The sequence below is a fragment of the Hippocampus zosterae genome, chromosome 6 (assembly GCF_025434085.1).
Source record: "Hippocampus zosterae strain Florida chromosome 6, ASM2543408v3, whole genome shotgun sequence".
In the NCBI taxonomy this organism is placed as follows: Eukaryota; Metazoa; Chordata; class Actinopteri; order Syngnathiformes; family Syngnathidae; genus Hippocampus; species Hippocampus zosterae.
The window spans coordinates 9,512,322-9,777,500 of record NC_067456.1 but is presented as its reverse complement, the minus strand read 5'-3'; the positions used below and the strand labels follow the sequence as shown (position 1 = coordinate 9,777,500).

General features: G+C 42.9%; 19 protein-coding genes and 4 long non-coding RNA genes across 48 annotated transcripts in view; 14 read left to right on the top strand and 9 right to left on the bottom strand.

Annotated features, from left to right (window-relative positions):
- Window positions 1-9,984: 9,984 nt before the first annotated feature.
- LOC127601753 (uncharacterized) lies at window positions 9,985-12,593 on the bottom strand. Its single transcript, XR_007962630.1, has 2 exons — window positions 12,012-12,593; window positions 9,985-10,537 (listed from the first exon to the last, which is right to left on the bottom strand). It is a non-coding gene; the product is annotated as an uncharacterized LOC127601753 (long non-coding RNA).
- A 10,214-nt stretch (window positions 12,594-22,807) lies between these two features.
- On the bottom strand, window positions 22,808-26,707 carry LOC127601755 (uncharacterized). Its single transcript, XR_007962632.1, has 3 exons — window positions 25,961-26,707; window positions 24,478-24,679; window positions 22,808-23,514 (listed from the first exon to the last, which is right to left on the bottom strand). It is a non-coding gene; the product is annotated as an uncharacterized LOC127601755 (long non-coding RNA).
- Window positions 26,708-31,775: 5,068 nt separating this feature from the next.
- hic2 (hypermethylated in cancer 2) lies at window positions 31,776-51,022 on the bottom strand. Of its 3 annotated transcripts, none has more exons than XM_052067214.1 (2): window positions 50,824-51,022; window positions 31,776-36,634 (listed from the first exon to the last, which is right to left on the bottom strand). In XM_052067214.1, exon 2 carries the CDS (start codon window positions 36,570-36,572, stop codon window positions 34,827-34,829), a length of 1,746 nt encoding a protein of 581 aa, XP_051923174.1. In that variant the 5' UTR covers window positions 36,573-36,634; window positions 50,824-51,022; the 3' UTR covers window positions 31,776-34,826. The 3 variants fall into 3 exon arrangements, with proteins under 3 accessions (XP_051923174.1, XP_051923173.1, XP_051923175.1); XM_052067213.1 differs by having other exon boundaries at window positions 50,816-51,021; XM_052067215.1 differs by lacking the exon at window positions 50,824-51,022 and adding an exon at window positions 39,528-39,646.
- A 2,989-nt stretch (window positions 51,023-54,011) lies between these two features.
- On the top strand, window positions 54,012-57,359 carry LOC127601740 (adrenocorticotropic hormone receptor-like). The gene is made up of 3 exons (XM_052067318.1): window positions 54,012-54,852; window positions 55,689-56,026; window positions 56,099-57,359. The coding sequence occupies exons 1-3, from the start codon at window positions 54,229-54,231 to the stop codon at window positions 56,121-56,123; spliced, it is 987 nt and encodes a 328-aa protein (XP_051923278.1). The 5' UTR covers window positions 54,012-54,228; the 3' UTR covers window positions 56,124-57,359.
- Window positions 57,360-57,369: 10 nt separating this feature from the next.
- On the bottom strand, window positions 57,370-62,679 carry si:dkey-88e18.2 (interleukin-12 subunit beta). The gene is made up of 6 exons (XM_052067275.1): window positions 59,896-62,679; window positions 59,571-59,819; window positions 59,375-59,477; window positions 58,652-58,842; window positions 57,961-58,109; window positions 57,370-57,862 (listed from the first exon to the last, which is right to left on the bottom strand). Exons 1-6 carry the CDS (start codon window positions 59,930-59,932, stop codon window positions 57,698-57,700), a joined length of 894 nt encoding a protein of 297 aa, XP_051923235.1. The 5' UTR covers window positions 59,933-62,679; the 3' UTR covers window positions 57,370-57,697.
- Window positions 62,680-62,816: 137 nt separating this feature from the next.
- Window positions 62,817-65,643, bottom strand: LOC127601732 (transcription factor BTF3-like). The gene is made up of 6 exons (XM_052067308.1): window positions 65,556-65,643; window positions 64,866-64,934; window positions 64,674-64,787; window positions 63,897-64,098; window positions 63,766-63,822; window positions 62,817-62,994 (listed from the first exon to the last, which is right to left on the bottom strand). The coding sequence occupies exons 2-6, from the start codon at window positions 64,932-64,934 to the stop codon at window positions 62,948-62,950; spliced, it is 489 nt and encodes a 162-aa protein (XP_051923268.1). The 5' UTR covers window positions 65,556-65,643; the 3' UTR covers window positions 62,817-62,947.
- Window positions 65,644-65,825: 182 nt separating this feature from the next.
- utp15 (UTP15 small subunit processome component) lies at window positions 65,826-70,288 on the top strand. Its single transcript, XM_052067221.1, has 12 exons — window positions 65,826-65,987; window positions 66,421-66,552; window positions 66,654-66,746; window positions 66,849-67,033; window positions 67,244-67,422; window positions 67,505-67,630; window positions 68,295-68,430; window positions 68,534-68,618; window positions 68,717-68,872; window positions 69,303-69,404; window positions 69,484-69,617; window positions 69,802-70,288. The coding sequence occupies exons 2-12, from the start codon at window positions 66,463-66,465 to the stop codon at window positions 70,100-70,102; spliced, it is 1,587 nt and encodes a 528-aa protein (XP_051923181.1). The 5' UTR covers window positions 65,826-65,987; window positions 66,421-66,462; the 3' UTR covers window positions 70,103-70,288.
- Window positions 70,289-71,777: 1,489 nt separating this feature from the next.
- On the top strand, window positions 71,778-108,476 carry arhgef28a (Rho guanine nucleotide exchange factor (GEF) 28a). 7 transcript variants are annotated; one of them, XM_052067104.1, is made up of 40 exons: window positions 71,778-71,956; window positions 72,627-72,673; window positions 75,149-75,290; window positions 76,219-76,328; window positions 76,758-76,944; window positions 78,505-78,688; window positions 79,214-79,415; window positions 79,643-79,718; window positions 80,130-80,176; window positions 81,515-81,581; window positions 90,836-90,957; window positions 91,349-91,722; window positions 92,316-92,448; window positions 92,797-92,908; window positions 94,105-94,185; window positions 94,788-94,830; window positions 96,254-96,343; window positions 96,895-97,018; window positions 97,693-97,837; window positions 98,087-98,142; window positions 98,700-98,757; window positions 99,958-100,099; window positions 100,265-100,386; window positions 100,464-100,604; window positions 100,709-100,959; window positions 101,026-101,151; window positions 101,232-101,349; window positions 102,274-102,528; window positions 102,606-102,682; window positions 102,763-102,941; window positions 103,088-103,185; window positions 103,298-103,489; window positions 103,721-103,852; window positions 103,943-104,076; window positions 104,167-104,214; window positions 104,850-104,942; window positions 105,020-105,184; window positions 105,283-105,534; window positions 106,086-106,461; window positions 107,483-108,476. In XM_052067104.1, exons 2-40 carry the CDS (start codon window positions 72,641-72,643, stop codon window positions 107,665-107,667), a joined length of 5,472 nt encoding a protein of 1,823 aa, XP_051923064.1. In that variant the 5' UTR covers window positions 71,778-71,956; window positions 72,627-72,640; the 3' UTR covers window positions 107,668-108,476. The 7 variants fall into 7 exon arrangements, with proteins under 7 accessions (XP_051923064.1, XP_051923065.1, XP_051923068.1 ...); XM_052067105.1 differs by having other exon boundaries at window positions 71,778-71,960; XM_052067108.1 differs by lacking the exon at window positions 94,105-94,185.
- Window positions 108,477-109,427: 951 nt separating this feature from the next.
- sb:cb288 (uncharacterized) lies at window positions 109,428-111,472 on the bottom strand. The gene is made up of 5 exons (XM_052067316.1): window positions 111,307-111,472; window positions 110,883-110,934; window positions 110,400-110,471; window positions 110,213-110,297; window positions 109,428-110,138 (listed from the first exon to the last, which is right to left on the bottom strand). Exons 1-5 carry the CDS (start codon window positions 111,367-111,369, stop codon window positions 110,102-110,104), a joined length of 309 nt encoding a protein of 102 aa, XP_051923276.1. The 5' UTR covers window positions 111,370-111,472; the 3' UTR covers window positions 109,428-110,101.
- Window positions 111,473-112,117: 645 nt separating this feature from the next.
- Window positions 112,118-115,629, bottom strand: ykt6 (YKT6 v-SNARE homolog (S. cerevisiae)). Its single transcript, XM_052067304.1, has 7 exons — window positions 115,443-115,629; window positions 114,684-114,766; window positions 114,353-114,453; window positions 114,166-114,270; window positions 114,001-114,066; window positions 113,169-113,270; window positions 112,118-113,033 (listed from the first exon to the last, which is right to left on the bottom strand). The coding sequence occupies exons 1-7, from the start codon at window positions 115,544-115,546 to the stop codon at window positions 112,998-113,000; spliced, it is 597 nt and encodes a 198-aa protein (XP_051923264.1). The 5' UTR covers window positions 115,547-115,629; the 3' UTR covers window positions 112,118-112,997.
- Window positions 115,630-115,759: 130 nt separating this feature from the next.
- Window positions 115,760-125,151, top strand: gck (glucokinase (hexokinase 4)). 6 transcript variants are annotated; one of them, XM_052067232.1, is made up of 11 exons: window positions 115,760-116,180; window positions 116,863-118,229; window positions 119,373-119,535; window positions 119,608-119,777; window positions 120,834-120,953; window positions 121,029-121,124; window positions 121,681-121,780; window positions 121,869-122,052; window positions 122,783-122,938; window positions 123,236-123,469; window positions 123,953-125,151. In XM_052067232.1, exons 2-11 carry the CDS (start codon window positions 118,221-118,223, stop codon window positions 124,098-124,100), a joined length of 1,380 nt encoding a protein of 459 aa, XP_051923192.1. In that variant the 5' UTR covers window positions 115,760-116,180; window positions 116,863-118,220; the 3' UTR covers window positions 124,101-125,151. The 6 variants fall into 6 exon arrangements, with proteins under 6 accessions (XP_051923192.1, XP_051923191.1, XP_051923189.1 ...); XM_052067231.1 differs by lacking the exon at window positions 115,760-116,180 and adding an exon at window positions 116,268-116,381; XM_052067233.1 differs by lacking the exons at window positions 115,760-116,180; window positions 116,863-118,229 and adding exons at window positions 119,040-119,301; window positions 123,588-123,634.
- Window positions 125,152-125,297: 146 nt separating this feature from the next.
- myl7 (myosin, light chain 7, regulatory) lies at window positions 125,298-127,585 on the top strand. The gene is made up of 7 exons (XM_052067307.1): window positions 125,298-125,928; window positions 125,988-126,089; window positions 126,154-126,229; window positions 126,950-127,054; window positions 127,131-127,209; window positions 127,291-127,339; window positions 127,429-127,585. Exons 1-7 carry the CDS (start codon window positions 125,926-125,928, stop codon window positions 127,531-127,533), a joined length of 519 nt encoding a protein of 172 aa, XP_051923267.1. The 5' UTR covers window positions 125,298-125,925; the 3' UTR covers window positions 127,534-127,585.
- Window positions 127,586-130,417: 2,832 nt separating this feature from the next.
- On the bottom strand, window positions 130,418-140,000 carry agpat9l (1-acylglycerol-3-phosphate O-acyltransferase 9, like). Of its 4 annotated transcripts, XM_052067240.1 has the most exons (15): window positions 139,856-139,974; window positions 138,903-138,993; window positions 138,335-138,510; window positions 137,956-138,022; window positions 135,743-135,891; window positions 135,519-135,664; window positions 134,619-134,693; window positions 134,439-134,528; window positions 134,268-134,361; window positions 132,222-132,337; window positions 131,524-131,579; window positions 131,269-131,354; window positions 130,943-131,071; window positions 130,791-130,870; window positions 130,418-130,555 (listed from the first exon to the last, which is right to left on the bottom strand). In XM_052067240.1, exons 3-15 carry the CDS (start codon window positions 138,476-138,478, stop codon window positions 130,447-130,449), a joined length of 1,341 nt encoding a protein of 446 aa, XP_051923200.1. In that variant the 5' UTR covers window positions 138,479-138,510; window positions 138,903-138,993; window positions 139,856-139,974; the 3' UTR covers window positions 130,418-130,446. The 4 variants fall into 4 exon arrangements, with proteins under 4 accessions (XP_051923200.1, XP_051923198.1, XP_051923202.1 ...); XM_052067238.1 differs by lacking the exon at window positions 138,903-138,993 and having other exon boundaries at window positions 139,856-140,000; XM_052067242.1 differs by lacking the exon at window positions 138,903-138,993 and having other exon boundaries at window positions 138,335-138,500; window positions 139,856-139,985.
- A 1,053-nt stretch (window positions 140,001-141,053) lies between these two features.
- Window positions 141,054-144,984, top strand: si:ch73-130a3.4 (uncharacterized protein LOC664763 homolog). The gene is made up of 6 exons (XM_052067274.1): window positions 141,054-141,232; window positions 142,519-142,711; window positions 143,092-143,214; window positions 143,854-144,064; window positions 144,250-144,403; window positions 144,477-144,984. The coding sequence occupies exons 1-6, from the start codon at window positions 141,153-141,155 to the stop codon at window positions 144,613-144,615; spliced, it is 900 nt and encodes a 299-aa protein (XP_051923234.1). The 5' UTR covers window positions 141,054-141,152; the 3' UTR covers window positions 144,616-144,984.
- A 1,939-nt stretch (window positions 144,985-146,923) lies between these two features.
- On the top strand, window positions 146,924-171,571 carry adamts12 (ADAM metallopeptidase with thrombospondin type 1 motif, 12). Its single transcript, XM_052067123.1, has 25 exons — window positions 146,924-147,075; window positions 147,145-147,635; window positions 148,118-148,467; window positions 156,600-156,777; window positions 157,199-157,389; window positions 158,337-158,420; window positions 158,676-158,800; window positions 158,893-159,042; window positions 159,422-159,565; window positions 159,951-160,095; window positions 161,540-161,632; window positions 161,712-161,857; window positions 161,941-162,110; window positions 162,987-163,120; window positions 163,277-163,397; window positions 165,101-165,345; window positions 165,445-165,586; window positions 165,959-166,085; window positions 166,164-166,374; window positions 166,440-167,429; window positions 168,749-168,901; window positions 168,974-169,150; window positions 169,228-169,374; window positions 170,018-170,171; window positions 170,235-171,571. The coding sequence occupies exons 2-25, from the start codon at window positions 147,530-147,532 to the stop codon at window positions 170,348-170,350; spliced, it is 4,599 nt and encodes a 1,532-aa protein (XP_051923083.1). The 5' UTR covers window positions 146,924-147,075; window positions 147,145-147,529; the 3' UTR covers window positions 170,351-171,571.
- A 1,918-nt stretch (window positions 171,572-173,489) lies between these two features.
- On the top strand, window positions 173,490-179,772 carry LOC127601754 (uncharacterized). Its single transcript, XR_007962631.1, has 4 exons — window positions 173,490-174,969; window positions 175,583-175,695; window positions 176,655-176,725; window positions 179,662-179,772. It is a non-coding gene; the product is annotated as an uncharacterized LOC127601754 (long non-coding RNA).
- A 5-nt stretch (window positions 179,773-179,777) lies between these two features.
- LOC127601720 (fibroblast growth factor 10-like) lies at window positions 179,778-188,358 on the top strand. Its single transcript, XM_052067286.1, has 3 exons — window positions 179,778-180,911; window positions 186,615-186,718; window positions 187,674-188,358. Exons 1-3 carry the CDS (start codon window positions 180,458-180,460, stop codon window positions 187,863-187,865), a joined length of 750 nt encoding a protein of 249 aa, XP_051923246.1. The 5' UTR covers window positions 179,778-180,457; the 3' UTR covers window positions 187,866-188,358.
- A 2,369-nt stretch (window positions 188,359-190,727) lies between these two features.
- On the top strand, window positions 190,728-196,458 carry paip1 (poly(A) binding protein interacting protein 1). 2 transcript variants are annotated; one of them, XM_052067237.1, is made up of 12 exons: window positions 190,982-191,129; window positions 191,856-192,099; window positions 192,576-192,727; window positions 192,834-193,031; window positions 193,173-193,285; window positions 193,381-193,492; window positions 194,066-194,191; window positions 194,278-194,384; window positions 194,482-194,596; window positions 194,672-194,726; window positions 194,897-194,981; window positions 195,771-196,458. In XM_052067237.1, exons 2-12 carry the CDS (start codon window positions 192,048-192,050, stop codon window positions 195,856-195,858), a joined length of 1,203 nt encoding a protein of 400 aa, XP_051923197.1. In that variant the 5' UTR covers window positions 190,982-191,129; window positions 191,856-192,047; the 3' UTR covers window positions 195,859-196,458. The 2 variants fall into 2 exon arrangements, with proteins under 2 accessions (XP_051923196.1, XP_051923197.1); XM_052067236.1 differs by lacking the exon at window positions 191,856-192,099 and having other exon boundaries at window positions 190,728-191,129.
- A 3,424-nt stretch (window positions 196,459-199,882) lies between these two features.
- itga2.2 (integrin, alpha 2 (CD49B, alpha 2 subunit of VLA-2 receptor), tandem duplicate 2) lies at window positions 199,883-216,270 on the top strand. Of its 3 annotated transcripts, none has more exons than XM_052067178.1 (31): window positions 199,883-200,054; window positions 200,324-200,550; window positions 201,903-202,026; window positions 202,343-202,452; window positions 202,568-202,659; window positions 204,199-204,313; window positions 204,448-204,575; window positions 204,740-204,888; window positions 204,975-205,125; window positions 206,038-206,203; window positions 206,320-206,396; window positions 206,835-206,973; window positions 207,119-207,264; window positions 207,360-207,503; window positions 207,817-208,020; window positions 208,113-208,243; window positions 208,496-208,659; window positions 208,757-208,908; window positions 209,254-209,364; window positions 209,980-210,065; window positions 210,548-210,689; window positions 210,794-210,877; window positions 210,962-211,038; window positions 211,135-211,218; window positions 211,494-211,596; window positions 211,680-211,790; window positions 212,005-212,115; window positions 212,202-212,315; window positions 212,400-212,489; window positions 212,576-212,692; window positions 213,653-216,270. In XM_052067178.1, exons 2-31 carry the CDS (start codon window positions 200,511-200,513, stop codon window positions 213,734-213,736), a joined length of 3,546 nt encoding a protein of 1,181 aa, XP_051923138.1. In that variant the 5' UTR covers window positions 199,883-200,054; window positions 200,324-200,510; the 3' UTR covers window positions 213,737-216,270. The 3 variants fall into 3 exon arrangements, with proteins under 3 accessions (XP_051923138.1, XP_051923137.1, XP_051923140.1); XM_052067177.1 differs by having other exon boundaries at window positions 199,884-200,054; window positions 201,900-202,026; XM_052067180.1 differs by lacking the exon at window positions 201,903-202,026 and having other exon boundaries at window positions 199,884-200,054.
- A 1,609-nt stretch (window positions 216,271-217,879) lies between these two features.
- Window positions 217,880-224,944, top strand: fsta (follistatin a). 3 transcript variants are annotated; one of them, XM_052067262.1, is made up of 6 exons: window positions 217,880-218,301; window positions 218,922-219,119; window positions 219,274-219,492; window positions 220,508-220,732; window positions 221,189-221,419; window positions 223,665-224,944. In XM_052067262.1, exons 1-6 carry the CDS (start codon window positions 218,211-218,213, stop codon window positions 223,745-223,747), a joined length of 1,047 nt encoding a protein of 348 aa, XP_051923222.1. In that variant the 5' UTR covers window positions 217,880-218,210; the 3' UTR covers window positions 223,748-224,944. The 3 variants fall into 3 exon arrangements, with proteins under 3 accessions (XP_051923222.1, XP_051923225.1, XP_051923223.1); XM_052067265.1 differs by having other exon boundaries at window positions 217,881-218,301; window positions 221,557-224,944; XM_052067263.1 differs by having other exon boundaries at window positions 217,900-218,301; window positions 218,922-219,113.
- Window positions 224,945-226,970: 2,026 nt separating this feature from the next.
- On the top strand, window positions 226,971-244,014 carry ndufs4 (NADH:ubiquinone oxidoreductase subunit S4). 2 transcript variants are annotated; one of them, XM_052067305.1, is made up of 5 exons: window positions 226,971-227,119; window positions 228,819-228,897; window positions 242,652-242,824; window positions 242,908-242,981; window positions 243,807-244,014. In XM_052067305.1, the coding sequence occupies exons 1-5, from the start codon at window positions 227,025-227,027 to the stop codon at window positions 243,908-243,910; spliced, it is 525 nt and encodes a 174-aa protein (XP_051923265.1). In that variant the 5' UTR covers window positions 226,971-227,024; the 3' UTR covers window positions 243,911-244,014. The 2 variants fall into 2 exon arrangements, with proteins under 2 accessions (XP_051923265.1, XP_051923266.1); XM_052067306.1 differs by having other exon boundaries at window positions 242,908-242,989; window positions 243,814-244,014.
- Window positions 244,015-257,086: 13,072 nt separating this feature from the next.
- The window catches only part of LOC127601721 (ADP-ribosylation factor-like protein 15), an 81,545-nt gene continuing 73,452 nt past the window's right edge, over window positions 257,087-265,179 (bottom strand). For all 4 annotated transcript variants that reach the window (XM_052067289.1, XM_052067290.1, XM_052067288.1 and 1 more), the window contains one exon: window positions 257,087-258,840. In XM_052067289.1, coding sequence (XP_051923249.1) covers window positions 258,688-258,840 — 153 coding nt within the window. In that variant the 3' untranslated portion in view covers window positions 257,087-258,687. The remainder of the gene's footprint in view (window positions 258,841-265,179) is intronic.
- Window positions 258,425-259,272, top strand: LOC127601752 (uncharacterized). Its single transcript, XR_007962629.1, has 3 exons — window positions 258,425-258,560; window positions 258,727-258,871; window positions 258,979-259,272. It is a non-coding gene; the product is annotated as an uncharacterized LOC127601752 (long non-coding RNA).

The following is a 265,179-nucleotide window of genomic DNA, read 5'->3' as shown; positions in this document are numbered from 1 at the left end:
CCCCTAACCTCAACCCTAACCATAACCCCCTAACCTCAACCCTAACCGTAACCCTAAACCTAAACCCTAACCCTTAACCCTAACCCCCTAACCCTAACCCAAACCCCTAACCTTAACCTTAACCCTAACCCCCCTAAGCCTAATTCCTAACCCCCCCTAACCCTAACCCTCACCCTAACCCCTAACCCAAACCCCTAACCTTAACCCTTACCCCCCTAAACCTAATTCCTAACCCCCCCTAACCCTAACCCTCACCCTAACCCCTAACCCTAAACCCAACCCTAAACCTAAACCCCCTAACCGTAACCCTAACCCCTAACCTCAACCCTAACCCTAACCCTCCTAACCCTAACCCCCCTAACCTCAACCCTAACTGTAACCCTAAACCTAAACCCTAACCCTTAACCCTAACCCAAAACCCTAACGCCTTGCTATACATGGTCATTTTTTTTGGCTAAAATTTTCGGCTGTAAACACCTTACTATATATCCATGGTCGTTTTTTTTTCCGGCTAAAAACGCCTTACTATACATCACTGGTGTCAGACTCATTTCACATGGTGGGCCACATACTGCCTCGGTAGATGTCAAGTGGGCCGGACCATTAAAATGATACCATACTTTGCTATAAACAACCAAAACAACATGTCTTTCCTTTGTTTAGGTATAAAGAAGCACAAGAACATTTGGAAAATGTTGAAATTTAAAGAACATATCTTTTACAAAACATTTCATGAAGCACCTTACATTTCCTTCAACAAATGTGCAATTCACTTTTATTATTCACATATATGCATTGATTGTACATGATCCCATAGATTGTACAAACTTTAACAAGTAATTGGTGTTGAAAAATATAATAATGCACTTTATGATTAAACAAGATTTATAAAGAAAGGAAGTTTTAAACCATTTACACATGCATATAAAATCTAAATGTAATCCCTGCCTACACCTTACAAACTAAGGAGAGTGCTATTGATAGCGTCTGCTGTCATGGGTCTGTCTCAGTGACGGACTGAGGCTGCTGTTGTCTTCTTCTCTAGTCAAAACACTGTCCCCTAGCGGATACTCAATGAATTGCACCTTATTAAAAATATTAATTCTGTTTTTTAAGCATTTTTTTTCATTTTTAAATTATCCTGTGGGCCTGATTGAACCTCGCGCGCATGTGTGTGTGTGTGTCTGTGTGTGTGTGTGTGCGTGCGTGCGTGCGTGCGTGCGTGCGTGTGTGTGTGTGTGTGTGTGTGTGTGATGAATGGAACTCCGCATCGGTGTGCAATTGTACTGTGTGTTGAAAAAATAAATCTGAAACTGCATTTAAGGGTAGCTCAATACTGGCTGGCCGTATACGGGCCGGAGTTGTAAATTGATTTTTGGCCCAAATACTTCACTCCACAACTGGCCCTCATCTGGTTTGCCAGAGTCAAGCCAGTGTCTCCTTTGCACATTCATTATGCCAGTGCCGACTCAAGGCCAGCTATGCCAGCTTCATGCCGAATCCGGGCCAGATACCTTTGCTGACTCGGTTGTTAATCAATCCTGATTGTATTTCAATAGGAGAAAGTTTTTTTTTTTTTTAAATGGATGCCAGAGTGTCATAAGTGGGCCTGAGCCTCCTCCACCGATCACAGGATGGTGATAAAAAATGTGCAAACAGCTGCCGAGTGGCAACACGCATAATCACAGACCACAAACAATGGCATGCACACTCCCCGACCTCCCTTCGGTGCCCCTCCATCTCTCACCCCCAAAAAAAGTTATGCAGAAATGTCTCTTGATATGTCATGGTTTTGCGTGTGTGTGAGATTTGTTATTGTGTGGACTTTTAAGCTGTGCGTGTGTGCGTGTGTGTGTGTGTGTGGGTGTGCGCACACGCGCATGTGTGTGCGTGCGCGCACCGAGAAAGCGCAGCAGGACTGTTGTCAAAACAAAAAGTGTCATAGAGTGCAAATGGTTGGGGTCTTTCATGAGGGGAGGCTGACCTGAGAGGTGGATGTTGGAGGAGTGTATGCTAATGAGGTGCTACAGGTATCATAGAATGCAACATAGAATTTTTTTTCAACAAAGCAGTTGCATCATGTGAGCATGTTCCAAGAAATGAAAAATGAAAAGAAAAAAAACAAACAAAAAACAACTGTCACATCTTTGGAAATCATCCGAAACGTTTTCGCTCCAACCGTCCAACCCCCACCGCCAGACACTTTTTTTTCTCTATCTGTCATTTGTGCTGATGAATGAGGCTTTGCGTGTGGATTTTAATTACTGCTCTGTGGAGTTGGGAATTGGCCATGCATTAAATTGGAATGAGACGCATCCCCCCCCCCCACCCCCCCAGCAGGGGAGGAAGCAGCACAAGGGGGGGAAAGCGGTTACTGTATATTAATTGAACCATCCAATGACACAAAGTTGAGCCTGCAAGGCCCTCACAAGCGCACGCAGGAAAGACGATTACATGGGATTGTTGTCAAGTGAAAAGATCCATTTTGAGCCTGAAAGAAATGTATTTTGTTCCCCTCGGTGGAAAACATAAAAGTGAATTATGCGTTGCGTTCAAGGCCACGTGGCATCAACTCCGGCTTGTTACGTTCAGCTGAACGGAGCGCCGCTGCAACGAAGGTCTTCCTCTTCCGTTTCCCCTTCCCATTTGAAAAGACATTCTGCCGGCCATTAACTAACATTGAGTCCATTCACACACAAGCAGAAAAGAAGTGCTGTGCCTGACATGACCATGATGTGTATCTAACAACGGGCTTGTAAACGCTGCTTTTCAGAAGTTTGGCGCACCGCACCGACAACAAGGTTTTCAAGTGGTTGCAGTGGCGACCACTGGTGCGAGGACTTGATCTGTCTCTTAAAACCTCGTTCACCTCAAAATTAGAGAAACTAGGGATCAAGGTTTTTAGTTGATGAACTAAAAAAAAAATTGAAAAAGGATTTGCGGCCAAGGAATAAAACTAGCGGTAAACTGAATTTTTTTGGGGGGTGGCAATAACTAACTGAAGCTGCATTCTATCAAGTTAGTTTATCAAACTAACTTGGTCGAACAAAGGTCGAACAGTTGTTTGGCAATTGTTGTTTAATTTCTTACATGATTTTTTAAAATCTTGTAATCAAGTATGCTATAATATATTTATTTTTTAAATAAAAATAAAAAAATAAATAAATAAAACTAGCCCCAAAAATCAAATGAAAACAACCTGAACGGAAAAAAAAGTAAAAATTAAATAAAAAGTAACTACCGGTACATTATCATGAAAAATCCCAAACTTTGACAACCCAGCTCGGCATGCAATGGCACTAGTTTTTTCAGACGGAGTACAAGTATTTACATGATGACTGGCCAGGAACGAGTACAGATACTTAATAATGGAGAAAATGTGTTCTATTTTATTTCTGGCTGTAACAATTAATCAAATAAAACTGTTAATCCCCCTTGTAATCTGTATTACAAATACTTTACTGAAAAAATAAAATAAAATCTGAAGCACTTCAAACCAGAACCTCTCAACTGTGAGGAAGATGTGTTCACCCATGCCACCAAAGTAATTCAATTTACAGTTTGCGCTTGGCCTAAAAACACAAATCGTGCTGGAGACTTGCCAAAAGCTGCTCTCCCGCAAAAAGAAAGCGTGATACTGGTCATCCTGTCATCATGTGAACATACGAAAGCCGTTTGAATTGAAAAATCTTTTCCACCGTGACCGTCGATCTCGGTTGATAAAAAGTCGAGGGTCGTCCGCATTTCCTGTGGATGATTAACCGTCTGTTGATAAGAGCGTGAGCTGAAGTGGCTCCACTTGATCACACTTATTCCATGCGCGTCTCCTGTTGTGTCCCGAAGATAGACGAGCATGTGCGGCTGACAAACACGCTCTCACATGATGTGAGCGGGGGTCTCGTGGGTCAAGACATGGTCATCTGCGGTGATAAGAAGCCAGACGGGCAAAGGACAGCAAATGTGTGACACGGCAAACAACATGTGATCGGTCGCAAAGATTGTGCTCACTTATGAACTGTTTTCTTGTTATTGTTCGTTTTTTGAGGGGTTGTTTTTAATACGATACTTGTATGGTAGCTTCTGTCGAGCGTGCAAGAAAGCTTCTTCAAAGCAACGTTAACGAAACACAAAAAAATGTCTTCCTACAAGATTTCATCAACTCGCTGTTTCTTCGCAGAATAGCAGCAATTAATCTTTTCCATCTGTAGGCACGATTGTTCCACAGCATCACGAGTAAAAAAAACCCAAAAACATTTCCATCCCAGTTCATTAGGGAGGCTTGGACAGGGTGGAGGGAATTATGATCAGTTCAAAACAGTGATCAGTGTTAATCGATGCCTTCTGGGTTCTCTTACGTTACACAAGCCCGGCATTTGAACAGGGGTGTGTAGACTTTTGTAAAATCCTCTGTCGGGCACTCCATAAAGCAATTGTCCATACACAGGCAATTGGACTTCCACTCAAGGAAGCCACCAAATTCCATGTGGCAATTTGAGTGGTGCTATGGATTACGAGAGTTACGACATTGCAGAACAGTCAGTAGTTGGTTCATGAGATGGTTGGCTAGTTAGTTAGCCAGTAAAGTCAAAGAAATATTTGGTTGTAATTAGTTAGAAAGATAATAAGTAAAGCTACTTTTTCATTTGAACCCTTTCAGGGACAGCGGTTACTACAGTGGACAGCTTACCATGTTATCAGGTTACAGGGTTACTCTAGTTACTTACATTAGCATGTTGGCCTCATAGTGGAGAGGTGCAGGATTCGATTCCGGCTGCGGCCTTTGCATGTTCTCCCCGGGCCTGCGTGGGTTTTCTCCGGGTACTCCGGTTCGTCTCTGTGTGCCCTGCGATTGGCTGGCGACCGGTTCAGGGTGTCCGCTGCCTCCTGCCCGAAGACAGCTGGGATAGGCTCCAGCACACCCGCAAATCTCGTGAAGACAAACAGATTAGATTTGTGATGGGTATGCTGGATTTTAAGTTTAAATTTCAATTTCCTCCACCCTTCATGGTTTTTCATATTTCCAAATTCACTTTCTCCAGAGCACAAAACAAGAAGGAAACAGCCTTTCATTCCAGAAGATAGTGTTCCCATACTGGGAGTTGCACCTGAGCCGCCTGGGTGAAAACCAGGAATCCTAACCGCTAGACCATATGGTACATGCAAGTTCCTTTTCCTTCCTGTCATAGCCCATTAACTAACGTTGAATACATTTGAATGGTCAGCATGAACCAATCAAATTCTCAACCGCCCTGAGCTTGTGCCAAGTTGTCTCCCCGATGTGATTTGTATTCGTTTCAGAATTGCGATTCCTGCTTGTCAGGTTCTTGATAGAACTTCCCAAAAACGCACCATGCCAAAGGTGTCAGGACATCCCACTTATCATTCATCCCTCGTGTGACATGGTTTTGTTACACAGTAACTTTTTCTTTCGTTTTCATCTTTGCATCCTCTTTTCTGAACTAGTCAGCACCTCCTTCCTCCCCTCCCTGCGATTCTCCCTAGGACGGTTGGCAACGAGCCATACACCGTCAGGCCTTCCGCCGAAGTCTTCGCTTCTTGGCAGAATGCCCAGTTTGTCTGTGTGCGTTTGTTTCAATGTGTATGCCGTATGTCTGTGCAGTGAAGGGGGCAGCTTTCTCATAATCGTTGCCATTCAGCACCTCGTCGGAGTGTGTCCGTGTTTACACGAGACGGGTCATGGACCAGGCAACAATTTTCTCTGGCTTTATTCATCCTTTCTCTCTCTGTCTCTCTCTCACACACACACAAACATTAAGTCATACAAGTTTTTGAGAATATCGGAAATCATACTTCAGTTAATATGATAAAATACTAGCCATTAGTACAAAATAGAAATTAAGTAAATAACATAAATAGAGCAACGGAATGTTAACTAACTTGTTTGTGAGAGCATACATTTGTGCCATTAAAAAAGGCAAACTTTAAAAACTGCTGGGACAAAAGAAACCTAAATTGGGTGAAAGAGCTAACCCACTGCTAGGTTCAAAGGGGACCGAGCAAATGGTTTATTTATATGCAATGCATTGGGTTGAGAGTTTGAACCAGCACGTTGGATCAACATTTTGATCCAACGATTCTGGGATAAGAAATTTAAGGGTGCTGACAGTTTTGGCGTCAGGGCATATCCAATCGGGGGGCATTCAGTATTGAGGGGATGGGTGGACTGTTGGCTGATTGGGTGTCAAATTTTACTGCACAAAAATATGCAGGCTCAAACAAACACAAAATAGGAGTTTCAGTGATTATGTTCATCCAATCAGTAGTCACCTTGGCTTTGTTATTAACACACAAGCCAAAAGTGTGCTTCTCTCATCACAATTTAATTAGGACAGTGGTACTGTCTGACCACCTCCTACCGAACAACATAAAGAGTTATTGTCAGACTTCATTTGTGCTTAAGTAGAAGTTTACCACATCGTTGTCCAAGCAAGACTGAGCCGCTCATTCAGACGACGGCACATGTTGCTGGAAGACGAAGCATTCTCGCGAGGCTTTGGCTCCCGAGAAGAAGTGGGCGGGGTCAGTTGGATCAAACCATTTTTGAGCCAAAAGGAGGGAGGTTATTGTATTTTTGTTGACAAAATGTCCAGTATAATCACAGCATAACGAGTCATCTCCTTTTGGGGGGGGGGGGGGGGGGGGGGGGTTGATGGCTGAGTCATACCTCCGGTATGATCGACTGAATGGGCACTCCTGGCTTTGAGCCATAAAGTTAAAATTGTCCATCTCCTCTGATTTCAGCCTCTCAACACTAATTATTCAGATTGCTGTTGTCCTTGGCGACAGTAGACCATCTTACATTTTATGTTTATATAATAATAATAAATTAATATAATAACAAACATCTGCTTTCACTTTGAAAACTTCGAACAAGTAACTGAATTTGTTTCAAAAAGATTGGCGAGTACCATTGCTTAATTATGTTGTAATTTGCATTCATGGAAAATATGATGAATTGATGCGGTATCGGCAGAATAATTGATTCTGAAAATATTCCATTACAAACAATTAACCATTCATTTGATCCGTTTTATGTCCTTTTAAAAGCTACAGCCACCAGCTTACGACATTCGGTAACCTACTGAGCCAAGCATTAATAGTCAAGACTTAACATGCAAATCTATGGAAGCATCAAAGCAATTAATGCACGCAAAGGTTTGTGATTTACTGCAGGTAGTGGCAGGTGGGGTGAGCCATGAGGAGGGCAACCAGTACCACAGGTTTGCTCAAAGTAATTACGGAGGCAGCAAAGATTCCCCTGGCATGGAGGAATGTGGCTCGTTCTCTCTCTCATCCCCTCTGTAATCTGTTATTCCGCCCCCCCCCCCCCTCTCTCTCTCTGTCTCTCTCTCTTTAATAGCTACCTTCTGCACTCCTCCCTGAGGGCCTGTGGGCCATTTGCTCTGTATTTGCATGCTTGGGCTAGGTGTGTGTATATGTGTGTATGTGTGTAAGCAGTTCAACTGTCTGTTTGAATCCCAAATAGCCCAGGGATGCGCAAGTCATCGGTGGCAGGCAGTTTTACTTGTGTGAGGAAATGATGAAAGACCTTCAAGTGTGCCCCTGACTCGCTTTGGGGCTGTCCAAACAGCATTACCATTGAACATTTCACAGAGTTAATATTCAGGCTTCTGCTCGCTACTCCCGATGAAGATTATTATTATTTTTTTTGTATTAACACATTCAGGGTTGCCACTGCCTCCTCAACCGGTTACTTCCACTAATGTGAGTGATGGGTATTTTGCGTATGTACGTGCGAGCCAATATACCCCGAGAGCTGAGGAAAGCACTCCCCTTAGGAATGTCAGTTGGATTCGCAGATGGAGGAGACACTGAGGTGGCTACGTACAAGTACAGACACGGATCCCGAATCAGATGCATCGAAAATTCTGTCTTCCTGAAGATGATAATGTGATTGACAGTGTCAGAGTGGTATTCATTACAAAAAACGTTTATTATTGTGAGCGTAGCTTGCACTGGTGGAAAATTTGATTAATTATTTTAATTAATTAATTAAACATACAAGAAAAAAAGAAGAGAAGATAATATGGCCAGATGTAGCTTTTGTTGGGGGGATGGATCAGTTTCACTCAAAATGCGAGTACAAAATCGTATGTCACTGCAAACTACAACCACTGAAATTTAAGATACACAACAGTACACCTTGCCTTCATCCAACTTCTGGTTCGTTAGATTTATTTATTTTTTATCCTGTTTGTCTGCCCCACATGATATTTGCATTTGCCGAATTTTGACAACTATGAATCACTGACATTAATTTTGATGTGGCGTGAAAACCAAAAAGAAAAATTCTCCAAAGGAATGTGATTATTTGATGACGTCAGTAGTGATTTCGGCCTGGGATTGAATAGCAACTCATGACTGTATACCCTCCTCTAGTGTACACATCACTTGGTGAGGCTGGCGCTCATGAGCAGCTTGGGGTTATTTACAGCTAATGAGCACATAAAAGGTCTGACATCACTAAATCGGCACTTTGTGTGCACACTCAAATATACCGTGTAGGGCCCAACATCACCATGTTTTAGTCAAACACCTGATGAGGGCGGATGCGTGATGACGGTAAAACATTTAAATGGGATGAGACAAATGAGGTTCAACTGTTTGCATAACAAAACACAAAACATGGATGTTTTGGATTCACGCTACGCCCTCTCTAAGACGTCCGACACATCAACGAAACGGCGCACATGCACGCCAGCACGCGTGTCAGCAAATACTACATGGTCGACTGGTTAGCACGTCCGCCTCACAGTGCAAAGCCATTCTTATTTTTATTTTATTTGTGAATGAATGTTTGTTTTTGTTTTTCAATTTTATTTTTTTTCATTAACTAAATTAACCTCGGTGGCCAACTGGTAGTTTTTGCACCGGTCAGGTCCAAGTCTGGTTCGGAAGCATTGTGCCCCTCTGTGGGAGAATTTAGCACTGAAGCTCCGTCATGCCTCAAGCCAAATTGGACAAATTGGTAGAAATCAACACACACCTTGATGCAGTTAACACATGCACGGTAATAACTACCCGTTTAAAAAAAAATCATCGGCACAGTTGCAGGACTTTGTGCATGTAATTTTTTTTTTTTTTTTTTGCTGACTTTATTCCTGGTGATGACTGTCAGTGAATTCTAATGAAAAAAAAAGAACTTTCCACATGCATTTGGGTTGATATTTAATATAATCATTCAGTCATCTTCCGAACCGCTTGATCCTCACTAGGGTCGCGGGGGGTGCTGGAGCCTATCCCAGCAGTAGGCGGGGGACACCCTGAATCGGTTGTCAACCAATCACAGGGCACACAGAGACGAACAACCATCCACGCTAACACTCACACCTAGGGACAATTTAGAGTGTTCAATCAGTCTGCCATTTTTTGGAATGTGGGAGGAAATCGGAGTACCCGGAGAAAACCCACGCAGGCCCGGGGAGAACAAACTCCACACAGGGAGGCCGGAGCTGGAATCGAACCCGGTACCTCTGCACTGTGAAGCCGACGTGCTAACCACTGGACTACCGGGCCGCCTATTTAATATAATACTTAATATAAATAATTTTCATATAGGCCCAGTAGTCCAGTGGTTAGCACGTCGGCTTCACAGTGCAGAGGTGCCGGGTTCGATTCCAGCTCTGGCCTCCCTGTGTGGAGTTTGCATGTTCTCCCCGGGCCTGCGTGGGTTTTCTCCGGGTACTCCGGTTTCCTCCCACATTCCAAAAAAAAACATGCGTGGCAGGCTGAACACCTTGAACACTAAAATTATCCCAAGGTGTGAGTTTGAGCGCGGATGGTTGTTCGTTTCTTGTGCCCTGCGATTGGCTGGCAACCGATTCAGGGTGTCCCCCGCCTACTGCCCGGAGACAGCTGGGATAGGCTCCAGCACCCCCCGCGACCCTAGTGAGGATCAAGCGGCTCGGAAGATGAATGAATGAATGAATTTTCATATAATACTTAATATAAATAATTTTCATGAAAGTTATAGTAATATTGTTACGGTATCATTCTGGAAAAATGGATTGTAGATATAGTCGTACAACGGGATGGATGCATGGATAGCAGGATAGACAGTGAGAGAGACAGATATGCTCACAGGCAGAAAAGATGATTGCAGTGCACCATGTATGGCACAGTTTGCTCTATTGACAGCGCAATGTTTACACAAGGCAGGCGCGTACATCCGAATGGAGCCCGCGCAGGCAACGCACAGCCAGGCCGACCCGGTGTCCCACAGGGCCACGGAAGGATCTCTGGCTCTCCGTGGTTGAGAGGAGCAAGGTGATCTGTATTCATTGGCCTGCTTTGGCGAGGCCTGCTGTCACGGCTTCCCCACCCCCTCCCCATGGGAGGCACTGACGTGTAGTGTAAATGCACATGTGTGCATGTGCGTGTGTGTGTGTACACTTGCCTCTCATGGCACTAATGCTGCCTGACAAAGACGAATGGAGCCAGACCACCCACTTTGAGCAAGCGAAGGTCCAGCGAGCGTCAGCGCCAAGGGAGTATTCTACATAAATAAAAAAAAGGAAAAGAAAAAAAACATTGTGTAGCAAACAAGTAAAGTGAGGAGGAGGAGGAATAAGTGAAGAGTATTGGAAATGCATGACGTAATTGCAGGGATGTCAAACAGATTTTTATCATGGGCCACGTAGCTCTGGTTTCCCTGAGGGGGGCCGTGATGACCGTGAGAATATTGGAAATGTATTGGAATCAGATCACGGTCATCATATGACATTTGTGTGGTTGAACTGGTTAGCCGACTAATCGACTTTACTACTCTCAATTCAAACTTGAAACGTATTCATTACTAATCACGTGCCTTTTTGGGCCTTCTGCTGACGTCGTCTGACTAAAACGTGGATCTGTGGAGCAGGAAATGAGATGATGAGGGCGACGGGGGGGCTAAACAAGGCCAAATAGTCACCCTGAGCTAGCGTGGTGATGATAAAAGATATTTGAGAGAGGAGGACGACAAACGGAGGGTTTCATAGAGTGATATATCATTTTTACTCACCCAGTCTTACTCTCCGCTGGTGCTGGAGTAGCAAGAACCACAATTTTTATTCATATGGGTGTCCTTGAAACGACAACTAGCAGGACAGTTCTCTCAGAAAATACACTTCAGTGTAGAATAGAAATATATTTACATAATTTTTTTTTTTTTACAATAATTGATTTGTTTGCTCATTTAGCGATGCAACGGACGTGTACTGACAGGCCGAACAATGAAATGCACTTCCACAAGACGGAAGAAGACACAAGAAACCGACAGTACGTGTTCATCTGTTGTCGTTTGCACAACAGAGTCCCAGCTTTGCGTGAGGCTAAACAGGCACCAATTTTCTGGAAAAAAAAAAGTACAGTTCTTGCATTTTGTGTATGAATGCATTTACTGAGCAAAGTTCAGTCCATATCTCATCGGATATAATTTTTGATCGTCAGCATGAAATATATCTGACTTCAAGAACAATTTTTTTTTTTTTGCTGCTTCCTGGAAAGATGATACGAGACATAATCGATGGATAATATTGATTCTTTGGGTGAAAAACAAAATGATAAAAATGGGTGGTGCTCAATTGCTTTGAATGAGAGAGGAGACAGGAATATTGGGCTTAAAAAAAAATTTTTTTTAAACGAGCACGCGCACGTAGAACGTGCAAAGTCCACATTGCAACCAAGCTGCCTTCAGGGAAATCCCAGATCAGGCAAATTCTCAAAACAAATTACACAGAGGTTCGCAGAATTAAATGAGGTGCTTGAGTGGTATCCGCCCTGCTGGTTTTCAAAGTTTTATTTGCGTTTTTTTTTTTGCATCATTGTGTGTCACCAATTAACAATTTATTGACACAAAAAACATTGCAAGCACTTTGTGTCGTGTTGCCTTCCTTTAATATCCCTAAACTACGATAAGGAGGTTGCTGTTGTGTGTACAGTGAGCAGCCTACAATACAAATCCAGTGTGTGATGGATACTTTACTTACAAAGAAGCTTTTGAAGTGAGATTACGATCTTGCGGGTGTTGACATGTAGCATGACGCTTCGGGCGAGGAGAGTCCACGAGGCCTCCTTTGACGGACCGACTATGTCATGTGGAAGTCTGTTACAATCGTCATAATGACTGGCTTTTGCCGTGAATGCACAGATGCTCTTTCTCTAGGCTAAAGATGTCAGCCCACTTTTCTGGCCAAGAGTGGACCCCGCCACCCCCCCCCCCCCCCCCCCCCCCTGCTTGTGTTCACAACAAGACTCTTGTCAGACTCATGAAGACACTCGGGAGCAGCGAGAGTGCTCATGAGAGAGAAAATGGACGAGACGGTGATTACCAAAGGGAAAGAGAAAAGCTGTGCTAGTGATAATGGAAGAGCAGCAGTCAGAGAGGATAATTTCGACAGTCACACGACTGTGACGTGATGATGACGACGATTACGAAAGGTTTTCTTTTATGATTGAACTGATTGAACTGACGTGCAACACGTTGCTTGGTTTGTTTTACTGTTTATTGTATATGTTAAATTGTTCCATGTACAGCACTTTGTATGCAGCGATGGCTGTTTCAAAGTGCTCTATAAATACAGTTGATTTGAGTTATTTTGAGCTCAATTTCTATCAGTAGCTTTGTAAACCCTTTAAAGTAGACTGGTACCTCTACTTATGAAATTAACTCATTCAGTACAAGCCAATTCTAGACCAAGTCCGAAAAGACGTTTAAAAACGTCTTTGGGAGTGAATGAGTTAATTAGTTCTAGAAGAAATTTCTTAATTAGAAAATTTTGGAAGTAAGACACGTTTGCCATGTAAATGCCCTAATCCATTCCAAGCCACCCCCAAAATTCAGACAAATGTTTTCTAAAGCATAAAAATGCATTATAGTACTGTATGTAACAAATACATGTTACAATTACATTATTGCACAATACATGAGAGTTGTGCATAATGTAAAAAACAAACAATAGAGTCAAGAATAAAAATGATGGTCATTTAAATTTTAACTGCGTTTATTGTTTTGGGTTTTTTTGGCCTCTTTAGTTCATGTTCTCTCTCAGAAGTGGTTTTTGCCTGACGTTTTCTAAAGAACTGATCCAAGGACGTTTGCGTTTGTCGGCCATTCACCATCTTTCGAAAATGTCCAAGGCAAACATGAGCATAGTGAGCGATCGCCCGACTGGTGAACACTTTTTCTGGGTAATTCACATTTACGTAACACTAGCGGAACACCTCATGGGCGAATGACGGGGTCGCTGCATCGGTGGAGGTCCCCTCTTAGCCAATGGAATGCCAGAAAGATGCTCGGTAATAGCCAATAGCAGAGCACCGATAAGTATGTTGCGTTCAAGATACTCGGAGCTGTGACTAACATCCCATACTGTATTTTTACCTTTCGTATCTTGAAATTTCTTTGTCGGTCAAAGCGAGCGCTTGTTTACGCTGGAAACGAATGCATGTACAGTGTCAGATCAGAGCGCTTCGCAGGATTAATGTCCATGAATGATGATCGGGAAATAATTCCATCAGCCTTTTAATAAATCATTTAGTGCCACTTCCCTGAATCTTGGCTGTATTAGACGAGAAGGGGGACGGGAGATGGCGGGGAGGGGGTGGGGGTGGGCTGCTGTTCATAACACGAGGGAAGGAAGAAGGGAGTAGGTGGGAGGTTACTGCGGAAACACTAATGACACCCAAGCCCTCTTCCAGTGCTTTTACTTGAGATAGCAGATGTAATTGCTGCAGGTGCACTGGTTATTGCTGCAATGCATCTCACACTTAACCTGCCGCATGGCTGCTGATTGGGACACGTTTGTTTCTCGGTCAAATTTCTTTCATTCTCGGATTTAAAAAAAAAAAATCTGAAGTCACTCAGAGATTACTCAATATTTGACGAGTTCTTCCACAGAGTACTTTCTGACGCTTACACTTTGTTATTTGGGTGACCACATCTTACTTTAACTTGAATCATAGTATTTTGAAGTAACAATACTCTTACTTGATTACAATTTTTTGGCTACGCTACCCTGCCTCTGTTTGTATGAATGGCAACAGGCGTATTCACAAGTGTATTGCCCTGTCTGCTATCTAGCGGAAGAGCATTTCATTGTTCGGCCTGTCACTGGATGTTGCCGGCATAGATAGATGAAAAGTATATTATTTCTAGTAGATACGGCAGATGATCATTTTTGGACAAATTAAATGAGATTGGATTCATTTCCGCAGGAACACCGAGGAGCTCTTGTGGCCCCTTAGTGCACCATGGCAATCGCTGGATTAAGATACCAGATTGCCCAAATTCCTTTTCATTATATACTGTACTAGCTGGTTCGCCGCCCTCCGGGCGGCTCATCAGCTAGTTCCTGCGGAAGGCTGGTAAGGTGGGCCCACAAAAGTGTTGTTGCTTGGTTCAACTTTTTGTTCATCTTCATTGCTTATCGCGAAAATAAAGAGATGTTTAGCTCTACTAAATAACTAACAATTTCATTGCAATGCTTGTGGGTAGACAACATTTTTTCGCGCGATCGTAGTGAGCCACTGCCTGAGCGGCGCAGTGGCGGCGCAGTGGCGGCGCAGTGGCGGCGCGCAGCGGCGCGGTGAAGTAGGTACGTTTTGAAAAGGGACAGACGGAAGGACAGACCGCGTGCGGGACGACGCGCAATATATATATAGATGTACTCGCCAACTGATGAGTTTGGAAACGCATAACCTTAGTTGATACACGTACTTGTCACGATTGCATCGCCGTACATTTCACACGCAACGTCACAGTTTCCGTTTGCCGAAAGCTTAAGCGATGACCCCAAGCTGGAAAGGGAACAGGCCAAAGGTGCTAAAGCTCAAGCCCTGCAGTAAAATAACATCTTGACGTTTACGACAGGACTTGCAAATATGTCTCCAACTCCTAGACTGTGGTCAAAGGCGTAGAACCCCAAGGCAATCGTCTGCTCAAACATCGAGGCCCGTGCGACGACCAACGTGGCAAAGAAACGATGAACCCGAACCGCGTCCATCCGGACTCGGAAAGGGGGAGAGGCTTATACCCGTAGGCTGAGTACTGATTACCGCTTAACTGCTGACTAAGCGATAAACACGGAGGTTCATGGTGGGCCGCGTCAACCTGATTGTTTGGATTGCATTGCTGAAGACGATTCGGGGCAATTTGTAGCCCACCGTGGCCAAAGTGTACGCTATTATCTTACTTTGTTGTCGCGGGAGGGTTGGGGGGTGCGGGGGGGGGGGGGGGGGGGGTCCATGATCAGCCTGGGGAAGAGACACTAATACACGTGTTCAGGAGATTCCCTCACGGTCAAAAAAAAAAAAATCGCCATTAAGGAAACTCTTAACCGCCTTTGGATGACTGCAGGTAAAAGGTCAAAGAAGAAGCCTGGAGCCACTTCCTGTTCGTGGAGGCCAGGTTGTGTACTCATGAGGTTAAAATTGCTGATTTGATTTTTAATCCACCGTGCGAGTGTGTGTGTGTGCATGAAACAATTCTAAAATCCATTTCGGTATGATTGCGCACACTTGTCCGTGCATCCCCTCGAGGTAGTTGATGGTTTTATAGCCTGCCCGCTTATTGCCTTCCATGTTGCAGTGCACATGCTCAGCCATGTCGTAGTAAAGTTGCCGTTTAATTGCTTTTGCAGTCAAAGCAAAAAAGCCACTTCCCATTTTCAAGCTTCCGTTTGTCGAGTTACACACGTCGGCAAGTGTAAATCTTTTGTAGTCGACTATCACCTGATAAAAGTCGGTCGAGTCAAACTCGATTAATCGATGACCTTCTTGGTGTTTTTTTTTTTTTTCCCCCAAGCACAGTACAGCCCACAAGCCCCAAGCTCTTTTTTGTGGAATGACGTATTTTGACAGACGGGTATAGAGATGAATATAATAAAAATGATTAGTAATGTAAAGAAAAAAGTGTGATGTAATTTCAGAACATATTACATGACACACGCAGTAAAGAAAAGATTCGAAACAGGTTATAAACTGGTGCGGCAACGTCTAGTATCTTTTTAAATCATGATATTGGGATGAATGAGAGGAGTTTTATTATTTGTTGTGGTGCCTTTGAGTCGTTTGCAGCGTGGAGAAAGAGGTGAAAACATTTTGGATTCTGTTTTTTCTCAAATACAAATAGGTAATTGAGAAAAAACTGTCCCAGAGCCCCGCCCCTCCAACTACTCCAAAGTATGCCAGATCAGTACTTATTCACAACCTCACTATGTAAAGCTAATTACATACATGGCATTTGCAAAGAATCACACGAAAGGAAAGCTCAAACGTTTGCCTTCATCAAATACACCTGAGAAATCCCCTGCGCCCCCCCCCCCTCCCACCCCCAATGCTCATTCTTTGATGAATGCACATCATCCACACTTCATATGTGTGCACATCTCGGGAGAACTGGGATTAGAACTGAAACATGTGAGTCCAAACCCTATGTATGTATATGTGTTTTTCACCTAACTCCACCCCCCCACACACACACACCCTAATTAGCTTCCATCCTCCCTGCCATAATCACACACATACCCAAAGCCAGGCTATAGCTGCCAGGCAGGGTGGAATTACCAGAGATGTGCTTCAACTTGCCCATCCGCATTCCCTCAGGAAACCATGGCAACCTAGCCAGAGCATATGTGATGCGCCAGCTCGCCTTTGAAGGCGCCGCAGTGCCCATCAGAGAAGTACAGCCCGACTGAGGGCGGCGGTGGCGCTGGAGCCACTTCACATCCTTCACGAGCTGAATAGGGTCAAGCCTGCATGGCAACAATCTCCTCTTCTTTTGTGCTGCTCGGGCATTCTTAAAAAGAAACCAGGGGAGCATAAAACTCATTCACTCGCTCAGCCACTCACTCGTGCACATGCACGCTCTCCCTTCCGCGTCTTACACACACACACGTGCACGCACAGCTGCAGAATGTGAAGGTCTTATGGGAATGGAAGGGTAAGTGCAAAGCAACCTCAAACTGACCCTTGCTTGAATTAAAGTGTGTGCTCGTACACACAAAGGGGGAAGCCAAGTAATATTGCAGCATTCCAAGAAACGTGTTGGAAAATTCCGATGTGGGAAAAGTGCAAAAACACCGCCGGAACTCAATACTCCATGCTGGCAGACTCACAAAGATGCTGAAATTGTCCATACAATGTTATTGACTATGAAAAGCTTCTGTCCAGTGCAGAGGTCAAGAAAAATTGCATTTGTCATTCTTAACCATCAATGGTACACTTTTTAATTGATTTCATTTGTCAGAGCATATAGCTTGTTGTATTTGGTGCAACCTTGCAACCAGGTACTTTAGTACCTGAAAACATCAAATTAAAAATATTGCTGAGTCAATCATTAGGATTAAGATAAGATAAGATATCCTTTATTCGTCCCACAATGGGGAAATTTACAGCCTCCAGCAGCAAGAATGTATGTAGAAAGAAGAAAGGAGAAAGAGAAAAAAAAACAACAACAAACATCTTTCAATTAAATACAATATGAACACAAATGGATAAATCGCAGTACTATTAATATTAATATTTATATATATATATGAATGCTAATCGAATGTTCGTATTCCTCCGATAAGAGTTACAGGGTTGCAGATCAATGCGAATGTTAAAGCTTCAGCTCAAGAGTTCTTGCGATGCAAACTGGTCATGAACAAGGCTGACATACATATTCAATACAGTCATGAATATCGAACATACACGGCCAAAATGACTCATTTTATTGAAATAACTTGTGAAGAGGAAAAAAAAAAGATAACGACCTACAGTGCTGCAGTAGAAATATTATCTCGTAGTTTGGCTGATGGAAAAGTGGCACCGATGTTGAGTTTTAACCATATCGTGCGGCACAGAGAGCGGCTTCAGGTGGGCAACATCCCACTACCCAGCGGTCTTGAATGCATCATATGAGCCGTGTTTCCGCTCGACATGGAGGTGCGGTGAAGGCAGTCGAAGGGTCAGCTTACACATTTCTGCCTCTCATTTGCCAGCTCTCTCCTCAATTATTCATACAGCGGAACAGCCAATCGCACGAGTTGGGAGAGGGAGCGCTATAGGTAGCTCCTTGGGGGAGCACACGAAGAAACTTGGGAGCTAGGCTGAAGAAGGCGCCTTACTGGAAGCACCTGTCACTCACTCACCGAGTCCTTCATTATCTCCTAGAAGCTATCTGATTCAACACTCTGTACACAAACACGCGCTCGTGTACACTCATTATGCGTAGGCGTTCGGCCCCCCGCCCCCGTCCTCCCTAATAAAAGCATAGAGGCACGCTCAAGGAAGCTTTGACTGAACAATGCTGGCACAACTGCTGTGTAAGCATTAGCATAGTAATGGTGTCTTGAGTACAGGGTCGGGAACAGCTCTTATGTTATGAGAACCACACCAGGTGCCTGAAATTTTAAAATGACCCTTGTCTGTATCACTGGCTTGCGGGAGTGGGGGGTGGGGGGGCTCAAAGCAAAATTTTATATGCGGAAGAGCCCACTGATATTCATGGGAGAGTACCATGTAATGTTTGTGATATGAATAATAAGGAGATGGGTCCTCATGCAAAGAAGGCATCACTGGTGGTTTTCTACCAGTAATGATGCTACTAATAAGGCTCAAATTAGGCACCACCCAGTGCAATAATAATATAAGATGTAAAAACAAACCTGATAAAAAAAGGGAAGGACAAAAAGTGGAGGCGATTGCCCCCAGTGGCCCCCCTGGTTGCACTGCCACTGGGGGTCAATACAACAAATCAGTGCCATTTGATTGTTGTAACTTCCTCAAAGTAAATTTAAATCTCTCTTTAAAACAAATGAATCCATCAATACATAAAACTTAATCTGATAATGCACATTTTGAACTACGCAAAGTGTGTATTGGCGCATATCAGGCATATTAATTCACAGTCAGTGACAGGATTGAGTTTTTAGCACCATAAATGCATGAAATATAGCCACGTGGCATTTATGCTTGTGGAATGTTGCCACTATGCACAAAAAAGTGTTCCAGTGGTTAGCGTGTCAACCTCACAGTGCAGAAGTACCGGGTTCAATTCCAGCTTTGGCCTCCTGTGTGGAGTTTGGATGTTCTCCCCGGGCCTGCGTGGGTTTTCTCCGGGTACTCCGGTTTCCTCCCACATTCCAAAAACATGCATGTCAGGCTGATTGAACACTAAAATTGTCCCTAGGTGTGAGTTTGAGTGCGAATGGTTGTTCGTCTCTGTGTGCCCTGCGATTGGCTGGCAACCGATTCAGGGTGTCCCCCGCCTACTGCCCGGAGACAGCTGGGAAAGGCTCCAGCACACCCCACGACCCTTGTGTGGATAAGTGGATCAGAAAATTGAATAATTGCCTTATGTAAGCCCATGTGCACTGACAGCCGTACATGCGCTGCGTCAGAATACACATTTCATTCAGATGTCATTCCCCTCCACAGCCATTCAGAGAAGAAAGATAAAACTCTTTAAACAAACAAACAAATAAACAAACAAAATAACAATTATCCAAGAAAACTAAATATCTGCGCACTCTAAATAGCGTTCTCATGTGAATGAATGACAAGCTCTTTGGACATGGATATTCAATATGCTTATAAGGAGTGTGCAAACACTCCTCCCAAGGGTGAGGCTGCCAATGACCTATTTCCCATCATGCACTCCGATGGCTTCAAGGCAAAAAAAGGGTGTTGGCTGTGTCACGAGGGAACTACCCCCCCACCCCCATCCCCCGTGCCCTCTGACACCGCTGCCTCATTCCTTCTTTTGTCTTTGAAAATTGAAGACTTGAGGACATGTGGAAAGTTTGAAAAACTGACAATTGGTGGGGGGTGCAGGGGGGGGGGGCTAAAAGATGAGATTGTGAAAAGGAAGAAAAAGCTGAGTAGTTGAGTAAAGCCGTTGTGGTTGGAAGATGTGGTCTAACTTCTTACTGATCGCTTTGCAGAGGGAAACAGAATTGTTTTGAAACTATGTAGTCAAATTTGGTAACTTTTAAAAACAATTTAACTCATGTCACACCCCCTCCCCAAATAATGAACAAAACTTTTTATAATGTAAATCATTGAAAGTAATAAAAGACACAGAAAATGTATGTAACTGATAACAAATCAAGAATTTTAAAAAAAGATTAAAAAAAAGAATAATTTCAACCAAGTTGAAATTATTCAAATCAAAGCATACTTACATAAAATACCAGAATCCATTCATTGTCATGATTATTTTAAACTTCAATTACTTTTATATATTACGTTTGCATACCGCATTAAAAAAAAAAACTAAATGGAGGATTGCAATTTGTTGGCGACATCCATGCAATTTCAATTTACCTTTGTTTTTGGATGTTATTTCACTGTCTAAACACGGCAATGTCGCAGCTGGTGAGTGTAGCTATTCGAGAGGCACATCTCAAAGCACCTATGAGACGAATCCACAAAAGAATAATCAGCGCAGAGCGCTCGAAATGTGTTACGTTTAAAGTGATGAGCGGATTCCACGCAAAGCATTCAGACCTCCAAAGAAGCCTTTTATTTATGCGTACAAGTCTAATCATGAACGCCCACGTCTGTATTTCTCGCCGCTTTGTTGAACATCCCCTCCCCACCCCAACCTCACCATTTAATAACTGGCAACTTATTAAATGAGCTACTACGGGAGCGGTAATTTAATAATTTAATTGCTGTCTGTCCTGGGCCTGCCAGGCGAGTGTTTCATTGGTATTATATACAGACACTGATTAACAATTAAATGGAGGCTGTGAATAATAAATTAGGGGGCAGCTTTTAATTCACTCAGCACCAGGGAGAATTGAAAATGTAAGAACACACACGCACAAATACGAGCGCAAAGGGGAGGAGATTAGAGCACCCAATAAGTTTAGGCCACATGCCCAACAGGCTTGATTGTTCATGAAGAGACAAACATCTTGGTTGATGTGTGGGTGTGAGGCTAAGGTGAATGACAAATTACAGCGTTGAGAAGTTTGTACCTATAGAGGTCACCTTGACCCGCGCTCCACTTCGACACGAGTCGTAAATTTGCCCTTTTATGCAACACGCTCGTTAATTGAATTGCGGGAGAGATACAATTAATGGTGGCAGAGGCACGCCCATCGACTGACTCTTGTTTTCAAACGGCACTGGAACCCTAAAGCAAACACAATCTGGAGGGGTAGCGAATAGCTGCCAGCGTTACCACAAAACCTTCAGGCTTCTGCTAGAAAGCAAAAAAGATGAATGTCAGGAAAAAGCCTACTAGAACATCTGAAATTTATTTGGGGTTAAGCTGAGGCATTAAATGGCGGCAGGTGTGTGCCGACTCACATTTACCATAGGTTTGAATGTGATTGGTTAATTCTGAGCATAGCCACATCCCCAATGATAAGAGGGCATGCACACTTGTGCAACTACATTATTTGTCTTGTTTATTTCTACTTCCACTGTTGAAAATTCAAACATGGTGGACATGATATAGGTTACAGTGGAACATTTTGAAATGTTTGGATTTTGAACTTTTTCTTTTTTTTATACACCACAAAAACCTGTCATTCGGTTGTGGGGGGGTGTAGACTTTTGGACAATTGTAGCGTAGAAACAAAGGTCCTTTTTTTTTGTTATTGAACTTTTTATTGAATTTTTTTCAAACAGTTAGAAAGAAGAAAAACATGGTCACGTGTTGTTTAAGTACATAGAACCACACCAGTTCCGGGCATCAAAATAGTACATACATACATACATAGACATTGACTGTAAAACGGGTTACAATTACTGCCCTCCCACCTATACAATGTCCTGAACACTGTGCCATATGAGTAGAAAAGTAATGAAATAAAATAAAATAAAATAATAATAATAAGCAAAAATAAACTTGAGTGGAATGGGGCCAATAGGGTAACTCAACTATCTGTTTAAGCACTACCTTAGGTTTCCGTAAATTTTATCCAGGTATCCCATAATGTCTCACATTTTTCTCGTTCGCCTCGAAGAGTAAATGTCAGTTTCTCCATTTCAAAAATTTCCCCAACCACCTTAGTCCAGTCTTTGACTGTTGGGGGATCTGTCGTCAGCCATCTTCTTGTGATTGCCTTTTTGCTCGCTAACAGTAAGATGTTGTAGGTGTATTTCTGAGCAAAGTTAATGGTGAAGTCAGGTTCCAGTCCCAAGTACAGGGCTTCAAAGGTCGGAGGGACCACTGTTCCCATAATCCTACCCATAGTCAGCCTTGTCTCTTCCCAGTATTTGGAGATGACCGGGCATTCCCAAAACACATGAAAATGTGAGGCTTTGCTATTACCGCAGGCTCTCCAACAGGCTGTATTCCTTCCTTGTGAAGTCCCTTGGGCCGGAACTCTAAAAAACCTGACGACATTCTTCCACCCAAATTCCCTCCAAGAGAGAGCCGATGTACATTTCCATTGCTGTGCTATTGTTCTTTCCCATGCTTCCAGTTGAATTGAAATGCCAGCCTCCTTAGCCCATTTATTCTTTATATATATTGTATCCCCACCTTCTAGTACCTGTAACTCTTTGTAAATTTTCGATATATTACCCCTTCCAGGGTCTGACCCATAAGATAGTAGGAAGATTTCTATCGATTCTTGCAGCTAAGACACTACCTAGAGAGATCTCTACGCACAGGATGGGTCCAACAAAGTGGTTTCGGCTTAATCAAGATATTCCTACTATCTTAAAGGTCCATTTTTTAAAGTTACTTTTTCAATATTGTCATTTTCTCCCTTCACTGACTGCCGCATGATTCTTCTGCTTCAAAGTTAGGCATGCATCAAGTACGGCTGATTGCGAGATGTAATGCTAAACTACACCATGTGCCTGGGAAAAGGGTGTTTACAGATGATGAGTGGGCGAGAATTATCTCAAAGTTGGCTTGTATTTAGTGCTCAAAAAAAGAAGAAGAAAATAGTATCTTTCACCGAGTGTGGAACAAAAAAATAAAACAAACATGAAATGCGGACCGTAGCGCAAAGCCTTTCAGCTATTTATTCTTAGCTCCTAAAATGGCTTAATGATGATAATGAGTGTGATTACCAAAATGGTCTTCTGGCAGTACAATCATCTGAAATGTCCATTACAAGAGAGAGAGAGAGGGGAAAAAAAAGGATCCAAGTGTGTGTATGTGTGAGCTTACAGTAGGGCTGTTTGGAAGATGAACTGGCATTAGCATGCTGTGAATGGGAGCAGGTGAAAATCTCACTTTGAATCATTTCCCCTCCCGCTCTGGTCCATTGTTGGCGTCCTCACACATGGCAGAGGCGGAAAGAAAAGATCCTATTATTCCGGCCCAAGCCTGTTCTCCTCGTTGATGCTTTCAAGAGGGGAAAGAGACGGGGGGAATATTCTGATGGAAAGCAGGGCCTCAGTGGCAGCCGAGCAGTTGTGTGCCAGCTGAAAAGAGTCGGCGGGCTGAAGCAGCGCCGGTGCCCACCACCTGCCGAGCCCCTTTCTGCCTCATCTCGCTCGGGCTCGCTTTCTGGGCTTTTCTCTCTGTCAAGCACTCTGTGACTCAGCAATCCAGGTTCAATTCAGGATGAAGAAAGGGGAGGAACGAGAGAAAAGACTAATTTATTGAGCGGGAGAGCTGGGAAAGAGCGCGCAGATAGATGTCGACTGTACTGTGCGTTACACTGCCAGAGCTAAAAGCAACACCTGGTGCTGGAACATCAAATCATGTTTTCCCATTGAAATGAATAGAAATGCCATTAATCCGCTCCAGCCTCCCCCACCCTTGCTAAAAAAGGGGGGTGGAGGGGGGAGTAAAGTACAGTAACCCACTTCCATCAGTGGGGTTGTGTTCCACACCACGCCCGTAATAAGTGAGATATACTGTAAATAAAGATCGATTGTATGTGTTGATGCACAATGAGTTCAATCTGTTGCTCAAAAAACACACAAAAATTGCGTTTCACCCCAAAAATCTGACTTAAGCATTAAAATCTGCAATCTGAAGGCAGCCTTCGAAAACGGTCTACCTCAGCTATTCGTGGGTGAGAACAACTGGGCCGACCCGTGAATAGCCAAAATCTGCATAGGCAGGTTCAAGAATCGTGAAAATCTGATTGTAACGGATTCCTCTCAAAATTCATTTAACGAATTGAATTTTTTAAACCCCCCACCACCCCCCACCAAAAAAATAACATCCGCAAAAAGGTGAATCTGCAGTCGCCGGACTGCGATTGTGCAGGGTCCACTGTAGACCTTTAATTTTCTTTGAACATTCGGCCCTACTAGACTAATGTGTATTTTAATTGGTCACGTTTAAACTTTGAGAACCGAAGTAGTAAGATAGTGTTCAGTGTACAAAGTTTGAGAATCACTGCCTGCTTTGACGTTAGGGTGTGTAGTGTGTACAGTGCGGCACAGCGGCCCTGTTTGTTGCACTTTCTGCACCATTTCTTACGAAATCCCCATGAGATCACATTACTGCAGTACAGTAGAGAATATCGTAAGCAGTTCACTCACCCTTGCTCTGTTTTGGCCTTGTTTTCATGTCTCTCCCTGCCACACAGGCCTTGGACTCCCCCCACTCCCGAATATTAGATCACCTATTGATGCTCCGAGTGTACTCAGCTGGCCATCAATACTGATGGCTTATTGATGAAGGAAGGAGCGAATCCTTGTACCGTCTCCGTCAACATGAGGCTGGCGCGTTCGGTGGAAGCATCTGCGTGTGGAATAATGAGACGGAGTTGGGAGAGGGGGGAAGCGAAAGTGTTGTCATCTGTACGTTTGCACTCACACAGCCAAAGAAAAATCAATGCAATGTAACACAAATGGATATATACAGTATAAATATATATATATATATATATATCGCCTGCAGCACTGCTCTTTAGTGCCAAGACACATGTCGGCCTGGTGGGATGGCATGCTGCACTACTCCCCCGAAGGAGTAGAAGACGAAGAAGATGGTTAACTAAATGGATGGAGTGGCCCCACAAAGCGAGGAACAAGGACCCCTCTCCTCTTCACCAGGACATGACTTTCAGAGTGTTTGCAGGCCTTATTTTCTTTGTGGATTCTCCAGTTCAAGGTCATGGGGAGATGGTGACTTACTCAACCATTCACTTTTTGACATTCACAGCGTCACCGAGTGGGAAGTGAACCCACGTTGCCTGCACTTGAGTCAGGCGAATGGCGAATTTACCTATGCGGAGGTAACACAAATTTCAAGGCAATAGCCACGCATAGGAAAGGACAAGAAAACACTTGACTTAAAATGGATGTAGCGGTACTTATCACAATAAGGCCAACTGCCCAATCATGTCATTTCTCATCGTCTGAGAAGGATACATAAATGAAGGCAGCACAATAATTGTGCAATGAGCACATCTGCCTCCGTTTTGAAAGTTTCCTGCGCTATTACCATTGTGTCAGAACACCGCTCGACATTCTCCCAAATGTGAATACCGTATCTATGCTCCATAAATAAATGTTTTATTGGTGACTGTGTTGTTATATTCTTTTTGACTCAATGCTACAAATTATGAAAGGCCCGTATTTTTAAATAACTGTGCACACACAGATGACCAGTAGTTCTACTGTATTATCAGTTGAGTATCTTTTGCGTAAATTAATATATATTCAGTAATTCCAGTTATTTCAAGTCCAATCATGACTTAAAGTGCCTCATAAGCATGTTGTGAATTTTGATTAGAGATCCCATAGAACCCATCTTTTTAATTTTTTTTTTTTTTTTAAAGAAGTGATTGCATTTATTACACTAGGCGTCTGAGCGTCGCCACCATTCTGATACAATTTTTAAACCAGATGAAACAAACGCAGCCTGTCAAAGAGTAACACAAAGCCAGTGAAGAAGACAAGGCCAGAGCCCGTCTGCCCAATATCAGCACAAAGGAGGAGGTCATCTGGCACTGGAGATAAAGATGGGTGTGGGCCCCCTGCAAATGGCTGCCTCTGTGTGTGTGTATGTGTGTGTGTGTACCTTTTCCGAGCAGACATTGTCCATCTCTGTGGCCCATCACGGGCAGGCCAGCCATCCCTCATCCACATTCCTCAGATGATAGCGAGCCATCCGAGACAAGCAGAGGCAAGTCTGGACCCACCTGGGCAGAGAGCCTGGTGAATTCCACTCATGCTCACAAGGCCCACTGGGATAAGAAAAGCAAGAGGCGGAGGGGGGGGGGGGGGGGCACTTTGAACAATATTTTATCTCCTGCGAGAGAGCATCGGGCGTGGTCCACTGTTGTACCTTTCCCCCCCCAAAACCCACCAATCCACTTTAGTCTATTATTATATTGGCTTGGCGGTGACGTTAAGGGAGCAAGGGACTCGGGTGGGGGCAGGGCTGGGTAGGGCAATCGGCACCAGGACTATTGTGTCTCAGCAACCCCCGTTCAGGGTCATTGAGCATGTGACACCTCTATGGGCAAAGAGTCGTACTAAATAGCTGTGCCATCCCTCCCCAGAAAACCGACGACCTGAGTGGTGTCGGGTGATATCATGAATGTACACAAAAACATAAAAATCAACGAAACGCTTGACCACAACAACAATAATAATAATAATAATAATAGTGATTATAATACTTTTCAATCAATCGTAATCCGACCATATTAAATGAAATGATTGTAACTTGTAGTATAATAACGCAATTGATTTACTGAAATAAATGGAATAAACTCACGAGATTTCTTTAATTTGCTAAGTTAATTAACAAAATTAAAATATAACAGCTAATGTATCAGAAATATTTGTCTTTTCGAGAACCAAAAATGTCTTCAGATCTAACCATTTCAAAATCAGCATTATTTGACGAGTAAGTTCAGAAAGAAAAAGTACCGAAAAACATTAAAGGTTGACTTTAGTATTTTCTTGTCCACCAGTTACACACTATTGTAAACCAATCTGTTTTTTTTAAAGATTTAGGTTAAAACAACTTTAATAAATGATTTGGTGTATTTTTAATCAACGAAACCAAGAATCCGCATTCAAGATGTCATTTTATGTGCACCACCCTACACACAAGATGAACCAATTGCTTTAAAACGATAATGCTCTTTTTGGTTGACATCGCCAGAGCAGCATTCATTGAATAATCAATTTATTATTGTGAGTATAGTCCCAAGAAATCAAAAAGTAATGCTGGCTTGTTCTGATCGACCAAACGCCTCATCGTTCAAATTGGGATTTTAGATAATATTGCTACCATGTTTTAGCAACATTTGAACCAACGCTGACAAAAAAAAAAAATCAATAATCGCCGCTTTTGCAAACCTCTGTGGAATAATGGACTTATTGAACGAAAAAATGGTGTTACTCAGATGTCCCTAACCTATTTTCACTCCTCTCATACATAAACAAAGATTCAGACTTCTTGAGGTGACATAATGCTGCACGGCTCTTGCAGTTACGAAAAGAAGTTTGATGACACATCGTGTCCAAAAGTTAATCTATTCAGATATTTTCAACACTTTAAATTGGTTTACAACACAAAGAAAGAAAGAAAAGATGATGAGGTGACCGGTCAAAAAAAATCAAATTGACCAGGTTTTGACCTAAAAGGTTCTTGCCTGTCCGGTTTAAAAGGTCTCTCCTCAAAAGCCTTATCTTCAGAAAACATCTGACATGACACTGAGCAGGTGCCCCCCTCCCCCCACCCCTACCGAACGCTGCATCCGTAGGGCAGACAAGAAGGGTAAATAGGGTTCATTTACATACCTGAGTCGGGCGTGAGCGCGTGCGTGTTTTTTTGCAGACGCGTGTTTACCGTCAAAGGATGCTCGGGCATTCCTCCGTGGGTATGAAAAGGTGGACACTGGGAGAGGTGGAGGCGGGGGAAGGTCTTGGGGAGGCCTGGAAAAGTCTCTTTGTTTACCTCAGCTGGCTCTGCCCTCAATCAAGGCAGTTTGGAGGAGATAATACAGGAGGGGTTCATGAACAGAGAGATGGCAGCCCCTTTAGCTCTTAAAAGGACAGAGTACAGCTTCAGTTTGCTCAAAATGAACAGTCACTGATGTTTGCGGCCATTTGGTCTACATGTGCCGGCTATATGATTGGCCGGTGACCAGTCCAGGGTGTACCTTGCCAAAAGTCAGGAGGGATGGACTCCAGCTCATTGATCTGTTCTACACAACTTTAGGGATGTAAAATGTATTCTATGTTAATTTATGTTAATTTTGTAAATTTCCCCAATGTGGGACAAATAAAGGATATCTTATCTTAATCATAACCTCACATAATCGGGAGAAGAAGGTAGGGCTTGCTCTCCCCGTGATATATAGAGGGATGGCAGTGGCTCGTGATGAAAAAAGCGGAAAGGGGCGTGGCCTGGACGGGGCGACCAATCACAACAAGTAAGACATCATACACGTCCAATCGCAGGGCTGTTTACAATCGGAAGATGGAAAGACTGATCGGGAGAGCTCGTGAAAACTCGACGATAAGGTACCTGATCTCCCCCCCCCCCTAAAATTTTCTCAACGGATTTAGACGATTCACAAAAATGATCAATTTAAGAAATAAAACGGCGGATTTCCGCATATCCGCGGAAAATTGCCATCCCAATATATATATTTTTTAATGTCTCACTTTGCTATGAGACAAAGCAAGATGTCTGTGATTTCAGGGTCATCTCGGTAAAAAAAAATAAGCAGAGTCGTCGGGTTCCATTCGAGTCGTGTCCTTGCCAGTTTCATTTCTGCGCCGGTTTTGTCTCTTGCCCGCTGAAAAGAAATTCGCCACCAACAGGTTTGGTTTTTCAATCAAGCTTTTAATGAAAAGATTGTAAAATAACAGTTTATTTTCCTCAATGCTGTACATTAAGACTGCAAGGTTATGAATGCTGAGGTCAGCTGTAGTACACTTTCTTTATGACACTTAAGAGTTTTTTTTTTTTTTGCGAGCCCCTTGGCAATGCACGGCGGCGGCTCGGACCTGAATACGAGAGCTCTCTGACGAGTGAGTGGACAGGAAGAGAGAGCCCAGCCTGGGTGCTGCCGACAAAGCTGCGCAAGGGTCACATGAAATCACCTTCAATACTGATGTGTGCGTGTAAGCTTAGTATCGGGAAGTCGAGACCACCTGCTAGCACGAGTAGAAAACACGAGTTGTGCGCACCTTTACATGGACCGTCGGTTTTACACGCGGGAGAGCGTTTGATGATTAATTATTCATCAGGAAAGGCCATAGACGTACGATACAGAGCTTCTCGGCTCGCAGATTCCGATACATTATTGAGAACTTTATCTCAAAGAAAACAAAGCGAAGCGGGAGTTCAAGACGACTTCAATGGAGAGCTCCGCAAATCATTTTTAGCGGCTCGTCGTGTATTTGTGGCAACGGCCACAAACTGATGTCGTTACCCAAATAAACCTTGGTGCGGTGACTCACTACGTTTGATTAAAGATGGACGGAAAAAAAATAACATGAGGTGTAATGGAGTATGAGAGCACATTACTGTAAATGCTGAAAGAGGTATTTTGGCGTCTTGTGTCACGATGGGTACAGTCAATACTGAAATGTAAAACGCACCTGTGGCGCTAGAAGATAATATGGCAGAGTCAAAGTTGAAAAGCGGTGGTTCAGGCGTAGAAGAGATAAAGCGAGGGACAATAAAGCTTAAGACGAGGTTTAATGGCATCAGAGGCCCTTGTCAATGCTCTTAAGACTGGCTTTGTTTTCGTCTTCCAAGGTAAAATGCTAAAAGACAGCCATGCGATTTAAGCCAACAAAATCCGAAAACTCGCTAAATATGAAAAGCTAACATTGCACAATGCACGTCTCAGCTCTCCGTCACCTTAGAACCGAGGGGAAACTGAAAATCATGCCACATTGGATGCATCCGTCGGAATGAGATCCGAACAAACAAATATCTGAGGTTCTCTTTTTTTTACTTAAGGGGACGAAAAATAAAAGACACTCTGGCATAATACACCAGGCACAGCAGCATCATCATTTTAAACCGTGCATCCTCAAACACTAAAAAGGTGAATCAGCTCGAGCAATGAGCGGGCGGCAGTGGGTTTATATCACCCCCATCCACGTGATACTGGATCAACATACTACTAACTTCAGATGACCAGCTTCTACAAACAATAATAGCTGCGGCGAGCCAAGTAGGTACCGTGTCATGGGAAAAATGGAGCCAGCCTCCAGTTCTAGCTTCTTGACTTTGTATAAGCTGTATTCCTTTTAAAGCTTTTGTAACACTGCATAAAGACGGGATCTTTCCACCAAACACGGGTAAGAGACGAGGTACGACCAGCGTGAGGGACACTGGTTGGACCATCGCTTAAGCAGGAACTGATATGAGAGCACTTTGGGTCAACCTTGAGCTTTTGAAAAACATACAAAGTGCACTTAGTAAAGCTATCACACCCTATGGTTCTGTAAAGGGGGTGGGGGGGCAAATAATATTGAAAATGGAACAAACAAGTGAAAGATTCGGATGGATTGAGTGGTTTCAGATGAAAAAAAAATCCTGACAATGAAGAAGAGGGTGAATGGTGTGCATGTTGTTGCTTATGTTTTGGTAGGTTCAATAAAAGGCAGATCCAAGGCAACACCCAGGGAGAGCAAGTTCAAAAATACAGTGGCCTCCAATCGCAATGCAGCTCATGAGGCTTTCTGTGACAAAGGTTAAGGAAATAAGAGTTAAAAAAAATAACAAAAAAATGAAAGAAAAAAAAAACACCCGCAGAGAATTACATGAAACAAAACTTGATAGACATTCAGGTGTAAGTGAGAAATTGGATATTGACCATTTTCTAAAAATAAAAAATTAAACATCCAAGAAAACATCACAGAATGCAGTAAATGGCTGTTTTGTGTCACGTTTTTGATTCTCAGCTTGAATCCTCAAAATAAAATGAACAAAAAAAGAGAAAAGAAAAATAGGGGGTCCTGGCTCCACCTCAGTCTCACATTGAGTAAATTCTTTGCAGAGGTGAGGACAGGACCGCAAATAAATACATTCATCACTGACAATAGACATTTGATAATGGAGAAGAAAAAAAAAACAACAACACCACTGTCAAGAAGTGTTTGCACCACTTTTATAAAGAGGCTCAGCCAGCCAGACGTTTGTGCTGCTTTGACCCACAGAGCAAGGGCAGCTTGGAAAAAAGTAAGGAGGAAAAAAAAAAAAGCAACATTCACAGTTAAGACTAAAAGATCATTCTTGTGTACATGCAGTGAACAAAATCAAAAGCTAACAACGTGATGCGATTAACCCCCCCGCCCCTCCCAAAATATTTAAAGTGTGTGGCCTCACCCCTGGCTCCGCCCACAACTGACGACCACAACTGACGAGCGCCAGGAGGCAGTCGTCAAGCGCATGTGGGCAAACATGCAGCCAAAGAGCCCCATGAAACAACGCCTTTTGATAAACACATCAAGGATGCACTGCCCCCCCCCCCCCCCCGACAGGCCAGAGGGCATGAGGGGAGGGAGGGAGTTGGGGCATGGGGTCACCCCAAAAGCCAGCTGGCACAGGGTGGGGTTAGTGCACCTCAAACCAAACACCCCTCCCCCTAATTGAATATGCAGCAGTCCACCCCATGCTTTTGTTTTGGCAGCAACCTCTGTGGAGCAGCAGCAAGAGGAAAAAAAAAAAAAAAAAAAAAACTGACTGGCCGGGCCTCGACTTGAGGTCTGTAAAAACTGTAAAAGTTTGTAAACAATGAGATAAATACATGTTTTGTGTTTTTTTTCCCGCCCCCTTTTGAGCCACACATGGTTCCATAGTCATTCAAATGTGCTTTGGTTTAAAAAATAGTTGGTGGATTTTGGGTGTGAGCTTCTTTTTTCTTCTTCTTTCGTACAACTTTGCAATTATTCACGAACATAGTGTGTTATCAACTAAAATGTAGACTTGTTTGAGCTGCCTCGCCTTTTGTCAAGGCTCTTTGCGTTACTTGAAAGCACCTCCCCCCACCACCCCTCACCCAGTATTTTTTTTTTATGTATGAAACTAGTGTTTTGCTTTCATCATTAAAATACAGAGAAATTGATACAATACTATGTCTTACAAATGTAGCTGAGAGCCTGCACTCACCGATGCAGAACTATCCCTGAAGTATTTGTATAGTAGTAGTTCTAGTAGTAATAGTAATATTAGTAGTAGTATGGTCACAGTTTGGAGTTTTTCTTCGCAATGTCCCACAAGCAAGCATTCAAACGCAGCTACAGTCTTTTTTTTTCGGCCAGCAATGGCTGGAAATCTTGTATGTGGAGAGAAAAAAAAATATCCTTTGCATGACAGACATCAAGACGCACTCTATCAAATGCTGACAGGTACAAGAAGACGATGCACTGTGGGCTCCATCTTACACCAGAGGATGGATGCATGTTTGTTAGTTTACAGCAAAGGGTTTGAGAGGGGGACGGCGGTGTACCAACCACACAATTACTAGTCAATGAGTAATTGCTTAACAGCCAACATGACCAAGTAGTAACAAATGCAGGAATCGGGGATGCAGGTTGTAACTTTGGCTGCATCCCTACATAATAAATTCACAGACCATGAGGGCAACAAATAAATCAACCCAAAAAAAATAATTCCAGCAAGACAGTTGGAAAAAAAAAGAAAAAGGAATGCCTATACCAAAAACTTGTAGGGAAGGTCCACAGTAAGTGTTAAGAGTGGATACACTGGACAGGATTTAGTGATGATGACCGCCGACGGCCCGATTTCAAGCATATGCTCGCTTATGAGGTAAAGCACGGCGAGGTTCAAATAACTTAAAACCATTATGTGACACAGGTGAACGCAATCAGAGACAACAGCAACAACAACAAAAAACAAAAAGGAGGATCTTTGCAGGAGACCAATGAGTGGCTGTCCAGTGCATCTCTGCTTTCTCCCTTCTTGTTACAAGTTTTCCACAAGTCTGGCTCAAAAAGAAACTAACAAGCAACTTGAAATTCACATTAAATTTCTGATTATAAGTCGTATTTTTTTTTCCTATTTTGCTTTTTTTTTTTTTTTTTGGTCTGAACAGAACACGTCACCAAGTCCGGTTTTTAAAGTTTGGGAATATAAAGTGATCAGGACTTTGGACAATAAAGATGACATGACAAAAAAAATAATAAAAGGTGGTAAAGTTCACCGGCCCACCAATCAGCACAAGCTTCTCCGCTTCAGAGTCATTGGCCAAAACGCTAAAGAGTGAATTTCTTTATATGGACAATATAATTAATAAATTTGTATTATACAGGAGCAAAAGTAAGGGAAATCAAAAAGTGAAATAATTTAGTATGCTATATATCTTAAGTATATCTTTATTTTTTTTTAATTTTTATTTTTTTTAAAGCTTTGGTTTGAATTTGCCTAGCAATGTTTTGTTAGTTAGCTCTGTCCTCCACATTCACAAGATCTTTGGAACACACTACACGTAGACCAACTAACCATCATCACTTGCCTTCACAAAGACGCTACAGTACATTATTTTGAGGCGGCACCACACTGAGCGGGGCGCCCGGAAAGCTATTTTATATTTTGGAATAGACAACTGCTAACGAGATTATGAGAAGTAAAAAAAAAAAAAAAGGATCTATAGGCATTAAAAACCTGTGTTGAGAGATGGGCAGGTTAAAGCATCAGATGAAGATAATCTACACACTTTTTACAATTAATTACATTGGAACTTTTAACTAATCAACATATAGCGTTCGTTAAGAGTAATCAGAGGTAGCGAGGTCACAAGCCCATATAAATAGACTTCTGGTTGTTTAGTTTTTTTTTTTCTCAAGGGGAGGAAAGCTATACAGACACAAAATAAAACGTACCCATTGAACATATTGTTCCGTCTAAAACACCCTCTTTATGAGCCCCCTTTAAAAACAAATCCCTCCCCTCCACAAGACCTTCCAGTTTAAACATTCACTGAAACATTATTAGTTCTTTAAGTAAAACACGTACCTCAAGGGGGTGATCCCCCCCCCCCAAACGGGTTTGGTTTCATGGTGCACGAACAGGCAAGATGGGGAAAAGAGTCAACATCCTTTACTGTCAACAGCCATGAAGAGAAAACTCTTGAAACTAAACCACGACCCCCAACATGATCCCACCTGGATCCTTCCATCAGTTAAAGCATGGAGATGGTCCCAGTCACCCCCTCATCGTACATCGAAATCCCCCCCCCCCCTCCAATCGCTTAAAAGGAAAGTAAGAAAGGCTATAAAGCTGTCAAAGAGTTCAAAACACTCTTTTTTTTTTGCGATATTATTGCCAGTACTGGTTTCATTGGGTTCTTTGAATCTATTTGGTCGGAATAGCGTTGGAGAGCAGAGGGGGGGACCTCGAATTGTCGTTCTGGCGGACAACCGGCAAAAAGCTTTCAAAAGATAGGAGGAAAGGAAGCCTTTGGGGGGGGGGGGGGTGGCAAGGGCTGGACATTACATTGGTACCCACATTCACATTTATCGGCCTTGACAGAGCACAAGTCACAAAGCTATGACGCCATGGCTTTGTGACTTTCAGCTGAGAGAAAGCGAGACAGAGAGAGAGACAGAGAGACAGACAGAGAGAGAGAGAGAGAGAGAGAGAGAGAGAGAGAGAAGAGAAGAGAAGAGAAGAGAAGAGAAGAGAGTAAACTGTTCCTCTAGAACTCCTGAGAGGTGAGCATATATGTCACTTTAAAACCGATGGTGACACAATCCCCGAAGTGACACCGTCACCACCATCGCCCAGCATGGCAACGACGCTCACTCAGCCGGGGCGCCGTCGTAAACCGAGCGGAATAGAACTGCGTCGAACGTGTTCATGTGCGTTTCTTTGTCGAGCGAGAGTTTAGCGGGGGTGTTTTTTTTTTTTGTTATTCCCAGAGTTCTTTGGCTTGATGCGTTTTCTAGGAGGGCGAGGTGTGCATTCTCAGGTGACTGATGAGGTTGCGCTGTTGAGTGAACTTGCCGCCGCACAGCTGGCATTCGTACGGCTTCTCCCCGGAGTGCACGCGCATGTGCTCCGTCAGCCGGTACTGGCGGGTGAAGCGCATGCCGCACTCCTCGCAGGCAAAGGGCTTGAGGCCCAGGTGGCTGCGCATGTGGCGCGTCATGGTGCCCCGCTGGGTGAACATTTTGCCGCAGATGTTGCAAGGGAAGGGGCGGGTGAGCCAGTGGCTCTTCTCGTGTTGTCGCAACGTCGCCGGGTCCTTGTAGCTCTTATTGCAAACGGTGCACTTGAAGGGGCGGGCTTCGGAGGCGAAGTTGGACGGCCCGACGGGGGCGGAAAGGTCCTCGGCCTCCTCTTCGTCTTCCTCTTTGACGTAGCTCCCCACTTCCTCTTTGATGTACAGCTCGTCCTCGGTGTGCGTCTCCACGTGAGCGTTGAGCTGCTCCGAGCTGGGGAAGCCTTTCCCGCAGGGGATGCACACGTACAGGTTGTCCCCGAACGCCGGCTCGAAACCTTCCTGCCGGTACACGTAGTTGGCGTTCTGGTGCGCCCCGCCCGTCCCCCCTCTGCCCCCCGCGCTCTCGCCGTCGCTCTGACCGCTCTCGTCGCTGTGGTCCTGGCCGTTTTCTCCTCCCTCTTCCTCGTCTTTGCACCGGTGGGTTTGGTCCGAGTTGAGGCCGCCGGCGCTGCCCCCGCCGGCTCGGCCGTCCTTGGGCGCCACGATCACCCCGTTCACCAGGGGCCTGTCGTGGTCTTCGGACTTCAGCCCCGATGCCTCCTTCTTGGGCCATTCGTTCTTGCGCCCGCCCTGGCGAGATTTCTTCTGGGGCGGGGGCCCGTCGTGGTGGGCGTTCTCGGCTTTCGATGCGCAGTTGAGCTCAGCGGGCTCCGAGCTGCAAACGTCTGCGTTGGGGAGGGTGGTCGAAGAGTCATCCAGGGAGGCACTGTTGGTTGTGGATACTGAGGCAGATTGGGGGGATTCTTGGGAGTTGCTGTGGGGGCTCAGGGCGTCCGTCACCCCGCCTGCCGAGGGAGGGCTCTTTTTGGTCAGGTCCAGCCCGAGATCGGGCTCGCCGGCGCTTCCTCCGCTGCTGAGGTTACCGTTACTGCTTCCGTTCCCGCCGCTGCCGTTCCTCCCGGAGCTGCCGATATACATTTCGTCGTCGGAGAGCTTGTCCCGAAGGCCTTCGTCCGGCTGCGGCTGGTCGGCGTCCGAAGGGGCGGGATGATAGTGGTTGTTGGGCCCGGCGGGCGTGGAAGAGGAAAGGCGCTGGTTGTTGAGGCGTAAGCGGCTCAGGGGCCCGGGAGTGGAAGGTTTACCGGGCAGGGGTTTCCCGCCGCTGCGCTTGAGCTTCTTTCTGCACAGGGCGGCGAGGTCGTGGAGCTGGAGGTAGCTGGCTGCGGTTAAGAGGGCGCTGAAATTCTGCTCGCTGCCCTGGTCCGACGAGGAGAGCAGCTTGCCCGTGTAGATGAAGTCCAACACTTGCCTGAACACGGAGGGGTTGACCATCTCCGTGTCAAGATTAATGAGGTTATCGTGGAGGACCAAAGACTTGAAATAGATGCTGCTCGCCGCCAGGATGTTCTTGTGGGCGCGGAAGAGGGCATTCTCCACCACGATGATGACGTCGCACAGGAAGCCTTTGGCTCTCTGTTGGTTGAGTTGCAGCAGCAGTTGTTTGGCATGATTTGGCAGTTCCATTTCCACCGTCCTTCTTTCCTTGCGTCTCGCTCGCTCTCTTCCTACACCAACGCCACCTGAAGCTGAACAAAGAACAAAAACACAAAAAAATGGTGGTGAGTTCGGGGGCTTGGGGTGGCCACTCCGTTGAAGGCAATGGGGGGGGGGGGGGGGTGCCAGAAAGGCTCTCGATGAAGAGCAGACCAATCGGGCACAATATTACAATTCCGCGATTGCAACGAACTCATTCAGTACCAGCCAATTCTAGATCAAGTCTGAAAAGACGTTTAAAAACGTCTTTGGGAGTGAATGAGTTAACAGTCAACCACTCACGTAACGTTTATCAACGTGAATTCACTCTTCTTTCCTTGGCTCATGCCCCACCCCCCTCCATCAAATTGCCTTTAGTGCAATCCAACAAACATAGAAACGGCAATCTAACCCCTCGGAGGTGAAAAGACAACCGGTGCCTTTGAACTGACAATAAACCACGACGTGTGACTGCCGTTCCTGTGAGCGCATCCATATAAGCTCCAAGTTCTCGCAGGGACGTTGGCCAAATGTGGCACATCATCAACATGTCATCTTGGAAACAGGAAACGGTCTCCCCCTCTCATCTTGCATTTAAAACAAATTGCGAGCCTGCATAGATCAGATACATTTTGCCACTGTTCTGGCACAAAGGCCAAACGGGTGGAGAAAAGGAATTACTTTCCTTAAAAGGTGCCTCCTTTTGACTTCTCGTCACTCCCTCAGTCAAGATAACTCTGGTTTCAGTGAGATGCCCTTCTTGGAAACTCGTCTCACCCTAGTCTCCATTAGGTCATGGTAATGTCAGCTCTGCACCATTGTCTGGGGGTGGGGGGGTCGATGGCAAGGAAGGGCCGGGAGGGAAGGATTAGGTGACACTTGAGCAGGTAAAACTAGACAGGAGCTCGGACAAAGAAGGGGGTGGAGGGCGTGGCTCAAAGACAACGACAGCACCACCCGAACCTCCAGGGAGGAATTAGGACAACTCGTTCGCTTTCAACCAACAAAACAGTCAGGATAGTATCGAGCGTAGGGATGGACAAAAATGGAAATGTATCAAATACAATAAAAGACAAACGGATAACATGGCGTCATGTGTATCTAACACATTGTACCAGTCTTACTATTTTTTTTTTTAATGAAAACACTTGACGATCGACGCATCATTTTCACTTGTCACTCAGTAATGACTTTAATTGCAAGTCTCATACACGAGTTAAGTAACTAACCACATCAATGACAACCGACGAGGTAAAGGAATCCAGATCAGAATGATTTGTCAGAAGTCTCTCAACTATTAGATTGGCGTGGATGCAACCTTGGCCTGCGTTGATGCCGGCTGCACTCGCGTCATATGATGCCGTGTTCGACGCAGCTTGTTGAGTATTGCTAAAAACAGTCAAGTGTTCTGCCCTTAAGTCATTTCTTTATTGATATTGCATTAAGGCACCCCCCAAAAAGTTATTTTATTCATTAGAAATTTTTTTAATTCATTGGTTGGTTCAAATCGGTCATCGGAATTTTATTTCGTCTTCCCATTATTGCAATCTGCATAAAGAAATCCGTATCGGTCCAACCCTCATTGTTATTCAAAAAGTATTATATTTGAGTGAAACTTTTACCAATGCTTGGTCTCAGCGAGTACTAAAAATATGAAAAAAAAACTATGAAAAAAAAGTGATTGGTGAATCCCAAATAAAAGTGTAACTCGTGAGTCACGAGTAGAATTGAACAAAGTCAGTGCCATGCAGTGGACAAATTAGCTGGAATAGTCTCGTCCCCTGACTTATGTTTTCTGAAGCCCCAGGCATTCGGGTAACATGGACGCACATCATTAATGCCCCTCAGAACACTGTGTACTGCATTACAAGAGATTAGACAGCGCTGCTGGTGCTTACCTCAATAAGCATATAGTGGACATGAGCGTATGAGCCAGTTCAGCACAGTGCCAACCGAGCGATTTAATGGGGATGTGTCACAGTGTTTCTAAATTGCCCAAGAAAATGCAATTCCCTCTTCGCGGGTTTACTATTATGGTTGATGTTGACATTGATTGTCAAATTTGATAAACCGTTTTTATTCCCTAATATGGCAGTAGTGATCAATTCTACTGCAGACTCGCGTAACAAAAAGTGCGGGCCAGGAGAAAAGACCGCACAAAAGGCAACGTGTAAAGATCGCGATCATTTCACATTGAAAAAAGATAAAGTGTGATAAGTCTACCGCAAAGCAAAACAGCAGCAGGTTTAGGATCCAACACAATCATATCAACATCATTGACTAATTGAACTAGCGAATACTCATAGCCAGTTTGAATAAACTGTCACGCCCGAACAAGCGGTCAAGGATTCACACTACTGCCGACGGTAACAAAACAACCCCAATTCAAATATCAGCTAATACGGCCACAACTGGCGGCCTCTTGGACTAGCGGACAACCAGAACCAACAACTCTCAACATCACACATACGCTCTGTTAGCGCAGGATTGGAACAAAAGTCCACTATAGCAGGAATTGATATCTGGAGGTGTCTGGCTCTGTTAGAACTGATGGTCTGGCTGATAGAAATCAGCTGAAGTGATCATTACACTTCAGGTACAGGCCTGGGCTTGCCTCCTCTGCTTTGACACTTCAACTCATGGTCTTCACCAATCTCTAGTCTGCCCCCCTCTCTCTCTCGTCTGGCTTCCCTACCTTCGCGGATCTCTCAGCAGGCAGAACGAGTTCAACCACCCCCCAACATGTAACTGCATCAAAACGAGCCAATGATGAAAATACAGTATAACCCAGATCTGCAATCAAATCTGTCTCAGGCGCTACCCGGGGGTACGGCAATGACCTCTACAGGCGATAACGGAGGAAAGAAAGACCCCCTTTTCCATGATGCCAACCGGAATATCGTACATCACTGAAGCATCTTGTCCAACGCTTACGCTCATGCTTACATCTCCGCAGGCTTTCTGGGTGAGGGCACCAAGAGGCTTTTCCAACAAACGGACAAAAACGGTGGCTAGAAACAGCATACAGAAGACAGCCCGGGAAGGGGAGGGAAAAAAAAAAACCTCCCCCAACCCCCTCATTTTCTCATCCCTCCATCTCCCCCCAACCTCATCACCCACATGGCTACCAGCTCCCCCTGGCCCCTCCGGTGCTGTGCTCTGCCGGCTGGATTCCAGGGAGCTGCTAATGGATTACGGCTGATCTATATGCAGCGAGGGTGGGACACGTGTAGGCCTACCTCCTCTTCCTTTGGTGATGCCCAACAGGCTTAATACGACAGGGGGGTGGGGGTTGCCAATGGACCTGCACCACCATTACTGCTCCATCTGTGAGTCTGTTTTTCCTTTTTTTTTCTTGATGTACTATGAACTCCGGGATGCATCAAGCAGTGACTAAAACGCTGTACCTAGATTACTAACCACAACTGGGTGCGGTTGCATAATTGGTCGCGAGTTTCCAGCAGGGTTAATTCCTGCATTTTCTCATCCCTCAGCTAAAAAGGTATGATGATGTGTCCGGGCAGAGAAACGGAGAGATGTCAAGATAGCTGGGCAGGAGAGCCTAAAGGAATTATTGACCCTTGAGAAACGAGGCGTGCTCTGACCAAACACAGCCCCACATACCAAGTGAAGCCAGCTCAGTGGGGGCTTTGAGTGCAGACCAGGGTAGACGTCGCCCTTCAAGCCAGAGGATCAGTTTACCTTGCCTGAAGTTTTGACCTTTTCAAAAAACAGGCTGTGACTTAATGATAGAGGGGCAGCTTCACTCTGAAAACTCTCAAACACCCCGCTGCTTAGCATCAACCTTGACTTCTTTCGGGTATCTTCTCTTAGGTTGACAGGGGTGTGTGCCCAGACTTGAAAGACATGATAAGAAGAAGGGAAGAAAAAAAATCCAGGTGTCTGGGGGTTGAACACACATGCACATAAATTACCTCTTCATTAAAACTGGTTACACCAGAGCTCTGGGTGATCAGGTTTTACTTCATCTAATCCCTATACATGCGTGACAAGGATTGAAGGCAAAGCATTTTTGGGGAAGGTTTCACATATGCATACATTGCAAAAACTCATCCCCCATTCAAATGGTGCTGCAAAAATAATAGGAAGCACATTAATGCATTCCACGCCAGCAGTTGATGACGCATTCAATTCCGCTAGACACAATAAACAGGGCTTGGGAGGGAAAAAAATGCGCGTTCATTTGCCTGCAGTTGGTTTGCAGACAAAATCGGAGTTGGAGGGGGCGTGTCCCGGTTCTGCCATATCAAAGGCGGCCCGGGTTTGTGCATTGCAATTTGGTTTTGATACCGTTTTGCGACAGGCTTATACAACGCACGGTTCCGCCTTTCCACTGGACATTTAAGACTCATTCTTTGCATTTATAAAAACCTCTTGAAGACCTGAGATCAGCACTTGAACCTTGCCTGAAAAATGTATTGTTTGCCACTCAAAAATGATTTTTGTTCACCACCCTGCTTTTATTTTGTAACTGTGTTATCTTTCCATTTACACTCCTATATTAGGAAGTTCTCTTCATTTCATTTTTGCCTCTTTAAAGCACAATGGACAATCACGTAAAAGGCCCCTTCGCACTTTGTGTTGTGGCATCTACCCCCCCCCCCTTTCCCCCTCAAGGTGTTGAAGGATTAAAAGGAGAGCAATGCAGCAAACTTCATACAGTGAAGATGATGGAGAGAGCAGTGGGCTGTGGCACTAATCTCCAGAACAGATCACCGGGAGCCTGGCGAAAGGGCAGAGGTGAGTCAAAGTCCCGTGGCGCAATAACAAAACACACCCTACAACCGCAAAAGGTCATCTGCTTACATCCAATAGAAAAGATGAGCCTGAACTTAAGAAAAACAAAACTCAACTTTACAGCGGGCTAAGCCGTCACTACTTTTTACAACAGTGACTCGAGTGGCGCACAATGGTATATTGAGCAGGTGATAAGGTAAGAGAGACATACAATATGTGCCGTGAAAGACAAAAGGAAGAAAAAAAGCCTGCACTGCACACATGTAGTGTGTGCTCTCAGTTTGCACACACACACACACACACACACAGTCATGTAGACAGTGCACTAACAACACACGCACACACCCAGAGAGTATTGCTGGTGGGCAGTGCGAGTGGGGGTAGGGGATGGTACAAAAGCCAGTTTGAAATACAAACAAGCAACCACCTCAGAGCCATTTCAACATGGCCGACAGCGGGCTGCACGGGTAAGCCTGATTCAAGACTGACTACGTGCAGTACTGTTGCAATTAACGGGGTTTCGATTCTCTCGCTCGCTCGGTCCCTCGTGAGTGAAAGGAAAGCTCACAATAAGGAGATTAAAGACAGCAAGCTGAGCTTTGCCCATTTTCAAATAACTGCTCGCTTAGGTCTCCTTATACCTGAGTAAGAAGATGTGCCGCGTCAGGCGGAAATCCACGCACAGGCACACCTAACGATTGGTTGAGGAAGATACTATGTAATCCCGCAGCATTCATGATGTTTTATCGTTGCAGTCGAGGCAAATATGCAGATACTTTGTGTGAAATAAGTGCTTGACTAGCCAACATCAGTCTTGTGCAATAAATAAATGATTCATGGTCAGCAATCTGAGGTGGCATAATCCCCCCCCCCTCTATTAGCGTAATAGCCACGTTTACACCAAGCAGCACAGTTCCGTTAGGAAGGGTACTTTGTAGGGCTGAACGATTTTTAGAAAATATCTCGTTGCGATTTTTATGGAAGATATCGCATGATATTCTTCAAATCGTGCTTGGGTGCAAAACTCACTGCAGTAATACAAACACGACAGGAAGTCGCATCACACCATCAAAACATTCAACGCTATTCCTCCATTAATGCAACACAGCGACAGTGACTGTGTGAGACAGTCCTTTTTCAAGGTTGAATGAAGCAAGAATGACTCCTTGCTGTCATACATACGGCATGTACTGTATAAATGGAACTGTGTAAGACGATGTACAAATATTTTCCTTTTAACTGAAAATGTTTTGGACTTTTTTCGCTTATGTACATGTTCATTGCACATCCTGTATATATGTAAGATCATTAGGAAATTGTTTTCATATGTTTGAGAACGTAAACCGCTTCATACGGAGATCATGGTCTTAACGATATAGTCTAACATTCATACCGCGCTGTAAATTGAATCCCTTAACAGTAATACCATACATTGCGCTATAAAATTAAGTAGACTTAATAGTAATGAGGTATTTTGAAATGTGAAATTGAAGCATTTCCTGTTAAAATGGGCATAAAGTAGGAGTAGATTTGTTCTTATCAGCTTATTTTTCAGCCAGTCCACGAGTAGCATACCGCTCTGATTGTGATCTAAGCTTGCCAAGCGCTGCAAAACCAAACAAACCAACCCTTGGTGAACACGTAATTTTTTTTTAAATTAACCTCAATAAAAAAAACAAATCATTCAGCCCAAGTTTATTTATTGTAGCTTGGTTGGTTTCACAGACCTAATTTCTACCCAAAAGTAGAGGGTAGAGCTGATTTATCGTTTTCAAATCAAAATCATGATCTCAGATGATGCAACTACATGATCTTCAAAGCTGCATTTTTTTTAAGCGCTCTTATCAACCCCCCCCCCCCCCCCCCCCCGGGTCCCAATCTAAGAAATGTCATGCTACTTGTGGACAGGTCACGCTAACCAGGTCCGAGATACAGCGTCACATCATATAGAACCTTCCTGGCTGCTCAGAAACGCCAACTTGCGCTGCACAATGTTTACGGGCAGCAGCTAAAAGACATGCGGTGCAGACCCTCTCCTCTAAGTGTCTAAATCTCAACTCTGTTGCAGCAAATATGCTAGAGAAAGACAAGTCACTTGTCTAGTATTAAAAACAAAAACAAACAAAAAGAAACGGCTGCACAAAATGATCTGGGATGTCGGTACTATTTGTCAACTGTGGGCCTTCGAGTCCCTTCAGTGATTAACGGCTCTGTAAATAAACTTAGAATGAATACAATACAATATTTTAAATCAATTTAACTTTGCAAAGTGACGTTTTTTTTTCAACATGTAAATTTGATTTTGTTACATTTAAGAAAAAGCAAACATGTTGACAGGAAAATGCTAAATTTGAATGAAAAGAAGCTGACAGAAGAATAACCTTTTCACATGAAATATGCACCTTTCACATTTACGAAACCCTTCCATTATGATTTGTACACTTTTATAATTGCCATTACTCTAAAGGGATTAAATGGATACCATCATGTCCATTTCAGGCAATATTACTTAGCCCTCAGTCTACGAAGCAGTTAAGTCTCTGACAAAAACAATCGAGTAGACAAAAACATTTACATAGTGAATAATCTTTCATTCATGAACACAGAATATTCAAATATTGAAAAAATATTTTTACATACACCATTATTCCACAGAATTGCAAATGTATACGTTTATGATGGCAAGCAGGAGGTCTTGCTTTGTTGAGCCAGTAAAAAAAAAAAAAAGTATCTCCCTCACACATCAGTTACACAAGGTACCCACGTACTATATATTGATTAAAAACTCATCTTGAGAAACTGATTTAAGGCAGAGACTCAAGACACTTTCATTTTAAGACGAATTGTGGTTCCACAGAGAGCACAGAATCCATTGGGTTTCTTTTAAAAATACAAACTACCGGTAATAAATAAAAGGTCCCAAATACTTGACTCAGTAAAACAACCGATTGACAGCATCTGTGGGAAAATTTAACACCGATTTTAATTCCGATGTAATCTGATTGCCGGATATAAATGCTGGCGTGGAGTGAGGAGATACGACCCCCCAGCGGCGCATGCCTGAAGAGGGAAATGCATGCATTACAGTATCGCCACTGCGGGTAGGGTCAAAACCTTCCAATTAAGACTCCTTTTATGTGTCAGGCAGTTCATCCGTATTGCAGACAAACAAGCCCTGCCCAGGGTGCAACGGAATGAAAAGACCCCCATCCATTTCATCACAGGAGGCAGGGGTGGGGGGGGCGGGGGTCATTGGTCGCTGCATGCCCCATATGTGCCAGTGTTGTGTAGCCAGGGAAGGAAAGGGGAAGGCTCCATCTCACACATGGCTCATCTACAAGTCCATTCAAACTTAGACACACAGGAGAGATTGCGTACACATAATTTCAAACGTTTGTTCACATACACAATAGGTAAAAGGTTGAAGATTACCTTTTAAAAATGCAAAGAATCTAAAGTCTTCAAAACAATAATGCTGAGCAGCTCATGAATTATATTTTTTAAGGGCTACAGAAATAAAGTTGTTTGCTCACATGAAGGAGACTTACGAATGAATTAAAGCACACTTTTGTTATATTTGACGTGCATGTATACGCACTAACTCACTCACATACAATTCAGTAGAGCTCTAGTTCCAATTGACTCAGTCCAATTTGTGTTGCCACTGGCCAGAATTCAAACGGTGCATTAAAAAAAAGGCTTTATAGACACAGGAAGTCTTCAAGGGTGACTGAAGATGTGATTTTTTTCGTGCAAGTAATCGGCATGTACAACAAGCATGTGCATTATACTTCTAATTCAGTGCAACTGTGCAATGCTGGAGGACACAGGACTTAATTCATGAGGCAAAAATGCTTCTCTCATAGTTTTGTGACTCGGAGACATGATTATGAAATATGATGTAAAAATGAGGGATTTTGGAGTATAGTCCCTAAGCAGGGATTAATTAACAGAGCAGAGAAACCTGTCACTCTGTCAATAAATATGTGCTTTTCAAGGTTACCGGGGTAACACATTTTTATTTTGTGTTTTGCTAAAAACACACTGCACTGCTAAAAAGACTTTGTTTATACCACCATTGCACTAGAATAGCCTTGCAGGGATGTACATAAAAATGTTGGTGTGGTTCTCAAACAAGCACCAGAGGTTATCGTTTGAAACATCCATCCGTGCATTTGCTATCGCTTATCTGGGGTTGGGTCATGGGGGCAATAGCTTTAGCAGGGAAGCCCAGACTCCCCCTTCCCCAGCCGCTTCTTCCAGCTCCTCCCTGGAGATCCCAAGGTGTTCCCGAGCTAGCCAGGAGATATAGTCTCTCCAGTGTTTCCTGGGTCTTCACAGGGGCCTCAGTTGGTGGGACATTCCCGGAACACCTCACTAGGGAGGCATACAGGAAGCATCCTAACAAGATGCCCGAGCCACTTCATCTAGCTCCTCTCGACGTGGAGGAGAAGCAGCTCAACTCTAAGCCCCTCACCTAATTTCTAAGGGAGAGCCCGGACACCCTGTGAAGGAAACTAATTTTGGCTGCTTGTATCCGGAATCTGAGCCCACCCCAGACTCTGCTTCCTCTAAGGAAGGTGTGTCGGTAGAGTTGAGGAGAACTTCGAAGTATTTTGCCCACAGACTCACAATGTCCCGAGTCGAGGTCAGCAGCGCCCCATCCTCACTATGCACAGTGTTAATGGTGCATTGCTTCCCCCTCCTAAAATCTCAGATGATGGACCAGAATTTCTTTGAAGCGGTCAGGAGGTCTGCTTCTATGACCTCACCGATCTCTTCCCACACCTGAGTTTTTGCCTCAGTGTCCGCTGACGCCGTGTTGCGCTTGGCAGGCCTGTACTGTACTCATCATCTGCCTCTGGAGTCCCACAAGCCATAAAGGCCTTGAAAGACTCCTCCTTCAGCTGGACAAGGCATCCCTTACAGCTGGTGTACACCAGCGGGTTCGGGTGTCGTCACCAGGAGAGGCACCGATCACCTTACAGCCACAACTCTGATCGGCTGCCTCACCAATAGAGGCGGGGAACATGGTCCATCATTCTTCGGTGCTCACCCCCCCTCCCCAACTCACCAACCTATGGCCCGTGGGGCATAGTTCCTGCGGCATACTTTTATTTTGATGTGCAGGCATGTCAACAGTGCAAGCAAGCAAACAAAACAGCGACTTGTCTGCAGTGCAGACATTGTCACCGCATTCAGTGATTTCCCCGACTATTTTAGCAAATATTAAAAACAATAAATAAACGCCAACTGTGGTCCTCATGTTAACAACAATCTTATTTCCTGCACAGTGGAGGGAAGTGAGGAATTTCCCTTATTAACCAGACACCCTCACAAAAAAATTAATTTGGGGATGTTGGGAAACAATTTTCAAAAAAAATAAATCTGAACGGAAACGTTTAGAAACATGAACGACAACAGCACAGAACTTCCCTGGAGTGAAAGTGATTGTGTTTGCTGTAATGACTTCTTTTGCAGAGCTGATCAATGACATCATTGATCAATCAGCAAATTAAGACCGTCACAAATTTTGTAGGGCGGCCTGGTAGTCCAATGGTTAGCGCGTCAACCTCACAGTGCAGCAGTACCAGGTTCAATTCCAGCTCCGGCCTCCTGTGTGGAGTTTGCATGTTCTCCCCAGGCCTCCGTGGGTTTTCTCTGGGTACTCCGGTTTCCTCCCACATTCCAAAAACATGCAGGCTGGCTGATTGAACACTCTAAATCGTCCCTTGGTGTGAGTGTGAGCGCGGATGGTTGTTCGTCTCTGTCTGCCCTGTGATTGGCTGGCAACCGGTTCAGGGTGTCCCCCGCCTACTGCCCGAAGACGGCTCGGACAGACTCCATCACCCCCCACGACCCTTGTGAGGATAAGCGAATCGGAAAATGGATGGATGGACACATTTTGTAGGAAATGAAAAATATCTGTTGATCCAATCCAGTCGAACTGAGGTGTAAAATCGAGCACTTAGGATTCAACGGAGCAAAATATGTCCTTATCTATAGTTTTCATTAAAAAAAGAACATCTGGCATTATTTAATCTAACCACATTTGTTATTATGCCCCCCACCCCCCAAAAAAATAGCCTAAGTAAATCAATCCTGGCAACAGCACATGATGTGTGTGAGGAAGTGAAGCAATCAACTAGCCAGTGAACATGGGATCGGTATGATAACGTGACTCTTTTCTTCGAAGAATGAACTTTGTTGGCGAGATAAGACTGGCCAAACCCCCCTCCCTTCAAAAAAAGCAGCACTCCCATATGACCTAAAGCTAACAGCATTGGGTTCCCCCCACCCCAAAACATAGCTAACCACCTCTAACTCAACCTTTTAAACACATTATTATCACCATGTGTCTATCAGAAACAAATTCCAAAGATTGATATTTTTTTTATTCTTCTTCTTACAGTGCGACAACAACAACCCTGCCCAAGGGTGCTGTGGACACTGAACGAATCTCAAAACTGTCCTCCAACAGGCGGCGCAGGAAACGCATGTCTTGCATGAACGCAAGGGCCCAGCCGTTAAGTCCTTGAACGCATGTCAGCAGAACATACAGCCTAAGTAACCTTCTTAAGGCATTGTGCTGCCTACACACGCCACTGTAAGCCATGATCACAATGGACACAGGGCACCGTGTGTGTACGTGTGTTAAGAGGAGGGTAGCAGATCATGAGGCGCACACACACACAGGCCTAAAATTAACCTCCAGGCGCCTCTTTGTAGTCCATAGTGATCAGTTAAGCTTGTCACACTGATCAGTTGACTCATCTTGGGCAGACGCAATCGCCTAAATCGACACTGAAAGTACATCTGCTGAGAATTTGACAGCTGCACTGAACAGATGTTCGGCCACGGTTGTAAAATGACAGGTTGCCAAAAGGAGAAAAAAAAAAGGAAAAAGAAAAGTCATGAAAAGCACAGCTGTAAGTTTTTGGTTTGATGTCAAATCAAATCCTTTTTTTTATTATCACCCTCACCGTGGTTTTGGTGCCATATCAATTTTGGCATCACAAAAGGAGGAAGAGTAAGATTATATGCAATGCAGGTGATGTGAATCCAGCCAGCACCTGCAGGTATGTTGGTTAGTTTTAACAAGGTGGCATATTTGCAAATAAAGGGACAGAATAAATAAAGCATGTGTGCCCAAATTTAATATTGCAGCATAAGCCATTGCTGGAGGCTGAGCGAGAAGTCTAGCGGCTTGACACGCCTTCTCTAAGTTCATATACAGCACGCAAAATGTTTTCCACTTTTTGGGCTTGTCATACCTTCAACAACAACTCAATAAAACAAGTTGCTCTCCCAGTTTTAACCTGGCCTGTGGAGCGGACTCCAATTATAACGGGGTTCAACTAGCAATGTTTTGTCTAGCGCTGCGATGGCGATGTACCTTTAGGACCAATTATTCGATTGCTCATCCCATCGATGAATTGACTAATCAGATAAAATGGGATTTTGTTTAATTAATAAAACAACATCTGCGTGTGATGTGCAGGTATTATTGGTGTTGCCATCCTCACTTTGCAGACCGGACCTGGTACAGTACTTGGGACTGTATGTGGCTTTAAAGGGTCAAGCCTGGCTTGCCTGTTAACTGGATAACCGTTTGCTGGTCTGCATGTTGAGCGAGTGCCTCGGGATCAGTTGTGACCGTAGCAGTCATATATGAAAGTGTTTGTTAGTTTGTTCAATAAAGTGATTGAAAATGCACAGGCAGAGCATGACAATAATTTATAATTAAGATTGGTAGGCTGTACTAAATTAGCTAACTGATGCATTGCGTTGACAATCGTAGACATGCTGTTGTGGAACGTTAGTTAATTTTGCTTTGGAGTACACAAATTGCACTTTATCTTCTTTTTAAAGAGTGACATGATCACAAACTGGAACATTCTGTCTTTTCCAAACTTTACTTTTTGGCTGCAGTAACATTAATCCATATAGAAATATGATCCCTGCAAAGATTTCGCTTTGAGCTATTTGTATTCAAGTTATTTGATAACCGTTGCAGAAGATGTAGCATCACAACAAATAGCTAAAAGCTACATGCAGTGATAATAGCGTCATCGTCTCAGTCCTTACAGTCACAATATTCGTTGTTGGCCAATGTCCGAACGAATGACAGTTGTTTCTTTAAGACTTTGTAGATTCTCAGTTATCCAGGTCACGGTAGTCTGAAATGGAGTTAACTAGACACTTGCTAGTTGAATTTGTTTTGTCAAAATAAAATTTATTCTGTGACGATAATGACAACTCTGTACATTGATGTTTAAAACAAAACGACGCTAAATGGGGCGCCTTCTGTGTGCAATGTGCATAAATAAAATACCTACTGGATCAAATAGGCTTGAAATACAATGATGGCTTGCTCCTCCCTAACTAAAAAAAAAACACACCAACATGATTCATTGGTTGATACAGATGGTATCAAGTCACTAATCTTGGGCTCTCAGGTGTGATCATGCTGTATATGCATTTGCATGTGGCGAAACGCTTGGAAACTGTACTTAAAGGAACATTACAAAACAGCTAAAAACAAGTTGCTTACACTAAAACAAGAGGCAGTCAAGGAAACCAACATTACTGGCATTCCTATGCCTTATTATCTCCATGCCCCTTGGTACTTTTAGCAACACTAATCACCTGAGAATCCAAGCTGCCCTCTCACCTGGGAGGAAAATGTTTCAACGAAAGAGCTTTTAGGAGTTTGAATTAGATATAGATCTACGAGCACCGCTCTTTGGAGAGCAAAACAAAGATGGGCGATGAGATCTTGCATTTACTGATTTCCACACAGTGCTGCGCGAGTCTAACTGCCAGTCGCTGCTGCTAAATCGCTTTAATTGGTCCTACGCGGCACAAAATGTGGATTAACCTAAACACGAACAATGCACGTCGCGCCATACATTTAGTATCGACTGCTCCAGCTCGCTGACCATTATGGTAATTGAGTCAGTTGCGTAGAATCCACACAACTGGACCTACTTCGTCCTCAAGAGGGACAATGACAGGAGCGGATGAGCAAATAGTAAGCATAAATGTAGATCATGTAAGCGTATTTAGTTATGAAAGCAAGAAAATTAAATGCATCGTTTTGCCAGCCTGGTGATGAATTGGTCCATACTGGCCCGGAGGGAGGCATCGCTTGCAAGCCCACCGTGCCAACGTAAACCGCAGCATTTGCAAAGCCATTCTTTCATTTTTTGAAATTATTGTAAGGGAAGCCATAAATGGTTAGGTTTCAGCCTGAAGAAAGCCTGCAACAAGAAACCAGAATCGGGACCAGCGTAGTCCCCCTTTTTGTTGGCACGCCGTGGAAAAAACGCCAGAGCAACACTGCAAACCAACCAAAGGCAAGAAACCACCACCCCCCATACACACACACACATACACACACACACGTACACAAAAGCAGCCGTTTCACAAGCGCGTCGACACATGTAGACGGATAAAAAATCGTTTCAAATTACCTTCTTACATCGGTAGGGTGGTTCTCAAGCGTTCTTTACCATCCTCTTGCTCATCTCACAGCCTTCGGGACGCCATGTTGAAAGCTTATGACGTTACGCTTCCTCACCCCTGACCCACATTTGAATAGGAACCAGCCCGGAGTGCAGTAGCACAGAGAAACACAGCTCAGCCCACGGTGGGAGGGTTCGGAGTTCGAACACCAGCCCGCCCCTCCCCGCTCGCTCACTTGGCAATGGTACCTGCGAAGATGGGAGGCGGATGCCCACTCCAAAAAGTCGTTTTGCAATGAGTTGTTGGCTCTCGGACCCACATGTGACCTAAAAAAAGTCAAGTAGTTAATTAACTGAGGTAGAATTAAGTATATTTCGTCGTTTTGTTCTTTGCCTTGTTTAACTGGCCAACGCTGAAATAGCTTTGCACGAACACGGACATGCTACTTGCAACCTAATTATTAATCATTGTTTTGATCCCCTAACATTAGACACACTCTCTTTTCACTGTCATATGAACCATATTATCAACATTGAAAAATAAAATTTGACGAAACGTGGAGCAGAGGCAATCTCTTCAAGTATTTGATACTTTTCACTTTCTGGGTGATACTGTGTGACCTCCTGGGTCAGACGAGTGAGAGCTAAATCAAGCAGAATTGTTGGAATGGGGGTCAGAAAGTGGGCACCAGATGTGCGGAAACTGGGTTGTTTATTTGGCTCCTCCTCTTTGCACAGAAGGCCCCAAGTCGTGTCCGTTACAAACGAATTTCGGGTGTAGCGTGACTGGTCTTTCATACGGATAACGGGTTCCAATTGTCACGCGTGTGGAGCATGCATGTGAGGTGTTAACATTTAATAATTTTAAATGCAATGATGAGACAGACTCCATGCAGGCGTCTTCATCGATGGCGTTGTGCCAAAGCACTCTACTGACACCGGTTGGCTGCCGAGGAAACTGCAACTCTGACGCCAAATAAAATTCAGTACCTGGTTTAATTTTCTCGGCCTTTCTCGACTAGCATTGTTCCCAAACATTGACATTCTAATCTCACATCACACCACCACACCAAAAATGTCACAAAAATATGACTATTGAACGAATGATTTCGTCCAAATTTACTTGCAAATTGACTTACCCTGAGCGAAATCCGGGCCTGTTTTATTGAATACAAAGTTGATACACTCGCAGGAAGCCATGATTTTCTCTGATTTATCATAGCAACACATTTAGTGTACCTTCTGCCTTGTAATGGAAGATCATTTAAGTGTTCTGCCTGCCACTATAAATTGCTGGCATATAGACTGAGGAAAGATATTAGTCATGAATAAATAAATTCGATTTTCGGACAAATGGAGTCATGTGGTTGTCTGTGTATGTGTGTTGCGAAGGTGGAGGGATTTTAATTTGAATCCAATTTTTTGGGGTGGAAGGCTACATCAATCCTGGACCGGTCGCCGTTCAGTCAGTTATGGGACAGACACAGAAAAGGTCACCAATTCAGACAGTCGCAAAGTGGCATTGAACCCATACTGCCTGCACAGAAATCTGGTAAAAGTGTATTTTATTGCAACGCTTCTCCTTCGGCCACTCAAGAGGACTGTACTTGGCTGATGCCAAACGTCCCTTGTTAATTCTTTCATCGAGATTCACTGCTGCCATCTCGTGGCTTGCATGGGGTGTTTTTTCTGCGCTTGGGCAGTTTTTACAACAGATGACCTTCCAGATGCAACCTCTTAACAACAGTGGCTGGGAAACGGCGAAAAGGGATGCTACCGTTCACCCTGACTGGATTTAGATCCCCAATCATCTGTGTCCAAAGTTTGCAATGCTACCCAATGAGCCATCGAGCCACCTTACCCAACCCCCCTTCAAAGTATTGCAACGGCAAGGTAACTTCACTTGTTTTGTGCACTGAAGACATTTGGGTTTCAGATCAAAAGATGAATATAAGAAAAAAGTTCAGAATTCCAGCTTTTATTTCATGGTATTTATATCCAGATCTGAATTTATATCCAGGGCAGACCACCTTTTGTTTGAACCCAGCCATATTTCAAATCAGCAAAAGTATTGGAACATGACTGATGGGTGTTTGTAGTTGCTTTGGTGTTTTCTTTTAAATTGACTGCTTAAACATTAGATTTTGGCTTTGGTTTCCACCTGTGAAAACTGAAATTGCAGCTAAATGGTGTGGTTTCTACCTCAGGTACTCAAAGCGCTTCACACTGTTCCCTCATTCACCAACTGGTGACGTAGCCACAGGAGCAACTCGGGAGGGGTTCGGTATCGTGCTCAAGGACACTTCGACACGGTCGCAATGGCCGGGGATCGTACCACCAACCTCTGGTTGAGGAAACGACATCCCGCAAAGGCTTGTGAAATATTGTGTCAGAAGCACTTGCCAGAAACAGGTGCGCATGCATTTTTAGGTCGTTGCATTGTATTAGATCACCACTAGATGGCACTAAATTCTACAGACTACCTTTAAGCAAACATGAAGTCCAGAGAGCCGTCCTTGGGAGAGGAGCAAATCATTTTTTATGTTGAGAGAAGAGGGAAAATAGATCAGAGCTATTGCAGAAATATTGAGAATTGCTAATACAACAATTCCTGCATTGCTAATAAAACAATTTAGTAAGTCATAAAAAAGAAAAAAAGTTCCTGGTGTGCTGAGCAACAGACAAAAAACAGATTGGCCAAGGCTATCAACAGCAGTTGATGACAGAAACATTGTGAGAGCGGTGAAGAAACACCCAAAGAAAACAGTCAGTCCATTACTCCCAACCTCCACAGGCCACAAGTGATATCACAATGCAGTATTCGAAGATTTCGAGAGAAACAAAATGCAATTTTGATTGGAATTTGCAAAGAAGAGATGAACAAAGTATAATGGATTGGTGAGACCAAGATTAACCTCTACCAAAGTGACGGAAAGGCCAAAGAATGGCAAATGAAAGGATCTGCTACTGATACAAAACACACAGGTTCATCATCAGGAATTGACCTTGCCGACCCTGGAAGCGACCCTGACCAGCACTTTGTATGCAGCGATGGCTGTTTGAAAGTGCTCTATAAATACTGTTGACTTGACTTGACTTGCCATTCCACTACTTTTGGAGGGGGCTGTGCATCTGATTCGGAATGTACATTTTAGAAATAAAGCACAATCTACTTGTTGATGAATACCTACATAAGCACATAAATTGTGCTTTGTGTAAAAAGTTTGAGAACTACTTCTTTAAGAGAAATGAGGAAAATAAGATTGACACCCCAGTTTTGCATTGTAAACAAAGTTAAGAGGAGTCAACACGCACCAGTGACACTGGAGACACAATTGTAGATTCCATTGAGACTCAGTGGCAAGGCCTTATCACGTGTGATTAATTGCACTTCACTTCACTCAAAAAACACAAACAAAAAAATGGCGTGTTTGTTCCACATGCCCCCCGGAGGTCTGGATAGTGCCTTTAAAAGGGGCTGGAGAGGCTCGTCATCCATACTCAACGATGGGCGCGTGATAATGCTCCTGAACGGCACCGTCCCCCTATCGGTCGATTTTAACTCTACGGGTGACTTCTTCGTGTTCATCTTCCACATCCTGTTCGCCACCAGTGCGGTTCTGGTGGCCGGCTCGGTGGCCGTGGGCATCGCGTCCAGCCGCTCGCTGCGCGTCCAGAATCGCTTCACCTTCATGCTCAACACCAGCGTGAGCGACACGTTGACCGGTTTCTCTGTCTACTATTTGGGCTTGTTCGACGTCCAGGAGGGTTACCCATCCAGAAACGGGACTTTCTATATCCTGCCTTCCTTCCTCGGTGTCAACGTGCTGACCTTCCTGTTCGCCCAGTTCGACCGCTACCTGGCCGTGTGCCACCCGTTCTTCTATCACCGTTATATCAGCCGCTCGCTGGTGATTGGCGTGTGCGCCTTCTGCTGGATCTACACCTACTCCATCCTCACCGTGCAGAACATGGTGCCTATCTCCAAGGCGGCCCAGATCAATGCGTTTGGGGTCATGACCCTGCAGATCATCGTGTTGGTCAAGGTCAGATTTGGCAAAAGAAGAAGTACACACTTTTACATCATAGTTAGTTTTCATTTCATTTAGACTTTTAATTATTGAATTCAATTCGTTTTATTTAGCTTTTAGGACTGGTTTGCTGGTTTTTATTAGTTTTTTCTTTAGGGGGTGCTTTTTCTTTGTTTTTGTTTTTTATTAGATCTGGCTTTATTAATTTTAGCTTTTTTCAACAAAGAGCATTTGTCAAATGCAGTACAGTATTAAAAAAGGCAGGTCACAATAACTCGTGTGTAATTAAGCTCCTAAACTACAACTCTCAAATAACTGTTCAAGCTTCCTTGTTCCTAGCGGCTGTAACAATAATACCTAAACTCATGAATGAAATTAATTGCCTGAGATGAAAATAAAGGACATTAAAAAACATTGTTTTAAATTTCTTTCATAAACAGAAAAATAGCAAATATAAATAAACGCATTTAATTTATTTCGTATTTCGAAAATTTTTTTTTTAAATTTTGGTCTTTGTCATTTTATTCATTTTCATAACGAACATCCAATAAAAAAATGTATAAAATAAAGGAAACACATCCTAAGAGAATTATCTTTGTACTGACACGTATGCGAAAGTTTGATGACTTCTACTGCTACCTTTCATTATTGCGCTACATTTTCACCATGATTGAGCAGTTTTGAAGACTGCAACAAGGCACTTTATTGCGATGTTGATCCTATTGGAAACTGGTGTACCTAATGTTATGACCCGGCTCCAATTTTGTGTGAACAAAACGACGTTTTAAGTATTTTTCTTTTTTTAAGTTAGAAACAGTAACATTTATTTGTATTTGCCACCACTGGTCAAGGTTCTGATGACCGTCAAGCTGTATGTGATCGCCCGCAACCACCTGGCCCGAGAGCCGCCCAGCGCCGAGCGGGACAACAAGAGAGAGTCGCTGCGCATCATCGTTTTCGTCGTTATGTGCTTCCTGGCCCTGTGGTGCCCCTCGTTCGTCAACATCATCGTCAGGCAACTCACCCGGACCGGGCTGCGCTTCCGCAACGAGGCCACCAACCTGTTCGCCATCATGGCGCGCCTCAACGCGCTGGTCACCCCGGCACTGTACATTTGGGGGAGCCCAGCCCTGAGAGGAGCCGTGTGGAGGCTCGTGTGGAAGCGGGTGTGCCCCAGACGCAGGGCCAGGTAACGCACAAACATTCACAGTGCCGACAGTTTCATTTCGCCTTCACTGCCATGTCTTTCTTTCCGTTTCAGAATCGATTTAACTTCCAAGGTGTGATGAAAGAAGAAACGCGAGCTCTTTTACGACGCATGAGGATGTTACTGTTTTATTTATTTAGTTCGTTTTTAATGAGTATTGTCGTTATTTTCTGAATGAAGGGGTTCTTTTTACGTGCCATTTTCTCATTGTTTCGCTTATTCTATTGTTTACTGAAACAATAACTGAATAAAATTCAGAGGACTCCAGCATACTCGCGATTCGGCACCGGCGGATTTACCGATTCACAGACACCACCCACTTGGCCAATCGCCTTAACCTAAAACTACAGAATGAAGTTCAGAGTGAAGTTCTTATTGCATTATTATCACTCCTGAGTCGGTCTTGCTTTTCATTTTTCATGTTTCTGTTTCTTGTGTGTGCTTTAAGGCTAAGACAAAAAAAAGACGACTAGCAAAATAACTGTAGAAAGGAAGACTTGTGTATAAATCCAAACAAAAAGGACAGCTCCTAGTCAGTGGTGATGGATTTTTTTTTATTGATGTTTCATTTTATGCATCATTGAGTACACATACTAATAACTCTTATGAGATGGAACTTTGTGGTGACAGTTTGACTTCACACATGTAAATAGTATCTATTGTTAATTATTATCCATCCATTCCTTTTTTAAATCCGCTTATTCTCACAAGAGTCGAGGACGTGCTGAAGCCCATCCCAGCTGATTTTGGGCAGAAGGCGATGTACACCCTGGACTGGTTGCCAGCCAATCGCATCGGACAAAAACAAATATCCTGCGCTGAACAATCACACCTACCGACAATTTGGAGTGTTTTTCACAAGATCGTCTCAGTTTTTCCAAGCTAGCCAAGAACTTGGCAATACAGAACATATGCCTCAAGAATTTTATTGATGGTTCAGTGATGTATTTAGTGATGCATAGTTAACAATATATTTTCAAATAATTTCAAAGTAAGTGATATTTTTACAATGTTCAATTTTTTTCCAACGCTGCTGGGCTCTAATTCTTATTCACTGGCAAAGTCTACACATAGAATGCTTCTATGGATAGCAATATATGACTGTCTTCTTGGGTTTACAAAGCTTCATTTTTCCTCGTTGGACCTGCAATGAGTTCATAAAATAAACATAAAACACAAGAACTGACAGTTTGAAGAAATAAATATGACATCAGGAGCTGCGCATGAGTGTCTTGGCACGAGTTGTGGCTGTCAGCAGCTCCGAGTGAATGTTCTCATTTTGGATTTGTCGCCATGACAATTTGTCCTGTTTAGTAATTCACTGAACGTGCATGTGAATGTGGCTCTTCTTGTCCTAATCGTAATCACCCCATTTTTCACAACATTGTATCTGAAACTGAAATTTTGGCTCACAACTCAAAAAAAAAAAAAAAAAAGAAAACAATGCGGAAAATTAGTAAGTGACTGTGTATATTGACCAAAATGAATACAGACAAAAGAAAGAGTAAATGAGAGCAAAACATTTATTTGAGGGGCTGATGCACTAGCTACAAATAATAGCAGCACTAGCTGCTCAGTAATTGGTGGCTGGTTTTAAATAAATAAATTTAAATAAATTAATTAATTAATAAATGTTTCACAGCGGTATACATTTCACTGCGTTTCTGACATGTGACATATGGAAGAAGACAGCAGACAGCACTTTACATTTGTCCATTCAGACCACCGGCTCCAGGCCGACTGGACCAGCAGGTCCCGGGAGCGGACCCTCAGGCTGCTGATCTTTTTGGGAAGCTGGGAGGGTTTGGAGCATTTGACCTGATATCAAGGAGGAGAACGCAAAGACGAAGATTAGAAAAAAGTTCCCGGGAAAAAATAAATAAAAATTGTTTGAGGAGTCGTTGCCCGCATTGCACCTGTCCATCATTTTTGAGCCTATATTCCACTTGGTGTTCCAGGGGGAAGAAGCTGTCAGGGCTGGACCAGCTGCATGGAGGTCGAACGGTCACGCTTAAGTAGTGTTCCAATTCCTGACATTTGACAATTTGAGGACTGTCTGGTCGAACTGGGCACAATACAAGTGACAAGCATTTTTTTCATGCACCCACATTGGTACTGCATCTTCATGTTTATCTATCTCGCTAGCTAGCTAGCAAACTAGCTACTGATCCTACAGTTTTTCTCAGTTGCTCTGCTACATTTCTCAGATCAGAATTGAATTTCTCAAAACTGCTTGTCCAATTTTCACATCATTGTCACTTGCGCACATCAAAAAGCAGTTTATGATTTCTTGGAATAAGATGCAAATGCTGAAATATTTTACACTATGTTAGGATTCATAGTGTAATGATAACGTTGCTAGGACAATACGATTGATTCACATACACTCTGCATCTGATATGTAAATCGCATCCCTGATGATAAAACAGAATTTGTACAAAAAATAAAATAAAACTGAAATGTATACCGGTACTTTTTGTTCTTCTACTTCTCCCTTTCATGTTTTTTGATGCTGTGAATTGGGAATTTCTCCATTGTGAGACGAATGAAGGTTTTCTTATCTTATTTTATCTTAGTTGTGCCCTTTTATCAGTTGCAATGACTCACTGATATCGCGAAGATAAAATTTTTTGATCCTCCTGAGGAAAGAGTAGTTTTCGATGGCTTCGGCTGTGAGTTCTAGCATGGTGCTCTCCTCAGAGTAAGGTGAAAGCGAGTGGCGCAGCTCAAAGTGGAGTCTGCCATCTTGTTTGTCAATGGTGCTGCTGACCCAGCTGCACAAGTCGCCTCCTTCGCGGCTGTGGAGAAAATAGAAGAAAAATGCAGAACACATTGTGTGAAACTGGTCTATCGCTAAGATCAGACACGTGATTAAGATGACGCTTTCACTGTGTGTGGACACCATTTTCTGGAAAAAAATACACTTTTGACAGAAGTTTGTACACTTTGCATTTAACTCATTCAGTCACAAAGACATTTTTAAACATCTCTTCAGACTTTGTCCAGAATTGGCTGGTACTGAATGAATTAATGATGTTCAAATGACTAAGTCGACAGCGACAAAACTTTATCTAGATCCTGAATTTTCGTTCAACCTGTTGACACTTGTTTAACTTTAATTAGTATGGTAAATTAGTAGTAAAGTAAAAACTTGGGCTCTGGCTTCCAGTCGATGGCAGCTATGGCTCCCCTATTGTACTATTTGCTGTTTATTATAGACAAAATATTGACGTTTTGCTGCTGAAAATGGCGAAATGAGTTTCATATCTCTTTAAGAATCAATATGTGTTTACTCTGCTTTAGCAAAGAGTCCAAATGATGTTTGTTTACCAATGTGGCCCCAGTCCAAGGCGTACAAGTTCGTATTTAGTGTTGTTCCATGTGCAGCTAAAAGTGCAGTTGTAAGAATTGGCACGACAGGTGAGGAAAGAATCTGTAAGATACACAATTTAAAACAATTAATACATAAAACCAATGACAGAATATCAGTGAATTTTTGGCCTGCATAAAGCAAGAGTCTTCTCACCGAGTTCCTTCTCCTCCTCAGCCTTCAGCAGGAGATAAGTGGACATGCTCTTCCCTCTGCTCCAGCAAGTGTACTCTCCGAGCATGGGCCTGCCTACATTCTGGAGCAGTAGATTGGGACCAATCTTCTTCATGTCGTCCTGGTAATCTTCATCGATTTCCTCACCTCTAAACTTCCATGTGACTTCATCACCTTTGGATGCTACATCGCACGACAATGTGACTAAGTCGTGCAATGTAGCCACCGCGACTGCATGGACAAAAGACAATCAAAAACACTACAGCGACAAAGAAATGATAATCATGCATAAAATGTGAGAACATACATCTTTCTGGGAAGTATTTGAGTCTACTTCCTCCCATTGCTCCCCCGAGGCTGATGAGCAGGAGCCCGAAAATGCAAATTGATCGCTTGAGGGATCAGAGGAAAAAGATTAGCCATTGAAGAGAACATAACAAACTGGCCATTTACCTCTGAGATTATCATTGACTCCAAAAATCCAGGAGTCGTTTTTAACAAGCATCTAATGTGCCTCACTTACCATTCTGGTGAAACAATACTGAAAATTGATGTAGAGCAAATGTTCAGTGGTTGCTGAAGACCATATGCCCCAAGTGTTCTCAAAGACTTTTTTTTTATACTAATGCACAAAAGCAAGCATCAGCACCATTTTTGCAGCCTTGTGTGGGAGTGAAGATAGAAACTGAAGGACATAGTAAACCAAAGAAGCAGTCGGTTGAGAGTGCACTTCTTCAATTAAGTATGACGAAGGAAAAAGAAGCGGGGTGATTTCGAATCAGATTAAAAAAAAAAACACGATAGTAAAGGGCTTGTGTGAGTAAGAAATGGGGGTTACCCTTGATTGATATACAGCTTTCTATTAAAAAAAAAGACTGTTTGAAGAGTTGGAATCTGTAATGTGAGAAGAGTAGAATGCAATTCAGCATTATGACAACTGTTTAAAATAAAAACTCTTGAATACTAACGTAAAATGGCAGTGATATAATATAATATACAGTAATATAATATAATATAATATAATATAATATAATATAATATAATATAATATAATATAATATAATATAATATAATATAATATAATATACAGCAATATAATGTAAAAAAAATTTAACAGCCGCATGGACTGACAAATTAGTAAATATTTGTGGGGGAAAATAAAGAATTTTAGCCAAATTTCACATAAAAGGGTTTCCGTGTAATGCAATGTAATTCATGTAACTCTATGGGAAAAGATGGCGGAGGGACGCCCCAAACAGGAATTCCCATGCTTATTACTCATTCAATAGGCAAGAACAAACTGTTGGCAAATGACAACGTAAGACTTCCTCATACACTGAACAGCTTCCTGACGTGCGTGTACAAAAAGTGGTTTCGTGTTGTAAATAGCAACTTACATTTCCCGCAGGGCTGCTTCTATGTATCATCGTTTTTATTTTCATTCACTGACTACGTTAATATCAGGGTTGGGAGGGTTACTTAAATGATCTATTCCTATACAGTTAACGCTTCCTTGCTAAAAAAAAATGTGGCTAGTGTAATCCAAGTACCACAACATCAAAGTAATATCTGGATTACTCCAACATCAAATATGATATTAAAGACAAAATAAATAAAATATTGGTACAATAAATATTTGTTTGGTTTTCTGTATGACTGTTTAATAGGCATAGTTTACTGGAATTTCAAATCCGAAACTTCAGAAGTGTGAGACAGATGTGCTAATCACTTGTTCGCCATGCTACCGATAGCTTGCGAGTTCACCAGTTCACTGTATGTGCTATTAGCTAACTCATTTTGATATGGTGATGATGATTGCCTGTGATGACAACCATTTTTTATTCTCAGTGACAAGCACATATTTTTAATATGTTGTTTTAATAATAAATCATTGGGTGATATGTGATGCGAGGTAAAACACTTCAGAAGATTTTCGCGTGCAAGATAGACCGCTGTTTGCATGCATAAGTAAGAAATAGGAATCCTAAACGTTATTTAAGGTTCGTATTTCTTAAAGCATGTAATTTAAAAATGAAGGCCGCCCTTGCAGTATTTTCAAATGCCCCATCCTGTCCAAAAGTTGCTCCAGTAGCCTTCATAAATGACTTGCCATCTGCTCTTAAGTGTCCTCATCAGTTTTGTTGGTGCCATTATGCTGATTGTGTGATTATGACCACTTGTCATTCGGTGAACTTTTTTTACAAAAAGAATTGTCATTTATTTTCAGATTTCACATGATCTACAATCAAAAGCCTATTTATTGTTTTAATTTAAACCCGTTAAAGCAAATTCAGACATTTTTAGACTTATGGATTAAGTACCTTTTCAGACTTTTTTTCAAGATCCCGGAAACCTTTGATTATTTACAGTAAATATTTATTTAATTCCCCCAATGTCGCTTTGAAACTGAGTCGCTTTTGGGAAGCCTAACACATCCAGTGGGCTGTCGTAGTCCAAATGGCACTAATGATCAGCCAGTTTGCTGACAAGATTGCAGATACAGTCCACGGTGGCCCATTGAGCTATATAATGTGACAATGCGACTTGTTGGCTGTTGCTCTGCTAAGGCTGGAAAAGGTTTCTTGACCCCAAATTTTCTTTCAACAGCTAACAGAAAAGATACGGTTTTTGTATCCTGATTTCTTATATTATTTTATTCAACATGTATTCTGTTAGACCCTAAATCTGAATGACATGAACATAAATCTCTGGAGTTAGTATTTTTTATGCCATGGTGAGGGCAATGTTTAAAATATTGTATCCAGTCATTTTCTGTACTGCAGGTCACTGTAAACTGAAGCTTATTCTCGCAAATCCATAGCAGGTAAATGACTACCGTAGGTTGTTGTTGCTACATATTCGGGAATAGATATGACAATGTGTGATAATAATGATAGGGTTATAGTTTACTTGGTAAATATACAAGTTTCGGTTTGTTCATATTTTCCTTTCTGTGGTTTTGTGATCTTCAGCTTCAGATAGTGAAGGTCAAGACATTTTTTTCCTTCTGCGAAACTCAACTTCCACTTTGTATCTGATAAAATGACGAGTGTCAAAAAAATAGATTTTCTTATACGTCACTGTCACAAGCCACCACCGTCTTAAACGTCCCCCGCCAAGTTTGATTTTAACATACTGCTGAATGTATAAAATGATGAAATCTTTTTGTTTAAATGTTAAGTATGTTGGCATCGCAAAGGAGTGGCAGCATTAAGAAAGACAAAGAACTGCTGAATTAAATACTTTACTGCAGAATGACAGAGAGCTGTGTAGTAGAAGACAGGGAGTCTCCACCTTTTACTCATTTGATCTCAAATCAACTTGCCGCGGTGAGTTCAGAGTTTGTGCTTGTCGGTATGTTAGTTGGCCTCATTCTTTGAAGCCTCGTCGAAGTTCTCCACAAGATCTGAAATATGAGAGAGTGGTTAGGAAGGTCTCGGATGGTTGTCCACTACTCACACAAAGTGAGGGTTATTCGACTTCTGGATGAAATTTCAGAACAAATCTAAAATAAACACTACAAATGAAGGTGCGCTTAATTTGGCCTTCTCAAAATGTTTGAATGTCCATCTGTTTAACGTTTTATTTGTGTTTATGTGCTCTTAAGGGAGGGATGAAATAAGAACATTGATAGACACTGGATAAATAGTAATCATGAACACAGATTCTTATAATACTCAAAATACGATTCAAGTTTAAGAAGCAGAACACTGTTAATTTTAAATAAGGAACATAACCGCACCCTGAAGCTTGCGTATTTAAAAAAATAAATAAAATAAAAAGCTTAAATGCTCTCCTTGACGTGCCCCAATAGTGTTTCCGCAAGTGAAAGTGTCATGTTATATTGCTTGACAAAGTCACAGCTTACCATGGACTAAATAAATGCATTTCTCGCAACGGGTGAGTGAGAGTGTGGAAAGCGGTGCTACATGTTGCCAGTCAGTAGACCATGAACCAAAAACCTGTCGTGAAAGTTGTTATTCAGCTGCTTGTTAGAGAACAGCAAGTTGGGCAGCGCTGAAACACTGAAAAGTTGGACATATGCATTCAAAGGTTTTGAAAAGGTCAGATAAGTTCACATGTAAATCTCTTATTTCATAATGATTTCATCCTGAAATTGTAAACAGACACCAACTATTTCAAACTTTTTGTGAGTTGCGGATGTGCCATTGCTCACCAGGAACTTCATCATCCTCTTCTTCGGCTGCGAACGTAGGTGCTTCGCTCTCCCCGGCTACGAAGAACACAGACATTGCTGAGTGTGGACTCAAAAAAGCAAAACCAAAGAGTTGAAAATGTCTGTCATACTTGGCTTGGGCAGCGACTCCGCTAATCGCCTTAGACTGGTGAGACTATCCGCTCCCAGCTGGTTTAGAATTCCCGGGAGCATCTCCGTGAGCTGTTTGTTTTCGGCGTGGCCCGTGATGGTGAAGGTGTTGGCCGCTAGGGATGCCTGCACCTTTGGGTTGTTGAAGTGGATAACTGTGCCTTGGTTTGTGAACATATTCACCTTCGGAGACAGTAGAACATTTTTTAAGTGGGCCGAAAGGAAGGGGACCTTGCCTTCATCATGCATTTTTGCCTCCTGATAGCATAGTCCAGTAATCAATTTATCTACAGCGCTTTTCCTCATTATGCTGCTGTCAGACCCAACACAAGTTGAGCGTGTACGATGGTGCGTTTTCATAAAGTCAATGCAGTTCACGTGGTCAGTCGTACATGCGTTCAGGGGGGCACAGATGAAGCATTTGAAGCGAAAATTTTACTTCTTCGCCCATATTGCACTGACCGTCACTATTCACAAGCAATAGGGACACATGCCGAAAATCTGCGTATAATAGACACCGACTGAAATGCATACAGGAAAAATATATTTTATGCATTATAATTGTATTGATTACAGTTAATTAACTAGCGGATTAATCAGTAATCTATATTTTCATCTACCAAAAATCGGCATCGGACAAAAAAAAACCAAAAACAAAACCCAACATTGGTGTGGCTCTTCTCCCACATTTTTTTATACAGCCATTGTATTGTATTTCATGAGGGAAACGATTCCAAGCCTGATGCTGTCATTCATACCTCCTCAATACCAGAGATATTGTTGACTCCCAGCTTCTTGAGGGAGAACTGCAGCTTCTTGTCATCCGTTGTCGCAGTTCGGTGCAACACCTTCTTCTTTCTGCGAGCCGTACCCTATAAAAAGCAACAAGAATGTCAGTTGGCAGAAGAGCTCTGCAGGAATTAAAATTGTTCTGGCATGTACCATCTTACCTTGCCACCTATGCGGACCTGCGCCTGCAGTTTGGCAAGCTTCTCCTGGTTCATTATGGCCTCCTTCATCTATGATCAGATAAAAAGATGTTTAAATCAGCAACGATTTAAGGAAGTAAAATGAATCTACACACAAGCTGGTGATTTGCATCACATCTTTTTAATGAAAATCACTCAGAACTACAGGTTACCTTTTGAGACAACTCTAAAACCTAAACTAAAATGATTACATCTCGTTCAAATACCGACTTTTTAGGTAAATAAGCTTTGCAATTACAGTGAATTGTCAACCATGAAAAGCCTCCAAATCACACTTTCGTGGGTTTAGCTGCCGCACGCTTTAAAAATAGAAGACTAAAGTTTTGAACAAGTCCACCACGATCATCTCACATGCATTTAGCTATTTATTTTGACCGTACACTATTGGTTGTCAATGGGCAATATTATTAAGCCTACGATGTTTCGGGCTATGCTAAATGGAGTGCTACTTATCAGTCTTGCGTGTAAGAAAGCTAATAGCCACCCAAGCTAATAGGCTCTGTGAGACCTCTTCAAGTAGACATTAGCAGATGTCTGGTGGTTGAATTACTCTTTTAAAAACGGCATCGAGTGAATAATTCTAAGCATACCACAGAATAAAATTATAAGAGGATGAATTACTTGATAACCTTTGGAAATTTGTAAACTGACCTGGGAGTTTGTAAACACGCGCCTCACACAACTGATATAAGCTAGGAGAAAGGGTCCAAAGTCGGAAGTGACGCATTCAGGAAACCTCCATAGAGAAAGATTGTGTCTAAATACATTCATTTGACAACATTATTGTACTTTTTGATAAATCAGAAAGTACACAAAGTAATTAAAATTTGAATAATGAAATGATATAAAACAGTCTTTTATCAAAAATACATTTTTGTAAGATTTCATGAACAATAAAGTTTGTTTCTAAGTGAAACGGAAGTGAATATTGTAACTGTTATGGCCGCCTCCGTGGCAGCTTGTGGCAACGTGATAAAATGTTTTGATGCCTAATGTTTTGTTCATCTATTTAGACGACTTTCATATCCTGTAATTTTAAAGATCTATATTTAAGGAGTATTTAAACCCACTGGACTTTCAAAGGTAAAACTGCCCAAGGCGTTTTTCGTAGCGAAGGTAAACGTGCTGGTGTGCTAACTTAACTCTGCTTCTCTGAGCATGTTGACTCACGTTTTGTAGTTTTGTTATCACGGTTGTGTTACCGTGCTATTTTCAAGAAATGTTTTCCTTATTTAAACACATTTTGTTCGTCATAAGTGGTGGCATTGTACAGTCCTGCCATCAGAAAAAGTTGTGAAATGTCTTGTTGAGCAGGAAGATATCAACAAACCATTGTTTGCCAGGTTGTTAGAATGTTTTGCTATAATTTTCATATAACTGCCAGGTGTTTTATATCCGTTTTAAAATATATACAGTATGTGTCCGTGGACAAACTACAACAGTATATTTTGTGCCCTTGCTGATTAACATTTGATTACCCCCCACCCACCATGTCTGATACTTTATACCTTAACAGGCAGAGTACTTTGTGACTAAAAGGAACTACACACACGCAGAAATGGCTTCGTTTAAACCAATGAAAATTCCGGTTTATCCTAAACTTGGAGAGAAAGTCACACAGGACACTCTGTATTGGAAAAACTACAAGGTGAGTGTCTCCAGGTCTGGTTATTAGACATGGAAATACAATGTGTATATCCCATATTGATTCTCAGTTGTGATACTGTAGTTCTGTTTTTCCTTCAACAGGCTCCAGTCCAGATAAAAGAATTTGGATCAGTCACGCATATCGACGTCTCTCCTGTGGCCCCACATAACTTTGCAGTGACAGCATTTACACGAGTATGATGGCTTGTGTTTTCCAGAATGCACTTGACTTATAATTTTATAATACCATGCTATGTAGCATTTATTTGCATGTTTTATTTTTCCCCTCCCTTTTAGATCCACATTTATGGCCCATTCTCCCAGGAGCCTGTGAAGTCATTCACACGATTTAAGGATACTGTATACTGTGGGAGGTTCCGTTCGGATGGTCAGCTCCTCGTGGCAGGATGTGAGGATTCGGTTGTGCAGCTGTTTGACGTCAGTGGCAAGGTGGCACTCAGGAAATTCAAAGGACATACAAAGTAGGAAATACACTTCTTTTTAATATTGTCATCATTTAAAATTGCCCGAGCTTGAGATGTGTAATAATGAATTCTTGAGTGACCCATTGACTGAATTGAATGTTGATCTTAACTCTCTTTCAACATTTACAAATGCACAAACTTAGTATCTCCTGTTCATGACTATATACAAATGCACGTCTAATCCTCTTGCCATTTAAATCCACTCAGGGCTGTACACGTGACAGACTTCACCTCTGATCGGTACCAAATCGTTACTGGGTCTGACGACTACACTTGCCGAGTGTGGGACATCCCCAATGCGACAGAGCTCACCACCTACCAAGAACACACAGATTACATTCGCTGTGGCGTCACGAGCAAACTCAACAGGGATCTCTTCATTACGGGTAGTTAAATCGTAATAAAGTGAAAGCTTGTACAGCATGATTACAAGTGCAAAATGTGACTATTTTTTATTCTTCCCCTCAGGATCATACGACCACTCAATTAAACTGTTTGATGCCAGAGTTGATAAGTCTGTAATGACTATGGATCATGGCCAGCCAGTGGAAAGTGTGCTTCTGTACCCTTCTGAAGGACTTCTTGTCTCAGCAGGTATGAACCATATTTTCAAGACCATATACAGTATTAAAAGGCATAGTTACAGGTGCTATTTCTGTATTTAACACATACACAAGACGTATTGTATTAAAGGACGCAATTGTGGTAAAACGTACACTAGCTTAAAAAATATGGTAGCATGCATGCACCGTAGCCTATGTTTTTAAAAAGGCAACGGGAGCAAAACTGAGTTTGGTTGTACTTTATTGAAGCATTTCAAAATGTCCTCATGCTATTTTTTGATCCATCCTCATACTCAAATCCCTCAAAGTCCTAATCTTCTGTGTCCAAAACGAACAGTTTGCATAAGTTCACAATCAAACACGCCAGGTTTCCTCATGTCATTGTCAGAGTCGGTCTCGGTTGTCGTGCGGCTCCTCAGAAATGGTGCCGGCTTTTGAGAAAACTCAAACAACAGTGCAAGCAGACACGTTAGCCCATGCATACACAATGCATGCACAAATTGCATAACTCGCCCAGCGCTGCCTCTTAGTCTTAGTAAATGTTATTATTAGGTGCCCTGTCCATTTTGCTGAAAATTGAAGACTTTTTAGTGTGACTTTTGTTTGTGAAAATACTGTAATGGTTGTAGTGTCAAAAGCAGTAGTGTTAAGAAGCCTCACTCAAGGCCTGTACTGTAATTTGCTGGTCTTTTCAGGGGGGCGATATGTCAAAGTGTGGGATCTGCTGAAAGGCGGCCAGCCCCTGGTGTCACTGAGGCACCATCACAAAACTGTCACCTGTCTGTGTCTGAGCAGCAGTGGCCAAAGAATGCTGTCAGCGTCCCTGGACAGGTACATAAACTATGATTTGCGCTTGACACACTAATGCTCTAAAAGCCAGTCATGAGTGTGCTTTTTTTGGGTGCGCTCTTATTTAATATGTTTGTCTATTTAGGCACGTGAAGGTGTACAACACGACCAACTACAAAGTGGTGCACAACTTTGATTATGCTACCTCCATTCTCAGTTTGGCTTTGGCTGTAAGGAAATTAAAACAACGCTTCACCTTTAAGTCACACCTGTACAAGTTGTCACCAGTACCGCAAATCTATTTTTGGCTCTTAATTTTTCTTCACAGCCAGATGATGAGACTATTGCTGTGGGTATGACCAACGGTATCCTGAGCATCAAACACAGGAAAAACCCTGAGGAGTCAACTAAAATGTCAGGTCAACATCGGCGACGACCGGCATATCGTGTGTTTGTCAAAGGGAAGAACTACATCCCTCAACAGGTAAGGATTGTTGGGATTTTGTTGTCCGTTTTGTAATTATTATTTTTTAATTACAGAAGTAGCAAGTAAATGGTTTGAAATATGGGTTAGCTGCAGGGACAACATGAAAAAATGTTTGAATTGCTCTCGACATGGGCCACAACTCAATTCAACTGTCTTTTGCAGTTTAAAGCACTTTAAAACAACCACCACTGTATACAAAGTGCTGTACATGGGGGCAGAAATATTTCCTACAACAAGGAACAATAAAACAATGAATATCGAAGACAGTAGAAAGCGGACACATTAGCCCAAGCATCCACAATCCATTCAGAAATTGTGGCGTAACTTGGCGGTGCTGCTTCCCATTCTTCATAAAGCTGTGAAATTTAATTTCAGTGCCATCCAGGCCATGATTTCCTCTAGTGAGTTGGTCTTTATTTTTCCCCAGGATGATTATCTTGTCAGTAAACCTGTGAAACAGCATCTAGCACAATATGACAAACATCTGAAGAAATTTAGTGTTTCCAAGGCTTTGGATACAGCTATGCAGGTATGTCTTTTAGCTCACCATTAGTCTGTATTTCAGGCAAAAACATAATAAGTTCATAAAATGTCCGCTTGGATTGCAGTCAGGGATGAGACAAAAGAAGCCGGAAATTCCAGTCGCTCTTATAAAAGACTTGGATCGAAGAGGAACTCTGAAAAATGCTCTCGCAGGACGGAATGAACAGGAAGTCACTCGGTTGGTCAACTTTTTAATAGGGTGAGTCTATCGCACTGGATGTTAACTTTGCTGCATGTAAACATAATACTTGCGTTGGTCAACTATAACGGGTGTTCAGAATGGAGCCCGGTGAGGGCAAAAGTGAAAATATGGTAAGTCGGTGTAATTGTCTTGAATTTAAGTAAATAATCATTTACGATTTCCTTTCCTGCATCTTCTCCAGGAACCTGGTTGACCCCAGGTTCACCCCTGTCCTCGTCATAGCAGCTGAGATGATCATTGACATTTATGGGTCGGTCATTGGCCAATCGTCCATCGTGGACCGCCAGCTTTTGCGTCTCCAGGATCTGCTGGAGAGAGAAGTCGACTACCAGCAAGACCTCGTGGAAGTGCTGGGTATGTTGGACACTGTGTTTGCTTGCCATCTCCCGAGGAAGGAGGTGCCGTGCCTGGGTGTGGACAGATCCAATGGCCTGGCCAAAGGAAAGACGTGTGCCTCACAGCCTCAGTTGCAGGCAACCTGACGTATCTTGGGATGGAATGTAACCCTTAACAGCTTGTATTAAACATCCAATCAGCCTGAATTTGCCTCATGTGACGGGCAACACGTGGCTCCATCAGATAATATCAGTTTGGTTCATGTTTCAGAACCTTCAAACACATCACATTTAATAAAATGTGTTTTCCTGAATGAGGATTCTTTTTTTTAAGTGTTTTAAACATTTCTTTGTTAAGTCTTTTAATTATACTTCAATTGTGAATGTATGAGTGAGGATTTCTCAATGGCTGGATGGTGTTTTCATATTGTATCCATTGAGAATTTCTACATTTATTAAGAAGGCATGAATAAACAATCTTGGAACCTGTTCAGTATTCGAAAGTATTTGAAAAGTGACATTCGGCATGGACCTCCCTCATTTATCACCTGCACATATAGCTTCTAACATCTAAAATCCTAATAATTCACTCCTACTTACTTATTAGGGATGGGGGAGTACCAGACACCAGGTATCTGTAGCGTGACAATATTGGCCTTATTTTAAGGTATCGGCTCTCGTGGAGGCTCGCGATACCAGCCAGTGTTACAAATCAATCTGAAATTAAAACCTCCTTTGCAGTAGTTGGTACTATTCTGTGAATGTTTGACACAAACGTTTGACATTGTGTTAAATTAAATGTTATTTATCAAAAGTATTTGATTGGAGTTATCGATGAGTCTTTAGAGTGAAAACCAGAAATCAAACTAATATCGGCCTGAAAAAGGTGGTATCTAACATACTTACTACTTAAATCCATGATTCAGATTCCCTGAATATTTGTAACAAAACAAAATTCCTTACTCACTATCTGATTACCATAAAACGTTCAGTAACATGACTTCACACACATTCTGTAGATGGAGTTGATATTAAAAGGCTACACACCAGGATTTTGTTGTCCCTGTGATCCGTGGTCCATTTGGAATTTCTTTTATGCCCTTCTTGTGACTGATGTCTTGGAACAATGAGATCACTCCGGTGCTTTAGAACCTCTTTGTGAGCCATGACTTGTGCTGTAAGATATGACTACAAAAATGCCTGGAACAGCCTACTAGATCAGCTGGACTTTATTTAGGTTAAACCTGAGGCACGTTAATTAAATGGTCTCAGGTTTATGCTGACTCCCACTTGGCATGAGTATAAATTTGATTGGTCTGTTCTGAACGCTTTTGAAGTGATGGATAAAAGCGCAACTTTAGTTTCATCAGACCGATACGTCCATAATCCTTTCATTGACCCTGTAACATGCTAACATGATAAACTGTCCACTGTAGTGAACGCTGTGCCTCAAAGGGCTAATGCGTGAAGGAAGATGTAATAAATAAAGATAAAAAAAATTGGTGAAATTGTACAGGGTAAAAAAGTGCGACCTAAATGGAATACATTTTTGCATAACAGCAACATATCACATCCTTATCCTGAAATTTCACAAATCTATAAGCGTAACAATTCCAACATTTACAATATCAGTTACATCACAAATACACTCGACTTGGTAACTAAAGAGCTACTGTTACCCCTCCACTGCAATGGATTTCCGTGAGACCTGCAGTACCGGATTTTTGCTTTAGAGGTCACTGCTACTCAAACAATCACTTTAGTTTAACAAGTGAGGAAGTGTCAATTATCGCTCAAAGAAAAGGAGGTTGCGCGTTTGTGGTATCGTCACCGGTCACTCCCCCTTTAAATAGAAGCCACAGCGAGAAGACTTGAAGTTATTTGCACGAACACGTGAATTATTAACAAAAAGAAAAGGAATGGAGCCGAGGATGGTTTACTCGTATCTTTGAAGAGGACTGTCGTATTTTTGTGTGGTATTTTGGTCTCCCTCCTGCAAAGGTAAGTAAGTACACATCAGTAATCTTTATATATTTTTGTTATTATTTTATCTTTTATTTATGCCAACTGTTTCATGTTCTCTCTCTCTCTCTCTCTGTCTGTCTCTCTCTCTCTCCCTCCTTCTACTATAAGAAAAAAGTGCTAATATGCTAGTAGTGATCCCACTGACAATAGTTAAATCATTTACCTGCTAACCCCCCCCCCAAAAAAAATTTGCCATGTAGTTTTGGCCTTTACATAGTATTATTCGCAGTGCTGTAAAAGTGAAATCTAATTCAGTTTTGCAGAGATAACAAAGCTCCTCAGTCGGACTAAAAACAGTTCTTAACTATGCATCACTGAAATTCAATATTTTTTTCCATTGGAGATGTCTACAAACACACGCACACGCACACACACACACATACACACACAATGCAGGTGACTATTGTGCCCGTTTATCAAATTAGGTCTCGTGGAACAGCATATACACTTGGATAAAAAGTCAAATATTTAAGATAATCCACTTAATTTCATGAAAATATAATCATGTCACAGTAAAACTCCACCTCTAACAGATAATGTTTACTAATCCCTTCAAGATCTGAAGAGGCAGACCTAACAAAATAAGGTGACCATTATCAAGTATCCTTTGTTCTCAAATGCCCATTTAAGTGCCATTTTCTTCCAGCAGGTGCAGTAAAAATGGAGCTCAGCAGAAGGAAAGTGCCCCTCTACGTGAGTATGTGCTCCAGTTTGCAGTTTTGATGTCAGTAATATGGAATTAGAATATTAAAATGGGAGAACAAAACTAAACCCAGGGACTATAATTTCAGAAGTACATTACTCTCAAGTGGATGTCATGAAATAATACCGCACGTCATTTGAGCGTATCAAGAATTTAAGGCCTTTGTCGCTCTTCAGAAAGGTTGGTGAGGTTGAAGTATTTTTATGCCGTGGTCGTATAGGGACCTTCATCTGTCTTTCAATGAGTCACGTATGTCTTTTCAATTGTAGTTTCGTTGGGGAAAAAAAACCCATCAGTCAGTGCCACTATGAATAGAAACTTGGCATCATGTTTCTCTAAATGGCAAATCAGTAACCATTTGATTCATTCACAGTCTTATTTTTTATTTGTCATGTAATTACTTACAGTTAAAAAGGAAAATTTATTTGCCTCACATTTGACACATATGTCATTGTGAAATCATTCAGCGGATGTGTTCAGGGTAAATATTTTTCACCTTTCAGTTTTCTTGATCCCAATAGTGTACGCAAATATTAACGTGAAGATTAAAGGGGTGGTATATTTCTTAGGATTTAATGTTTGTTCATGTTGTTTGCTTTGTCACGTTGAGGTCACCGCAAGGCTACACAAATAAAGAGCACATCCTATTTGTAACACTGAAAGACATGCTGCTTGTTTTACCATGTGTCGGATCTTTGCACCAACATCATCATTAAAGTGGAGAGTCTTAATAGTTGTTTTTTGGTTTGTGGGATAGAATTGTTGTTGTTGGTGTGTAGCCATTCATTTTTTTAATTGGTAAGATGCGTGATACAATAAGATTATGAGAGCTGGAACATAAACTATTCTGGATGGCTGCCAGCCTTACACAGGAGTTTTTGCATGGACTTGTGAGCAAAAAATTGAGATGGGCGTACGAGATGGTGGCAGCTCACAGTTCATAGAGTAAAGCAGGAGTTTGTAATATAATCTATTTTCTTCAAAAAGGAGGTTAACTGCTTGCTTGATGTACTTCTGCCCTGTGGATACCCTTTTGCGAAACTCATGCTGCATTTCTAGGGCCTTTTTGACTGGCCATGATTGCCATGTGACCACTCACACAGTGGCGTAGCACTCTCTTGCAGATCTGCCGTCTTGTGTTTGACTGCAAAATTACCAACATCAGGTCTAACATGCCTCCGTGCAGAGTAACTCCACATCCCGTGCAGAATTTCTGGCGGTCACAAAAAAATGGAGCCCAAGGCAAAAGCATAATGTAATTTGCTAGACTGCTGCTCACCGACAATCCTAACGATGTCAATGGCTAATGAAAATGGACGAATGGATGGTTGGGTGAAGGTGATCCGTCTTGCTAAATCTAAATTTCTGATCTTTATTTTTACATAAGTTCAAAAAAATTAACCACTGTTGAACTTATAAACAAAACACTCGCATGACTTTCAATTTGAGTCTACGTATGTGTTGCTTGAACTGAAATCTGACAAGATTTGCAACATATTTCATGCCATTCATGACAATAGTCTGCCTTTTGGAATACGCTCAGAATTGATTGGGAATTCGATGTGGTGTATTTTCTTGATTTATACATTTGTACAAATTAAGGGCAATATTGTGGGTTAACCGTTCGTGTGTCCTTCCTGTTTGGAGCTTGTATCTTCTCACTCTGCTCGGGTGGGTCCTCCCTAGCCTATTTCGACTTCCTCCCGCCTTTGAAAAAAACATACATGTTACATTTATTGAAGACTCAGGTGTCTGTAGGTGCCCAGTGATCAACTAGGAACCAGTCCAGGGTATATCTAGGCTGCCTCTTGCCAAAAGTCAGCTGCTATAGGCTCTAACTCAACGTGATGCTATTGAAGACAAGTGCTATCGAAAGGATACATGGATAACACAAACAAATTGACACTGGTAGCCATTCCATTTGTGCAAAAGGAATGCCATGTGTTTGAATCCATATAAAGAAATGAATGAGCAAATGAGTCGCGTCGGATCAACGTTACATGGGTAAGAGAATTCAAGGACTTTGTTTTCACATGAAAACATGTATCCCCATTTCTCTGAGGAAGAATTTGGCTCATCTCTCATCTCATCCCTTTTGTTCTAAGTCAAATGAGAGTGCCATAGATATATTGTTACATCCACAATTGACAATTTTAGGCTCCGATCAGTCTATGTCTCTGTGCTATGGTACTGCTCTAATTCACATTCTCCTTCCTCAGATCAGGCGTCCAAAATGTTCTGGCCTGTTGGGATCAGTGCGGGTCTTTGCGGCAGATACAAACAAAAGGCATTCCTGTTTTTAATGAGGGGAACTTTTATTGTACCCTCAAGAGAAAATCTGCTGACAGATTTAGTGTATCACTCAAATCTACACTAGAATTAAAAAACAAATAAATCCATGAATCTATATTTTACGCATCTAAATCTTTCTAGTTAATGATGTTTTTCAATTGTTTTTACCTCAGGGCCAGGCCAAGGTGTTTGCATTATTGGAGGGGGAGGATTCCATGCTTGAAGATGCCGAAGTCTTCATTGTTCTGGAAGGATCCACGCTGGTCCATGTCACCAAGGCTCTGAGCGACGTCATGCTCTGCTTCATAGTGCCTGGTATGTGCACACGTATGCGTGATCGTGCCGTGGAACCTCAAAGTCCACCTTGGTTCGTTTTATGAAAACAAGCAAAATGAACTCATCTCTTCCTTGCCGATTAGTCTTAAATTTTGCTAAAGACTCGCATGGTGTCACACGAAGATGAACTCATAAATTTTAGTTGACATTATCTATTTTTCTCCTAATTGTACACCCTCTGGCGAATGGACTTTGGCAGGTCGACTTTATACTACCTCACGTGTGTCTTACTTAACGCAGAGAAAAAACAAAACAAAACACATCTTTTAAATATGGAACTCCTGCTTCGGAAAACTGGTGTTTTCAATGCTTTCACTGATGTAGCCATGACCTGGATATCACCATTCCAATCATATACTGTAAATGCAGAGAGAGACACACACACACACACACACACACACACACACACGCACAGACCAAATCCATGACTTGACGTCTGGAAATGCACAGAATCTTATCAGCTTCCTCTCAGGAGGGAAACGGCGCCACAAACAATATGTCAACATTACGAAGCCCCAGTACAGTTTGACAGAGATGGCAAGCGGTCGCACAGGCCAGCGTTTCCCGCTACGAAAAGTGCACTCTGTGAATGCACAAAGGTGGCTAAAGACCAATGGTTCCTGCCTTTGTCGAAAAAAAATAAATAAATCATCATTATCACCGTGTACCAGAAGGAAATATGCAAGCACAGTAGCCATTATCCGTCAGTAAAGATGCTTTGATGAAATGTCTCAGGAAGCTTAGAAGCACTGTGATTATTTGTTGACCAAATTTTTGGTGTCACTTGTTACCGGACTTTGGATGCAGTACAGAACGAACACATTGGTGACATGCAGACAAAAGTACTGAGTGGAAACAATGTGTGGATTTTTAATTCATTTATTATCATTACTATTATTATTTTTAGGACATAATCTCGCTGAGGTGGTCTCTGTGCAGGCCTACTTGAGCTCCGAAACCACACCTCTCACATGGGTGGGTGGCGCAATGCTGGAATATGTCCAAGACGATGCACAGGTATGAAAGCTACAGTGTTGTTTAAAAGTATTATAATAAACGTCTTTTCACAGTATTTATTTTGACATTGTAAACTCGCAAATAATGACACATACAGATGGAAGGTTCCACAAAAAATACAAAAACAATTGCAATAAAATGTCGCTTGCTGGATGCAGCATGTGATTAACAAGAACATTATTATTTATGATGGGTGGGGGAGTGCTGATTCAGCGATGTACATATTTTTTTCGTTTTTGTCATTCACTATGATGAAACTGCTAATACATCAAATCCAATGTAGGCATAAAAGTTTGCATAATACTGTACTATGTAGAAATGTAGATGTATTTCATTATATGAAGGAAATTGAAAGAAATGTCATCTCTATAAAAGGAGTCATTTCTATCAGGTTATCGGTTAAAAAGAATTGGTAATATTCACTTTCAGGAGCTGGCAGAGTACCTGGTCACCCACGGATATAGTCTGAGCTCTCTGGATCACGAGGAGCTGAGCAGCCTCTTTAACCTGGCCCAGCAGAGCTCCCGCTGGGTTATGGATCGTCGTGTAGCCCTCGCCATGGCGAACCTGGATATTCCTCCAAATTGGAACGTTCTGGGGAGTCCCAGAACAGACGGTGAGAGCTGGCCTCAATACAGTGTCATCTTGTGCATCGAGCAGTCGGATGACGTGTGTATTTCAACTTAGAACTAAAAAAAGAGTGGTCTTGTCTTACAACATTCAAGCCCTGCCTACATTGAAATGTCCCTACCACGTTAGAAAATTTTACAGTCTGATGAAATCGGCGTTGAACCTTGATGGCCATAATTCCAAAAGTGCCGCAAACACAACACCGCTCATCACCAAAAGTGCAGGCAAACATGGTGGTGGCAGTGTCACAAGGTTTTTTTTTGTTTTGTTTTTTTGCTCTGTTATAGGGGTTATTGCTGATATTAATGGAGAGAAAACATATGGAATAATATATCTTGGTTTCATTTTTTTATCGCTAAAACATGATGTGACTAGACTTTTTTTGTATCCAATATATGTATGCGTAAGCTAATAAATGCATCTAGAAGCTTCCTTTGCAAGAAAGGTGAACTCTTGAACTCTGTTCCCCTCGACCCCTCCCCTCCATTTTTGCCACCATCATTAACATTTTCCAGTGCTTGCTAGCCGGACCGAAATCGGAAGTGATCATGCTCACATGCGTGCTTCTTGTTGAATTCATCATAGCTAATTAGGCAGCCCGTAATGTGGTTAATAGAGCCGTTCCATCTGGACGTTGCCTGAGGCGGAGCTCCATCCATTTACGTGTGGCTTGTGCGCTGACCACCATGTTTGCTAGATGCCACCGTCTGTTCATATGAACTCATTTGCGGTTTACACCCACCTACAAGACATAAACAACAAACTAGATTTCAGGCTAATGTTGTTATGGCGGCCTGTTTCATTGCAGTGCCTCCCGCTGAATGTCTGCAGTTAATCAGACTCAAAAGGGATTATACTTGTCAACCTTTTAGTGTTTGACTATTAAACGCAGCTGAAAGAGCAATGCTAATATTGACTTGCACACCCTAAGAACACCTCTGTCCAATCCGCTCACCTTGTGAAATTTTGACATATTTAGTCAGCCCTAATGTTTGAATGATGTGGGACGAATATTTAAGGCCTTATTAATTTGTGCATTCACACTAGTGGATGTTTTGGGCCAGATTTTGTTGCTGGCTGCTGGACCAATTCTACGCTGTTTTATTCTGCGTTCATTGGACTTTCATTGGGTGCACCTGTATCATATATTATAATAGAATACAACTGCTCAGCCTATTTTAAAACACAGTCACAAGGGAGTCATGTATATTTTATAGTTCAGTGTGTGCATTATATTTCTAAGGAGCTGTCATGAGAAGACCCCGCGTTATAGATCTTGTTGGACTGCTGTTAGCTGACAAGAAAACATGAAGCTGTTGCCGCTTTTTAAAACATCTTTGGCTGCCTTAAAGTGGGTCAGTGGGCCAGAGTGATTCAGTGATAAGTAGGCTAATTATTATAATAAAGCCACTCATCAGAGGAGATCACTATTAAATTTCACAGTGGTGATTTCAACCTTGCCACTGATACATAATTTGCAGTTTAATTTCTTTATCACTCACGTGATTGCTTGCTACAGCTGAATGTTAATGTCTTCTTATCACAGATCACAGCCCCAAAGAGTCTCTGCTCCACCTAGCTGTGCGATGGGGTCTGTGTCGACTAGCCGAGCTGTTGCTTTGTCAGCCCGGGGGTCTGATGGCTATCAATCTGCCAAACAAGGAGGGAGTCACGCCGCTGCAGCTGGCCCACGCATCGGGCAACAGAGAGCTGCTGGAGCTCCTCACGCAGTAAGATTTTAAACTCCATTCAAACAAGTAGCTGAGTTCACAGTACCACGAGTGACGCACGGGCACCTTCTCGTACAGGGATGCGCAACTGGTGGCGTGGCAGACATGGCTTCATAGCATTTAAATCCTGTCCTTTACTACTTATTTTGCAGTTTTGTGCCATCCTTGAATGGTGAATGTATACAAGGGAGCCCTTTGTACTGGGGGGGGGGGGTGTCACATAATGTAGCAAGTGTGTAGTCCTCAGACTCCGATAGAGAGTACAAGAAATAACAGACATGGTTCCCCCACTTTTTTGGGGACTCTTACATGAAATGCAATGCACAACAAGCAAAACAGCAACATAGATCAGAAATGTTCATCGCCCTTTTCAGTATTGATTTACTGATGACATTTTTAAGACTTAACGAATTGTAATTAAAAACATCCCCACTAGGGAGCACAATTACTCAAATTATGCCTTCAGCCATATTCTTGTTCAAATGTCCAAGTCAGTGTTTTGTATTTATTTTAACTTTGTGGCAGCCCACCCAACCCTCTAGCCACACCTCCAGCAGGACTATCTCAGGTATGGGCAGACCGTTCCCGTTTGCTGAGATACTGTCACGACACGGGGAATCTGACACTGACCGTCCGACAAAATCTCAAGTGGAGCTCAGAGGAAAGCAGGCATGCTGATATTCAGCTGCTCAGAAACAGACTTAGAGATGAGGGCTTTCTCAGAGAGGTCAGTGTGATTGATTTGTTATGTTTTTTTCCTAGTAATGTCTTGAGACTGAACGCTTGAAATAGTACATGCAACGTTGCCACAACCAAGCTGTTAAGCCGTGTCGTTTCATAAATAGTATTGAGTGCATGTTTGTTCATATTAAGATTCAACAAGATTTATTGTGTATAGTAACAGTATAGTCTTCCCATGATTCTTGTATTGAAGGTGTACCTTTCTTCTCCCAGATTAAAGCGCTAAGAAGAGAACGAACCGAGACCATTTTCGGGAAAGAACAATTGGTGGATGATCCTGCAGAAAACGGTATTCTAACCAATCCATATCCGTAAGCTTACTAGGATTTCAGAGTTTAATTTTTCCAGACTTAACTGTTCTTCATTGTGGCAACCTTGAGCCACTTTTTTTTTCTCTGCTTTTGTCGCCACTTGACTGACCTCATGTGGAAATGTGAGGTACTGCGAAGGGAAAATACGGACTGTTTTAGGAAGCAAATTTGAACAATAGAGGTGTTCCATGTTACCAAATTCATTGCTAATCACGACGTGCTTACCTTTGAGAACGTTAAGGATCATTGTGATTACATAACAGTAACATAAATAGCACCTGCACTCTTTGTACTGTATGGCCAAATAACCCCAATCATCTCCACTCAAATGCTTAGAGAAATATGTACTTCCATTGAGTATAATGCAGGGTTTTTTTTGCTTGTTGTAGGACCTTTTCTTGATAAGAGTGGAGATAATTCAGCTGCAGACGAGAATGTGAGTCCAATGATTACCTCATTAAATCACACACGAAACAAAAAAACAGAAATATGGAAACTATTTTCCGTTAAACCATGAGCTCCATCAAACCATGAGCTGATAATGATTTATTTTCGAGTCGATTAATGTTTTGTAAGTATGGCAACCAATTGTTCCTTACAACAAGAACATTTGTAGTATGTTCTACATCAGTGGTCTTTCCCCTCCTGCCAGATGTTAACCAGATATCTGGTTAGAGACTGGACCAAAAAATACAATCTTTACTGATCATCGGAATGTCAAAAAAGTTTGATCGTGAAAGACAGGTGCATTTACCTGTTCCTTTGTACACAAGTCAGTTGACTTATGGTAGTCAAAAATTAACCCTTCAAAATAGTTGGAAAAATGTGTTAAAAACAAAGGGGAAAAAGCCAGATGAGGTGACAAAAGCAGAAGAGGGCGACTGTGCAAGAAAAAAAAACACCGCATAGAAGAGACAATATCAGCAGTATATGTAAATACTTATTTTTTTGCAACAAGTGCTTCCAGTAGTGGTCCTGGTAGGTATGTTCATTATTTGCCGACGAACCAAATCGGAAAATTCAGTTCAGTTTGTCAAATCAAAACTGGTCTTTCAATTCAGATCGTTTTTTCCCCAGCCCAACACCGCTAATTTCTCACTTCCTATCTTTGCAAAGCGTGATTTTTAGACATTTTCTGAGTCGACTGTTTTAAGTAACAAACTTGGGTGCCATTGGCTTCCATTCACCCAAAATGGGATTGTCTTGTTGAAGTGCAACAAGCACAGCTCACACAAATTACAACAATTACAATCAGTGTAATGGTGAGTTGTCTTTTCAATCTGTATCTATTTGTTTCTGTGCCAGTCCGTCCAAATATTGTCGCATGTGAAACCGATTCATTGCGTGTAAAAGCTTTGGAACTCTTTATATTTAATTGAACATTTCTTAACTGTCCTATTTTCTGCGCTCAACCTGTGTGAACGTCTGCATCAGCCGGGCGTAAAGTGCACCGCCACCACCTCACTGCCCCTCAATGCTCCACGTTGTTTCAGTATCATTGTTAAGGTGTTGCAGGCTCCACCCGGCACAGTTGGCTTGAATGGCCCACAGTGTGAGCATGTTTCATGTTTCTGTAGGACTTGTTGTATACGTTACAGATGGTTACCTAATTGATCTCTCTCGCTGTCGCACACACGAGCCGCTGCCAAACACTTATGTTTTTGTACTTAGCCAGACTTGGGTTTTTTTTTGTGGAATGCTTGTAACCTGATGGAAAAGTCTTGCTGTGGAATTGTGAGTGTGCTGCTCGGTGAACATTTTTTTCTCTGGACAGGACTACGAGGAGCCGCTAATGTTTTGCCTCAATCAGGAGGACCAAGAGGACGAGCAATCTGACTCTGGTAAGGGGCCTACTAGAAAAGTAAAACGTCAGAATAGTTCAAGTCCCATTTCAGAATGAATCTCTTGTGTAAATACTTCTTTTGACGCTTGTGGTGCTTCAGGTGTGGATATGAATGTGGCTATTGTTGTTTTAGGTGTCCAAGTTAGCTTCCAATCATGAAATGAGCTCAACAGTAGGAAACGTTTGACAAATCACATTTCAGCCCTCGCGGCTTCTTTCTTTTGGAGATTTTGGATGCTTGTCACTCTTTGTTCACCACAGTCAGGACACATGGAAGGGATTTTTCTTTTTAAATAGCGTGCCGAAGAGCGCTCCTGTAACAAACCCCAGAGTCATCCTACTCCTGCCAACAGGTTTTGGATCACAAACGCATTGTAACGATGTGGTTGTAGGTGGCTTCCTTCGCATCTCCTGTTGGGCAAGAGCGAAAAAAGGCTTGAGAGGGGAAACATCCTGTGGGTTAATGATTGGCTTGATTTGTTGGTGCGCAAAATGATGCCTGAGCGTAAGAATGTCGCGGTTACAAGCTGAGGCTGCGGGCTTTACAACACTTGGCACTGGACATCTGCAATTTTAACTTCCCGTGGCTGGTGTTGTTTTCCATGCTTTATGCTTTAGCCATTTTGCTCTCTGCATCTGTGTGCGTCTGCGGCTTAGAGGATATTCACATTTTTTTTCTGCGCCGTCTTTAAACACAACTGCCGGTGACCTCAAATAATCCCTTGAATGCTCTTTTTTTAAAAAAAAATAAAAATAACAAAGCTCTATCATGACACTGTGTGCAACATTTCAATGAAAAAATACATCAATTGCACAGGCAGGAAACCACTTTTGTGTAATTGCTAGTGGGCTTTTAATCCTTTATTGACAAGTGATTTTGACAAGTGTCTTTTTTTCCTTTCTTTTTATTCATTCATTCATTCATTTTCCGAACCGCTTAATCCTCACTCGGGTCGCGGTGGGTGCTGGAGCCTATCCCAGCCGTCTTCGGGCAGTAGGCGGGGCACACCCTGAACCGGTTGCCAGCCAATCGCAGGGCACACAGAGACGAACAACCATGCAAACTCACACATGGGGACAATTTAGCGTGTTCAATCAGTCTGCCATGCATGTTTTTGGAACGTGGGAGGAACCCGGAGTACCCGGAGAAAACCCACGCAGGCCCGGGCCCACGCAGCAAACTCCACACAGGGAGGCCGGAGATGGAATTGAACCCGGTACCTCTGCACTGTGAAGTCGACGTGCTAACCACTGGACTACCGGGCCGCCCCTTTCTTTTTATCTCATGCTAAACGGACTCTAGACTCGAACTAAGGTGCCATCAAATAGTCAGATGGAATCTCTGACGTCAGAGCTTCAGCAATGACTGCAAAGGGATGAGGAATTTTGAGCGTAGCCGTCATATTCTCCCTGTACTTCTTGGGATCAGCTTCTTCTCAAATTTATGCCAGCTTAAATGAAAGGACCTAATTTAAATGGATAACTGGAAAATTAGAGTTACGGTTGGTCATGTGAACTTATTGGTTACCAATTGGTACCAAAAAAAGGAACAAAAACATTCCCTTGTTTTCCATCCCTCCTTCTACCCCCATCTTTGCCCTTCCAATGCCCCCTCAAATCCAAATACCCAACCCAGAAGACACACATGCACGTGACGCACACACCATTCCCCCAAATACACACACAAACAGACTCATTCTCCCACTCCCCCAATTCCCTTTGCAATAGGTCAGCATTTTAATTTGAGTTTAGTGAGCAACCAGCAAATGACACTGCTCAATATATCTGAAGAAAGAAGTCATGGTTGTGCATGCATGTGTGTTGCGTTTGTTTTCCAGGAGGGAGAATGCAGGGTTAGTGTGCTCTGAACAAGGGTATAAGGGTACCAAAAAGGGGCTGATTGTGGCTGAATGGGGGTTGCCAAGGCTTTCCCAAAAGCTGTTTCCAGCAGCTTGTCGAGATCCCCAGGGAGAGGCGAGTGGAGTGGTGTGAGAAATGGTGCGCGTCAGTGGAATCGAGAGCAAGAACAGGGAATTTATGATACAGATAGCTTGGCAGAACGACAACCGATGATGAGCGCGATGCCAAAAATGCTAACAAGAGTGCCCGACCCCAGCTGAGGGATCTAATTGGGGAGCGGAAAAAAAGGATTAAACCTCACACAGACCCCACAAAGCCAGCATTAATGTGCACCCGGTACAGTGCCAAAACCTGCACAAGCTGCCTCACACTTTCACACTGCGTTACTCTGACGCATTCTGCCCTCAGAACTCTCATACGCTTTTTCCATCGCAGTTCAACATTTCGGTGCATTCTCAGCACGTTTGGCATCCAGTGCGGGTGCTATTATTGCTATTATCATCTACTTGAGCCTACTTGTGCGCCTGTTGCAGTAAGCCGGGGAACTACAAGTTGGCAAGAGTTGAAAAATGGGGGTGGGGGGGCAGGACGTGGAGAGTGAAGAAGAAAATAGCCACGGCTCTGGCTGTTGTCTCCATGGTGAGTCTGCTGACCTGGCAGTCTGCACTCCCTTTCTCCATCCTCACAAGGAGAAACATGGATTTGACATGCCTTACACTTGATTCAAAGAGATTGAAGTCGTCGGGAAGGACTACCTTCAGATGTCAGCTGTCCGGCACACTTAGAGGGGGAATGGCTTTTCTGCCTTGCAAGTACGTGCCGAGCGTTCCATCCCGGCGCATCTCTGAGACAATCATGAACTCGCGGGGTTAATGATTTCTCCAGTGTCTGAGAGTCACCTCCACTTGGGTCCCTTGCACTCATGTTTGACTTCTTTGTAGGTTCTGAAGTCACTTGTGTGTTTGACTTTCTCTCCATCTGGAAACCTCCTTCGGTCGCTCTTTCCCGGCCCGTCACTGACCTCCCCAACTGCCCTGCCACGACCAGCATAGGTTCACCTCCCTGCTCCCTCCAAACTGTGTGTGGCAGATGAGTGAAAAGACCGAGCGATCCAGGGAATTGATTTAGAGTTAGGAAAGTCTGAGAGGGAAAAATAAAAGTTGAGGATGTGGACAGCACGAGACTCTGAGTTGGACACTTCAGAGTTTTAAAGGGGGAAGGGGAGGGTTTTAGGGGGAGGGGTGGTTAGGGGGAGGGGGCGACAGGGGGGGACATGCTGGCTCTCTCCTAAAGTGTCAGTGTCCACAGTGGGGCTCTGGAAAAAGGAGCAATTGCTGAAGCGAGTGTGCAGTGTCTTCTACCAGAGGGAAATGGATGTAGACTGAGGCTTCTTTTTGCAAGTTTTGAGCTGGAATTGGGAAAGAGCAATTCATGGATTCTGACTCAGATTCTCCTTTCAACTACTCATGGCCGTCTTTTCCGAGGATGAGGATGCGTAAAAGTTCTGGCAAAAAAGGTACCAGAGTGTTGTACCCGATGACTGTAGAAATCTATTGGCTGTGTCATGTGTGATACTTGTCATCTGCGGTGTTGTGAAAACAGAAATTTTGAACCCATCTAACGTGTTGGTCAGGTGTAACATTTAGATTGCATGCTGATGCTGGTTGACACAAAAGCTTCACTGTTCAACCGACGTTTAGGACAGTTGGAAAATGGATAAGACTATTTTAGAGCGATAAAGTTGAAATAAGACCGGTGCCATCATCACAGATACGTCTTCACGAGCAGTTACCACAACGCAGTGAGATAACTGTTTGTTTGCCGGTGATGTAACCTGATATCTGACAGTGTGTTGCGGAATGTCAAATGGCCTCACGAGGCTGATTGACTGCTTTGAGACTTTCGACATCTTGGGCACACGTTGTTGTTTCATTGCGGAGTCCCGCAGGGCCATGTGACTGTTGACTTCCATGATGTTCACAAAGTAGCTTGAGTATGTTGTCTATACCCCAACTTAGTGCAAAGGTGGGTTGACCCGTCTTAGCAGCTTAGGAGACCTTATAAATTCATCAAAATTGTGGTTGAACACTGTTGCTTGTGTGTAGAAGCATTGTGTTTTCTCATGAAGCGAGAGACCGCGCAGACAGACACAGCTGAAGCTCAAGTTACTGCCGTGTCTGTGTCATGGCTTCACTCCAGTCGTCTTTCCCTCATCTTTGACCATAAACCTCAGCAACACAATCCCGGTTATTGCCTCTAAATTGAGATTGACACTGGCCATTTTTATAAACCCAGCCCGCTTGTACTACCAAGCCAAAAACCATGAACTCCACAATCAAATTGACCATATAAAGACTTGGCCAAAATGATTGGCTTGCTTGAATTTGAAGTGGATGTACGGCATCCAGACTTTGAACAGTGAACAAGTTCAGCTGTGAAACACACTGCGTGATTAAAAATTCAGACAATAGACAGAGAAATGTGAGTTTGTTCTTAGGTGAATGCTAATTGTTACTAAACTCTGCTTATCAACGTTCAATTACATGATTGAACTAGCAGGTGATGATCCCATTATCACTCAGCCAAACACTGCAGATAAGCCAAGGGCAACGGCGTTCAGAAGATTTTAGGGCATAGAACTGTTCAGGTTGCCGCAAATGTCTTTGTTTTGAGGCCTGATCATTTGGAGGCACTGGAATAATGTGACATCACTGCAACAAAGTACAGAACAACCGCATAACTCTGCCTTAAATTCAGTAGCCGAATGCTAACACAAAGGGAAATGCCATCGATGATCTACTGAATAGAATCGGTGTTTCGCGCTAAAAACGCTATTATTAAAAAAATCAAATTTTTGAGCACAAACCTTGGAGCAACAAATGCAGACAGATAACATGACAATACTCGCTGACATTTATTCTTTATCGTCAATAATGACTAATGTTACTCTGCGTTACTGAGAAGTTGATGACCATGTCTGTATAGTACTGCTGTCAGGTGGCCAAGGTGCACACACACAAAGGGGCATCGAATTGTCGCATGCAATGAGGTGAAAACGGTGTCGTTTCTTTACACTCTATAGAGTTATGTCACTTCTAGTAAAGTAAAATATTATTTGAGTTATTTTTCAAAAACACATTCTGAACATTTTTGTCAGGTTTTTGGGAGGCGGTAACAGATTAATGGCATTTGTATTCATTTCAATCGGGAACAGCGATTTGAGATACGAGTGTTTTGAGTTACAAACTTCGATCATATCCCGAGGCAGAACTGTAGTTGAAATGACCCACGTGGCTTGAAACATTCTGCATTGTGTACCTGACGTTTTGGGATGTCTGGTACCAGTCTGACTGCATAAAATTAAAATAAAATGAAGAAAAAAAAATCTGCTGTGTATTATCAGGTGTGACAACCATTATGTTTGTTTCGTCACTCTGAAGGCTGATAACTGTCCGCGTCAGGTTTTCCTCCCCCGGGATCTCTTGGTCAGCTGAAATGTAAACATCATGGTAAGACGCAATGTGATGCTTGGACCAATTGCAGGTGTCGTTACTCACAGTGGATTTGTGGATTTTGGTGGTCAATTGTTGTTTCTGTATAAATAGCCTTTTCTAAACCCCCGGGGTTCAACTCTTTTGCCTTGACTTTTTTTTTTGGTCTCCATTTTTAGACTCAATTTATTATTTTACTTCCCTTCCAATGTTTTTGGCCTCTCCTCAATATGACAGATGTTCAAGGCAGTGCTTCAAAAAAATGACCTCATAAAAGCAGAAAAGCTTTGACGATTCGTGTTTTTTGTGGTCCCAAAGAACATGAAACGCTGGGCCAAATGACAGGTACGACTGTTTATGTTGAATGTTCCCCGGGAGCCTCCAAACAGAGTGTACCTTGAGAAAGAGCCCTTGTGACAAACCTGCCTCCCCCTTTCCACGCTGCCTTCCTTTCGATGACTCCCTCCCAGGGGTGTGCACGGGTTGAAGGGTCACTCTCTGTGTTTAACTGCCCTGGTCTGGAGACCTGCCACTGACTGCCGTCTTTGTCTTACTTTTCTGGAAGAGCTCTGACACTCTTAAGCTATTCAGGCACAGCTACTGTATAGGGTTAGTGCTCACTCAGGGATATGCTTTGAATATCGCATCTCTCCACGTATACCTTCTCCTGGGCACGGTCCTAAACAATAGCCTGACACGCTGTTATACATTTCACAAAACCTACTTTTGAAATGGCAACCTGCAGGCAGACATCGCTCAACAGTGTGAGTAATCCGATCTCTCCCGGCTTCTCTGTTATTCCTCCGTTAACTAATGTTAAACACAGATCTCATGGCTGACAGTAATGATCACCAGGCAGTGGTTAATGGGTCAGAGGTGTCACAATGATCCAGGCCGTAGCAGCCAGCTGTGGCTTCGAACCTGGTCCAGCAGCTGAATTATTAGCCCCTCTCTGTCAGTGTTCCAGAATGGGGTTTATATGAAATGAAATCCTCTTTCAAACAGTGTTTGACCCTCAACCAATACAGTAAAGCGAGATAACACATTCCATTCATGACACCGGTTGACTTGATTAATTGGTTAGTTGCTCCAATTTAAAAACTGAAGTGAAATTAATTAAGATCTTCCACATTTTCGGGGCAGTGTTTGCCAGTTGTCAGCAAGTCTGTGTGGTCTTTTTCTCGCTCGTCTCTACTTTATATGCTTTCAAGCCACATGCTTGTCTGCTTGGTAAAATACATTTCTTCATGCTATTGATATTTAATTACTCATACTCATATTGCACTGGGCAACTCAACTTTTGAAGTCTTTTTCCAAGTTGTGTCACATTTGGTCTTTGAAAGTTTTACTGTCTCACGCTGGATTTGATGTTGTAGCACTAAAGTATCTGTAAAGTGAAAATAAATGAGTTAACAACCGTGCCCAATTTGAATAGTTAAAAAAAAGGCAAGTACAGAGAATGAGGCTTCTAACACTGGAAAACCAAGCCCTTGTCTCCACTCTCAAACACTCTGGGCGCTGAATGTGTGAAGCCAAAAACCCTGTTGAAAAATTGATGCTGCTTCATCTCAATACCTTCTTATGCTTATGCATGGCTACATGTTTGCACTGCGAAAATACATCCAATATCAAGAAAAATCGTCTGCTTACTGGAATGTATCTCACCAGGTCATCGAGGACAAGAGGCACTAGATACCAGCCAAATGGGCAGCGGACTCCTCCCTTAATAATTTAAATAATAACATAGACATGTAAATTTTTGCGTCTTGGGAAGGTGCATTTTCAGTGACGCATGCATAGCTAGCTTGCTAACTGCATGCTATCGTGATAGAAATCATATAATGAGGGACTCATACCTGTCACTTAACGACTGTATTTCATTGGGCAGCTCAAGTTTTGATTGGGGGAGGGGCAACTCATGTTGGGTGCCCGAGGCCATGACCAGGCACAGTTTTATACAATGTGAAATGGTGCAAAAACATTTTAGTACATTTACTCGAGACATTTCTCATTTGACTGGGTCTTCAATGTGTTATTAAACCGTTTTCCATGGACTATCTTTTCTGCTGAGTTCTGCTGCAACATCTGGTGTCTTTGGGATTTAAGACATATGGTGTAGTCCCAGAGTTTGGAAGTCGTGATCAAGGACATGCGTGTTGTTTATATCATACAGATGTGTGACTTGCATCTGATTTCGTACCTTGTACGTTCCACATGAATGAACCAAGACTCATCTGGTTCTCTCATCAATGTCGACTTGACTCCTTGTGGGTTCTCAGATTTATTGGACTCGTAGCCAAGAGGAAGCAGAGCCATTTGCTGGTCTGATTCACTCTCCTCTATAAAGTCGGACTTCTTTCCTCCTACTGTGTGGTGCCAGCAGCTTGGAAGCACAAACTACCGGGTTTTGGCATTTGAGTGACAGCTGTTTCTGAGTTCAAAAGGAACGTTTTTGAAACACGGTTACCGGTGTTAAGTGTGGTCCTTTAGAAAGTGATGGTATAAATCCGAGCATGACATTAACTGAGTTAAGGACGCTGTCATTGTGAGGTTAACACAATGAGCATTGTACTTGTACCGCCGGATGTTAATGTGGTTAGGATTTTTTTTTTCCATTGAATGAATCACCGAATGTGATACCGCTGCACCTTGATACACTTCACATTCACTGAAAAGCTTGCTCATCAACAGCGATGTTATTATGTTCTAGGTGTGGTGTTGGTCACCCAAAAGATAGTTTGTAACAAAATAACAAGAAAGTCAAAGTAATAGAATATGAAATTCATTCATTCATTCATTCATTTTCCGAGCCGCTTGATCCTCACTAGGGTCGCGGGGGTGCTGGAGCCTATCCCAGCTGTCTTCGGGCAGTAGGCGGGGGACACCCTGAATCGGTTGCCAGCCAATCGCAGGGCACACATAGACGAACAACCATCCACGCTCACACTCACACCTAGGGACAATTTAGAGTGTTCAATCAGCCTGCCATGCATATTTTTGGAATGTGGGAGGAAACCGGAGCACCCGGAGAAAACCCACGCAGGCCCGGGGAGAACATGCAAACTCCACACAGGGAGGCCGGAGCTGGAATCGAACCCGGTACCTCTGCACTGTGAAGCCGACGTGCTAACCACTGGACTACCGGGCTGCCCAGAATATGAAATTATATTCTCCAATTTGGACAGACATGGTTGATCGACAGTATTATTTTGCTGTTGTGTGTGTGTTTTCAGGATTCCGTTCAGGATTATTCAGGAAGACTACTGAAAAGGAAAAAAAATTATCATATGGCCTCGTGACCATCCTAGACCTGCGCTGCACTTGATTGTACAAAGTGTCGAAATTCAGTTCAACTCAACTTTATGTATAGAGGACTTAAAAAAAAAGACAGACACTCAGGCATAAAAACAAAGACAGGCTGAATTTCATTATTTTATCCCCAGATACTAAGCTAATACTAAAACTACCGCCTGGATTCGTTCCCAGAAACAGCGCTTCGAAGCTGAGTTTTGTATAGAGTGCATGTGTTTTAAGAGCAGGCGTGTTTTTGCAAAGCTAAACCTGGCTGCCTCTCACAGTGGCTCCACTGTGTAGAATATGCTCCCCCTCAGTGCTACTGTGTGCTCACTGGAAGTTATCTTCTCTCCACTGCCACACCGAAGGTTCGGGTGGGGGGAAGAAACAAGCATACAGATGCCTTGGCACAACGCCTGACACACCCTTTCACGTGTGTGTGCAAAGGGCCTTTGAGAGACGCACACACACACACGCACACACACTCATATGGAGTCTTGGCTCGCTTAACTGCCCAGGATGTCTATGTCACTTCCTGTGTTTGTGAGGGGTTATTTTCTGTTGCTGTAGAAACCGAATGTAATATTGAAAAATCGCTTCCCAACAGAAAAAAGCCAGTCGATAGGCGAGAGCCAAACCTCGTCCCCGACTCTGGCTGCTGCTGCCAGGTTGTCAGCGATGATCCATGGGAAAGACAGAGTATATGCCAACGCCATGGTGGTGCAGCAAGTGAGTAGGGCAATGAATGCATTTACTGTACTGTAACATGTGTATTTACGTTGGCGCGAGCAAATTCTGTATATGTTTTGCATCATTCTAGTTTGTATCAAAAGCACTGAGAAAAAAAAAGTTTTGTGTTTGTTTGTGAGCTCCCGGTGTTAGACTGAGGGTGCGGACGTTGGCATTTTAAAGTGTGTGTGTGGACAAATGTGTGGACATTTCTGGAAAATCGAAAGGTTTCTTCTTTTCCCACGTGACAGAAAAAGATGCATACAACTCAAAAACCAATCCACACCGACTGAAAAAAGGAGTAACGCAAGCTTTGTGAAGAATTGTATATGGTTCAAATATTGCACTCTGATCATATATGTGTGAACACTTTTTTACATTTTTTTTCCAGGTGGATGATGTTGATATGAAATACCATTCTAGCCCGCCGCCTGATGTAGGCAACCTTTGCTGGGAGCCTTTCACCATGACACCCCATGATTCAAGGACCTGTCCGAAAAATCCCCACCCACCCACGCCACGAAATGGCGAGAGGGCTGTCCGAAGCCCAGGCCCAGAGAAATCCAAAGACTCACCTCTCCAGATCTCTCCTCCCTCTCCCTCTTCTCCTTTTGCTTCCCCCCCATCGTTCCCGTCCTCCCCCCTGGCTTCCGCCTTCCGTTTGTTTGAAGGAAGTCAGAGACGACAGCCACAATCCAACCTTCCAGTCTCTCCCACTTTGAACCGCAGAGGATGCAACTTGCCAGCAACGACCCGCGGACTGAGGTACGACAACACCGATGATGATTTTTAACATTCTTGCTTGAAAGTGGAAAGGATATCCTGACTACATGTTCAACGTGAAAGTAAAAAAACAACAACAAAAAATGATATTTCAACATGAGCCTGCTTCTCCTCCTTCAATTTACAGTAGATTAATTCATAATTTATTGGAGGATTGAAGATTGACTACTTTCTTTGTAATCTAGAGCAACTACTACAGATTTTTAATTTGTATTGCATATTTGAATGCATAACATAACCTTTTTTTTTTCTAAATGTGCTTTTCAGTTGTGAAAATCATACATCATAATAGTAATCGAATTTTAGCGTGGAAAGGGCCATTTTGGGAAAATAGCATCAACACGTGTTATATCACATCAACATCATATCATAAGAAGAGAATTTTGGTAACATTTCGGGCTGCACTGGCATAAATTTGAGATTGCTTTGCGAGTGTAATTTCTTGAATCATTCTACTTCAGTATTTTGGAACGTAATGTTCTTGAGCTGACAAGTGATATCATTTATGCAGCGTCTCGGAACAAACTGTATTTTCGACATGGTAAAGAATCAGCGAATGGCATATGTGTCAACAGTCCCAGTCTTGAGTGTGACAGTGGAGAAGAGGACATCCTGGGACACTCCTACCCCTGCTCAGCCTCAAAGCTGCAGTGCAGCTCGCCAGACTTTAACAGATCTCACTCGGACAGCACGCAAAAGCCCTCTAAGGTATCGTACTGCATGCTTAATTTCTCAAAATATCTTCCGGATTGTGTCACCTCCGGTCTATTATATGATAAATAGGCTCTGCTTTTACATAACCCCGATTGTTTACCCAAATAAAGTGAACTGTCTCTCGGGACACAAAATACAACATTTTAATAAGCGTTGGATCACTTTTTTGGAGCGTAGTTTTAAAATACCAACATGCAGATGAGTAAACGTCATCAACAGCTCAATGCTGTGAGAAAAGATCAGACACATTGATTGATTTTCTTTTTTCCAGCATGATTGGAAAATGTTTTGTTCTCAAGCTGTTTGCTTACTGCCCTCTGCTCTGTCCCTGCTCTTACCCAGAACCCAGAGGAAGGCGAGGTTCGACTGCGCTCGTACTCCTACTCCTCCCCCAAGGTGAGGCCCTCGCGCCCTTTGCTGAACAGAGATGCAACCATCACTGACCTGGCAGAAGGTGAGTGGACTCTGAACTCTCTGTTCTGTGGCCGACTGAAGACAAACAAATTGGCCGGTTATCTGTCATAAAAAGCTGATACGGTTGATTAAAAAAATGTAAGCACCACTGTTTAACTGCCAGGTTTTTGTAATCTAAAACAAACGAGAAAGATAAAACATTACAAAAACATTTCCACCATGACGGTGAAATGTAACCAGTTGAAGTCGATTGATTTTTAATCTTCAGAAAAAGGAAGTAAAATTTTTTCAAATGAAATACTTTGGCGGCTCGGTGTCAGGGTGGTTAGCGCGTGGACCTCACAGAGCAGAGGTCGTGGGTTCGATCCCGGCTCCGGCCTTCCTGTGTGGAGTTTGCATGTTCTCCCCGTCCCTGCGTGGGTTTTCTCCGGGTACTCCGGTTTCCTCCCACATCCCAAAAACATGCATGGCAGGCTGATTGAACACTCTAAATTGTCCCACGGTGTGAGTGTGAGCGAGGATGATTTTTCGTCTCCGTGTGACCCTCCGATTAGCTGGCAACTGGTTCAGGGTGTCCCCCGCCTACTGCCCAAAGACAGCTGGGATAGGCTCCAGCGCCCCCCGCAACCCTTGTGAGGATAAAGCGGATTGGAAAATAGATGGATAAATATTTTGGTTGCGCAACTGCGCCTCTTATAGCTGGGATGAGGCCGTGTTCAGAATTATCCACACACATTCAAACGAAGGTTAAATGTGAGTCAGCAAAAACCTGCAACCATTTAAAGTGCCCCTTATGAACCCTGAATGAAGTTCAGGAGTTCTAATAGGCTTTCTTATGATTTTCCGGACTACTCCATAATTCCGTCCACCTTGTTTAAAGCCCCAGGTCTAAATTGAAGGAAAAACAGCCCCAAAGCATCATACTGACACCAATATTCTTCACTGTAGTTATGGTGTTCTTTTGGTAAGTGACCAGTGTTGTGCTTCAGCAAAACCTACCACGTGGAATTATGGCCAAAAAGTTCAACCTCAGTTTTATCGGACCATAAAACAAATCTCACAAAAGCATGTGAGAAAGTATGTTAAGGTCCAGCGGGACATTCATCTTGACATCATTTTTTTTAACAGTATGAAAAAAAAAACCTAACACTTTAAACAAAGGTGTGTAGACTTTTTATATCACTGTATTTGTTTAGTGTTCACATTGTTGTAAGACAACACCGTTACTCTGTGTAGATGGCGCATTCAGCAGCAGTGGTCGTTCTCTACTTCAGGCTTTATCTCTCTCTAAATCGCTTTCTCGCCTCAACCAAGTTAGTAAGTAAATTAGAGAGAAGCAAGAACACGCCGCCGGGAGTTTCTGTGGGCATTTCAGTGTTTCTCTTAATGGGGGAAATCTAGTGCCAATCAAAAGATGCACCAAACAACATTCCAGGTGCTATTTGGATCATCTACTCTGTGAGTGTTTCCCAGCCTTTATTGAGACGAGGTACCTATTTAAAGTTTGAAAAAATATCATGGCACGTCGCCAAATAAATAAGTTGTGACATTTTACTCACAAATTCACTTAATTTGAAATCTGGGCCTGTCTATTTGAACTTCCTTGAAGCTTTGGAGAAGTCTAATAAAGGGTTTCAAGGTTACTCAATGGTGACTGCTTGACTTCATCTGGGGTTTTTCTCTTGGTTTTGCTGTTCTATTTTTAATGCCGCCCGTTTATGCTTTGCAAAAACCTGGTGCCATGTTTGGTCTGTCTTTGTGTGGGTGTACGGCATTTGTACTTTTTCACTACTCTGCCAATGGAATGGACGTTTCAACTTCTGGCTTCGGGTTCACTCGGTTTGTAATAACTTCCTTACCGTGAATGACATATTTATTTCTCACTCACTCATTTGGCTTTCTCTGACACTACATTACAGAGCAGAGTGTGCTGAACCTGACAGAGACTTCCAAAGAAAAGAGGTAACCGCATTGGCTCGCTATATGAGCTGAGACGAGATCCACTGGACTGTGTAGGGGCCTTACTCGGATGTCAAAACAGACTTCCGCCCTTTTTTAGGCATCACTGTTGGCCTGCAGTAAGAGATTAGCTCTGCGGGTGTACAGTGTGTGAGACCTCAGTGTTCGACCTGTGTTTGGGGGTCTGACGGGGCAGGATGTGACACACTTCCTGTTGCGAGCCCGGCCAGGGCCAGTATATGCTCTGATTGCAACCTCAAAATAACTTTGAAGTAAACAGCAACATCCATTTTAACACCCTATGTAGAATATGAATGACTGTGCTACATCCGATAAGCTATTTTAACATGAGCTTTACCATACGCCCATTTTATTTTTTTAATTTTACTCACAATCATTTTTCATTTCACTTTGTTAATTTCTCCCTAGCCGAGGTTTACATGGAGCCTTGTATTCTGATTTACAATGAAACCGAATGACCAAACAATGAAAATGCTCGACATAGACACCTTAATCGGAATGAAAAGGCCGAATGGGAATGGGAATTTCATTCAGATTCACAGGGCTTGTCTATGCCAATCCGGAACAAGCGTCATGAAAACTATTCATTCAGAATAACCAGGCTGCGTCCGGTCTGCACATGCTCTATCTTGACGTAGGTGCGCAATGAGGTCGTTGTCTATGCACTTGAAAATGACAGCGTCTTACCAGAGTTCGTCTGCGACAGGAGAACTTGTTTCAAATTATTTGTAACCCCCCTCATTCAGTACCAGCCAATTCTGGACCAAGTCTGAAAAGGAAAAGACATTTAAAAACGTCTTTGGGGTGAATGAGTTAATAATAACTAGTGAAAACAGTCACGACTACTGTGCTAAATAGACGAACAAACTCCATCTTGACAAATCACGTGACGTTTACATCGATGCCGCGTGGTGAGACGGCTGTTCCGAGTTAAGGTAGTGTTGCATGTACAGGACAGAGCGGAATAGGTCACGTCTCGCGTAATGAGATCTTCCGTCGGAATGATTTCAATCAGAATGACAGAAACGTCTCCATGTAATTCGGCTAGTGTTTTGGGTCACAGGCTTATTAGTCTATAATGCCCTAATGCATTTTTTCCTCACTAATAACCATGCGTTGCTAACAGAGGAAACTTTTTTAGATAATCACGTTACATTGGCAATTCCATAAATCATGCTGTCATTTAAATGCATTTCATCCCATGGAAGAAAGTCACTCTCATTGTTAGTCAGGATAAGAATCCAGTCATAATAAATGGCTTACTAAAATCTGACTCATTTTTAGAACCTCAATTGTTTAACACACTAAAATAGATTTCCCAATGGAACCCCCCTGCCCCCCCCCCCCCCCCCAAAAAAAAGAAGCTCAACAGCCTGGTTTGAGGTGTGCTATATCCATCATGCAGGGTTTTGGGTTTCCGTAAGCGGGCCCAGTCCGCAGAGGAGGAGAGCAGCGCATCACTCCAACACCTCACCCTCACAGAGTTCCTTAAAGAGTATGTGTTCACCAAAGCGGCCTCACAGCCATGCATGTGCGGCTCGACTTGTTTGTACTTGGTTTGACCGCACCTTTCGCTTTGTTAACAACATCCGTTCTGCACATATAACCCCCCCCCCCTCGCCCCCCAGATTCTGCTGTGACATCGAAATTTAGGCCATAGCATTGGTTTGACGTATTGTTGCATGCCATTTTCTCATTGATGCTCCAACATAAATGCCTCTCTAGTCTAGTGTCAAATGGAACTAGTTTTAAGTTGCTGCTAATCGTTGACATGTTATTAATTGCATCTCTCCAAGGTCATGCTATAAATAGCATCCACTCGAGTCCATAGTGACACAGAAGCATGCCAAGCATGTTATCAAGAGAAATAGTCTATAGAGTAGAGCACTGGAAGACATTCTTTCATCTCAGCATGATGCTAGAATCCCAGGTTATTAAATCTGCAGTAGTATTAATATACTAATATTAGGAGTTGTGCATCGTGGCTTTCGAAGACCCCACTGAGGTGATGACTGACGACTAACTGAAACGTTTACACCGGAACAGGATCGAGGATGAGGAGTGGGATAAATATATAATTCCGTCCAAGGTTGAGTCAGAGAAGTACAAAGTGAGCCGGACCTTCAGCTTCCTCAAGAGCAGGATGTCGAGCACTCGCAACAAAACCAAGGTGAGGTCTTTGCCCCTCTGAAAACTGTAATTCCTCCAGGATAAAGGTTCACCCATGCGTTTAATAACCGTGTCCATGTATAGTGACTCGCATCCAAAGTGGAGCTGTAAAGGGTTTACCATCTCTCAGACAAGCCGGGTTAGAATTCCAGTGCTGGGGAGCCGCTGTCTGTGCAGGGTGCCTTTATTTGGCGAGGGAGAAAATTCCCCTGTCCTCAGGTCTTAGCAACAGGACACTGAAAAAATATCTTCTTACATAATACCAAACTTCCCAGAACATCCTAAGGAACCAAAACACGTATATGCGGCGTTGTCACGTGTTTCGGAGCATGCACATATACGAGCTAACAAACATGAACTCCTTGGAAAGTTCGATAAGAAAATAAACATTCCTCGCACACACACACACACACACACACACACTCACACAAAGGAATCCCTCCTAATGCTCCCCCAAAGTTAAAGCGCCATAACAGCAGAACCCTTCAAGCAGAAGAGAGTTAACAGCGAGGCTGACTCAAATCCCTTTATCTCAGCTAACACCACTTCAACAGGTGTATCGCACCAGGAAGCTGGCCGCATTACTTTTTGTTTTTCAGTTGCACTCCGGCATCGACCGTTGTCAATGTCAGCTCAACGGGGAAATGCATATTATTTTACGAGCTTTCTTTTCAGGTTAAAGGGAAAGAGGCGAAGGACGGGAAGGACAAGAACGGAGCGGCTCATGGACATCAGTTTGTGCCCGCGTCTCCATCTGGTCCTGCTGTCTGTGTGGCCTGCGATAAGTCGGTTTCTGGGAAGGAGCTGCTGCAGTGCTCCAGTAAGTATTCAACAGCGGCGGCGGTGTTGTCTTATGTCTTGTGGTGGCTCAACTGTCAGCGTTTGTATAAATATCCTCACACGTGCTGCCTTCGTGTTTTGGTCCGCAGAAAAGATGAAGTCAGCTTTCTTCCCCCAGCAAAGTCAACACCGATGGGCAGTTTCGATGGCCATCTGGACATTGCTTATTTAGATTTATTATCAGTTAAATGATTGAATTAACCGTGACTTTGTCTGTTTTTGTCTGCAGACTGTTTCTTGAACGTCCACAAGAACTGTCGAGATTCTGTTACACAATGCGGAAAGGTAACCATCAAACGCTGCCTTTGGTCTCCCATAACAATGAGAGCAAAAAAAAAAAAAAAAAAGAATCATGTTAGCTTGTTCTTGGACCCTCATTCAAACAGTTGTGGCCAAAGATTTTATTTTTGGTGCTCGAATCTCTGCACCTTGACTACAATTTTACCTTGAAGATGTCCTTCCTGGAAACTCAAAAGTGCTGTGTGCCGCAATATGTTGCGGGTCATTGCGCTTGTCTCCCCTTCTCTCACTCTACTGCCATGCCTGTCAGAGGCTGAATGCTAAATGAACAAATAAATCAGTTGCCGCCTCACGGGCAGGTGGGGGAGGCAGTCAAAAAGCCGGGAGAAAAAGATCCAGCGCTTGGTGACAAAGAAAGAAAGAAAAAAAATTCCTGGAATCATGCGATGTTCTGAACAGTGAAAAATAATAACAGCGACAGTGTACACTGTAGGTTGTGTCATGTTTTCTCCTCCAGAGATTTTGTTTTTTGACTAATTTTATTTAAAGACAGTGCAGCTATGTTGTTCATCAACTTAAGTTGATATGACATTTTTCCTCAGAAGCTGCAGGAGAAGAATGCATTGTTGACAAAAAGCAAGACCTTGTCCCTCCCACAGAGTGAGTCAGAAATTACATGATTTACCCCATGTTATCCCTCTTCGTTACATCGTCCTTATTCTTTTTGTTTTTACCTCTCCTCTCTTTTTTCCCTGTTGTTGAAAGCAAATCATTTACCCTGGCCACTGACTCACCCATATGACTCTGTTAAAAAAAGAAAAAGAAATTGTTAAATTTTAATCTGCCTTAGTGGGGGATCCATCCTGGATTGTATTTATATGTGTTTGTGCATAACATCGGTAGAGTGAGGACATCCCCATACAATGAGAAGGTACATTGTACACTTAAAGCAAGGGTGTCAAAAACTCATTTTTGTCACGAGCTACATTGTCGTCACAGTTTCCCTCGGAGGGCCATTATGGCTGAAACCGTAGAAATGTTGAATCACTTCCTCGTATTTTTGCATGTAAAGTACTGTACACAATTATTAAATTTTGAAATCAAAAGTCAAGGAGAGTAGTTTGTTCCCCCTGTTGTTGAAGTTTCTGAAATAATGCTTGTAATAGCTAACAATGCCGATTTATTACATATGACAACTGGACATTTTGGTACGGATTTTAGCAAGCGTCGTGGAAGTTGACCTGGTTGATTTGCTTTTGTGGGCCACATAAAATGATGCGGCGGGCCATATCTGGCACCTGGCCCTTAGGTTTGACACCTGTGATTTATAGACTGTAAACTAGAGTGAATTCAGATCTTTCTTTGTAAACATGTCAACCATTTTTAAAGATGTACAAAGCCCAAGAACTATGTAGATTTCTGGAGATTTCGTGCTAAAATGTTTTTCATCATTTCAATATCCTTGATTGGCATCCAGGCAGAAACTGAGCCCAGTGATGCACATGGGCCTCGGCAGGAGTCGCTCCATCCCCCATCATTTTATTTACATATATATATATATATATATATATATATATATATAAAAGGGTGTTTGTGTATATTTGGATATCTTATTCCCCCCAGCTCATATTGGAGGCATATGGTGATATATAGTTGGGCGTGGTGTGATCTTCAAGCATACACGCCCATGGAGAATGAAGACAAGTGCTTGGTTTTTCATGATTTTGGTGCCTCGGTTTTTTTTTTTAATAATCATTTTCTGTGGTATGTGGTAGGAACTTTAATTTGAACATTGGCGTCTTCACCTGCTGTTTCCCATGACAATGAGAACATTTCCTGTTATCTCAGTGTCTCCTTCAGCTTCTGTGAAAGGCATCCCTTCCTCCACACCCCTCGCCTTCTCCTCCGTTTCTTCGTCATCCTCACTCACACCGACGACCAAAGAAAAGCGAGAAACACTCGACGCTCTCTCCAAAGGTCTCTCCGTCTCTTTAGAGAGCAGGTAGGATTGACAACCGTAGTTCAACCCTGCATATTAACAGTAATCAGATGGATTCCACCACAACACTGTTTCTAGCTAGCATTTATTGCAGTCTCATTGTGAATAGCAATTTGTACCTAAAACTAAGCTATTTGACGTTTCTGTATTCCCCTTTCTGTTCTATAGAAGGCTGAGTGACACAACAGCAATGGAGATTGATTCCATTCCTACAGCTTACGGCTCGCAGTTCGATGAGGGCGCCCCAATGACAATTCTTCCTTTAGTCGACCCACCAATCGCCCCGCAGGGTCAGCGAGGCTTAATCAGACCTTTGTAAACCCTTGAACGTTTCATAAAATGACTGTACACTATCACCGCTGCGCAGATGATGTAGATGCTCCTCTACTAAGCGATCTATCAGCCGATCTTCTGGGACTCGACGCAGAGTCGTGGAGTCTTGCAGTGAGTCCGGATTTCTGCCGGCAGCATGACAGACGTGCCATCAAACGCCAGGATGTAATTTATGGTGAGGCAAGGCGGGCTTTACTCAATGAGAGTCATTAAGCCATTCCAGTCTCTTGGTTAATCAGTTGTATCATGATGATAATCCACTTTGCTGCCTCCTTGTAGAACTAATGCAGACTGAGCTGCACCACATCCAGACTCTGACAGTCATGTCCGAAGTGTTCAGACGAGGAATGCTGGAGGAGCTGCAACTCGACTGGGATTGTGTGGCCCGGATATTCCCTTGTTTGGATTCCTTGTTGCTCTTCCACAGGAACCTCTTTGGATCACTGCAGGAGTGCAGACAAGCTTCCACCCAAGCCGAGAACCAGAGAAATTACCTCATCCATCAGATCGGCGACATCCTGCTTCAGCAGGTTGGTCATGATGCATACATGTTGCAATCAAAGGACCTTTCTCAAAACTGAAGATGACCCTTTCAGTTCTCAGATGAAAATGCTGAGACAATGAAGCAAGTGTACGGCGATTTCTGCAGTCACCACATGGAAGCCGTCAGTGTCTTCAAGGAGCTTCAACAACAAAATAAAAAACTCCAGAACTTTGTCAAAGTGGGGCCCCCGGTTGTAGAACATTGCATGTTTTCAACATCAGCAATGTTGTGAAATCCTTGTGGCCTCTCTGCTCACAGCAACAGAGCCATAACTCGCTGGTCAGGAGGAGAGGGATTCCAGAGTTTATCCTTTTAGTCACCCAGCGCATCACCAAGTACCCAGTTTTGTTGGAGAGGATATTACATTACACTCAAGGCAAGTCAGCTCCATGTACAAATCACTTAAGACTGTGAATTATTTTGCGATATGAGCCATGATTCAGCTGATTCCATTTATTTATGTATTTATTTTGCTTGACTTCTGAGCAAAAAAGAATGATACAAGTGGCAGTGAATTCAACTCACTAGAGAACACACGCAAATGTGCAAGCGCTCACTGAACTGATTGTTTCACTTCCGTTCATAGTTCATTTCATCAGTTCAATGCAGCGCATATGAAGATTTTTCCTACCAAAAGCCCTTTTGCGCTGTTCTTTATGTTGTTTTGTAGATGGAAAGTCTTATTTAGATGTTTGAGAGCAAAAAATGCTGGCACCACACTTGAACTTATGCATGCATTCCAAAAAGGTCTTTTTCCTACGTTTCTTTTACTCAGAAAATGGAAATCTGATAACATTTAGCTATTTTCTCATGCTGATTGCTAAGGAACGGAACAAAGTTAGAAACAAACGTTTTCCCGGCTCAAAGAAGAGAGTCTCATTTTTTCTTCTTGGTAGGCTTGCGTGTTAATATTGCACTGAGGGATTTTGAAGGGTTTCCTCCGGTGAAAATGGCCTGGCATTGAATGAGTTAAGAGCATTGCATCACCATTCATTTCAATGGGGAAAGATGATTTCAGTACAGGTGTTTTTTTTTTTTAGTTCCAGATGTGGTCAAGGAACAAACGAAATCCATATCTCAAGGCATCATTGTAGTTAATGACATCTTTAACCTTGAACTGTACAAATGAATGAATGAACATTTCTATCTTGGTTCAAATCACTGTGTAAAAATGAATTCAGAAATTAGAATTTTATATTTAACCCTTTCATGAACCCCATAACATGATAATTTGTCCACTGTCCTAACCGCTGTCCCTGAAAGGGTTAACCTTGACCTTGATGACCTTAAACCTCGACAGAAGGCAGTCAGGAACACTCCGACTTGTCAAGTGCTCTGGCTCGGATTCGTGATATCATCACAGCAGTGGACCTAACTGTAAGTAAGTACGAGAAATCGCAGGAGCTGCAAGAAGTGCTCGCCCGTCTGGAGAACAAGAGCTTTGCCAAACTAAAGAGCGGCAAGGTGATTCGCAAGCAGGACCTGCACAGCAAACACAGAGATCTGCAGCACAAGGGACTGCTTTACTGGAAGACCGCCACAGGCCGCCTAAAAGGTTTGTAGCTTCTGCACATCTGCCGCCGGATCGTTTTCGTTGAGCTGATAACTAACTTCTGTGAATTTTTACTCTAGATACATTGGCCCTCCTGCTTACAGATGTTCTGGTGTTCCTACAAGAGAAAGATCAACGCTTTGTGTTTGCGGCCGTGGTAAGCCTCAACCGAAATCGCAAATATGCAACTCCGACGACCAATGCGTCTCTCATTTATTGAGTTCCGTTGACTTGCAGGACCAGAAGCCTCCTGTGATCCCACTGCAAAAGCTCATTGTTCGAGAAGTAGCCAATGAGGAACGAGGGATGTTCCTCATCTCCGCTTCATCGGCTGGACCAGAGATGTACGAAGTTCACACCACGACCAGGGAGGAGAGAAATGCTTGGATGAGACACATAAGACAAGCTGTCGAGAGGTTTGTTGTGGAGTCAACTGCGAACAATTGTTTCAATGTTGACAATGACATTGTGACGTTTTGTTTTATAGTACAGTCTTTTGTGCTGTATGTGTCTACGTGCGTGTGTGTTAATCATTATCTCACCTACTTAACCTTCACGGCAGTTGCCCGGAGGAAGAGGAGGAGGAGGAGCGCAGTGCCGAATCCGAGGAGGCCAAGCGAGCAGCAGAAGCAAAGTTTCAGAAAATCTCAAAGTTCCAAGGTAACGGTTGAGTAGACCTTGATACTGGGCTCATGGGAGTCAAATAGAAGGCGTTGAATTATGAATCACGGTATTTGTATATATACAGTATATATATATATATTTTTTGTAGAGACATTGTTAAACCAGGACCAGCGCATCTGCAACAGTTTGGAGGAGAAGTTGCAATTATATGCTGAGCTCACAGAGTTAACCCTGCGCTCTTCACAAGCCGTGCCACATCGCCACCTGCTGGTACAACCAGACATTGATAGTGAGTCCCCAAGACCCGCCTCAACACTGCTCACAGCTGCACTCCGAGAAGGTGAGACAACCGCTGAGAAAACTGGTAAATTGTGTTCAGCCAGAAGAGGCTCGGCAAGACTTGAATACGAAGGGGAGAAGTCAACGGAGCATAGATAGCAACTTCCATACAGTTTTAACCTGTAAAAGGAATTCACGGTCGTGCAATGTCAACATCCCCTTTTACTCACTTAGTGAAAATAACCAGCTCGGCCGGGAATTAACTCAACTTTTGTGACTGCTTCCTGTGTAGCGGAAAACCTGATCACCATCCTGCAGGTCCACGATGACCTTCCTGTACCAAGTGACAACTCTCCGATCCGTGGGCCCGAGTGCTGCAACTACAACAGTCACGGCAGCAGCATCCAAGAGTCTCCCTCGGAACGTAAGCGAGCTCATTCGTATGCAATTCTCGAGTGTAAGGCAGGTGACGCATGCGGTCCCGTGTCATCGTTGTGCCCTTTGTTTCTCACAGCTGATTACCTGAGCACACTCAGTATGAGTTCCACTTCTCTTGGATCGGATAGTGAGGGCACGGGGATGGATGGAGTTTTGTGGAGTTCTGCTTCGGAGCCAAAGAAAGGCGACACCAAAGAAACACTGTTCAAGGTTTGGCTGTCAGCGTTCCCAAATGGAGTATTTATTTATTCTTCCTTTTGTTGATGTCCTTCTGGACTAAGAAACAGTTCTCTTCTGTAGGTGGCAGAGAGTGTGCAAAGTCTGACTCAGCTTCTTTATAGTCTGCAGGTGAGTAAGTGCACAAATGCATGGACGCGATTAGCTCTTCTTTTTATTCTGTTCTTACAAAATGGAATTATCATGAAATCTATTCTGTTGAGCAAACCGGTATATAAGCCTCAGCTACTAAATATTAAACAAAATCAAATTTTTCTTTTACACACATAAGCCACGGTTGATTCGCCTCACGTATTACTCATACAAATTTGAGAGACCCAAAAACCGCCATCCTCAGTCTAGGAAAGTCGAAGTGGAAACAACATAAAGTAACATAGAAGTGGAAATACTGTTACAAAATACAAATGACCACAGAAAATTAAGCTCCACAATCGTTATTTAGTCCGAGAAAATGTACGGTGGCCTGATTTCCATTTTCAATGGCCAAATTGATTGGCTTGAACTCGAAACTTTAAACCGTGAACAGTTCCCCTTCAACATGAACACTAAACACGATTAGTGTACCGGCAAATAAGCCGCACCGTTGAATAACTGCACGCGTTCAGGCTGGGGGAAAAAGTTGCCGCTCACTTTGATGTTGGTAGAAGTGCAGATTTAAATAACTGATAATTCATTTAGATTGTTATTTTTACCAGCAGTAGTTTGACACTAATGTGTGTTTTTTGGGGGGGGCGGGGCTTTGGCAGGCTGCCGTGACTCTTCAGGACAGTTGCCTCGAGATCCAGAAAATGCGAGACAAATCTCAGCTCAAGACCCTCGCTTCTCCCCAAAACAGCCTGGTAAGAATGCCTTGAAAGTCCCCTCATAGACGTTTTGCTACGTCCGAGTTGCGAACAGGACATCTGCTGTGCTGCAGGAGCACGAGAGGCAGATGGGTGTTGAAAGGAAGAAAGAGGAAGTTGAGAAAAAGGGTTTAGACAGGAAGAAGGAAGAAGTGGATGAGGTGCAGAAACTCCAAGTGAAAATAAAACAAGACCAGCAGCGCTGGGACAAGGAATGTGTGGCCAGGGAGAAACAACAGGTTGGTCTCACTATCTGGGTGGATTCGCAGCAATGGAGGGCTAACTTGAATGGGGAATCACCGGTCTGTCTGATGGAAATGTGCGATATTGTGTGCAGACTGAGCAGGAAAGTGCACTGGAGCGGCGTGAGCAGCATTGCGTCCTGGAGGCACAACGGCTCCGCTGTGAACGAGAGGAGCTGGAAGCTCAGCTGCTGGAGTATCGTAACAATCTTGACAGACTCCGGGAGGGCCAGAAGAGTGTCGACAGGGAGAAGGAGAAGCTGGAAGCCCAGCAGAGGATCCTCCAGAGCTGGAGACACAACCGGCAGAGCAGTCTGCCCGTTACTATACCACTGGATGGATACAAGGTATGAAAAAGATGACGTGTTACTGTGACCACTTGTGTGGCTCCTTAGTATTTTGCTACCAGTAAAATGAGAGAATCAATGGACTCGTAGTACAAATAATAGCAATTCACGAAAAAGATCTCCTCGGGGGTTCATCGTTTGTACACCCGCTGAAGTGCAAGTTTATGAAGTGATCAGTTTTTTCATAGATTTTTTTTAAATGCCCTTCCCGTGTAGGAAAGGAGAGCCACAGTCACTGATGCACTTTTCAGTTGTTGATTGAATGCCAGGGAAAAGAGTCAGACTCATAAACACGATGAACACACTCATGCAAGCTGCTGTCGGTCACCGCTCACGCGCAGACTCTCACATGTAAACTCGCTCATGTCACACGTCGCCCCACAAGGCTGCGCCTCTTCATGGCACAAAATAAAATACAGACACCGCAATATTTTCTATTCATTTTATCCTTGTTTTTTGGGGGGGAGGGTCGCTATTCAAATGCATTTATTATGTCAAAAAGTGGGTTCAAAAAAAATTACGTGACCTGGTGTCTTTGAAACCTCCGAAAGGTACCGAGTCACAGTCGCTCAGGCAGTTTGGACGGCAGCTGCTGGACGTACGAGAACGATGCAGCTCTGCTCGCCTCCGTCCAGAAGAACCATCCCCCCAACCACAACAACAACCCACACCAGTATCCTCTCTCGGCACCGAGGCGGAACCACGACGGCCCCCGGCAAGCCTCCACCTTTGGCGCTGACCTTAGCCTCAGTGCCAGCCTCTACAACAGCCTCAACGCCTTACTCAGCCAAACGCACAGAAAACAATCTCAGGATGGGCTCACGTTCACCAACTACTCCAAGAACCCCGGCTGCCACCAGCCTCCCAACAACGCCGTCAATCCCTTCAGTAACAGAAGCACGGCGCAGCCCCAGAGCACCACCAAACGTATGTAGTGCAACATTCTTTCTTTTTTTTCATTTTTAGATGTACACAAGCAAAGAGAGGCAGGTGGAAATTATGTTATCCATCCAGCCAGCCAACCATTGGAGCCTGTTCTAGCTTGAAATACACCTTGGACTGTTGCAGCGCACATATAGACAAACAATCATCATCACGACTGTCCTCATTACTACAACGATATAAAAACAACAATATCTAATATAGTAATATTAGGATTGCAGGTGGGCCGGAGCCACTAACTAGTCCACCACCCTGAATCATACTTCGAAAAACAAACAAGGAAAACTACCGGTAATAATAATGTACAAGACGAAAAAGTGAGGCCTGGTGTGAAGTGATTGGAGAAAACAAGTCAAAGCAAAAAAAATAAAATTCATAATAATCCTAAGAGGCGGCCCGGTAGTCCAGTGGTTAGCACGTCGGCTTCACAATGCAGAGGTACCGGGTTCGATTCCAGCTCCGGCCTCCCTGTGTGGAGTTTGCATGTTCTCCCCGGGCCTGCGTGGGTTTTCTCCGGGTGCTCCGGTTTCCTCCCACATTCCAAAAACATGCATGGCAGGCTGATTGAACACTCTAAATTGTCCCTCGGTGTGAGTATGAGCGTGGATGGTTGTTCGTCTATGTGTGCCCTGCGATTGGCTGGCAACCGATTCAGGAGACGGCTGGGATGGGCTCCAGCACCCCCCGCGACCTTAGTGAGGATCAAGCGGTATGGAAGATGAATGAATGAATGAATAATACTAAGAATAAATCAGCCAAACGACTGCTCATCTCCCAAGGCACTAAAACACTACATTCAAATTTCGATCGACTTGTTCTTCTTGTACTTAACCTTTAAATGCGGTTCTAAATTATCCGTCCAAACTCAGCCGGCATAGGCTTGAATGTGGACAAACATCGAAAACGGATGACTGCGTGGACCACCGGTAGATTTTGTCTTCTGCTTCCGAGGATGCTCCAAAGCATCTCAACTGACTGACTCTCGTTCTCTCGTCCTCTCTGTCAGACTTCAGTCCACAGTTGGATGGACATTCCCCGGGGGTCTGGAGGCCAGGTCACGAACTTTACAAAAACACCTTTTCCTCCGCCTCCTCTCCCTCCCTCACGCCACTCCTCCCCCCGCAGTCCTACCTCTCTCTCGAAGGACATCTCAGGGAGGACGGAAGCGAGGAAAATATCGTTTACCTCTGATGACCGAGGCATTCTTTTGGAGACGTAACTGGACTTGGTTGCTTTTGATGGCCTGTGATGGATGTCAATACATTTGGGGGAAACGGTGGATCATCAAGGGAGGGATTAGTAGCTATTGTGCCTTTTATAAACGAACGTCAGTGTTCCTCCTGCCTGATCAAACCTTTGTGCCTTTTGCTTTTGTGTTTGCTGTAATTACTTTTTTTTGTCTGTAAATTAGTTTCTATCCGTATTTTGGTTGGAGGTGCCTCGAACATGGCGCTAGGGAATACCAAGAAATAAGTACTGGGGTCATTTTTTTCCCTTTTAGCACTTAATATAAAATACATACAATGTCGGCCATTGCAAGCTATGTACAGCATTGATTGCTCTTCTAGAAAGTACAATTACATGTTATCTTAAATAATATTTATTAGGGAATGAAGTCATTTGCAAAGAATTATTAACTCATTCACTGCCAAAGACGTTTTTAGACGTCTTTTCAGACTTGGTCTAAAATTGGCTGGTACTGAATGAGTTAACTGAGATGCGTTGAAGTACTGTATCGTATTGTTTATTGAAAGGGCTACCTATGCACACTGTTAGGAGAGGTTCATTCTTTTCTCAGTAAAGTGCCCAAATTGTTGTCATATTTTCCTCCCCCCCCCTTCCCGTCCTCGTGATTTCCTCTTGGAACGACTTGGTAATTTATTATACGTAAATGGCTTTATGCACTGTACACAATGTTCGGTTTCCTGCAATGGCTGTAATCGCTGCTGTGACGGATGTAAACGTTTGGGGCTGCTTATAAAGATATTGTTGCAAACATCTGCTTGCGTGGAAAGGTAACGTCGTGAGAGTATTGGAGCACTTTAAAAAACTTAAGTACAGTTTAAATCATTTTGAATTGTTGCATGTTGTGTCGAATCTTCATCATGGCTGCGGTATTTAAATTCACATCTGCCTCGGTGTTTGTGTGTTCCCTAAGCACCTCCCCAAAAGCCAAGAGGCCTCCGCGATGACAACCGTCACTCGCGCCAGCGATCCGATCACTCGACCGCAAAACCAGAGCGGCGCCATCGCAACCAACAACTCGTGTGAGCACGTACATTTACGTATTTAGTGCATTGAGGCTCATGATGTAAATACTACTCTGGATCTTTGTATGGATATTTATTTATTATTATTATATTTCTATGTTCATCTCAACTGTAACAAATACCATGCAACCACATGACAATTTGTCCCCCCCCCCCCCCCCCCCATTCTTCTCTATGCTGCTGCTACTCAGAAATTCACAACGAGCCTGCCAGCAGCTCCTGTACATTTCCAGCTGTGGCACAGCTGGAGGAAGTCAAGCAACGTGTACTGTGTGTGATGCATGTCTTTTAAAAGGCAAGGCAGCTTTTATACATACGCCGCATTTCATACACAAGGGAACTCAAAACAACATACTGATCATGACAGTCTGCTTCCGACAGTCAATCATCGACTTTCTGTATGGCTTGTCCTGATTAGGATCGCTGGAGCTCATCTGACCGGGGATGAGAAGCGTGGTAGACCCTCGACTCATTGACGCTCAATCGCAGGGCGCATGTACAAAAAGGAAGCGTTCACATTCGCATCACAGGACAACTTAAGAATCTTAAATGAAACTAACAATCACGTTTTTGAAACGTCTGAGAAAGCTGTAAAGAGTATCCAGTCAAGTCATTGTGTCGACCAGCTTGGCCTGACATCACTAATAGACGTTACACAGACAAATTGAGGACGCATGATAGTTTCTCTATTAAAAATGTTCACATTTATTCAGGTTCACAGTCCCAACGGGAGAATGTCACAGCTTACTCTTAATATGCACACAGCGGAAAGATGATAAAATGCACGAAAAGCAATTGGTTATTAGTCTAGGAATGGAGTAGAAGGGCCATACTGAAAAGAAAAAAAAGAACTACACTACGAATTTAAAGTGATCATCTTACCAAAATAACACATCTTTTCAAATGTACTCTTAATTGTAGCACTTGAATCTAGTCGCGTCATTTTTGTCTTTTGTTTTCAGGGTTGGACATAATATTTATAAAGACAAACTGGGATTTTTAAGTTTCAGAACGGAAGCTATTCAGCAGCAGCAGCAGAATCAAACAAAATCCCCCCCCCCCCAACACACACACTTGTTATCTTGTTAAGAGGAAAGGAATTTCATCTGTGCTCTACAGCACATTTGACAATAAATTTGTACTTCACTTGACACACACACACACAGTTTATCGGTTGTTAAAGGAGCGAGTGGCCTCAGCCCTCAGTAGTTCCCAAAGCAAAGAGCAGCACACTTTTCAGCTCTACATTGGTTAAAATTGAGGCGTTTGAGTGGTGCGCCCGCAAGTCAGGCCACACCTTTTGAAGAAAACAACTTAAAAAAAAATTATTTTACAGTACACCACCGGTCCTGTCATCACGCAGTGATTCTTGCTCTCGCCTTCCGGCGTTTTCTGAAAGAGAGAGACATCCACAAATGAAGCCTTCACTCAGGTTCAACACCAACGGGGATTTGTTGTGTCGATACCTTCGTGGCGGCGACACCATACATTTCCAGAGCATGGCATAGAGGCCCAGTAACATTGCGATGAACATTGCAGCCGCAATGGCACCTGTGTGACCATCATTTTACTCCAGAGTCCAAAAGTCATATTTTTCCATCAACACAGCGGAAACCAATCGTACAACAAATGCTTGTGCTGTGCTGTACTCACCAGGAATGATTCCGTTGCTTGTGTTTAAGGAATCTTCGGTGCTTGATGGACGAGCGGCTGCTGCAGTGGAACCTTTGGGGGGAAGGGAAATTGAATTATATACTGTATATCAATTTAATTTCTTAAACCAAGTAGAAGAATTGTCATCTCCTAAAACCCCAGTTGCTCACCGAATCATTCTAAACTTTCTCCACCATTAATGTGGACTACAACCTGCACTCAAAACAACTCACTTGGGAAAAACCGCGAATCTTTTCAAGAGGAGTGTAAAAATGAACGAGCGTGGTTGCACAACTGCACAGAACCTCTTCCAACGTAATCAATCAAACTCAAGCTCATGTTAAAGAGGGGAGGGGGCAGCTGCACGTATCGCTATTTTAAATGACTCCAATGTACCCCAAATAAAGTTAAGATGTTCTTGCAGGCTTTTGGAATATTTTTGGAGAGAGAGAGTATCAGTCAAAAAGAAGAGCGGAGGCTTACCATTTCTCTGTAGAACCTGCAAAGCCTGCCAGGTCAGATCTGGGTCAACTATCTGAAAAAAAGTAGCCGGATAATCACGTTTTAACAAATAACGTACAAAAACATGCTGTGACGTTGCAGCTTGCTCCTTGAGACGCAAAGGAGGCGTGAATATAGTACAAGTGGGAACTTCAGGATAGAAAACAGGCCCAACTTGGCACAGACACAAAGTAAACATGTAAGATAAGAAAATACTGTTGACCAGAATTTCCAAAAGATAAAGACAGCATATAGTCGACTGAAACAAACCAGTGCGGCGTTTTATAACTCTACGACGCTTTGCAACTTGGAAGTCCTGTCCCACTAAAACCGTAATTTGACTCAAAGAAAGCTTTGTTCTTGACGAGGGACGACACAAGAGTCCTTTTGCCGATCACTTTTTTACCTCCGAAGAGTTGACGATGCGGTTGGGTGCAAATTTGCTGTCGTTTTGCGCCTGGGTCCGCATTTTGGAGACGAGCGGTGGTCAGAAGTCATCAGCGCATGTTTTCGTCTCGCTTTAGCTGTGTGCCTGCGGGCGTGAGGTGTTCAAGTACTTGGACAAACCTCGGATTTCTCAACTCCAGATGTGGTACTCGAGGAAAGCGTTTGGTTTCGAGTTTTGATCAGTGTAAATGACTACCGGTAAATCTTCGATGCGAATCTAATCAAACGCTTAAAAAATCACTCTGTCTATTTTAAAGAAACGTTCCTTGACGTGTTTATTAGATTTACCAGCTTTTTAAAATCTCTTCAGGGTGCATTTCCTATTCAATTGGACCTCCCTCACAGAAAAGCTGAGTGTGCAACATTTTTTTTCTTCAGGCTGCAGTCTCAACTTTACCAATATTAGGATACTCATTATATATAAGTTGCAACTTTACCTATATTAAGATAACAATTATGTATCTGAAACCCGTTTTGAAAAATTAAAGCGATACGCAGACAGCGGGATGGTGTTTTGGTTTGCATGCTTACAGCTCAGTCACGGTTCGAGTATTATGTCAAACAAGGAGTGTACTAAGCCATGTGTAAAATAAAACTATTGCTTCTATGCCATCAGGCCATAGCCTCTTCAAATCAAAACCATTCTCGGGCATTGAGAAGAAATCACAAATCTTTTCTGGCGGATGTCAAAACATCTTTTAAACATCAACCATTTCAGCTCTGTAATGACAAGCACAACAGAATGAGGATTGATAATACAGAGAAACGGGTTTGAACCCAGATAAGTATTTATTAAATCAAGAATCAACCCTGCACAGGCTTCATGTGGGGGAGTCACAGTACTCATAAGACAAGTGTACAAAGGCCAGTTTGCTGACCACTTATGAGCAACATTTCCGCTTTGTTAAGAGACACCAGTCCGTGTAGGTATTGCACAAGAGTTTACACTGTAAAAGCCAGAAACACACAAGCGCAGTCACGCATTAATTCAGCCATACACATGTCGTGCATAAACATACACACGGCGGAAAGCAAAGAACTCATCTAAAATACAACCAAAGGCATGTTTGCACCTTGACTGGATGAGAGCAGACAAATCGAATTCATTCTGAAGATTAAAAAAAAAAAAGTGCAGCAGGGGAACGTTTGAGTGTCCCTCGGCCAAATTAATAAATCCATTTTTGTGTTTTAGGGCAAAAAAATCGATTTGGGCATAGCGTCCTTATCATTAACCAACATTGTGATAGAGGGGGATACATGTTCACTCTGCGTTAACAGCAGACAAACACAATCAGCCACAGCGGGAATGTCAGCAAGTTCAATGAACAATATGAAGCTGATGAGTAGCAAATGCTTTTGTTTGCCATGTCACTGGAAAACAAAAAGCCACATTTAAGACATGACGCAATCCAGATGACGACACGTCATCAAAAGACAACGACACGCGGGTTCGTCCTGCAGAATGTTCCTCGGACCCGAATCGCTCCTCCAGCCCCCATCGGTGAATATCGCGGTGGAAGCTAACCTTCCTCATGTGGCGTTGAGATCGTGCGGCCGGCGCTCGATGGGGGATGTAGGATCGGGATGAGCAGGAAGGCAATGACAGATTAGACTGATAAGAGGCGTGTCCGTGAGGACGAGGCGGAGACATCACATGATCTCGCAGCAGGAGTTCTGTTTCCTCGCCTGTTGGAGGAGAAAATGGGGTTGGTGGAGATAAATGCAGAGTCATATTAGGTACCAAAGAGCCAAAAGAGGTCATTATTATTATTATTATTATTAAATAGTGGCTTGTCTTGGAAAAAAAAGCCTGGCACTCACTGTCTTATAAAAGGCTTTGGACTGGGTCCCCAGGTGCTCTGACTTGGCCACGAGGTCGTCCAGTTTCTCTCCTCTCTCCAACAGACTTTCCATGGTCTTGTGCTACACACACACCAGACCACACACACAAAATTAGCACTGTACAAAGAAGCAACAATGAAAATTAAGTTAGTTCCAGACTTGATTGTTTTACAGGTATGGCCTGATCGTGTTTTTCAAAACAAATATTTGCTGTAATCATGACCACGGTTATTATAGTTAACTAAATCTAACAAAATAATTAGAACGGAAAACAATATTTTTATTCATGAGATAAAATAAAACCGCATTTTTTTTAAATGTGAAACTAAATTTTATGTTTATAAAACAAAATATAATTATTGCAAAATTCATTTTCATCTGCTGATTTTTGCACTTTCAAGGTTTATTTCTATATTACTCTGTAGCCATGCCAAAGAAAAAAGGTCCTTTGCAATATTACACAAGACTTGGACTTTTTTTGTTTTCCATCTACCGCTCTACAAATACAGTATCCAAAAACAAACTAATACAAAAACAAATGAAACCAAACTTTGCTTAAAAAAAGGAAAAGAAACTCAAATTAACCAAAAAAAAATTGCAATGAAAAATAAATCATGTCATTTCTATTCATTTGAATGGGGAAAGATGATTTGAGATACATGTGTTTCGAGTGATAAGTGGAGGACAGAAGTGGCATAGAAAAACACCCCAAAATGTCTCCAATGCTACTGATGATGAGGTGAGTTGGTAGAATTTGAGGCATGTTAGCTCGTATGTGACAAACGGCAGGGGTGGGGGAGGTCTCCGCTACCAAAATGATCTTTGTGTCGTCCAGCTCCGCCTGCACTTTTGACATTGCATCTGCTTCCCTTGGATTCTGAAGCGGAACACAGGCAGTCATGTAAAAACTTTTCTTACGCGCACAAGTCGCTTTATCATTTTTAAATTTGGATCAGCTGATTGAGAGCCAACATACCTGATATTTGGCAAGGAGAATGTCTAGGGCTTTGTAGTTAACGGTGTCGGGGTTACCAGAGGGCCAGTCTATCCTGTCCACCTGTCTGGAAAACTCTTCTAGCACCTAAAACACACACTACCGTCATAACGGAGGACTCGAGAGTGTGCATCTGCGCGGTAACCGGCATCGGCAATGGCACGCTCACCTTGTCAAGCAGTGTGAAGCAGACTCTCTGTGGATATTCTGTGTCAGCTATGACCACCGCACCCAGGTTATCATTCCTCACGTACACATGACATAGGTACTCTGTGGTAGAACATTCGACTTGTAAAAACGCAATCCATCGATGCATTTCGCACAGTGCCTGTCCACATTCGGATCACAGGTGAGCTGGACCCCGGACTGGTCGGCAGCCAATCACAGGGCGCAGACAAACATTGAAACCGACACCGACTGACAAATGAGTCTTCAATGAACCGAATATGCATACCCAGAGGAAAATCCACATAAAAGCGTGAACATGAAAACATTACTACCTTGTTCTTTGACAGAGGCACGAGTTCCAACTGTTGTCCGTTCAACAATCAAGGCACTGGTGAAGGACATGAACTCCTGGATGCTGAATAACCACCACACAATAAACGTTAAGAGGTAGGGAAAAGAAACCAGCACAGACTAATCTGGCGAAATTCACGGGAAATTTCAATGCTAAGCGCAGACTTTTAGGAAATATTGAGGGTAATTTAATCAAAAGGTAACAAATTCAAACATTAAGCAGACATCCACACAAAATAATACAATGACTAATTGTACCTTTCAACATATTTCTAAATAGAAATGATCACATTTGTTCCCATAACATTGGAACCCAATTATAGCATTAAGCGCAGTACACACATATAAAAAAACGGGCTGATTTTAATTGTTCCATCATCCCTCTCCTTCCAGAAAAGGTTCCCTTTTCTTGAACAATGTTGTAAAATTAGTGTGAATTAAGATTGAATAATTTTATAACATTTTACAATGTAATGATCATAAGTGTGAGTGTGTACATAAAAGCGGACGTTTTTTAATGTTTGATTAAATGCAAAGACGAGTGTCCTTTCATGGAGGCCTTCAGAAATTGGAGAATATGATATGATTCATATTAATTAACCATAAGAAATTTAATAACCACGTTAAAAAAAACAGTGATATACGTGTACTTCCGCATGAGCACAATTAACCAGTGTGTTCCTCTTCGTGTGTGTGGGGTGTCACATTTTCATGTGTGACGAGACTCAACTACAACGCACCTGGATTTCTGAAAGAAGCTGAAAGAGGAGAGTTCGTACGCCGCTTTCAAGAGGTTGGCTTTGGTAGCTCCTTTATAATGAACGCTCAGGCTGTAGAGCTTCATGGTGCCGCCTGGTTCCTCGCAGCACACACGGTCCCACAGGCCGGATAATCTAAAGTGGAACGGGGCTTGGATCAGATGACAAGAATTATCCGCCTCGGAAATAATAGCAAACAAACTCGGCGTTGTTTGATAGCTAACGAGTGCAACTAGCCGCCCTGGTAGAAGTTCGAGTTTGTCAACACTGTAAATGTATTTTTTTTTTGTTTAGTTTAGATTTACACAATATACAGACATTAATTACAAGCCTCTTATCACACAATAGTGCGAATGAAGACCAAGATTCATTGCCAAAGTAAGGCCGAGTGGTGGTTAGCAATAAATGCTAGCTTGTTTTCCTAAGGCCTCTCGACTAACTTACCCGGTTTAAAAAAAAGATATCAGCGACGTCCCGCTTGGTTAAAACAAGAAATCGAATATACTATTATTTACACGACATATACACTGGTTGTCCGTTTTTAGGGTGGAAATCCGAAGCGTCGTAGTCTCAAATGTGATAGTTTGGAAGCTACTTTGCTTGTTGTGACCAATCACACGTCACAACCCTCTTTGGGTCCCCCGGCATATTTGCACGTTGGAAACAAAAGACTATTGCAATTAAAGTTCCCCCTGGATCATGAACAGCAATATAACTACGGTATGTTAATAATAAAAGCTAGAAGTAAAAACTAATTATTTTTTATGTTATTGTTTTATAATTTCGATTATTCTCATCATTAGGCTATATGTATATGAAAATAATGTTTTCAAATGTGTCCTATGTGTTGTGTTATTTTTGTTATTTTGACTTCAAAATGGCGCCGCGAGAGTGGCTCCCTCTCCAGCAGCTCCTATACAGGTATTTTGTTTTTCTACTTCTTCCTTTCATAACTTTGCTGCTGTGAATTGGGAATTTCTCCATTGCGAGACTAAAAAAGGCTTTCTTAAATCTTTTATTCTCATCCCTTTATTTACATAGTACTTTACTTTTACAAAAGTGCAAATCGTAATCAATAATGCAAAGAACCAACACAATACGTGCAAAAAAATGTGTAAGTGAACACAACACAAAAACTGTGTACAAATGTAAATAGAAATTTTAAATACAAATATAATGTCATACCACCACCCAAGTTCCTCAAAACTATCTGGAAGTCATCCTTCACAGCCTCATGTAAAGTCTCCCACACCCAAGTTGTTTCCTCAGTGACCAAGAACACGGAATTCCCTTTGGCCTGGCAGTACCCATCGGCTGCCTCAGAATCCCAATGACCCAAAATACCCGATATAAACCTTTCTTCATTTTGACAGCATATCTCACTTCCGGTGTCCACCAACAGGTTCGGGGATTGCTGCCACCACAGTCACCAAACACCTCAAACCCGCAGCTTTGGTAGGGCACCTGAACAATGGAGGCGCAGATGGTCAAGGTCCTCAACTTCAGCTGCTGCCCAGCTCACACTGCACTCCCAAGCCCCTTTGCCCCTTCCATGAGCGGTGAGTCCATGGGAAGGAGGACCTACATGGGCTCCTTGATCTGTGCCTGGCCAAATCACGTGGATGTATACCAATCGCCAGGCCCTTGTCATTGAGCCCCACCAGACGTTGTCTGGACCCTCACCTAGGTCTTGTTGGCTCTGGGTGACACTATCATGCGGCAGAAAGCACCTCAACAATTTAGCTTCTAGGCTCATCGGGGACACAAAAACACCTTGAGCACAAGAAGGTGCCAGCTGAAGGAGAAGGTGACCTCCTAATTCTTTTACAAAATGGTAAATTGTCAAGAATTTACAGGGATTGTCCTTTTATGACAAATTTAATTAATAATGATGGAATGATTATTCACCTCCTCCAAAAAAAAATCTGAATCATTCCTCTTTGTATGATGGGTCCGCCAAGTTATTACTTGTAAAATTGGGTGTCTGTCAACTTTTTTTTTCCTCCAAAAGCACAGCAATTGATGTTTTCTCCGGTAGCTTTGCTCCATTTAACAATTTCCTGTTGGCCACTTACCTCACCGGTGAGTGTTTTCGACGGCACACGTGTGCCTATAATTCGTTTCCAAGGCAACACTTGGATGATGGTTTTGGGTGCAAATGTTTGACAGGCCACCTGGGAAGGCGGCAATCATCCTTCTTTTCCTAGAACTCAAGCTTGGCTTGCGTCGACAGCGTGGAAAAAAATTGAAACGGCAGCTTGTTTGGTTTATTTCTTTTTTTATGTGTGCCAAAATGCACCTCTGGATTTAATGGATGGGATACAAATTCATTTTCAAAGTAGGAGAATTTTTCGGGATTCATCCTGTGTGGAAAAACTCAAATTGGAATAAGAGGGATGGAGCTGAAGAGACTGCCAATTTTGTCATATGATATTTCTCAGAATGGAGGTGATGATCTTCCCACGTTGATTTAACACGAGGCATCAGTGGGGATAAATCCCTTACTCGTTCATCCTGCTTTAAAGATCTCATGTGGGGTTTTTTTGTTGTTGTTGTTTTTTTAGGAATACGCTAGTCATGTAATTGTGCTTTGACTTCCTGCTGTTCATAATGTAGTAAGTCCATTCCACCCCCTATACCCCCACCTCAAGCGCAACTTAATCTCAAGACAGGACAGTTCAAATTTAATAACAAGCATACGAAAATCTTTGGAGGGCAGCTGCGAACCAATGATCGGCAGGACGTCCTCGTCGTCATACAATGGATAAGGTAAATAAATTTAAGCATCTGTCTGTCCATCCGTCCTAGTGAGTTATGTTATGTTATGTTACAACAAATGTGTGTGTGTCATTGTGTCAAGGTTGTGGGAAGCTTCACTAATCAGCAAGGTAGAAGGTCACGCAGTAAGCCCGATAAGCACAGAAGCTCTTCCCTTGTTGCTTGCCATAGTTAACTTTACAGGTCAATAATCATCTACTGTTGCTAATTTTAGATGCCTTTTTTTTGTTTTGCAAATAGTTGCGTAATCCCCCACTCTCTCCTTGTATATTGCGCAACCATGCTGCACGGAACAAGTTGGTGCACAAATAGGACAAGACAGAAAACAGAACACTTGCAATCTGACTGCATTCTTGAAAGTGACACAGACTTCTTTTGTTTGTGGCAGATCATTCATCAGAAGATATGAAGACAAACATGTTTCCAAAATAAAAATGTAATTTTGTGTTTTCAGTGACATTAAGACCAGCATTTTGACTTTCTTCAATGGAGGCTCAAACCGTCGATAGTTGCAAAACAAATATTTCCACTTGTATTTCATCATTTGTGTTGCTGGAGTTTTTTCAAGCGTCACATTGTCACTCTGTCACAGACAAAGTGAATCAAGATTTATAAAAATCTTTCAGAAAATGTAAATATATCTATTTAACAGAACACAGTTATCTCACTAAGATTTATGGAAAATAAGTGCAGTGAGGAAGTCTCAAAGACTCCTAATGGTTATATTGACTCAGTTGTGTTAAAATGAAAAACTACATCTAGTACTTGTGTGTGTGTGTGTATGTACGCAATAGATGGGGTGATTTGCGGAAGGCGTCGGCCTGTGATGTTTGCATTTAGGTTGAGCCTGCCCACTTTCCTTTAGTATAAAAACATCCAATGCCACACTGACATGCACACTTGACAGACTCTGCATATACGCACACATACATGCACACACACACGGACACAGTGGACTATCACTACACCTTTAGAAACACATTTCCTGGTGAAGATGCCATGCGTGAGCTCATGTCTGGAGCAGATGGTCAAGTGGCCTCAGCTGTGTAGGCATGACTTCATGGTACTCGAGATCTTATGGCCGGCCTAATGTTGCCTTGTGAGGAATGGTCTTGATTTGCGGTTTGTCTGCAGGTTGATCAAATCCTGTCCGAGCTCAGGCTGCAGAAGGATGAGCTGCAAGAGATCATGAAAAGGATGCGGCGTGAGATGGACAGAGGCTTGCGTTTAGAGACGCACGAGGTGGCCAGCGTCAAAATGCTGCCCACTTATGTTTGCTCCACCCCCGAGGGATCAGGTAAACTGCCGTCACATCATCATGTCTCTCACTCGTAACATACTTGTCGCCTTTCTGTGTATTTACATGAAGTTTGCGTTTGGGCAGAGGTGGGTGACTTCCTGGCTCTGGACCTGGGGGGGACCAACTTCCGGGTGATGCTAGTCAAGGTGGGAGCCGACGAAGAGAGGAGCTGGAAGGTCGAGACCAAGAACCAGATGTATTCCATTCCTGCAGATGCCATGACGGGAACTGCAGAGATGGTGAGACCCATGGGACTGTGAACGCTTCATCGGATAAAGAAAAGTTATTTTCCTGACTTGCTAGCTAAGTAGCTGTGGATTTTGTGTACGTTGGCATACTTTTATCCAAAGTTGGTTCCATTATTTTTGACCAAGCAGAGGATTGTATTTTGGCAAGCCGAAGAGCTGTACTTGGTCTCAGTGAACTGAAATTGAAGTAAATTTCATGATATTAGTTTCTTCTCACACATGGGTTGTTGTGGGTATGTGGCTCAGTGGGTAACACTGCTGACTTTGGCTAATGGTGTTGATGTTCAAAACCCCGTCAAATTAGTCAAGAAGAGCATCCAGTGGTCAAAATTGGGTCAAGAAAGGCAACACAACCCACCCCAAAAATAGCTTTAGCTTGAAATATTTTCTCAATGTAGCCTTGAGGGACTTGACAGCATATTAGCAAACTTGGGTACTGCAAAGAGCCACCACGTATTTGCTCTCAAAAAATGTGTTTTGTCGGTTATTTGAATCAACTTTGTGGGTTAAATAAGTAAAGCCTAAAAGTTGGGTTGAATAAGTGAATATTTTGGGGAGTTAAGTGAGTAGCCAAAAATTGGGTTGGTTCCTTTTTGACCCAAATCGGGTTATTTTTGACTATTTTTGACTTTTTAGAAAGCATCATGCGAGTGACTTGTCAAAGTAACCCCTGACAGGGGACGTTTGCTTCTTCTTCTGAACAAAAGTTAAGAGCGAAAAATAGTATTCTTTTGTTACATTGATAACCTGGTAACATATTTCTTGGTTAGCTTTCACTCATCAACAATTGTTTTTAAAAGAGGCTTCAAGGCCATTTATTGCCACTCCTGCTTAAATTTGCTGTAAAACTAAACATAAAACAAAGTGACCTATGCGTTGCATATTTAAAACCCCCACATAATTTTGACATTAAATAATAAGAAATGCCACAAACGGACTAGCAAATAGCATCCGTGTCATGTAACAGTATAAAATAGTCAACGAATATATGCCTGTGTTAATTGTTAATCATTTCTACACTTTCTATTGTTGTCCTCCTGTTTACAGTTGTTTGACTACATCGCAGAGTGCATGTCTAACTTCTTAGACCAGCACAACATCAAGCACAAGAAACTTCCTCTGGGTTTTACTTTCTCTTTCCCGGTGCGTCACGAGGACATCGACAAGGTAGCACCATTGACGTCACTTCTCGTCATCTACCGTTTGTATGGTACAGTCCCAGCCATGCTTGTGCTTGTGCAGGGAATCCTACTCAACTGGACCAAAGGTTTCAAGGCCTCAGGGGCAGAGGGGAACAATGTTGTGGGGTTGCTCAGAGATGCTATCAAGAGACGAGGGGTACGTTTGTGCACAAGGAAACACTTGGAACAATCAGAACCAAGGAAAAGCAAAATCAGGCATGCAAGAGTATTTTGTTGCTTATGTCATAATTTATTTTTAACTGTCAACATTTTTCCTTGTCATATGACAACTTCAAAAAAGATCAATCAGACTTCATGTTTGTATGAATAGACCTTATTTCTTCATACGGCGACTTTTTTGCCCCCAAGTAAAAAAAAAAAGTCACAATTTTTGTTCTCATTGAATCACAACTCTGAAAAATAAAGCTTTATTTTCCTTATACTATGGATTTTAAAATCTTACCATATGACATTTAATTTGTGGTAATGCTGCGATTGGCTGGCAACCAGTTGAGGGTGCGTCACGCCTACTGCCCAAGGACAGCTGGGATAGGCTCCAGCACGCCCCGCGATGCTCGAAAGCGGTTCAGATAGTGGATGGATGCATTTGTGGTTACACGACCGTAAAGATAACAAGTGCTATACAAACTGGATTGAAGGCTGCACCAAAAAAAAAAAAAAAAAACACTGACCGCCACTGTGATGCCATTCAGGACATTGAGATGGACGTCGTTGCCATGGTGAATGACACAGTGGCCACCATGATTTCGTGCTACTACGAAGACCGCAGCTGTGAAGTGGGAATGATTGTTGGTATGAAATGATGACAACAAATGAGTCCGAAACCTCTCTTCTCACATGGCTTAACACAAATAACCTCCTGTACATTTCCGTTTCTCAGGTACAGGTTGTAACGCTTGTTATATGGAGGAGATGAGCACGGTGGAGCTGGTGGAAGGCGAGGAGGGTCGCATGTGTGTCAACACAGAATGGGGGGCATTTGGAGATAACGGCGAGCTGGAGGACTTCAGGCTGGAGTACGACAGAGTGGTGGACGAGACCTCCATCAACCCTGGACAGCAGCTGTGAGTCGGACAATGTGTCAAACAGGCCAAATATTGATCGCAGAAACACTTAAACCCAAAATTAGTTACGAACTAGCCAAATTTTAAGTTCAACTCCATTTGTACGGTCTATTGCTTGAGTTGGAAATGACAAAAGATGTTTAACCCTTTCATACACCCTATAACATGATAAGCTGTCCACTGTAGTAACGGTTATCCCTGTAAGGGTTCATTTTAATTTAGACATTGGACAGCAATAATATTGGCTCTCAGTCTCTGTTCTAATTCATCCCAAAGGTGTTCTATTGGGTTGAGGTCAGGACTCTGTGAATGCCAGTCAAGTTCATCCATGTCTTGATTGACCTTGTTTTGTGTTGGAAGCATGGATGTGGTGGAGATCTGTGTTCCCTGGGTGCTCTTCTTTTGGGCATCAATTAACGCTATATGGTACTGCTCAGCCAACGCTCACCTGAGCTCCCGGTGCTGGTTGCTCAGCTACGGGCTGCTCTTGCTGAAGGATGTTTATAGATGGCCGCGGGGCCTCATACGTCAGCGGCCGACCTCTGGTTGAGGGTGTCAGATTAATGAGCTCGCGAAAGCGCCTGTCGGCCTAATGGCTGTGTACCTTTGATGCCGGACAGCCGCTGAAGCCACCGTCACTCGGCCATTTCGAGCGTCTTGTGTTTGCTTGTGTTGGTTTCAAGCCCGACTGATTTTTTTTGCGGTTATTTTGGCCTGTGTTCCCTTGCAGCTTTGAGAAGCTGATCAGCGGCAAGTACATGGGCGAGCTGGTGAGGCTCGTCATGATGAAGCTGGTCAACGAGAACCTGCTGTTCAACGGCGAGGCCTCGGAGATGCTCAAAACGCGTGGCAGCTTTGAGACCAGACACATCTCACAGGTGGAGAGGTGAGCATTAGGGTCAAAGGTGAGCTCCGTGAGAACGGCAGAATTTTAGCCCCCTTCCAAAAAAAAGGTTGGAAGAGGTTCTGACCTCTTTCGCCTCCTTGCTTCACTGCACTTGGGTCATTCAGCTATTTGCAACAAAACTCAACTGCGACCCACTTTAGGGTGTTTGAAAACGTTACCATCCATTCTTTCAATGTATGACTTTATTCTCAGAATTTTACCAGATTTTCTTGACAAAAAGGTGGATTTCATGCTCAAAATATGACCAAGTATGTATTTATTTATGACCCTTTCCAGTGACTCGGGTGACAGGAAGCACATCTACAATATTTTGTCATCAATGGGTATGCTGCCGTCCGAGCTGGACTGCGACATCGTGGGTCTGGTTTGCGAGAGCGTCTCTACTCGCTCTGCCCACATGTGTGCCGCCGGCCTCGCTGGCGTCATCAACCTGATGAGGGAACGACGTGGCCTGGAGGCACTCAACATCACCGTGGGTGTGGATGGCTCCGTTTACAAGATGCACCCATGGTAAGAAATGGACGGAGAAGGCCAAAATACTCACGCTCTCTACTTATGTCAACTATACACATGTACAAAATTACTTGGGGCAAAATCCAGCCCTAAGTAACTGCCATGTCATTTTCAGTCAACAACAAATGACAAAATGGCCGCTTCTTCAGATGGATAAACCAGGTGGATTTTGTGACTTAATTCTTATTCTACAAATGAAATACTGCACAGAGTGCCTTTTTAGGCTAGTAGGGGCACATAGAACATATTGCAAATAACTTTTGACTTGACTTCCCCTTTAGGTAAAAGTACAGTCTGAAATGTACTGTACAAACCAAAAATAATAACTTAAACTGTTAACTTATGTTGAAACACTCAAGACTGGTCTTGGTCTCAAGACCACATTTGAGTCGCAAGACACACTCCTTAGTAGCCGACACCATCAAAATATTTCTTTTTAATGAGGCTTAATGTGTTTGGTGTTTGTTTATTTGTTTGTAGCTTTCGTGACAGGTTCCACAAAATAGTCAGAGAGCTGACGCCACATTGTGAGATTACCTTCATCCAGTCGGAAGAAGGAAGCGGTCGAGGGGCGGCTCTCATTTCAGCGGTGGCCTGCAAGATGGCGGCCAGCATGCTGGCGCGGTGAAAGGTGGACCTGGCAAGACCGTTGAATTTGACTATTGATATCTCACAAAAAAAAAATGTATGCTGCATCCATAATTGTCTTTTGAGAGCAGAGGAAGACGGCAACAAGGAAAGTTCACTGGATTTCCGTCAAATGTCCGTTGATATATCTCAAGGCACGACAGTATACAGTGGTACCTGTACTTACGAAATTAATTGTTCCTCGAAGAAATTTCTTAGCTAGAAAAATTTGTAAGTAGAGATGCATTTTCCATGTAAAATGCCCTAATTCGTTCTAACCCCCCCTCCCAAATTCAGACATATTTAGAAATAAAAATGCATCAAAATATGTATGCATGTTATGCATATTGCATGTTACAATTAGATTATTGCACAATAAATGACCGTTGTGCATAATGTAAAAACAAAAACAAAGAATACAGTAAAGAATAAAAAATGATGACCAGGAAGATGCTCGGAAATAGCCAATGGCAGAGCAGATATAAGTTTGTGCGTTCAGAAAACTCAGAGCTGCGAATAGCCAACCATACTGTATTTTTTTTCCTTTCGTATCTTGAAATTTCTTTTGTAACAAGAGGCAATAATTTCCTGTCGAGGAGTTTCGTAACTTGAAAATTTCGTTTGAAGAGGTACCATTGTATTTGTAAAACAATATACAGTTAACTTGCTAAGTCAATCATATTGCTATGTTCAGGACCAGCATATGCTCATCAAATGCTAACATTTGCTAAAAGGTCTGGTTGTAGAAATAAAGGTGTGGCAGCTTGAACGACATGCATTTCTAGCGGCATAACATCTACTTCAAAACATCTACACAAAATTGTACTAAAAGTGAACTACAACCCGACGACCATCAGTGGTCCGACTGCCACACTTTGAGAATCGCTGTGTAGTGCAGAGGACAGCATGCAGTCAATTATACCTGTAGGTTGGAGCAATGATAGCAATAATGTAACAATACAGTTTGGGCTACCTTGAAAGAAAATGGTCTACAATGCATCAAGAAAATCTGTGTAAGGGTGAAAAATAAAAGTTCCATAAGTACACAGCGATTTGATGCTTTTGTATCAATCCCGCACCACAAATATGCCCCACCATGATATCGCTGTTTTCTACATATCTGCCTCACAGATCTGGGCCTTTGTTTTTGAATCTGAAGTTTCTTCTTTTTTTTTTTTTACCGCATTCTTAAAATGTCCAGATTTTCCACAGTAAAATTCTGAAAATTAGGATAGAGTTCAGTTTTACTTTACTTCATTCCACATCTTGACCGTTTGAAGCCTTTCCAGCTTTGAAATATTCAACTCCTTTAGGACACTTTAGGAACATTTATTTCCTCCTTCCACATTTTTTGACCAATTGAACCCACTCAAAGTTCAAATTGTTCAGCTCATTTCACAACTACTACTACTACAACTACTGCAATTTCCACATTTCGCTTTCAAACTGTTGAGCTATTTCAGAACTACTTTGGAACTGCTGCATTTCCTCCATCCATCCATGGATTTACTTGGTAATGATTACTGATGGATTTATTGTTATTTGAAGTCACAATCTGAGCCGAGCAAAATTATAGAACTGTCAAGCATCAAGGGTCACTCTCGTTGGCCCACCCTACTTGGCATATCTCCACTCCCCAGCCACGTGGAATCCTGCATCTCCTCTTATCAGCTCCCTTCTGCGACATGCAGACAGCAGTTGTATCCATGTAAGGGTCTGCGCTCCCACCACTGGTTATTATAAGCGGGAGAAGATAACACGGGCCCCGCATAAAACCCACCCTGGCATCAGGCCTTGGCCGGGAGTCCACGCGGGATCACGCAGTCATGGTAAGAATTCAGAAAAAGACAAGACCCACAATGTGATTTTAATGTTATCAATGATGTAGGCAAGCAAGAAAGCGTCCAATAAGAGACAGCGAGGAGCACAGAAGGCTTGCTCCAATGTCTTCTCCATGTTTGAGCAGTCCCAGATACAAGAGTTCAAGGAGGTAAGTGCGAAAACATATCAACTAAGTGAACGCATCAGAAGGGCTCCATTGTTGTTTTCGATAGGCTTTTGGCTGCATCGACCAAGACAGAGATGGTGTTATTAAGAAGCAAGACCTGAAGGAGACCTATGCACAACTGGGTAGGCTTTTCTTCTGTACTAGTGCTTCACAAAAAAAAAAAATCAGTTTTCCAAGTACCATCACTGTGACAACATTAAAATGCAGTAGCTAGTAGTCCTAAAAATGAAACAAAGCGGTTACGACAGCGGACAGCTGATCATGCTATCAGATTACAGGGTGGAGGAAAGGGTTCAGATAAAATCCAAATATATTTAAATTCAAAGCGCAATATGCTCTAAGTGAACTATACTAAACCCCCCGATTCCGATACATTTTTTAAAGTAGATGTATACTCTACTTTAAAAATGCATCTGGATCCAGATGATTTTTTTTTCTACATAGTATCGTAGCGAATTTTTCATTTGCCATGAGGAGTCTTTGTGACATGCGTACCACTAAGTACTTAATTTTGATTATTTTTATATTAGTTTTTTAAATAAATTGTGATCCTTTTATCACATAAGTCGGACAAATACGTGCACTGTGTGTTTCAAAGGACTGGGGGGGAGTGCTCCAAAAGTTCACGCCACGTTGCAACTGGGCTTCTGGCATGTCGAGCCTCAAGTACACTATTAGGATGCAGCTTTAAAAGGAATGAAAAGAGTCCCTTTGGTTGGGCATGATTGAAGTCACTTCTGACCACACCCTCAGCAACGGATCCCTCCCTCTTGCAGAGCCGCCGTTCTGTGCTCAGAAAATGCAAAATTAACAACGTCATTCAACGTGTTTGCATGTGTCAGGAAAGCTCAACGTGAAGGAAGAGGAGCTGGATGAAATGTTGAACGAGGGCAAAGGACCAATTAACTTCACCGTCTTCTTGTCCCTGTTTGGTGAGAAACTCAACGGTGAGAATTGATCTCATTGCCAAGAAAAATAGTTTCCATGATGCCGGGTTGTTATTTGCTCGTGATTCGTGTGCAGGCACTGATCCAGAGGACACCATACTCGCTGCCTTTAAGCTCTTCGATCCCAACGCGACAGGTTTTGTCAACAAGGAAGAGTAGGTCTTGACAATCCACCCATCTCACACTGTATTTACTTTTAATACAAGCTCAATCGGTATATTCTTCATCTGGTCCAGATTTCGACGACTATTGTTGAACCAGGCGGATAAATTCACACCAGAGGAGGTCGGCTTATATTCTTTCAACCTTTTAAATATGTATTTTTTTCCAACTGTGCGCCGTCAGTGATGTTCCCTCTGGCTTTACTTAAAAAGGTAGATCAGGCCTTTGCGCTGGCTCCCATCGACCCGACAGGAAACATCGACTACAAGTCCCTCTGCTACATCATCACACACGGAGACGAGAAGGAAGAGTCCTGAACGAGGCCCGTAATAGTCCTATGAAATCGCTGGAATAAATACTGTAACTGTACTGTTCACAACAGGGTCAATCTTTTCCATAACTCTGTAATTTTTTTCTTCCAAGTTTCAGATAACTTTCTTGTCCTGCCACCCACACATTTATGCATGAGCTCAAAAGTCCCAAACAGCGAATCTCAACGTTGAACCACATTAAAAATGGATGGAAAATTCCACAATACTTCAGGCTTCATATTTTAACATCCTTTCTTGTTATAGAGAGTGAAAAAGAAAATAAGAAGGAAATACACCCAGAGATACAGTAAGTAAAAATTACAAATAGATTTGTAATTTCAAGTTATTGTAACTTTATTGAGAAAATTAATTTAGCGGATTTTTAAAAATGAATTTGTTAGACCTAAGTAAGGATGTACAGGCAAGTTTTAGTCAGATTTTCCTGTATATATTCTGCAGATTTTTTGGAATTTTTTTTTCTTCATTTTCATCACTCAGCAAGTCGAAGAAAGACGCACAAGTTAAAAAGCCAATGTAGATTTAGTGAAAAAAATATTTGCTCATTTATTCAAATTCATCAAATTTTTGTACACTATGTGATCTACTCTATATGTGTGATATAAAATATTTACTTTGGAACAAATATCACCAAATCTTTTTTTTTAATAACATGAGCACAAAAAAAAACACGGAAGTTACAAATTCTGTATAAATATATTCTATATATTTTTAATCATTCTCATTATATACAGTAATGAGTAGGAGCAGTACATAGAGGCAAGTAAAAAAAAACGTGTCAGTGCTTCCATCACTATTTAAGATTTTAGTCACTGTGACAACACAAATATTTGGTCCTCATTTTTATTCTGTGTCAAGGATCCAATTCTACACATTCTCAAATTCACCCCAATTGCAACGCCAAGCCCCTTTTACAACACCCCTGACAGTTGCCATGGATATGACAACAAACCCCTCACATGAACTTAAAGAGGCCACTACTTGTTGCTCATTCACTGAGAAAAAAGAACAATAAATTCTGGGATCTTTTGAAATCCTGCATGACAAAATGGGCTGCTGGTTTGCATCCAAATGAGCGCAAGTTCTTCTCCCGTATGGTTGGCATCCGTATCCTGCGGGTCAAGATGCCGATTGCATCTGGAGCGTCGGGTCGAGTGGACGTAGGCTTACCGGATGGACTGAAGACGGCGGTCAAATTTGACCACAGGAACTGCGACTCATATCTGCAAAGGTGGGAAGGTTACTGACAACTTGTATCGATACAGCAACTCAACTGTATTTCTAGAGCACTTTAAAACAACCACCGCTGTATAAAAAATGCTGCACATGGAGCAAATGTAGACTTCTCAAAGAACTGTCAACGGTTCACATGGGGAAAAAATGTAAATAAATCATTGTTGCAACAAAACTTTTAGAATTTTGTTGGAGTGGTGACTGGATGAAATCTTTCATGGCAAATAGCGTCTCTAATGAGATGGTAGTGATGAAATTCAATGAGAATATAATGCTCTGCCTATTTTACCTAAAAGACAATATTTTTGACCGAATTTGGTCCTAACTGCTCATCTACACTAAACGTGTATTTTCAAAAAGTCATCAAGAGCTGCTCAGTCTTGTGGGCTGCCAATTATCTGTCCCATCTCAGATGTGAAGGCAATAATGCAGTTAGAAACAAATCTCAGATTTCAGGATACAGGGTTTTTAATGTTGATAACAACGGTGGTACTCAGAGGGTGAATATTTGCAAGTTAATTTGGTGTAAAATGGTGAGAACCAGTGACACAGATATAAATCAATCGAATAAACGACTACAGTAGTACAGTACTGCAGTTTGAAGATGATTGTATTCATAATTGTGACCAACTGTTTTGGACTTACTTCAAGGTCAATACATTGGCATCTCATTGTTATTATCGTCATCAAATTGCAGATATTTGGAAGAGAGGAAGAAAAACAAACGTAAATTAACAGAGGTAAGAGATGCCTTCAAGTAAACCCCCCCCAACATACAGTACTTACATTGAAGATATCTGTTGATGTTTCAGAACACTGAAGGCAGTGCCGATCATTCAAGTGGGTGCCCATCGGTCCCGATCAATAACATGCATCCCAAACGATTATCCAACATACTAACGCTTGATTTGGTTTTCAGGTAACGATACTGAAGAACAACACAAGACGGAAGACGTCGAGGACAAAATATGCAGCAAAGCCTCCATCGCACGGCCAACCAAAAAGTCACACTTATGTGTTCTACTTTAATCACCTCACAAATTGCATCCGGCACATTTATTGTCAAGTTTGGTGTTATTTACGTGCCATACAGCACAATTAGTTTCAGCTGTTTAGGAATCCGTGGGTAATGTCGAAATCTAGAGCATGTTACAAACGGAGTAGCATTATTTCCTTATACCAAAATATTGTGTAGCACAATGTTTTCCCATGTACATTTAATGTTCTCCAGCCGTTCTCGATAGAGCGGGTACAGCATGCAAAACTCCACAGAGCTGAGATTCAAACCGAGAACCTCTGCGGTGCGAACCATTACGACACCATACTGCAACATTCATCTCATGCACCCGAAAAAAAATCCCGGCCAATTAGAGGATGGCAACATTTGTAAACTCAAATTTAGAAGAAAAAAAAAGCAGCACATGAAGTGGTCATCAGGCATCCGGTGTTTGTATCAAATACTCTCTTTGTATTCAATGAGTTGCGTTCAACGTCATGACAACCAAGATCAAGAAATATAGAAATAACAGCAGCACATTCGCCATTCATCTCCTCAAAGTTCACTATTGCACTTGCGCAAGACACAGTATGTGAAAGTACGTCCGGCCAGGTCGCGAGGAGAGGACTTTTGGGGGAGGGAGGTGGGGGGCGTGTCTGGTCCTGGCGACATCAGTCGCTGTTACTGCTGCCGTCATCTCCCACCACCATGTGGCTATACTGCTTCTGCTGCTGCTCCTTGAACGACTCCTTCACCTTCGCTCGCTTCAGGCCTCCGTCCCTGTGAATATTTTTACAAGCCGTTATTCTAACGATCATCCCATCGAGTATGCTGATCAAAAAATGTTGTGCATTATTTCAAAAAGAAAATGTGCATAGGAGCTTTAAGTATGACTGTTGTCACCAGCTGCACACTCTACACTGTATTATCTGTAACACTGAGTGTGTATGACTTTAAAAGCAACTCTTTGCTCCCGACTTAAAAACACACCAAATGAACAAAAGTCATGTCTTACCATTGTAGGTCCACGAGTCCTCCCTGGTGAGCGATGGCTGACTTGACTCTGTTGGCAAACTGGACGGCATCTTCCCCCTCCTGCATGCCAGTTTAGAGTCATGTGTGCGTGTGTGTGTGTGTGTCCGATATGCAGTGACATGTTGCACAGACCTGTTGATGCATGGCGGGTAGATACCAGACATTGCAGACAAGAGCCCAGCTAGTCATCATCCTCAGCAGATAGCTAACCATACTGTACTTGGAACTGTTCCAGAAGGCATCTCCAAACTTGGGGTCATACTGGGGTCGGAAAACCAAGAGAATAACATAAAAAAGCGGGGGGGAAAAAATCAATAATAAGCTAATTACTAGGGGCGAAATAAAAACAATTTTGAATCAGAAAATTAGTTACGATTTGATGAACCAAATCAAAGCGTTTACATACAAAAAATATTAAATGTAAAATAAAATATGGACAAAACAAGTGATCAAAATACCTTTATGGCAACGGGGTAAATTGTTGCTCCAATTTCAAAACTCCCCTTCTTAAACATCATGACTGACGTGTTGTTGATGCAGGTTCCTATGGACACCAAACAGCAACAACATCCAAAAGTGAGACAAGGAGAGCATGTGTATGCGTGAGGTCCAAAACCACATTATGGACTGTTGTACCTGTCATCACTCAGAGATGAAATAACAACCTGCAGTAACGCTACCAAGAAAAACATCACACCGGCGTTTCAACTTGCCTTCTGGGAATATCAATATGGGGAGCTTTGTCTTGTCATTCACGTGATCTTTTAACCTGAGGGTGACACAGAGAGGTCATGGAAACCGTTGCCAGTTTAAATACAGCACAGGAAATTTTAAGTAACAAATAAATTAATTTAACCATTTTTCATTTTCTGTAAAGATATGCTTTACCGCAGTGATTCTCAAAGTGTGGTATGTGTGCCAGTAGTGGTACGAAGGCTCCTCTAGCGGTATGTGAGTCAATTGCTGGTACTAACCAAGTGCATCGAACAAAGGGTCAAGACATTCAAATTTCATTTTTAAGTCTTGTTTCATCCTCTTGAGATGTAATTCTTATTTTCCTTTTATATGCATGACATTTTAATTCAATTACTAAATATGTACGTTTTTTCTTTTATAAATATAATTCAATTGTGATATTCTCTTGTATTAGTTTATTTTGTCTTGTTTCATTATGGATTTTTTTTTCCTCATACGATTTCAACTTTCTTACTGTAAACCTTAGGGTGTTTTTGACATAATAACACAACTTTGTAATTTGTCTTGTTGTTTCATAAGATGATGATTCTATGTAGAATTTGTTTTTTCACGTAAAATGTGGACTTCTTGCAAAATGACATCTTTTTTTTAATTGTAATATCACAACTTTAGGAAAGCGATGGCAAGCACGGAGGGTCAAATATGTGTAACTGACCTCTTGGCCACCAGATGACGATCTTTCATCTCGGCTCGCTCGAACCACACGTGGGGACAGGATCGCACCATGGCCCGCTGGATCACCCCCATGAGACCTCCGTGCACCTGGCCCACCTAACACACGTGGTTTGATTTTGCACACTTTTGACATGGTTTACAAGAATAAAGAGTCACATGTTTTGTTCTTTACGATGATACTAGTGCAGCGTGTTGTACCGGAGACAAATTCCTTGTGTGTTCTACATACTTGGCCAATAAAGATGATTCTGATTCTGATTCTGATGTTCATCTTCGCCAGCACAAATGTAGAGTGATTAGTGATTGTCTACTTCACAGTTCTGAGGTTCCGGTTTCCAATCTTGGCTATGGCCTTCCCGTGCGCAGTTTGGTTTCTTCCTGTGTTCTACACAGAGACTCCCAACTGTGTGGTTTTCTTCATTGCTGACCATATTGAATGCTTTCATTGATACCCTTTTTATTTTTTTTACATGTCAGTGACAAGCTAACTCCTTGATGACTGAAAGAGGACGAGATGTGCGTAAGTTTCCGTTGACGAAACAAGACGATCAAAAATGTAAAGGTTGGTCTGTCAGATGCTGAAAATGCACACTTGCCATGCAGATGCTCATTTGAAGATACGTTAAGAGGACTTGTGACTTTTTCATTCTTACACGTTACTCGACAAGTGCCTTGTGAAAAGCTTCCTATGAAGCTCAAAGTTTTCCACATAACTCCTAGCATTAAAGGGTTGCTAGTCATTTTCAGGCTAAAGTTAGCTTTGTGTGTGCTAACGTCAATGCGTTACCCTGTATGTGTGTTACTGTCTAGGCAGCAAGTTGTCATAATAACCCAATTTTGAGTGACTGAGAAATGTAGGGAAATGGAGCATTTTAGAGGTTCCTGTTCCCCATCTGTTGAAATGAACAGCACACTCTGCTCCTGTAACGTTAGCAGCATGCTTACAATAAAGTGGGGGGGGGCCCACACATGCACAATTTTTAAAAAAATCAAATATGGCCGCTGCGGAACAGTCACAAAAGCACTTAGGAAACCTTCAAAGACGAGGGGTTTTGCCATTAGCCCATCTGTTACTTGTTTGTGTAACTCTGTACCTGTTGCTGTGCCAAACATTTCAACAAAGGAAGGATGAAACCAGTGATCAAGCCTTACAAGTAAAGGTGAGCCAACATCTTCTCTTTACAAGAATATTGGGTGAGGGCCATGCTAGGCGTCCTCCTGGTAAACATGAACTGTCACCATCTTCTAAACCTCTCCTGAGAGTTGTGCACCTGCTGTTGATTCTGCCTCTTGCTGGCGATGTTGAAATAAACCCAGGACCATTACAACAGAGCATAAACCCCCTGGATGCAAGGCTATCTGGGCTATATCCATTGCTAAGTGAGCTACGTTTCTGGCTATCTGAACATCAACCTCTGCAACCTGGGCTAGCTTCATTGCTACCTGGGGTAGCTTCACTGCTACCTGGGCTAGCTTCACTGCTACCTGAGCTACATCAATTGGCTGCTTCACCTTCTTTCATGATGTCTTAATCATTTGGTTTTTATTTCTGTCATTGTGGACTTAAAGTTTATGTCTCCCTGTGTTATTTTAGAAACCTGCCTTGGGACTACTGCTGAAAATTAGCATTTATGCTAAGTCCGGCGCATTTACACTGTTCATTCTTGTGTTGATTAATGTGCACTGTCCCAATGAAATAAATTAAAACAAACAAACAAAACAAAACTAACTACATATATGTGATAGTTTTGGCCATTGCTTGAAAAGAAAGATCAGAAAGCTGAAGTACAGGGTGGGTGCTGGTCATGTGGTTAAGATGCTACTAAATCATATTTTTGTTTTACCTGTTCGATAGTTGAGGCCATTCTATTTTCTTATCATAATACTGTAGTATTTTGTCAAAAATTAGCTGTTGAATTTGAGTTACGTGATGTGCATTTAATGAGGAATCTTTCTTTTGTCAACTAAAGCCATCTTGTCTAGGAATTACTAAAATGTTGGTCAGCAATGGAATTACTCTTCTTACCATGGCATAGCAGGCATCATTGCAGAGTATCACAATGTCAATGGGGGTGGTGTGATTAGCCACACAAATGCCTCCTTTTTGGGGGATATTTTCCCTGATGTACCAAAAGGAAAGCGTGTCAAGACAAATGAAAGACTTTCATTTGCAGCACTTTGTCTTGGTTTCGCTTGCCTGTTATGATAGCGGATAGCAGCGGAGAGGCCTCGGGCACAGATCCTGTAGCACATGACGTGGACCCACTCACTGAGCCAGAACTTCACCCTGATGACAAATACGGAGCATGACCTTGAAAACTGCGACGATAATCATAAAAAGTCAAAAGGGATAGTTGACAATGTGGTTTGTAGCTACCTCCAATTGGGGAGCAGCCCCACTGCAGATGTCCCGATGACCAGCCATGTGAGTCCAATGCAGGCCAGAGTTATCCTGAGGAGAGAACACAACGCGTGGTTTGCAACGCTGACAGTTTTGTTAAAAAAAAAAGCCTGGAATCAAATTTTCTATTCCTGTGAACATAACCTTGGAGTAACCTTGGTTTTAATCTTCTAGCCGTCGTCAGTCATTACTTTTCTTATTTAATGATGGACACACTTCTAACGTAGCCTATTTAGACCACTTTTAATTTTCTATGCATTCACTGGAGTCTAAAATTGCACAATGCGATTTCTTAAGTGTGTTTGTTTGTGTTGTTTGAGCAGACGCAGGTGTCCGTATGTCAGCAATCGGTGTACTTCAATGACGTCAAGCTCACGATTATTCCGTCTTGTCCACAGTAGACTTAAGTTTGGTAAGGCTTTCTATGTCAGAAGTCGAAAAAGTGAAGTATTTCAATGTTCTCAAAAAGAGAATGTGTCCCACTAACAGAGCCAGTAATGAATAATAGTGTGTCGTGTTGATGACCTTTTATGAGTTTCAATTAGATGGTCCAGCCTGAAGAATGGGTCTAATATAATAAACTCTATGATTATTGATTTAAGTTTTTTTTTTTTACAGTTAAGGAATAGTATGAATAAATAACTAATTTTAAGGAGGAGGTTCTGTCTCATAGTAATGCAGAGTACTGATTATAATATGAAATGGAGGCTACAGCTCCTATTTTACCCCCAACAGTGAGGAGCAAATTCTTATTTCATGGCATCTTGAAAACGATGTTATGTCTCCGGGACTCCCTTTGTGGTGAGTAGTGCTTCCTCAAAGACACCCAACGGACACATCAAAAACAACAACAATAAATAAATCATGAGTGTAAACCTGAGAGGTGCGAGGATGCAGTATCGGACAAAAATGCCAAGTCCATAGACCAGTGTTAGCCTCAGACTGATGTACTGGAAGTCATTGTTGGTGCGGGTCAGAAGGTTCCAAGACACCAGCTCCTCAGAAGTGAACCGCTGGGTCACCTTCAATCGAAAGCAGAATTTCAAAAAATTCGGATGATAACTGCTGTTCATGACGTGAAACAAAGTCACGGGTCGTACTTCATCCTCCACGATGCTCTCAATTCCTCGGCGGGTGAAATAGAAACAGTCGCTAAGTGTGAAATCGCCGCCCACTGGAGGTTTGGGGCGACTTCGTCTTAGTTCCTCTAACTCTTTCTCCATGGAGCCGTCTTCCCTCTGGATGAGAGCTGACACCCACACCCACGCACACACACGCACACAAATGACATAAAAAAACATTTTCAGACAGCTCAGTATCGCACATGCATTGGAGCAAATGTGACGATCCACTTGAAAGATGTCATCACAAAAGTTGATCTGGTTTCAACTGATAGAGAGGGCAAAATCCAGGATGACAGATAACAGCATAGAATCAAATGTCCAATCGCACAATTATTGGTGCAGTACTATCCGCTTAAGCACACATGCTTTTTATATTGACTCCAGACTGGGTTATGTAACGATAAATTTAACAGTGACACACTTTGCAAGCGCCCGATGCTGACGTAGCTTGTTTCTTTCTTCATAGCAAGGGGTGACGCAAGTCTAAAAACTAACTTTTGAGGAGGCTATCTGGAAATTGCGGCTTTCAATCGTGAAATTTTATGACATTCTTCTCTAATATAATATACTTAATCACCACTTTTCAGGAAAGCCCCAAAAACGTCACATTTGTTCAACCATTAACACCCAATGTTCATAGAGAGCCATTTTCAATACGTTTAGATTCATCAATAATTTGTAAAAATAATATCCACGTGTACAGATTTGTGAAAACATACTCATTTTACCAAATCGTTAAATAAAAGGTTTTTCGAGTGATATATGGTTAAAAAAAATCTTCTACAGTATATGAGTTGAATCACAAAAAAAAACGTTTTTTCTCCAAATAAATTACTTTATTTAATAAACTTCGCTCCAAAATATGTTGCGCAATTTTTTTCTTCTTAAGAATGTGCCTGTATTAACTTGGAAAATATATTACTTTGATCACAAATGCATAGGAACTTTCATTTTGATAAGATGGGACTTATCCAAAATATATGTCGTTTTTTTCTTTCTTTCTTTTTAGTCTCACACGATAACGACTTAACTTGTGGCGTAATCATGATTTTCTTTTCATCTTGGGCCATGGCCCAAGATGATTCTCCATACGGGAGGATTTGAAATGCGCACTGACTGCAAAACGCTCCCCACCCCACACCCTTTCCTACGAATGGGTCTACCGCAGCATGCGTGACACCGGCGTTGAGTAATAGCATCTTGTGAGATAGCTCCCTCCGCAACTTGACCCTGTGGCCTGTCATAAACGCACACGGCGACTTGCGTTTACTGCCTGCAAAGAAAGCCTCGTTCGTTGCTACATCTTATTTTTTGTGGTCTTTCAGCATGCTTCGCCTGGCTCGAACTACATGAGGAAATGGCACGTTGCGGCACGTCTGTTGCTGCACCTCCATATTTCTACTACTATCTATCAATCTACTTGTTCAAATGGCAGGTTTTTGTAATATGGACAGTTAGGCATGCATACAATCAAACTCGGATGCATTTTTTTCTGTTAACTCATGTGCGTTGTCCTTGGGGGAAATATAAAAAGAAAAAAAAAAGTGCCAGCGAGTCCTAGTTAGCCCCAAGGACAATGTCTAGTCCAGAAGTCCGTTTTAAAAAAAGGTCACCGGTGATGCGACACTGTGATTTACTAAAAATTAACACAGAAGAGTTGTTTATTTAAACTTAACACTGAACACATTTTTAATGTGCCAAATATCCTATATTTTGTTGCCAAATACAATACATTGTGCTCAATGGAAAAACTGTCATTTGAAATTCATTTTAGAGCTGTAATTTCAAAACACACCGTTGTCATACCGGTAGAATCTAATATCGGCCCATGCCAACTCCAAAAAGCAGTTGGGCTTCTGCTAGACAAAATGAAATTAAAAGTCAGAAAAAAGCCACTGGAATAGCTCGACCTGATGAATGAAATTCATTTAAAACGTGACAAGTCTTTGTTGAATCCCATTTAACATAAGTTTGATTGGTTGATTCAGCATACAGCCACGCCCCCACTCAGAAGAGGGCGTGCACCTTAGTTCAACCACATGATCGAGTTATTTCTCACTGCCCCTTTCCAACGGATATTTTTTTTTACATTTTCAGTTGACTTGTGCGGGGCATTTTATTTATTTATTTTTAAATCGCAATGGCGCGTGAACAGCCCGTACACGTTGTAATCCATCGATTGTACTTACCACTGGATGCAGAAGCTTTGAGTGCATGTTCTTCTGCCGTTGCCTTCTGCAACTTTAGTGTGGCCCACTAATAAGAGAAAAAAAAAACATGACCACAATGAAGTTTTGATACTGTCCGTTTTTTGTTTTTTTTATAATCTAATTGTTTTCATCATGGTTGCAGATAAGGTGGAATTTATTCCAGCTGGCATTGGGTGAGAGACAGGGTCCAACCTGGACTGGTCATCAGCTAATTAAATGCATGGCAGATACAAACAACTCTCCATACACACACACACACACGAACAATTTAAAATCTTCAGTTAACATAGATGCAAGTTTTTTTTAACCAAAGCACACACACACACAAAACCTGGAGCCTAGATTTGAAGTAGTGTACCTCCAATATTTTGACCAAGATGTCCATGTAGGTCTCCGAGATGCCCAGTGAGAAGCCAAACATGGCAGGGATCATAATGAGGCTGATGATCAGGCACAGCCAGATCCTCCCAGCCCAAACCACAACAGCCCAAAAGTCCTCCATCTCCAACTCTTCTTTTTAGAGCCTATAAGAAGCTGTCACACTCAATGTCAGTGATTTCCAGCTACTCTGCTGTTGAAAAAAAATCACCAAACTTTATTTCATTGGTGCGAAAATTATTCTTGATTGACGACAACATTGAGTTATCAATTTGTTCATCTATCTATGCTAGCAACTTAGTGAGAAACAAAACAATTCAATGCTCTTCCACTAGATGGCAGAAGGTATCCTGGTGCCATTCTTGGAACGTGATTAATTTGAAACAAGAGCAGTATTAAGAAGTTCAATGACTTTGTTACTTGTTGAATACATTTTGTACTGTGTGTACCTGGCTCCAGTATTCATTTTCCTGACGACTTTTCACTCCTTATATTTTTAAATGCTCATCTCTGTACTTTCTGTTACTCTGTCAAAATAGTTTTATTACTTTTTTCATCGTCAGCGGATGACAATGTGATACAATAGAAGACCTCATAGGTTAAGTCAACTGTTTTCGAGATCTCAGGGTCATATTAGGCCTAAAAAAAACCAAACAGGGACAAAAGCAACAAGGAAATTGAACCATGGGGTATTCACAAAAAGGACAACAGATCAGAGAAGCGAGACACTCGAATGTACCCCTGCATGGGAGCATTATTTATTCAGTGTACGGCAGAAAATACAAAACAATCACTGAAATAAATACAAATTACATTTACAATTAAAACTTTTCTATTAGAATTAGCTAAGCATACAGTCTGTGTAACCTTTTAAATCCAGCAAACTAGGGTTCAGTTGTATTTAACTTTTTCAAGTGCAGTACAAAACATTTGCTTTTACTCTTTAAGAACATTGACGATTTTAAACCCAAAAAATATAATTTGATTAAAAATGTCTGTTAAACATTTTAATTGAAGCATTAAGTGCAGCATTAATGTTCAATGTTGATTTACAAAAATAAATACAGGTATAATTTTTAGAAAGAAAGACTGCCTCGTATTGTATGTAGACTACGGTAGTTTATTATTAAAATATTGGTTATTCGTCAATAAAGTGCACTTGGAAAGCTTGTAAGTATTTTTAAAGTGCCACATTGTGTATTTAAAAAAAGAGTAACACTTAACTATTGACATTTTTTGTTTGGTGGTGTGATTTTTTAAATTTTATTTTAAATGTTCAATATGCGCGTGGGTTCAACAAAAGTTGTGAAATGCTGCTCTTCGTAACCACTTCATAAACTTTAATACTTGGACAAGTATCATGTTTTGTACTGCACTCAGGACAACTCCAAGTTACAAGACAAGCCGTCAGCGATCACTTTTAAACCGACAAAACATGCAACGTTTTCCTCAATCGACTCGTCAGTACCTTGCACAGTCAACATTTTTGGATGTTTCCTACCTCGGCTCGTCCCTTGTGGTGAAAAGTGTCATTATTTCGGAAGGAAACTGCAACTCGGCTTGGCTTTCTTGACTCACTCACGACAAGACTGCACGGCGCTAAGCGGATTGGGCACGCCCATTTCACCACTTGCGTGCCAAAGTTCAACGAGTTGCGTTCAATGAGTTGCGTTCAACGGCGTCAAAGCAATACGAGTGATGCTTGCTTGGTGTTAAACACAACTTAAAAAATAAAACTCGTTTATTAGGACAGAGCCGTGCCGTGAATATCATCCCTGAATGACACAGAAGCTTTATTTAAACAACTCAAATGATAGTCATGAAAATAAAGTTCATTGACACATACGTTTAATAAAGTATAGTACTGTATACATGTATACTATACATTGTACTGTATACAATTACACGAGATCAGCAACTAAACAGAAATGAGCAACTAAAAACTTTATTTATAGACTGCTTTAACAAACCCAGCTGTAACAAAGTGCTGGTCATAAGATCATAAGGGAAACAAACCACAATAAATAAAATAATATATAATAGGGAAAAACTAATTAAATTAATGTAATTAAAATAATATATACATTAGTTATTTTTTCAATTAAAATATACAACAAAAGCAGCATTCACCGGCCCAGAGTTGTATTCCCTGTCCAGAGTTTTATTCCCTGTAATTGCACAGTCTGCATAGCAGGATGCTCCAATGGCAATCTTGCGACGTGAGCGTGCATCGCAACAAGCTGAGTTTTCAGAGTTTTATTCCATGTAATTGCACAGTCTGCATGGCAGGATGCTCCAATGGTAATCTTGCGACGACAGCGTGCATTGTAAATAAACAACTGGAGTTTTCTTGTAGCCTTTGTTCTTCTGTTGACGAGAAGCATATAGAGCACAGTATACAGAAGGATGCTTCAAATCTCCTGTCCTATTTAGTCCCCCCTCTCTCTCGCCACATTTTACTTCATTGAAGGCTCTGCCGCTCTCCATTTTCACACATCTTAGGACTGGTCATTCAACATTGAACTCCACCTGTGAAATTCTTGGAACCGCAACTCCAACCAAATTCAGACTACATTGTGAGTAGGTCATTTCCCTCATCTATCCTCTAGCCCAGTAGATGGCGGCAATGCACTGTAAATTGGTTTGCCAACTGCCATATTAAATTTACTAGAACAAGAAATTCCTTGCCGCAGTGGCTTGTGGGCAACAACACTACGTCTATGTAGACGCCATTTTTGAGCGGTAATTGGGAGTGGTACATCAATGTTAGTTTTTTTTTTTTAACGAAAAATGAAGATATGCCTCAGTACTGTGCGGCGTTGGGTTGCGTGAATAAGCGCACGGCGGAGACCAAAGCCAAGAGAATCACATTCCATAAGTAAGTAGGAATGTGTAAACTTGAAGAATGCGACTTCAGTTAACAATTTACTGCAGTCATGTTTATACGGTGACGGGAATGAGCTAATCCTGGTATCGCTCCAGGCTTTGTTTTCGTTTGATAGAAGGCGGTGTTTCCTCTTATATCCGGTTAAAAAAAACACTCTGATAACATTGGATGTCCCGACACGGTCCCTGTTGTCAGATGGGCCGATGTTGCGGAAACACGTCAACAAAATAAAAGAAAGCGGAAGTAAACACTTCTTACACTCCCACGTCAAAATTGTCGCAATTTTTTCCCGGGCAAAATAAACTTCGTGAACGCGGTTTGGCTTCCGAACGCAATCCCACGTAGATTTTGCAACAAAACCACACAAAATAAACATAAAACATGTCCTTTGCAAGCCTGACTTTTGAAAGGAAAGACGCCCGACTCGTGTGCAGCATGGGGATGTACAAATCGCCGCACAGCCCAAAGCAAATTGCAAGGAATTACCTTTCACAGGTAAAACAGAATGAGCTTTCAGGGTTAAATATGAAGCTCAGAATTAGCGTGTCACTTGCACTACCCACAAAAAGTAAGGGATATTTGGCTTTCAGGTGAAATTTCAGGACGAGACTAAAAGGAACTCAAACCAACCTTTACAGGTGAACTTAATGTGACCTTCTCGAAGCTTTAGAATGCAACTGTTCAACTGTTGAATGTTTCAGTCCTCTTTGCACAAGTTGCTATTCTCTAATGATGAGCTTAACAGCAAAATTCACAACAGGCGTTTGATCCATCAGTCGACCAATAAATGTCCTGGTTCAATTTGAGCTGGTCGTCCTCATCCTGCTGTTCACATTTTGACATCATGAGTCCAAGACGACGCCTAACAATGGATCAACAGTACCTTGCCATTGTGATGCTTCAAACAAGACATTCTCAAACGGAAGTGGCTACTGCGCTTAAAGTGTCACAGAGTATAATCTACAGGTAGCTACAGAGAGACTGGAAGAGTCAGAGAAAAATATAGAAGTGGATGTCCTTTGGCTACATCCCACCATTGTTGTTAGCTTTTCTTTGACTTAATCGTTTACAGTGAGAAAATCACCAGTGCATCCTTTTATTTAAATATCCTGCTTTCGTGATATATCACTGTAGCGTGAACTTTTTACATTTTCCATAAATTTCACCTGAAAGCCAAATATTCCAAATTTATTTGTGAGTAGAGTATGTTAAACTATCGAACGCTCTGCAGCTAACATTGCTGATTCATAAGCACTCATATGTGGTCATATTTGCAGGTTTCCAAAAGAGAAGTTCTTGAGGAGGCAGTGGGAAGTGGCAGCAAGGAAGAGAGGTTTCTCCGCCACCAAGTCATCGGTTCTCTGCAGCGAGCACTTCAAACTCGAGGACATTGACGCCACAGGCCAGACTGTCAGGATTAGGGAGGGAGCCAAACCTTCTGTCTTCAGCTTCCAGTCTCCTGTCCAAAAAGTGAGTCTCGTCGAGTGTAAACGTTGTGGGATTTCATGATCATCGAAGGACTGGCTAATTAATTGACTTTTCCGCTGCCGGATTTAAGGACCAATTAATTGACTTTTCCGCTGCCGGATTTATGAACCAGGTGTACTTTTTGATGGTGAAATAGTGCACTGTAGAGCTGACGTTAGCGAACAGAAGAGCCATTCTAGTTGTCTCAATTATATACAAATTATATTCAATCCAGTTTAACATACTGTAGTTTTCAGTGGAAGAAATGTATTCCAAGTCAGTGGTAGTAAATTACTTTTTGCCAGTGGTGCTACAGCTCCTGTTTACAAACATTATAAAAAGGTATTTTTATGAATAAGATTTTTTTTCACCCTCCACATCAGCAAGTGTTTACCAGGACAACACAAACCTCCAAGAAAGCTCGAGAGTCAGTGGCATCGATTGCTTCAAAGAATGTGCCGCAGACTGAATCACCACCACCACAGCCATCCCCTCTTCCTGATGTTGTAAGTATAATGTTTTTTTTGTTTGTCTGTTTCTTTTAATGGTGAACCTATCTTTATTCTTTATATTATAGACTTTTGTGTCATTTATCGATTGCGGAAATCCCCTCCTTGTCACAGGAAGCTGTAGGTTATCGCCGTTGCTTTTTATCAGTTTTAACAGAATACTTAATTTGTCTAATGCCCCCTGTATGTAAGAAAGGAGAGCCATGATCATGATGTATTTTTCACCCGTTTACTGAGTGCTGGTAAACCGGTAAAACACAAACACAACGAACGCCTTCATGCAGGAGCAGATGTCGGCCACAAGTCAAACACTTTTGCCATGGCTGAAATGCTGGTGAGCGTCACGTGACAGTCACGCTCCGACATCCATGTCATTGGCTTTGCTCCCTTTTCTGAAACGCGTCACATTCACATGCTTGAGTGCGGATACGATTCAATGTGGAGATGTTTCGCTAACATTAGAAAATGAAATGACAGTGGAATATCAGAGAAGGAACGGAATCCATTCCATGATGTTTTCTTTCATCTTTAAGTTGGGCCTCCTGATATGGCTGTAAAATAAAATTGGAATTTGAAAAAAAAAATCCACCCCATGCCCCCTTTGCTCCGAATTTTAATTGAAAGTCCCTATTCTAGGAGCACTGCTATGCGCTGCCCGCGTCTCCTGCCGGTCTCAAGGCCCGACTGACAGAGGCCCTAGCGAGGGTGGAGGGTTTAGAGCGCGAGCTGAGGAACGTGAAGGACCGAGAACGGCGGGCCAAGAACACAGTGTTTGGTCTTTTGGAGGATCTGAGGGGAAAGAACCTCATCAACGAAGAGCTTAGAGAGAAGCTGGATTCATACTCGGGTGAGGTGACGCATGATCTTGTTTTTGCCGTTGTAGTCTGGCCTCCAAGCATGAATTTGGCCACTGCAGGTCCAATTGGCCAAATTCAACGGAATCCCTGTACATTGGTCCCTGAAGATACAATTGACCCAACATTTGGTCAATTCAAGTGACGCACATCGAAAATGGCTGCGTTTGACTTCCAGGTCTGCCAGTCCACCTGTTGTCCAAACAGGGCAACGACTACACTCGAGACCAGAGAGAGTTTGCCCTCACTCTCCACTTACATGGTCCAAAAGCTTATAACTACCTGAGAAAATCTCTCTACCTCCAATTGCCACACCCACACACTCTTCAAAGGTATGTGAACTGTACTTCGAGAAACTCCTTCGAAAAGTAATCAGAAATGAAAGCAGTTGTCTTGTCCCAAAAGGTGGATGAGCTCCGTAGATGACAAGCCTGGGCTTGATTCTGTGTTGGAAAGAAGCGTCGAAGAAGCAGCTGAGGATGAATGTGAGACCCTCGCTGACACAGAAACCGATATTCAGCAAAATATAATACAGTACATGTAATCTGTTTAAAAGATGTGGACACAGTCAGAAGACAACACAGGAGTATCATAAACTTGCAGTATTTTATTTATTTATTTTTTTAACAAGATTGACCTCTAAGATGTACATAGACTGTTAATAAGATTATAAATGCTCGGTTCAAGTTCTTATTTGTTGGATTTTTGTACCACAAAATTAAAGTGAAGCTTGATTTTTTTTTCTTTTTTAAAGAACTTCTTCCTTTGCTGTTAAACATGTTGAGAGGCTGTTGCAAATAACTAAGAAAAAAAATCCTCATCTAAAACCTCCACAATCAGAACACCCTTTTGTACCTTTTAATATACAACACGTTTTGAACATTTGCACAGTAAAGCACACGAGTTACTTCAATGGTGTGAACTGAAATTGTTTTTCCAAGAAATAACAGGAAAACCCCTGTCTCCCCCCCTACAATATCCACAAATAAGGGAATTTGCAAATGCCTTCCTGCGAATGTGCTGCAACCACAATAACAACCCATCCATCCATCCATTTTCTAATCCGCTTATCCTCACGAGGGTCGCGGGCGTGCTGGAGCCTATCCCAGCTGTCTTCGGAGAGTAGACAGGGTACATAGAACTGGTTGCCAGCCAGTAGGGCATACATGGACGAACAACCATTCACACTCACACGCTTTTGGAACTTGGGAGGAAACCCTAACTACGTTTAAGGTGAGCATACCTTTTCATACCTTTTCATACCTCATACCTTTTCATAAAGGCAATGAGAAGTGCACCTAATGTTGCAGCCTCTGAACTGGCCGCATCATTTAAAGGCTTTGATTCAAGAAATGCTGACCTTGATCAAGAAAAGCCCCAAACCACCCAGACGTGTTACTCACCACAACACAAGGAGGTCCTTGATGAGGAATGCGGCCACAAGATCCTTCTGGAAAGGAAAAGAGGGGGGCACCCTCTCTGTCCCACCTAAGACGAACAAAAGCTCCCGATTATTTTCCAGGTTCAGACATTTCACAGTCTACTGCACATTACAGTAACGGGGCCCTTTGTGGGGGTCTGTTTGAGTAATGTCTGTAAGAGAGATGGAGGACAGAGTTGTTAAATGAGAACGTATCAAAGTACTGTCAGGGAAGTCTATTCTGTTTATTATTATTGGTTGTCGCTCGGAGTGGAGCAACTACACTATCATAGCGAGATTTGCTTTCAATGTTTTATTTTAGCCCCATGAGAGAGCCCCCCCCAAAAAATCAACATTTATCTCTAAGATGCAGTGCCGTTCGACACATCAAAACAATAATAAAGGCAACATTAAGTCACAAACTCAATTTTAATCTGATTGAAGATTTTATTGAGTGTTATTGCTGGCGGGGGTTTTTTTTGGGTCATTATTAATGAACAGGAAGGAAGCGGTCAAGAGAAAACCTCAAGAAGATTGTGACCAATATTTATATTTCATTTTGATGTCCAAATACGTTAGTGAGACCCGCAGCTGCTTTGTTACTAAAATAACCAGCAGTCCCCTTTAATGAGTTTCTCGCTGATCAATTAAACATTGCAGCAAATGGGCGTCCTTTCTAGTATAATGTTGCATAGAGAAAAGTCTTTGATCAAAGCGAATTGCAGAAGTAGCGGAATGAGCAAACATGAGTCAAGGACTGCAGCTCACCCCCAGATAAACATAAATGTTGCCTGTGTTTGCGCTGAATTTATCTTTTGTTTGACGTTTCCTTGTTGGCGGGTCGGGGGGGGGGGTGCAGTTAATGTTTCCATGCTGTCACAGAGAAGATCTAGACAAACAGTAGTGGTCCATTTCTGTCCTTCTGGGCACAATATACACGAACCTTCTGTATAGTATTGGACTCCCTGGTAACTATTTACACCTTTTCCGTGATAAATAGTGTTGTGACAGTTGTCCACTCAAGGTAAAGTACTGTACTTTGCTCACAGTGCAAAGTGGACTTTGGTGTATTTATTAGTTTGCAATCATTTTTTAAACTCAGCATTTTTCATTTATTTAATACAATATTATCAAGATCCAAGATCGTACACATGGAATGTATCAAAATGATGAAAGCATTCAGAAATAACAAAATGTAAAATAGTTCAGCGCTACAGGATTTCTATTCATATACAAATGAAATGAACAACATTTCTTTTCAAGTATTCCTTATTTTTTATATTTTATTTTATTTTACAACTTTTATGCCTTTAAGGATTGTCTTCGGGGCAGTGAGCGAGGGACACCCTGAAATGGTTACCAGCCAATCGCAGGGCATGCGAAGATAAACAACCATTTGCGTTCACAATCACACCTCGGGACTATCTAGAGTGATCAATTATAACCTATTATGCATATTTTTGGAATGTACGAGAAAACCGCAGTGCACTGAGAAAACCTTTGCAGGAGAAACATGCAAACTCCACACAGGAAGGCCGGGACCCGTCGTCAAACTGATGGTTTCCATACTGTGAGGCGGAAATGGTAACCTTGCCTGTTATTTGTTTATTTATATCATCATTATCATGTGACTGAATTGAGTTGTGTGTGCAGCCGTATACAGGTCATGATAACAAGAGGCTTTATGACGCGCAACCGTGAGTCTGAAATGCATCCAGCTGCAAGTTGAGGCAAGGTTGGAGCCCATGAACCAATGGAGCCTGTTGCTCCTCCACGTTGCTCCTCCGAGAAGGAAAGCAGACACCGGCTCTCGCAGAAGAACACTCCTCTGTCCCTCCCTCTCCTCCCACTCTCCCTCCCTCCTTCCAAGAGCCTCAGTTTGCTCCTTCCCCATGCAGCCTCGCTCGGTTCCCCCAATGAGGCAGGACGCACTCCTCCTCCTGAGCATGTCCATGTCATGAGACAGTCAGTATAGTCGCTCCCGACGCCCCCCGTGGACTGCTTTTCCATCGCTTGGGGAGTTTGGTTCCATGAAATAATGCCATGGTTGCAAGAGTGCACGCGTCTTCTGCTGCTGCAACACTTTGTTTTCTTCCTGGCAGGCAGCCACGGAGACTTGAACTTCTCTCTTTTTGCGGCGCAAGGTCAGTGTGCCGCTCATTCACACCTCAACTCAATATGCCGCAAAGTGAGCCTGCACTCAGCGAGCACTGACAGCCCGAGGTGCAGTCGAGGACGCTGCCCTGTTCTAATCCAGATGTGTTGCCTTTCAGCTATTTTTCATACGGATACAGAGGAGTGATTCAGAACTGCCATTTTGATTCATTTATCATAATCCATAAGGTGGTGCCTGAACCCCGTTTTGTATTTGCCAGACTGGAATCCAGTGCATCTAGGTTATTTTTATGATAAAATATTACACTCTTAAAGATGCGTATGTGGCCATGCAAATGTTTGACCTAATTAAGAATTAAAAATAAATAAATAAACTGTGGTGTGCTGTGGTTTTGTAGGTATGTAGACGACTGACTCTCATTTTTGGTGGTCCACCACTGTTTTTTTCACATAGGCTAATGATCATTATCTTCCATATGACTCTTGTACTATCCTGCTTTCAACCGCACAGGTGCTCAGCCTCAGGCAGGGTCCGTCATCCATCCAGTGAGAACCAACGCTGATGGAGAATTCATCTCCCACTCTCTGTCTCACCACTTCAAGGATGGCCGAGTCAAGCGAGACCTTAGCGCGGTGGCGCAGGTTTACTACAAGTTCAACTACACCGGACGCGCTTTGATGCTCAATTTGACAGAAAATCATCGGCTGTTTTCGAACGACTACATCCTGGAGAGGCGCAACGGCAGCTCCAACCGGACGGAAAGTCGGTGGACGCCCGCGGGGTCGTCCTGCCACCTTCTCGGCACCGTGGAAGTCTCAGGTGTGAAAGGGATTGCTGCCATCAGCACGTGTAATGGACTGGTAAGGAATCACATTGTGGTCACTCTTGGAAAAAGGCTTTTAGTTTTATTTTTGTGCTGCAGACAAAAGCGGTACACAGATTGCAATGGGCGCTCTTGATCTCATTTGTCAAAGTTGGGGTAAACCCAAAAAACCTCAAGCGCGTAAGAATAATAATAATATTTTTCCGTGTTTTGTGTTCGGATTTAGTTCCCTGCGATGAGGTCAAGGCTCCAAATATCATAAGACACTGTCCCCTCTGTACCTTTGCTCTTCTAAGACATCCCGGCACTGTTTGCAAAGCGGCCGCCCCGCAGACTCGCTGACGACCGCTGCTGATCCTCAACAGCTCACCATGAGACTCTTTCCTGTCTTCTTGGTCTCCCTTTCCCTTTCTTAGATCGCTCTGACACTCCAAATAGTGCTCCCATTTTACTTTGCTGGCCCCCCTGAGGGATGGCTTTAGTTGGAGCATAAATTTGGAGAGCTAAGGTTGACACGAGGAAGTGGAGAATATTGGACATATACATCAATCCGTTTTCTATTGCGCTTATCCTTTTCAAGGCTGAGGAGAGCTGGGGCATATCCCATCTGATTTTGGGCAATCTGGTCACCTGTCAATCATAGGGGGATATATTAAGACAGGCTAGGCATTTCCACCGTCTTGCCTTGACCAATTTATTTGAGATGGGGAGCGAGAGGGATGATTGAGAGAGTAAACAGGATAGAGGGGTGATGGGACCAGAGAACAATGAGCACAACAACAGCTGTATCAACAATAGAACCGTGATGGCGACAACGGTGACAAAAGTCTGCAGACTAGTATCGTTGTTGACGCAGGGTCCAGACATCAAGATCAAGCCCAATTTTGGCGTTTTTTTTTAAACCTGCAGTTTATTCGGTGCATATATACTAAAAGTGTTAATTAGCCAAAGTGGAAAGCGGTACTCATGATTATAGAAGGGGGGTGGGGGAGGGATGACCTTAAGGTGTACTAATAACATTTTGAGATATGTTAAAATATGACAGAAAACATGAGCTGGATCGTGTTTAAATTTGAGGATGGCAAAGGTTTAACCCTCAAGGAGGATAAGACAAGCTGGAGGCTGAGGGTCTACTGTATTTACCTTAGGGCGTGAGACAATTCAATGAGAATAAGGGCAGTCATAAATTGGGCCACCGCAGCCAAATGGAGAGTGTGTGCTAAAGTACTGCAGTATCCAGAGCTAAGCCTGAGTGACAGCTTTGTAACATTACGTTACAAATCTGCTCCATCAGTGTGGGCAACCAGGAGAGCTTTAAACTTTGAGAACCCCAAAGCAATTAGAAATAATACCCTGGATGTGACGGGATGGCACATTTTGTCTTGTTTTGGTGTGTTTGATTGTGTCAAAGATAAACGTGTTCTATTGCGTTCGCCAGGCTTACCTCGTCTCTCGCTGCTGAGCCTCATTTGTTACATCTGACTAACCGAGCCAAGTTAATGACAGCCTGTCTTGCTGCGGCATAATTTACAACTGACCCACTTTAGACCCTCCCTGATAGTCCTGCCCAACGCACAGATACGTGTCACTCATACCTCATATCTTCAAGATGGAATTCCAGTGGCTTTTTTTGTTGTTGTTTTTTTGTTTGTTTTTTTAATTCCCCTCCTCCAAACTCCAGGGGATCCATTCTGAATTTTCGCTGTGGTAGAAGGTTTCCAGTTGTTAAAAAACCCCGGAGAGTGCACTTTATAGGCAGATGTAGGGTGGAAACCTTTCCAGCTTCGACCTTGAGAAACAAAAAGTCGCACCGCTGTGCCTGAAGCGTGGTACACACCTCCCGATATTGAACACTTTAACTGATTTTTTAAAAATGTCCGATACCTCACGCATGACGAGCCAAAAAAAAAAAACACCAACAAAACACACCACACATTTACAACCTTATGTCCTCCAACAAGCGCGATTTTTCTTTTCCAAACTCGATGTCCGCCGCAGTACCAAGACTGACCTGTGAGAGGCAGCGTGGGCATCCAGAATGACGAAATAGAAAAAGAAAAAGCTAGGCTAGCTGTTCCCTTTTTTGGGTAACTTTGCGCTCTCCTACTATATTGCAGTTCAATTTTCAGAGATTTATTTTGTCACCATGAAGGCAACCTGAAGATTACCACACACATTTGAAAAGGAGCTCATAGAAGCTGCTAGCAGCTTAAATGTGTAAATCTTACTACTTACTACAACTTAAATTCTCAAATTCAGCCTGATTGTCGTTGTCTTTCTGAGACAAAAAGGCTAAAAAGCTGCCAGCATGAAGACAGGGATCATATTCATCTTTTGCTAAAATTAAATGTACCAGTCTTGTAAAAACTTGTTTGTTTCCCCATTAGCAGAAGACAAAGTCACATTTGCTCGAACAAATCGACCTAATCTCCGTTATGGAGCGCACGTGTGAATCAGTCACAAGCGCTGGGTGGAAAGTGGTGAGATTCAAAATTCCCCTTTCATGTAAGATCCATCGAAGCTTGGCCATTCCCTGAGGCACACCTCTGAACAAGTACAAACAAGTTCAGACCTATTATACAATTTTTTTGTCTTCTGACACCAAGATAAACGAGAAAAGTTTCTTGAAACGACAGACAGAAATTCTCTCGTAATGATCCCCCCTCTCACCTTATTCTTAAGAGCGCTCTTCATGGGAGAAAGTTGAAAGGTGGTCATTGTATAATAAGCAGCCCCACCCCTTGACCTTTTTTTTTTTTAACCACGAATACATTCTAGAAGGTCACCAACAGTTGACACTTTATTCCCATTGCACTGCAACCCACAGAAGCAGGAAAGCGCCGTAAAGCAGTTCCACATGGCCGTTGTATTTACAACATAGACCCATGTTATGGTAACCTCCTGTGGTCCTGCTACCTCATACAGAAAACACCCTTGCTCCAGGTTTCAAGGATTCAGAGGCTGGTCTCATACTTTTTTTCCAAGCAGATTTTCAGGTCAAGACAAAAGGGGATAAAAACCAAAGACCAAATATTCATGCATTCAGTTAGCATAGTTACTAGCATGTGCTAGAGTTGTCAAAAGTACTCACTCACACACTGTACTTAAATACAAGTAATGATACTTGGTAAAAGTCAAAGTATGTACTTATTCACCTCCTGTACTGACAAGTACAAAAGTAAAATGTAATATTTAGTTGCATACAATACAGACACATGTTAAAGTCATGATTAGCACAACCGCAGAACAGTTCTGAGGTTGGGAATTTGAATCCGGACTCTTGTCTCCCTGTGTGGAGTTGGAAAGTTTTCCCTGCGCTTGTGTGGGCTTTTCCCACAATACTCCAGCTTCCTCCCACATTTCTTAGGTGAATCGAAGACTTTAAATTGCCCGTAGCGAATGTGAGTGTGAATGCTTGTTTGTCTATGTGTGCTCCGTGATTGGCTGCCGATGAGTTCAGGGTGTACCCCACCTCTGGCTCAAAGTCAGCTCCAGAAAATGGTTGGATGGCGATATACAATACCCGTTTTGATAACTTCTCGGCACACAAATAGTTTCCCTCTTATTACAGTGCTTGAAGAAGAAGAAAACAAATCACGTTACTGTACACGTTGCAAGTTGTTTAAGAACTACTGAAGCAGGCGTTATGCTATTAAAAACACGGTCCTGTAACTTTGCTCAAGTTGTGGACCGACTAACAAAAAAAAGGAGAAATTATCTCATGATGACACCTGAAAAAAAATATATATGTTCCTTCTGTTTTATTCAGATTAGATTAAGAATTATTGAATGGCAGAAATTGATGTCTTTTGACTGGCACCACAATGCACTCACCACAAATGATTTTGGAGCCGACAACTCTAAAGTTTCTCAGGCCATTGAATGGGAATGCCTTGCCGCTCCAAATCTGGTTTACAACTGTCATTAATTCTTCCTGATTCATGATACCCAATGTCTCTGCTGTCCCTTATAAGTCCACAAGATCACAATCAATCAATGAAGATCTCAACCACGGTTGCCTTTTTTCTCAATTCTTCAAGTCTTTTTTTTTTTTATCTCCGTGTAATGTGAAATGTTGCAGGGTCTTCCTGCAAAATAATTTGCAAAGCGTTTACTATTACTATAATATTACTTGCAATGTATTACTTGCAAGCCAGTTGATCTGATCAAGAATAATCATTTCTTTTGAGACATCCTTTGAGATGAGCTACGCGATGCTGCATGTTGGAATGTCAAACTGACTGACCTCTTTGCGAAGATTACGCACAGGTTACGGGTACTTTGTCCTCAATTATGTCTTCCCAGGTATTCCCAATCGGAAGAGTGATTTTTTTTTCCCTCTCCATGTTAATGTTATCCTCTGCCGGGTTGAAAAAAGTAACAAGCATATTTTCACAAGGAATTGGAAATCAAATCAAAAGGAATAAAAAGTCAAAATTCATCAGAAAAATTGACTCTTGCGCCAAGCACAGATACCCGAAAAATCTACTTAAAGCCCTTGTGAAGTGAAAATAAGTGACTTGTAAATTGGACACACCACAGAGAGGAGTGTTGTATACTACTGCCAAATTTGAAAGCCTGACAAAATAGCCAAGTATATTGTTTAGTAAAATGAGGCAACAAATCCATGAAAAATCAGGCCTTTCTTTCCGCTCTCAAAAGCCGTGGGAAGGCACGCCTCGTTCAGCTGTCACCTGTCAATCAAATACCTCTAGTGAAAAATGGATGCTGCTTTGTTTAGCATCTTTCTTGTGCCTACATATTGCTACGTGTTAGAGCCGTGAAAATATATCCGCTTCAAGCCTTCCGTGGTTAAAAGTACAGCCATGGAAAAAATGAAGAAGACTATTTTTGTTTCTTCTGTTTCCTGTTCTTTTAAAATGCCGAGTACAATCAAGACATGTCCGGACCATCAATGACAACTAGAACAGCTCGTAAGAATTCAATTCAAGAACGAATCGAGACATTGTTTTCTTGATAACAACCAAAATCACTCCACAAATTCTTACATAATTAGCTATGGGATTGGGCTGCCAAAAACTGTGCTAGTAGGCATTCCTTGTTTTCTTTTGTGTCAGTTAGTCATTAGATATACTCTTAGCGGCACCAGACATTAAAATGAAAAAGAAATTGATGAAAACATGGAGGTCTCTTCATTCTTTTCTTAGGCTGTAAATACCCTTGCTAGCTAGCATCAGCTAGCCAGCAAACTTAACAGGTTTGGTCCTAGTCAGAAGAGCAAACTAAGTCACCATTTTGCCAAATAACCACTGATGTAAACAAAGGCCCTCAAGTTATTTTTTTGTGGCAGAGAGAAGACTGAGTTGTCCAATTAGCCAAACCAAAACTATGGAAAACTGAAATGGTGTAAACATTTTAACGCGATAGGACTACATGGGATTTTTCAGCCATTCTCTTCAAATTATGTTGAATGTATTGAGAAAAAAAATACATCTTTGAATTTATTTCACAGCGTCTCTTAAGTACAGTACCAAAATATTTGCACCCTGTTACTCCCCACCATTGCCGTGTGCACGCGGTCATTTGCGGAGCACAGGTAGTATAAATAAAAGAGAGCGCAAGCCCAGACGTAAATTCTCTTTACAGATCATATGAATCACGCAGAGCAATTTGTGTTTGGATGGGCCTCCCTGTGGCATTCCTTCCCGGCCCATCTGCACTCCACCACCTGCTTTGCTCTTTGCAAGTTAAACATTGCAAATATATAGGAGATGACATGGAGGTATGATAGCAGCGAGAAAAAAAACCCTCGGTCGCTCTTTTTCCTCCAGCATATTGGGTACTTATATGTGTTTTGTCTTGCGAGCTTTATCTTCGAACATGAGAACACGCTGCCACTAAAAGAGTGTGAGAGCAGTGAAATCAACCGCGAGTTGTGCACTGAGAGTCTGGGAAACGGACGTCACTTCACTGGGGATTTATCAACTTACATGCTTTGTGGATGAGTCCATCAATACTCGCAGCCAAAGGCCATTCTCCAGAGGTTTTCCTCTCAATTTAATTTCTTCTCATTTTGGGTGGGGACGCTAAATAAAAGTCAACTCCGAACAGCGCAGCCACCAAAATCGAACACAAGTTGTTCTAATTTCCCAAAAATGTTTTCCACCGGGACAGCACAAGCACGAGGCTGCTACAAATAAAGACACAAATAAATAATTAGAAATGCTTGTATCCCAAAGGATTTGACATTTGCATGGTCACCATCTTGAAATGTGACAGTATTTGAAAAAATCGAAAAGCCTATCTCAGTTGACTTGGTGCGAGAGGCGGGGCACACCCTGGACCGATTGCCAATCAATCTCACAATTGAAAGTTCATTGTACATAAAAGTTAATCATTGTCGCCTTTTATTTTTTTAACAAATGTTACAAATTAAATGTTAATTTATTTTTAAAAAGCAATTTAGTAGTTTAATTTTTTAAGCTCAGTTGTATTTAACTTGCACTGTACTAAAAGTTCAACAGGAACGCATAGCAACAAAACTTGTTCTAATATGTTTAACAGTATTCATGCTTCTTAAATTTAATGGTATGAATCTTATTTGTATATTTAATTCAGTGATTCTTTCACGTACCAACAGAGGGAGTCTGCATACCACAAGGGATGCTCCGCAGTTTAAGAATAACCGATCTATGGGTAGGAATAATAATTTGTTATTAGGTATTCTGTCGATGGCATGAAATTGTTAATGAATCATGTCTTGAAGTAGGAGAGATGAATTTGGACTGTACTTGTTGTTTGCTGTCCGGTATGGAATTAGGACTTCATAACATTCTCAGAGTATCTCCCACCCCTTGGAAAAAAAATCACTGAATCGTGCTTTTGCCTATTTTGCAAAGTTCATGGTAACAGGTGGCTTAACAAAGTCCAAAGGGGCTGTGTCTCAGCATATAAACCCTGTGAACTACCCCCTCCCCCACCCCCTAAAGGAAAAATGATATTCTCTTCACATTGTTAAATGAACATGTTTGGGGATCTGTTTTTAGTTTTTCTCTCCCCCTCTTACAAAAGTGGTCAGGATGACCCAGAAATTGGAACTACACATGATCCGGAGACCTGCAGAACAGCAGGATGTGGAACATGTCCTGATTTTTCACAGCTGCTTTTGGCTCCGGGCGCACTGGAGAAACTGTCCAATCAGATGCAAGAATTGGCAAAATATTACAAATACCTCTTTGTATGATGCAACGCATTTCTATACGTCACTGCAACTGCAATAATACATATACAGTATACAGTAAGTAGTTAGTTACATTCCTGCAGAGTTGGCAAAAGTACTCACGATATATTTAAGACAAAAAAAGGAGTGCTAATTCAACTCTTTTGCTAAATTACCATAAAACTAACAAAGACTGAAATGTACAAAGGTAAACATTTATTCTTCCTCTCAACTATACAATTATCCAAGTTAATTGCCGATGCCTGAGAAATCTACCAAAGTACAGCAGCAAAGTATTTGTAAATTTTGCATAATCAGACAGGAAGTGTCAATCAAACGTGAGAATGACTCTCTTAGTAGTGGGAGTATCGTTGCTACAACTCTTGTAGTGAATCATATAATATCTTCTCATTCAGCATTATTTGGCCGCCTGCTATCCATGCGGCTTTCAAGACAGGGAGGAGTTCCTCCGTGAACAGTCTAGGCTTGTTTGGACTCCACACACACACATCCGCATACACCCGAACGTCCTCACACAATCAAATGAAGGTAAAGAAAAAATATTTCAAAGACAGGGTGTCAAGTCCACCCCTGAAGAACTGAAGAAAAATATCCAGAGCCTTCTTTTGTGCATCTGAGATACTTTGTTTGTGCTGGAGGGCGCGTGTCGATGAACTTTTGTGGGCGCGCATTTAAAAAAAAAAAAAAAAAGGCAAGCGCTTGAACACCAGTAAGAACTTGCAGAGCATACTTGGCAAGACGTCTCTTTTGCAGACAGAATGTGCCTGCGGGGTACAAAAGGTGAAAGGGAGCGACGTCTAATAGCTCACCTGATGGATAATAATGAAACTGACGGAGGAATGACCTTTTTTCATCCTTCCTTGTTGAGAAAACAAGCGTCACGTATCAAAGTAAAAAAAAAATACAGTATTTATAAAAATGTTTAATTACATATCCTCATTGCACATGCATTTCCCCCACTCCAACAGAGAGGCTTCTTCTCCCTGCCTGAAGGACACTTTTTCATCGAGCCGCTCCCTAAATCTCCAAGTGATCCTGCAGGTTCTCCAGAGCCGCACATCATTACCCCAAGGGTTGCCATGGAAACACACAGGGAAAAACGCAGCGCCGAGGGCAGGCAGACACTCGGCCCGTGCGGAGTAACAGGTATTTGTTTGGCATTTCTCAAGAATCTTTTTTTTACTTGTATATGCAGTGTCTACAAATGTAGTCCCTCGACCACAATGAAAGCTAAAATGAATATGTTGCAAGAATAAAGTCTTAAATCAGTGTGCAGCATTTTTTTTGTTTGTTTGTTGTTTCAAACATTGGTAACAAGTGAAAATGGAAAAAAGCTGGCATAAGATAGATGAAGACAAAAAGACATTAGGGTGACCTGGTGGTCCGGTAGTTAGCACGTCAAACTCATAGTGCAGAGGTTGTGGGTTTTCTCCGGGTACTCCAGTTTCCTCCCACATTAAAAAAAACCCTGTGATTGGCTGCCAACCGGTTATCCAATTATACCAATATCTATGAAAATGTAGTTCTATGTCAGAATGACGCACTAATTTCCCAATCTACGCCCCAGATGGCGACTCTGTACGGCTGGAGATGGAGAGAGAGGAGTGGGAGAGGGAGAACGGTCCAGCACAGTCTCGCTCCCGGCGCTCGGTCAGCAGGGAGCGCTGGGTGGAGACAATGGTGGTGGCCGATTCCAAGCTCATCGAATATCACGGCAGTGACAATGTAGAGTCTTACATCTTCACGATCATGAACATGGTGAGCCTTTACTATTTTCTAACATCACTTTTTTTTTCAATATTCCTGTTCTCCAGGTGCATAAAATAAATAAATGACACTTTGTTACAATGTAAAATTATCAGTGTACAGCTTGTAAATTTACGCACAGCCATTATTGCCGTCTAAACCACCGACAAGAAAAGCGAGTACACCTCACAGTGAAAATTTACTAATTTGGAACAATTATCTATTTTACCTCCACTGTGTCATGTGACGAGTACTCTTACAAGGACCAAGTGTAAATGGAGAACAGGTGTGTTAAATTTGGTGTTTACTCTCTCACTCTCATAATAGTCACCGGACGTTGAATGAGAATCAGAGTTCACCATCGGCTTGAATGGCCAGTAAACCTTTTTTGAGGGGGGGGGGGGTCTTTATTATATAAATTATTATATAAATTAACCCGGGCGGCCCGGTAGTCCAGTGGTTAGCACGTCGGCTTCACAGTGCAGAGGTACCGGGTTCGATTCCAGCTCCGGCCTCCCTGTGTGGAGTTTGCATGTTCTCCCCGGGGCTGCGTGGGTTTTCTCCGGGTGCTCCGGTTTCCTCCCACATTCCAAAAACATGCGTGGCAGTCTGATTGGACGCTCTAAATTGTCCCTAGGTGTGAGTGTGAGTGCGAATGGTTGTTCGTTTCTATGTGCCCTGCGATTAGCTGGCAACCGATTCAGGGTGTCCCCCGCCTACTGCCCGAAGACAGCTGGGATAGGCTCCAGCACCCCCCGCGACCCTAGTGAGGATCAAGCGACTCGGAAGATGAATGAATGAATGAATGAAATTAACCCTACTGCGCAACGACACATTTCCAGCAAGAGGCAGATTACACTTTGCACATGAAGGCAGGCCAGATACTCACCTACTGATACAGACTCAATTAAAAAGTGTACTTTTCAATAATATTCCCCTTTGAAATGTTTGTTGGCAAGGTGGCAGGTATCTTCCACGACGCCAGCATTGGGAACGCCATCCATGTCCTCTTGGTTCGTCTGATACTACTACAAGGAGAAGAGGTAAAGACACCGATTGTCTCTTTTTGTCGCATTTATCTTTCCATTATACAGTATTTGTCATTTCAATTTGAGTTCTATCGATTCACTGTTGGGAATCAATAATTGCTAATGGATCTGAAGGCTCTGAACTCCTGTCTTGATGTCATGAATACTGCTCACCAGAATAATTGTCATAGGACAACTACCGATACATTCATTGTGATATTCGTAGTACTCATTTGAAGTGTGGTTGTCATGGTAATTCCAAACACACAGAAAGGCCTAAAGATCGTCCACCATGCAGACACCACTCTGACCAGCTTCTGTGCCTGGCAGAAAAACTTAAATCCACAGAGTGACACACATCCCGCCCATTATGACCTGGCTGTGTTGGTCACCAGGCAAGACACACACACACAAACGCATACAAAATATCGTTTGAGAATGGAGTCAGATGTTCCAAATGTTCCTTGGCTTGTGTTTGGCCTCCCAGGAAGGACATCTGTGCCGGAATGAACCAACCCTGCGAGACCTTAGGCCTGTCTCATCTTTCTGGGATGTGCCAACCGCACCGCAGCTGCAACATCAATGAGGATTCAGGCTTACCGGTGGCCTTCACCATTGCCCATGAGATGGGTCATAGGTGCATACGCGTGTGTGTTACAGGAATATGTGACGACTTCCATTTAACATGGTCTTTTTTTTTAATATCACAAAAACATTCAAAGGCATTTGAAGAGGGGTGTGTAGACCTTTTGATCCACTTTATACTTGTACATGTATCAACAGTACTATACATGCAATGCATTTGGTATTGAAACCAGTTTGACGCTGGAATTCACGTTGTCATGGACACAAATGTGAAATACTGAACCTATTAATGTATTTGACAGAGAATAGAAAATAGTGTCAAAAATGATGTTAATTTACGTCCGACAGCATACAGTGAGAGTGATTGTAAAAAAAAAAAAAGTTCCCATAAAAGAGCAGTTGTTCTTCTGGTCGGATATGCTTGAGTGCAGCTTTGGAATCCATCACGACGGCCAAGGGAACGACTGCGAAGTGGGCGGGAGGCACCCCTTCATCATGTCCAGACAGCTGATGTACGACAGCTCGCCTCTCACATGGTCGTCTTGCTCCAAGGACTACATCACACGTTTCCTCGAGTGAGCCCCCGTTCACATTGACCCTTCTCTCCTGTCTTCTTTCCAAGCAAAAGCCCTGTTGACGTGTCCAACCCTGGAATCACCTCATTTGGCATCTTGTTAGCTTTTTCAGCGATTGTTGTTCTATGTCCCGCCCACCGAGTTCTGGTCAATTTATGGCGTTTGAGGTATATTTTACTGTTAAGCCTTCTGTTCTCCTCAAATTCCTCCACCCTTTGGAACTCTTCATGGCCAAAAAAAAAATGTAAACATGAAAACAAATTGCTTCAAAATTATTATACTGGTAATTATTTTTCTCTTTATTTTAATTACCGTAATTAATGTATTTATTTTTTAAATGAATCATTTAAAGCTTGTTCACCGTCATACTGTCCTCTCTTGTCAGTCGTGGATGGGGTTTCTGTCTGGACGATCGCCCTTCCAAAAGAGACCTTACCACTCCTTTGGCACGCCTTGGCGTTCGCTACACAACACACCACCAGTGTCAGCTCCAGTACGGGCCCAACGCCACCTACTGCCATGAAGTGGATGTAAGTCGTCACAATCAGATCCATTTGAAACTGAATATTAATACCAATCAGGGCTTTCAGTGTAGATTTGCCTAATTTAATCCACCTCTTAACTCAACCACTATTGCTTTGCATTAGAAAAAAAAAGTAACACTACACAAAAAGTAACTATGAGGACATGCAACAGTGCCACGTACATTATCTGGAGCAGTTTAGAATCAACATTTACTGTGTATCTAATAGCCTGACAAAAACATGAAACATTGAAATAAAATACAAATGTGTGCAGTTCACTCCTCCAGGCGTATTCTGCGCGTCACACACAGCTTGCACTGGCTAACTAGTCAGGGTATGGGAAAATTTTGACATTCACGTTGCGGATGTGAAACTTAGTCGGCTGACAGCACATAATAGAATCTTTGACGAATTCTTTAGTGAGGCGGGAAGTATCTATAAGTATTCACCGGCATTTCACGGTTCTTACGAATTGTGCCATATTCTGCTGCTGTTGCTGTGAATTTCGTCACGTTTTTCCATAGTTCTCATGACCAGCAAAGGTTTGTGGTTCTCAATCATGGTGCATCCCGATATATGATGGTAAACTGACCTGATGTGATATTGCATGTTGCAATTTAATCCGGTCTGGCACGGCACACGCGGTCTTCCAATTCAAAAAGAGGGCATCCAGCCTTACAGGCAGATGCTTGATATGGACAGTAAGCTTCCAAATCTTCTGTCTTCATCATTTTCCTATATTTGTCCCGGGCATGCATGCATCTTGTTTTACATGGCACTGATTCCTCCACTTGCGCTGACACCGCCTCTGAAGACACCCCCAGCAAGGGAGATTTTGTCGACTGCCACGGCCACAAACATACTCAAAAATTGCCCGGCATTCACGTTCCAGCAGTAGAAAGCCTTGGTGGGATGTGAAACACATGAGGGACACTGTCAGAAAGCGATGGGGTGCAGAGGAATGTCCCGGCATCCGAGGCAAGCCACGGATTGAACCGTAATGCGCCTTTGAGCCTCTGGCCCGTTACGTTTACAATAATAAACCATGAGAAATCTTCGCATCACACAGAAAAACATTCTCAAAATCCCACGGCGAACTATGTTTCAAGCAAGTGGGGCTGCTGCTGCCACCGAGAACATACAGTAGTGTCAACGTAACTCATTCAGCCCATTCAGGCTGAACTATGTTTCGACGATTCAGACTCTGACCTAATTGGCGAAAAAAACCATCTACATACTGTACTGGAAGCAGCACATCCAAAAGAAGCACGACAAAATGAAAAGAATAGCCTTTTGGGAATCATATAACATCTTGGAACCAGCACTAGAATTTACGTTGCAAATGTAGGTCAATGTCTTGGATCGTATTCAGGCCAGTAGAGAAGGCCTTTGCTAGCCCTCACCAATGCCCACTGAATCTGATTGTTGCCGATTTCTCATATTATTTTAGAATGTTTGCCAGATTCTTTGGTGTTCCGTGAATGGCTCCTGTCGCTCCAAACTGGACTCGCCCATTGATGGGACACGCTGTGGACCGGAGAAGGTATGTGTCAAACTCTTTCAGGATGTTGCTGGCTTGAATTTGTTCCCTCATAACCAAGTGTCATGCACTTTCGCCTCAGTGGTGTATCTCTGGAGAGTGTGTGATTGTGGGAAAGCTGCCCGAGACGGTGAATGGAGGATGGGGACAATGGACCGCTTGGTCTCATTGCTCCAGGACTTGTGGGACTGGAGTTCAGTCAGCTGAAAGAGAGTGTAGCAACCCCAAGTAAGATCTTTTTTGACATCTACTGTATAGTTCGAGTTCAAAGTCTGCACTCGGTGAAATAATGTGATTTTCCCCACACTCAGGCCAGAGTTTGGTGGGAAGTACTGCACGGGGGAGCGGAAGCGCTATCGGACGTGTAACACAAGATCTTGCCAGAACGATAAGCCTTCCTTTCGAGAGATGCTGTGCAGCGAGTTTGACACCGTGCCCTACCACAACGAGCTCTACAAGTGGGTTCCTGTGGCCAACCCCTGTGAGTACTCAGACAGACCCCACACAAGATTTTTTACAAGTTGATGTGTAGGTCTTCCAGTAGGGGGCAGCATTTACAATGTAATACCCACATCCTGAACCTGTACTTAAGTAGTAAGTAAGTATAGATTCATTTTAGCACCCCAAAAAACACCATAATTTTTTTCCCCTTCATTTTCAACACTGCAGATGCTATACGTCCCAGAATGCACTGCAATAGCTGGTCTACCCACACCTCTCAGAGAAACGGCACTCATTTGAAGATAAGAATGTAAACATATTCTGGACAGGGAGGACAGACGGTTTGAAAGCGGAGTGAGAGAAGCCATCTACATGATGGTTGGGAAACCATCTCATAGCAGACAAGGGATCTTATGACACCACATATCTCCTGCGTAAATTGTGAGCGTTGGGCTCTTTGCGCGTAATCACCTGCGTTGATGAACTACAGGTCGTATGTTTTTGAAAACTTGCGTTTTTCTACATGCGGTGTTCACAGGACTCGCGTAAACTAACCATCACATCACATCACATTGTAATATTAATTACGGTGATTCGATCCAAATGAGTGTCATGCTGTAGCTGTCCTATCTTGCCTATATGCATGAACTGATGAAGCTTATTCAGATGAGTGGCAAAATGTCTTCCAAGACAACCTGAACAGTCCGGTAGCTATAGATCAATGCCCTGAGAATAAAGTCTTTGACAGAAATTTTTTTTTTTTGGTGGACACTTGCCACAGCCCAGCCATATATATCCGACAGCACGTCTTCAGTCGGGTTGCGGGTTAGGGCCTATCCCAAATGATTTTTGGGAGAGAGGTGGGCGGACTGGGTGTCAGGGCACATAACAGACAACTCACACTATCTGCCTGCAGTAAACCCCTGCGAGCTCCACTGCCGGCCCGATACTGAGTATTTTTCGGAGAAGATGCTCGACACGGTGACCGACGGAACGCCGTGCTTCATGAACAACAACTCCAGGAACATCTGCGTCAACGGAGTGTGCAAGGTAGTGTGGCTGGGTAAGAGACTCAGAGAGACTGGGGAGGTAGAGCAAGTTATGAAACATCTGCAACATGCCGCTACAGGTTCATGGAGTGTTTCCCGTCACTGCCGTTTTGTAATGAGCCTTTTGGTGATCTTTATGTGTGTGATTTGTCCCAAGGAGGTGGGCTGTGACTTTGGCATTGACTCAAACGCAGTAGAAGATCGTTGCGGAGTGTGTTTAGGTGACGGCACGAGCTGCAAAACGGTCTACAAATCGTTTGAGGAGGGAGAGGGCTTCGGTGAGTTCAATGCACCGAATAACCGAGCACATTGACCAGTGTCACGTTGCATGGTGGTGGTGGACCCCCAAAAAGCAGGCAGGAGAGAGGAGCAGGGTGTATTTGAAGATGTGTATTGATAAAACACAGAAAACTAAATCCTAAACAAACAAAGTCCAAAGTAGCAAACAAAATCATGACTGAAGATAAAACATAACAGCAACCAAAACATGACTCAAACAAACATGACAGTAGCAAAAAAAACAATGACCCGACACCTATGACCAACAGGTGTGCAGCTGCCAGGGGAGCCCTACAGTGCCACCCGTTGGTCCCTAAACCGAATCGTGACAACCAGAATCGAAATGTTTTCACATCAATTCAATCGCGTATGTTAGGCTTGAATTTTCAAGTTGTACTTTCCCCTAGAAGGCAGTTATAAATGTATAAACATCATTGTATTATTACAGATCCACAATTCCAAAACAAAACTAAAACCAAAACAGTGATAGCCAAATCAATCTACTATTGTTCAATTTTATGGGATTATTACATTATTACAATAATGCTTGTAATGTCTGTAAAAAGTGAAGACAAAAATAACTGTTGCATTTTGGCAAAACTACTAACTGTTGCTAAATAGTAGTTTTGCCAAAATGAAAAAAAAAATCATTTAGCCAGAAGAATGAATTTGACCCACTCTGTTTGCGTTTTGTGAGGCACAAAAAAATAATCTGATCCCAGGGCCTTGAGGTAGAAGAATGTATCCATAGAGGGCGCTAATTTTGTGCCCAGTGCAAGTCTCGCTCAAAGTGCAGTCACAACAACTGTGCACCTTCTACCCCGATCATGCGTCCACAAGTCCGTCTAAGAACTGTGCTGTTTGGACCAGATCCATTCCCGAAATATAATCAGGGGTATAAAAAAATTATCAGAAAAGGTCAAAATGCAATCTGTTCTAGGATGCAGCATTTTTTTTACAATGGAAATAAGACGAATAAAGGATATCTTATTATAAAGCCACAATCATTTACTGGTAACCATTTTTTTGAAAGCTTAGCTAGATGGGTTCATGAATTAATACACCTGTTAATACATCTGTTCAGCTGTGCAGCTGTTTGTCTTGTTCATCATTCATCTCGTCTGGGGCCGAGTGTGTATTTTGTGTAGAGCTAACAAGTGTAACTCACCATCCACAGTAGGGTGAGTAAAGCTTGCTTAAAAGATAAAAAGGTCCTTAAAGGATAAAGAATGTCTCTTGTGCCCATGTTCTCTCCCTTCCTTGTTGGGCACAGCATCCTTCTCAGATAACCAGCCAGATGTGTAACACTTCAAAAGACATAAGCACATGACCCCCACCGTCCCCTCCTCGGCTGCACAAACAGAAAGACACACACACACACACACACACACACACACACACACACACACACACACACACACACACACACACACACACACCATCCCGCAAACATCATTAAACTCCACAGACCCACTCACAGTTGCTTGTTCCTCCGCCATTCACAGGCGATAAAAAAACAGAGACGGGGGCAATGCCCCCCACGCCGAACACACACATGCCAACCAACCCCACAGACTGAGCCCACCCTCTATTAAAGATCAGAGAGAAGCTGTGGTAGTCTGGATGTGCGTGCACTAGCAGCCTTGGTGGGCCATCCATTACCTCTCAGTGACTCTGACTCCCCTCCTCCAATCTTTCGTAGGGTACGTGGACGTGGGGGTGATACCTGAGGGGGCCCGGGACATCCTGGTGAAGGAAACCGAGGAGGCAGGTAACTTCCTGGCTTTGAGGAGACAGGGCTCGGAGGACTACTTTCTCAACGGCAACTACATCATCCAATGGAATGGAGAGTACCAAGCCGGTGGGACCACCTTCTATTACGAACGGAGCGGGAACATGGAGAACCTCACTGCACCAGGACCCACCAAAGAGCCAGTCGTGCTCCAGGTATGGCCAGCCAAAGACGCAGTGTGTCAAGACAAAATGTTGGGTATCGAAAAATAGTCCCTCCTGATTCTTTGCATCATTGTCTATGCGATTGTCCAGTTGTTGTTTCAGGAGAAGAACCCCGGCCTCAAGTACGAGTACACGATTAGAAAGAGCAAAGAGACAGGAAATGAGGTCATCAAACCAATTTACAGGTGGACACATGGCGCGTGGACAGACTGCAGCACCACCTGCGGAAAAGGTCAGTCCTGTGTTTAATATGGAAGGTGTTTTATCTTTGGGTCGTGTGTGTACTACTTTATATTTAGGCATCAAGCACAGGTATCCCTGTGCAACTTTACAGGGGGGTCAAGTGAAAATACAATCCTAAGCTCAGATATTAGATCTGGATCAAGATCTGATATCTGTTCGGGATCCACGGTGCGTGTCATTTTAGATCCAGGCATGTATCCCAGAGACTCATGCACTGCTGGGCCTTAGCGTAGGTATGCACTCTCTTGATGCTCTTTTGGCTTTTGTTCTGCTTTCTTTACATGTTAGTAGGCGGATTGTGATTTATTTTTCTAGGCTCGAATGTTATCAGACCTTATATCCTCCTGTCTGTCTGTCTTAGGTGAACAGTACCAGCCTGCACGCTGCTTTGAGATGGATGTAGGCGTTGTAGACGAATCTCTATGTGACCCAGAGATCCGTCCAGAAGATACAAATCGCAAGTGCAAGAACATGGATTGTCCTGCCAGGTTCGTAACGTCACATCCACCTGGACGGTGAAAATCGCTCAACAATCTTTTCATGACTGAGTTTCTCTTCATCCTCAGGTGGTGGGTCGGAGGCTGGCAGCAGTGCACGGCCGCCTGTGGATTGGAAGGTTTGCGGAAGCGTACAGTACTTTGCGTCCGCACAGTTTCCGGTGAGGAGAGGGTGCTTCATCCTGTGGAGTGCAAGCACCTCCTTAAACCCAAATCTGTTGTGCCGTGCAATAGAGATGTACCCTGTGGGCAGGACTGGGTTGTTGGACTCTGGGAAGAAGTAAGACTCTACCCCTTCCGATGTCTTTCGATCTTATCGTAATTGGTCTTCTGTCTTCTCTTCAGTGTCCAGTGACATGCGGAGGAGGTGTCCGGTCGCGCAATGTGACATGTGCATTAACACCGAAAACAACCTGCGACCTCACAACCAAACCACGCACCAGATCGCTGTGCGCTCTGCAGAGCTGCCCCAGTTCCAGTCTTCAGCGACGACCTGGGCCTCCTCCAAAATACCGACGCATTTACCCGCCAAAGAGATACCCCACTAGGACTCCCTCACCCACCGGGTCTCCCACAAGTACCTTGGCCACCGTTATGACTACTACTGAATCATTAACCTCTAAAATCCCATCCCTTGATCATCATGGTGTCATTGTTGTGGAGAAGGCAAAGACAGATGGGGAAAGTCCAAGTAAAGAAAAGACGCAATCGGAGGAGATAGTGGACAGCGAGGAGGGAAGCACACCCGATGTGGTGATGAACATTCCTGGTTATGACTACATCACAGAAGAGAGGACACGAGAGGAAGAAGAGATCATAGACCTGGACGTCGGTACGACTTGGTTCAAAAATCCTCTTAAATCAACCACACCAGCGCCGTATATAATCATCACACCCAGTTTACAAACAAGTGGTCCCGGCTCGCACTCAACCACAGAAGCCGCCACATCCTCCTCCTTCACCCCACATGCTACCGTCGAGATCAGTCATCACAGCACTCCTCACATCACTCCATACGGTGCCCGGATGCGCAACGATCCTCTAACTACTCCCATGTTGAAGCGCCGTTTGGCTCCACCCAAAACTGGCTTCCACACAACACAAGCTCCCTCCGCACCACTCGGCACTGCATCATTGCCTCTGACCACAATAAAGGTTATTAAAACGAAGAAGTCTGCTGTGACCCCCAAGAAAAGTGTCACTGCCAAAAAAACCTCAACCCGATCCAAAGGTACCCGCTCCAAGAACCAGGATCCACCACCTCCTCACAGCACCCATGGCCTAAGAGAGACGGTCAGCGTGGACGTGTTCTGGCTTGTAGGAAACTGGAGTGAGGTAGGCACAAAATTTAGGACCATCATAAATTATCCCAATAAAGTCCTATGCCAGAATTTGAAAATATCACAGTGTTCCAGGTCTTTAACGACACATGTTCTCATGCTGACCACAATCAATCAATATTATTTCGAGGTTTTATTATTTATTATCATATTAAACAAAAGTTGTTTGTGGGATCATAAAATTTGATTCTGCGTCTTCAGCAGTTTACCCAAGGCAGAAATGGATCACTTTTTTTTTGTTGCTCTTGCATTGGGCCTGAATGTGTGAATTTGAGTTTTCCTTTTCGCCAGCTATCGTACTTTCTTGTACCGTCTGAAACCAACGATTGAGAAAATTGATTGAAAGGACACAAAAAAACCACACAATAACGTTACTTTAACTTCTATCTACCTTAGCACCGGACATCGCAATGTTAGAATCCCTTCTCCCCTTTCCTGACGAGGCTCATTTTCTCGCTGCACTAAATCTCTTGAATTCCATTCGTAAATTTGACAATCTCTTGTTCTTTCCCATTGTTGTTTTTTTATTAGCATGTCTTGTTCCAACTGATGCGTTCAGAGCAACAAAGTTTCCGCAGTTTTATGAGATAATATTTTATGGAAAACTTTAACTGCCACAAAGCAGAGAACAGCCAAGCTGCACTGAGCATGTACAGTGGAAAATTCTGCTGATATACATCAAACTACCATGTGTGCCGCTAAATGCCATAGGATTTAAAAAGTTGCCCACGATCTAGAAAATTTGTCGGAATACATCTCTCTCTCTCTCTCTCTCTCTCTCTCGCTCTCTCTCTCGCTCTCTCTCTCTCTCTCTCTCTCTCTCTCTCTATCTATCTATCTATCTATCTACAGTATATGTATATGTGTGTGTGAGAAACTGTTGGTTGATTTTTTTTTCAAAATACAAGCAAATTGTAATCTTTCCAAAAACAATTACCGGTACGTATTTGTTCTTAAGATTACAAATGTAATGTAATATTAAAGTCAAAGAATAATGAGGGAACAAAAACAACAGGTGAATTTTAAAAAAATGCTACTTTACTCTTGTAATATTAGGCATTTAATTTTGGAAAAGATACCATTATATTACTTTAGAAAAAAATAAAATAATATATTCGGGACCCTCCAAATTATGGCACATGGACCCCTGAGGGTTCCTGGTCCCTAGTTTCAGAACCACTCTTCCAGTTACACTGTATGAAAGGTATAGAAAAAAGGATGAAATGATGGCTGAAACCTGTAATTTTCTTCATTTACCAAATTTGTTTCCTCAGCATTCACTGACTAGACTTAAGACCTCTTCTCCCACTCCAGTGCTCGACCACATGTGGAATTGGTGCAATATGGAGAAAGGTCACATGCAGTTCCCAAAAGGACGAGGACTGTGCCGGTATAAAGAAACCCGAGCCCGCTCGCACTTGTCATCTTCAGCCGTGTGCCACCTGGCAAAGTGGCAGCTGGAGCAAGGTAACAACCACCAAAATTTGAATCCCCCGCTTGTCGTCTGTCCGTGCTTTCGAGCTGTTGTGTTGTCCACAGTGTCCAGAGAACTGTGCAGTGGTGGGAAAGCGGTACCGGGATGTCCAATGTGTTGATTCCCAGAATCATCGTCCTCTTAGGCCGTTCCACTGTCAGGCGGTGTCCAGCAAACCTGTCAGTACTTTGACTTGTCCCCACAAGGCCTGTGTGGACTGGAGTGTGTCACCCTGGGGACCCGTATGTGTCTTTGCCGTATCAATGCTTTTAGGCCCTCGCTCAATTCAAAAAGTCATGAATGTATTGGTCTACCTCAGTGCTCCGGAAGCTGTGGTGAGGGAATGCGCGAGCGGTTGGTGTACTGTCCAGTGCCTCAAGGTTGCGGTGCTACACCGAGGCCAAACAGCACAGAGTCGTGCAGCTTGAAACCTTGCACCAACTGGAGGGCGGAAGAGTGGGAGCAGGTTTGTGACAGATGATCAACTAAAAGCAGTGTTTGGAAGTAACAAAGTAGAAATTCTTTGTGATCGTACTTCTGTGTTTTCTTTGGTCAGAAATATGTGCTTGACTAAAGTAGAGGATTTTTTTTTTTTTTTGCGCGCGCAAAGAGTCTTTTCATGCATTCATTGGACATACCCACAGCAGTAACACAAAGGGAAAAATACAAGTCAGGAGTATTTTTTTAGTTTTTACAGTTACAGTTAGCTGACTAACATTTTTTGGGGAACACGAACACAATGTTAACAAAGCTATCAGCAAATGTTATTTTTTTTGATAGCATAAAAACCAAGCCAGCACTAGCTAGCTCTTAAACAGCATGCAACATGGTTTTTTTTTTTAGTTTTTAGTTAATAAAAGAGGGGAACAATTTTGTGTTGAGAGGTTTTCTTTTTTTGTTCTTAATTCATCTCGATGACTATTGTATATAACTGACAGTAAAAATTGTCTCCTTTTTACTTTTGTACTGAAAGTACACTTCAGCCTGTACTTTTTTTTTAACACCAATATTTGTGCTTTTTACCGAAGTACTCAGTATGAATACCTTTACCACCTCTTACCAATCTCAAAAGAGGCTGCTGGTTGGAAAAGCATGTTCTGACTTTGCAGTGCTCCGTGAGCTGCGGAGGTGGTCAGCAGCAGCGTGACGTCATCTGTGTGAATGTCGAGGATTCTGGAGTCATGCCAGACAACCTGTGTGAGAAGATGTCCAAACCAGAAGTGCTCAGAAAGTGCAATATGCAAGAATGCCGGACCACTACAGGTTTGTTACACAACTCTTTCTTCTCGACTCCTTGGGCTGCGAATAATCCTCGTTTCTTCTTAGGGACAGTGTGTAGGAAGAACACAATGTCCCCTCGCTTCTGTGACAAGCTGAAGCTGCTGGGCCGATGTTCCCTCAGGTCGGTGCAAAAACAGTGTTGTAGCACCTGCAGGTCATAGCCGGGTACACCCTCTGTTGCTGGGCCTCCCTCCTGCAGCCATTTACTGGACTATACATGAAACTGGTCAGCAGCTAGTAACGTGGAACATTTGAAATCCACCCACACCTTTAAAGTTCAACACAATCAGTTATGGAACGCTGGTTGACCTCCAGCATGAGTGGATTTGGAATCAAATTTCCCATAAGAAATAATGTAAATAGAAATACTAACCAGTTGAGTGTGGTGGGCTGTTTAAAGTGTTAAAATTGCTCAGAAGATTTAAATAATAGAGTTTCACTTTACTATTCCCTCCCCCGCTCAGGTCTCTGACCAAAGCCACGCCGCTCAATCCCGCACATGAGAACAATTCTCAAACATGGCCATTCATAACGGCATGTCGTTGAGTAGTTGTGATAAAGAATACATATCCTCTGTCATCAAGCGCAAGCCATATTTAGACAGACTTAAAACTGTAAACAAGCGTGCGTTAGCCACGGCGGCTACATTGGTAAACTGACATATTGTGGTGTTACTCTGACAACGAGTGTTAACGGTTTGAAGTTTTATATTTTTAAGGATGAACGTCCATCCATCTATGGATGGTATTTTCATTCAGAATACCGAATCATGCAAATTTAATTGTCTAAATCGTGGTACATACATTGCGATTTTTAACACCGTCACCAATTTCTGAATTGCGAATTGACAAAGTAACACGCACGTGTGCTTATCGGTATAGTGTGTGGTGTACACACGACATCACGAAAAACGGAACATGTTTTGACCAATTCTTCAATTGATGCAAAAGGTGCATTGTGAGAGTGCTGCAGTTGACTTTGACTTGCTGATAAATTAACTGATGTTTCGCTACTTTTAGGTGCAAAAGACATTTTATATTTTCAACTGGTACAAGCAGAATGTACATAATGATATTTTTACCTTTTTTTTAAATTGTTAATAGCAACAACGGGCTCATTTAATATAATTGTGCTTTTCAGTGTTGCGTTGGCACTGTGTGGGGGGGAAAAAAAGTTTCAACTGTACTTCTGTTAAGTGACCTGCAGAACTCTGTAGTTGAACTGAGGTGCTTCTCTGATGTGAAATTGACCACTAACAAAGAGGCGTTGCAGGTCATCCCTCTCAGGTCCCTCAATAATGGATATTTTGTTTGTATGATCTTGTACATACCAATGTCACCCACGTGGTTCCACAGCAATAAATGTGACCATTAAAGACCCCAGGTGCTTTCTGTCGTCTGTGACTCGGAAGGCCGTTGTTGCCCAATATGTTGCGGTGCGGTATGTGGAACAACAGCCTGAGCAGCGCTGAGCTCAAGTTCAGGGATCAGTTTCATCTGGCCCACATTTCTCCTTCCCGCTTCTTCTGCGCCAGATTACAGGACACAGAATGACACAGCATCACCTCATGCTCCCCCACTGCTCTATTTCAAGCCAGACACCAAGACTTAGTCAGCAGTAATGGAAGGAGTAACACAAGTGTGTGTGTGTGCGTGTGTGTGTGTGCATGTGCGCGTGTGTGTGTTACCATGCTGAAGCAAGCACCCATTTGCACCCATTTGCACATCACCTAACACCAGCTCTTGTCACCAAGTCTTGCTTCATCTGATCATGATTGCACAATAAGTGTTGAACAACAAAATGTTTTTGTGTAGGAACATAAGTTACTGGCGGCCCAGTGGTTAGCGCATCGACCTCACAGTGCTGAGGTACCGGGTTCAAGTCCAGCTCCGGCCTTTCAGTGTGGATTTTGCATGTTCTCCCCGTGCCTGCGTGAGTTTTCTCCGGTTTCCTCCCACATTCCAAAAACATGCGTGGCAGGCTGATTGAACACTCTAAATTGTCCCTAGCTGTGGATGTGAGCGTGGATGGTTGTTTGTCCCTGTGTGCCTTGCGATTGGCTGGCAACCGGTTCATGGTGTCCCCCACCTACTGCCCGAAGACGGCTGGGATAGGCTCCAGCACGCCCTGCGACCCTTGTGAGGATAAAACGGTTCAGAAAATGGATGGATGGATAACCTTTATTGTATTTGAGGACAGACATGCTATGGGTCTAATTTTTGGTAAAATATTTCCACACGCTTTCCGCATCCATACGGCCCTATATTATGCTGACATCAGTGTCGTAAATGGAGCATTTGAAAATGCCATAATAATGTCAACCACAATTTATTTTTCCACCGCTTTAGAAAAGTTCCTGCATCGGTTCAATTGCGCTCCCTCCACCAGCTGCCAGCATATTTTGCAATAACAAAAATGAGGGTTACAAAATGTCCATGTATCTCTTTTTTTTCATGGATCGACCTTATTTTTTCTAATTTCCAGTAACTGCGCAACATGAAACAAGAACAAGTGAAATTTGCATTATAACATGCTCCCTGTTAATGCAAGTTAAGTTGCTACATTAGCCAGAGGAAGGCCAAGCACTGATGACTTGATCTAGTGTGTGACCTGTCAGTAAATTCCTTGGTCCTGTGGAAACTGACACTCAGCAGGGCACTGTGACGTAAACCTGTCCAGATAACGTGACAAACATTCATTGATCATTGTAAGGCAGGAAATTGTAACCTGGGAAGTTACCAGACACCCTGACAACATAACACAACAGCTGGGGACACATTAAATATTTACATATAATAAAAAAAATATGAAGGCCTCGGTATGTATCTTCATTCACTTATTGTATCATCATTCGCAACTAACCATTTGCCTACCTAGCGAGCAACGTTTCACTGAAAAACACATATCGGCCTATTGCTGTGCTCTTTCTGTAATGCCTCAAAATGGCTTCCAAATGCCATGCTCGCTAGCTCTGAGGCACAGTTATTTGTGGAGGAGTAGCTTGCGTTGGCCACCATTTAATCACCAACCGTCTTGGCAGCGATCAACAGCGTTGAGAAACCAGAATGGTGAACTTCCCAAGATGATACGATGTAAGCGTTGCCATTGCCAGTGGCGGGAATTGACAACGAACTAGCTAGTAACAGCTAGCTGTTCAACGCAAGATATAGTAAGTGCTCAACTAAAGATAAATTGTCGATTTTGATATTACTGTATTTAAAAATAAAATTATCCATGTATCACTGAGTTTAAAATGTAACAAAATGGTAAATATGGAAATTGGTATTTTTACGGGTTGGGCCAAATTGGAGTAGTTTCCATCGATTGTCTCTGAAAGATAATCCTGTGTGATTATCTGGTAGTTTGAGGTGTGTTAAGAGTGATTTTTTCTCCTCGATCTGCTCAGTTCGTGGTCGGTCTGACAAACGTAGAAATTAGAGTCGTTCATTATTTTGGGTGGAAAATCCTGAATTGTATGGTCAACATCAAGTCGGGTCAAGCCACAGTCTTTACGATTGTGGTGTGAAACGTAACGATACCCCATTCGGAAGGGACCTGAAGGTCGTGCTGCCCAGCACTTAAGCAACTGATTGTGTTGCATATATCAGTCTGGTGTCACATTTGAGGCCCATGCACCACATCCGGCTCTCTAGTTCATTTTATATGACCAGTGAAAGTTTCCCACAATTATTCTTTGACTTGTGTTCAAAACTAGCTATAAAAATGATAATGATCAAATGGGCAGGGTCCCACATGGTACATATTAGGTGAGGGGGGAAAAAAGCATAACTGTGTCGTGGTGTAGCCACGCGCCCTGTCCCTAAATCAGGAGTTACCAAATTTTCTGAAACTAAGATTCACTTGGTTACTGCTTTAAACCAAGGACCAACAAACTTAACCGTCATTCTTGCCATACTGTTGCACCTCTAGTGATCATCAGGGCAATAATAGTTGTGTATTTTTAATTGTTAGTAGTTTTTAAATTCAGTTAGTATTCAGTAGGTTTTGGACCAGGCGTGTCAGTTTTTTCAAAAAAATGCTTTGTATTAATGTTATTTTTATTAGTTTTATTATTGGTTTTAGTTTTTTTGAAGTCTACGGATTATTTATTAAATACAATCTCAGAAAAAAGGTCACAAAGTGTAATGAAGTAAACTACACTTCTAAACAACTGTTTAACCTCCTTTCTTCGGTATGGATGTTTAGCAATTCGAAATCAATACATTTAAAATGGACCATGAACGTTCATGCATGATATTAATTGACAAACGCCATTTTTGCTGTAATTATCGCTTCGTGTGTATGTAGCTGTGTGCGTGCACACCCCACTTTACACCTTCTACTGTGATTTGCAAAGAGCCCTTTTAAATCCAATCCAAGCAGAATATGATACGAATATGTCCGGAACACGTGCATCCTTTGGAGTAAAAGGTCCAGTGCGGTGTCGCTCATCTGGACCCCATCAGGTTGCATGTCCGCAGGCGATCAGACTGGCATCCCTGTACCAGGCCTGCTCCTTTATTAAAGCCTCAGCCTCCTGTGACCCGGCACACACAGAGTGGGCCTCGGGGTACGCTCACACATGGTTCCCATAGGTCATTTGGCTTGTTTGTGACTTGCGCGTTTGATTCTCTCGCAGACCACATGTGGATTGGGAGTCGAAGAAACAAGGCGCAAGGGGCCGTTCCCCACAAAACATCTGCTTAATGATAGCGTACCCAAGGGGAGGGGCGAGCGCTGAGGGGGCTCGGCAAAAGTCGAGACACACGACTAGAACAAGGTGAATTTCCACGCTTGAACTCTGTTGTTGTACACCATGTTCAGCGCGTTTAAGTCAATCCCACATTTCCCTGCGAGCAAGATTTTTTTTTTTCACTTGCAATCTGCACATAAAAGAAAGACGCATAATGTCAGCGGTGGTAAAAACATGCTCTGAATACACTCGGGGCCTTCAAGGCCTTCTCTGCTGGAGCAAACACTAAGCAGAAGCACTGACCTACATTTACAGCTTGGATTGATTGCATCACGGTAATTAATTTCCAAGAATTTATCATCAGTTCACAGCATGTATCTTGGTCGCCAAGTTCTTAAGACTTATATCGTAAATGCTGATTTTTCTTTTATCCAATCAGATTTCAGCTTCTATATGTTGCCATGTAAATGTAATCTGCCCAAGGCCTTCACAGTCCTTACCGTTAGCGCCAGATTTGACATTTACCACTCAAGGGCGCAGAGTGATGGCTTCATTTTTCTGTCCACTGATTGGTTGAGCTAAATAGACTGCTATGTTTAACCATCTGATTGGTTGAACTAAATATATGAGCCAAAGATATACTTACAAGGGAGGACGATGTCAGACATCATTTTAAAATCAATTTTGTGTGTTCAATCAGCCCGCCTTGCATGTTTTTAGAATGTGGGAAGAAATCGGAGCACCCGGAGAAAACCCACGCAGGCATGGGGAGAACATGCAAAGTCCACACAAGGAGGCCATAGCCGGGATTTGGTGTGTGTGTATTTCATAAGATTAATATTGATGTATTTCATGTAAATTAATTTTGGTTGGGGGCGGCCCGGTAGCCAGTGGTTAGCACGTCGGCTTCACAGTGCAGAGGTACCGGGTTCGATTCCAGCTCCGGCCTCCCTGTGTGGAGTTTGCATGTTCTCCCCGGGCCTGCGTGGGTTTTCTCCGGGTGCTCCGGTTTCCTTCCACATTCCAAAAATATGCATGGCAGGCTGATTGAACACTCTAAATTGTCCCTAGGTTTGAGTGTGAGCGTGGATGGTTGTTCGTCTATGTGTGCCCTGCGATTGGCTGGCAACCGATTCAGGGTGTCCCCCGCCTACTGCCCGGAGACGGCTGGGATAGGCTCCAGCACCCCCCGCGACCCTAGTGAGGATCAAGCGGTTAGGAAGATGAATGAATGAATGAATAATTTTGGTATGAACTCTTCTGACCTATCTCGTGTACGCTATCATGAAAAAATAATATAGACAGTAGAGGAAGCTGATGGAGGTTGTGTATAAATGCATGCATGCATTGGTAGATTTGGGGAGAGTATTTTGCACCGCGCCTAAAATTTTCCAAAATATCATCTCTGCATAGGGCGTAAAAGAGTCACTGACCTACTGTAGATTATACAATTACAATTTCAATATTCATATGCATGAACATATCGAGAAACCGTTCTTGTAACTGGAACAATGTGAAATTAAATCTCTGCTCGTGTGCTTAAATGTCCGACATTTGACTTTTCATTTTATATCGTCATATTTTGGAGAATAATTTATGGGCTGCAGCCTGTAGGCCTGGATCAGGAGATCGTGTATTGCCAATTTTTCAGGGGGGGGGGGGGTTGAAATGCAACCCTCTGAGCTCCGTCTATAAAGAAATACTAAATGCTGAAGCTGAGTTGAGTTGAGACCATCTCCAGACCCCGCAAATCTCTCTAAAATTGCCTTTAGGAGGACAACACACGTGTGCTGACGTGGAGAAGAATTTGCTCCTTGGCCTCTCCAGAAATCCTGCAAAACTTGTGAGTATATTAACATATTTTGCAAAGGAGGGCTTCATCCCTGAGAGGTTCGACACCCCGACATGTGTATTGATCATTTTATTTTTAATGCGAGAAAATGACCCAAAGACACAATGACACAAATACATTGTATTGGAGTTTAGGTCATCATCAACATCAACAAGATGCTTGGCTTTTTTTTTTTTGCCGCAGCCCAAATTGATATTTTACCTGCTCCGCTCCTTCCACGGTGATTTGGTTATCACAGCGGGAAAGGGACACTGCAAAGGAAGTGCTGATAAGATTGCTATGTTTGCATCCCCAGATAAAAGCGCGGCATGCGCAGTTGAGTCCAGACCGCCACTCTCGCCGTACATCGTTGATGGACATTAAAGCGGGCAGTAAAAAGTGGGACTTAATGCCGGGAAAGTGAGCAACAGACCAGACGTCGACATTTAAAGATACGAGGGTCAGTGCAAATTAGATAAGAGTGCCAGCACTGGTTTGGTTTATCACACAGGTTGGGTTAAAAATGTCAACTTGCCATCTGATTTATGTCAGCAAGGTCAACGGCCTGAAAACTTTGTCTTTTTAGCACTGGGTTTCCCCCTTATGAGCATCTTCAAACAATATTTGACTGCTTGTATCTTAACCACATGTTATGTTACGTCACAGTGGAATGGTTTGGTCCCCGATGACAGGTGTCAAACTCACTCTGCGTCATTCTATGTGCCCCCCCCCCCCCCCACACCACCCCCGCCCGCATCCCGTGAAAGCTTGACACCATTCAGTTCAAAACAAATTATCCAATCATAAAAACGTTAGTAACCAAATGCTCCGGCAATTATGTACGTGATGGAACAATTCTTAAGAGTTCCCACACCAAAGGTTGAATGTTGCGCTTTCTTAAAAAGAAAAGATTGATGCTGTTGCGGTTTCATTTCAAATGACGTTAAATGCGTCCCCGTATACACGAAAGATAAGCAGGTTGTTGAAAGCGGCTTTTCCACTGAACCGCTTCTACCCAAAGCTGACCTGTTTCCATCTTTTGTGGTCCATTCCACTTTTTTGAAGAGATGACAGTGGCACCTCCTCTGCTCTGCTTCTACTTTGCAGAACGCAGGGCGAGTAAGGCCATGATGTCACGGTCATCTGATTGACAGACATTGACATTTATGAACCACAATGTCATCACTGCCATTTGGTTGGCTAATACAAAGTAGACGTTTACGCTTCTGACTGCGGGTTTTCATCCACTGAATAAAACGGGAAGGAAGAAAAACAGCACAGTCTCCACAACATCCATTGTCGAAGCAAGAATGTGGGAAATGATGAATGGGCTGGTGTTCACCTTCTTGATCCTGCCACAATCCCTCCCACTTTTGATCGGTGCCTGTTGTAATGGAAAAGAAACAGAGGCCAGGCAAAATGAGGCCGGGACAGACCGGGGCCAGAAGTCAAAAGGGTTAGCCGTTAGCCATAACATGTGCAGCAAACAGCGATACACTCCACCGCAGAGCTAGTATGCAGTTATGGTTTCATCGTTATAACTGACACCCGGAGGTCAACCGTGACAATTCTATTACTTTTCACCAACAGCAAAAAACGGGCATTCGAACAGGGGTCAGTTGACTTTATTTCATATCCACGGTTAGTGTGAATGTGAGTGTGAATGGTTGTTTATCTATACAGTGAATTCCTGCGATTCATGGGAGATCGGGACCAGGCAAGCTCACAAATAGCGAAAATCTGCATATGCATATTGAAATGCATGGGGGGGGGATCCGACTTAATTGACTCAATTCATCTGGTAGGGCTTTCCGTACTTTCTTTGTGTGTATCTTATGGCAGGTACTGTAGAATGGTCAGACCGTAATTAAAATGTGCATGCCCAAAATATTTCCATACAGTAGATCGATCCATATTATATATACACAATTCGTTTTGAAATCACTCAAGTCAACAATAGTTTCTTTAATTTTTGTTCAAGTGAGTGTAAACAGGTTAACAAAATTATTGCAAAATCTCAACATTATTTATTACACATGACATTTTGACATTTTGGTACAGATTTTAGCAATGGATCATGCAAGTTGGCACATGTTTCGCCGGCCACATAAAATGACATGCGGGCCGGAAATGGCCCCCCGGGCCATGAGTTTGACACCTGCACACTCCAGTAATTAACTGGACTTTTTTTTTTAATGTGCAGTACTGAGCAAAATCTTTCTTCTTTGAATTACTGTATCTTTAAAACCCTTTCATGCACCCTTCAACATGATAACATGATAAACTGTCCACTGTAGTAACCGCTGTCCCTGAAAGGGTTAAATAAGAACAATAGAGGCGTTTGGAAATGATTTTTTATTAATCCACACAAAATGTCTTTTTTTTCCATTTAGGTTCCAAAAAGAATAAAAACTAAAAACAATTGTTTGCTAACAATGCTCTTTTTTTTAGGGTATTGCGTAACATGAACATAATTTATCATAGCAAAGCTGCAATTGTACTTTTCATTGCATGCTACACACGCTTAACTGTGACAAATGACCATGTGGTGTTGATGTGACAGCTTGGGTTTTATTTATTTTTTTGTACTTTCCAATTGAATTCATCACAGTGGTGCGCGACAACATCTTGAATAATGATGGCTTAAAGCACAGTACGGAGATAAAAATTGTTCCGCTAAACATACTTCCACTTTTGTAATTCAGCCCAGGAGCTGTAAATACACCGATCTGTTCCTTGCAAATCTTTTCTTACTGTTTTGGAGCAACAGCTCAAGATATAGTATCACTTCTCCCACAGTCTCAAAAGTTAGCAAGGGGGCACCCACACACACACACACACACACACACACACACCGAGAACGCTTGCTCCCATATGTGAGGGAGGGAGGGCTCAAGTCACTAAAAGTCGCACGCCTCTGTGCAATACACTCATTTTTTTGTGTTCAGCCTTCAGGTAAGGACATGGTACCAGAATTCCTCACATCCAAGACTTGACAAAGAGGAAGAGGAAGAGGAAGGCTCAATGTGTGCCCCCACTGGACCCGCTGCCTCAGTACCTGAGCGGTCATTTTTTTGGGGAGGCTGAGGGGAATCAAGAGAGACAGCAGACAGAGATGAAGAGAACGAGAGCGATACAAGTCAAATGGATTATCTGACACCAGCTTGGATTGGCCGACATGATGCTTAAATTTTGGGGGGGCTCTCAGAGCAAACTGTACAAAGTCTTGACTGCGCATGGAGAGTCTGGCTGGTAGCAAGCACGCTGTGCTACCCTTCATTTTAATTCACTCAATGAGGAAGACTTCAACCTATCCGTGAACTTTTTTTCTTTCTTTTTTTTGGCCAAATTATCGCAGCTGCCTGGAAGTAAGACCCACAGAACGGCAACCCAGAGAACAGTTTTGCAGTGTTAAGAAGCAGGTGTCTTACCGGAATACGCATTAAATCGATCCCTTCGTAACTTGGACTGCAGGCTTTCTGATTTCCCAAAAATAGAGACCTCAGAGGAATACCGGCTGGAGGATCCAGCTTTTGAGTCAAACATAAAGCAGAAGGGAAATCAGAGGATTTCATACAGGTGCTTCATAATTTGGATTCTGTGCGGAGGTGGGGGGGATCTGACCCGACCCATACTGGCGGACTGTGGAGGGCTTCCCTCCCTGCCCTCCCCAGCCTATCTGCGCCCCCAGCAGCATGTCCCAGGCTCTGAGGCTACCTCGAGTCCTCCACACAGCACACTACCATGATCAGATGTGCTGCTGGAGGGAGTAAGGCTGCCTTGTCCTTCTCCAGGACTGACTTTGGGACTCATTCTCGCTCTGGGACCAGCCACTGGTTGAGGCCCGCCACATTGTTTGCCTCGTGGTCTCTGCCTCTCCTGCTAGCTCTTGTAGCTCTCGCCTTCTCCCTCCCCGGCGCAACCTGCCATCAGCTCAGGAGAGACAGACTGAGGCTCACCATACCGTGGAGCCACAGGGCTCTGCGGAACATTTCAGAAAGCGAGGGTGTGTACAAGCCCAGGGCCACTGGGGGGCCCCCGGGTCGGACCGGGGGACCACAGGGTAGGCACGTGCGCAGTTACAACCATCTCCAAGGAGACATACGGAGGAGGAAGCTGTTCTCTTTCCAGAAGTTTTTCCTGAGGATCGACAAGAACGGAAGGGTCAATGGCACAAAGAGCAAGGATGACCCTCTCAGTAAGTAATTAAAAAAAAAAAAAAAGCCGCACACACAGTTTTATCTGAAGTCATCAATTTAGAGTTTTACTGTGTACGTATTGCATGTGACTTCATTGCACTGTTGTTCCAAGAGTCTCAGAGGAAACCCGATTCTTTCCTACGAAATGAAGCCATCCCCGGTTGTTTAGTTTCAAACCAGACATCCAACGGTATCTGTCCTGTCCAAACACTCAGCATAGAATTGGTAGCTCTCAAACGGCTTTAGAAGGAGCAAAGACAGATAACCTGCCCATTATCAGGGAGTCTTCACAGCCCAGAGTAAACGCTGATAACGACCAACAAGCGACAGGGAAAGGGGATATGGATGTCAGCCCCGATCATGCTTCTATAATCTTGCTGCCTCTCTGTGTCTCCCAGTTGAACAAATTACGCCCCCCCCACGCACCCCCAGTCAGAGAGATTTGGTTTCAGAAGGAACTTTAAAGCAATTACACGTATCGGGCTTCTCGATAAGCGTTGCCTATCGGACTCCCGGCCACTCACATGCTCCAGTGGGTGTGTGATCTTAGAGCTTCCGACAACGACACATGTGCTCAGCGAGTACTCGCTCACATCTTCTCTTCACGTGCTCTTTTTTTTTTCTCCCTCCCAACCCCGAGTGAGTGTGTGGAACCTTTTAATGTTCTCCCCCCACCTGGGGAAGCTAAACCACACTTTCAATCAAAGGGGGCAACAATGTCAGAGGGAGATTTTGTTTTGACAAGGTCATGACATAAGCAACTTTATTTACAGGGCGTATTAAACGGCGATGCCTTTACTGACATATTTATTTGATGTTTCTCTTCAGTTGTAAAACTGTCATGCAGGGTGCACAGGTAACTGGCTCCATTATACGAGTGGTGTGCGCAAATGCGCCTTGAACTTTACGTACGGCGTAGAACGTCACACTCTCGAGAGTGTATGCGTCACCTTTTTCAAAAGTCAGGAGGATTTTTAGCGTGGCCTGTCCATCAGGGAGGGCATCGAAAATGAGCCGATGGGATGAGTTGGAGCTACAAGTTCATGAATGGCGAGGCTGATCATTGTGGTCACATCAAAGCCGTGTGTCCTCCACATCAATGGGGCTGCCATCAAAAAGCTCTGTCCGGAGGGGGTCCGGGGACACTGTGTGGATTTTGTGCTCTTGTATCAGGTTCACACGGTAAAGGACACCACACAACAGTAGCTTCAGTCTTTGCTCCCTGGGGCCAGACATGATCCCAGGTCTGATGTCTTTTGTCGACTTGACGCAGTCCCTTGAAGTGACCAAATATCTCGTTTTTGTTCTTATGAGTGGTAGAACAGCCTTGCCCGTCCCCGAGCATAAAAAATGCAAGGCAAAAATTGTCCAAGCAGTTCAAATATGACAGTACCTCGGATAGATGTGTGAAGGTGCTTGGGATGTGCAAGCGCTGGTTTAGGGTGCTGCTTCTGGCCCAACGAGGGCCGAGCGCAGTGTATCTCAACTCATTCACTCCCAAAGACGTTTTTAAACGTCTTTTCAGACTTGGTCCAGAATTGGCTGGTACTGAATGAGTTAAAGAGCTAGGATCTGACTCTCCCACAGATTTATAGGGATGCCAAACTGTCCCACATGGCATTCAAACCCGCTGGAGCATGTGTTAAGGTTTGGACGAGATACTGTGTAGATAGAGCAAGCTTCTTTGCTAAGTATGTAAATGCATAAGCATGTGTTTAAATATACTGTACATTATATGTTAACTCGCTGAGTGCTGTTTTTTATAGACCACTTGCAACTTACTGTACCTTGTACAGTGGTACCTCTACTTACAAAAGTCTCTTCCAATAAAATTTTCAAGTTGTGAAATGCCTCAACAAGAAATTATTGCCTCTTGTTAAACAATAAATTTCAAGATACAAAAGGTATGGGATGCTCCGCGCAACTCAGAGTTTCCTGAACGCCGCATACTTATAGCTGCTCTGCGATTGGCTATTGCCGAGCATCATCCTGTCATCCCATTGGCTAATAGGGACCGCTACCGTATGTCTTTTTGTGTGTTGATAGATCATTTTCGGATAGTTTTACGTAAATGTGAATCACACAGAAAAAGTGTTCACCAGTCAGGCGATCACTCACGATGCTGATGTTTGCCTCGGACGTTTTCGGAGGATTGTTAAAACCCGACAAAAGCAAACGTCCCTGAATCAGTTCTTTACAAAACGCCAGTCAAAAATCACTCCTGAGAGAGAACATGAACTAAAGAGGGCAAAAAAAAACAAAAAACGATTGGGACCAAGTTAAAAGTTCTCTTTATGCTATTCTTTTCTTTTTTTACATTATGTACAACTCTCGTTTATTGTGCTATAATCTAATTATAATATATATTTGTTCTATATTTTGATGCATATCTATGCTTTAGAAAACATTTATGTCTGAATTTTGGGGGGCTTCGAACGGCGTCTCGACTTTTCTTGTTAAGAAATGTATTCAATTTTGTAAGTAGAGGTAGCACTGTACTTTAAATTCCCTGACTTGGTCGCTTATGGTACAAGCCTGTCAACAAGTGTGCGTATGCGTGTCGGAGTGTGTGTAGGTGCCATGTGTGCACGGAGATGCCTGTGGACATGTTGAGTTTGTGCAAGTGGGTTTTTCTTCATACACATTCGTCTTCTTTAATCAGAGCCATGGCCTTTTGCATGGGAAAAACAGATGGAGCTCTTACAGAGGTTTGGGGAAAAAACAAAGAGGGAGATTTGTATCTTTTCACTGAAATGACGCTGAGGTGTGGTCCTATTTTTAAGTGCTATCGGGACATATACAGACTCCTACGTCAGCATGAAAAGGAAATGTTATTTTGCGCCAGGTGTGAAGATTAAATGTTAAAAAAAAATGTAATGAGTAAGGAAGGATCGCAAAACAAGCTACAAATTGCATGCCTTCTCGTATCTTTTCGGGAAAAACGCTTCCATTCCACAACCAACGCACCATTTGCAGTTGTTGAGCGTATCCAACAAGCCACACATTACCTTAGCTATGTTGCTGCATTCCAAATCCACATAGCTGCTTCATTAGGTACACATGCACAATCTAATAGGATTCAGTACAGGGATTGGGAGCGGGGGACAATTTTCCTCCCCCCCCCCCCAACAATTTTGTTGAAAAACAAAACAATTGCATGTATTGTACATACATAGGAGTCCTCGGTTTGGTCCTGTGTACAATGTTGTCAATTTGCACATGGCTTTTGCTTGTGAAAACTCCACTTGTACTTATTTTGGGGTTTCACCAATCTGAGAAAAGAGGAAAATTTGTGAGGCTACAATAAGATCAATCATTCACAGTTATTTCACAACGGTTGGCATTTGTGCACAGGTCGGGCTTTCATTCGCAAGGGTCTAGTTTGCAAAGTTACTGACGTATTTATTTTTTATCGTTTTAAACAATATGTATAGTGTTTCAGGATATCTCGCCGCAGTAGGAACGGAATGCATAAACCGAGAATCCCCTTTAGAGCATCAGAAACAATTGAAGGATGTCCTTTGGTTTGGCACAATGAGTACAGTATTAAAGTACCATTTAGCATTGGTGAAGAATTGCACTTGCGTATTATCCCTTGTTTAGCGATGTGAGATGTACAAAATATTCCAGGCAGCTCCCAGAATGTTGCAGTGCAGTTCTACACTACTGCAAACTACAATTTTTACTTCTTGAAAATGTACGTAATATGCAGCACTGAGCAGAATGTTTTTTCCAGCTCTTGTATGAGATCGTATGAATTTGTACACGTGTAGCCAATGCTGAGTGTACAGTACATCCATCTGCTTAATGTGTTCATGAGCATACATGAGCACGTGAACGCGTGTGCGTGTGAGCCAGAGCATATACAAGCTGTCTCGCCCCTGCCTCCGGTGGCTGACTTTGATCAGTGATCATTACAGCCTTTTCTAATCCTCCCTCCACCCCCCCCCCCCCCCACCACCAGTCTCACTGTCATGGCTCCACTATCCTCCTCTGTTCTCTCACTTTTCATCCCTCCCGTGTTTACAGAGCAGCCAGACCCGGCCATAGATTGTCTTACATCCTCACTTCATCCCAGACACCTGATCCCCACACAGAAACCAGCTCCTCTCAGATCTTCAATGGCCGTTGTGTCACAGTCCCCACTGCCGCCTTGCCGCTTCAGACCTCATCGCCCTGAGGTGCCACTGTTTGAACTCGAAACTGATACAGTCCCGACCTCGCGGACAAGGAGAGAAGCCACCGTGCTTTTTAAGGGAGGGATTGTTCTTTTTGGAACACACCTGCGTGCTCCACTGTCCACTCCGCGATACAGCTTCCGGCATCAGATCCGGAATAGGGTGTAGGCCTATCGCGGAAGCCGGTGCCATCCAAAAAGTGATCAGAGAGAAGAGTCGCGTTGATCAAAGCGCGTCGTCCCGTTCATCGTGATGGGTTGTCTCCACATGCAAGGGTGCAGCGGCTCAAGGAATTACTGAAGTGAGAGGGAGGCAGTCATGACATCAAACAAATCACGGGAACTCCAGACAGCCTCTTCCCGAGTACATTACATTGATTGGCGCTCGTTTCCTGATGCCTAACCATAACCATATTCAACCAGAATCCTTTCATTTTCAGTACCGACCAATTCTAGACCAAGTCTGAAAAGACGTTTAAAAACGTCTTTGGGAGTGAATGAGTGAACACTGTCCTCATATGCACTGAAGGAGCCCTTTTACATGAGTGTTACCCAACCCTGGTCATTTGGTACCGGGCCGCTCAGAAAGAAGAAGGAACTTACATTCATTCCATTTTATTTATTTCGCAATGTGAACGATGTATTATTTTGAGAAATTACCGGAAACTCTGTTACATCTGTCTTACAGTATATCTTGACGCAGGTGAAGGCGCAAAAAAGAAATCTCTATAAGTTGCACAGGTTCAGCAATTCTTTTCAAATATTTGTAATGTATTTCGGAACCCATCTCTAAATTCATCTTACGGGGTCGTTGAGTACAACTTTCTCATTTTATCAGCTGCTGTCAACCTACCCAAAAGATGTTAGTGTTATGCACACTTGCATTTTATCCCCTAGGGGCCCATGAGTGCCCCAATATGTCCTCCCTACGTGCTCATTGCTAGCTCTCTTCTCACATACTGCCTGTGGAAAATGAGACAAGTAGTTGTTGTGGTCAAAGGACATATTGGGAAGTTATATCTCTCTGACCTCTTACAAAGACCGCATAGCTGGGGTATAAATTAGCCCCACTAACAACCATTGAGAACCTTGAATTATTTGCCGAGGGACTCAGGAACCTGACCAAGCAAACGCAATTAAACAAGACGGAGATTCTCAGTCGTGTTCACCCATTCATTTTCAAATTGTGCAGCTGAAACCGATTACACAGTTGTAAATCTTGTTTACAGTTGTAAAACTCCCATCCCGTGTTCCCTTGCTTAGGGGTTCCTAAAATGTACCGGTAATCATACTTTTGTTGATGTTTAGAAGGAAAGAAAAGACTCATTAGCATCCCACACGACACAGGTGACAGACAATGTGCATTGTTCTCTTCTCTTATCTGCAGCAGGAAAACATTAAACACATTTACATCCCTTGCCATCTCAGTGTTGTCTTTGTAGACTGAAAAGCGATTCACATTTTTCCATAGAAACATTCTGAATGGGCCGCATGTTAATAAAATGCTGTTGTTACTGTATTGTAGGTATTTTGGAAATCACATCGGTGGATGTGGGAGTGGTGGCTATCAAAGGGCTGAATAGCAACTACTATCTGGCAATCAGCAGGAAGGGAGAGCTGTATGGAGCGGTGAGTGTCCGGGTCAGAGGTCCCATAGATGCTTTTAGACACATCATGGTGATCTTATCCCCAAAAAAAAAAAAAAAAGATGTTATCTGTTAATCCCCTGCAGTTACATTTTGTCGAGTGTTCGCACAGGAAACACAAGAGAGAACAGTGCAGTCTCAAATTGGATCCCAGTGAACTTTGAGGTCAAACACAATCTGATTTTAAACAAGTGTTCCCACTGGTAATAATGGTGAGTCACTGATGGTACTATACAGTGGTTGACTTCCATGCAGACAACATGCTGCAGGCTCATTCCCAACTACACACCTACAGTGTAAATGTGTCAGACTGCAGGGTTAATAAAAAAAAAGACCCTTACAGAGTTTGTAACATTTTAACATAATGAAACAAGTTGATCACTTTTAATATGAAATTCCAACGTTAACGACAAAAAAGAAACACGTAATACTTTTACTGACGCCACTCAATTTGCAGACTGGCTAACCTGAGTGAAAAAGAAGCCAACTATGTTCATTCGCTGATGAAAACGTCACTCACCAGGCCAGGCCCCGCCTTTTAAAGCCACACACATTCAAAGTCATGCGTACACAAATACATTTGTTTTTTTTATCAGAAATTCTTAACTGACAAAAGAATGAAATTTGGCTTATAGTAATTTGGTATTTCTCTTCACAGTTTTTCTCTTAAAAAGGAGTGTAGAGTCTTCTCCTTTAAAAATAAAGTCTCACAACAAATCAGGTTCTGAAATGAATTACTCAGCGTCATGCTAAATGACAGTTCAAATTGTTGATTTTAATGGTGTATTTTTTTCATAAATTCTTCAAATTTTCAACTTCAGGGGTGTTCAGATGTATATTAGGGAGTCGTTGCATGGACAAACTTAACATATTTCCAAGTAAAACTGTTTTAAACAAGGAGTGTGAAATTGACACATGGCGCCTCCGGATTTTTCTAGAGGGAGTTTGGCATTGACTGCACCCTGAAGGAGCGCATCGAGGAAAACGGCTACAACACCTATGCGTCAGCCGAGTGGAAGAACAAGAAGCGGCAAATGTTTGTGGGTCTGAACATCCACGGGAGGCCTGTGCGAGGGAAGAGAACGCGAAGGAAAAACACAGCCACCCACTTCCTTCCCATCATGGCGTGAGCCCATCGTCAAATGAGCTGGAAAAAGGACAAAATGCAGCATTGGCAAAGAGAGGCATTCCTCTCCTGAGGGTGAAGACTCTTACTAGGAAATTTTAGAAACAAGGCACTAACACTGACAAAGAACAGAGATCATGTACTTTATTTGCGAGAGGAGCGTGTTTTTGTGTTTGATGTGGCACAGGATGCAATATTTATCTTATTTCTGTGCCAAAATTGAGCTAAAAGGCAAATATAAATAAACATGACTCGCTCAACTAATAAGCAAGTGTAGAAGCAGACAAGTGGGTGTCCTTTATCATTAAACTGTAGGGGGCCCAACAAAGCAGTTGATTACTTAATGCCCGTGTGTTGTCTGCACTGTACTGATTTATTTATTTTGTGATTATTTAACTAGAGGGGTACACTTACGTCCTGAGCATTCCTTGGCATTCTTCATGTTTAAAAAAAAAAAAGGATTTCTATCAAGTGGTAATAAAATACTGTTTTTAATCCTCTGCATCCCATCTGTTGTGTTCACCGCACACTCTGGACTTGTGAGTGTTCAGGTCGCGGTATGTGAGTCTTTATCTGCATGGCTGACAAGGCAACCATTAATGTCTGAGGGCTGGCTAATCCATGTGGCAACCATTGCTCTCATTATCTCCCTAACTGAGCGGAAACATAAAGACAAGACAGGAGGGAGGGAGAACGCTCCACTGATATGGGTTGTAGATGCAGGCGGAATTGACTTCAAGCCGAGGACACCCATGATGAAAAACGACTTTCAAGCACCTGCTAAAAATATGAATATAGAAAAACGTGCCTGTCCTTGGATGCTTACTGGTTGCTGCGACATGACCTATGTCTGACCACCCACTTCCCTCAATCCTCATGCGTGAGCATGCTAATCAGTGACAGATGCCTCGATGGTAGATCAAAAGAGCACGGTGTGGGACATTAATGCCAAAATCTGCTGGGCCTCATGTCTTCTTATCTTGTCTTGACAAATATCAAGATTGGTAAAGCTACGGTACACTGGGAAGGTACGGGGGTGTGGTTCTCAACAAGAGTCGTATTGTCATATTGCTATTGCCACCAAGTCAAGACCCCTTGAAGGATGGATGGATCGATAGATGGATGGCTGGACTGACCGACCAAATGCTAGCTAGCAAGATAGTTAGCTAGCTCGCTAGAGATTCAGATAGATAGATAGATAGATAGATAGATAGATAGATAGACAGACAGACAGACAGACAGACAGACAGACAGACAGACAGAGAGAGATAGAGATAGAGAGAGAGAGAGAGAGAGAGAGAGAGAGAGAGAGAGAGAGAGAGAGAGAGAGAGAGAGAGAGAGAGAGAGAGAGAGAGAGAGAGAGAGAGAGAGAGAGAGAGAGAGAGAGATAGATAGATAGATAGATAGATAGATATTTTCCTTTTGTGGTGACTCAAGGAATACAAAATGCTGCAGTGAAATCCTCCAGTGGCATGGTATTTACTTTATCAGACAGTTGGCGTTACTAAATCCAAGCTAATTTAGTTTACACATTCCCATGGGGGAAGTCTTTGGCCCCCTGGATGAAATTAAACCAGAGTAGCCTTGAATTTTCTTTAATTCATTCCTAATGGCTCTTGATACTATATAATGAGGCACAAGGGAAATAACCTAAATGGAGCTAATGAATAGCGGCCTTGTAGGGAGTGTGGTCCATCAGCAGACACCCTTGTCCACGACCCCTCCTCTGCCATTAGCACCAGTGTCGTTTGTCATCGTGTGCATTTGCACTCCCCAGACACTTGAAAGTGTTCAAACTTCCTCTGGGACGCTGGCATATGGGGGACAGCAATAAGAGAAAATAGCTATGGCAATCTTTTATCAAAGTTGGTCCTCGCATTCTGGCGCGGGAATTCACTGCGGCATAATGCGATCCAGAAACAAGTGGAAAATGGCTCTAGGCTGAAAACAACTAATGAATACTTATACTGAGAAGTCTGGTGCAACACATGTTTGTAGTGGGTCGCTACCGAATGTGTTGCGGCTGGGAGAAAGGCTTCTGAATATATTCTGTCAGGCAAAAATGTTACATTGCGTTTCAATGGACAATGTCACAAGAAAACTTTTCGTTGTTCTTAGATTTTCTGCAATAAAACTATTTAAACACCAATTTCACCCATAAAGTGAGAAAAGTTTGAAAACATAGTAAGGACCATAACAGTGAGGTCGCTGAGGGGTCAATTTCACAAGACCCTTGTAGGTTCATTCTTACGTTTGAAAGTAGGCTAAATGCTATAAACGTAGCATTTTCCCATAATACCACAAGGTATCGACTTGCGCATGTGTAACTCAAAAAAGCTGTTGGGTTTCTTTTGCATTTGTTTTTAGATTTTGCCCTAAATTATACCAATGCGTTAAAAAATTAAATTATATTGTTCAATCATAATTTTATGTTTTGTTTTGTTTTGTTTTAATCTGCAGTGGATTATTTGCATTCCATATTTTATTCCCACAATGCCACGGGCTAGTCAATACCCCGTGACATGATGGAAAAATGCTACATTTGTAGAATTTAGCCTACAACTGCCTTCCAACGTATTTCAGAGTATGTTCAAATGTACGTTCAAATTAACCTCCGCTCTCCCAAACTCCTGCTTGTCAAGATCTGTCATTGGATTGATGTTATGGTCTGATGACATGGTTACGTTATGTTGTAAGTCATATTGCTGGTGGAAATGTTTATGAAATAAATTATCAAGGTCTTTTTTATGTCAAAGATTTGCCCTTTGAACTTTTCATTCCACCTAAGCTTTTCCTCCCTATGCTGTACATTACTTACTGAGCTTCCACTCCACACCAGTAGATGACGATAACTCAACCTCTAATATTAAAACAACAGCGGGGTTGTTGTCAGGAAGTGGCCCAAAAAGTTAATAATGGACTAAACACCAACATGATCTAACCGAAGGAAATAGTGGCGCATAAAAACAACCAGGATTTTTTTCGGGAAAACGGATTTTATTCATTGTAGATGTTTTCTTCTGAGCAGTAAAGCTGAAAAAAACAAGCGGGTCATGAACGAGAATTTTAACAGAGCTCCCGGAGCAGGGAGAAGCCGAAATGTTCCAGCGGACCCCGCACTCCCAAGCACTGGTTGGGACAGCGACAGTCGGTTAACATTTTTCAATCAAAGGGAACCTTTGAGGCAGCCTCGAACATACCACCCAGCTCCCGGGGACTGCAACATAAGCACGGCCACTGAAAATGGCGCTGCAGGTGGTAGTGGAGGTAAGGAGCATATACAGACAGGCGGGCTAATGCTAGCTAGCCTTTAGCGTTCAGGTTCGAATCCATCTTCTGAACTTGCACCTGTTTTGTTAGGTTATTATAGGCCAAAGTGTGTCACCTTGATTTAAACACATCTTATTTTAGTATTCTCTTGACGAAAAGGCAAACGACTTTCGCCATGTCCAAATGTGGAAGTGTTACTGTGAGCGCAAGTCGAAAATAACCTCCGAATAGAGCTATTTTAGCACTTAGCGTTTTTATGTTGTGTCGTAGGCTATTACGAAGCTACTAGCGACGTTTAATATATAAGCACCATTAAAAAATGCCATCTAAGTAAAATCCACCAGTACACAGAAAGATATTAACGCTGTGGCAATTGTAGGTTGTAGTCAGCTGACCGGTATTGCAAAATCATTACATTACAAAACAAAATGCCATTGTTCCTTTTCCAAGTAATGTTCCTATATCATTTTTTAAAAAGCAATCATTTGAATACCATCGAAAATGCAAATATTTCTGTCACTCATTGGTAGCGCACAAGGGTTAAAAAAGTGAAACCCACACGATGCGTGTCAGAAAAGTTCCAGGACTACAGTTGCGAAAAATATCATTCAAACCCAAACTCAAACGACAATCAATTTATTCCCATCAGTGTGGGCCCGATGATCAACCAGCACGTCTACAAAAAGACCCTGTGGCGTTTGCTTTGTTCATTTTAGCGAGAAGAAACATGTTGTGGCCTGAGAAGTGAGAACATGTGGCTGCTTCATCATGACAACGGCTCGAGCATCTGATAGTTCCTTGCTAAGAAGCGCAAGGCTATGCTGGAGCAACCTCCCGACTTAATCGACTTGGCTCTGTGTCATCGCCCCCACCCCATCTCAAGCTCAAGTGTGTTATCAAGGGGGATCCGTTTTCATGATTTGGATGACGGAGCTGTGGAGAATCCTGGAAGAATCCTTCCAAGAGTGTATGACAAACTAATAGTTTTGATTTGAAGCATATCTTTTGTCAGGCTATTCCTGGAACCTTTCTTGACACACATAATAGATTACATTGCCATCACATTATTCCACACAGAGTGAAATATTTCAAGTTATAATTATATCTTAAATTAAAGGCCTTAAAACCCCTAAATTCTGTTATCTTTGAAAATTTAGACCACAGTGGTCCCTTGAGATGCGAGGGACCGACTAACTTCGTTGGACAGATTTGCTTTTGTTTCGACTCACGATTTGTCTTTTTTTTCTGGGGAGGCTGTAATTGATTCATAATATTTTCTTTCATTTCAATGGGGAAAGATTCTTTGAGGTATAAGTATTTTAGGTTTCAAGCACGGTCATAGAATGAATTAAACTCGCATCTCAAAGCACCACCGTATTGTGGAAAGTTATTGTATTCTCTTTGAGATAATTGTGTCACCAATCTCCCGTTTTCTGCCTTTAGACAGTAAAAGACAGAGTGGAGGCCAGCACAATGTCAATGCCAACAGTCCTTCTGTGTCTATGGGGTTTAGTAATTTGGATTCCTTGGTTGAGTCGTCCAAGCTCTCTGCAAGCGCTCCAGAATTTGTCCCGACTAGCGTATACCAAAATGACGTAAGTAGCATAATCAGGCTATTCTTATTCATTTTTTTAATTTCCTCTTCGAAAACAATGTCAAAATGAAAATTCACTTTTGTTTTTTTGGCTTTTTCCTATTAAGGTCCAGACTTTCTATGAGGACAATGATGACACTTTCATTGCTCCGTCCTTGGCCGACATGGTGCGGGATTTCCTTTGCCACCTGAGCTCCTCGCCTGGAATGTTTGAGTCGGACGTTGAACACATAACAAGCGTGCTTAATTCCTACGTTACTACAGTGGAGTTGTTGACAGAACTGGTGGATCTGATTTACACTGAGGTATGACTCCTTCTGTCTGGTTTAGCTCCTCATTGTCTGTACTCGGGTTGCTCTCAGGCACATTCGCTGTACAAAAGTCTCTTACAGAAGTGCAAATATTAGGGGTCCGCAGCTCTCTTTTCATTTTCCTTTTCGTTGCAGTCCACCGCCATTCCCAACTTCGCTTACACGGGAGCACGACTTTGTAACTATCTGTCTCATCATCTCAACCTCAGCCCACCCAGCGGGAACTTTCGTCAACTGCTCTTACAAAAGTAACGTTTCCTTCCATGATACACTACCTGCCCGGTCTGTAACTTCTTTATTTTTTTCTTCTCCACACAACAACAAAGCTTTGTGTCTTTTTCAGGTGTCAAAAAGAATTTGAGCAGAGAGATGTAGCCGTGCAAGGAGACCCTGACACACAGAAAAAGTTCCACGCGTTTGTGCTCTTTCTGGGAGAGCTCTACCTTCATCTGGAGGTAAGAAATCCTTTTTTAACTCATTTGCTAGCGTTCTCACTCATCCATCCATTTTTATTGCGCTTGTCCTCATTAGTGCTGCAGATGCGCTGACGTCTGCCCACTAATCGGCAAACAACCATCTTGGCTCAGGCCTCTGAGCAGAGATTCACACCCAGAACCGTAGAACTGTGAGGCAGATGTACTAACCGCTAGTACTGTGCAATACACCAAATGAGTTTTGTGCACTCGGTGTGGGGTTGATCCGTGCTTTAAGGTATGCATTAAGATATCCTTTATTTGTCCCACACTGGGGAAATTTACAATTTGAGTAAATGCCACTCCAATTTTCTCCCACATGCAAAATGTGAGAGGCTACTTGTCCCCCGTGATCCTGAAGAGAATATGAGATACAAAATAGATAACCAGACAGGGGGCATGGGGTTGTAGCACATCTGCCTCACGGTCAAAAGGTTTGCCGTGTGCTCTGGAATTGACAGCAGCCGATCGGTCAACAGAGAGACCACCATTGTAGCGTCATGAGCGAAAAGGCATTTCATTAGTTTTTTGTTGGTTTTGTTTTTTTTTTTTTAGATAAAGAGCGGCAAAGGAGCTTTAAATCGAGCTCACGTCCTCCTGTTCGCTTTAAAAGACCTGTTGAACACGCTGCTCTCGAGCCCCGTGGATGCAAACATCATCTGCGCTGTCAAATTGCTCAAGGTTCGAAAGCCGCAATGACTTGGCTCGTGTGGAATTTTGCAATTGCTATATTGTTTGGTTTATTTAATTGATTGAACTTTTCGAAGCTGACAGGTTCCGCCTTGGATGATGCTTGGAAAGAAAGAGGAAACCCATTCATGGAAGAATTGATCCAGAGGATCGAAACTATTGTCCTGGATGCCACATGCAGTAGGTGTGTTCGCGGAAGCACCTCAACGTGTTGTATCAACGGGGGCGGGGAGGCAGTACAATTAGCAAAGCGGCATGACAAAGTGGACTTTTTGCCTCAGGGATGTCCGACAAATGCTTCTGAAGCTGGTAGAGCTGAGGTCCAGTGACTGGGGAAGAGTGTGCGCCACAGCGGCCAGCAATGCTACACCCGACAACGATCCCAACTACTTCATGGTGAGTGCGACGTGTGCTGGACTCCTCCTTCCTCCTCTATTTGTTTATTACTGAATCTCTGCTTTTTTCGGACAGAATGAGCCCACTTTCTACACAGAGGACGGAACGCCTTTTACAGCAGCAGACCCAGGTAAGATTATGGTGGAGGAGCTGTATGAGAAAAAAAAATCAGATTTGCACTGCTTTGGTTATGATTCTATTTGCGTTTTGTTTCCTTGTTTGGCTCACTGTGTTTCCTTTGTTCAAGTAGTTTTATAAGGAAAGCTTTTCTCCTAAGTGAGGCCATTTTTGCTTTCACAGAATATGCTGAGAAATACCAGGAGCTCATGGAAAGACAAGACTACTTCCACGATTTCGGTGGAGAAAATGAAATTGAAAATGATGAGTAAGTCTCCTATTCCATTTGCTTTTTTTCTTGTATCCACATTGTCATCTCCTTAAATCCGTTTGTGGCCAATAGTGGAATTGAATAGACCCACGCGTGGGCAAACGGTGCTTAAGGGCTTCGTTTAATTTTTACATAAATAAGTGAGCCATTTTATTCACATATGAAGTAAAAGGGGAAAAAAGCAACTCAAAATAGTTTCTTTTAAACATGATTGATTCTCGTGTTTTAGTTTTATTGTGTGAATACACAATAGTTGTGTCCAAAGGAAAATTATCTTTTGAAGAGCGATTTTGGTGGAGCGTCTCATATTTGAGTGCGTGTTATTCTTAAGAAACGATGGTCTTTACTGATTCCGCCGTTTTCTTTTCAATGCTCATTTTCACAATCAAACTTCGGCATCATGATCTTTTCGCCGTTGCTCATTCTGTAATCACTCCACGATCTCTCCCATTGGATGTGCCGAGATGTCGTCACAGTGAAGGCTTGAGCCCACCCGACGTGGCACCAACCTCAGCGGAACACTTTTGCGCACTTGCGCCGTGGCAGCACATTGGTCAAAGGCGTAGTGTGCCAAGCGCAGTTGCCTTATTGCATGCCGTTCGTAACCTTGAAAGTAGCATGGGCCTCTGATTCAGTTTACGAATACTGTGCAAAGGAGGAAAAAAAAGTCCAAGATAACTCCTGTGTGCCTGCGTGTTACATTTCTTTAACCCTATTCACAACAAGGCTACATGTGTCCCTTCACAATTTAGAGAAAAACAAAATGTCTCCCTGCCATGTTCACAGAGACGACTTTGACGACGAAATGGATCCCGAGATCGAAGAAGCCTTTGAGAATTTCTGTTTAGAGTCGGAGAAGAAACGACAGCAATGACACCGGCGGGTACCTCAAGTACGTTGCCCAAATGTTGTGAAGCAAAACAAACTACTGTATCATAGCCTCCAAATATAAATTGGCTGTCAACAAAAAGCGTTTTAACAAAGCTGTTTATAGATGCACATCTGATCCTTGGCTTCTGGTCAGTGTAGAATAGAAAAGGCAGACAATCGATGAAATGATTTATTAACAACAACAAAAAAGTTGAGGTATTAATATTTTCTTCGTTCCTGGACACTTTGACTGTTTTGTTTTTCCTGCAGTATATTTTAGCCTTTTTGAATCTAGTTGAAGCTCCAAATAACCACCAAGAGGAACATAGTTTGCTGTGACGTTTCTTTTTCTCAGAAGTGTTCACATTTTGTTCAAACGTCTACAGTAGGTGAGTATAAGTCTGAGACTATGTTTAAAAAAAAAATCTGAATGTAGGAATCAGTCGGTGGATCACTTCTACTGCATCAAACGTTCGTTGTCATGAGACTCAGACTGTTTATTGGCAATCTACAGAGGCTGTATAAAAGAATGTTGTTTTATATATACAGTGTGCTCATATTATTTATAGTATTGTTTGCCTGCAATAAAACCTTTATAATGTGACATTTTATGTTTGTTCATTTGAAGTAGGTTATTACGGTCAATGTAAATTTAGAACTAGTAACCACTTTCTCATACAGTAATTCAAGATTATTGACCTTTATCGGCCCTGCTCTCTTATTGACACCACTTGAAGTTTTTGTCTGTAACAATACACAACCATTTTCCTGTAAAAACAGTTTGTCACATTCTTTGTTGCCATCTCTGAACTCCAAATAGTCTTCGCGAAAGAGGTTCGGTGCGCTGAGGCTAAAGGTCACCCTCACAGTCTTCCAAACACTTGCAAAGATGGAAAAACTGCAGGATTGGTGATTTTGTTTTGAACTGAATGTTGTTGGAAATTGCAGTTAGTAGTATTTTGCTTGTCTCGTCATATTGAAATTGCATAACACGTTCTGTATGGTTTCCGATTTGTGCTGTACAATTATTGCCGCATTGTTTAACTGAAAATTAAAACATCGCATAGATGTTCTGCCTCTTTCAGATGAGCACTGCGCGGTCAAAGGATGCAGCCAATCTCTTGAAAATTGTGTCAGTGCGCCCTCTATTGGCAATTTAAGGTAAAACATTGGCACCGTAGAGGTAAATTAAACTGCGTTCTGCACATTGGTGTGCAGTAATCCCTCGCTATAACACGGTTCGTCTTTCACATTTTCGCTCTTTTTAGTTAAAAAAAATAAATAAATAGTGCATTGTGTTCTGCATCCTGAGTGACTAAGCGACTGAATACAACACTTGTCGATGTACAGTTTGCCAAATGTTCTTGGTGACAAAATCCTCAATGTTGACCAAAATTTCTGTACAATATTTCTAAAAACTTTCAGTTGCTTGTAAGAAAATATATACATACATTATGTATACCAGTTTTTCTTAACCTTGTTAGAGGTACAGAACCCAACCAGTTCATATGCACGTTCACCGACCCATTCATTAATGAAAAATAAAGCATTGATTGGACAAGCAATGGAATGTGGTCATCTGCAGCTAGAGATAGCCAAGCGGGCGTGTCATAACTCATGGACAGCTTGAGTCGGGCGTGTCTTTACCTCCATGACAGAGGCTTCGTCGAACCCCCAGGTTAAGAACCGCTGAGATCTATCTCTCTCTTTCTGTGTGTGTGTGTGTGTGTGTATATATATATATATATATATATATATATATATATATATATATGTGTGTGTGTGTGTGTATGTCCCTAACAGCCCCTTCTATGCATGTCAAATAATGGTTTGTCCCCCACATGTTGTCATCCTTAATGTGCAGTCTCTGAGTCATAAGATCCTCTGTGCATGCGCTTTTGTGGGTCCACAAAAAGAGGTCAGCACATGAGTGCAAAAGAGGGATTAGCTCAGCATTGCAATCCATTCACCCAGGATTCCTATTGTGTGTGTATGTTTTGTAAATCGTGGCTTTAAAACTCTTGAATGAATGGCAAAATATCCACTGGCTCATCCAAAATCAAAAATACAGGCACACTATGGTTAAAAACAACAAATTTTACATTAAATGGAATAAAAGTCCTTTTAGGAGGAAAATAAAGAATTGCTAGTGACTCTTTTATTGGAATGCACAGTCATTCTTCAGTTTGAGACAACATTGACATCTTAATGTCCTACTTATTTATACGAGGTTAAGTGACAAATACCATTTGAGCTGACTGAAAGACTCCCACAACCAATATGGGGACAAAGTCTGTTGATAAGGAGCTGGACTGACGAATCAGTGGGGATTTTTAATGACTTTGACTACATTGTTGCGTTATGTCGGACCCACGTAGCAAAACTTTGTGTCACCAAACATGAGTCAACAACATAAATTGCTCTCAACCCTATCACGACAGCTATTGTTCCATTTTTACAACCCTGTGTATCCACTAAGAAAACCCCCGACATTCATAGGAAACTATGGATGGACAAACAAATACTCCTCTTCCTGAGGAAGTTGCAACAGATCCAGTGTTCATTACATACGGCCGCAACGCTATTGTATGTCTGAGTTGGACAATCAACTGGTTTCCCAACTTGGTTGACGTCACTCCTTATTGAGGAAAATAACTTTGGATGTTGATTTATGAGAAAGGCGCTGACTCAAGCATTTTGTTTTCATGTAGCTGAAGCAAGTGGGGAACTAAAAGAATGGGAATTTGTGACTTTAGTGTCACTACAACTATTTGGTTTGTTGATTAGTAGTGTAGTGATACACATAGCTGGCCTAGCTTTAGTTGTGGGGTAGATTTCTACCCTGTATCTCATTCAAAGTCAGCTGGGATAGATAGGCTTTGAGTCACGACTGAGACCGAATGGGGACAAGTGTGATGGAAAATGGACGCATAAATGAAAATGGCCTCGCGAGGGATCGGATATTTTTGGACAAACCGTGTTCAGTGTTCTTGATTTGACAGCCCAAAAACCCGTGACCAATGGCTTGTCACAGATTGTGTCTTTTTTTTTGTCCCCTTGACTTTGACATCTTGGGATTGACGACTTGTACCTTTCAGATCCAGGAATGATCTGACACTGATCTTAAATCAGTCCAATGTTGTGCAGTGGACCGTATGGGTCAGAATGGACCACTACCTCATGAGATAATAAATGATTTGAGGTCACTTAGCATGTCTGAGTAGTTCACCACATAGTTTATACTCCATTCATAGTGTACAAACAGAGGAGGCGCTTGTATATGACTTCTCAACGTTGCTTCATGACTTGGGCTGAATCATTAACTGAAGTTTTGTTTGACTGCGCGCGCTCTCTGCCTCCCCCGACACTTGTCTGAGACGGACTGCTGACTAACTTGGCACACTATATCCTCTTGCAGGGAAAAAAAAACAAACATAATTGGTTATCCAAAAATTAATGCATATTGCTGTCTTTTTAGTCACTTTCCAAATGAAGTCATCTCATTTTTGCTGTCAAGATCAAATGTAGGTATCAACAAGCAACTAATTTTCCTTTAAGAGCCCACATTTTTCAAATTCCACACGCTCAGTCCATCACAAAGACGTTTTTGTTAAAACTCCCATAATGTCCTCGTTTTTATGATGTCATCAGGGTTGCTACATCCAGAAGACGACAGAAGGAAATGCAGCAACTCTGAAAAGTCTTCCTCGGATGATGCGTTCGATGTGCACAATCTGACGTTTGCAAACATGATTATGCAATACAAGTAGCTACTGAGAGAGTTGCCACCTACCAATTGAAATATTCTAATTGCCTTTTATAGATTTTTTTTCCATTTGCCATGTAATCTTCATACGTTGAATTGGCATATTTCATAACCGAGTTGAAGTAATTGTCATGATAATTTTACGCACGTGTTGGATTCCATATGTTTAAAATGTACTGTAGTACAATTCCAATATTTCTTTGATGGAACTATTTGTTATGACGTCACGTGACTGGCAACAATGTGGAGGAGGAGGAGCGAGCCGGATTTGAGAGAGGTAGATGAGGTCAAGCTCAAGCCAGAAGCAATTGTTGTTTTTTTTGGACCAAACAAACAAAGAGACCCTTTTTTTGTATAATTTTGTTCTTTCGTAAATAGAAAAGACAAAGAAGTCCTTGGCCTGTTCAAGACTCGTCGTTACGCTGACCTCAAAGGTGTTTTGTCTTTGCTAAATAACACCGACAACATGTACTGTCAACCAAATATTCGGGGGGCGGTATATATATAAATATATGTATATGTGTATGTATATATGTGTGTGTATATATATATATGTATATTTGGGGCTGGCGGTAGGGTTCTTTACACCAACTATTATTTTTGTAGGCATAGAACATTTACAGTTGTCTATAGTTATAAAATATAGTTGTAGTTTTTTTCCTAACTAGCTTCCCCCCCCCCCCCCCCCCCCACCCACGTCCAGGTGTCAGGGGGCGCGCTCACAGCTGAGTCAAAATTACCACAGACACAAACGTACGCACACGGACAGCCAGGAAGAAGAAGATCCTTGCTTTGGAAACGTGCGTCAGTGCCTGGTTCAACATCGCTGAGCGGAGCCTCAGCTGCGACTTCTTTTAAAGCGCTTCAGTCACATGGAATAAAAGTTGACCATGGAGTACCTCGTCGTCTGCATAGCGTCCATTGTCATGAGTGAGTATTGAACGTTTTCGACCATTGAACTTGTTTTTACTGCCATGCCGCATGCTCCGAAGTCTGTCAGAATTCCCTTGTTACTATTTCTTTCCCCATAATTGGACTGCAGCAGATTGAAAGACGAGTAATTAGCAATTATAACGAATCGCATTCCGATTATGCGTCAGCGCTAAAAAATGTAGAAATAGCATTCGTGTATCCACTGTGTAGCAAATAAAATGTGATTAAAAAAAGTTATCCGGTAAGTTGGGCGTCAGGGGTAAAACGGGCGTGGTTGTGCTGGTGAACGTTCACATTCTTCAACTCTTGTGCCTGTGTGGACCTGTTTGGCTGTTATAGATTCCCTGTCCTCAGGGGGCAAGTTCACGTGGATGCACTTCGCTGCGAGATGTGCAATTTCGCTCCCATGTGAAAACACAATATGCAGTAGGACCTCACTTTTGTTGCCAATCTTTTTGCCACCATGAGTCAAAGCTGACTGCTTGTGATTAAGCCCCCAAAGAACTCCTTTATTTGAGGCTGGGACATTTTTTTACGTCTCAATTTAAGAGGATTTTCTTTAAATCATTCGCAAAATATATTCTTTCATTCATTTTCGATAAAGTTGCTTCATCTGCACCGATTAATGCAAAGGGCTACCAGTTTGATACATATTTCTGATATAAAAAATGAATATAATAATGATCAAATAAAGTGTACTCAAATTATCGATAGTGCTATGTTTTTCATTTATGTAGAGTCTGGTGATGTTAACAATTTTGTACAATATTTAGGAAAAAGGAAAATATCCAAATACAACATGTTATCTCTGTACATCCTCACCAACGTTTATGATCACTTTGACAACACTCCTAGAAAATCACAATGTTTCGTCAATGCTGTACGACTTTTAGGAGAGTCCCACGGGCTATTCATGTGGTCCTTGGGGGCTAGCGGGTCCCCGCGGGCATCGTCTTGGTCACCACTGACACGTGTTTTTGAAATGTGGGAGAAAGTCAGAATACCTGGACAAAATCCATGACCGGAACCCGGTTTCGAACCCAAAATCATAACGCTGTGAGGTAGACATGCTCACCACTATTCTCTGTTCATGGTACCAACGAGGGCTGAAACTAGTTATTTTGTCAGTATTTTTGGGGATGATTTGATGAATCAGATTAAAAGCAAATTTCGATTTCAATCCCTTCATGAGACAAAAGCACAGCGCGTTAAGCTGCGCTTAAGTATGTCTACCATTTATCCAGTAAAAGTATCACAACGCCGAGGTTTCAGATGATCATTATTTGTGCATGAAAAAGTTAATATTACGATGATTAATGACTCGTTTATTCATGTGCGACTTCCAGCAGCTGACAGAATCGGCCTCTCACACTCTTTCAACGTGGGCACTGCGGGGGCTAAGATTTTCAGCGGGCCGCAGGTCGAAGCGTTTGGCTACACGGTCCAACAGGCCGCCAACCATGAGGGCAAATGGTAACAATTCATTCACAGGTTTTCCTTCAGCCGTCACGACTTCCTCAAGCTTTCAGACGTTCCTAAATATGTTGCACTTGGGAATGTTGAGGATTTATTTAGTCCAGTAAGTGTACGATTAGTCCTCAGCACACACTGATTCATCATCTGGAGGAGTGTCCTGTTTGATTTAACTGAGCTTTGAGTGTTTCGCGTCTGAGAAAGCTGACACAAATGCACTTTACTCTACTTTTTTTGGACAAAGTAAGCAAAATAAATCCATCTGCCCGAAACATTGCATCAAGCAAGAAAGATCTAAATATTATTGTCTGTATAGGCTTCTGGTTGGTGCTCCTTGGAGTGGTTATCCTCAAAACAGGAAGGGGGATTTGTACAAGTGTCCAGTGTCAGGGTCCAGAACAAGATGCGACAAGCTCAACCTTGAAGGTGAGGAGTGGCTTTTGGCTTTCCACCTTTGAGCCTCACCTCTTGCTACTTGAACCATTGCTACCGAATAAAAACGCACTTCATCCTAAAAGCTGCTTTGCAAATATCCCCACAGATTCCATGAACATTCCTGACGTGACCAACGTCAACGTCAACATGTCTCTGGGCATGACCCTGACTCGCATGCCTGCAGTCAACGGTCTGATGGTACGCGTTCGTCTTGTCTTTAATAATAATCATAATAATAATAACACATTTTATTTATAAGCGCCTTTCAAAACACTCAAGGAGACCTCACAATCAAACAAGAACAATAAAACCACAGATAAAATTACAACTAATAAAAGAAGAGATGAGTTTAAACCGAGTATGCAATTTTAAATAGGTGGGTTTTGAGATCAGTCTTGAATGTGGAAAGAGAATCAATATCACGGATTTCTATCGATTCACAATATTATTAAGGAGGTCCATTTACAAAAGCAGTAGTAATGGTGTGTTTGGAGTGCAGAAGCAAAAAGAGGGACAGGAAGGAGACTGAACTAGGTGATTAAAATTTTTTTTTTTGGTGTCTGATTATCTTCTGGACACTACAAAGGAAGTGGGTGAGAGGCGGATGTGGGGGGGGGGAAAATAGCTTACCCTCTGCGTGAGATAGTTGGGCCCTTTATGAGCAAGCAACAGTGTATAGTGGTAATAATATTTACTGTAGCGTTTGGTTCTTTGCGTCAGTGTTGACAAAAATATCATTTTCATTTTTGTTGCAGCTCCGAAAAAGGAGAGATGTGGTGTTGGTTTTGAAAACGTATAATTTATTAATGATTTTCACAGTCTCAACTATACAGGCACGGGCCTTCTCTTCTGCCGTTCAACTCGAGAGGCGTTCAAGGACCGCCTCTGAAAAACGTAAATTAACGATAACTTCAATGACACGAAGAAAATCGAAAATAATCCACCAGAATAGAAAATCAAGCTCGGAAATCACAAAATAAATTCTGGGGGGTTGTGAACACACAATAAAGGAATAAATAACAAACGATTCTGGGACAGTCCAGTCTCCTATTTTTCCCTCATAGGTGCAACGGAATTAATGTAGTGGAATTAATGTAGTGTAGTCACTTCAAAAACTCACCTAGATTCATAGCACACAGAAATTAGGGTTAGGGTTATACTTCCATGCTGAATGTTTAGTTAATTTGTGTATGATATAACATTTTCCATGAAAACGCAGTTTATTTTCAATTAAGATAAAGGAAATTAATTAAAGATAGTTTAAAGTCGAGATATTGTTTAGGTGGTAACAGAGCTTGATCCTCTTTCAAAAAGAAGTGCATTTCTATTTGATCCCGAAAGTTTTGAACCGTAGTGGACGTACAATGGACCGCCGCATACTTCAGGTTCGGCACCCGCTGATTTTTATTTTATTTTTTTTAAGTGTATATTTTTTCTTGTTTTTTTTTTCTGATACAAAGCCCGGCGAAATGTTGAAATGGTCAAAATATTTGCCACAGCAGTCACACTGCAGATGAGAAACCTAGTTGCCTGTTGGTAAGATGGAGTGAACGTAAGAAAACCTGACTGTATGTAATAAGTTATAAAATAACTTGGACGACGTCCACAGTGGGACGGGAAGCATATTTATGTGAATCGTCTCATACTTGCCACCTACAGCTCAACAACACGTTACAGTATGTTGTCAGAACTTTACAGATATATTCAACTTGTCTTCCATCTTGTCTTGCCGCGCAGACGTGCGGTCCCCTTTGGGCACAGAAGTGCGGCGATCAAAACTTCTACCCTGGAATCTGCTCAAAACTGAGCCCGCTCTTTCAACCTCAACCTGCCTTCGCTCCTGCCATCCAGAGTGAGAGCCCCTAAAAATATTTGATCGACCATACAAGTCCACTTGTGATACTGCATATGAATACCGTCTAATCATCATCGATCTCAGTTGCGCGACGCTGCTTGCTTTAGAATTTGTGTCCGCCTCCTCTCCAGCTTGCGGAGGCCCGATGGACATTGTCATCGTACTGGACGGCTCCAACAGCATCTACCCCTGGGCTCCAATGAGGGAGTTTATTGAGAAACTCTTACCGTCTCTCGAAATCGGACCCCAAAACACCCAGGTGACGCCCGCCGTCTTTGGCCCTCCCGTCGTGCACGCCATTGCTATAGTTACTGTGTTGCGCTCGATAGATTCCTTCCTCCTCAGTTTATCCCTTTCATGCACCCCTGTAACCTGATAAAATGATCAGCTGTCAATCGTCATCTCATCCCACTGTGTGGCCAGGTCAGCGTCATTCAGTATGCCGTCGATTCCAAGATCGAATTCACGCTGAACCAGTACCGAACCAAAGAGCAGTTGCTGAATGCCGCATCCAAACTCACACAAATGCAAGGTTCCTCAACAAATACATTCCATGCCATCCAATACGCCAGGTGGGTGTTTCGCAGCGTGACGTCCTTCTGTGCGCATCAGCGCTACGTGAAATGTTTCTACCGCGTGTGTGTCTCTGCTCTTGAAGCCAATGGGGTTTTAATCCCATCTACGGTGCTCGACCGAGCGCTTCCAAAGTGATGGTGGTCGTCACTGACGGCGAGTCCCATGACCAAGCCTTCAGAGATACAGTCATCAGTGAATGTGAAAAGCAAGGAATCACACGCTTCGGTATTGCTGTGAGTGTTGACCAACCACGCCATGTTTCCACCCGACGGTACAACCAGATGAACGTCGTACATCTTGACTAACATCATCTACATCTTGACACCCCTTATTGCATTCAGTATTCAAGTCCAATTCAGTCCTGTGGGCCCTAGTTCAGTGTTGTATATTTATTCCAAGATTCCAATTTTTATTTTTTTAAAATTATTATTATTATTTTTACTTGACATATTTAAACATGAATATTTTAATATCAAAATTCACGCAGTCACAAAACCTGGTGTGAATTTGAATGCACACTACCCGTGATCTGTTTTTGACCTATTATTATTTAAGCTCCGTAGGTGATGCCAAAAATGTGAATAATTAGAAGCAATGCGCTACTTTGTAACATGTTCATGGAATCACTGGTAATCTGCATGCACATTTGTCCTTGTGGCCCGAGCATGATAGTACCGGTAATCTTTTTTTTTTAACAAACTTGAATCTAACCAAGCTTGATTTCCTTGTTATGGTCTAAAAAACATCTTGAGTTTCAAAGTTGAGGTGACTTAATGCTGCACAGCTCCTTCGGAGAGAGCAAAAGGGGCGGAGTTTTACACTTCTTGAACAGCTAAAATGCCCAAGAGTGACACTTTAAAATGGCAAATGCGTCAAAATAAAAGACAAGGGGACATCGTGTCAGTTTGTGAAAAAAAAAATGGAATTGACCATTTTTAGAAATACAAAGTTCCCCTCGACATCAATGAAATATTACAGTGCCGTATACATGGATGATGTGAATCACTTTTGTTCCATACGTGTAAGCTTCCGCTTTTTATTTTTTTTATTTTTGTCTTTTTTTTTCTCTCCTTGTGACAGTCAACGGGCTTTTCAATTTGTGTCTTGCTCACACACAGAACTATTTGCTCCCGTTTCCTCCCTAGGTGTTGGGCTACTACACCAGAAACAACATCGACACCGAAAACCTCATCAAAGAAATCAAATCCATCGCCAGCACGCCCACGGAAAATTACTTTTTTAATGTGTCGGAAGAAGCGGCCCTGTCCAACATCGTCGGAACGCTGGGCAGCCGCATCTTCAACATCGAAGGTGCGGATTATTTTGTGTTATTTTTTTCCTCAGCACGTCACGGTGGATTCTCATCCAAGACACGTCTCCACATGTTTGCTCTTCCATTCATTCCTTCCTATTTGTGTTCACTAAAGGCACAGGAAAGGGAGGTGACAATTTCAAGATGGAGATGTCCCAGGTGGGCTTCAGCGCTCACTACTCCAGCAAAAAGGTACATCGATACTTTCATTCAAACAACAATCATCCGGGCACATGGAAAATAATATTTTTTACTCTTGACTTTTTTTTACTTACTTCAGCAGCAGTCATTGTGTCATGCTCTGTAGTTGAACCAACCGCAAGTCAAAATGATGAGACCTTATGATTTTTTTTTTATAGGCAGTGAAGTACGGTTGCTATTTTTCATTATAGTCGACTCCAAAATGTCCCGAGTCATTCAAACCATTAGTTGAGAGTGATTCAACCTCTGTTGATTTCAATGCACTCCATTTTGTCTCGGCGGCTTCAAGACCCAATTCATCAACAATCAAATCCATACAATTCAGAGTTACGGTGAAATGAATACTCATTATACTGTACCATCACAATATGTATTTGTGTGTGTAAAAAAAAAAAGTTCAAAACCTCTTTGGTGAATTTGCCCTTAAAGGACACGTTGATGCTGGGAGCAGTGGGTGCCTATGGTTGGGCTGGGACTGTCGTCCACCAAACGGGCTCAAAAGTGGATGTTCTTCCCGTCTCGGTCTTTGAGGGAACACTTCAAGATCGAAACCACAGCTCCTTACTGGGTATGAACCCATTCATGCACCCTGAAACCCGATAACATGATAAACTGTCCACTGGAGTGACCTCTGTCCCTCAAAGGGTTCAACATAAGTATTTGATGGCTTTGGGGTTTGTTTGTTTTTTTTTTTTTGTTCTGCCGTTTTGCAGGTTACTCTGTCTGCATGCTGAGTGATGGCACGACAGAATATTTTGTGGCCGGTGCGCCTCGCTCCAACCACTCCGGACAAGTAATCGTCTACAGCTTCAACGCCCAGAAGCAATTCACGATCATCGATTCGGAAAGAGGAAAGCAAGTAGGGCACCCAATCAGATTCCACACAATGATGCGGAACGATCCGAAGTCAAATGTCAGTGAGCGGCTTTATTTATTTATTTTTTTACATTCTAGATCGGAGCTTATTTTGGTGGCGTCCTGTGTTCGCTGGATGTGGACAAAGACGGGGTGACGGACCTGCTGCTGGTCGGCGCGCCCATGTTTATGAGCGAACAGAAGAGAGAGCAAGGCCGTGTTTACCTCTTCACCGTCACCAGGGTAACGATCGGCCGTTTATCCATTTGCTACTCAATTATGTTTACCCCGTTCAGGGGCTGTTGGAGTGGAAAGTGTTCTGTGGTCTGACAAGTCCCTATCAAACTTAAAAACTCATTCACTCCCAAAGACATTTTTTTTAACGTTTTTTAAGACTTGGTCCAGAATCGGCTGGTACTGAATGAGCTAATAGTCCAAAGAACTTTTTTGAGTCATTTTCCCCTTTAAGTCAACACCTTTTGAAAGTAAGACGTACCGTATCAAAATTAATCAGCCAGCCAAAGATCCGTGTTATTTTCTATGTTCCGATCTGAAGGGTATCCTGAATGAGCAAGGATTCCTCAAAGGATCCCCTCCGATTGAGAACGCCCGTTTCGGGATGGCCATGTCGGCAATACCCGACTTGGACCTTGACGGTTACAATGACGTCGTCGTCGGAGCGCCTTTAGAGGACAAAGGAAGAGGCGTCATTTATATCTACAATGGGAGGAAGAAGACTCTAGACAAGCAGTTCTCGCAGGTACAGACATGTTTTATGCTGATGTCGTGGTCTTGAACTCATGGATGCAAATTCCATACATGACTGGTTGTTTCTTCTTTTTTTTTTCCCAGAAAATCCTTGGTTCAAAAATGGATCCTCAGTTCAAGTTTTTTGGGAGGTCCCTGGATAGCTACAAGGACTTGAATGATGACACACTCACTGATATCTCAGTGGGTGCGTATGGAAAAGTGGTCCAGCTCTGGTGAGTCAAAATTAAGAACTTGTCTCAACCGATTTAAATGAACATTTTCAAGTGCTCCTCACAAGTTTCAAACGTTCGGCACATTAATGAAAGATTTTAAATTGTCCTTTTGCGTGAATGGGAGTCTGGATATTTCTTTCTCTATGTTTTGCAATTGAATGGTGACCAGTCCAGAAAGTCAGCTAGCCAGATCACGCTCTGCAGAAAATAGATGAATGGATGGAGCTGATGCTTTATTTGATTATCCCGCAGGTCCCGAGGTGTGGCCAAACTCTCAGCCACTGCTTCCTTTAAACCCGATAAGATCAACATTTTAAGCAAATCTTGCGACGTCGGTGGACGCAAGTTGTCGTGTTTCACCACCAACCTCTGTTTCAGCCCGACCTTCAGGCCCAAAAATCCAGTTGGACCCATTGGTAAATCCAACGTAACAATGCGGTTACATTGATCACACTATTCACTTTCCCAACTAAACATGAAAGACTGAAACTAAGGTGTGTTCTCCTTTTCTAGATGTCACCTACACATTGACGCTAGATGCTGATTTGCAGGCTTCTCGTGTCACCTCGAGAGGACTTTTCATGAAAAATAATGAGCGTTTGCTTTCGGAGAATGCCAAGATCTCATCTCAAATGCAGTGTCAAGACTACCAAGTCTACGTGCAGGTAGTGGCTGATCCATTCATCCAGTCTCTAGTACTGCTCATGCTTTTGAAAGTCGCAGGGAGCTGGAGCCTGTCCAAAGCTGACTATGGGCTGAGGGCAGATGGCACAGGGGCGCAAATCGAAACTGACATCCAAATACACTCATGAAAATTTCCATCACCAATTGGGAATCAAACCCACATCTGTACTCAATGACCGCAAATGTAACGGTGGCCTGAGACTTGTGCACAGGAATAAGTGCAACATTTCCAAGTTAGGTGGTGTACTGACTGCCACTACAATTGTCTCTGCGGTTTTGGGTTGCTGTTTGGAAATGATGATCGGGTACGTTTGTTTTGCCATCAGGAGACGCCCGATTTTGTCAATTCAGTCAGTTTGAAAGTGGAAATCAAACAGCAGAACGCCGACGCTAACCCGGTTCTTGACGTCTTCTCTGTGACCGCCTGGGAGTTCTTCGTAAGTTGCTTTTTAAAATTATTATTTATTTTATTTTATTTTTTTTAGGCTCCAGAGTTAATAACTATTTTGCAGGCATTTGTTTAAGATGACATAACCTGATTATTACTGTCTTCAAGCACCTGCGTGAGTCACGCAGGAGCAGACCACCTTTTGCAACAAGTTCAGTTTTGCAATGCGGGAAGTTAATGTTCCACCCGAGCTACGTCCAGTATTTACAGCAGGAAAACCTCAAATTCTATTGAATTAGTTGCCAAAAATGTTATTTATCCACTACTTTTTTCCTTTAACCTCTATGGCAGAGGCTCCGTCGAAGCCCTGAGACCAATTCACCGAATGGGGCAATATATTGGCTTTGTGCTCACTTAAAAGAGGCCCAGATTTCCCCGCAAATTAAATTGTTAATAAATTATAATCACACCATTCTTATTTCAGTTTATAAAATGTAGTCTGATGGTATACAGTGAGATTATTATTATTATTATTGTTATTATTATTACATCTATTTCTTGGTGCCTCGGCTCAACAAAGGTTGGGAAGCACTGTATGAATGAGAGAGATCTGATATTTGAGTGACAAATAAACGACGCCCGGCTGCGTTTTGACGTGTTTCAGATCCCCTTCACGAAAGACTGCGGCTCAGATGAGGTGTGCGTCAGTGACCTGACGCTGAGTGTGACGACGGACACAAAGGGGTCAAGGTGAGAGTGACTTATTGTATAGTCTTGTGTGCGTCCGTCTTCTCAGACCAGCTTCACAATCCCAATTACACGTCTCCGTTTTAACCCTTTTCACGCACAAATAATGATCACCCTGTCACCCGATAACCCGAGAAGGTGTCCACTGGACTAGCCGCTGTCTCTGTAAGGGTTAAACTCACACGGAGTAAATGTCAAAGAATGTTTTGTGTCAATGTTTAACTCTGACTGTTGCTTAATACTTAACCTCTGAAGCCACAACCTGCCAAGGCTTTGTCTATTTCATGTTATGTTTAGTTGCTATTTATAGTCAAAGCATCCACATTTTTGTGACCTGCAAAACACAGTCCCCTTTTTAAGATGCGATTATTATTATTATTTAATGTTGGTATTTCTGCGGGTGTATAACATTGCTTAAAAACTCAATAAAGGCCCAAAATAGTTTGTCGGTTCCAATTCTGACCAGTTTATGACTTGTTCTCCAGCTCAGCCCCTTTTCTGGTCAGCCCCAATAAGCGTGAACTGTCATTCGAGGTCACAGTGAAGAACAAAAAAGAAAATGCTTACAACACGCAAGTGTTGGTCACATATTCGGGCAACCTCTTCTACTCCTCTGTATTTCCTCCCGTAAGTAGTATCTTTTTGTCTCCATTTTTCATTATTATTCTTATGATCAGTTGAGAAATGTGTCGTTGCAATTCTCCTACAGACTGATTTTTTTTTTTTAACAGACAGAAGGAGTCAAATGCACCTCATCACAAGAGCAAACTGTCATTTGTCAAGTGGGATACCCGGCTTTGAAAAAAGACCAAATGGTGAGTGCCAGATAACTTTTTTTAATTATTTCTTTTCTCTTTCGCATGTTCTTGTTTGCTCAAATTTGTGTCGTTTCTGCCTAGATTAAATTTCAAATCAATTTCGATTACAACCTCAACCATCCGCTGAATCGGGCAAAGGTCAAGTTTGAGGCTAAAAGGTGAACATCCGGCGATAATGCCGAGTCAAAATATGGCTCGGTTTTTATTTGTCTATGCATCGACGTTTGTATGTTGTGTTCTTTGCTGTTTTGCAGTGACAGTAAAGAGCAGGTTCCCGCAGACAACCAAGTGGATGTGTCCATTCCTCTTCAATACGATGCAGGAATTGTTTTATCCAGGTGATTTATTATTATTATATATTTTTTTAATTCATAGAAATCTGCAAGCTTCAGTTTTCGCGATCTTTAGGCCGTAAAATAATTGACCAATACCAGTCAGGTCCAATCGGTTGTTTGAATAACGAGGTAGGTACTCTTGGTCAGGAACAGGAAGTCAGACAGTTGGCCACTTTGGAAATGACTTGAATCATACATCATGATGTAATTCCATGTCTTAATGTCCAGCAAGTCCATTTGACAATTAGAAAAGGCATTTCCTGTTTTATTCCTTGCAGGAAGTCAAACATCAACTTCTATGTAGCAAATTCAACCACTGCACCGGAAACAACGGTGAAAACTTTGGATGACATCGGACCCGAGTTTAACTTCACCGTGAAGGTGCAATTAACGCGACCATTCGCGCATCCCTAACGTGACTCCTTCCCGGCCTCACTCGACTTGAACTTGTTTCATTTCAAAAGGTTTCAACTGGAAAATTCCCAGTCAGCCTCCTCTATCTGACCATCTCCCTACCAATCAGCACCAAGGGAGGAAACCCGCTCCTCTACCTCACCGGTGTGGACACGCAACTTGTGAGTCATCACATCAATCCATTTTGACTTCTTGCATATCTCCGATGAAGGTCAAAAGTATGTTGCATTCAAAACTAGTCCGACACGTACAATGTATCCAAAAAGTCTCTTAAGGAAAACCCCACCTCTGGTCACTTCGTGGAGTTATTTGACCTCCAAAACAAGTGTTGTATCAAACATTGGTAACATGTGGCTAATTGTTTTCCATGCGCAGGGCGGTTCAATCAGCTGTGATACCAAAGGCCTGGTGGACCCACTGAGAATCGGCGTCAAGGACCACCAAGCCTCCTTCACTGAGGAGAGTCTCCGAGGCATTGAAAAGCTGGTTGGTCACCGCACGGAACTGCAGAATTTAATTCTTGGAATGCTGTTAGTCTGCGCTCACTTAGTATTGGCCTGTTTCAATTCCAGGATTGCCAGAGTGCAAAGTGCGAGCAGATCAAATGCCTCCTCAAAGACGCTGCTGTCACCAGCGACTACTTTGTGAAAGTTAAAACAAGGATTTGGAGCGGGACATTTATTACGGTATTTGCGATAATGACCTCATGTTGTACCACGTTTCGTCACGGGCGGTCATTTTAAAGCTCGCCCGTATGTGCCTTTTGTCAGGCGGCCTATCAGACCACCGAGCTGACCTCCACTGTGGAAATCGAGAGCTCCAACCCCGATTTATTTATTCTCCGCCTCAAAGAGCTGCCGGTAAAGTCACGTCGCATAATGTTCATGAATTCAAGAAAGACATCATGTCCGAGAAGACTTTTTGACTGTATTTTTTTTTTTTTCAGGTGGTGGTCACAGTGAGTAAACCAGGAGCGACGGGCGACGTTCCGGTGGGAGTGATTGTTGGCAGCGTGATCGGTGGACTGGTGCTACTGGGCCTGGCTGTTGCTCTACTGTGGAAGGTCAGCTCATCTCGATATTTCACCAAATCTCCGGCTAGTTACATAGGTCACATAGCAATTTTGCCACTCGCATTGTTTGGTTAGTTGGTTGGTTGAGTAGTTAGGTGATTTGGAAGTTAGGTAGTAGGGTTATTTCGTTGCTTGTTAGGTAGTTAGTTGATTGGTTGGTTGATCAATTAGGCCAGGGGTGTCAAACTCATTTATGGCGCGGGCCACATTTTAGTTGCCGTTTCACTTGGAGGGCCGTTATGACTGTATGGTGTCAAAGTCTAGAATTAACTGTTGATGCAACTATTGTTTAACTTACTATTGTGTGGCGTTTGGTAACAAGAAAATCCTTAGAATATACAGTATATTTTATTCATTACATATGAGAATTTCAAATGTTGGTCGACACTTTAGAAAGGATCATGGAAGTTGACATGTTTGAGCTGCTTTTGCGGGCCACATAAAATGATGTGGTGGGCCAGATCTGGCCCCCAGGCCTTGAGTTTGACAACTGTGAATGAGGCAATTTGTTCATTAAACAGCCAGTACATTACTTACTCAATCAGCCAGTCGTCAGTCACTCTCTCATTCAGTTTGTTAGATAGAAACAGTTAGTTAGTAGGTTGATTGGTCAGTTAAACCATCAGTTAATTTGTGAGATTGTTTAGTTTGTCTACAAGCTTGCCATTTGTCTGGGTGACGGCTAGTTGTTTGGTTGGTCAGTTTTGTATTTGGTTAATTGCTTAGTTACATGGTTAGTTGGTTGGTTAGTTAGTCTGTAATTTAGTCAGTTAGCCAGGTTGAATAATGAGTCACCAGATTGATTACCCATGCAAACATTTGCAACGACCACATCACACTGATTGTGACATATCGACATTTTTTCCACCTTGACGCTGAGGGCCATTTTCAAATTTTTACGTGGCTCCTTCAACTCTCTGAATTCAGCGTGTACATTTTTTCCCCCCCTAGTTTGGATTTTTCAAAAGGAAATACCAGAAGCTGCAAAAAGATGCCGATGCGCAGAGCCACGCCTACGAGGATGGCGTGTTGTGAGATGCCACCACGTCAACCAAGTTGCACCTTCCTACTCCACTGGCTGGTCATTCAGCATGCTCACTGGTACTTCTCAAGTGCACTGACCAACCGAAGCTCTCTCCCTCTCCCTCTCCCTCTCCCTGTTCCTGTTTGGTCCTTTTGCACAGTTAGTTGGATTTGTTCAGAGACTTCTTGACCCTTTGAACAAACGTAATGTTTATCTGCGGGTGAAAAAAAAACATGCAATGAGGTCATTCCGTTGTACTCCACAGTTTTAACGCGGGTGATGACAAAATACTTGCTCATCACTATCAACATGAATACTGTAGTTGAGCTCTTTTTTTTTCTACTTAGGCTCATTTGAGCACACACAATAAGTGGTGCGTGCGCTGGGTGCTTAAACTACTGGCATGGGTAATAGATCCTCAGGGCTTTTTCTTGCTTTCGGAGTACTTGAATTGTGGTGGCGTAGCATGGTGGATTACTGTTTAGCACATCCGCCTTCCAGTCCTGAGGGTTAGTTTTGAATCTGCCCCGGTTTTCAGGTTCTCCCACACGCCAAAAGAATGCATGTTAGGTTTCTTGAAAATAGGACAATTTCCAGAGGTGTGAATGTAAGTTTGAATGGAGGAAATTGCTTCCTTCCCTGGGACAATTTGGAGTGTCCAATTAACCTAGCATACATGTTTTGGGAATGTGGGAGGAAACCGGAGTACCCAGAGAAAACCCACGCAGGCACGGGGAGAACATGCTAACTCCACATAGGAAAGGGGCTGGAATCTAACCCTGCACCTTTTACACTGTGAGACAGACGTGCTAACCAGTCTACAACCGTGCCGCCCAGAATCGGTCATGAAAAAGCAAAATAGAACAAACTGTAAAATATGCGTGTTTCTTTCAACAGTTGTATGTATTTTTATCGTGTGTGTATATACTGTAAAATGAAATGATGGTTAAGGTTTTTATATTTGAATGGTTTCAAAGGTTGCGTCTGCGAGTCATATTTGTTGTATTTATGTGTTTATTTGGAGGGCTTCAAAACCGGATCTTGTTTAATAGGCACTAACCAACGGTGCAATACTTCCAACACTATCAAATGAGAAAATGACCAAATCAAAATGATTTGAAGCGAGCGGTTGTAGCAAACTTAAACTGGTTCGTCACGAGGCGGCAGCATATTTGCACTGGCACACTTTTACCACAAGAGGGCAGCAAGATCTAAATTACTCATTGAGTTTCTTCAGCATTTCTCCGTGGATCAGAACATGACTTTTTTTGCGATTATATTGAATTACCTTATTAAATATAAATGAAAGTCGCAAAGAACCTTCATTGGTTCTTAATAAAGTCTACAGTGCGGGTTGCTTTTGCCAAACTGATTCTATTTTGACTTTCGACGTTTTGGGATACAGAAGATTGGGCTTCAAATGTGTGTTTTTATTTTTTAATCTATGGTTCGATGGACAATTTTGTTGTATTGTGGATATTTTAAGGAATCCGTTTGTACACTCCAGTTCTGTAAATGTGGACGTAGATGAATACAAAATCAAAAGAGAGAGGAAGACTCATCACAGGTACAGCCACGATACTACAATTCCAAATGTAAATCTTAAATAATTCACGTCATTAGTTGACCTTTGATTGCACTTTGTCTTGATTTTTTTGAGTGTCGGGTGTTTTTACTTTGTGGCGTGAGATGCTTTTGAATGTTTTCCAGACGGTTTAATTTTGATTTAATTTCAAGAACGCCATGAATCTTATTAATGGTCGACGGCAAGTCACACAGTATTTCTTTTTTTGTTGTTCGACAAGCAAGCGCCAGATAAGTGAATTGCCATCAACGAAGTCCTGCTCATAATTGTCCGTATTTGATTGGCACAGTCGAGGGGGGGGGGGGTGCATTTACAAGTTAGCTCGTGCGGTTGTAAACGACACTCTTATTATCCTGAGAGCTGTTCATCTTTACAATCTGGGTATAATAGTGCTGCAAAGTACACCCGAGGTTAAATAAGCATGTGCTTAAATGAATGCCTGTCGTGGCAATCAAAAACGAGCATTAATTATCTTGTAGTTTCCTTCCAAACAACCCTTGTTGCAGCTTTTCTCATCTGGAGGCCAAATGTTGCTCACATGGATGATGAGCATCACACAAACACACACACACACACACACACACACACACACACACACCAACACACACGCCTCCTGGTTGGATCACCGGAACACTATGCCATGTACACTTGGGAAAAGTCAAACATGGCACCTATATTGATACGGTTGCCCTGCATTTAGCATTCAGAGGGACAACTGTGCAGATTTACAAATGAGATGAATATTTGTGTTGATCTGAGGTTTATTTGACTGTATGTTGATGAAGAATAATGCATCATAGGGCGGTCACACGGATTCTAATCACTGTTTTTTTATAGTTTATTTAATTGTGGAATAATCCTGGATTTGGGTTGGGAATGGATTCCAGTTTTGGTCTTGATTCTATGGCCGTGAGGTACATTTAATATATATTTGCATCCCAATAAATCCTTTAAGTATGATATCGTTGTCTTATACAAAATTAATCATTGTCATATTTCTTAAATCCAGCGTCACCAGACCTGCTTCTTGGGTACTGACCATTTTGATACGCACTTCTGAAATAACAAAATAAAATTAAAAAAAATACTGAAATAACCCTCTACAATTATAAAGGTTCATCAGGGGTTCTGTATAGCAAAATTGTCCAGCATTGAGGTTCTTTGGGGGTTCATTACTGATCCTTAACAAAGGTAATCATTTTATGATTTTATATGACTCTATGGAGTTCTTTAGGTCATATATTTGTTAGGTTATATCTAAAAACCATTTAGCGCTATTTGTATAATGGTTTGTTATACCGAGAACCACTAAGAATGGGTGCTAAGGAACCACAATTGTACTCTGTAGCACCTTTATGTTTGTGAAATGTTATTCTTGATAATTAACCCCTTGACACTAATCACGTTAAGATGATTTCATGAGGTAAGCAAGCATAGATAGATATTCTAAGCAAATCACCATCACCACACCTAGAAAATTACAATGTCCCCTCAACGATTTGCTATTTTTAGAAGAGGCCTGATGGCTACTCATGTGGCCCTTGATGGTGGGGGCATATTTGGGGACCCCAGGCTGACTTTGACTGACTGGATCTTGTCTGCAAGAAAAGCCTCATGAAGTCATACACAGCAACATTTTTTTGTAATGAATGACGCAATATTAATGAAATTAATGAATGTACTATTTTTGACTACCCGTTTGTGGCGCTAATGCGTGTGGATATATTGAGGAAGAAAGGATCACCGAGGGGGAAGAGGAGGTGGAGCAGGCGGTGACACGGTGGTTGTCTGGCCGCCAGATCGTCAACCCTCGTCGGCGTCTGGGGAAGAAAAAAAAGAGTCACTTCTCTTCCACTGTGACCAGACTCCTGCTGAAGAGGTCGCACAAGTACTTTGCGAAAGGTCCAAACTTTGCTCCGCTATATATGTGTGCATGCACGTGTACGAGCGTGCGTAAGTGTGTGAGCTCCATTCAGTGAAACGTAACACCTTGCCGCTCTGTCTGAAGCCCCCCCCCCCCCCCCCCCCCCAACTTCGGAAACAGGTTTGATTATATTTAAAAGCTTGACCCGGGAGAGAAACCCAAACAACTGTCTGTGCTAATATTAGACGCAAGCGCGCCTGTGGGGGGTGGAGGAGCGGGGGGGGGGGGGGTTGCACATATTATTGGTACATGGAGGTGGGGGGGGGGCATTATTCCATTTCCATCGCAAGATTTAGACATTTGTCTGCAGTTGGTGGTGGTGGGCGGGGGGGGGGGGCGATATCAGTTACCACCACAGAAGCGCTTTTAATGGAAAGGACGAATGTCTAGTAACGCTGCAGAAAAACACCCTCAGCCGTAAAACTTTTATTATTACATATCTTATTCTGATACAATACATCTTGACTTGCATAACACTTTCACATCACAACCGCTTCAGCTTTACCAAAGCGCAATCAAAGATTCAACATTGTCATTATTATGATATATCTTTATAAAAAAATAAATATGTCATTATAAGCGCATGCGTATTTTTCTCTTTTGGTGCAGGAGAAAGTTGCACGTCACCTGACCGCACGCAGCGAAAGAACTTTGGTAAGTGAAGAAGAGGAGAAGAAGAAAAAACATCTCCCCACCCCCACGGCAAAAAAAGGGAGACCGCCCACCAGAGACAGTCAACCCGAGACCCCTTATAGATTTAAAAAGAGAGGCTGCATTCTCAGACTGACACTTATTCAACAGTGTTACCTTAAGCAGATTACTTTTTTTTTGTTGCGCTGCCTCGCAGGGTCAAAACAGGCGCTTTCGCGTTGCCGCTCCGACTGCCGCCGCTTCTTCTCTTCCTCCTCCTCCTTCTCCTCCTCCTTCTTCTTCTCCTCTTTTCTCCTCTCTTTCCACTTTGCCTTCTTCCTCCATCATGTTTGGGATGCTGAAAGATCACCTCCAGCCGGGCTTGTTCTGCTTCTTCGTGTGGTTCTGCCACCTCATGGAGCATCAGAAAGTTCAAGGTAAGCCATGCTCATCTTTTAGACACTTTTTTTTCTTCTCTCCTTCCCGCTCTCAAAGCACGCGCAGCTTCACGTGCAGCACATAGGCAACTTTTTATTTTTTTATTTTTCATGAGGTAAAATAGTGCGTAAAACAGGTGCCATTTGCACGGGACACGTTGACAAGTTTTCAGTTGTTTGGATTAAGTTGTGCCAAACCTGCGAGTTGTATTATTACTGAATCTCTTTTTTGGGGGGGGGGGCGGGGGGGTTAAATATGTTTTGGATTGAATTAAGTCACCATGCCTGCGTCCCGTTCTGTTAAAAAAAATAATTTGATGCGCGTTCGGCGCGTCATAGCGCGCCGCTGCTGCTTATTGTGGCGCTTTAGTGCTGCAAGTCTAGACGCTCCGCGGCTGTGGGAATTAGGAGCACCCTCTTCACCCCCCACCCCCACCCCCACCTCCCCTCCCGTGTGCTTATTTGGTACTCGCATTGTCCGCGCTGTCACTCACGCACGGGAGCGAGTGCTGCCGAAATAACGCGATGGAGGCTGTCCCGGAATTGCTTGCGCGCGCTCAAATGTCAACTTTTGATTTCCGATATCACAATTTTTTTTCGGGGCGGGGGGTTGTTTGCAGCTGGTAACTGCTGGTTGCAGCAGGGCAAGAATGGCCGCTGCCAAGTTCTCTACATGCCCGGGATGAGCAGGGAGGAGTGCTGCAGGAGCGGGAGACTGGGCACGTCCTGGACCGAGGAGGACGTCCCCAACAGCACGCTGTTCAGGTGGATGATCTTCAACGGCGGAGCCCCCAATTGCATACCTTGCAAAGGTGGAGGTGCACTCATTTTCCTTTGGTTTGCACATTATTAAGCACGAGTCCTTTTCTCCTTTTGAAGCCTGTCGTAAATCGTTGGCGGGCGACTTGTAACGGACTTCATTTCGCCCCCCCCCCCAAAACCGCCCCCCCCCCCCACCCGGCTGCGTAATAGAGTCGTGCGATAACGTGGACTGCGGGCCGGGCAAGAGGTGCAAGATGAACAGGAGGAGTAAGCCGCGCTGCGTTTGCGCGCCAGACTGCTCCAACGTCACGTGGAAGGGACCCGTGTGCGGCTCGGACGGGAAGACCTACAAGGACGAGTGCGCGCTGCTCAAGGCCAAATGCAAAGCGCACCCCGACCTGGACGTGCAGTACCAGGGCAAATGCAAAAGTCAGTCACTTTCGCCTCTCTCTCTCTCTCTCTCTCTCTGCGTCTGTCTGTGCATCTTTCCAGCTCCCCCATTTCCCGTGATAGTTGTCTCTAACACTTCCACTGTCTCTCTGTATGTCAGGACCCCTCTCGTCCATCTCTAATCTCTGTCGGGCGGAATCCTCACATTTCCCAAATCGCTATTTTTCAGGAAACTAAAAAAAAAAAAATATATATATATATATATATATATATATATATATATATATATATATATATATATATATATATATATATATATATATATATATATATATATATATATATATGTATATATGAATGGATTCATATATATATATATATATATATGAATCCATTCATGCAGCCTGTAACCCGATAACATGATAAACTGCCCACTGTAGTAACCGCTGTCCCCGAAAGGGTTAAACGTCGTATCATTCAACTTTCCAAGCTATTGTTATGACTTTGGATGGGTTATTACAGTTTTGTTTTAAGATCGGGCTTTGGTACATTTCTCGAATCGTTGTCCAAATTTGCAAAACCCAAAGTGCATTTCTCAAAACAAACGGTCTGAATAGCGAAACGTGGATTCGCCCGCAAGAAGTCAGCCTCTTGCTCGGAATCTTTGGTCCTGAAAAGTTAGTATCTATCTATGAACATGTCAGTGGCATCAAAATATCAAGTTATTGTGGATGCGCTCAAACAGTCAAATTGCTTCATAATGTTGTCAATAGTTCTGATGTAAACTTTTGAAGTGGCGCATACACGAATGGGAATACAGTCCACATCAACCCCCCTCCCTCCCCTTATCACACGCATGGATGTCCCTATTCGCAACCTATTCAAAGAAATGAGAAACTGCTTTTCAACGTCCTCAAAATGTACCAAAGCAACCGTGAAGAACTGTTATGGGAACTGCCCATATTGTCTAAAATCAAAAATTAAATTGGCTTCCGACCGACAGCATCCATGGGCTTGTTATCCGATTGTGACGTAACGCTCCTCCGTCATGCAGAAACATGCCGAGACGTGCTGTGCCCGGGCAGCTCCACCTGCGTGGTGGACCAGACCAACAACGCCTATTGCGTGACGTGTAATCGGATCTGCCCCGAGGTCACGTCCCCTGAACAGTACCTGTGCGGCAACGACGGCATCGTGTACGCCAGCGCCTGCCACCTGAGGCGGGCCACCTGCCTGCTGGGCCGATCCATCGGGGTGGCCTACGAGGGCAAATGCATCAGTGAGTAACGTTACACAGACACGCTCGCTCGCTTGACCCCCCCCCCCCCCCCCCCCCGAATGAGAGCCGCCAACATTCCATGTTGGATGTCGAGTGTTTGCTCAAGAAATGATGGACACTTGATTATTTCCTGATGTTGGCAGCACTTCCCCTTATGGGGGAGTTGGGAGGAACAGCAAAGTGCAGTGCGGGGGGTGCGGGGGGGATGGGGGGGGGTTGAAGTCAACCAAGTGCAAACTTTTCCTTACTGTGCTTACGGATTTTGACATTTTTCTTTTAGATGTCTGTATTTTATTTGAGGATAGATTCTTACTTTTTACCATGAACTCCATTTCAGTACCAGCCAATTCTAGACCAAGTCTGAAAAGACGTTTAAAAACGTCTTTGGGAGTGAATGAGTTAAAATACACACTATAGAGTGGCCAAACAACTGTTCTCTGAACCCCCCCCTCACAGAGGCCAAGTCATGCGATGACATCCAGTGCGGCGGCGGCAAGAAGTGTCTGTGGGACGCCCGCATGAGCCGAGGACGCTGCTCGCAGTGCGAAGGCACGTGTCCCGACAGCCGGACGGACGAGGCGGTGTGCGCTAGCGACAACACCACCTACCCCAGCGAATGCGCAATGAAACAGGCCGCCTGCTCCGAGGGGGTGCTGCTGGAGGTCAAGCACTCGGGATCTTGCAACTGTAAGTAAATAGAAAAAGAAAGAACCCACACCCCGTCCCTCCCCCCTCCCCTGTCCAAGGCAAAAAGACAGTATTCCACATTGCTTAAACGACCCTCTTGCCCCTTCCCCTTTCCTTTCCCTGAATTCCCACCCCAGACACACCACCAAGCACAGCTTTCGCAAGGAGAACGGACTTGGAATGGAACGGACTTGCATGATGTTGTCTTTTTTTTTTTCTTTTGAACCCCCCGCTCCCCCCTCCTCCTCCCCCGTGTACTTCTGCAAAGCATTATAACAGAGAGACTAATTCAGCACGAGTGAGGTGGGAGTTTACAGTGGTCATATGTAGAGATCCACATGTATGTGATGAGTGCCGGAGTATATTTTTGCCTTAAATCTCATTCAGCCGCGCAACTGATGGAGTGGTGTAGGCGGCGGGCATTTGGACTCCTCAATTTCACAAATACAGGCCATTTAGCTGGCCTCTGAATGTTCTGAACTCCTATTTCCATGTCAGTATTGTACCGGGCAGAATAATGCTGCCCAGGGGAGGCCACACCATCCATCCATTTTTTTTTTCTATTAACGCTTGTCTTTCAGTAGGGTTGTGTTGGGGTCCACCCCAGCCAACTTTGGGGCAACAGGCGAGGTATACAGTGGACCTATTCAAATATTTGCACCCCCCCCCCCCCCAATATTTTTGTAATTTAAAAAGAAAATCTTTTTGAGGTTTTTTTTTGGGGGGGGGCAAACCCCGTTTTTGTGCAAAACACATATTGGAGGTTGATTCGCATTTTGATTTAATTTTTGGGATTTAAAAAAAAAAGAAGAAAAAGGAGAGAGAAATCCAATGCATTTCAATGGCCGTCAATTTTGCGCAAAGGTTCACTATTTTGATATTCGCCGGTCCCTGTCCCTCGACTGTATCCCAAACATCTATGGACAATTTTCTTCAACGAAGTTAACGTGCGGCCAATCGCTAGACGTTAGACAAACAGGCATTTTCACTCAAATTCAAACCTATGGTATGAATAAATTCACAGTGTTCACTGAAACTAAAATGCATGTTTTTGGAATGTGGAATGACTTTGGCTGGACAAACATCAACCGTTCATATCGTGCATTCTATATTTTCATAACACAGGTTGTCTCAACAACCAATGAAGCGATGTATGGTTTATTATTATGCCCATCCGTAGTTGCAAATTCCCCCTATGACCTTACTAGCGTATTTGTGTGCTTTTGGTTCAGTTTTTTTCTATAAATATGTTTTATTTTGGTCCACTGAAAATCAATCATTTCTAATGTTTCTTGTGAATATGCCGCCAACCATTTTAACCGTATTCACGTGATGGTGATTGTAACATTGGTGTCGTGACGGGTCAAGACGAACGGCAAATTTGAACCTTGCTAATCGCGTGCAGACTACCTATCTATCTGGAGAGCAGACGGCGTTTGTCGGGAGGGAGGAGGACCGGGGGGAGGGGGGTGGTGCTGGAGGTTAAGCGGTGTTGAAATTGAGCAAGAGCCCTGAAGGAAGTATCGCATTTACATTCCATGTTGCTCCACTCAAAAGAATGTCTCATTGTTAGCTTCTCGTGCTATGACACCAGAGGGACCAACATTACGATCACCTCATGGGCTGAATATTTCTCAATTTGATATTTTATGGAGGAAGTTCACCTACGCCCTCCTTTCATCGTTTAAAAAAAAAATCAAAAACAAAAAAAAAATACTGTCATTGCTGTTTTCCACTGAATGTGATATACCATGTTTGAATGTTTGGATTGACGAGGGATATCCTTTTTTTGTTGTTTTGTAATATATATATATATATATATATATATATATATATATATATATATATATATATATATATATATATACTGTCACCTTGCTTTGCTTTGATTTTTTTTGTCTAAAATGTAAAAAAAAAAAAATGTAGAAAGGAAATCCCATACCTCAGATTTGTGTTGATGATGTTTTGAGCTGCATGCCGAGCCCCGCGCCGTGACGCCTCCTGCGCTCACCAAGAACGACAACAAGCTACATACATCGCAGAAAAGCACCATGCCCCCCACTCCCACCCACAAATTCACCCCGATCCACTGGACCCCGAACCCTATGATGAACCCCATCACTGTCACCTCACCTCCGTTCTTCCACCCCCTACCCCTCTCACCACCCATTTTGTATACCCACTGACTCGCTAGTGATTTGTGTTGTGGTCCGTATTCATACAACGGCTATATTCCTTCATATAGCCATCAGAGAAGAGCAGGAGGAAGAGGAGGACGAGGACGACTACAAGACCTATGTGGGTTTACCTTCTATACTGGATGGATAGCCTCCCAAGCAACCCCCAACCCCAACATGATCCCCCACCCCTCTCCGCCGCCCCACTCGTACCACCTCGCTCCGCCACCACTCCCCCCTGCTCATGCCAGTCCCAAGGAACCATGTCCATACTGTACATGATGTGTATGCTTATTTATTTTTAAACAAAAAGGAAGTATACATATAGTCCAGTCTGCTAGATGTTTATTTATACTTTTTTCGTGTTTTCTTATTTATACATTTACAATGTCAGGCTTACAATCTACCACTCATTTTCTCCTTTTTGTTGTTGTTGTGCTTTTTACTTTCCGTTCCTTTTTTTTCTATTACCATGAAGAAATATATTTGTCCAAAGAGAAACAGTGTTATTTATTTGTCACGTTACCATGTAAGTATGAGTCCTCGACAAATGCTGTAAATTGCATTCCGCTTTCATTCAGCTGTAAAAAGAAAAAAAGAAAGAAAGAAAGAAAGAAAAAGAAAATCTGCTTGTTCCTGTCAAATCGCTATCACAGATGTTTATGTCACACCAACGTAAATGCATGTTTGGGCTGTGTGTTTATTTATTGGGAATATATCAACGTTTGTTTTTTTTTGTTTTCTTTTTTTTAATGTACAGATGTATTTCTAGTTTGTTTACAGTTCATAATAATAACTGACCAAAGGGAGACTGTCAATGTTTTTTTTTAAACAACACAGCAGTAATTAAAACGGAAGCGAAAAATTAAAAAGCCATTTGAATTTTCTTTTCATGTTTTTCAGTTCACATTTAGCCCTTTAGATTCGTCAGCGTTCTATAATCGCATTTATATTGTCGCATTAGAACAACAAGACAAAAAACAAAACAAAAAAAAGAGGTATGTTTGGGATGATACTTGACGACTTTGGAAACAATGTGCCATTAACATTTGTGTGCTGTTGTCTTTCTCCTATGCCAATGTTGCTCTCGCAGAGCTCTGGTAGGATAAATGCATGTTTTACTGCAGTATTCAACACAATATCACACTTTGTCACTCTTGTTTGTTTTGTTTCTTTTTTTTCTTCGGATTTAATGTTGATTTTAAAGCATCAGCAAGAGAAATACAAAATTCTGTTATGAATATATAGTTTTGTATTTTTTATGTAAATGTCCTATGTACATACAAAAAAGTTTGAGGATATTTGTACAGATATCAAGAGTAAAACAATAAAAGTTTTTTTTTCCTTATACGTTTTCCTGACTCTGTTGTCTTGGGAAGATTTGAATTTGCAAAATTAGATGGGAAGACTCCTATTATTTCAATACAGTAGTGTTTAAAAGGCCACCATTTGATTTGCTGTTTTGTGATATCACTCAGTAAAGCACATGCCAGTGCCACAACCAACCTTTAAAAAAAGTAAATCGATTTTTGTGGTAGTTTGTCCCAATATTTAGTCATTAGCATGCTACCTTCTATTTTATGAATGATTATTAGCTTGATTTGTATTGATGCCTTGGTGTCTCAAACATAAAAAAAAGCCTACTCTACTGGGCCTAAACACTTTAGTTTTAGAAGTTACTAATTTATTTCCAGCAGACTATGATCTTCATTTCCTAGCCATTCTCTTGGCTGCCCAATTACCAGTAGTGACCGGTAATTTATTTATTTATTTATTTATTTATTATTTTTTGTCTAATCAGATTTCAACTTTACGTGCTGCTATGTCAATGTATTTTATCCAAGGCCTTGAGAATCAGGAGTGCTGGCCCATGATACATACACACTAGTAGCCAAGGCTTTTTGTTTTTAAACCAATCATATTTTAGATTGACCGTACCTGACATTGGAAAAGGGTTGGCTTGGTGTCAGCAATTTTCTGTCCTCTGATTGGTTAATCAGAGTCTTGCCATTTGTCAAATGGGTGATAGGAGAGGCCAAATGTCAAACATTGTTAAAAAAATCATTTTCAAGGTGGACTTTACGGGAAACTTGGACATTGTGAGGATAGCTCAGCCAACACTGCACCTGGCTCGCTTATTTCAACCTGGAAAATGATTTATTTGGCACTAGCGCAGGAGCATGTTTGAGTGCGGCAACAAGCTAGTTCCGACTACACAAAACAGAATACAACGAATACTACACTACACAACAATAACTTTATCGTGTTTTTTCTTCTTAATTGTCACGTGATAGTGGTGGTATTAAGAAGTAAATTAAGTGACTTAAGTGCCCATTGAGGGTCTAGGTCCAAAATGCACCATCCGCTACTGATATTGATGTGTCGGGATCTATATCCAGATTGACCCATTTTTTTCTCCCTTCTCTCATGCACTACCTTGCAATGAAGTTTCGTGGATATTGTGTTTGCTGTTTTAGTACAATCATGCTAAACGTATCTGTGCTATGAGACTATGTCAAAATGAAGAGGTGCACAATATCAACAAAGTGTGTCAATGAATTGTAATGAGACCATGTTTTTGCCATCTTATCTTGTGGGATCTATTTTTTTTTCTGTAGAGGACTTATTTTGCCATTTTTGCCCCAATTACTGCCAATAGCAGAAATTGCAGGCACTATATTGGCAGTATATGTTCCCGGAACATATTGACACCTTACATGTACTCTTGAACAATAATGCTGACATTAGCTTTGACTTACAATCCGGTTAAAAAACGTCTTGAAAATTTTGGGGAAAAAAAAGGATCTGGGGTTGAACGTGTGGAGTGTGAAAAGACATATTCAGTAAATATCTTGGAAGTCTTTGGAAGTGAATGAGTTTAAAGTACATCTCAAAAAGTAAGTAACTGTCTTTATATAATTGTAAATATTTTGGAGTATATATTTTTCTGGTACCTGAGTATCTGTAACAGGCTTGCAATAATAAAAAGTATACAAATTAAACATATCCGTTCCTGTTATTCCTCAATTTCTTTTAAAAGAAAATAAGTACACGATTGGCTGGCAACCGATTCAGGGTGTCCCCCGCCTACTGCCCGGAGACGGCTGGGATGGGCTCCAGCACCCCCCGCGACCCTAGTGAGGATCAAGCGGTACGGAAGATGAATGAATGAATGAATGAAAAAGTACATTAAACATTTATATAAAAAGTTACTTTTCTAGAAATCCGAGTCTGTACTTTAATTTAATTTTTTGCTTTTACTTAATGAACAGGGGCAATAGTCGTACATACCTGTTTAATTGTACTTCTAATAAAAGGCGTAATGGACGTTATTTCCAAAAAATCTTCTGGCTTGACGTGTTGCCTTACCGTCGAAATGACTGTTTGCATTCCGTGTTTTGACCCGCCGCAGTTGCCGTAGGTGCTTGATGACAACAAACATGGCGGCCTCAATGTCACTTGTCGGACTGAGACGTCTTTCTGTGATTGACGCGGCTTCTAAAGTGTTCCTGAACCCCCTCAGGTAGACATTACACCACCCGTGTGGTCATTTGACACCCGTTTGAGTGTCGTTGGAGTGACTCTGAAAGATATGCTACTTGTAATTGATTGAAAAAGGAAAACGTAGCACACAGGTCGTGTGGCTTGCTTGTCAATGGCTAATAGACTTCAAATGCCTTCATGTCCATCAAAAGAAACAATTGTTAGAATGTGGAAGCCAAACGTGCGTATTGAACCATTACAATGATTATGTCAAGATTGAGAAAATCAATGTTCGAACAACACCCTTTATCACTTTCGGCTAGCCAGTTGACTAGCCAATGCTAGATGCAGTCAAACATTACGCAGATTTGCTCAGTTGAATATTTCTCTGCGGGGGATAAACGTGCGCTAATAAGCTCTTAAATGTTTGTGTCGTGACTGAAAAAAATATCTTTGGAGATGGGTAGTGGAACCCAAATTGTTATATAAGTAAGAGTATTGTTGCAAATAGAGCTACTAGGGGTGCAGCGAGGGTTAACTGCACAATCTCGCTGAAGTAAACGCTATTCAGCCAAGCAGTCTTTTCCTTCACCTAAAATTAGCTTTTCAGTTCGCTGGGGGGCAATTACAATGATTAAAAATGTATATCAATTACAATGTCCCTTTTAAAAAATAACGGATTTCAACTACAATATTGTGGCTCAAGTAAAAGTAAAGATTCACTCAACTCAACTGCATTTATAGAGTAATTTCAAACAGCCATCGCTGCATACAAAGTGCTGTACATGGAGCAATGTAACATATACATACATATTGTAATTTCCCCATTGTGGGACAAATAAAGGATATCTTATATACAATAAACAGTAAAACAAAACGGTAATAAAGACGGTAGAAAGCACCGTCCTATAAATCAAATATTAAATAATACGTGCTCATTGGAAAAAAACAACATTTTTGAAAATCAGGAGACGGAAATGTGCCACTTAAAACTGTTGCCCAACTTATATCACACCTATATAAATAAATGAAGGCTGCAGAAATGGTCTTAATTGAACTTTCCTTCTTACACTCTGGAAAAAGATCAATAAACAATGTCTGATCACGTGATAAGTATTTGTTTGTCCACCATGTTGCAGTTTGGGACCTGGAGGCTTCTCTAGTCAAACAATAACTCACTCATTGTAAGAAAACAAAAGGGGGAAAAAGGGACATTACTTGTTAAATATAAGGTTAGAAATGAATGAATAATTTTAGGCCATGTCACTCAGTTCTTAAGGTTTCGACTGAAATTTTCTCACCTACTTGTGAAGTAAGTAGATGGAGATACATATTAGAGTATTATCAGTACCAAGTATGAGTATAGACGAACAAATATCGGCCTTGACACCTTTATTGCGATCGGTGTATTACTACAGATAGCAAAGCGGAGCGGCTTTATAGTTGTCCAGAAGAATGACAATCTTGGAGCCACATTGCACATCGACAAAGAGCCTACACAATCAGTCCTCGCCGGACGGTTGACCGCAGTTAACACGAAGCGCGCCCTGTCATTAGGATGAGAGCCATACGAGGCCAGAAATTCACCAGACAGAAGTAATCGTCGGCAGGGAGGGCATTCCCACCTTGTCGCTTCATTTTCCGAGATAGTCTGACTCGCATGATTGTCACCGTTGCGTCTTCTTGTGCAATTTCTGATGTGTTTTTCTCCGCGTGTAAGACGTATCTAATGGTTTTAGGTTTACAAGCACGTCCGCGCAGAGGCTGGCAGAGGGAGCTGGACGAGACTCGCAGCTTATCACAGTAGATGAGAAACTGGTAAGGAATTCCCTCCTCGTTACAATGTGACGCACAAGTTGATTTTTGTCTCATGCGCTGCTTTCCAACCACACAATGCTCTCATCAGAGGCCAGAACAATCACGCTTTTGTGGAAGAACGTGTTACAAACCCTTCCTCGTCACCTGCCAAACTGACCCTGCAATCCGTCAAAACTGAAATCCTGGCAAGCAATGTAATTATGATACGGTGATTTGTGTTGATCGATGTGCTCAAGATAAAGTGACAGGAAAAATGACCCCCCCAAAACATTTTGAAAAGCATGAAACTTATATTTAAAGTCACTGTAATAATACTGTAGTCATTCCTATCCAAGCAGCAATCTTCTATTCTGCCTACAAAAGTGACATTTGTTATTGTTATGATAATTTGCCGGTAATGAATACAGACGGCAAAATGAGCAATGGGCAATACCATCCAACCATTTTCTATAAAGTGGAGAGCACTTGTCCTCATGAAAGGTCAATGCGGAGCTTGGAGTCTGTCCCGGCTGACACCCTGGCCAGGGTCGCCAGTCATTTGGAGGAAGAAAAGAGCCATTTAGCCCTCTGGACAATTTCTTGTCCACAGTCTGCAATGAATTTAATGTTCCAAGTTTTTGGAATGTGGGAAGAAGAAAACCAGGAGAAGAGCCACACAACCACAGGAACACACACAAATTCCTCACAAGGAGGCCCAAGCCAAGATTCGAACCCCAAACCTCATAACTGTTTCATTTGACCTTGACAGGCTACTTGGTTCCAACACTGTAAATGAATATGGAGCTAACGTAGCTTTTGTCCCGTGATCCAGTTTGGGCCTTGGCTTTGCTGAACTTGCACTTTTCACATTCCCAATCTCTCATATATTTTACCCATGAACTTGCTCATATTTTTCCAGCTTAAATTAATCTTGTAAAAACACCCCACACAATGAGTCTTTAGGGGCTTTGTTCATACTTGTCATATGAAGTAGCACAGTTGCTTATGAAATCCAACATGAGCGATGTGCAAAACAAAAGCAGCATCTTTGATTTACAGCGGGACCGCAAAAGCCACGAAAAACTGCAGCATAAAACCCCTACTCGCATTAAATTGATTTTTTTCTCTGAAAATTTTACTTTTTTGGTGGGGGGGGCAATAAAATGCTAACAAGAAGAAGCAAATCCACTGGCAGTTATTGAAGTGTGTGGATATTCTCTTGTGATTCTCGATGTGACAAGTATACTGTCAGAGCCCAATCACTCATTTCCGTCATGACAGATTAGCAATTAGCATGACTTCTGCGTCTTTCTAACCGTTGCGTGGTAATGACACAAGTCAGACGTGTGGCTTATTCGCGTCCATTTAGGCGATAATTCGTGACTTGTGACATGCGCTGTGTTGACTCCGGGCGCAAAGTGAATATGCAGTTCCGCATCGTTATTTGGGCCACGTCAGATAGCTAGTTGTAGCTCGCAGGGAGCTGAGGCAGCACAAATTAGCATGCGCCGAGCGTTCCTCAATACAAACGGCGGAAAGCAGGGAGGTTGGACTAAAATCGAATGTGGACACACTTTTTGTTTTCTGTAAAACAATGTGCTGTTTATTTTATTGCATTCATTTACGAAAGGTGTCACTGGCCCGTGTCTTGACGTCCGACACAGCGCTTCATGCTAATGGATGCTATTTTTTATTTTTTTTCGAAACACCCGACACAATCAGTGTTATTTATGGATGTAACAAGGCAATGTTGTACAAACACGCATTCTGATTAATATTGCATCTGTGGGATAAGAGATAAGCAGCAAAATCTCCCCCGTTTTTATCCATTTCAGGTGGCGGCCATTTTGCCACGTTCCGTCGACTGAAAATGACAAAACAGTTGCTCACGCTTCGGTGACGACTAACCACAGTGCACTTGTTTTCTCAGTTTTCTCATGTGACATTCTGAGCCGTGATTGGTCATTACCTGAGCCCAGCGCAACTGTGATGTCATTTTAAATCGACAGCAAGTCGCAAAATGGCCGCCCCGCTGGGATGGACAAAAATGGGGGATTTTGCTGCTTATTTCATATTCAGCAAACGCAGTATTGATCGGATCATCTTTTGATTAGCGGGGCTGCTTGAAACATAATGTGAAGAATTTTGGGGGGGCTTACTTCCCCTTTAATTTTAGTATTATATATATTTTTTGTTAATAAATAGTGTTTCACTTTACGTTTACACACTGTTCTGGAAAAAAGACACCAAATTAATGCTCGAAATGACAATATTTGATTTTGAATTTTCCTGTAATAGAATAAACTAAAAATGATTGTCGTTTTACACAATAGGAATCTATAAATAGCAAACTGATCATTTTGCGTCATGTTTTTAAAATTTTTTCCAGATCCCAAATATGAAAATATTACTTCTAACATTGTATGTACATTTGTTAATGGTGTATAAAATGGTGTATAAAAAAGGGTCAGTTGCTGTAGTATTATGGTTATTTTATGTTCAATGTTCAGTACGGCGCTTTTTTTAAAGCCAGAGCTGGGAGCGTATTATAGATGAAGATGTATTGTATTGTAAATTGGTTTTCAACAAATCTCCGAGATGGACTATTTGTCCTCAAGCGGATTGTGCTGGTCTGAGTGGTGCGACTGTTAAAGCCATTAAAAGAAAATTGAGATAAAAGATAAGAAATAGGGAGTTTGCTAAGAACGAGGGAGTCTGTTGGAGGGCTTGTTTTTGGGGTTTGCTGGGTCGGGGGTGGGATGGGGTGGCGGGGCTCGGTGCTGTGTGTGGGCAGCGTCAGTGTGCTTTTGTTCCTCACCAAAAGCTGACCATGCTGGCAGACAAACCTTTGGCTGGGTGGAGTGTCTGTCTCTGTCCTCTCAGTGGGGGCTAGTGAGAGGAACAGCGGAGAAGAGAAGGAAAAAAAAAAGAGGGCCTCAAAAAATGAGGAGGGGGTGCTGGTGGTGAAAGAAAAGAAGCTTGGAAAAAGTTTGTGAGACACCCCGAGACTCGCGAAAAAAAAGACAGTGGCCACTTTAGTGCTGTCGGCCACAGAGGTCCCTTTGTGGGCCGCCGTCGCGGGAGAACTCCAACACTTGCTCAGACAGGCCCAAAAAGAGAGGCCCTCAGCTGTTTGCAGGACAGTCGGTGCTTCCCCCCCGTCTCACATGGGAGAAGCTAATGGGAGAGCTCTCCCTTTTGGGCATTCAGACTATGTCAGCACGCTAGTCATTCACCCGGACGTCAATATGTGCGAATTGCTTTCTGGTTCAACCAATCAAACAAAGGTCTCGGTGCGCCGAAAGGTTATGTCGGGTTTGCACGCGCTCTCCTTCTCGAGCAGCCCGAGGAGAAAAAAGTGCTGTGTCGTGGTTGCCAACCTTTGTGAATAACCTCATTTAGATGAGCTTGCATATTGGCCCCGGCGAAACGATCTTTTGATACAGCGCCATCAAGTCTTTGGTGTGACATTGAGTATCTTGCCCATCGATCCCGTCTGTCCCAAACAAAACGCTGCTTCCAGGAACTTGCATCTGCAGTTTGTGCAATGCTCATCTCCATTACAGAAGGATTGGGAGGTTCGGGGGGGGTAGAGTCTCCTGGAGCTCAGGATTTTGCGAGAGTTTAGAAAGAATACTCAGATGGGGGGGGAAAACAATTACTTCTTGGATGCTGTGTGGCTAGGAAGCTTATGTTGTTACGGTCTTGAGAAAACAGAGCAAAGTTGCGGTCGTCCATCTGAAGCGTTCAAATTGCGGGGACTTGTCTTTTTAAGTTCTTGTTCTGAAACGGATTCGTACAATTCTGCCCCCTTCAGTTCGAGAGTGTCAATTTCCCCTTCCCGTCTTCATCTGTTTCTCATTGGCAGTTCAGACCGTCTTGTCACTCGTCAATGAAAGACATGTGTCCGTACACACATCAGTGACATTCTTCGTGTTGCACAAACGAACTATACCATAAGATTGATTGGGACGGCAACAATTCAGAAATTAGATCATATCATATACGTTTTGCAATGAGCTAAAAATGATTCTTTCCTCCAGGCCATTCAAAACAAAGTCAAATAGTTTTCTCGATGTCATTTAACTCATTCACTCCCAAAGATGTTTTTAAACGTCTTCAGACTTGGTCTAGAATTGGCTGGTACTGTTAAGTGAAAATCCTTTCAGTTGGGGTCAAGGAACTTGAGAATGACAATAACTGCCCTTCACGGCCAATCTTTTCCGCAAAATGTTCAACGGTTTGGCATGTCTCTGAGCATAGTGTCGCCCCCCCCCCCCCCCCAAAAACGCCTCAATTGATACCCTGCCAAAAGGAAGGAAGGGAGGGAGGGGGGTGGGGGGAAGCCCTGCGTGATGGAGCGGCGGTGCCCAGAGCTGTTCCCTAGACTGCCCATGCCGACCTGCTTTTGTTTGTAATTACTGTTTGATTAAGCATGCTGGGCAGCTCCCAGCGTCCGGCTGGCAAGCCACTGATACACAGCTTTACACGGAATGTCTGCGACCTCCCCTCACTCGTGGCCCAGCCTTCCCGCTTTGCTTTCTCGCCTTTTGGCAGAGATCATTGACGCCGCTCGTCTTGCAAAGTGCGTCAAATTGAAGCGCTAATCCCACCGCCGATATGTCTGAGTAGCGCTGTTGAAGTTAGCCGCGGCGCAAGCTCTCCCTCTCTCTCTCCCCACATAAAGACAACGCCGTCATCTTAAAGTGCTTGTGAAGCCTTGTTATAGAGTTCTCGAAAGGCACTTGGGGTTTTACAAGAGAGTGGAGACAGGTCAGAAGTGGTGAGCCGGGGCGAAGACGTGTGCCGAAGCACGAAACTAGCTGGTCTGTTTGCCCCGTAGCACTGAGAGGCTTCTCAATTGGGGAAATATTTACTTTCTTCGAACATTTACAGGAAAGTCTTTGCCGGGTATCGAACATCCCATCCCGTCCAAGCAAAAGAGTTGCGGTTCAAACTTTTGGAGGGGTTCGGTAACCACAAATGTTCCTGCTTCCCTTTTAGTCGCGTGGCAATAGCGCCAATATAGCTCGCAGTTGTTTTAGATGTCGCCCTGCTCCCAACATACCTGATTCGAATCATCGGTAGCAGGATCAGACTTCTTGAGCTGGTCATTCGAATCAGGTGAGTTAGAGTAGGGAGAGGCAATTAAAATTAACAGGACAGCGGCCCTAGAGAACCGGAGCCCGGACACGCCTGGTCTAACTGAAGCGATCTGATTGTGAGAAAGCAAACCGCATCTTTCTTGGCGCCAAGTCCGTGCCGTCTTGTTATGAAATCCATTGACAGCTCCAAGAGGCGTCCAATTATCATCGTCCTAATTGGGTCACAACCAATCACGCTCTTTGCTTAGTTCGTACGGTGTCAGGAAGGTTTTGGACGGAGCCGTTCTTACTTCTGCCAACGGCTATGCTCTCGTTGGTGCGAGCGAGGCTGTCGGCGGCTTCTCAAAAAATGACCCGCCTTGATCCAAAAGATGGAGCGCCGCGGCCGTTTATGTAACCTGATTGTTCCGAATTAGGCGCACCTTCGCCATCTACTAGGACCCGATGCCGCACCTGTATGAAACACTCTGCCTTTACAAAGACGGAAGAAATAAAAAGGCCTTCGGTAGGGATGACGACTTATCAACTCATTCTTGTGTTGCTCAAGAGCACCTCAACTCCAACACCTTTGTACATATCCATTCAAAAAAAAAAATTATTTCTTGTCCACTGAAGAGGCAGAATCACGATAAAACCGGCTCACAGGCGGGTCCTTTTAGCCCATCCAGTTTGAAGTCTGCAGTAACAGGGGTGTATAATTCTCCAAGCCTGTCTAGCCTCAGACACCGAGCACGTTTTGCGACACCAGCCCCAGCCCCAGCCCCACCCTCCCATCCCCTCGCTCCTACCCCAGACAAGTGAAGTGTGTTTTGTCTGGTCGCCCTCTCGAAAAGCACGTGAAAAAAAAAATGTCAGCTGTGTCTGCGGATGTGGGATGTCTTTGAAGGGTGTCAGACAAGTGGCTTTATTATGCATCATCCGCGAAATAGTACTTCATTCATCGACATTCTCTTCCCTCAAAATGAAGCCTCTGAAGAGGAGTCCTCAGCCCTTTTCGGCATTGACCGGTTTTATAGAACGTTAGCAAAGTGTCGTTTCAGCAGAGCCAATAAAAAGCTCGGATGTTACTTCTTTTACCAGGGGTCGGCAACCCAAAATGTTGAAAAAGCCATATAGGACCAAAAAAATACTAAAACCAAAACACAAATCTGTCTGGAGCCGCGAAATAAATAAATAAATAAATAAATTGCGGCCTTATAACGAAGGAAACACGCTCTATGTATCTATGTGAGCTATATTCAATCAATATAGTTCACAATCAATTTGATTGTATATATACAAGTTGGCTTCTAATACACAATGAGCCTTCATGATTTCATGTTTTTTTTTTTCCCCGCACTGCATCCTGTAGAGCAGGGGTGCCTAACCGTTTTTGACCAACGATCTACTTTTCGATCAACCAGCCTACCGCGATCGACCCGTTACCACAGGCACTTACCAACGCATGCCTACCTACCTTCGTCGAGACCTGACGCAGAGGCATGGGGCGCACTTTTGCAGCTAGCTCACATGTACCGTTTGAAAAATGTTTCTCTCGCCCTTCCACATTCTCATTCTTTGCCAGTACCCTCGGTGAATTGTACATGAAACGCTGTGGGTCATTTTTTTTGTTTGTTTTTTTGCCTGGCGTCCCGCTCTGCAAATAGAAACCTGTGTCACAGGCTATGACGCAAATCTTCGTTGACACAAATGTTGAAATGTAATATTTATTCTACACCTTTTTACAGCATTGGAAAACGTTACGAATGTTTGTGTTGTTTTTCCTCCTACAGAAACCATATCAAAACAAAAATATATCTATTTCCCTCCCCCATCTTTTTCCATTTTCGAACATTTTTGAAAAAGCTCCAGGGAGCCATTAGGGCGGCGCTAAAGAGCCGCATGTGGCTCTGGAGCCGCGGGTTGCCGACCCCCGGGGATAGACCCTCTTATGGATACAATCGAGTTGTGTGATTTTAACCCTTTCGGGGACAGCGGTTACTACAGTGGACAACTTACCGTGTTATCAGGTTACAGGGTGCACAAAAGGGTTAACGTGAAATGCCAACTTTTATTTATTTTTTTAAAATCTCTGTTCTGGCTACTTGTTATTGATGTACCATAAAACAAATTGGACATACTGGACAAAAGAGTAATGCATCACCGTTAGATTTGTTGGAAGACTCCAGACTACAGACAGACAGGCAGGATTAATGAGTGACAAATTCTAATAGCCGGTTCCATTTTGGATCGGGTTTCAGGTATTTAGCCTCATGAAGCTGTCATTCCAAACGCGATGTTTGGGGGCTTCACGTGCTCTAGCAATAATGCTTCAACAGCGGCTTTTTATTGGTCGCCGTCCAATGTTGGCAAATCATTTGATCTGGATCTGCGCTACTTTCGCCAAAGATTGATGTCATTTTGTAATGTTGGCAAAAACTCACAACATCTGTCCGAAAGAACACTTGAAGCGAGCTCGGGATGGGATGCTACACAACAGCAGACATGAGACCCACAAAGGACTCGGTTCATCCGGCCTTTTCCATCTTGATGGTATGCGTAATGTGAGATCCAAGATGACCCTCGCGCCAGCTGCTTCTTGACCGCTGCCATACATGAGGCAAGCAACCTGAGATTTGTTTCGACGTCCAATCGGTAATTGGCACACTTTTTTTTTTTTTTTGCACTTCAAAGATGGGGCGAAGGTGGGAACCGGCTGAGGTTGTTGAGTGAGGGTCTCGGTCTGGGTGCTGCCGGGACACCGTGGTTGGGGGTACGAGAGGGGGTTAAGGGTGATGTGTTTGTGCTTTCAACACATGCTGACTCAACATGATTCAGCTCCACTGACTCCGCCCCCACCGTTCTGGGCTGCCGAGTTGCAGCTTTGTCGTGCGGATTTTTGCGCTACCATAGCCCGAGCGTACGACTGACGTAGCTGTCATGGCGCCTGCCGCCAAATGAGACATTTTGTCAAATAACCAGGGTCCATCGGTCTGACGTTCAGTCCATTACCTCATGTAGTCGGTGTGAAAATGAAAAACGAAGCTTCGTCTGGTGCTGGAACCCATCTCAGCCGTCTTTGGGCAGGAGGAAACCGGAGTACCCGGAGAAAACCCACGCAGGCCCGGGGAGAACCTGCAAACTCCACACAGGAGGCCGGAGGTGGAATTGAACCCGGTACCTCTGCACTGTGAGGTTGACGCGCTAACCACCGGCGCACCAGGCCACCCGTCATCAATTTCAAATAAACAGAATTCATTTCTTTTTCAGGTACCGTCAAGAATAGGATATCATGTTAGTCAAGAATAAAGATAGTTGGAAAACTTACGAAAAGTCAATTAGAGTGACCACAATGGACCAGTTGGTTCGGATGCTAAAGCTAACTGTTAAAGACAAATTGAATGATGAACCCCGCTCCCCCCCCCCCAAAAAAAACAAAAAACAAAAAAAACATGACCTGTCAATGGACAGGCTATGTACAGCATTTCCAAGTGCGGAAGAAAAAGCAAAAGGCATTAGCACACACTTGCTCTCTGATCTGAAGTCCACTACACTAACTTTGCGCACATCCACCTCCTGGCTCGGTTGCACGCAGATGATTTTCCAATAATTGAGCCGTCAAGGAGCAACACAAACAGATGTGAGTTGTATTTTTATGGTTTGTTTTAGGACTAAAATAATCCTCTTCTCTTCAATAGCCGCGAGGGGAGTATCAAGTGTTGGCCCCGAGGAAAGCGGGGCTAAGCGAACGAACAGTAACGGCGCACAGGACGCGCCGCTCCCAGCTCTTCACGCCAAAACTCCGTGAGGTCTTTCGGTATTAGCTGCAAGGCCTTATCCACTCCCCCCCCCCTCCACCCCCACGCGTTTTCTGCCGTCATCCAACTTGGCCGCCCGCGATCCCAGATGAATTGCCGAGTGCGTTTTCTTGGATGTAATTTATCAGAAATATTTTTGAGGCACTTTTCTTTCCATTTACGTTGAGCCACAAAAATCCTGAAAATGTCCCCTACTTATTATTTTTTTTTAAAAAAGTAGATCTGCAAATGAAATCAGCAAGAATGTCGAGAGCAGATATCACAGAGGAGGCAAAAGTGGCTTTGAATTTCCACTGTCCAAAGTGTGGGAAACGCACGGCAGGAAATGTAAACAATTTTGTGGAAATCATTCAAACAAAATGGACACCGCGTTGCCCCCGGAAGACAGTTTGTGTCCGTCACACATACGCAGCCCCGTCCGTCCGTGCTTTCGGTAAGCTTCCTTAGCTGTGGCCTTTGATAGGTTTTTTTTTTTGGAAACGACTCTAAAGTCGGGACATTCATGGTCATTGATGGCAGATTGAACGTAACCAATCAGGATTAAAGGAGGTGGAGGTCATCCAAGTGCAAAATAACAAAATGCTTCAGTGGACAGGAAGTCAGTCTTGACGTTGAAATGCCAAAATAGGGCCAAACATCTTTGATTTCATGGATACTTGGAGTATTGGGGGAACTTGGAGTTCGAAAACACATTATCAAAGCGCCGATACAAATACCTGCACGGCGTCGATGCCACCGGCGCCCCGGCAGGTCCCTCCTTTCAGCATTTTGGGTTGGGGTGTGGGGGGGGGGTGTACCAGCTTTCAGCATTGTGGCGGTCCCCGTCGGCCCCACCGCGACAAGCGCCCCCCGCGTGCTCTTTATTTGGCACGCAGCCCGGAGGTGTCACAAATACCGACACGCTTTCACGTGACGGAGACTTGAGTGCCGGCGCCTCCCCCCCTCCGCTCTTAAGCTCCGCATTCTGTCTGCCCGGCCAGGTATTGTCGGGCCCCGTGAAGGCCCTGTGAATAGTGTCAAACTTGATAGTTCTCATTTTGCTTCCTGTACGTGGCAGAATGGACAAAAAAAAAAAAAGTGCCCACCGTGCGGGTTTTTCTCCTTTTTTGTAAAGGCTGCCGCCTAGTCCTCCTGGGAACACAGCGCATTCCAGCCACAATCGTTCCCTTTGTGAATCCCGGTATTGTGGCCCGCAGTCTGCCGGGGCCGGCAAAACCTCGTGAGTGCTCGGTCTCATGCGTGCGAGGCATGGTCCCGAGTCTAGACTGCTACTTGTGCTTACAGTGGGACCCATAATGAGCTCCGAGTGTTTCCAGTGCCTTTGTTTTGACACATCCTAGCGCCCTTCCATCAAGGACCTTCTTTTGGGAGTGAGATGTGATTCAAGCACCATCTCCATTCGGATGAAATCACTCACCGTACTGCTTCGCTTTACGTCCGGATGGTGTAATCGGAGTATCGAGTGTTTGCGCTAATGCCGCTGCTGATTATGTTTTCTTCTTTTTATGTTGAGAGGGAAGACATTTCATCTGTGCTGTGTGTCAGACATACAGCACATTTGACAATAAAGTCGGATTCAAATCATTTCAATTACGTGTCGTTCTGCTGGTGTGGCTGTCGAGAAAAAGCCATTCATACTCGTCTGAGTCTGATCTTTTTTCTGGTGCGAATCAAACATTCACACTCATGATGACGATCGGGATGTGCCTGCCCTCCCCCGTCAAGAATTGGACCCGATCTGTGTGGCTTGGTACCAATTGGCCGGGCTGCAGAATGATGGTGGGGACCACTGGATTATAGAACAATACTCGTCAATGAAGAGCCACGTGTATTACTGCAGCTGTCTCCGTGTCTGTTCGTGAAGTCTGTACTAGGCTGCCCCCAAGTGGCCATTACGCATACACCAGAAAGAGCAGCACAATGTCCATTGAAATTGAACTGGAGACAAAAATGTTGTAAAAAATCTGAATGAAAAGAATCAAGCACTCGGTTCAAGTTTTTCATGTCTTATTGTGCCAATGCTAAGAGACAATAACGCACGTTTAATGCCCTCATTTGAAAATACAGCTTCCGTGCAAATGTCGTTGCCCGCAAAGAAATGTTACATTTCCGCAAACGGCGTTGTGCACCGGGAAATTTTTTGTCACTGACGTCGTTTTTCTTCTTGCGTCGAAGCTGAGAGATGAGCTTCGGCACTGGTCTTTTGTTTTGTGGGGAAAATCGTGGGGGGAGATTTCCGAGAATCGATCCTTCACAGGAATCATTTTTCTTTCTTATCACGAGAGAGACGAGCATTTCCGCAAATTTTGGTAAGCGGGTCCCAAAAGTATCTGATGTGATTGCTGAGAATCATGTTTTTTTTTCCCCTTTTGGATCCTTCTTGTGTCCGCGTTCAATTGCTACTTATATCCGGCCCCACAGCAACATTTCCAAGCATGTTTGGTTTTCTTTAGTAACTTCCCACTTGCTTAAAAACAACCAAACATCGGCGCCTTAATTTCGTTGCACTTTCACACTGTCTTGGGTGTTCTTGTGTCATCAGCCATGCGCCGCGCTCCCTACGGGTGAAGAGAACATGTTTTTGTCTTCTGGGCGACACGCAGGAATTGTTAAGGTTAAGTAGACGGGGCAGACGGAAATAATTACCAAGCACTTGTGAATTCTTCTCCCTCTTTTGTCCCCGCTTTTTTTCCCTCTTGGCGTTGCTTTCAACGCGCAGATCTTGTTTATGATTACATTGAGTCGCAGCACGGCCGCGCGGATCATTTTTGTCGTCGAGCGGTTGGACATGTCATTTGTGCAAAGCTTCAATACCGTTGGAAGCTCTTTTGCCGCAGCATAAACGGGCTTTTGTGTGCGGGGTTCATGCAAGGCGACCCCCCCACCCCCACGCCCCCTTCCTCCTCTAGACAAATCAAGCGGCGGATGACGGACAAAGATGAAAATTTGATTCTTTGAAGTTGTAATGGCCATTGAAACGTGTAAAATTCTCCAATTGAAAGGGGAGGGGGGGAGCCCCCCCCCCCCAGTCTTGGGTGGCTGCTGCCGGCTCGATGGGAGGTTCCTCTGGGTTTTGTCGCCCATTTCCCATCGCTTGTTTGCTAATTCCGTCAAGAATTGGACCCGATTCTCGATAGAGTTTGAAGGGGCACCACTTGCTCAGGAATATACGACCCCCCCACCCCCAACCCCGGGCCCCCCTGCCGCCCACCTTAACTACCCCGTCTTCTTGTCACAGTGGCCTGCCTACTTGTGGTGTGAATAAGGCCTGTCACTATCAAATCATGTCAGAAGCGATGATTCCATCGATTCATCAAAAGAATAATTCTTTTGCATTAGTGATGAAAGGTATTGAAATCTCCATTATGAATATAAGAGAAAATTGATACAAGAGTGCCAGGGTGTGTATGTATAAAATCCCGATAAGAACCAAAAGTTGTAAAAATATCACGGTTAAGGGTAAAGTATGAGCCTTAATGGAGACTTCTATCTTCTAACTTTCTTTCTTTTCTGATTGATATAAAAATGATTTAGTAGATATGAACACATAACACGGGGTAGGACGTTTTTTACTTCTTCCTACTCCCTTGAACATAATAACCGTGTTGAATGATGACAATATTTTATTTACTTTATTTTCTGTCAAATTATTACTGTATCTGTTTTATGTTCAATAAACAAGCATAGAACTTTTCATACATCACAGTTTATGAAATAATTATTCATGTTTATCTGGTATTCTTTTAAAAAAAGAAAACCAAACACGAAACAACATTGAAGCAAAATCCCACGAGGGGGGTGGTTGATGTACTTGCGAACCTTTTTGAAACCGATTCAGTTACGGGTCCGTCCGGTCATTGTTTTCCAAAATCAAAGCAGATGTTTGTGGAACGTTTTATTCTGATGAAACGCAAAAAGACAATCGGTCCGCTTTCATGGCAGACTGCAGAAATTCAGAGAACGATTACTCTTGAGAGGCTGAAATGACACGATCAGGACTGTTTTTAATAGAACAATGGCTCCCCATTCTTAAACTAGTCGTCGATTATTGTGATCAGTTGTCGATTGTTGGCACCTCTTGTGTGAAATATATCACAAACAAGCATCAGGTTTTCACTTTGTCCAACTTGCCCCGCGAGATATCTTTGCAGCGGGGCCGTAGGAACCCGCCTCCAGGAACTTAATGGCCTTCACCAGGAACCTTTTTCTGTCCTGGTCACTTTGTAGTTCCAAAATTCTTCATGTATTCAAATCATTTTGGTGGAAAGGCCCGATGCGCTATCCTGGACACAGATGCTTTATTATTATTATTATTTTTTTTTTTGCCTTCTGTTCCAAAGAACTTCATCCATCCCAAAAGACTGAAGACAACTGGAATTTCCCAACTACTGCGGGAAAGATATATTGTCCGCATCAAACGCTAACGTTGACGTTGAAATATATGCTAGAATCAGAAGAAGAAATAAAAGTTTTTTAAAAAAAAATAAATATTATCTGATGTGTGCAACGGCTACCTGCTCTCTTCTCTGATTCTGGCACAGACAATCCATTGGCGTTTCTTTGAAGCCTCTCGAGCACCTTGCAAGTCAACCTTCTTCCAAAGGCCCCCCCCCCCCGACCCCTCTCACAAATATTTCAAATCAAACGAAAGAACCTGGAAGAGCGCAGGTTTGCCGATTGCCAAACGACGTAGCATCTGAAGCAGATGCTCACCTCAGTTTACCCTACAAAATCGGGTGTCACAACGTCTTCATTCCTCAGCTTACTTAACCCTTTCAGGGACAGCAGTTACTACAGTGGACGGCTTATCATGTGATCAGGTTACAGGGTGCATGAAAGGGTTAAAGGTCATTTGTGCCTTTGTGCTTGCCAGGACATCACCACCGTGTCGGGGGTGCCGGAGGAGCACATCAAAACCCGTAAAGTTCACATCTTTGTGCCTACCAAAACCGCCATGCAGTCGGGAGTCAACGGCACCAAGAAGTGGAAGATGGACTTTGACACCAGGGAACGTTGGGAGAACCCGCTGATGGGCTGGGCCTCATCGTAAGAAAGCGCTCCTTCACGACTTTTGTCAAACGTAGTCGCCGTACAAGTTTCTTGTTTGACTTTTTGCTTTGTTTACGCAGTGCTGATCCCTTGTCCAACATGGTGCTGTCGTTCTCCTCCAAGGAAGACGCCATTGCCTTTGCGGAAAAAAATGGTAATTAAGTTTCAGCCTTTTGAATCGTGGAGTGGAAAAACATGATTAGGATTAAAGCAACCCGTATATCAAATGAAAATGTCACCGTAGCCTCGGTTATGGTGATTAATCTGTTGCAAAAAGTCTGACTGACCGACACAATAAAAACCAAAGCAATATTTCCCATAGGAAATAATGTAAAACCAAATAATCCGTTTCAAAGACACCAAATTATGAATAGAAAAAATACATCTTATAATTTTCCATGCCTATCAGCATCAACACAAACTTCCTTGAGCATTCCTCCGACCACAGTGAGCAATTTCAGACATGCGCATGGCGGCCATACTGTATCGCGCATGTCCAAAACCTGCAGAAGTAAGTTACGTAATGTAGTGTATGATGAAAAAAAATGTAATGTACCTTTATATCAAAATAGAACATATTGAATGGCAATTTATGACGCAAATAGAGTTGGCCCAAGTTTGTTCCTTTTAATTTAGCACACAGGTTATTTTAAGCATTAATTAATTAAGCCAGTCTGGACCGATAGCAATGATGACACATTGTGCACTCATAAATAATGGAAAATATGTCCTTCAATGAAACACAAAAAATTCTAGTCACCCGACCTTTGAAGCATGGGACTTTAAATAATTGCGTCCTAAGTTCAAACGGCCGATGTCGCCTCAAAAGCATCTGGGAAAAGTTTGTTGAAAGGACGGCCACGCTGTGTTTATTACTGGGTGACAACAGCCAGCCCGCTGACGTCGGCCCGCCGCAGTTGGAAGCCGTCCAAGGCGAACTTAGCCGAGCACCGCTCACGCTGATCTTTTTGCCCTCCAGGTTGGAGTTACGACATCACCGACAAACGGACCCCGAAGCCTCGCGCCAAATCCTACGGCGCCAACTTCTCCTGGGATAAGAGGACCAGAAGGTCCGCTAAGTAAACCCGAGAGGCATCTGTTGGTCGCCGTGACCTTCCGTTGTCCCGCCCGCAGCGGACCTGTACAATTCCTGTCAATAAAAGCTTCATCACACCCTTCAACCAAAACCTTGCAGTCATTATTGCTTTCGTTTTTCAAACATTCACCTCATTACCGACTTCCTAATGTTTCGCCCTTGATTCATGAAGTGTCTGCAGTGCGAGGAGGTTTGTGCAACAAAGACCCAACAATCAGAACCTGTTTAAACGCTACGGTAAATATATGTGTTGGCTCAACCTGCTGTGTTTTTCTGGGCGACGTTTCGTTTCCATCTGCCTTTGATTGGAGTTTGGAGTTTTGTTTTTCTTTCCTTAGACGATGGTTAAACCCTGATGACAACAATATGTACAGAATGAAGTGGTTGTGTTATTTACATGCTTTATTTTGCTGTCCAGAGCAATTTTTTTCCTGTATTTTACAAAAACCGAGGCCAGGAACAGCCATGGTCCCCATTCCGGTCACAAGTGCAGTTGAAAATATGCTTCAGGTAGGCATTGTTTCACCCCCCCTGTTCAAAAACTCATGGCGTCGTTCAAATCGTTCGGTAACTCAGAGCGCCCCGAAAAGGAGTGCCAGAGAGTGACGGCATCCTGAGCGCACACAACGGTTTTGATGCGCAACTGTGTAGGAAAACATCGACAAGCTGCAATTGGCTTGTGGATAATCTTTGGGAGAAATTGACCTTTGTGGAACATGGAAAGAGTGGATTTGGATTCCGTTCATGAAAATGTTTTGTTCGATGTACAGTCGATCCTCGCATGCCGTTTGTTACCTTGACACCACCAATGTCGGGTTCAGTAAAATAAAATAAAAAAATCATAATGGTGCTGGAATTTATACAGCCCTTCCCAGAGAAGAATAACAAAAAAAAAAACACACACATCACAGCCGATAAAAGAGCCAACCCGCCTTTCCGCGATAACGTGATGATGTGAACGAGCGGCCAATGGTTAGAAAAAGAGGGGCTTCACATTTGGTGGCGGACTCGCTCCCGGAGCTTGTTTGCGGCCTTTGTGTTCGGTAAACAGTGGTGTTAGTCTGCCGCCCGGTCCCACTCTGCGTGACTGCACTGACGTTCACATACCAGCCATGGATGCTTAATTGGTATAACCCTTCGTTAATTAATGCACCGCATTGCAAATCTTTCACAGCCTTGTGCTCGCTATTTATGTTGGTCTGTCGCCGGCCGCATCAAAGGCACCGATCTAATAGGAGTGTAATGGTCCGATGGGGTCGGCGGGCCGTGAAAGACGGCAATGTGTTGCTGTTAGCCTTTGAAATGCGCTCGGTGAGAAGGGGAAGGGGGCGGGGGGAACCAAAAAAAAAAACGCTCTTCGTAAAAGTTGAAACCATTATAAGTGCATGAATGTATGCGCAATTTATTGTACAACAACATCCTCATTATGAGCGGCTTGACATGCGCACTGCAGCTCAGCAGATTCGCAAACATACTTAGAACAAGGGTGTTAATGTCCGCTGTACCCACGGATCAGCAGCGTTCAAAATGATCATTCTGTGCTTTTGCTATGACAAGAAAAAAAAATCATGAATAAACACAAGATTATTTGGAATTTGCATATCACTAAAAGTAAATCTCGGCCCAGTGGTTTATGCGTCGACCTCACAGTGCAGAAGTTTGATTCCAGCCTCCCTGTGTGGAGTTTGCATGTTCTTATTGGGCCTGCGTGGGTTTTCTCCGGGTGGTCCGGTTTCCTCCCACATTCCCAAAACATGCATGGCAGGCTGATTGAACACTCCAAATTGTCTCTCGGTGTGAGTGTGAGCGCGGATGATTGTTCGTCTCTGTGTGGCCTGCGATTGGCTGGTAACCACGTCAGGGTGTGTGTGTGTGTGTGTGTGTGTGTGTGTGTGTGAGTGTATGAGACAATAACATGCTGGAATGGACATAAAAGACAAAACATTTGATCATATTTAATACGGTGCAGCCAACTTATGTACAACATGTGAGAAGCATCCCAACTCTTGAGACTCTTCATGTGCTTCAGTAGCTGTTGCTAGCTAACATATTTACAATGACTAGCAATTGTTGTTTTTTTGGGGGGAGGGGGGGAATGTAGAAAAAAGGAGGCATGTATTTGAGGGAGGCATTTGCACATCCTAATTGGATGATCTCGAAAAGCTACAGCTACCGATAGATGGATCCCGTCCATCTCTTCTCTTTTGGAGGAAGTAACAAAAAGAGGATACCAGTGGTGTGATCCTTGAACGCAGATTTACAACTCTGCGTAGTGGAGTAAATTGGAACCAGTAGAAAGTATCTGAGGCATGCTGCTTGATTCCCAGTGTCTTCAAAAGGGAGAAGGGGGGTGAGGGGTGACTCGCTTTAGATGGCGCGACGTGCCCCCTCTTTTTTTGGGCGGGGGGGGGGGCACGCTGAGCTCGGGGTTAGGGGAAGGCCCTCTCCTGGGACCCAAGGCTGGATTACACACTCATGTTCCGCCATTTATTCGCCTGTGCTGCTATCCCATTCACACCAATATCAGGTTGGATGCCCCCCTCCCCTCCCACACACACTTCACCCCTCCAAAAAGAGATGAAAGATGCCCTTGGTTAAATAGTAAACCCATTTATGGCAGAGGATACGTTTCAGACCCTCCAGCAATAGATGAAAATCGGCGCTATTGAGACCGTATAAAAACGTTTGTACTCTTTCCACACTCTTATAACATTTAATATGATTCAAACACACTTTTTCAAGTCATTTTTTGTGCCTATTCTCACTTTTACCCAACACAGCCAACCCAAATAAGATGTAAAGCGTGCTTGCTTCACGTAATTGACCTGAAGTTGACGAAAGCCAGCTATCTTAACATGAATTAGCTAACATAAATTAGCATTAGATGTATGGCAATTACAAACTTTCATTCAACTGCTAACACAAACACTCACACACACACACACACACACACTGTGGTATGACTCTTAAAATGATGGATTGAATCCAATCGGTGCAGCAACACTTGTAGACAGGCAATCTACCTATTGGTAGTCAGTCATAGATTCTTGATCCTCTGTGAAGAATGACAAATATTTGTGCTGTACCGTCTGTCCACATAAAACTATCTGTTTTTTAAAAATTATATTTAACTGTTATTGATTTATAGATTTCTGAAGTACAATATTATGTAGTGCTATTTTTCTTCATTAAGACATATTGCGGGAGTTATTTTTGGGGGGGGTGAACTTCCATTTATTTTAATAGGAAAAAAGTGTTTTAAGTTGCAGTATCTCAAGACACCACTGTACACTGTAAAAACTCTCCCAAACGATCACGTACTGTAACAAATCAACGGCAAAGCAGGGGGCGGGGGGTGAATGATGACCCGCGATATAGAGAGGCTTCTCTGTTTGCCAGGATGATAAACGAAGGCGACCAGTTAGCATGTTGCCCATCTGTAAATGACTCCCTGAGCTTCTCACACGTCATGTTAGTCGCTCATCTCAGCGCAGCCAAACGCGAGTCTCGCAGAGTCTGGAAAAGTCATTCATTTAGCCTGCGTGTTTGAAGTGGTCCGGGCCGCGGCGGGCGACGATGAATTGTCCCCCAAAGAGTTAAGCGATAGGCACGACTCGAAGCGCCCGGGAGGGAAAAGTTCACCGGGCCGCCGTTTGAAGGCGATGTGAGTTGGCAGGGCAGGAGAGGCTTGAAGATGAATGTGGCCAAAGGAGGGGGGGGGTCTCTGACAGCCTTTCCGCCGCTTGCGCTTCTCTTGGGTGGCCCGATTGGTCTTGGATGTCACTTTTGCTACTTAATCTTGTGTATGTGAAGCTGGCGTGGCGGGAGGGGCCGCAAGGACGGAGCAGCGCAGTGGCGCTGCCGTAAGCGCGCGATTTGCTTTGGCCAAGTTGAGGAGGAACTCTGGCTTTTTAACTTTGAACGTGTGCTGCAAATTCAGTCTGGAAAAACAACGCAAGGGTCTTTATTTTCATTCAATTTACATTATGTCTTTTATTTATTACACATGAGAATTAAACATTTTGGTAGAGATTTTAGCAAGCATCATGGAAGTTGACATGTTTAGTTTGCTTTTGCGGTCCACATCAAATGATGTGGCGGGCCAGATCTGCCCCCTGGGCCTCGAGTTTGACACCTGTGCTCTCGATAAGTTCAGTGCTTGAGCACAGTTCCCTTGTTTACCGCCGATTGTTTCAGGAAACATGAAACATTGACGTGATTAGGCCACACATTTGTCCGCCTTATTGTTCTAATCGGATTTATGATAAAAAAAAACGACCATGAATAGTACAATGTTTTTAGCCGAAAAAAACGGCCATGTGAAGGAAGGCGTTTTTAGCCGAAGAAACAACGACCATATATTGTAAGGCGTTTTTAGCCGAAAAAAACGACCATGTATAGTTAGCCGTTTTTAGCCGAAAAAAGCGACCGTGTTTAGTCAGGCATTTTAACTTGAAAAAAAACGACCATGTATAGGAAGGCGTTTTTAGCCAAAAAAAACGACCGTGTTGAGTAAGGCATTTTTTTGCCGAACACAAACCGACCATGTGCACATGGTCGTTTTTTTCGCTAAAAACGCCTTACTCAACACGGTCGTTTTTTTCGGCTAAAAATTTCATCCAAAAATGCCTTACTTTAACATGGTCGTTTTTTATTTGGCTAAAAATGCCTTATAATACATGGTCGGGTTTTTTTCGCTAAAAACGCCTTATGATACATGGTCGTTTTTTCGGCTAAAAATTTCGTCCAAAAATGCCTTACTATACATGGTCGTTTTTTTTGTCCAAAAAGGTCTTACAATACATGGTTGTTTTTTTCGGCTAAAAATTTCATCCAAAAATGCCTTACTTTACATGGTCGTTTTTTATTTGGCTAAAAATGCCTTATAATACATGGTCGGGTTTTTTCGCTAAAAACGCCTTACTATACATGGTCGGTTTTTTTCGGCTAAAAATTTTGTCCAAAAATGCCTTACTCTACATGGTCGGTTTTTTTTTCTCCAAAAAGCCTTACAATACATGGTCGTTTTTTTTCAGCTAAAAATTTCGTCCAAAAATGCCTTACCTTACATGGTCGTTTTTTATTTGGCTAAAAACGCCTTACTATACATGGTCGTTTTTTTCGCCAAAAAATGGCTTGCTATACAAGGTCGTTTTTTTTGGCTAAAAACGCCGTACTAACCTGGTCGTTTTTTTTCGGATAAAAACGCCTTACTATACATGGTCGTTTTTTTCGCCAAAAAATGGCTTGCTATACAAGGTCGTTTTTTTTGGCTAAAAACGCCGTACTAACCTGGTCGTTTTTTTTCGGATAAAAACGCCTTACTATACATGGTCGTTTTTTCCGGCTAAAATTTTTTTCCAAAAATGCCTTACTATACATGGTCGTTTTTTTTTTCGGCTAAAAAAATTGTCCAAAAATGCCTTACTATACATGGTCGTTTTTTTCATCTAAAAAGGCATAAACCCCCCAAAAAAGAATATTGGAAAAAAAAAGGAAAAACAAAAAACTTTGGATTGTTTAATGACGGCAGCGCAGAACATTCCGAGAGTGAACAACATTGTGTAGATGTAATGTCTTATTTTGCGGATCCGATCAATTATGTCATTGATCAAATGGCAAATTATGACATTCCAACTGATTTCGCATGAAATGCAAAATACTTGGTGATCCAATATCCGGTGGGGGGGTGGGGGGGTGGGGGGGTCACAATTAGATTGTGAAGTTAAATCACAATTAATTCAAATATGAGCAAAACGTTGGTTAAGAAGCTCAATATTTTTTTCTTCTGGGCTCTTTGTACTGCGTCCTGAGCACAACACAATGGCAAACACGTGATCATCATGTGATGAAAACACATTTTAGCATTCTCACGCCTGCACACATGAGCAACGCGTGTGCGTGCGTCCAATGGCTTTAACACACCGTGACCTTGAATGTCTTACCGACGAGAACCTTTTTTTTTTTCTTTTCTTTTCCAGCCAGTCGTGTGTAAACCCCTAGTGAAGCCGCCGGTGTCTTCCGTGAACCTGTGTGACATTTAACCCTAATCTCCAAGCGCTATTCCTGGACGCAGCTCCCGGCTTATTGGCCGCCGTCTCAAAGCTGACTCACGGCCACCTTCGCTTCTTCGCGGTTGTTCATCTGACTTTGCAGTTTTCCGGCATGAGTCATGCCGCTCGGTCGCCGGCCGAGTGTAGAAAACACAGGTGTTCTTTTTCCGCGCGCCCCGGCCGTGTTTACTCGATTGTCCCTCGCCAAAGACGCTCATTTTTTTTTTCTTCTTATTTTTTTCTTGCTTTCTATTGTGGAGACGTGCAAGCTGCCCACAGAGTGTCGTCAGCTGTAAACTGTTTGGATTCAATGAGCTAATCCACCTACGGCGTTTGGCCTACCGCCACGCGGCACACCAGGCATGGCAAAGTTATCTTGCAAAAGGCTGCATTTAGAAGCAACGGTGAAGGAGGAACAGCTCAATATTAGCGGTTTATTCAGCGCCGGCTTGTAGTGGGGACGGGGGGGGGGGAATCACTCCGGGCCTTGTGTTCTTTTTGTCTTCATTTTAAAATGACATGTGGTAGTGGAAGATTAATTCAGGGCAGTGTTGTGTTTAGTGGTTGGCATTTCTGTCAGTTCAGAGGTTCTGGGTTCGAATCTCAACCCTGGCTTTCCTGTGTAAAGTTTGCGTGACTCGACTTACACCTTTTGGCAGCAACGCATGGAGACAAACAAGAGTACAGTCATATATTCTTTATCCTCTGCAAAGAATGACTGATTAGCTCCAGCTCAACCGACAAGGCGCTTGTTGATTTATAATTGATTCATTGAATTCTAAATTGATGGGGGAAAAAAAATATGAAAAACACCAATTTTTGAAATTAACATTTTTTCAAGACTGATGGATTTTTGCGTGTCATGCTAACATCTAATTTTGATGTTCAGAAATTTAGCGTGTCAGCAATGCGTGTTGACCCCCACTGCCCCCCTCCCTGCCCGGTATTCACTACAATTAAGTAAATGGGTCTTTTGGGGAGTTTATGTGCCGATGAGGGCGCTACACGCTGCCATTCTTCCGCCTTTGTTTTGTGCCTTGTAAAAAGTCACAGTCTGATAGGCAGCAGCAGGACGGGTACTCCGGAGTCTAGACTGGTCGAGACGGCCATGTTAGGGTCACGCTCATAAAAGCCCCCGCAACCCCTCCCATTCCGCTTGGACACCAAATCACCTGCCCACATGGGTCAGGACCTACTGGCCCTCATCCCTATGCCTGAAGATGCAAACGGTTGCACGTGTGCAGGCGGATTGCGGTAGATACTGTCGGTTGTACTTAACAGGGGGCATTTTAAGGAAAGATAAGAAAACCTTTATTTTTAAGGAATGTGGAGTTTGTATACAGTGCACCTTGAGATAAGAAAATAAAAAAAGGTATTACCCTCACCCATCTTTTTCCATTTTCAAACATTTTTGAAAAAGCTCCAGGGAACCACTAGGGGGGCGGTTAAGAGCCGCATGCAGCTCCGGAGCCGCGGGTTGCTGACCCCTGGGCTAGACAGACAGACAACTCCTTCAATGACCACACCTGTCGAGGTTTCTTGCAATTCATTCACCGTAGAGGCGAGTCAAGAAGGTGTAAAACTGTAACACACACATACAAAAACACTGACATGCTGTTGAAAATAAAACAATGTGCCCCACTATTCTGGTATATGACGAACGGGTGACTAAGCTAGTATTCCTCACGTTCGCGAGCTCATGCGCTAATCGTAAATGCTAATCGTAATTAATGGCAATGTCTTTCAAATGTAAATTCACGGAGAACAAACCCTACTAATTAATACTATTGCATAAATTCACAAGATACTAACGAAGATGCTGTGCTTGGTTTAGAACGCGTAGCTGCGGTACAGCTTTTGGAGCTTCTCTGTATAACAGAAAACAGGAAGTGTCTCACGCAACAACATTCCGTGTGCCTTTCACAATAATTTACATTTACTTTACAAAATAAAGCAGCCCTGGAACTATAGAAACAGAAAAAATATATATATGGCTTTTCAGGAGGCAGAATAATAGCCATCAACGTTGTGGTATTTTTGCAAGAGCTGGTCACAGAACTTATGAAGCCACCTGGAAACAGTTTGAAGTTTGTAACATATTTCTTATAGGCACCATAGTTTAGTGGTTAGCACGGCAACCTCACGGTTGTGGCGTTCTGGGTTCAAATCTTGGCTTGCAGTTGTTTTCCCCATTAATTGTCCACAAGATGAGTGTGAGTGGTTGTTTGTCTACATACAGTATGCCCCGTGATTGCTTAGTGCCCAGTCCGGACTGTAGCCTACCTCTCGCCCCAAAGTCAGCCATGATAGACTCCGAGTCACCCTAATGAGTGCACGCGGTACGGAAGATTGATGAGGGGGGGCGGGGTTGCTGGGTCCGGTGTCCCCAAAGCACTCATGGAAGGCTTGAGAATGGTGGGGTCCATTTTGAAGATGAAAATGCCCACTTTCAGAGTCCATTTCACAGCGGTGGCCGCCATTAATTGACCTTTCCAAGGAATGCGTCGCCCTCGCTTTGACGGACGTTTGTTTTTAGCGACGGACGGGTGCAAGGCGATAGCAGGGAAGGGGAGGCTGGGTGGGTGGGCTTTGGGAGATAAACCGCCGTGCCCCCCGTCCCTCTGACAACAAAGAAAGTGAGTGATGTTTGTCTGAAAAGCAAGAGGGCTGCTCTCTCTGCTCTTGTTTTGATGTGGTGAGGAGTTAAGGGGCTGGTGGGGGGGGGGCACCTGGGATGCGGGTCTCCATCAGCACCCGGGACACGTGGAGAGGAAGAGAAACAACATGCACACACATTCAGACAGCAGGAAAAACAACGAAAGTCACAAGCCAGGTGGCAAAAAAAAAAACGCTACGTGGCGTTCAGGTGGCCTTGGATAAACGTACGCTGTAGGGGGCACTTGTTCTCGGTGCTGATGAAGTTTGAATGTGTGGAAGGCGGTGGGCGGGGGGTTGGGGGAGTGGGGAGATTGATGTTTATTTTTTTCTTGATTTGATTCTCAGTCATGTCACCCGACTTACTAGATTTTTCTCCTATGCCGTTCTGCTTGACAGGATGTTTGCTGGGAGGAGCTTGAAAGAAACAAAAGAAAACAAAAACAATAAAAAAATTGTGGCTAATATCCTTTCGCAAAGATTGGTCAGGAGTAACCTTTGCACAAACTCTTCTATATTTTAGTCATGATGCCTTTGCTAAAAGATGATCCTGAGCAATTATCCTGTGGTGTGGCGTGCACCAAGAGTGATCCCCCCCCCTCCCCTCCCATCGTAAATATTAAAAATGCGTGTACCCACAGACTTTCAGACACAGAAGTGTTATGTGCTGTAAAATAAATGAGTTTGCATTTTTAAACGTAACAAGTGCCGCATACAGTGATGAGTACTGAGGGATACGAGGCAGACGAATCGTTAATCTCCGCCGTCAACTTACTTGCAAGTACCGACGATTCGTTCAAAAATGTCAAGCGGTTCAACAGACCAAAAAAAGGTACACGGCTGCTTTTATGCGTGCGCGTACTGTAAGGGAAAGCCACTCGAGACGAATATGACTTGCGTGAAGCAGTTCAAAGTTCAACTCTTTAAGAGTCAATCAGGCATTAATGACTTTTACAGCTCAGAGCAGCGGGCTCGCACAAAGATCACACAGAGGACAGGAAAGAAAAAAAAAAAGCATTCCGTCTGTTTACTCGCTCTGACTATGGCTTGTGTTCAATTTACTTGCTAGGTGGCCTTTATTGACGGTAACATGAGGGCACGCCTACAAAAAAGTACAGAACACTCTATATTATCTGCAAATTATTGGAATGTATCGTCCCACTGGGACGTCAAATTCATTTTTCGTCGCGGGCCACACTGTAGTTAGGGTTTCCCTTGGAGAGCCGTTATGAATTTTGGGAAACCATATAAAGGTTTCATCACCTCCACATATGACATACACAGCGCACAACAAATTGATGGAAAACTAGTTTTAAAGTCAAGAATAATGACTGTTATTGTGGATTATATATGGCAATTTGAAATTTTGGTTCAGACTTTAGCAAGCATCATGGAACTTGACATCCTTGATTTGCTTTCGCGGGCCACATAAAATGATGTGGCGGGCCAGATCTGGCCCCCGGGCCTTGACTTTGACACCTGTGCCGTACATCAAGAAAATTGCTTTACTGTTGCATTCGGATATTGGATCCTTTATACAAGCATTGAAAAATGTATTTTCAGTTGCACGTATGCACTTTTTTTTGTCTGTATTTAAAATAGCTTTTTTTTTGGGTCATAAATCTGTTTTGTCAGTGTGTGGGTCCCCCATGTAGCATTGGATAAAATTTGTGGCCCCCTCCAGCATTTAAGTTGCCCATCCCTGGTTTAGTTATACTGCAGCTCAATTTAAAATAAGTAAAAATCTAGACTGATTAATGTACTGGTACATCATTTTTTTGTTTGTTTTCCCCACGCCCCACGTTTTCCCATGAAAAACTAGATTTTGTTCTTTTAAATGTACAAAAAAAAAGATAAAACTTCTGCCAGACCATGAAAGCAGAAAGTCACATTGAGCCACCAAACGAGCGCAACAGGAGGGTTAAAACGCACATCTCAATACTTTTGGCTATACAGTATAAGTGACATGACAACCCCCACTGTGAGGGTCTCGGGAATGCGGGGTGTTCAGCGTGGAGCATTGTCATCATCATCATCAACAGTGGGAGGCAGAGCAGGGGTACGAGGCCCAGATGGATGTCATGGTAACATCTGTTATCAGCAAATAAATAAATAAATAAATAAAGGACACAAGCACACTTGATGGAAGAAGACAGAGAAGATAGCCGGTAGACATTCTTCCACGGGTTTAAGAAAACATGCCTGCTTGTGTTTGTCTTGTAAACACACATTTGCATGGGACCAACTCACAGGCTTCATTGTGGGGAGTGTTTAGAAGACTTTTCATAATGTTGATAAACAAGAGGCAGCAATGGTAGGGGGGGGGGGGTCAGAATATGAGTGACTACTGCTGAAGTGAATTCAATACAATGATTAAAATTCATGTTAAATTTACCACGAAAGGTTCAAGATTTACCTTGAGGCAGGGAAGTCATTTCTTAAAGGGACAGAGTTGAATTTAAGGGACAGAGTTGAGTTCAGTAAGCAGTACAATCAAGATATGAAATACAGGAAGAACATTTGCCAGTTGTTTCATTCTACAACAGCGAAACATCTGCAAAAATGGATCATTTTGACAGAGGGAGTGTTTGTCTTGTTTTGTCATGTGTAAAGAAAAAAAATTGCTCAATTTTAAAAGGGTGAATATTGGCTGATAAAATCAAACCAGCCGATTAATTGGTTTGGGCCCTAATAAAATCCGGACAACCAGTAGTCTAGGGATATGTCGAAGTCTCGTTTGGTGTGACCGAAGGGGAAGCAGAGCGAGGCGGAGTGAGGGAAACACGGTGGGGGATTAAAAGCAAAAACAAGAGGGCTTGTCCAGTAAGGGCAGCGCGTCTTCTCAAGGTGCTGTGCTGCGCAGCAGACTGAAGAGAAGCATGTCTGGCCCGGAGGCACACAGTGGAAAACAAGATCAAAGGGTCGCCACGGCAACCTGCGTGACACACTTTGTGTTCACCACCAGGAGCTCACAGAGTAGATTTATCACCAGTAGTGCCTCACTTCCTACACCGTGGCTTTATATTTCAAACAGAGTCGTCTTATAAAATCCTTGAGGGCATATTGCATTTAAAAAACTTTTTTATAGGTCATTCTGGAAATGGGGGACATTTTCTGCCCATGTACAAAATACAGAAACACGCACATGTGTCAATTGTGTCTTTTCCCCCCTCCTGCGTGATGATCAACTCACATAAAAAAAGTGTTTTTTCCCCCCTGTAAAACAGCATTTGTGGTCTGAGTTTGTCAATACGTCTTGCAAAAGTGTTTTGATTTACCACAGATGTGTTTTGTCAAAGTCATCATGTTCTTTATATATAGTTGGCTCTCAACATACACGCAACCCTGTTCAACATTTTAGCTAAATAGACGATGATGGGGGAAAAAAGTGAGCTACATGACTCTGCAGAAATTATGTTAAACTAATTCAGGTATCGGTGGACGGATCAAAGTTCAGGACATACGTTTTTTTTTGTTTCTGATAAGCGACATTTTTGTTTTTCAGTTTTGTCCCATGAAAAGATAACATAATACAGTTGAGGGCCTTGAGAAAGTAGTTTCATTTGTTCCTGAACCACACTGGTAACTCAAAACACTCAAATCATCTTTCCCTGTTGAAATGAATGAAAATGCCATTAATGTGTTCGAGGCTTGCAAAAAAATAAAACAAAACAAAACATTTTTTCAGGAGAAAAATGGCACTCTATTACCTGATAGTTTATAAAGTTTATAAAATCATACCATACTGAAAAAATAAGGAAAACACTTTTTGTTATATTTCAATGCATATTGGGCTGGTCATCCTGGTGTGCGGGCTGTGGTTTCCTGTGGACAAGATTAGACGGACATCTTGATCAACAGGAATGTGCTGGAGATTCCGCTCCTTTCTCGGTTTCTCAGCATGGTGGTAATAGTCGTTCTTCGCAGAGGATAAATAATATATGCCTGTGAGTGTTAGATTGTCCTTTTAATGTATATGCTGTATTTTTTTTGCCACATTTTGGGGGTTCAGATATGAATTACTTAAAGGACGCTGCTGTAAATTGTGAGACAAATGTAACGTCTTTGTTTTACGTTTGTTTTGACAGTATCTGTAACTTTCAGCTGGTGGCAATAAACTGCATGGCGCTTCGTTTCTTTATTAATTTTTCAAAAGAATATTTATTAATTATATCGAGCATACTGCCACATGTTGTAAAGTGAGTTGAGTCAACTGCCACAAACAGCAATAGGATCTTACATATATTTGAGAAAGTAAAAGCAAATAATTGAATTTAAAAAAATCTCAAGGCACCACAGTACTTACAAACATGCGAGGGAGGAGTGTACCAGTACGTACTTTTGTATGTCTTTCATATTGTGTGAGGATCTCGTGAGGTTTGATTTACCGTAGTTTACCCACTCCAGTTGTTGCTGTGCTCTATAAAGTGCAAAGATATATAGCAGAGACAGCAGTTTCGATTATTACAAATTTAATAGACGTAGACAGAAAACGAGTCAAGACTGAAGAAGCAAAGATGGAAAAAAGACAACAGCAAAGACGGAAAGTTGTCCTGTTGTTTGTTGTTGCAGAATGGATGGCGGGTACGTGATGTGAAGAGCTGAGGGGGGGGGGGGGGGGGGTTAAAAAAAAATAAAAAAATAAAAAATAAAAGGAACGCAAATACACTCGGGCATGTGCGTGTGGGGGCTCTAGGCCAGTCTGGGCCGGAGGGGGTCTTCACAGACAGTTGGAAGGCATTAGGGTGTCAGACAGGGACTTGTCACATGCAGCTGTTGCTGCGGCTGATTGATTGACTTTGTATTGGGTCGCAATGTTAACGCCGGCCCACGAAGGATTCCAACAATAAAATCAACGGGTGAGGCAAAAATACTGACGTGAAACACATTGAGTGCGTTTGTCATTACATCCAGCCCGCACAATTATGATACAAGTAAGACAAGCACATTAAAAAGGAAAATAAAGTAGTCATGAAGACTATAATAACAGATGAACGTCAGATTTTTGGGAGGGGTAAAAGTTGCAATATTATGTGTGAAATCAGGAGCTCTTCCTCATCAAGACTTTATCCTAATATTTGAAATTTATGCTTGGAAAACTGCCATCCTAATTGTGACTTCATTTTCATAGGCTCCCCCCGTAATATTAGAACATTCTTGACAAAAGAAGAACACTTTCCTCGTAAAATGTATTCGATTTTTACTGAGGTGGCGCGATAGTGTCTGGTGTTCAGTCCTGTTAATTCGGACTTTTTCAGTCGTACGACTTTCTTCTCATAATATTACAACATAAGACTCAGGAATTGATTACATTATCAATAAATAACCCGATTATTTTTAATTACTAATCAGATTGTTCTCTTTATTCTGTTTTTTTCTTTTTCTTTTGAGTTAGCCCCTAATACTCGTATGGTCACTAGCTTGAGGGAAGAATTCCCAAATTCCTGTAAGTGGTGTGATATGTATTAAAAAAAAAAAAATACAAAACTGATTTCGGACATTAAGCGCCATATTGCTGCACATGACTAAAAAGCAGTGAAGACGTAGGGCGCCATCGCCCAGTCAAGTGATTAGCGGCGCTACTGTGCACAGGGTGCCGATGGTGTGGTAAACTGTACAGCAGACTCCATGAGATAGCACTACGAGGCTCAGGTTAAGATATGCCGTCACACGCTGACACGTTGATATGGAACATGTGTACATGACATACTTGTCACAAGTCAAGTGGAAACAACATAAATCCCACTCAGACATCCTGAAAAGTAATTAGTGGAAGAGTTAAAGTTATCTGACGGACAACCTGGGCGTCACTGTGTGTGTGTGTGTGTGTCAGCAGGGGTGCAGCTAGAGATTACAAAGCCCACCTCAACACACGGTGCAGGAGGAGCGTCATAACGAGGTTCTACATGGTTCTGAAGGCCCCTGGAAGGTAGTCCGGAAGGAGGGAGGGTGAGGAGTGGGGGCGGGGGGGCGTGGATTGGTCGGTGCGCACGAACCGGCGAGACGTGTCGGCGTCGCCGTCCGGCGTTCATGTCACTCGGCGTTAACTACCGGCGTCATATTCTGGCGCCCTCCATGTCTTTGTCCTCCAGCAGACTAATGAACTGGGCGAAGCTTTCCTTCACGGCGTCCACGTCGTCCGTGCTGCTGCCCTCCAGGATCCAACGCTTGCCCCGGGCCAGCGGCTCCAGCTCAAAGTACTTCTTGACCTGTACACACAAACAGACAAGCTCTAAAGAGGTCTTTGTGTGTTGCTACACCATTTGTGTGCAAATAACGGTTGCTTAACGGGTTCGAAAATGGCTATTATCATCCATCCATTTTCTGTTCCACTTTATCCTCACAAGTTTTGCGGGGGGTGCTAGAGCCTATCGTAGCCATCTTCGGGCAGTAGGCGGGGGACACCCTGGACCGGTTGCCAGCCAATCGCAGGGCACACAGAGACGAACAACAACCCAACTCACACCTCTGGACAATTGAGAGTGTTCAATCAGCCTGCCATGCATGTTTTGGGGAATGTGGGAGGAAACCGGAGTACCCGGAGAAAACCCACGCATGCCCGGGGAGAACATGCAAACTCCACACAGGAAGGCCGGAGCCGGGATCGAACCAACGACGTCTGCACTGTGAGGTTGACGCACTACCCACTGGACCACCGGGCCGCCAGGCGATTATCAATGGTAACTATTAGCATGGCAATGTTGTTTTAAGCTAGCAGGCAGTGTTTCTTTGTCCAATGTACAAGGTTTCTTTGTTCTATGTTTGATTTGACCGTAAATTTCAACTGGTAGTGGCATTAAAGATCTTCAAGCATCTTTTCGGAAGAATTGTTCACATAATATGGGGAAGGGTCACATGTATGGGAGGGGTCAATTCTGTTCTGGTCAGTTCAAGCAAGCAAACCCAATTGTTTATACAGTAGGAGGTTAAAACGTCAATTCAAAATATTGCCTGTACATTCGTGAAGTTTCTTGAGCTAGCCACAGTGTGACCCCGCAACTGATTATTTCCAGTGGATCCCAAGGGCCAATTGTTTTTGAAAGAAATTGGAAGTTGTTCACAAGTCTGCACATGTTCCTGTGCAAGCAAGCCAAAGCGGGTGATCTGAGGACTTCAAAGATGAAAAAGGAAGCAATCAATGCAATTCTTTGGCCGAGGTCGGCTGGCAAGGAAGCCAATATGAAATGAGAAACATGATTACCGTGAAATCGAGAAATTAATGATTGTGTTTTTGAAATCATTAAAAAGAAAAATGAAAGAAAAAGGAACAAGCAAACAGCTGCAGTTGACACGTCATCAACCCTAATGAGTCTACAATAGTTTTATATCTCGCTTGGATTGCCTGTTTTTTTTTTAATTCAGTTTCATATCTTGCCAGTTTTACAGTCTGGATATCAATATGGCGCACAATCATTGATTCATCATTGATTATGTCTCATTAAAAGCACAAAGCAGCCATTGACTGAGACAAGATGCATATGTTCCAAGGTATCTTGGGAAAATATTTCCCGCAATTGACAAAGAATTAATTTATGGTTGTGGTTCTTTAAAATTTTCATCCAGGTAATTTCATCTTCCCACAAGACAAAATGATCCTCAGACGAGGCGGGGGGGCAGTGAAACCCCCTGTACCCAAATGCCTTGAGAAGTGAAATTGTTTATTCTTGCAGTGTGTTGTGCTGTCAAGCTGTGCCATGGTGTGTGGCATGGCCAGGATGAGGGAGATATGGGGGGGCGGGGCAATGGGGTCTTGTGCCTGCTCAAATGCAGCCGTCCATGCCAGCGAGTGGGAGAGCGAGCGCCGACTCTGCCCCCCTGAGTCGAGTCGCTGTCCGGGTGTAATGTGAGTTTAATGACAGATTAAGTCACCTCAGCCACGTTTGGCTCAGGGGCCCCGGCTAGAAAGCCGAGCGGACCCAAACAGTGTTAACAAATCTGTCTGGGTAACATGAGCCGCCCCCGGTCCAGGCAGTAGCCCGAGACCTAGACTGCATGCAGACGATGCGGCTGGCTGCCTGTCTGGTCGGCCGGCCGACTTGCCTGTACCAAGGCCCTCTTCTGGAAGACTCTGGGCCCTGCATTGGCTCACACTCAAAAAGCCTGCAGTGTCGTGTGTGTGTGCGCAAGCGGAGACAAGATCAAGCCTCTCTCGCTCTTCTTCCGCAATTCACAAAAGGGCAGTTGCCTTCTTTAACATTGGCACACAACATCCCTGAGCCACTTCGCCAGCTGAATTATGTTCTTCCAGTACAGTAAGAATATGAGACCAAAGATAACGCAGTAAAGGTCTTTGATATCTACTGTTCATATTATTTTCCTGCTCTATTAAAATCTTTGAAGCTGCTTCCCAGGCAACTCCTCAAACACCATCTGCTCACCAAAGAATACAATCGGTGACAAATACAAGCACGATCATTATTTTTTCCTTGTCAATCGCAAATATCTGTGCTCATAGCGATAATTTTGTGTTGTGTTTTTACACGGTGCTCGGGGTTGAACGGTTAGTCGTTTTAAGACTCTGCATCAATACGTAAAGCTTTAGGTGGACGAAGCGCTGATCCTGTCAGTCGTCACTGGACTATTAAACACTCAGCGGAACAGCAAACTGTCTGACCGATAAGGTGACAGGCTTCATTCTTACAGCACAAAAATAAGTTTGGGGGAAGGATGTCAGTTAGCCAGCGCAAGGTGAAGCTCCAACATCGCCAAATACGTGGACAACAATTCATGATGTCAAGATCTTTATTCATATGACAGCATTAAAAAAAAGTTTTGCGCTTTTCAGCAGTGAAACACAAACGCAGTCACAGCTTCCGTTCAGACACTCGTGCAAAACATGTTAACAGGTCCCACTTTTTAAAGTCATATACTGTATATTTCTATTATTTTGTATTCAAATAGGTTGACAATGTGTTTCAATTGTGTCAGTTGGCTAATACTTTTTTAACGGTTACTTTTTTTAAAAAACGTCTCTTTACACGAACTTTTCAAGTTACAAAATGCAACAATCAACAGAAAAATATTGCTTCTTATGTAAGAAATTTCAAGATATGAAAGCTAAAAATACAGTATGGTCGGCTAGTCGCAGCTCTGAGTTTCCAGAACGCAACATATTCATAGTTGCTCAGCCATTGGCTATTACCTAGCATTTTCCTGGCATCCCATTGGCTAAGAGGGACTTCTACTGTGTGTGTCTAAGTGTGCAGATAGATAGATATGTGTCAATGCAGCATCCTCGTCGTTAGCCTCTTGGGCCATGAGGTGTTCCGATGTTTTGAACATAAATGTGAATCACCCAGAAAAAGTGTTCACCAGTTCGGCCATCGCTCACTATGCTCACTATGCAACGTTTTTGAAGGATTGTTCAAAGCCGACAAAAGCAAACATTCTTGGATCGGTTCGTGACAAAACGCCAGGCAAAAACCACTTCTGAGAGAGAACATGAACTAAAGAGGGCAAAAAAAAGGTTGAAGATGCAGTTAAAAGTGAAATGACCATTTTTATTTTTGACTCTTTTCTTTGTTTTTTACATTACGCTCAACTCTCATTTATTGTGCAATAATCTAATTGTAACATGTATTTGTTCATATTTTGATGTATTTATATGTTTTAGGAAACATTTATGTCTGAATTTTGGGGGGCTTGGAGCGAATTAGGGCATTTACATGGGAAACCCGTCTACTTACAACATTTTCAAGTAAAGAAATTTCTTCCAGAACCAATTAATTTCGTAAGTAGAGTACCGCTATATAGCGGGTTGGTCTGGAACATATCCTTTGCGACGAATAGGGGTTTCACTGTACATTTGAATTAGCCCAGGAATTATTCCAGAGTGTCCTTAAGTCCCTTGAAAGGTGTTATAAAATTCCAAGTTATTGTGATTATGATCATCACTGTCAAGAGAGGCCTTTATCCGAGACGGGTCTCGTAATCAGCGTGCAGTCAATCCAGAGGTTTTAGTCCCAGCAACAACAGGTGGAGCTTTGGCCTCCAAACCCGCTTTAGTGTGATGAGGCTGAAGGAACCCTGTGACCCGATGGCTGGGCGCATCCACGTCGGCTCTCCAACAGCGTGGCGCGAACGCATTTCTTGAAGATTAAGTCCTCCTAAGCGCACTTATGCTTGCTTAAGGAATTGCGTGAGGCAGCGGGAAGGGTAAGCCACAAGTACGCCGTTGCCAGATGGCTCGGAGAATGACCAGTGGGTCATCCAGTCTCGCGTCTTCTAGGTCATACGCAGCGACCTATACAGAGGAGAAAGTGGCTTAAACGCGTTTGCAAGGAAGGGTGTCCCAAAAAATAAAAAATAATAATTACCTGAATCAGTTGCATTCCTGGTGCTGAAATCCAGCCTGACCAAGAAGCTCACACTGGCAGCAGAAAGTAAGCTTTGACTTGTGTTCGATGCACACTGCTCTGACTGTCAACTTGCACAAGGCAACTGATACACCGTCTTTGTCCCGAGATAAATATCAGCCAAACACACAGGTGTCAAACTCAAGGCCCGGGGGCCAGATCTGGCCCAGCACATCATTTTATGTGGCCCGCAAAAGCAGCTCAAACATGTCAACTTCCACGATCCTTTTTAAAATGTTGACCAACATTTTGACTTCTCAAATGTAATGAATATTAGATATATTGTAAGCCTTTTCTTGTTACCAAACCCCTCATGATAGCAACTTAATAGTTGAATAAACCGTCAGAATGGCCCTCCAAGGGAACCGGTAACTAAAATGTGGGCCACGACAAAAATGAGTTTGACACCCCTGGTTTCACAAGTGTAACAAGGGGCCGTATTTGGCAACAGCTACATCAAAGACATCGCTATCATAACTTCACTCTAAAAAGAGTGGGATGACATGAAATTGTTGAAAATGGTCAGAAAAACTTCACAACAGTGCAAGAGTTGCAATGAGTTTTCAGTTTACAACAGTCTTGACCATATATTGTAGTTTCGGGTTTTGATGCATCAGGGCGAGTTTTCTGCGCTGACTGTCAACCTGTTAATTTCAGCAAAGAATCCGAAAACTTGATTGGCAAGGAGTAGTTTTCAAGCTATCATCGTCACTGCCGATTGCTAAGACGAAGCGTCAAACGACGTCTGTTCAGGTTAGTAATAGGCTACGGCGGGTTATAACTTGTGAGCAAAGTTGAATTACATTGCCGCCATAAGAACGTCATAAACTGAAGACGGATAATATTTCTGATCAATTTAAATGTCATACGATCTCTATGTTGAGTTGGGTGCGTTCATTTCTTGTTTTAATACACTCAAAAGGAGACATACTTGTCCCTTAATCGCGACAAAACTTAAATACTTGGCAAGACTGACCTAGTGTTTGCAAGCAGTAGCTGTACAGTTAGTCAGCTGTGCATAAGCTGCAACTCTGGCAAATCTAGTTCCGGGAGCTTAGAGCACTGATGGCCATGCATGGCACCTGGCTGCTCGGCGGCCAATGCCAGGAACGCTACATGTGATGCTCAGTAGTCGACTCATGTCAAGTGAAGAGGATCTCCTGCCAGAATAAATAGGCTTGGCTGCCATCTTCTGCCAGTCTGCGCCGCCTGGCCACCTAGACACGCGATGGAAGCAGACGGACGGCAAGAGCGAGACGGAGTCGAAAAGAGAAAGCAGAATGGGCATGACTGCCTTCCGCGCCGATGACACTATTGCCGGTCAAATGATTGTTGTTCTCATCAACGTTGCGCCATTTCACCTTTACATGTGCAAATCTTTTGGAATCACGAACACGAGAAGGACTAGCCCCTTTTGGAACACAGCCTGTTCAACACAGGATAAAAGACTCTTCTTTTTTTTTTTTCCACTTCACTCTTGTGACAATATTAGCCTTTGGAGGTGTTATTAGTGTCTTACTCATGATTGTAATTTCAGGACCAAAGGCAAAAGTACACTAAATTGACATGTATGGGCTCTTTCCGATAAGGCAACCCACTTTGGCTCGGTTATCTTGTGATACGTTCGCATATTTGGGAAGTCAGGTGGAGCATTCTTGCGGAGGATAACGGCAAAGCCAGATGGAGCACATGTAGGTCTCCAAGACACACTCCTGCAGCAGATCCGTATCGAATAATAGCCTTTCCCGGCCCACACTGTAAACTCTGGATTTCCTATGTAGGACAGCTATTCTTTGTCTTGTCGGGCTCTTGCATTTATTTGCCGCAAAGCCCTTGAAAGTCTGAGAAACAAATCTAAATTAAATGTGATAATATTGAATAATACTAATAATACGCTTCCTGTTTAAGTAATACGATCATGGGGAAAAAAAGGAAGAACGGGAAATGTTAACTTGAGAAGATATTGCCTTTTAGTCTTTGGGAGGGGCAGGAAAAAATAAAAATAAAAACAAGCCAAAAGACAAGAGAAACTGAAAAAAGGCTGACTCAAAGCGATATGCTATCCTTCAGACACTACTTTCCTGCAGGCAACATCAAAAACTGCTCTGTGGAGCAAGGGGAGCTTTACTCAATAATCTCATTGGAGAGCCGACTTGATTTCAGCCTTGAGGTTTTCATTTGGGTAACCTTCAG

Excerpts from the sequence above, each read along its gene's own strand:
- LOC127601720 (XM_052067286.1), top strand. The coding sequence starts at position 180,458 with ATGATCAGATGTGCTGCTGGAGGGAGTAAGGCTGCCTTGTCCTTCTCC. Across the intron at positions 180,912-186,614 it reads GAGCAAGGATGACCCTCTCA|GTATTTTGGAAATCACATCG; the intron begins GTAAGTAATTAA and ends ACTGTATTGTAG. Across the intron at positions 186,719-187,673 it reads AGGGAGAGCTGTATGGAGCG|AGGGAGTTTGGCATTGACTG; the intron begins GTGAGTGTCCGG and ends GGATTTTTCTAG.
- LOC127601740 (XM_052067318.1), top strand. The coding sequence starts at position 54,229 with ATGGCGTGTTTGTTCCACATGCCCCCCGGAGGTCTGGATAGTGCCTTT. Across the intron at positions 54,853-55,688 it reads AGATCATCGTGTTGGTCAAG|GTTCTGATGACCGTCAAGCT; the intron begins GTCAGATTTGGC and ends CCACTGGTCAAG. Across the intron at positions 56,027-56,098 it reads TGCCCCAGACGCAGGGCCAG|AATCGATTTAACTTCCAAGG; the intron begins GTAACGCACAAA and ends TTTCCGTTTCAG.
- gck (XM_052067228.1), top strand. The coding sequence starts at position 119,233 with ATGCCATGCGTGAGCTCATGTCTGGAGCAGATGGTCAAGTGGCCTCAG. Across the intron at positions 119,536-119,607 it reads CTCCACCCCCGAGGGATCAG|TTTGCGTTTGGGCAGAGGTG; the intron begins GTAAACTGCCGT and ends ATTTACATGAAG. Across the intron at positions 122,053-122,782 it reads ATCAACCCTGGACAGCAGCT|CTTTGAGAAGCTGATCAGCG; the intron begins GTGAGTCGGACA and ends GTTCCCTTGCAG.
- si:dkey-88e18.2 (XM_052067275.1), bottom strand. The coding sequence starts at position 59,932 with ATGGGAGGAAGTAGACTCAAATACTTCCCAGAAAGAT. Across the intron at positions 58,843-59,374 it reads CTTGGACTGGGGCCACATTG|CCGCGAAGGAGGCGACTTGT; the intron begins GTAAACAAACAT and ends TTTTCTCCACAG. Across the intron at positions 58,110-58,651 it reads ATTTTATCTTCGCGATATCA|TTCGACCAGACAGTCCTCAA; the intron begins GTGAGTCATTGC and ends TATTGTGCCCAG.
- ndufs4 (XM_052067305.1), top strand. The coding sequence starts at position 227,025 with ATGACAACAAACATGGCGGCCTCAATGTCACTTGTCGGACTGAGACGT. Across the intron at positions 227,120-228,818 it reads GTGTTCCTGAACCCCCTCAG|GTTTACAAGCACGTCCGCGC; the intron begins GTAGACATTACA and ends TAATGGTTTTAG. Across the intron at positions 242,825-242,907 it reads CTGATGGGCTGGGCCTCATC|TGCTGATCCCTTGTCCAACA; the intron begins GTAAGAAAGCGC and ends TTGTTTACGCAG.
- arhgef28a (XM_052067104.1), top strand. The coding sequence starts at position 72,641 with ATGGAGCTCAGCAGAAGGAAAGTGCCCCTCTAC. Across the intron at positions 102,529-102,605 it reads CGCCACAGGCCGCCTAAAAG|ATACATTGGCCCTCCTGCTT; the intron begins GTTTGTAGCTTC and ends TTTTTACTCTAG. Across the intron at positions 105,185-105,282 it reads TGGCCAGGGAGAAACAACAG|ACTGAGCAGGAAAGTGCACT; the intron begins GTTGGTCTCACT and ends TATTGTGTGCAG.
- itga2.2 (XM_052067177.1), top strand. The coding sequence starts at position 200,511 with ATGGAGTACCTCGTCGTCTGCATAGCGTCCATTGTCATGA. Across the intron at positions 207,265-207,359 it reads ATTCGGAAAGAGGAAAGCAA|ATCGGAGCTTATTTTGGTGG; the intron begins GTAGGGCACCCA and ends TTTACATTCTAG. Across the intron at positions 212,693-213,652 it reads CTGTTGCTCTACTGTGGAAG|TTTGGATTTTTCAAAAGGAA; the intron begins GTCAGCTCATCT and ends TTCCCCCCCTAG.
- paip1 (XM_052067236.1), top strand. The coding sequence starts at position 190,916 with ATGAACGAGAATTTTAACAGAGCTCCCGGAGCAGGGAGAAGCCGAAAT. Across the intron at positions 194,192-194,277 it reads GCGCTGTCAAATTGCTCAAG|CTGACAGGTTCCGCCTTGGA; the intron begins GTTCGAAAGCCG and ends AACTTTTCGAAG. Across the intron at positions 194,385-194,481 it reads CTGGATGCCACATGCAGTAG|GGATGTCCGACAAATGCTTC; the intron begins GTGTGTTCGCGG and ends TTTTTGCCTCAG.
- si:ch73-130a3.4 (XM_052067274.1), top strand. The coding sequence starts at position 141,153 with ATGCCTCAGTACTGTGCGGCGTTGGGTTGCGTGAATAAGCGCACGGCG. Across the intron at positions 141,233-142,518 it reads AAGAGAATCACATTCCATAA|GTTTCCAAAAGAGAAGTTCT; the intron begins GTAAGTAGGAAT and ends TCATATTTGCAG. Across the intron at positions 142,712-143,091 it reads TCCAGTCTCCTGTCCAAAAA|CAAGTGTTTACCAGGACAAC; the intron begins GTGAGTCTCGTC and ends CCTCCACATCAG.
- ykt6 (XM_052067304.1), bottom strand. The coding sequence starts at position 115,546 with ATGAAGCTCTACAGCCTGAGCGTTCATTATAAAGGAGCTACCAAAGCC. Across the intron at positions 114,454-114,683 it reads TGCCTCTGTCAAAGAACAAG|AGTACCTATGTCATGTGTAC; the intron begins GTAGTAATGTTT and ends GTTCTACCACAG. Across the intron at positions 113,271-114,000 it reads ACGACACAAAGATCATTTTG|CACAAGACCATGGAAAGTCT; the intron begins GTAGCGGAGACC and ends GTGTGTGTGTAG.
- LOC127601732 (XM_052067308.1), bottom strand. The coding sequence starts at position 64,934 with ATGAAGGAGGCCATAATGAACCAGGAGAAGCTTGCCAAACTGCAGGCG. Across the intron at positions 64,788-64,865 it reads AGGTCCGCATAGGTGGCAAG|GGTACGGCTCGCAGAAAGAA; the intron begins GTAAGATGGTAC and ends TGCTTTTTATAG. Across the intron at positions 64,099-64,673 it reads ATATCTCTGGTATTGAGGAG|GTGAATATGTTCACAAACCA; the intron begins GTATGAATGACA and ends CTGTCTCCGAAG.
- agpat9l (XM_052067238.1), bottom strand. The coding sequence starts at position 138,478 with ATGGAGGACTTTTGGGCTGTTGTGGTTTGGGCTGGGAGGATCTGGCTG. Across the intron at positions 135,892-137,955 it reads CAAAGCTTCTGCATCCAGTG|CTCTCATCCAGAGGGAAGAC; the intron begins GTAAGTACAATC and ends TGTGGGTGTCAG. Across the intron at positions 134,362-134,438 it reads GCTATCCGCTATCATAACAG|GGAAAATATCCCCCAAAAAG; the intron begins GCAAGCGAAACC and ends TTGGTACATCAG.
- myl7 (XM_052067307.1), top strand. Across the intron at positions 126,090-126,153 it reads AGATACAAGAGTTCAAGGAG|GCTTTTGGCTGCATCGACCA; the intron begins GTAAGTGCGAAA and ends TGTTTTCGATAG. Across the intron at positions 127,340-127,428 it reads ATAAATTCACACCAGAGGAG|GTAGATCAGGCCTTTGCGCT; the intron begins GTCGGCTTATAT and ends TTACTTAAAAAG.
- fsta (XM_052067262.1), top strand. The coding sequence starts at position 218,211 with ATGTTTGGGATGCTGAAAGATCACCTCCAGCCGGGCTTGTTCTGCTTC. Across the intron at positions 218,302-218,921 it reads GGAGCATCAGAAAGTTCAAG|CTGGTAACTGCTGGTTGCAG; the intron begins GTAAGCCATGCT and ends GGTTGTTTGCAG. Across the intron at positions 219,120-219,273 it reads CATACCTTGCAAAGGTGGAG|AGTCGTGCGATAACGTGGAC; the intron begins GTGCACTCATTT and ends GCTGCGTAATAG.
- adamts12 (XM_052067123.1), top strand. The coding sequence starts at position 147,530 with ATGCCATGGTTGCAAGAGTGCACGCGTCTTCTGCTGCTGCAACACTTT. Across the intron at positions 147,636-148,117 it reads CTCTCTTTTTGCGGCGCAAG|GTGCTCAGCCTCAGGCAGGG; the intron begins GTCAGTGTGCCG and ends TCAACCGCACAG. Across the intron at positions 163,121-163,276 it reads GCGTCAACGGAGTGTGCAAG|GAGGTGGGCTGTGACTTTGG; the intron begins GTAGTGTGGCTG and ends ATTTGTCCCAAG.
- hic2 (XM_052067214.1), bottom strand. The coding sequence starts at position 36,572 with ATGGAACTGCCAAATCATGCCAAACAACTGCTGCTGCAACTCAACCAA.
- sb:cb288 (XM_052067316.1), bottom strand. The coding sequence starts at position 111,369 with ATGCGGACCCAGGCGCAAAACGACAGCAAATTTGCACCCAACCGCATC. Across the intron at positions 110,472-110,882 it reads GCAGGTTCTACAGAGAAATG|GTTCCACTGCAGCAGCCGCT; the intron begins GTAAGCCTCCGC and ends TTCCCCCCAAAG. Across the intron at positions 110,139-110,212 it reads ATGGTGTCGCCGCCACGAAG|AAAACGCCGGAAGGCGAGAG; the intron begins GTATCGACACAA and ends TCTCTCTTTCAG.
- utp15 (XM_052067221.1), top strand. The coding sequence starts at position 66,463 with ATGGCTTCGTTTAAACCAATGAAAATTCCGGTTTATCCTAAACTTGGA. Across the intron at positions 66,747-66,848 it reads CAGTGACAGCATTTACACGA|ATCCACATTTATGGCCCATT; the intron begins GTATGATGGCTT and ends CCTCCCTTTTAG. Across the intron at positions 68,873-69,302 it reads AGAACTACATCCCTCAACAG|GATGATTATCTTGTCAGTAA; the intron begins GTAAGGATTGTT and ends ATTTTTCCCCAG.